At 42.5% G+C, this 288358-nt stretch overlaps 1 protein-coding gene across 1 annotated transcript; it reads left to right on the top strand.

The window, feature by feature from the left end:
* Positions 1-80744: 80744 nt before the first annotated feature.
* LOC126159804 (uncharacterized) lies at positions 80745-185741 on the top strand. Its single transcript, XM_049916598.1, has 7 exons — positions 80745-80755; positions 85661-85913; positions 121655-121997; positions 132152-132374; positions 177807-178018; positions 180780-180967; positions 185388-185741. Exons 1-7 carry the CDS (start codon positions 80745-80747, stop codon positions 185739-185741), a joined length of 1584 nt encoding a protein of 527 aa, XP_049772555.1.
* Positions 185742-288358: the final 102617 nt, after the last annotated feature.

Here is a 288358-nt window from a genome sequence, read left to right as displayed (position 1 = left end):
TGTGGTTGGTTCAAGTGGCTCTGAGCACTATGGGACATAGCTACCTGTGGTCATCAGTCCCCTAGAACTTAGAACTACTTAAACCTAACTAACCTAAGGACATCACACACATCCATGCCCGAGGCAGGATTCGAACCTACGACCGTAGCGGTCACGCGGTTCGAGACTGTAGCGCCTATAACCGCACGCCACTCCGGCCGGCATTTCTTGGTTCTCACTGGGTATAAAAGTACTTGTTGTGGTACACTTTATTCGAACTACTCGTAGAAAGTGGAAACGTAACTTCGCTTGCATTGTCTATGAGAACATATGCCAAATCCACTGTCATGAGGCACTGAGCTTACACCATGGAACTGGATGAAGTATTATAGATGTCCAGGGCAATCTTCTGGAAATAAAATTTACATTCTGTTGATACCGTTATTTCACTTTACGAATCTTTGTTTCACAACATCTTAACTCATTAACACAGTTTATTTTCACGTAACTCTACGAGTGTATTCACCATAGTATACCAAATACTACACCACTCAAGGAACAGCAGAAACGTATTGCAAAAATTTCTCGATATGTTCTGTAAGGAACTCGGAAGCCAGAGATAAACCAATAAGCTCCTGGGTCGGCAACGAAGGCTCTTCAAATTTATGCTTAAACCTGTCTATAGCAAGACATCAAATAACATCACTCATCTTGTGAATTTTTGAAACCGTTCTTTTCTATTCGTTGTTTTTGAGACATTGTTGCAGCTTTATCACCTCTACGTTTTACTTACTTACGTCTGATATGAGTAAATATTGCTGTCATCAGTCTACTTAGAAACATGTATTCTTTCTCTGTCCCATATGGTATATGCTAAATAAATTAATAGGCTGTCGTGGCTGAAAATGCGGTTGCCTTCAGGTCCGTCGTACAGTTGCTGAAATTGCACCACGAAGTTCGATCGCAGAGCACCCACCAGTGGCCACGCTGAGCCTTGGGGATTGGCGGTTTCGCGTCTGTCCCGACGCGGCCACAGAGCGCTGTAATCCCCCGCAGCGACCCACACAAACACAATGGGCCCAGACGGCCTCAGAACGCCTCTGGCGGCTGGCGGTGATCGGCTTTTCGACCGACGAAAACCGGATCCTCTCCAGGAGACTGAATTTAATTTCTGCTAACAATTACTCACATTGTTTCTCTTTTCTTGAGCCGCCTTTGTTAATCGGATACTAACATATCTATATTAAACGCTTACCAGACGTAAGAAACTACCCGTAACTTGACTGTATCGAACAGTACTTGTGTAGCGCATAACTGGTTAATGCCGGAGATATGATAGTCATTTATACCTCCAACAAGTAGATCAATATCTGTGTCCACCTATACATATGCGAACATTAACCACCCAAAACCAGAAAAAACTTCAGGAATTATAACAGTCATGTACATGAACAGGTGGGCTGCCACATTCATCGGTTACAGTCAGCTCTTGTTGAGGCATTCTGCTCCTCAAGGCAGTGCAGTTTATCGGCTTTTCTGGTTTTTGTTAGCCTTATTGTAGTTCGAAATTCTATTTTCATACCCGAGAAGAATTTTGTCAAAGATGTTGGGAATTCTACACTGATCAGCCAGAACAATACGATTGTCTACCTCATAGCCAGTATTTCCACCTTTGGTTCGGATAACAGCGGCGAAGTGGCGTGGAATTGACCAATGAGGGTTTGACAGGCTGCTGGAGATAGCTGGCACCACATTTGCACACATGCACAAGTCACCCAATTTCCATAAATTCCGGGGAGGGAGTCGATGAGTTCTGACAGACATTCAGTTACATCCCAGATGTGTTCGATCTGGTGCGATGGGCTGTCAGCACATGCAATGCAAGAGCTCCACTAAAACCATTAACGCCCACGTGAATTGAGCCGTGCTGGTTCGTGCTGTTTGTAGATTTCCGACCTCTGTTGGAGGCCAGACCGTATCGTTTAGTTGGCATGGTGGCAGTTGTTTGTCTTTTTCTCATCTTGACTGGCGCCACTCGTTTCGCGAGGTTGCCTGTCCGCTAGTGGGAGCAGCGGCGATTATCGATATGTAGTAACTGTTGCCCTATCTTTGCGGCGACGTCATTGTTTTTCCGTGTCGTGTGAGTGTGGCAGTTCGGCTTCGGACTCATGAGGAGCCAGGTTCCAGTAGTGCGAGAACACGCCGGGACCAGGGCGGCACGCATGGACTGCCGGATGTAAGGGCTGTGGGCACGAGGGTGCACGACCTCGTCGTAAACTGGATCCAGCAAGCTTTAAGATGAGTGTACTTCAATCCAAGTACAGCGGAGTCAGTCATCCGTGTGGGCCCCACAGTACGTACGTGATGTTGTGACAGATTATCATCGCGCCGTCATGTGCAGTATGGTGGATCTGCCTACCGCTTAGTACTTGAAGACCCCACCACGTGAAAAGCACTTGGCTCAGTGATTAGAAGGTGTGATTACTCAACTGTGAATTAATAAAGCATGAAGACATTTGTTTCATTCAGCGAACCGTCGTTAGAGTTGTCACATTTAGTTCAGTGTGCGTTTGTGTGGGTAATGACGTGTGTTTGCTGATTCTGGTTGGTTACATTTCGGTTTTGCCTCGCACGCAAATCGAGTGGGGTTTTAGTTGCTGTTAGTTTCTGTGGTGTTCTGTACTGTGAACTTGGTTGTTCAGATTTTCGGGTTTGTGGAATCGGACGGAAATCTGGTAGTGGTTCCTTTCTCGTTCCGGGCGCTGTAATCACAGTATTGGTTCAAATGGCTCTGAGCACTATGGGACTTAACATCTGAGGTCATCAGTCCCCTAGAACTTAGAACTACTTAAACCTAACTAACCTAAGGACATCACACGCATGTATGCCCAAGGCAGGATTCGAACCTGTGACCGTAGCGATCACGCGGTTCTAGACTGAAGCGCCTAGAACCGCTCGGCCACTATGGCCGGCAAACACAGTATTCTGGGGACGTAGTGCAGACCGACGGTTGCGGTTTTGGCGTGTTGTTCCATTGTAGCATTTGGTTTATCGAACGTCAGGTAGCTTCAGCAAGATTATCATTAGTAATTCATTAGACTGCCACTACTCTGAGTTACGATCTTGTGAAGTGAATGCCACTCTTGGCTGCCTATCTCATCGTTCGCGAAAGTTTTTGTTGCCCGACCTTCTAAGAGGTCGATTCCTAGAGGACGGCCTGCGACTGGTCCTTGTGTTTTATTATTGTATCATTTATTACCACACCTTGTAACGCCTACATTAAAGCTTATGTATGTCTAGTTGATTTTCAGGTCGCTTTCTTGAATAAATCTAGCAGTGTAAGGGTTGAGTTACAAGGTTACCATCATCTTATTTCACCCGTTTGGTGGTCAGTTGCTTGTTTCATGTAATGAACCTTTGCTTGTATTTGCTGTTTTACAGTAGGGTTTCGAATTTTTTTTATATATCTGCCGTTCCTCGCGTGTAAGGCCTTCCTCCGTGATTGTGGTCATTTGCTTTGAAAATATAATTCGATATCTGTATTTTAGCAGAAAGCCTTAAAACCGGATTTACTGCCATTCCTGGCATCTGATAACTTCTGCTATGTTTGTAGCCACTTTCTTTTAATATTTCAATACCTGTAAGTTGTAATTGCAACGAGTTCTTAAACATTCTTAATTTATTGTCATTCCTGGCGTGTAAGGCCTTCAGCCGTGATCACAGTGGCTTGTTTTTCTTTGAACATTATCTGTATCTGTATTTTATGGTGATTTGCTAAATTGTAACGCACTGAAAACACTATTATTTACACAGTTCTTTATTCGTTCATTAATAACGTGTGGTTTTTTATTTATTGTTGAGTCTGGAATTACTGTTTTAAAAATCTATGTGTGTAACTGTAAAAGGCAACCTGTAGTAACTGATCACGGCCCCGTCCACAATCGTAACCGAATCCAACCTTACCTTGACCACTTTGGTCTCGTGAATATCCCCCAGAGCATAACGGAGCTGCCGCCAGCTCGTCTCCGTCCCGCAGTTCACCTGTCAAGGAGCAGTTCCACTGGAAGGTAACGGATTCGCGCACTCCCATCAGCAAGATGAAGACGTTATCGGAATTCATCAGAGCATGTAACGCTCGGCTACTGCGCCAACGTCCAGTGCCATTGGTCACGTGCAATGTCCTAGTTGGCGACGTCGTGATGTTAACATTGTCACATGCATAGGTCTTTGGCTGCCGAGCCACATCGTTAGGACTGTTGGGTGCACTGAGCAGTCAGACACACTTGCCAGCCTGCCGAGCATTGAAGTCCTATGATAGTTACGCCACAGTGCGCCACTTGCCCTGTTTTACCAGTCTGCTCACCCTACGACATTCGACACCTGTAATGAGTGTTGTCCGTCCAACCCCACTCCGTCTATATTGATTTCATCTTGGCTTCGCCACGTGTTGAAGACACCCACCACAGCAGTCCTTGAACACCCGACAAGTCGTGATGTTTCCGTACCAAGCCTCCGGGCCATGATAATCTGTCCTCGGTCAAACTCAGATAGATGGCGCGCCTTCCCCTTTCTATTCATAGACAGCCCCACGCTCACTTTTACTACATAGACCGTGTGTGTGTGTGTGTGTGTGTGTGTGTCTGACTAGCTCTCATTCCTCGTCAGATGACGCTGCTATCGCCTGTTCGTGTTTTTATTGTGTAACTGTGTGGAATTTTAATCCCAATCAGGAACAATATTTTTCTTTCCGTTATTTCAGGTTCAAACCACACTTGTTGCAAAAATTATACACTCCTGGAAATTGAAATAAGAACACCGTGAATTCCTTGTCCCAGGAAGGGGAAACTTTATTGACACATTCCTGGGGTCAGATACATCACATGATCACACTGACAGAACCACAGGCACATAGACACAGGCAACAGAGAATGCACAATGTCGGCACTAGTACAGTGTATATCCACCTTTCGCAGCAATGCAGGCTGCTATTCTCCCATGGAGACGATCGTAGAGATGCTGGATGTAGTCCTGTGGAACGGCTTGCCATGCCATTTCCACCTGGCGCCTCAGTTGGACCAGCGTTCGTGCTGGACGTGCAGACCGCGTGAGACGACGCTTCATCCAGTCCCAAACATGCTCAATGGGGGACAGATCCGGAGATCTTGCTGGCCAGGGTAGTTGACTTACACCTTCTAGAGCACGTTGGGTGGCACGGGATACATGCGGACGTGCATTGTCCTGTTGGAACAGCAAGTTCCCTTGCCGGTCTAGGAATGGTAGAACGATGGGTTCGATGACGGTTTGGATGTACCGTGCACTATTCAGTGTCCCCTCGACGATCACCAGTGGTGTACGGCCAGTGTAGGAGATCGCTCCCCACACCATGATGCCGGGTGTTGGCCCTGTGTGCCTCGGTCGTATGCAGTCCTGATTGTGGCGCTCACCTGCACGGCGCCAAACACGCATACGACCATCATTGGCACCAAGGCAGAAGCGACTCTCATCGCTGAAGACGACACGTCTCCATTCGTCCCTCCATTCACGCCTGTCGCGACACCACTGGAGGCGGGCTGCACGTTGTTGGGGCGTGAGCGGAAGACGGCCTAACGGTGTGCGGGACCGTAGCCCAGCTTCATGGAGACGGTTGCGAATGGTTCTCGCCGATACCCCAGGAGCAACAGTGTCCCTAATTTGCTGGGAAGTGGCGGTGCGGTCCCCTACGGCACTGCGTAGGATCTTACGGTCTTGGCGTGCATCCGTGCGTCGCTGCGGTCCGGTCCCAGGTCGACGGGCACGTGCACCTTCCGCCGACCACTGGCGACAACATCGATGTACTGTGGAGACCCACGCCCCACGTTTTGAGCAATTCGGCGGTTCGTCCACCCGGCCTCCCGCATGCCCACTATACGCCCTCGCTCAAAGTCCGTCAACTGCACATACGGTTCACGTCCACGCTGTCGCGGCATGCTACCAGTGTTAAAGACTGCGATGGAGCTCCGTATGCCACGGCAAACTGGCTGACACTGACGGCGGCGGTGCACAAATGCTGCGCAGCTAGCGCCATTCGACGGCCAACACCGCGGTTCCTGGTGTGTCCGCTGTGCCGTGCGTGTGATCATTGCTTGTACAGCCCTCTCGCAGTGTCCGGAGCAAGTATGGTGGGTCTGACACACCGGTGTCAATGTGTTCTTTTTTCCATTTCCAGGAGTGTATTTGATTGTGCTTGCTGAACAACGTGATTAGGTTTCTGAATCACCGTCCTGCGCAAAACTTGACGTGAAATCACGTCACGTTTAACTCAGTGCATAAACAGTTCTTGCGAATAAAAATTTATTTAATATCTCTCCATGCTTTACTAACATGAACAATATATGCCAGTTAGGAATATCCATTGTTCACTTTTCGATTATTACCAACCACTTGCCACGTGCAATTTTCTGTACCAGTGCAACAGAGAACACATGGGAGAAAACCAATGAACTTTTTCACTATCTGTGTATCCCTCAGTTAATTCCTGTTACTGTATTGTCATCAACTGATAGCTGAAGAAGTGAAAATTGCAGCGTGAAATGGATGCCTGTTTCACAAATTTTAAAGAACAGTTTCTAGACATCAGATATACAGGTGTAGATTTCGCCGCAAGTATGTCACACTGTGAGAACTTCAAGACTCGACTGTTTGGAGTAAGAAGATCAGCTGTTACGACGACTCAAAATGAGGCTATAGTTCGGAGATTCAGTAGAGCTGGGACATTTTGGAAAACAGAAGATGGTACTGTTCCTCACAAAAGAATCCTGGTTTTCCACTGTGAAAGTGCGGAGAAAATACGGTGTGGTAATGGAACTGTTCTTATGGACAGGACATTTCACAGTTGTTCGAAAATTTTAAACAAATATGAAGAATTTAAAAGTACGATATCTTGGTGGCCACCGAAAACTGCAGATAGACTCTGAAATGGTTATAATGAAAGCACAAGGAATTTCCACGACGTCATGAAATATCTACAGTTGACAGCAACGGAAGTCGTCCATTGCTTGATACTTTACATAAATATGAAGGGACAAGAAGTGGTGAAATATTTATCCAAGAATGTCATCGCTAAAAACAACATTATCAGGTCAAATGGATGTTTTTAAAGGTGTTGTAGTCATTAATGTGTTCTTTATCTAATAGCTTAATTCAGAAAACCAGGCTGCTACAGCAATATCAGAAAAATGTTTCGTTCATTGCTACAGCTGTACAGGAAAATCCGATTCTTAAATCAGTTCTTCTTGTCATTAAAAGAAATAAATCCTCACGGATAATATTAAATACCTAATATTCTGATTTATGTTTATTTGATCACGAAATTGATTTCCGATTCTTATTCATGTTCAGGTGAAAACTGATTGTCGCAAACCCAGAAATAAATGACATGTAACTTACACATATATTATTCGCACTGAATATACGAAAGAAACAAAAATGTTGATATGTATGGTATTTACGTAGGAGATTTTATATTTTTTGTGACTCAGAAATATTTACAATTAAGTAAAAAAGGAAACAGTGTTTTTTGTATGGGGATTTATTTAACAACTGAAGTGAAGTTGAAATTACAATTCCATTCATGTACTTGCAACTATGACTTAATTTAGCAGAGGTGAAAAAGAAAATTGAGTATGGTCATTTAATATTGAGATGGAATTCTGTGTCTTGTGTTTGCGACATTCAGTTGTCTCCTGAAGATGGGCTAAGAAACTGGAAGCTGTTCTTGATCAAATAAATATAAAATTTTCACAACATTAAGAAATCTTTCCTGTCTAACATTATTATAACTTTCTGCCAAGCACCGTCAGAAAATTCAGTTAACATTAAAACCACAGATGTTGCCGCAAGCAAGACTGCCAAAGCAACGTTGTCTCGCTGCTCGTCATGTTGATTAAATTACTACTGTGTCGGGAGCAGGCGAGGGCCAAGTGTAGAGTTGTGGCGTACAAATCCAGTAATTAATTTTGGTCGCATCCAGCACCATGCAGCTCTCTCGGTGCTCGGAACGTTTCCCACAAAAAGCGTATATATGTTGTGACACGAACAGGCCTTGATGCGGGGCAAAGTAAGAGTCCGCTAATATGATATACTGCGTATGAATAAGCTTTACATGAAGTGGGATCATAATACACTTAGAATAAAAGCGTTTTTCAGAAGAATATATGATGCTACTGTTGTCGACGGAATAGAATAGTTATTCTTTCGCCTAAGAGTGTACGACTACTTTATATAATTTAAAATCCAAAGCCCTGACAATAAGCCTCGTCTAATGGCTCGCAGATTCACTGTCTAGAGGATCAGGTTCTCAAAGTTGTTGATGTTGTTTGTATTAGGTCGGTTCGAGTTTAAAATTTAAGAGAGAACGTGAATTCATGTTTGATGCGGGTTATTGCACTTGAAGTCATTTAAGTTTCGGCCTTACATTTCAACAGCTGCCCATTCTTGATGCAACATGAAATATTTAATCTGATTTTACAGACAGACAGTGAAGACTGCAACACGTTTCTCAAATCTGGCTTAACAATATAGATTTGCCTCTTTATTTAGTCTTTTTGGGCGCATGGATTTTCCACACATTAATTAATATACAGGGTGGTTAGAAAAAATCTGAAAAGCTTCTAAGTATATTGCAGGGTAGTTCGTGCTGAGAAATAATTGTTAAGAAAAAATTCGATACGTTACGTCGTTTCCGAGTTAATTAGGGCTGAAGTTAGCCAAACAATCCGTTGCGTGCGCAAATTCAAGCAGACCATCGTAGATAGTGTCACCAGTGTGCTCTTCGTTTGGTTTCCTAAAACCGAACAAGAGAGCGATACAGAAACTGGACGTGGGAGGGTAGTAAAGCTGAAAACCGAGGCCAAGCCTGAGCAATCTCGTGCACTGCCCTGCCATCGACAATACGAGAGCAACTGGCAGAGTGCGGGGATATGCGAGCTAACGAGATACTTAGATCGTATATTTTGTTAATAATTATTTCTCATCACAACCTACCCTGGAACATCCTTACTTTTCAGACTGCTTCTGACCACCCAGTATAGCGTTTGTACTTGAAGATGACTATGCTTCCGAAACCTCCCCACAGCCAGTGACCGGTTTTGTACGTCATGCTATTCTTGGTACCCGTTGTGCACTATAGTGGTTGTGCAGTGGTGTTATTGTGGTTGTGGGGATGTGAATGTTTGAAATGGCCCCCGGGACATCACTTCTCTCTTTTCCATCAATGTACGAGGGCTATTGGGAAAGTAAAGAACGATAGGTCGCGAAATGGAAACCACAGTGAAAATCAAAACTGTTTTATTTTCAATAGTTAGCTACAACTTCTAGGTACTCATCTCCATAGTCACCGATCCGATTTAGACGTTTATCGTAGTGTTGTACCAACTTTCCACTACCCTCGTTATAGAAGGCAGCCGCCAGTGCTTTCCGCCAATTCTCAACGCTGGCTACAGCTCGCTGTCTGTGCCAAAATGTTGTCTTCATAGCCAGCGGTTCATGTGAGCAGACATGAAACTCAGAGGGAGACAATTACGGGCTCTATTGTGTGTAATCACACATTTACAATTGGAAACTATGCTGGTGCAACTTCATTGCCCTTGCGGAATGCGGCTGAGAATTGTCTTGAAGATGAAACCGCACTACAGTTATGTAATGTTGGCTGCATAGCTTCAGGCGAAATTTCTCATCAGGCCATCGTACTTGGTGGGAGACACTATTGTCCTAGGTTTCTTTATGTGCTCCCTGTGTGCTCAAAACTAAAAAGAACGACGTAAATCGATCGACGGGCATACTAGAGACACTGTCCAACACGTATGTGCAAACCTTCATCGGATTTTCACTGTGGTTTCCATTTCGCCGAAGAAAAGTTGTAATGGTGTTCAGGAAGGATAGACTAAATACAGTTGCCTGTGACGTATTTGGTGCTGTTAGATGTAGTTTATCTTGTAGCAAAATTTAAGTAAATAGTACCTGTCAATTTGTATGGGTAGAAATCATTCTTGGAAAACGGAATAAAAGGTAATAATTTGGTTCCGTTACCCACTTAGCAACTAAGATGATACAAGAGGCGAAAATTTCAGAGAATACTTAAGTGTAATTTGAAACACGTACCCGACTCATACGATAATAGTTGATGGTGATTTCGATTTACCCTCGACACGTTGGCGAAAACACATGTTTAAATCCGGATGTATGCATAAACCTTCATCAGAAATTGTGCTAAACGCATTCTATTACAATTATTTCGAGCAATTAATTCGTGAGACCACTCTAATCGCACACAGTTGTGGAAAAACGCTTGACCTGTTAGTGACAAATAATCCTGAGCTGATAACGAGCATAAAAACGGATACAAGGATTTGGGAACACATCGTCATCGTAGCGAGACTGAATACTGTAACTCCTAAATCGTACGCTAAATCCCCAAGATTCGCTATTTCTTACGAAAGCTCGAAATTTACCGCAGACTTCAATGCGAGATGGTTATAATGATACCCACAACAAAACTATCTCTGGAAACCGAACAGAAAATCCAAAGAGTAAAGTATGCTAGCAGCAAGACACAATCAATGCCTTCACTGCGCGACAGCAATGGAAATACTATCGATGACAGTGCTGCTAAAGCAAAGTTACTAAATACAGCCTTCGCCAAAGAAGACGAAGTAAATAATCCAGAATTCGAATGAAGAACACCTGCCAACATGCATAACTTAGAAACAGACATCCTCGAAATTGTGAAGGAACTTAAATCAATAAAACCATGTCTCCCGGTCCATATTGTATACCAATTAGGCTCCTTTCAGAGTATACTGATGCAATAGCTCCATGTTTAACAATTATATACAACCGCTTGTTCGACGGAAGATCCGTTTCCAAAGACGGGAAAGTTGCACAGGTCATAAGAATACACAAGAAAGGCAGTACGAGAAATCCGCCACTAAATTAAAGGTCCGTGCTACGAACGTCGGTATGCAGCATGATTTTGGAAAATATATTGTGCTCGAACATAATGAATAACTACGAAGGGAACATTTTATTGCCTCGTAGTTAACACGGGCTTAGAAAACATCGTTCTCGTGCAACAGAACTAGCTATTTACTCAGTCATGTTGAGTGCTAAATGCAAGGAATTTCTAATTGATTCCGTATTTCGTAGTAAATGATGGAAAGACATCAGATAAGAGAGAGGTGATTACTCCCGTTCTCCAAGGTAATGTTATAGGCTCTCTGCTGTTTTCTATCACATAAATGATCTGGGAGATGTTCTGAGCAGCTGTCTTAGCTTGTTCGCAGAGATTGCTGTCGCTTACCGTCTAGTAAAGTCATCAGAAGATCAAAACCAATGTCAAAATGATTTAATAAGATACATGTATGATATGAAAATCGGCAATTGACGTTAAGTGATGAAAAGTATGAGGTTGTCCACATGAATGCTAAAAGGAATTCGCTTAACTGCCGTTAGACGATAAATCAATCAAATCTAAGGGCCGTAAATTCAACTTGAACCTTCTGCCAGGTACTTAAGTGTGATTTGCAGAGCAGCCATTTAGATGTGGAACATACCTCGGATTTAAAAGGCTGCAAATATTTGGTAGAATTACCGAACAGCAGGAGTATTGTTGAAGTACGAGGATAAGCATTCCAATCTTGTGAACTGAACTGAAATAAATCGGTTTCTGCCACCGACAACTAACGGTAATGTGATGCAGTATCACAAAGCTAATTCGTCTTTGCATCCGAAAGCTAAGAGATAAACATATATTTAAGAAAATTATTTTGTATACGTTAGATGCTGTATTAAATGTTGTACATGTGGCATGATTCATTGTGCCTTATCTACAGTTCAGAAAACAAATAGAAAACGTGAAGCACTTTCTTTTCAGCTACATTTGCTGCAAACGTAACTATGTAGAGCCAACCATAGTAAAACACTCAAGTTAATAAATCGAATTTTGATAATACGCTATCTGAACAACTTTCTCTATTAACACATTTAGGATGCGGTATCACTTTCGGTTGTCACAATACTGAAAAGATAAGACTAAATAGTATCCAAGGTATACTCAGAGCCATTTACCGCAGTCTGAAAGGAGAACAAGAACAGAAACGCAATCGAAATTTTACACAATTATGTCTGTAGCAAACTTTTTCCTATGGAAAAGAAAAACAGAAACTAAATCACTCCAGTGTCAGTAAAGATAATATTCTATGCCGGATAATATAAATAAATAGTGTAGCATTAGAAAAAATTATAGTTGTAATAATCTATGACAAAATGAAAGGGGGCAGAAGTAAATGAATGGAAAATTTAAGTAGCTTGTCAATGTAGAATGCTAAAAATCGTCTACAACTACAGGCTGGTGGGTTGATGGACAGGTGGAATACATGGTGAAGATGGGAGCTGGAATGGGTTGTGTGTTCTATAGGGTCTGCACTTGAAAGATAAAGAAGAGGAGGAGGACTAGAATAATTAATCAAATAGAGTAGCATTCGTCATGGCGGTGAAGAGAAAGACAACGTTAACACAGTATTAGCTGATTCCAGGAGCGTTCATTGAGATGTTGCAGAACTACTTCTGTTTATATTAGTACAGACAATAATGCCGATATAGTGCTAGACATCGAAAGGCAATTGCAACCATGTGCCAATAGCAATGATATGCTAAAATCTGATTGAAATGTATTTCGTAATGATACACAGCGCAACAAAGTCGAGGAAGCCCTTTTTCGAAACCCCACAATTGTCTATGTGAATGGTGCAGAAGCGTGGCGCCATGCGACAGTACTCTCGCTGACGCTCCAAGCAGCAAGCTGTCGACACATCCGTAAAGAAGGCCACAGCTCAGCACCTGAATTGTCAAGTGGATCAATGACGTAAAATTGGTACCAAATTTCACCACATTTCTGCCCAGCGCCGAAGAGGACGTGCCACACGATGAGGAGGATTTCGTCACATGCTCCTAATATCCACATTTCCTCCCCTCTTGTAACGTCTCTACGATGGATGTTAGAACCGCACCATCCAGCGTTGAAATCAAGCCGTTATTTTATGGATGGCTGAGGAAAACATTTCAGACACATCGCCGTTCAGAATCAACACGAAAAGGCCTCACTGGGTAGCATAAAGGGTGTCAATGACACCACCCCTTCCCTGGGGCGCTGATTCCCACACATTTCTCTGCTGAAAACGATAGTTCGCAGTGCGATGAGCAACAGGTAGTTTTTCTTCATAACGTTTGACACTGCTGGCACCCTCGAACGTTTCAACCCCTGTCTAAGGGCAAGTGGAGCTTGTAAAGAAACTGGTTCTCTATTTCTAAAAAAAAAAAAACGCTTTTAAATAATAAAACATGTCGTACACAAGGAATCTGATTACCCCTGTTAGTCATGGACAAAGAAAACATTAGAATAGTCTTTGTCAGAACGTGCAGAATCTTACGTGAGACCAATAAGACGTCAATTTTAATCTAAATATGGTATGCCAATATTTACGTGAAAAAAATTAGGTAATTCAGTAAAATTATTTTATAGATGCGATAAATCACTTTAACGGGGCCAAATGAACAATCACAGTCAATATAATTCCAGAAAACCTGCAAAAGTAAAAACAAATTATTGTAGAGGCCTACATAGACATTGCGCATCTGCTAGATGCCCACGAAATATGTAACTTTGGTTTGAAGCTCACAGCCAATGAGAAAATAGGTGCAGTTTTCAAGCAGTAATGGCGGACAGCATCAGTTGGTAATATACGTAATTTTATGGTTGCTAAATCTACTACACAAAAAATAAAATATGTACTCCCTCCAAAAGAAGTTACAAACAAACATTAAAATAAAATTATAATGAGCAGCAAAACGTCTGAGAAGAATTTTGAAATAAAATTATTAATTGAACTTTAATTTGGCGGGTTTTCAACACTGTCAACAAGACGAAATAATGGAAAGAATATTTATTGGGACTAAACAAAATTGAGACATTGTGACAGTATTTTTCAAAATAGGTAATTTAACTGCAATCGTCTTTAATTTTGAAATTAGAGAGAGCGGAATAATATTCTTTTACTGTCTTAACTGTTGCTGCAAGCAGTGTTGATGACGTCAGCGGTGGTCCGCGCGGACGATGTATGAAGTAAATCCTGGTTCGTGGCGTGAAGATAATGATCGATCCTCCTGTTTCATTAACACTCCAGTTACGGCGGTGGTCCACGTCTCCGTTGTAGCCGAATCAGCTGGCAGCACTGGCGCGATCATAATAGTTACAGTATGCGCGTTGTCGTTACGCGCGATGTTTTATTATTAAAAGTTTATTAATCGCGCGGTGCGGGTAGATCGGAATTATGCAACGTCTTTAGCATTTAAGATACATATCCGGTTAATGCCAATACTTCGTACAGTTCTTTCACCGTGTTGCCACAGGAAAACAGTCACATGTGTTTTTCACTATAACAGTGCGTTAAACATCAGTTCAACTACGTCGTCGTCTTTAAGACAGTTTGGACGATATAATAAATGTTTCTTGATCAAATTACAGCACTGTTCTTTTACTTAACATTTTGGTTTGGTCCACATTTACGCAATTCTAACAGTTAGTGTCTCCAACACGACAGTTGTGTCTAATTCATGGATAACTGTTACAAGTTCATACGGTTTGTAAAATCGTCACCGCAAACACTCGATATACGTTTCAGGTTTTACTGTTCACTTAATAATGCACAATCTCCTATTAACACAGCGGACGCACTGTAATTAATTGTTCCTCACCGTCTTTCACGCCGAAATTTGCAACGTTTTACACCCACGAACCGACCACGATACCACAAAAACTAGCACGCTCTCTATCGATAGTCGTTCGCTCTCTCTCTGACAGAATACTTCTCGGAGCATAACCAAAGATTTACAAAGCATATAGAACCAGAACATTAATATTCATAAAATATAAAATAGTAGCAAAATGAATAAAGAAACAATGTGACGTATTGACAAATAAAGAATAGTTGAAATAAATGATACATACGTACTATGACAAGGTAATGCACAAAAGAAACAAATTATTATCGACTTTCGGGGAAAGCAATGTCTTTACAAGCTGCATCCCATTTTACGTGACCGCACCTTTTTGGAGTGCAGCGCGACTGTGATTTTCGCTCTCATATTCAGGTTGGATTCACTACGGACCGTTCAAGCCCGTTAGACAGATTTTGAACATGGTCGGAAGCTATATGGTACTCACGCTTTTTCAACCGTCCTCTTTTCTGCGATCATGTGATCTGTTCACACGGGGGTGCAACATCAACATATGCGTGAATAAGACGGTAAAGTGTCTCCCCAAGAACACTAAGTTTGGCAATATGCTGGGTGCCACCCAAGTAACTTTGTTCCGCGTGCTACAAATGTACTTGTTAGAAACTCTGACCGATTCACACTGGTGTCTGTCATAGCACCCGAAGGGAGGCAAAACCCATCCAAGAGGCGTCGAAGGGGTTACCTAACCGTCAGATGCGAGAGCATCCGCCAGGATGATTTGGTATCGAAATTTCTGGACGTGTATTTCTAAGTTCTGTCTCATCATAAAAGGGAAAAATATATTCTCAGTTTTGATATGACGTCATTTCGAATACAACTTGAGTGTTTTCAATGCTTTTCCCTCCTATCATCGTCGGGAAAAATATGTAATACTTAATGCTGCTGCTAGCACCGTTTTCCGCTTCTATGGCCATCGTTGCAGCGTCTGGCACCATTCAGAGAGGGCGGTAGTGACACGTGCCCGGAAGTTCAGTTGGACGGTTCGCAGTAGCTCCAGTCTGCCGCGGGGCTAGTGACATCACGTGACGTGAGGGGGGCGCCTTATTTGAAAACGCCGCTCCCGCCTCCCTACAAGCGTCATGCACCTGTCTTCCCTGATTTTCGTATATCCAAAGTCTCATACCACGTCCTAGTAAGTGTGTGTCCATGGTCTCTGTTAAAGTTCCTGCTCTTTGTTCTAACGATGGCGAACAAACTCCCGGTATATGTCCACTTGTAGTAAATGTAGCATCTGCTGGTGGTAGTCTTAAGGAGTCAGAGTCAGGGAAGCAATTCCTTTGTCGGCTGCAAATAGAAGCAAGTCTCCGTTCTCTTTTAAATTGAACTAGCACGTCGTTTTTGTTCGCTACTGTTACATTTCAGATGTTTAGCTTCACTTCCACTCATATCCAAACGAAGGCGATGGCACAAACTTATGCCATAGTCAGAAAGAAAGGGAAGTCATTAAATAACTCTGGTTTATTAGAAGAAGTGGTGAAGATATTAGTGTCTCATGCCACTAGACGTCCCTGACTTTATTAACTGCCCGTTTTACGCAAAGGAAAATATACCTGGTTGACCTATATTTAGTGTAACCAGTTCGCCCGCCTACAGACTACCAAAACATGTGGCAGGTTATTAGCACCCAAACTGGGACATCGTTTGCACCATTTTGTGAACTCACAGAAATTTGTTGAGACACTCATAAAAATGAAAATAGGCTGAAACAGTGTTACTCTGGAAACTGTGTCACTTTTTAAGAGGGTGCCACTGAAAGATAAATTGGCTCTTTTGGGTCAACTCCTCTCACATAGAATCGTAAAGTTGAACCACGTGGAGTATTGTGGAACAGCGGTGGCGTAAGCTCTGTCTCTGGCAGTCACAAATTTCTTCATGGAGCACTCTGAGGACATAGCTCTGAGCCCGGTCACTTTGCGTCCGTCTTGCATTCCACAACATCTTTCTGACGTGTCTCACGGTGAAAATGCGCTGTAGCAGATCGTCGATCACATGAACGATGTCCTTTACCACTGTCGACGATGGCGCAGACTGCCATCAAAATTTGAGTGTTATATTAGAAATGAACCGGTCTCTAAACCAAGAAGTTATTGGTCAGGCATTTCACCGCGAGGACTCCAAGGATACTGGCCAAGGCAGTTCAAGTCGGGACTATGGTGAGGCCGCCAAACGTTCGGGAACACTGTAGCATACAAACCATGGCCTCATGGACGGTACTTTGTGATCGGGTTTATTGTCATGCTGGAACAATCATCATCTACAAACTGTTCCTCTACTACGCAGTACACACGCCTTAAAATTTAATCATACAATTATTTTTCCAAATTTAGCAATTCCATAAGCTGAAGGGACCACACCCGAAATCCATATCTTAACACCACCTCCTCTGTACATCACTGTTGCCACTAGATGCGATGCCAGGTACGTTCCATAGGAAATGGCCAAACCGAAACTCTTCCGTCGGAGTGCTACAAAGGGTTAAGTAATTTATCAGTCCAAGTCACTCGTTTCCAGTTACCCATTGTTCTTTGGCGTCGCATTTCACACCACCTCAAGGGTCGTTTATCACTGGCTATAGCAACGTACGTCTTGGGTGTTGGTGCTTGACCATTGTACCTCACTGCTTAAAACACCCCATTCACTGTCATTGTGCTAGCTGGATTGCTGTTAGCACTTTGGGATTCATGAATAATTGAGGATTTCATGCGTATTTTTATAACCATCCTCCGCAATGCTTGTCCCATAGAACTTGAGATTCGTTTGGTCTCGATTTAGCTGCTATAGTTCCTTCACGTTTTCACTGCACAATCATATATTCACTATTAAAAAGGGTTGAAGAGTCCCTGATGGATTTCTTAAGTGGCATCCAATGACTCATTCTAGTGTTACTGCTTCTCTACTGACAAAATACTCCCCCCTTTCTTTTGTGCCGGAATCTTCGCCTCTCGTGAATCTGTTGATCAATTCCGCTTTACGTAGAGAAAACTGATCAGATAGTGTATAACAGTAAAACGATGAGTACCATTTGTCCAACCATTATGGCCTCCAAACGGAGGTTAGAGTGTAGGTCGAAATACTGAACTCCTTTTTGCAAAACTACTTCACTCACAAACATTGTGTAGCAGTTTCCTCTTTAAATCGTCGCAAGTACGTCAAACCTTCAGGTGCCGAAATAAGAATAGAAACTCAATTGAAATTCAACTGAAATTACACAACAGAGAAAACACACAAGTCTGCAAAAATATTTCTTGAAAGCTGAGTCAATTTTGATAACTGACATTTATGTACTTTTCAGTGCTGATTTCAAAAATGCAATCAATTTTTTCTATCACGTCAAGTTTTCTCACAAGAAAGACGGTATTTTTGGGTATAATAATAAAATTTAAGCAATTTATCACATTAGTTCCAACTTTATAAAATTTTATTTTATTTACAAATCTTGTTCTGAACTACATTTCCAGTACACTTAAATTTCTCTTTAAGCTCGTAAGTCCTTATAATAACGCATTCGCTTTCTGTCGAATCTTCTTTTATTGATTTTTCGGCTGTGAACTCGTTGAGGATCATCTCTTTCTATCATCCAGCAATAGTACGCTATCATGTTGACATTCCATGTTCCTTGATGTCTTCTTTCCATTTCTTTGATGTCTTGGTGGAATCTTTCGCCCTGTTCGTCACTTACATAATCAAGGTTTGTAGGAAAGTAGCCAAGATGTGAGTGGAGAAAATGAACTTTAATGCTCATGTTACAACCCATCTTCTCAAAGTTGTCGAGCATGTCTGCGACGATTGCCTTGTAGTTTGGATCTCTTTTGTTTCCTAGTAAACCGGTAACAACTAATTTAAAAGATGTCCATGCTGCCTTTTCTTTTTTTTCCATTTCGTCCATAAACTTGGGATCTCTTATTAGTTTTCCAATGTCTGGTCCGACAAAGATCCCTTCCTTTAGCTTTTCCTCGGATAAACAAGGAAACTGTCCACAAAGATATCTGGAACACTCTCCTTCTTTTGGCAATGCCTTAACAATTTGTTTCATCGGCCACAACTTAATGCGAAGTGGTGGAAGTAACACATTTCTGGGATCCACAGGGCTTTTCCTCTCAACATTTTTAACCCCTACCTGTCAGGTTTTTCTCAAGAGCGAAGCATTTTTATGTAGAGTTGCTTTCTGTCTCTACTGTCCCATTCAAATAGAAAGCCAGGGAACTTTGTATAGCCACTTTGCTGACCAAGCAGTATTGAAATCACTTTTAAATCACCACATAGTGTCCAGTTGTCTGAATAGCAGAGTTTGCTTAAAACCAGTTAAAAGTTTTCGTAATATTCTATTAAGTGAACCGAGTGTCTAACTGGTATAGAAGCACACTTATTGCCATTGTGTAGAAGTACTGCTTTAAGGCTTCTTTTTGAAGAATCAATAAAAGGTCTCTACTCATAAAGAGTATATTATATTTAGAAACGTGCCGTAAGTCCAGGAACATCACTAAAACACTAGGTCACCTTCTTGATGGAAGAAAGATACAAACTCCTTTTCCATCGATCGATACCAAAAAAGGGATGTTCACGGAGCCCACATATCTAGATCCCAAAACCTCTGCCGATTCTTTAGAAAGGCCTAGTTCTCAAACTAAATCGTTGAGTTCAGGTTGTGAGAATGGAATGGGATCGGTTGTGCCAGGATCGTAGCAATCTCTGTCTTCTTCACTATTACCTTGCTGAGCTAATGGCTCGTGATAATTTATATCATACAAAGAGCCTGGAAGAGGGGTTATTGGTACTTCAGGTTCATGAGGAACAGGGACAATGGCTGATTGAATATTAGGGTAAGAAATATCCTTTTTGTTTTTCAAATTGCAACCTCATGCGTTGCAGGAACAAAAACAGCAGTCATCACTACGATTTTTGGGCTCCCTCCAAACCATTGGTATTCCAAAACTTAAGGACTGCTTTTAGCGTTGAAACCATTGCCTCAGTACTTCAACACACACTGAAAAACTTTGTATGGGGCCCAAGGCTTATGTTGATTGCCTAACCTTATACCAAAATAGGCGAAATAAGCTTTTTCAACACAATCGGAAATGTTTGTTTGTTGCTTTTTAACGGTATAGTTCCCATAAATGTAGCAGAGGCAATCTGGCGAGTTTATACATCCTCTGGTAGCCATTGTTCATTGTCCATAAAACAGCTTCACAACACAAGAAAACAGTCATTATTTTGAAGCACTAGTAACAATACGTGAACAGCACACAGTGAAGAGGTACAGTGAACTGAAGGACAATAGCAGGAGCTCACTTCTTGGCAGTGCTTCTGCTTGGAAGGGGCAGCGCGACAGGCAGGCACTGACATGAAAATACTGCTGGTTTCTCTTTTTTTTTACCTATATCTAGTATAAAAACGGCTAACTAACAGTTTATGGAGACCATAGAAACCAAAATTCAAACTCACTAGAGTGCTGAAATATCGGATAAAGCTAGAACTAGACAAGCAGTTTGTGAAATAACTGTACGTGATGGAATTTTTCACTATTTTTCCCAAAATCTGCGTTGAAAACCCTATAAAAATCGCTTGATAAATTTGGAACAATTTTTATGTCGCAGACCTGTGACATTATGGGACCTGATGGGATATTTGTATGATTCTGCATAGAATACGGAATAGAACTTGTTCTTCCAGCAGCAGTGTACTAGACGTAGCTGGAGGAGGTGAGACTCATGGTGTTTGCGAAATACCTTCCAACTTGTTGATCAGTACCACTTAGCATTGATATAGGGAATAAAAGAAATCCAGAAACGAGAAACGTTTTTCGTTACTGTTTCAGTTTTTAAATGCGAAAGTCTCACAGAGACGCACAGCCAGCTGCAGTGGCAGCCACTACAAAAGGGACATTGTGTATCAGCATGTGGTTTACTGTTAAAATTATAATAGCGTCCGTTCCTACTAAAATATTCATTTCCTCTTTGTGTATCTCGTGGATATACCGTGAACGTAAAATTAGAAAGATTCGAGTTCACAGGGAGGTTCTCCAACTGTCTATGCATATGTGATGGATCCTTGTCGGGTTGTTCAAGTATGTTTGTCTCTTAAGGTACTTCTTTAAAACAAAAGAATCTGAAACCCTTGGGTTATATTCTCTGTGAACGTGGCCCAGAAAGATCGTTTTGTCGGAGCCAAGCCCAAAAACTATCAGGAGAGAGCTTTATATTCTATTTTAGGCAGTGCACCCTTTTATACCTTTGTGATTGGGCTATGGATCGGAACGCAAAAGACTTTGGATTATCAGAAAGTACAGAAACATGCGGATCCTTTTATACCTTTGTGATTGGGCTATGGATCGGAACGCAAAAGACTTTGGATTATCAGAAAGTACAGAAACATGCGGATTTATATTAAGATAAACCATCTCTGAGCTCAGAAATGACTACAGTACGTTCACTACTGGCCATTAAAATTGCTACACCAAGAAGAAATGCAGATGATTCATTGGAAAAATATATTATACTAAAACTGACATGTGATAACATCTTCACGCAATTTGGGTGCATGTGACATTCGTAAGGTTGCTATTTTATAACCACAGAAGGTATGCCACCACAAATTTGATTGGATTCTATTCATTCCATAAACCAATTTTTATTTCATATTTGTTTTTGTTTTGCATTTTGTCATTCACGCATGGGAAATGATTAGCGATGGCTAATTCATTCTCAGTGTTCCTTTTGTTCAAAGAAATTTCAAAAAATTCGGAAACATTCAAAACGAGACAGTGCAGTTCTAGTTAACAATGGCGCCTAATTAATCCGGTTAGTGCCATCTTGAGATAGTAATACACTCCTGGAAATTGAAATAAGAACACCGTGAATTCATTGTCCCAGGAAGGGGAAACTTTATTGACACATTCCTGGGGTCAGATACATCACATGATCACACTGACAGAACCACAGGCACATAGAAACAGGCAACAGAGCATGCACAATGTCGGCACTAGTACAGTGTATATCCACCTTTCGCAGCAATGCAGGCTGCTATTCTCCCATGGAGACGATCGTAGAGATGCTGGATGTAGTCCTGTGGAACGGCTTGCCATGCCATTTCCACCTGGCGCCTCAGTTGGACCAGCGTTCGTGCTGGACGTGCAGACCGCGTGAGACGACGCTTCATCCAGTCCCAAACATGCTCAATGGGGGACAGATCCGGAGATCTTGCTGGCCAGGGTAGTTGACTTACACCTTCTAGAGCACGTTGGGTGGCACGGGATACATGCGGACGTGCATTGTCCTGTTGGAACAGCAAGTTCCCTTGCCGGTCTAGGAATGGTAGAACGATGGGTTCGATGACGGTTTGGATGTACCGTGCACTATTCAGTGTCCCCTCGACGATCACCAGTGGTGTACGGCCAGTGTAGGAGATCGCTCCCCACACCATGATGCCGGGTGTTGGCCCTGTGTGCCTCGGTCGTATGCAGTCCTGATTGTGGCGCTCACCTGCACGGCGCCAAACACGCATACGACCATCATTGGCACCAAGGCAGAAGCGACTCTCATCGCTGAAGACGACACGTCTCCATTCGTCCCTCCATGCACGCCTGCCGCGACACTACTGGAGGCGGGCTGCACGATGTTGGGGCGTGAGCGGAAGACGGCCTAACGGTGTGCGGGACCGTAGCCCAGCTTCATGGAGACGTTTGCGAATGGTCCTCGCCGATACCCCAGGAGCAACAGTGTCCCTAATTTGCTGGGAAGTGGCGGTGCGGTCCCCTACGGCACTGCGTAGGATCCTACGGTCTTGGCGTGCATCCGTGCGTCGCTGCGGTCCGGTCCCAGGTCGACGGGCACGTGCAGCTTCCGCCGACCACTGGCGACAACATCGATGTACTGTGGAGACCTCACGCCCCACGTGTTGAGCAATTCGGCGGTACGTCCACCCGGCCTCCCGCATGCCCACTATACGCCCTCGCTCAAAGTCCGTCAACTGCACATACGGTTCACGTCCACGCTGTCGCGGCATGCTACCAGTGTTAAAGACTGCGATGGAGCTCCGTATGCCACGGCAAACTGGCTGACACTGACGGCGGCGGTGCACAAATGGTGCGCAGCTAGCGCCATTCGACGGCCAACACCGCGGTTCCTGGTGTGTCCGCTGTGCCGTGCGTGTGATCATTGCTTGTACAGCCCTCTCGCAGTGTCCGGAGCAAGTATGGTGGGTCTGATACTCCGGTGTCAATGTGTTCTTTTTTCCATTTCCAGGAGTGTATATAATTTGTAAAATAATGTTCATTATCAGTTTCAATAAAGCCTAAGCGCTTAGATGTAAGGCGCCGAACGTTGTTTTATGAGTTCAAAGCTTGTATATGATGACGGAGAGGTTGACGGGGTATACAGAAAAGCGAATGTAGGGTTTGTGCTGTTAATGACCAGTAATGTTCAGTTTTTCTAAAATTGTAACCAGTGAAGGGTACATTTTCCCTCGATTTGGGGAATGAAGTCATAGATTTCGTTGTTACCTATAAACCAACCAAGCTCCCGCTCTTCCTGATTATTAATTACTGAGAAATTTACATTTTATCGAAAACGAGAATTACGAGGTTTTGCCCGACAAAAAGGGGCTAAGCCCCGTCGTGCGAGTCTTTGTCTCATATACATGGATGAAAATAGATGACTGTATAGTGAAAACACTTGAAACAACGCTTTGTAACACTTTTGTATTGTAGCCAAGAAACCAAGACAATATTGAACTGAAATGTCTCGTAAATTTGAACATATTACATTAAAATACTTGTACAAAAATAGTACTTTCTTTTCCACGAAAGAAGAATTAGTAGGGTAACCTGAAAGAGTTCAGTTACTGATGCTAAACTATCTACATAGATACTCCACAAGCTACCGTAAGGTGCTTGGCGGAGGGTACCCTTCCCACTACTAAATATTTCCTTTGCTGTACCTCATAAATGGTGTAATTTATTAATTCCTCCGATTCTTCCTTGAAGTCCGAGGCTTTTGTTCTTCTTCTTATACTTCTTTGCCAAATAATAAGTCCATATTTATATGTGAGTCACTGTCGTGCTATGGGAGCCTAAGAAGAACAATCAAAAGACTGACTACTGCGACTTTTGACTATTTGATCATTATATTTTTTTAATTTTCCGCTGATCCAATGAACTCTAGCTGACGTCGTATTTTTGTATAATACGGTCTTATAATACTATCTTTTCTTTCTCTGTGCAAGCGTTTGTTTTCCTGGTCATTCCTCTTCTATTCGTTCGTTAGTGGATGTCTACGTTGGAACTTCAGTGCTTTGCCAGAAAGTTTCCCCTAAACACTATTTTTAGACAGCGGAATGACTTCTTCAGTTTTGCTAATTTCACGCAGTGTTTTGAATGTCATCTTTTGCCGTGATTATCACTGAAGAATTGTCATCACATTGTTGGAGCTGCGGGTATTTACACCAAAACACCTGCCGGCCTAGGACTCGGTTAGATATTTTTATGTGCCATTATTGATTTTGGAGTCCAACTGGAACAATTATTTCCAAGTGAAAGTGGTGCTTAAATGCAGCAGTGTCAAAGACTACTTCGTTGATCCTTCTTCCCGATCCCTACATGATAGCATGTTCAAGTAACAGATACAAAAAGTTACATTTTAGAAGTAAAAAACAGAGCGACCTTTCATGGGACAGCTAGTTACATTAAGACAAACCTGCCATCTAGTGCTCTCCTCCTGAACTCCTGAACCGATTCCAGTCAATTAAACAACTCGATGCGGGTTTTTGTCCCACGCTGGGTTTTACCCCCACTTCCTCTACGGTACAGGAATCAAGAAAGTTATTTTATAGATCCCGAGAACCAAGGTAACAGCGAATAACGATTTATTGGAAAGTGGTAGATGACATTAGAAAACACCAAGGACCAACGCAACTGTGTGGAGCTGTGAGAACTGTAACTTCGGAAAAGCGGATAAAATACCTTCTGCACTATCCAAAATTTTTCAGCGTTTGACATCCGTAGATAACTTGCACTGTACTTCTAATTCTGAATCTGTATATATATATATATATATATATATATATATATATATATATATATATTAATTGAGTATAATTATAATGCAAACATTGTAAATTTCTGGGTAACAACCAAGGGAACTTTATTTTAATCTATCGGCAGCAACGACGAAATGACATTAGCTGTGCCGTCGCTTATCTTTGCGTATGGAGAGTCTCTATCGCGCTGAGAGCTGAGAGGAAGCGGAGCTGCTTGAGTCATCAAAGAGTGCGGAAGTGTTCGTTGGGCGCTGCCGCAGACGCGGTGTGCAGGTAAGATCGCGCCAGTGTAGGCGCACCTAATTCGTCAACTCGCGAGTATAGAGAGAACAGAGAGTGAAGAGGTGGTGGAAGCTGCAGTTCTATTACTTGTCCCATAATTATCCGTGGGTTTGGAAACGACTCGTGATTCTCAACCACCAGCTACCGCGGCGGCTCAGCATTATAGTCGGCTACATTCTTCATCGTTTGCACAGCTGCAACATCGTGAGACTTAACTAATGTTGTGCAGGCATTACCCAGTGACATTTCCTTCACTAAGTAATAATTTTCGTCAGTGATAACCTGCAATAGTTAAAACTTGTACGCCACCTGTGTTGTCATTTTCCTCAGAGATTATTAAGAAGCAAGGTCCCTTTCCTTTAGATGCAATCATCAAAATTCGTAAAAATATGAAAATTGATCAACTATTTTTTTTTCTAGCGACCAGTTTGTCTAAACTTTGCTGCCTCAGTAACTGTTCATTCATGTATTGCATAACAGAGGATTAACTAATTTGCAATTTGAGTATTAACTGCACTCAAAATTTCACTGGAAAACTAATAAATAAAGATGTAGCACGAATTAAGTGTGCTCAATTACATTTATTCTGTGTTTAGCGTACCGAGTGACTTCTGCTGACTTGGTACGTCCCTTATTGTTACGTTAAAAGTGAATCAGTTGCTCATTTGCTTAATATAAATTCAATTCAATATCTCAATAATTAAAAGTACATTGCTTGCCATTTTTCGAAGTTTGCATTCCTTTATGCTGAGGTAACGGCAAATTATTTTTTACGAAACAATGATTCACCTACAGTGAGTCATTTATTTAACCAGGAACATCATTTAACTTTGCTTTCAAAATTTAGTATTTCAGTTTAAATAACTGCTTTCGGATTCACTTATTTTCTCTTGAAATGTTGTGTTGTGGAGAACCATCTCTAGCCACGCCATTGATGATTTGTTTAATTTTCTTTGCCAATACTTTTCTTGAGATCCTAATTATACATTGCCCTAGTGGGCTGACGACCGTTTAACTATCCCGTTTTTCGTAATCAGTATTTTTTGTATAATTAGTATTTTTGTATCAAAAATATTACGTCGTACTCTCCCCCCCGCCCTCCCCCATTACCTTTGTATGGTTCGTGAGCGACTGCATTATATTCCACCCATTTCAATATTACCATCAGTATTTAGTTCAGGTTTTTAATAGATTCTTCCTTTAAGGGTACTAATAGCTGATGTGGTGATGACGATGAATAGACTTAACACAGTGTAAAAGTCTATAAAATGTTACCAAAACTCTAAAAAAAAAAAAAGATATTAACCAACACCCCACGCCGTAGTATAAAATGACAGATCAGTACCGCACTCATCAGCCACTGAAACTGCTTTATGATGTAAGATTTACTGTTTGAATACAGTAGGCTCGGTCTTCGAATGCCATTTTTCACATGTGCAGCGCAGTTATTATGAACGAAATTCACGGTGCTACAAAACGGAAAATCCATTTTTTCTAATTACGTACTGAGATTACAGTTTACGTTACCAGGTCGTACACCCTGATTTTATGACGGCACCATTATTTTCCTGCCTGCGCGCTTCATCTCGTCCCATCCTGTTCCATACATCATTTCCTTTATCCTCTACGGAGCCCATAGCAACAGCTCCAAGGTTACCGCTTATCCTCCAGAGAGGATTTTCATATATTGGACTTTTATTCCCTCGGGCTTTGGCGTCCAACGCAACATATCCAGCCACAGAAATGGAGATCTCTCTTGGCAGAATTTTTACTGAAGTTAACCGTCTCCTCAAAAGTTTTAATGCAGTAACCGTGTACAGAAAATTTATGATCGAACGACTAGAGCTACTTCCTGATAACTGCAATTGTTACGAAAAGTACATATTTCATTGGATGGTGAAGTAACTGTTCCAGTTAATGAATATGCCACAAAGTATTCAGAAACTGATTACGTGTGAGTAATTACGGCATAGAAATGTAACAGTGTTAGATATCGTTTCTTGTCAAAACGTTTTTCATCTTCTTACAGAGTCATAAAATAATTCTTTTTTTCGAAAGGCCTCGCAAATTCCTGATGTAAGTTATGGTGCTTGCGTTAAAAATTAAAGTTGTTAATAGTAACATTATAATTTTGGCCAAATATTGAAGACGAATACGCACTACGGGCCATTAAAATTGCTACACAAAGAAGAAATGCAGATGATAAACGGGTACTGATCGGACAAATATATTATACTAGAACTGACATGTGATTACATTTTCAAGCAGTTTGGGTGCATAGATCCTGAGAAATCAGTACCCAGAACAACCACCTCTGGCCGTAATAACACCCTTGATACACCTGGGCATTGAGTCAAACAAAGCTTGGATGGAGTGTACAGGTACAGCTGCCCTTGCAGCTTCAACACGATACCACAGTTCATAAAGAGCAGTGACTAGCGTATTGTGACGAGCCAGTTGCTCGGCCACCATTGACCAGAGGTTTTCAGTTGGTGAGAGTTCTGGAGAATGTGCTGGCCAGGACAGTAGTCGAACATTTTCTGTATCCAGACAGGCCCGTACAGGACCTGCAACATGCGGTCGTGCTTTATCCTGTTGAAATGTGGGGTTTCGCAGGGATCGAGTGAAGGGTGGAGCCACGGGTCGTAAAACATCTGAAATGTAACGTCCACTGTTCAAAGTGCCGTCAATGGGAACAATAGGTGACCAAAACGTGTAAACAATGGCACCCCACGCCATCACGCCGGCTGGTACGCCAGTAGGGATATGACGAATACACGCTTCCAAAGTGCGTTCACCACGATTTCGCCAAACATGGATGCGACCATCATGATGCTGTACACAGAACCTGGATTCATCCGAAAAAATAACGTTTTGCCATTCGTGCACCCAGGTTCGTCGTTGAGTACACCATCGCAGGCGCTCCTGTCTGTGATGCAGCGTCAAGGGTAACCGCAGTCATAGTCTCCGAGCTGATAGTCCTTGCTGCTGCAAACGTCGTCGAACTGTTCGTGCAGATGGTTGTGGTCTTGCAAACGTCCCCATCAGTTGACTCATGGAACAAGGCGTGGCTGCACGATCCGTTACAGCCATGAGGATAAGATGCCAGCCATCTCGACTGCTAGTGATACGAGGCCGTTGAGATCTAGCACGGCGTTCCGTATTACCCTCCTGGACCCACCGATTCCATACTCTGCTAACAGTCATTGGATCTCGACAAACGCGAGCAGTATTGTTGCGATACTATGAACCGTAATCGGGATAGGCTACAATCCGACCTTTATCAAAGTAGGAAACGTCATGGTACGCATTTCCCTTACTTACATGAGGCATGACAACAACGTTTCACCAGGCAACGCCGGTCAATTGCTGTTTGTGTATGAGAAATCGGTTGTAAACTTCCCTCATGTCAGCACGTTGTAGGTGTCGCCACCGGCGCCAACCACCCCCCACCCAAAGCGGTACGAAATGGCATGAGCCTGTCAGAGCTCTTCAGCCATGTTGCTATGATGAAATGTAGTGTAGTAGATAACAGATACGTTCTCCTATATATCTAGACGGCGCAACATTTTGTCCCGTTAAGAACATAATAAATTTATCAAGCACATGTTGTGTAGCTACCAGTGCGATGCTAACCAGCTTGATTGTATTGTAACTTCGATCGCTATTAAGGCAAGAGAAGTAGTATATCTTTTTCTTTTTAATAGCGTCCTATGGTTTTGTTTTGTAATACACTTTCTCTACTGAAGACTTGTTCACAAACTATTCACGTAAAGACTACATTCACCCCAATAAGAAACAGGAACGGGAATCTTTAATAGGATTCTGTATTTCTGTAACCCACAAAAAGAGGCAGAACATTCGAGAGTAATGAAAGTGGTAAACATGGACACTGGGTGATAGGTTGGTACATGCGTTGAATGAAAGAATTCATCGCTGCTTCCAGTTTCTCTTGCTGAAGTGAATTAAAACCTAGCACTGCAACTACACTGGGGTTTTACTAGCTGATAATGCTACCTAACCTACAGAGGAGTAGTGGACGACCTTAAATTGTAGTCTATATGGCTCGTCTGCAGATTAGGGGGTCGGTTGGGCACTGTTGCTTTAAGCCCTTATGGAAGCATTGATTAATTATATGGCCTACTTAGCCAACAAGTAGTGAAAATTTCATGAACAGATCAGTAATTGAATGAATTAGTAAATGAAGGAAATAAGAAAGTGATAATCCCTCAGGATAATAGTGTAGCTTAACCACAGGATTAGAGTTCATTGTTAGTTTTATTCAGATGGAACACAAGTTGATTGGAAGCTTTTGGCGGGCTAATAAGCCTGTTTAAACACTGTGAAGCAATACGTGTGACGACTGTGAGCAAGCAGCATTGTGCAACGCACCAAAAGCAATCACACTAGGTAACATCGTAATGTCTAATAAGTTCAGTCAGGAGTATACAACCCTACGGTTCAGGATAGCAAAGTCCAGTCGGTTAGTTGAGCACTCATTGTTCCAATATTTTCTGATATTATTACTTCTGTTACGTCGAAAAATTTCTTAATTTCGATTAGGAACACACCGAAATAATCACCTGTACCTCAGTGTCTGCTCAGAGGTTACCGACTAACATAACCAATAAGACATGAACTTCAAAACACCACGAACCTTTATCTGCATGCCTATTTAAGACTTTTGTCACATGAGTTACCACTAATCATCTCGGAACTAGGCAAACATTCTAATAAGTACGTATCTTACAATCTTTACATATTTCAAACAATTCGAAAACATATTCTCCTAAATTTTACAAACATGTATAGGGTGTACCAAGAAAGTATATCACAATGCGTGGTAGTTGCAGAAGGGCACCGTGTGAGTATGTTGTGCTCATAAACTGACGTTGGTAAACACTTCTTGTGGGTGCCAGCGTCTCTAAAATGTGGAGGATATAGACAATTACAGACGTGTGATGTCCAGTGAGTGAGGGACTAGGCTATCAGGCATCCATGTCCAAATCATCTGTGGTCAAAGCTGTCATTCAAATGGCCACGTTCCACTGTGTCTAAGAGTGCTAGAGCACCATCCTGCTGGAATCATTTAGTCGACGGATGTGCAAAGACACTTCATCCAATTTGGGTAAGAACTGTCGCAGTAATGCGACCATAAACATGCGCAGGCATGACGTACAGATCAATGACTTAGTCATCGAGCTGACCTCCCATGCCTTGCCAGCAAAGTGACGTTGATGGCCTCGGATACACAGACTCTTCCATCCAAAAACGGCTTTTTCTGTTGTTGAACCTGTTGTCTCTGGTACAAGTGCACTGATCAGAAAACAGGATACATCTTTGGAAGTGAGGATCCTGGCTACTTTGTTGAGACTATCAACAGATGTGGACACAACGAAAGAAGTCATCCCGAGTCATCGCATGAGCCTTTTGGAGTGCATGAGGACGAAGTTGCTTATCATGCAGGATGTTCCATGCTGGCATGTGGTTCATATTAACACTGTGTGCCACAGTTCGTGTGCTCATATAAGGCTGCTCTGCAGAATGCTGACTTACAGCTTCTTCAACTGTGGTGTACGGCCTCTCCAGGGGCGCAAAACATGTTGAACATTAGGAAGTATTGTACACGTGGTCTAGGAGTTGCGTCCTTGACTGGAATTCGAAACGTCCTGGACCCCGTGTTCGAACATCGCCACTGCTTAAATTTTAAGAACAGCTTATTAGCAATAACGGCCACAGACTTGCGGCATAAGACGTCGCCAACGGCCTTGCCAGAGCGCGCAGGAGAGAACGATGTTCAGGGAACTCTCTTGCCCTTTGGGTGGGGAACGGCCCCTAAAATGTGGAGAATCAGCAATTATCGGAGTCATGAAGGTGTAGAATGTAATGTAGTCCAGTCCATTACATACACATAAGATGTATCCACAGAACATATGCTCTGTAACTTTAGAAGTGTCATGATTTTCTCACTATTGGCAGAAGATTCCAGGTTAGTCCCCCCCTATCGGATCTCTCAGAGGGGACTGTCAAGGTGTTGGTTACATCAGAAAAATATTGAATGGCCGACGAAAGGATAGCGTTCTAGTAATCTACATCTACATCTACATCTACATTTATACTCCACAAGCCACCCAACGGTGTGTGGCGGAGGGCACTGTACGTGCCATTGTCATTACCTCCCTTTCCTGTTCCAGTCGCGTATGGTTCGCGGGAAGAACGACTGTCTGAAAGCCTCCGTGCGCGCTCTAATCTCTCTAATTTTACATTCGTGATCTCCTCGGGAGGTATAAGTAGGGGGAAGCAATATATTCGATACCTCATCCAGAAACGCACCCTCTCGAAACCTGGCGAGCAAGCTACACCGCGATGCAGAGCGCCTCTCTTGCAGAGTCTGCCACTTGAGTTTGTTAAACATCTCCCTAACGCTATCACGGTTACCAAATAACCCTGTGACGAAACGCACCGCTCTTCTTTGGATCTTCTCTATCTCCTCCGTCAACCCGATCTGGTACGGATCCCACACTGATGCGCAATACTCGAACGAGTCGAGTGTTTTGTAAGCCACCTCTTTTGTCGATGGACTACATTTTCTAAGGACTCTCCCAATGAATCTCAACCTGGTATCCGCCTTACCAACAATTAATTTTATATGATCATTCCACTTCAAATCGTTCCGCACGCATACTCCCAGATATTTTACAGAAGTAACTGCTACCAGTGTTTGTTCCGCTATCATATAATCATACAATAAAGGATCCTTCTTTCTATGTATTCGCAATACATTACAAATGTCTATGTTAAGGGTCAGTTGCCACTCCCTGCACCAAGTGCCTATCCGCTGCAGATCTTCCTGCATTTCGCTACAATTTTCTAATGCTGCAACTTCTCTATATATTACAGCATCATCCGCGAAAAGCCGCATGGATCTTCCGACACTATCTACTAGGTCATTTATATATATTCTGAAAAGCAATGGTCCCATAACACTCCCCTGTGGCACGCCAGAAGTTACTTTAACGTCTGTAGACGTCTCTCCATTGATAACAATCGGGGCGGGGCCGGCCGCTGAGGCCGAGCAGTTCTAGGCGCTACAGTCTGCAACCGCGTGACCGCTGCGGTCGCAGGTTCGAATCCTGCCTCGGGCGTGGATGTGTGTGATGTCCTTAGGTTAGTTAGGTTTAAGTAGTTCTAAGTTCTAGGTGACTGATGAACTCAGCAGTTAGGTCCCATAGTGCGCAGAGCCATTTGAACCAATTGAATCGAGGCGGGCAAAATCAGAAATTTTAACTTCGAAAGGAAAATAGAAGATCTGTAAAGGGAAATGCTAAGGCTCAGTGTAGACTTAGCAGGGTGCAGTGAAGTGAAATGGAAAGAAGACAAAGATTTCTGGTCACACGAGTGTAGGGCAATATCAACAGCAGCATAAAACTATATACCGTGAGTAGGATTCACTACGAACAGTTCAGTGATTGGTTTGTTCTCACTAGAATCGACAGCACACCAATAGTTCAGGTATACATACCGACGTCGCAAGCATAAGATGAAGATTCCGTACGGGTCATTCAGTATTTAACACTAGATGAAAGTCTAATAGCTGTGGGGGATAGGAATACGGCTCTGGAAGAAGGAAAAGAAGGAACTGTTACGGGGAAATATGGACTTCGCAATGGCAGTGAAAGAGGAGAAAGACTAATTCAGTTCTCGAATAAATTCCCCCAGTAATGGCAATTACTCTGTTGAGTAATTACAAGGGAAGGAGGTATACGTGGGAAAGGCCGGGAGACACGGGAAGACTCCAGTTAGACTGCATCATGGACAGACAGAGATTCCGAAATCAGAAATTGGAAATTTGTGGTAAGTTCCTATAGAACCAAACTCCTGAGATCATCGATCCCTAGGCTTACACACTACTTAATCTGACTTAAACTTAGTTACGCTAAGGAAAACACATGCACCCATGCCCGACGGAGGACTCTAACCTCCGACGGGGGGAGCTGCACAAACCGTGGCAAGGTGCCCAAGACCGAGCGGCTACCCCGCGCGGCCCCGAAATCAAATATTTCGTTGTAAGGCCTACCCACATCACAATTTAATAATGATAAGGAGTGGACTGATGTTAAGAGATTAGTCAGGAAAGAAAAGTAAGCAAAGAAGTGGGATGTGGAAGTAATACATAACGAGGGGAGACGAGGTTCTCTGAAGTTATAGATGCTGTGATTATGAACAGCTCAGTAGGCAACTCAGGTGAAGAGGGCTGAACATATCTAAAGGGTAGCGGCAGAGGTTGGAAGGAATAACGTTGTTGCAAGGAAGGTAACTGCTAAGAGAGCATGGGTAATAGAAGAATTACTTCAGTTGATCATCGAAAGAAGGAAGTACAAACATGTTCCCGGAAACTCAGGAATACAGGAATTTAACTCACTTAGAACTGAAATAAATGGGAAGTGCGGGGTAGCCAAGTCGAAATGGCTGCTTGAAAAATATGAAGGAGTCGAAATAGAAATGATTGTCGGAAGTACTAACACAGCATACACAGAAATTCAAAATGGTCTTCGGTGAAATTAAAAACAAGTGCGTTGGCACCAGGACCGCAATGGGAATTACACTGACAAGTCCACCCTTGAGAGAGGGGAGGTGGGAAGAGTATACAGAAGGTCTCTGTGACGAGGAGAACTTGTTTGATAAAGTGATAGAAGAAGAAACTGGAGTCAGCAGGGAAGAGGTTGTCGATCCAATATCAGAACCTCAGTCTAAAAGAGCTTGGGTCGACATAAGATCCAATCAGATAGAAGCGATGGATAACATTCTGTCGGAATTTCTAAAATCATTGGGGGAAGTGGTAACAAAAAGGTTATTCACCTTTGTGGATAGAATGTATGAAACTGATATACCATCAGACTTTCAGAAAACTATTCTCCACAAATTTCACATGATAGAAAGAGATGACAAGTGCGATAATTATCGCACAAGCAGCTTAAAAGCTGATGCAGCAAAGTTACTGACGAAGTCATACGCAGAAGCATGGAAAAGAAAACAAGATATGTTAGATGGCGGTCAGTTTGGCTTTAGGAAAGACAAGTCACGAGATTTTCGATCGTGGAAAAAGCGTTCGACAACATAAAATGGTGCAAGGAATTCTGAGGAAACTAGGGGTTCGTTATTCGGAAGCACGAGTAACATACAGTATGCACGTGAATAAAGAGTCAACACTAAGACTGGAAGACCCAGATGTAAACTTTTGCCCCTTCTGTTCAATCTATACATCGAAGAAGCAATGAACGAAATAAATGATAGGTTGACAAGTGGAATTAAAATTCAAGGTGAAAGGAAATCAACCATAAGATTCGCTGATGACATTGCTGTCCTCGGTGAAAGTGAAGAAGAATTACAGGATCTGTTGTATGGAATGAGCAGTCTAATGAGTATATAATATTGCCTGACAGTAAAACGAAGAAAGATGAAAGTAGTGAAATATCAAGTAGCAGAAATGACAAGAGCTAGAAACTAAACATCAGAAATGGTGGTCACGAAGAAGACGAAGTTCAGAAAATCTGCTATATAGACACAAAACCAACCAATGACAGACGGAGCAAAGAGGCCAAAAAAGCAGACTAGCACTGGCAAAAGGGCACTCCTAGTATCAAATATTGGCATTAATTTCCCGAAGAGATTTCAAAGAATGTACGTTTGGTGCACAGCATTGTATGGTATTGAAACATGGACTGTGTGGGTAAAGCGGGACTAAAGAGAACCGAAGCATTTGAAATGTGGTGGTACCGAGAATCTTGAAAATTAGGTGGTATGAGATGGTAAACAATGTAAGCAATAAGGAGATTCTCCACTGATTTGGCGAGGAAGGAAATATATGGCAAACACTAAGTAGAAGAAGGGGAGGCTCATAGAGCATTTCTTAAAACATCATGGAATTAATTCCTTGGTACTTGAGGGAATTGGAGAGGGTAAAAACTATGTGGGAAGACAGATATTAGAATATATCAAGCACATAATTGAGGACCCATATTCTAATCGCTGTTCTGAGATGAAAAGTTTGGCACATTAGAGGAATTCCTGGGGTACCGCATCAGACCTGACAAAAGGCTGATGACTCATAGACAGACAGACATAAGCCGTCTGTTTCAGGTAAATGCCTTTCCAGTCTTTCAAACATGGTGTCGGCTGGATGACGTCTGTTGTGTTAACGACCGTCATAGAACTGACAAGCCTCTCTCGCAGCCGGCCTGTGTGGCCGTGCGGTTCTAGGCGCTTCAGTGGGGAACCGCGTGACCGCTACGGTCGCAGGTTCGAATCCTGCCTCGGGCATGGATGTGTGTGATGTCCTTAGGTTAGTTAGGTTTAAGCAGTTCTCAGTTCTAGGGGACTGATGACCACAGATGTTAAGTCCCATAGTGCTCAGAGCCATTTGAACCATTTTGAACCTCTCTTGCATTACTGTACGCTAAGTATAGTATGAAGCTAAGGAACACGGGATAGTGTTGTACTCTGTCGTAGTCCATTTTATCCCCTGGAGTGCTGTGTGTCACGTGAGATCGCGAGTTAAGCGCTGTCTGGCGGGGTCGGCACTTGGATGGGTGACCATCCAGGCCGCCATGCGCTGTTGCCATTTTTCGGGGTGCACTTAGCCTCGTGATGCCAATTGAGGAGCTACTCGACCGAATAGTAGCGGCTTCGGTCAAGAATAATATCTTACGACCGGGAGAGCGGTGTGCTGACCCCACGCCCCTCCTATCCGCATCCTCCACCGAGGATGACACGGCGGTCGGATGGTCCCGGTAGGCCACTCGTAGCCTGAAGACGAAGTGTACTGTGTGTTTTATGTATCAAATGAAGCAATACCACTGGTAAATACTCTGACCTTACAATACACACAGCGTGCCTTCTGCTGCTTGTGTAGAATTGTTCACTCACAGTCTCGTTTCAGATGCCCTAACGCATCAGTAGCCTCAGACCAACTGTAGTTTGCATTGGCTCCTTTACTCATTACCTAGCTTGTGTGCTCCAGACTGCTTACGCCCTCCTCCATATTCCAGGGACTCTTGCACGTGTTTTCGAACATGCTTTTATTGGCATAATATGCTCAAATGGCACCCATGTACTAACCACCACTACCTGTAACATACTCTCTGATTCACCATACATTATTCTATTATACATTCAGCACAGCAGATTTATCAACTGTGATTTATATTTTACATATATGGCGATACGGTACGGCAAGCTAGTGAAACCTATACATTACTGAAACAGACATTGACGTACTACACTAGACAATCAAGCATTTTACAAACATTCATTTACTAAAATTTTTAGTAAACAAACAAACGAATTGGAATACCGAACAATTCAGTTCTGCTGGAAGCCTACTGAAAGTGAAAACTGATGGCAAGTGCACACATTTATGCACAAGACTTAAGGAAGTATAATCCAAATGTATATTGTTTTTCCGTTTAGGTTTCACTGAACGGATGTTACAGTTGAAAGTTCCTGGCAATTAAAACTGTGCCGTACCAAGTTTCGAACTCGGAACTTAGCCTATCACGGGCAAGTGCTTCTCCATCTGAGCTACCTAAGCATTACCCACGCCCCGTCCTCATAGCCTTACTTCTGCCAGTACCTCGTCTCCTACCTTCCAAACTTCACAGAAGCTCTCCTACGAACCTGCAGGACTAGTACGCCTATAAGAAAACATATTGTGGGGACATGGCTTAGCCACAGCCTGGGGGATGTTTCCAGAACGAGATTTTCACTCTGCAGCGGAGTGTGCGCTGATATATCTGCACATTCGCAGGAGAGCTTCTGTGAAGTCTGGAAGATAGGACACTGGGTACTGTCTGAAGTAAAGCTGTGAGGACGGCTCGTGAGTCGTGCTTGGGTAGCTCAGATAGTAAAGCACTTGCCCGCAAAAGGCAAAGGTTCCGAGTTCGAGTATGGGTCTGGCGCTCATTTTAAATCTGCTAGGAAGCTTCGTATCAGCGCACAGTCCGCTACAGAGTGGAAAATCTCATTCTGTAATGTTGCAGTTTCTTCTAATTGACTCAATGTTTACAACAACAAATCTCATGGTGTAAAATATGTACAGAGATAGTAGAGATAGAATTCCGAGATCTCTCAGCAACGTCCTACACGTAGATCACAAACTGAAACCTGTCGTTATGCCAATGATATTCTTAGTGAGTGCACAGAATGTACTAAAATAAAACACCATACTAAATAATAGAGCAAATGTAAGCAAATTACACAAACTTTCGTCTTTCAGTTTCAGAGACAGTGGAGATCATTCTCATAGTGAAGACAACAGCATTCAGTTTTGCGTAGGATCTAAATGTGATACTTCCTTGAAAGCGTTCCACTTATCCTCAATCCCAGGAATTTAAAATCGTTAGGCTCACGGGCTATTTGACCATCTTGGATACTAAGACGTCGCACTTATAAGAGTTCCATATCAATGTGGTATGCATGGCGTTTAGCTACAATTTAGCTGTAGTCTGTTTTCTTAAAGCCATGAACTGATGATAACTGGCGATCCGCTACGTAATTTACATTACGTTCTATGTCTTTCACAATAACGCTTATGTCACATGCAAAGATTACAATTTTTGAGCAATATGTAGCTGCAAATCGCTGTCACATGGATACAGTGTATCAAAGCAAAAGGCACTGAACAAATCTTGTGGCAAGCCCCACGTAGCCGCAGTCGTATTCAAATTCCTTCCCCGTTTGTAGACGTGAAGGACAACTTTCCGCTTCCTATTTTCCAGATATGAAGCAAACCTTTTAAAAATATTGAATGGTTCATGCTGCACTACTTGTAAATATTTGTTAAAGAATATCTTCTAAACACGACGTGCTGCACATAGAATGTTTAATAGGCAGAGTGTTACTAGGGTGTATCATCAATCGTCACTGGCATCTGAGATTGAGGACACAAACAGTTGTATGTACATTGATATCTACAACACAACAGTAGTAGAAACGTAACTATACTTACGTTACGAATCTTTGCATCAATGTCAACCGTGTCAGTAGAAGATTCATAATGATGTTCAAGATGATGCTCATCTAGAAAACCAACCGGATAACCAGATCCTAATCTCAACCCTGTCTAAATATTAGGAGATCCAACGCGCTCTACATCACAGTACACTACTTAACGTGTATGATGCTGCTGCCACTTCTTAGACCGTGGTGTTTCTAGGTCACATTTGACATAACTTTCACATAATGTGCACGCTGAACATTCGGACAGGCCAGAGAATCTGTTATTTCTGACCTCATATCTATACGAATCTGCGACATCATTCATATTTGTAAAATACCAAGTATGGACAATCAGTACCTAAAGACAGAAAACAGTAAAAGTGTGAAATTGTAAAATAAAATACAAGAATAGAACTGATGTTAACTGTCACGAACTACGTATGTGCAAAATGAACTTAATGCAAATCGTGGTTGCATTTCGGATTTGTATTCAAAGTTCATTCAATATATCATGTCAAATTAGACACATCCTCATGCACGACAAGGAGGGAGTCGGAACCGAATTCGGTTTGAACGTTAGTAAAGTTTTGTATACAAATCGTTCGGTGATCCAGGTGGCATGGCGTGGGAGTCATATTGTTGCACTGATGCAGTGAGTTCGAAATCTTTGACCACTGTTCACTCACCGATCAACGTTATTGGGACACCGTACTCCTTCTCCATGTACGTCATTTCAGTGGTCCATTCTTATCTGACTTTATTTTTATTTTTATATATGGCATTGCGTGACTGCATTGAACAGCGTAGGTAGAGGTTCTCTTAAAATGAGAAGCCATTCGACAAGTGGGTTTGCCTGCCCGGTCCCCAAATCAAATACATCGAAAATGGAGTGCTTCGTGGGGAAGTACTACAGCATATCCTCTTGCACCATATGGCGGCCATTGTTGTCACACATCGTATTAATAACTAGGTCCCCTACTTTCGTAATGTCAAGGGAACCATCACGAAACGCTGCGACTTCAATGTAATTATGGCCTCCGAGTAAAACTGTTACTGCTGTTCGTGTCACTGCGTATTTCTTTCCGTTACCTTCTGTAGCATACTGTAGTAGTTCTTTCTATTTACAGTCCGAGATTCAGCGATCTATGTTTCTTGGCAGGTACCCATCACAAGAAACTTACTTTCGTCATTATGTTTTGGCACCAGTGTACATCCAACAAAGAGTCCAACACGATGGGTGTAAGTGCTTTCTGAGATACAGAGCTTCTCACAGGAGAGAAAACCGTATAGTGTTTCCTATCCTATTTTAGTATCCTCAGCTCTGAAAAACTTTATTATAATTCAGAAGGTCAGTATGAATAGGGTACTGAAATGAAATATTGCTCTTTTCAGACTTAGGTTATTGCAAATCAAACAGGTGCACTTCAATAGGTAGCAAAACAGATAAAAAAATTACGAAATAAAAGACATGGTGACATATGATGTTGATGGCTGGCAAATCATTAAAGGAAAAGGAGGTCAGGCTAAAACGATGACTCCCTCAAGGAAAGAGCAACACTCTCTGACTATGCATGAGGTACTGACCGAGGTCGTGAACCGCTAGCTGAACGTCAGTACGACTTAGGTTGGTTGAAATGCAGGGCTGCAGGCCAGATGGACTTACTGCAGTGCAGACTAAATTCTCGAAGATGGTTAACAGGACCATGCCGTTATGCTCGCCACTGAACCGCCTAGTCTCTGTTGATGCACAATGGACAGGGGACATCGGCTGGTAAAGTAGTTGTCAATGTCAATAAAATTCACCAACAGCCGTGTAGCATAAGATATTATTTTATTTTAGTTTGAAGGCTACCGGTTTCAGCATTTCACTACGCAGTCTTCAAGCCCCATATGCATTTCTCCAAATAAAGAGATACGTTGACAAGAATTGCCGAATTGTTGATGTGAAGACTGGCCATAGGTGCACAAGTGCAAAGACCGTGGTGGACGTTCGCTCACACCGAGATGTGCAGGAAATCACAGACGGCGCATCGCAGAATGGAAGAATTCCGAGAGTAAATAGCAAAGCGCTGTGGGTTGCACACCCGCGGTGGGCAATATGCCTTTGGAATACAGGCCTCTGGCAATTGTTCTATTGAAGGCTGGATGCTGTCCTGGAAGAGCCAATGACTGTTTCTTTCACTTCTGACGTCCTGGTCACGTCTCCCTGCCTTCCTCACCGATACAGAAGAAAATCTACTGCCACAATTACTATTGCTAGTGGAAAGCAAACTCTGTCACTATCTGTCATGCTTGTCACAACTCGTTCTGTTGGCTCGCTACGTAGCCGAGATGGCTGCAATGTCTTGCAGGGGCTAGGCAATTAACAAGGATTGAAAGATTGTGTTCCCAAAGAGTAACCACCTCTCAAATGTGCCGAAAGCATCGCACCAGTATGACGGCTAATAATAAAGAAAAAAAGGTTTTGCAGTGTATTATACGTTTTGCTGTGTGATACATATACACTACTGGCCATTAAAAATGCTACACCACCAAGATGACGTGCTACAGTCGCGAAATGTAACCGAAAGGAAGATGTTGCTGTTATATGCAAATGATTAACTTTTCAGGGCATTTACACAAGGTTGGCGCCGGTGGGCACACCTACAACGTGCTGACATGAGGAAAGTTTCCAACCGATTTCGCATACACGAACAGCAGTTGACCGGCGTTGCCTGGTGAAACGTTGTTGTGGTGCATCGTGTAAGGAGGAACAATGCGTACCATCACGTTTCCGACTTTGATAAAGGTCGGATTTTAGTCTATCGCGATGGCGGGTTTATCGTATCGCGCCATTGCTGCTCGCGTTGGTCGAGATCCAATGAGTGTTAGCAGAATATGGAATCGGTGGGTTCAGGAGGGTAATACGGAACGCCGATCTGGATCCCAACGGCCTCGTATCACTAGCAGTCGAATGACTGGCATCTTATCCTCATGGCTGTAACGGATCGTGCAGCCACGTCTCGATCCCTGACTCAACAGATGGGGACGTTTACAAGACAACAACCATCTGCACGAATAGTTCTACGACGTTTGCAGCAGCATGGACTACCACCTGGGAAATCAAGGCTGCGGTTGCCCTTGACGCTGCATCACAGACAGGAGCGGCTGCGATGGTGTACTCAAACGACGAACCTGGGTGCACGAATGGCTAAACGTTATTTTTTCGGAAGAATCCAGCTTCTGTTTACAGCATCATGATGGTCGCACTCGTGTTTGGCGACTTCGCGGTGAACGCACAATGGAAGCGTGTATTCATTGTCGCCATGCTGACGTATCACCCGGCGTGATTGTATGGGGTGCCATTGGTTACGCTTCTCGGTCTCCTCTTGTTCGCATTGACGGCACTTTGAACAGTGGACGTTACATTTCAGATGTGTTACGACCCGTGGCCCTACCCTTCATTCGATCCCTCCGGATCCCTATCTTTCAGGAGGATAATGCACGACCGCATGTTGCAGGTCGTGTACGGGCCTTTCTGGATACAGAAAATGTTCGACTGCTGCCCTGGCCAGCACATTCTCCAGATCTATCACCAACTGAATACGTCTGGTCAATGGTGGCTGGGCCACAGGTTTGTCACAGTACGCCAGTCACTACTCTTGATGAACTGTGGTATCGTGTTGAAGCTGCATGGGCAGCTGCACCTGTACACGCCATCCAAGCTCTGTTCGACTCAATCCCCAGGCTTATCAAGGCCGTTATTACGGCCAGAGGAGGTTGTTCTGGGTACTGATTTTTCAGGATCTATGCACCAACTGCGTGAAAATGTAGTCACATATCAGTTCTAGTATAATATATTTGTCCAATGAATACCCGTTTATCATCTACATTTCTTCTTGGTGTAGCAATTTTAATGGCCAGTAGTGTATATAGTTTGTAAATCGCGTAATCTATGTGGCAACTTTTGTATATCTGGGTCCCTCTCACTTTCTTGAATGATTCTTAAACAAGATGTTAACTACGATTAAAGTATGAAGCTGATTTCACTTTCACAATTTTAATGCAATCGTGCTCCCAGTAATGTTACTTTCTTTTGTGTATATAGGCTGGAACTTAAATAGTGGCAACACTGGTGTGGAGACACTATGCAATGTGATCTACTATTGTTGGTTATAACACGCATTGTAGACATACCTACCTAACCTCCGAACAAATGGACTCGCCGTGCGCACAATCGAGGGAAACACAACTAAAAGTGGACATCAAATTTGTCCTTTGATAGATGTTTAAGATATTTTTATTCGCAAAAAAATCGGCTATTACAAAAACGATAGCAAAAAGCTTAAAGAAGTAAAAATAGGTATGCCTGTAGAAGGTGAAAAAATTAAATTTATAAGTTATAATAATTTATTATGAGTTCGTTTTTAAATATTCTGACGATGATTATAGGGACTGAAATATACACTCCTGGAAATGGAAAAAAGAACACATTGACACCGGTGTGTCAGACCCACCATACTTGCTCCGGACACTGCGAGAGGGCTGTACAAGCAATGATCACACGCACGGCACAGCGGACACACCAGGAACCGCGGTGTTGGCCGTCGAATGGCGCTAGCTGCGCTGCATTTGTGCACCGCCGCCGTCAGTGTCAGCCAGTTTGCCGTGGCATACGGAGCTCCATCGCAGTCTTTAACACTGGTAGCATGCCGCGACAGCGTGGACGTGAACCGTATGTGCAGTTGACGGACTTTGAGCGAGGGCGTATAGTGGGCATGCGGGAGGCCGGGTGGACGTACCGCCGAGTTGCTCAACACGTGGGGCGTGAGGTCTCCACAGTACATCGATGTTGTCGCCAGTGGTCGGCGGAAGGTTCACGTGCCCGTCGACCTGGGACCGGACCGCAGCGACGCACGGATGCACGCCAAGACCGTAGGATCCTACGCAGTGCCGTAGGGGACCGCACCGCCACTTCCCAGCAAATTAGGGACACTGTTGCTCCTGAGGTATCGGCAAGGACCATTCGCAACCGTCTCCATGAAGCTGGGCTACGGTCCCGCACACCGTTAGGCCGTCTTCCGCTCACGCCCCAACATCGTGTAGCCCGCCTCCAGTGGTGTCGCGACAGGCGTGAATGGAGAGACGAATGGAGACGTGTCGTCTTCAGCGATGAGAGTCGCTTCTGCCTTGGTGCCAATGATGGTCGTATGCGTGTTTGGCGCCGTGCAGGTGAGCGCCACAATCAGGACTGCATACGACCGAGGCAGAGGCACACACGGCCAACGCCCGGCATCATGGTGTGGGGAGCGATCTCCTACACTGGCCGTACACCACTGGTGATCGTCGAGGGGACACTGAATAGTGCACGGTACATCCAAACCGTCATCGACCCCATCGTTCTACCATTCCTAGACCGGCAAGGGAACTTGCTGTTCCAACAGGACAATGCACGTCCGCATGTATCCCGTGCCACCCAACGTGCTCTAGAATGTGTAAGTCAACTACCCTGGCCAGCAAGATCTCCGGATGTGTCCCCCATTGAGCATGTTTGGGACTGGATGAAGCGTCGTCTCACGCGGTCTGCACGTCCAGCACGAACGCTGGTCCAACTGAGGCGCCAGGTGGAAATGGCATGGCAAGCCGTTCCACAGGACTACATCCAGCATCTCTACGATCGTCTCCATGGGAGAATAGTAACCTGCATTGCTGCGAAAGGTGGATATACACTGTACTAGTGCCGACATTGTGCATGCTCTGTTGCCTGTGTCTATGTGCCTGTGGTTCTGTCAGTGTGATCATGTGATGTATCTGACCCCAGGAATGTGTCAATAAATTTTCCCCTTCCTGGGACAATGAATTCACGGTGTTCTTATTTCAGTTTCCAGGAGTGTATTTGTTTATTTCATTGAGACTAGCTACGACACTGAAGGCTACATCTAATTCCTAGAAGATGACAAGATTTCGAATGTTGGCATTACAGATGCCTGTGTCTGAGTCCGTGGTGTAAGAGCTAACAGAAGCACAAAACACTAGCAGCATTGTAAATTACACACATTAAAGCAGTATACCAAGTCAGAAAAACAGATTTGTCAGTGCTTAGTCGAGGCTGTCAACGAGCATCACCGTATTGGCGTCCCAACAATCTGGCTGAGAAGTCCTTTGTGGCAAAGAAACGGGAAAAAATTGAGTTTCTAAACGATTGTGGCAACGCCCTGTTTCTATTTGTAGTCCGCCCGCCAGTCAACCGACAACTTAAGGACATCGGCCTTATCTGATGTGCAGCGTTGCACCTCCAGGTTGCCTCTATCCAACCACATTCATATTCCTCTCCTGGTCCTACTCTGTAAGTATGGTTATCACTGGTTTTCACATTAAGAAACTCCAATTCTGCTAGCAACAGAGTTCTGATGAAAGCTAAACGTCACTCTTACTGCTGTTATGGCTGGTCACTTGACCCGACCCTCAGACGTGGGGGACAGATGTTACAGCAATTTTACGTACTTCCCATCTCACTCTATGTTGGGCAGGCCACTGGACGTTGTTGTTCTCAGGAGCAAGCTGCAATCTTGCTGCGTATAATAAGACGTGCCTGTTTGTCACCTTACAACAGCGTCTAGGCTTCACATGAAGTTACAGTTAACCCTAGCGACAGCAAGGGATTTTCCACAACGCACATTACCATTGAGGGAGTGGGGGGGGGGGGGGGCGGGAGGGCCAGGAGTGTACGACCATATCCCTACCTGAAAGAAATTGATAAAAGAACCTACTTGTTGCAGATTTATACTAACAACATACTTTTGAAGAGATTCTGATCAGTAAGTGAGGAACAAACTCTGAAAATACCTTTGAGCACACTCACTACTGGCAATATCAATGCACTATCGATGACGTGTAATACCGACTCCGTGACCATCACACAAAAAAAAAATCATTCATTTACGTTGACTTACCCTCAACACTATTTTTAAAGAGATATTTACGGATAAGTAACGTTCCGAACAGGGAATTATGGAATACGATCTTCTTTGAGCAACATGAGATCTAATAGTGAGAGTTAAATTCTTGAGCTACGTTTAACTGAAAAATTTAAAATATGTATGGAATCGGGCAGAAGAATTAATTAAAAACTCTCCTTTTTTCCTAATTTTTAAAATATAAAATAACTCACTAGTTTACAGTATTTTCAAAAGGCGGGAATAAAGTTAACCACCACCCCTTTTTTTTGGTATTGCTACTGTTAATTCTCTGAAGTGGAACTGATACCCGGGACAGCTGGCAAGAGCGTCTGCAATTTGCAGGGCTCGACCATTACAGTTTACCTCCAGTAACTTGCCTCCGGTAATATAATGGCTAGCACTTTTGCCTGCTTTCCGCGTTGTCTCTCCTATCTGGTGTACCCTCGACTGCTTGCAGCGCCCTTAAGCTTAACAATATATAAGTGAACCTGTCGTCAATATATGACAAAAGAACGTAATGAAATGAAATTTCGTGTGGCTAGGACCTCCTGTGGGGTAGACCGATCGCCTGGTGCAAGTTGTTTAGTTGAAGTCACTTCGGCGACTTGCATGTCGAAAGCACGTAATAATTAAAACTGAAACAAATGAGCTCCCAGTCACAATATTTTAGTCTTAGTAACTAGGTTTCAACACTTCTAAGAGTGCAACCTGTGGCTAAACAGGTATGAGCAACCCTTAGAGGCTCGTCTTCACCTATTACTTATACATATTTTGTGACTAAAGCCCTTCTGGCTTGTTATTTATTTTATACGTGACATGTAAGTACTGTCCTGTCTTGCATCGTTAGTCAGTGCTTACACTTTTTTACATAATTCTTTTTTCTTCCGACAAATTTGAAATTATAATATAGGCCACTATAAATTTCCAAATTCTGATGAAGGCACTCTTAGAAATGTCGAAACCTGGTTAATAAGACTAAAAAATTGTGACCGATGGCTTATTTGTTTCAACTTTAATTTATAAACGGTCACTGAACAAAGCCGCCATGTTCAAAACGTTGCATGTAATAATAGTTGCTGATCACCGATGCTCGGAATTGTAAAACTAGCTGAAAGAAAATCACAGTAACAGTCTAAGGTCCCAAGCAAACGACATTCAGTGAGAAGATTATAAACAAAATCTCTACAGAAACTGAAATCGTTACTAATTAAATTTCTCTAATGATTTTCCTCATGCTCCGCAGATGACGAAAAGATTGATGAAATGTATGATGAGACAAAAGAAATTATTCAGATAGTAAAGGGAGACGAAACTGTAATAGTCGTGGTTGACTGGAATTCGATAGTGGGAAGAGGAAGAGAAGGAAACGTAGTAGGTGAATATGGAAGGGGGTAAGGAATGAAAGAGGAAGCTGCCTGGTAGAATTTTGCGCAGATCATAACTAAATCAAAGCTAAGCAGAAAGGTGGAAGGAGTATATAGAGGGTCTATACAACGGCGATGTACTTGTGGACAATATTATGGAAATGGAAGAGGATGTAGATGAAGATGAAATGGGAGATATGATACTGCGTGAGATGAAAGAAGGTTGTACACCTGGAAAAGGCCTTTATGTACTGGAAGGTTTCAGATATATTATATAATAGTAAGACAGAGATTTAGAAACCAAGTTTTAAATTGTAAGACATTTCCAGTCGCAGATGTGGACTCTCACCACAACCTATTCGTTATGAACTGTAAATTAAAACTGAAGAAACTGCAAAAAGGTGGGAATTTAAGAAGATGGAAACTGGATAGACTAACAGAACCAACGCCATTAGAGAGTTTCCAGGAGACCATTTGGAACGATAGACAGGAATGTCGGAAAGAAATACAGTATAGGACGAATAGGTAGCTTTGAGAGATGAAATAGTAAAGGCAGCAGAGCATCAAGTAGGGGAAAAGACGAGGGCTAATAGAAGTCCTTGGGTAACAGACAATATATTGAATTTAATTGATGAAAGGAGAAAATATAAAAATGCAGTAAATGAAGCAGGCAAAAAGGAATACAAACGTCTCAAAAATGAGATCGACAGGAAGCGCAAAATGGCTAAGCGGAATGGCTAGAGAACATATGTAAGGTTGTAGAGGCGCATATCACTAGGGGTAAGATAGATACTGCCTAAAGGAGAATTAAAGAGACCTTTGGAGAAAACAGAACCACTTGCATCAATATCAAGAGCTCAGATGGAAACCCAGTTCTAAGCAAAGAAGGGAAAGCAGAAAGGTGGAAGGAGTATATAGAGGGTCTATACAACGGCGATGTACTTGTGGACAATATTATGGAAATGGAAGAGGATGTAGATGAAGATGAAATGGGAGATATGATACTGCGTGAGATGAAAGACCTAAATCGAAACAAGGCTCCGGGAGTAGACAAAATATTCCATTAGAACTACTTATAGCCTTGGGAGAGCCAGCCCTGACAAAACTCTACCATCTGGTGAGCAAGATGTATGACACAGGACAAATACCGTCAGACTTCAAGAAGAATATAATAATTCCAATCCCAAAGAAAGCAGGTGTTGACAGACGTGAAAATTACCGAATTATCAGTTTAATAAGTCACGGCTGCAAAATACTAACGCGAATTCTTAATAGACGAATGGAAAAACGGGTAGAAGCCGACCTTGGGGAAGATCAGTTTGGATTCGGTAGAAATTTTGAAACACGTGAGGCAATACCGACCATTCATCTTATCTTAGAACATAGATTAAGGAAAGGAAAACCTACGTTTCTAGCATTTGTAGACTTAGAGAAAGCTTTTGACAATGTTGACGGGAATACTCTCTTTCAAATTCTGAAGGTGGCAGGGGTAAAATACAGGGAGCGAAAGGCTATTTACAATTTGCACAGAAACCAGATGGCAGTTATAAGAGTCGAGGGACATGAATGGGAAGCAGTAATTGGGAAGGGAATGGGAAAGGAATGTAGCCTATCCCCGATGTTATTCAGTCTGTATATCGAGCAAGCAGTAACGGAAACAAAAGAAAAATTAAAATCCATAGAGATGAAACAAAAACTTCGAGGTTCGCCGATGACATTGTAATTGTGTCAGAGACAGGAAAGGACCGGGAAGAGCAGTTGAAAGGAATGGACAGTGTCGTGAAAGAAGGATAGAAGATGAACATCAACAAAAGCAAAACGAGGATAATGGAATGTAGTCGAATGAAATCGGGTGAAGTTGAGGGAATTAGATTATAAAATGAGACACTTAAAGTAGTAAAGGATTTTTGCTATTTGGGGAGCAAAATAACTGATGATGGTCGAAGTAGAGAGGATATAAAATGCAGACTGGCAATGGCAAGGAAAGCGTTTCTGAAGAAGAGAAATTTGTTAACATCGAGTATAGATTTAAGTGTCAGGAAGTCATTTCTGAAAATATTTGTATGGAGTGTAGCCATGTATGGAAGTGGAACATGGACGATAAATAGCTTGGACAAGAAGAGAACAGAAGATTTCGAAATGTGGTGCTACAGAAGAATGCTGAAGATTAAATGGGTAGATCACACAAGTAATGAGGAGGTATTGAATAGAATTGGGGGAGAAGAGGAGTTTGTGGCACAACTTGACTAGAAGAAGGGGTCGGTTGGTAGGACATGTTCTGAGGCATGAAGGGATCACCAATTTAGTATTGGAGGGCAGCGTGTGGGGTAAAAATCGTAGAGGGAGGCCAAGAGATGAATACACTAAGCAGATTCAGAAGGATGTAGGTTGCAGTAGGTACTGGGAGATGAAGAAGCTTGCTTTGTATAGAGTAGCATGGAGAACTACATCAAACCAGTCTCCGGACTGAAGACTACAACATCAAAACGTCATTATAAAGTAAAAAATAAGTTGTAGGTGTGAAACTGTAGTCCGACGTAAAAGACAGCCAGATGGCTCAATCAGATCTGGTTAATTAAACAAATAAATACATAATCGAAAAGCAACATGCCAGTGAGCTATTTATTTTCCTTACTTCATTGTTAACGGTGAGCTCAGTACATTTTATTTGAAATCTTTACGCTTTTGTAAAGAATATTTTCGTGGTATAATACCCTTCACTGTCCAAACATTACTTCTGTGTCCTATTGTGGTTAAATATCACGACCGGCCACTAGTCTACTCTCGCATTTTGTTTTATAGCGTGATGATGATTTGTTCTTTGAAACTTCGTAGTAATTATCTCAGCCCTTCTTCATGGGATATGTACTTTTCACTAAGTGTTCGAACATTTACGGTTTCTCATACAATGCTTCGTTAAACGTTATGTTTGCTCTTCGCAGCTGATGCGGTGCTGTTCGTCAGCAGTCTCGTTTCAAATTCTGACTTCACTAAATAAACGATTTCTCAGCTTCTGTCTGTCTGTATACAGCTTCGTTTGGCATCACTTGGAACTAATAACTCTACTGGATACGCATATATTCAAATTCCATGCGACAGCCGCTCTCACATAGGTTGTTGTCTCTATCCTCCTCAACTGGAATAGTGTAATGAAAGAGAACGGTAATGTTATACTCATTTCATATATGCTTTCAAATTAAATCACCGATGGATTTAAATGACGCTATTAGCGAGGGTGTGGAACGCTATTGGATTGATTGTACGTTGAAAGCAGGAAGAGAAAAGCAACAGTTTTTCAGATACGCGTCACCTATACCAGAATGTAATGTGCTTTAATTTTTTTCTGGGGATGTTACGCGTAGGTTTCCTGTTTTATTTCATGAATGCACTCTGGAGCTTGTCAGCTGCGCAGCATATATTAATAACAGCCCTATCCAGTTGCTCGATGCTATTAAAATCAAGCAGCCTCCTAGTCTGTGGATAGCTAGGCTACAGATGTTCACACACCCTCGTATCTACCACGTCCATCTGATTCACAATTCTGCCATGCACAATCTTCAGAACAGAAAAGCTTAAAATAAGATGAATTACGAAACCATTTGTGGTGTGAAACATGGCACTCTCCATGGACGAGACGAATTGGAAACTCTAGTCGCAAAAGAACTACATGTGATCTGGGCACGTCAAACAATGCCAAACACAACCCATTCCCACGGGCCCCTAGCTCACATCCTGGGAACGCTCTTACGGCAAGCACAATGAACGGTGAGGGGAGCGCAAAAAGCCTCACTCCTATGTAACGATATTAATTTAATCGCCAATAAACCTTAAGAGAAGCAAACTCAACCCAGGGTGGGGCAGGTTATTTGTAAAGAGAGAATGACAAGCGAGAGATGCTCCCTTTGTTCGTCATAATAAATGTTAATATAACAAGAGACCTTTTTGTTGCTTTTCTTAACTTATCGAACCATCTAACTCATTAATGCAGCGCATTGAGTATCGGTGAAGGAAACTCAGTAGATAAGCTTTCGTCTAGTTTGTTAGTTAGTTACATGTTCCACAGATCATTTGAACGATATTTTGATGGAAAGGATGTGGAACGAGTCAGTTTACAGGATATGTATACATGATTTGTGTCAGAATTAATGAACGCACAATTTTTTGTGCTTTTCATTCTAGTACAAACATTTAACTGGCTACAGTTGTTATGTAGAAGGTTGAGAAGGGGTTGTCCAGGAGAAATTCTTTTACATTAGATTTAAAATTTCAAACGTGCTTCGCTGTCTGTCAGACATTTTATGCTATAGGTGAAATTCAAAAAAAATATTTTTGTTGCTGCATGTTGAACTTTTGTCTCAGCCACTGATAGCTTCAACAATTGAGAATAAAGGCGTTGTAGCTTTGTAGATCACTGTTCTTCTCAACCTGTGATGTACTGTTAATGACAAATTTCATTAGTGAAAATATGTATTGTGACTGGACAGTTAAAATGCCTAGCTCCTTGAAGAGGTACCTACATGACATCCGTGGGTGTACAACACTTATTGTTCTTACCGATTTCTTTGGTGCAATCGGTACTTTCTTTCTAAGTAATGAGTTACTCAAGAAAATAATTCCACACGACGTTACTGAGCGAAAATATTCAGAAGTTCCCCACGCTTCATACACCAACTGCTGTTCCTTTCGTGCCGAGGTAGTACTGTACATTAAATAAAGAAAGAAGGAAGTAACGGGGAACGCTCTTCTCTTCACGGATTGAATTGATTTTTGTGATGCAGCATAGGAACCGACAACAACATGTAACCTGGAGATTCATCTTTTAGTGTTTTCGTTGTAGTTGCAGTAGTCACGGAATATTTGGTACCAGCACCACAAAAAGCACAAGCGACCTGACTCTGAAAATAATTTATTAGAGTACCTCAGCAGTTCCAGTAAAACAAAATTCATTTTTCTCCTACTTTTAAATATTTCAACGCGGTGACATTTGAATCTCACTAGGAGCTCCGTTGCTGGTTGTTTGAGCATGAAAACGTAAGAAGTATTATCGTTGTATTTGTACGTTATCCCTATCCATAGATAATGAGGCAGCAGTCTGAAACGATATGGCACGAAAGAGATATAGTCAACGGTCACGGAGAAATACATTTGTCTTCTCAAGCCACAGTCATAAAAATTAAAGAGGACGAGAGTTACGCTAACAGTACTGTTCAGCGCTACACCGAAGCAGGGTACGACTCTCTGCTGACGAAGAAATTTTGACTGGCACTGATGTTCTGGAGGAACAAGAAATGTACTCGCAGGTTTTCTACTTTCTGGCGCTGTTAAACTTATTAAACTGTACAAGGTGTAGCGCTTTTCCCGCTCTGCCGGAAACCGATGAAGAATTGTTCGAAGCAGAACTGGGACATCTGACGCGTGACGTTCTGTCGCTGTACTTCAACTATACGTGCGTAGCGACAGTAACGCAAGGCGGAGACTCGGTGGCGAGCGACGTGGCTGCCGGCACGTCGTCGGTACGGCTGTCTGGGGCGCTGGAGCAGCGACTGCTGGTGTTCGCGCTGGACGCCGACTGCCTGGGGGCGGTGGTGCGGCGCCGGGACGCAGCGGGGGCCGTGGCGGCGCTGCTGGCGGCGACGCGAGAGGCCTCCAGGCGGTCGGTCCGGCGCCTTCTTGTGCTGCCGGTGGCTCGGTGGGCGCCCGTCGACACCGCCGCACTCTTCGCTCTGGAGGACATCAAACTAGCACCAGACATCGTAGTGGCTAGGCTCGTGGAAGATAGCGATAGGTAACTAAACTACGTGAAACGTTACATCTGTCGCATGCTCGGAGCTTCCGTGGTGTCACGAAAAGTCCAATTCGCGGCGACGGTCGGACTCCATTCGATTCAGACGATATTTATTATAGGAATTACTCCAGACACCATGTGGACCTGACGTTTCCCACAAGGGCCATGCAGGTCTGGAGCTTCAGCAGCAGTTTCTTACATTAATCTATTTGTTCTGACCTCCGCCTTCCTCCGTTGAACTCTTCCGTCAGCTTTCCTGAGGAGGATGGGGGCCGGTATCTTAAGATCCGGCTGAACATCTTTATGGGCCTATAGTAAGCAGATCCCTCTGTATATCGGCCATATGTACGTTTACTTCTCCCAATTCTTGGGGAATATCCTCGTACCATAATCGTCTATGCTGACAACTCAGATACTGATGAGCACATCACTTTCTCCTTCACACTCTCTAGGGGGCTGTGGTCAACATTCACAACCGGCCGGATGTTTTGTTAGAATATCTTTAGTGGCCGTTAAACAAGCCCTCTGTTACGTGTAGGCCTCACGGGATTAGCCGAGCGGTCTACGGCGCTGCAGTCATGGACTGTGCCGCTGGTCCCGGAGTAGGTTCGAGTCCTCCCTCGGGCATAGGTGTGTTTGTTTGTTCTTAGGATAATTTAGTACTGTGTATGTTTAGGGACTGATGACCTTAGCAGTTAAATTAGGGTTGGGTTGTTTGGGGGAAAGAGACCAAACTGTGAGGTCATCGGTCTTATCGGATTAGGGAAGGACGGGGAAGGAAGCCGGCCGTGCCCTTTCTAAGGAACCATCCCAGCATATGCCTGGAGCGATTTACGGAAATCATGCAAAACCTAAATCAGGATGGCCGGACTCAGGATTGAACCGTCGTCCTCCCGAATACGAGTCCAGTGTGCTAACCACTGCGCCACCTCGCTCGGTGCCGCAGTTAAGTCCCGTAAGATCAGACACATATTTTTTTTTGGTTAAGTGTACACTCACAATCTGTAGTAACTCTCCAAGCATCCTCCACGCCATAAACCAGTGCGTCATCGGAACCAGATGGTTTTCCAATACACGATACTCCTCGTCACGACGATACTGGGAGCCCGATTGTTTCCTTCTAAGCCGCAAGTCATGCAGCGATCCTGAAGACTAATTATAAATGGAACCTACTGAGCTAGAAACCACGGAAGCGAGCAGATTGGGATTCGAGTTGCGGTCGACACAGTGTCTTCATCTTTTGAAAGACTGGAACAAAGAACAAGCAATGTATCGCAAAGGGGTCCACGACTGTATGGCATTTTTCCCTTCGCCTCCTTAAAGAGAATTTAGCGTCATTTACCCAAGTACATGTCAGTTATTCTTGGCTGTCTCCTGGTTACAATCTGAGGCGACAGGATCCACCCCATTGTTATTCCAACCCAAACTCTTTAGGTGGTCCATCTCGTCATAGAACGACCCATCTTCATTGTTTTGCAGCGAACAGTCTTGACACCTCTTTAACTCTACTGCTAGGGGACTACTTCCAAGTGGTGGATCTGTTTTACCATATGTTCGTGCAAGTGGTTTGTATAATTCATGATCTTATCTCCTCTTTTACCATTCTGTGATGTTCGCGCTCAGCCAGCATTTACGGTGAAATGGGAGGGGGGGGGGGGGGCTGACGGGCCTTTTTTCCTGGAAGAGGCTAGGCACTGTTGGCCGGTTTCGGACGCTCGAGCCTGATGGTGGAGAGGAGAATGGAGGGGAAGGTTATCTCCGGCTGCTTCACTCCGTGACACCTTTCCTATCTCATTGTTGCAGTTACTCACCGCTCACCTATTCATGATCTCTCTAGTTCCTTCCCCTTTCTACGTGGCTCTCTGCCTCACAAGATGTCGCAAAGCTGAAATTGGCAGTCGACGAATTTTTATCTCCTCTAAACCTTTAGGCTTCAGTTATTAATTGACAACAACGATGTTTAGCCTCTTTGAAACTCCATAAAAATTCATTTAGTGCTTCGTACACATACGCGGAAACATAAGAATAACCCCCGCCCCCCTCCCACCTAGATTACGATCTCAGTTCTGCAAAGAAGAGACTCCACAAGTTCTTCGGGTAGGCCATATCCAGGTGAAGTCAGTGATTGATGTTTAGATTCAGCAGAGATAAGCAGCTATGAGGTTGTTGACTGCTACGATTGACATGGTGCTCCTAATAGTCGCAGGTATTTTCTACGGGGCAGGCGAGAAGCTATTCAAAGCCAGTGTGGTTGCGAAATCAAGAACTTCAGACTTCACAAAACATCCACAGCATGGGAGGCAGAAGATTTGTTGACGGAACTAAAGCTGTGAGAGGTGGTACTGAGTAGTGCCGCTGGACGTTACCTACACCGTAGACGCCGAGCCAGAGTTAACGGCTCATCTTGCATTCGGTGAAATCGACAGCGTGCATCTTTCGAAAAGAGGCCATACCGCTACGCCTCCAGGCAGATACTGTCCTATTTGTCAGTTGTCTGGCCGACTGAAAACGTGTTGATTTATATCCCACAGTCAGCAATGGCTCTTAGCGAGGTAAACTAACTCCATCCGAAACATGCCATGAAGGTCGAACGGCACCGACCGGCCGCCGTGTCATCCTCAGCCCACAGGAGGTGTCAATGGATGAGGATACGGAGGAGCACGTGGTCAGCATACCGCTCTCCCGGCTGTATTTAGCTTTTACGACACCGGAGCAGCTACTTCTGAAAACAAGCAGCTCCTCAGTTTGCCTCACAAGAGCTGATTGCACCCGGCTTTCCAACAGCGCTCGGCAGACTTCGAAGGTTACCCATCCAAGTGCTAGCCCAGTCTGACAGCGCTTAACTTCCGTGATCTGACGGGAATCGGTGTTACCACTGCGGCAAGGCCGTTGGCCCTTAGCGAGGTACCCAGTTCCTAAAGTCCACTGCATACAGTTCCCTTCGCAACGTTCGTCGGAAGGTTGTTCAGATATTCATTCTCTCACACCAGTAATCCTTGTCGTGTTTCAAACCGACAGTCTTTGAAAAGTGTGGCGTTCTACTCCGGAAAACGTCGGCGAGAATCTTTTTGCCATTACGTTTCTTAAGCTGTGTCACGTGGCTCCGAGGGATACACCATTTCACGGTGCCGTCATGAGCATGTCCAGATGCGACAGCTGCTCTCTGCATGCTATTACGACTGCACAGCGGCTCTTCTTACTGACCTGATTGCATAAAACCACTGGCACGTATATAGAATTTTTCTGTCGTGAATTACACCATCGCTGGTGGGTCACACGCTCGTTAGACTGCAAGTCTACATCATTTACAGCGCTCTAGAGCTATTTTAATTTCTTTACCAAAGCGTTTATTTGTCGTTGCGGCCTTGAATCTGAAAACTGGTTTGACGGTGTTCGCTAAACTACTTTATCCTGAGAAAGCGGCCTCATCTCTGAATAACTACTACAGCCTACAAGGAATGGTCGAAAATTCGAAAAAAGAAACAAAAAAAACCCACAATAACTTGCCTAATACGGCGAACAAACAGCGTTGGCATTCAAATCAGCTACCAGTCGAATCTGAATGGAAAAGACAAGACTTGTACGATTTCCAAAGGAATGTTATACCATCATTCCTGCAAAATAGTGGCAAGTTAGATAATGATTATGGAGGCGGATGGTGATCATGACTCTTCTCTACAAAACGGAGTACAAATCCTCAGTACTGTTGAGATATGATGATTGAGTTTGTCAGTGGAGACACGACAATACACTCTGTACCATGGGATGAAACTGCCAACCAAAACGGTCACATAATTCTTGACAGTAATGCAACCTTGCAGAGTTACCGAGGCCCCATACAATACGACGATACGGATGCCGAAATCATAATTCACTCTTGTGACGTAAAGTCAGTCAGAGTTGGTAACAGGGTGTGACAACGCTCATCCGACCAAGTGACTTTCTTCCACTGATTCATAGACCAGGTTTTTTGGCTTCGGCATCACTACTTCTTCATTTTGGAATTACAGTTCGTCCTGCAGTTCCTTGCTTATGGAACTCCCTTCATAATATTTTGGAGCTGAAAGGGTTCGCGACTGTTACTGTGCATTTCTCAGTGATTTTTACTGAAGTCATTCTGCTGTTTTTTTTTTTGGCACAATCAATGACAGTCTGTCACGATCACTCAACACACACTTCGGTTCGCGTTGTGATTTATCGGATTACGTTTTCCCGCTTTCCCTGGATGCGGTATAAATCTTCGATACGGTGTCTTTTGAAACACCAAAAATTTCGGCTATTTGTTGCGGAGGCAGCCACCATACTAGGACCAACGATCTGCCTACGTTCGAATTCACTTACCTCCGAAATAACGCAGTCACAACTACGCAAAGCACTGACCTGGACTGCCCCTTGCCACGTGAGGAGGACTTTGCACAGCTGCTGTTCGTGGTCAAGTACAACAGCACAACCTGGAGATTCGGTCAGCATCTGCATATATGTTCAAGCATGCCTTTCTGGTGGCGCTTCCATATTTTTGCACAACTCATGTGCATCAATTTGATCGTTCTTGCTGTATTCACACCTGTTGGCACCTCTGGAAGTTTTACCCCACACACCGTCTCCATTACCAAATGGACTATTAAGTAATTGTGGCCAATACTCCTTTATCCGGCTACACAATTCACCAATCACTAACCGAAAGTAGATAATTATAACACTCGAGCTATCTCAGTGTTTTAGAAACATTTTGAAATCCGACCACTGGACTAGAACACGTATACTGCTAACAACTGGTACACCGTGTCCTGCTGGCTTCTAACAATATCCGCCGATGATTCACACAAAAGGTAACAGTATAAAGTTAATAGAGCTAAAGATCACATAAAGCACTCCACAAAGTTTCTGCGGAAACAAAAGTTATAGGCTGTAATTAGCATTCGTAAAATTCTCCTCAATAGGCAGTCACCACCATTCAGCTAGTGGGTGGCTACATTTACGGATAATTCTTCTTGCCGACCAGTTGTACGAACACCTAAATTGCTATTGCGAACTGTTTTAAGCTTCAGAATGCGTCTCTGCAACTGCACAATAGAGTGTGAGCTGTTCCTAAATTTGAATATAAATATCATGAGTAGAAAATGATATGTGATCCGTTCTTCCTTTCGACACATCGAAATTAAACACATAACCAGTTGCCATACACTTCTTTATTACAAACACAGACACAGATCTTTCATAATTTAATCAGTCAATTTTCATTAATTGAAACAATATTCATAAAACCCCATTAATAAAATTTAACTGACATAACTGAATGCTTCATGACTAACATAGGAACTGGCTTCCATATCAAATTCTAAAACTGCTTCCATGGACTGATTTTAATCAACTCTAACAAATTAAAGTATTAACAGATTAATGCACTCGACTAAGTTTCTCTTTAGTATTACTCACAGGTACGAGGTTCACATACATAATAATAGCAAATTAAATAGTCTTAACATTGAGCCGTTACAACTCTTTCAAAAGCTCCTCAAGCAATTTTCACTAATTAAAACAATGTTCATCAAACCACCATTAATCGAATTTTTACTGACATAACTGAAGGATTCATGACTGGAACTGGCTTGCAGGTCCTTAAATTTCCCTCTTCCACCGTGATACCGCGATCGGAGTTTGCTCGCGTCGACCACTGCTAATTATCTGAAACATAGACATATTAGCGGCAGACAACATTCTGGCGCATCAGATAGAGAAACATATCTGCTCAACTGGTTATAAATAAACCTTTAATTATACACGCCACCAATGAACCCAAATATGACTAACATAGATGAGCAGTTACCCAGTAACGGCTCTTAGAATTTGATCAGCCAGATCTCTAGAACAAAGAAATAAAACAGTAACACAGGAATAGGAAATAGGAAAATTATTTCGGCCCGTTCTTGAACGTCAGGCATAGACTTACGTACTATTTGGCATGACCTCTAGCTACGCATTAAGCACGGCTTCATGTCTGTTGGTTGTGCGTAACTAGCACTCCCTTAAATACCATCAACATATCAGGCACCATGTACAGTGACAAATAACTGAAACAACCAAGGTAGTTTTCAGTGCACTCGGGTATTCAATTTACGCGAACAGAACCCACCAAGAAACAATTCGACGACTCCAGTTCGTTCACTTCGAGTAACATGTAACAGACGCGAAGGAAATCTGTCCTCCAAATCTCCAGAAAATCGCAGCCACCATCGGCAGCCACTTAAAGAGCGTGCGCTCCCCAGTTAAATAGCCATCCGGCAAAGATAAGAAGAAGACAAGCAGGCATCGAAAATCGACTCACAACGATCGGGATGACAATCGTAGGAGACTGCCGCCAGCAACTAACCAGCTCAATATGCTTTCGTCGTAGTTGCTGTTACGTATTTTAATTACACGTTTGTTTGGATCAGAGATATTTTATTAATCTTCTGGCGCATTTAGGCCACCGACCATCTTCAATTCGGTATGACACATACTACGAGACCAGTCTTTGTATTGTGCTCCTACTCTATGATCTGGTTGGTCTAATTCCATTAGCAGATCACCCGTCAAGGTCCAATGTGCTAATTAGTGAAGTTACAAAACGGAATCTGGATAACGCCTTCCGGTAACAGGAGCGCTAAGCACTTTACTCCGAGTGGGGTCTGGATCTTCTGCAACTCGTTATTGCGGCGTAGGATTTATTAATTATGAAAGCAAAGTTATAGAATGGAGTATGCTGAATTTATTTCATTACAACATCTAACTTTCCAAGAATGGTCCACTTATTCTTCACACTTTCATCTTGAATAACACGAGGGCTGTTAGGAGAGTAAGGAATCATCGGTCCGGCGGAGGTTCGAGTCCTCCCTCGGGCATGGGTGTGTGTGTTTGTTCTTAGGATAATTTAGGTTAAGTAGTGTGTAAGCTTAGGGACTGATGACCTTAGCAGTTAAGTCCCATAAGATTTCACACAGATTTGAACATTTTTTTTGAATCGTCGGTCGCGAAATGGAAACCACAGTGAAAATCCGATGAAGCCTTGCACAGATGTCTTGGGCAGTGACTCTAGTACGCTCCTAGATAGCATCATGTCACTCTTCTCAGTTTTGAGTAAATAATTATAGTACTGAACCCACCTGAGTGCTCGTATAAACATTTCGAAATCCGACAACTGGATTAGAACAAGTATACTGCCAACAATTCGTATACCACCTCCTGCTGACTTCTAACAATATCCACCGATGACTTACACAAAAGCAGATTCAGGTGACAGTATAAAGTTAATAGATCAAAAGAGCGCACGAAACACTACACGTCAAGTTTCTGCGGAAACGAAAGTTTGTGGCTATAATTAGATCTCTTGCACAGTGAGCGCGAAAAGATCCCTACCAAATAGTCTCTCTCGCCCAATACTGGTGCCTACCGGGAGATTTCGCCCGATTTAACGCAACCCCGTACAACATAGTTGTCATGCATTCCCTTATGCATGACAGTTCTCGGTCGCACATTGCAGGGGCAACTAGGACGCTCCTGCAGTGTTTTCGGTGGGAAGTGTTTGATCACCAATTATACAGAACGACTTAGCTCCCTCTGATATGATGTAAGCTCAAATGAACCGCTGGCTGTGAAGACAACAATTTGCGCTGAGAATGATCTGCAGTCCAGCGTAGAAGATTGTCGGAAAGCACAGGACACTACCATCTACGACGAGAACAGCGATACGGCAGAAGTCTTAAGTCGGAGTGACGACTTCATAGAGAATTAGCTGGAAGGCGTAGCTAACTGTTGCAAATAAAACAGTTTAGATTTCACTGTGGTTCCAATTTCACGACCAATCGTTGTTTACTTTCCGAAAAGCCATCATTTAATGAACAATGGTTGGTAACGTCCAGAGATGGGTAAGGATATCAATCAAGTTATGAAGCGATCCTATCATACATATAGATGCGCGAAGTCATGTGGTAGGTATGCAGTGAGTACTTGGGAAGGAGTTGATAGTGAATGAATATAACTCCCTTACTGATGCAGAGCGACCGTTCTGGGGGCCGCCGCTTCTAGCCAAACAAACAAATTATTGCATCTATCTGCCCCTGACATGCCGCTGCAGTGATATAATATTACCGTTACCTCTGCTGGCCGTCATCGAACGGTAGTCACTCGGGGTAGTCCTCCATCACTACCTGTCGTGTGCGCTCCGCTGACGTCCTCTGACTTCGCATGTCGCTTGCCACACAGCGCGAACCCGCTTCTTTGTACTTCTTACTTCGCCAGCTTGATTCCGAATCCTGAATCTCAATGTCTACAATTCCCTAAAAAAAAAAAAAAAAAAAAAAGTGCACTCCAATCACTCTCCAGACTTACCTCAAATTTTCTAACTAATCTCCAGCTTGGACGCCACCATTGCACGAGAGTATAATTTTACAGTGTCCTGTGTTCCCTCCTTTAGTACCTTAAGAGCTCCACCTCTTTCTGTCAACTTCTTTAGCACGTATCACCGCTCAATTAGTGGAACCAGTGATAGGCGCCAGACCACACCTATCAATCGCGAGGCGTGTTCGCCTCGCCAGCGCGATCTCGCCACCGTGGGAAAACAGAAAAAAAACAGTTCCTACTCTTTAGCATCGGTTGGGAGAGACACCCGCTCGACAATAACGTCACCTACGGTCGAGTTTCTTGGTCAGATTTCTTAAGACGCTATTACACCCTGAGCCCACACTCCTACTCGCCGAAATTAGCATTCTGTATACCATCACAACAACGGCGTGTTACTGCCTTCCATCGGCAGACGCTCTACGCTTTCCGGAAGATGGGCTGCCATTTTTATCACCATAGCTGCGTCCCACCGCAATGCCTTGGACCATCAAGGATCAACGATCCACGCAAACTAAACCTGTTCTGCCTGTTTCTCCCAATTGTGAGTTCACGGCCCTTCTATGAAAGAAGTAATTTACTCTGACCCGTCCACGAATAGAGTTGTTTTCATCAGCATCAACAGAAAACCAACACCGACGCAAAAGCTCAGGTATACCTACAACGTCGGAAGCAGAAGAGCAAAAGATAGATTGAGTGGATAATTAAATACGAAAAAGGAGACGAATGAATAATAGTAATGAGGGATTGGAATGCGGTTGAATGGGAAGAAGCAGAAGAAAGGGTTGCGGAAAAATAGGGGCTTGGTAGTGGGAATGACAGAGAAGAAAGATGAAAGTAAATTCTGCAATCAAGTTCAACTGGTAACACTGAATCACAAAAGGAGGAGGTAGACTTGAAAAGTCCCGGAGACACGGGAAGTTTGCAATTAGATTACATCATGATCAGACAGAGATTTCGAAATCAGATCTTGACTGTAAGGCGTACCCAGCAGCAGGTTAGGTTCAGATCACAATTTAGTAATGATGAAGTGTAGCTTAAAATTTGGGTAACTAGTCAGGAAGAATCAGTGCGCAGTGAAGCGGGATATGGAAGTTCTAAGGAATGAAGAGCTACCCTTGAAGTTCTCTTAGACTATAGATTCTGCGATAATAAATAGCTCGTGCGCAGTTCATTTGAAGAGAAATAGACATCTCTAAAAGGAGCAATCACAGAAGCTGGAAAGAAAAACATTGGCAAAAGGAAGGTAACTGCAAGAAACCTTGAGTAACACTTCGGTTGACAGAAGAAAGAAGGAAGTACAAAAATATTCTTCGAAATTCAGGAACACAGAAATGCATGTCACCTAGGAATTAAATAAATAGGAAGTGCAGGGAAACTAAGGCGAAATGGCTTTATGAAAAATGTGAAGAACTAAAAAAAAGAAATGATTCTCGGAAGGAGTGACACAGAATATTCAAAAGTCAGAACAGCCTCCTGTGAAATTAGAAGCAAAGCCGATAATATTAAGAGTACAATGGCAATTCCACAGATAAATGCAGAGGAGAGAACGCATACGTGGAAAGAGTACACTGAAGGTCCCTATGAGGATGAGGACTGCGCTGATGACGTGATACAAGAAGAAATAGGAGTCATCAGTATTACAATCATAATTTAAAAGAACTCTGGAGGACTTAGATCAAATAAGGTAGAAAGTACAGATAACATTCCGTTGGAATATTTAAAATCATTGAGGGCTGTGCCAACAAAGCAATTATTCACGGCTGCGTAGATAATATATGAGCCCTGAGATGTAATGAAGCTTTCGGAAATATATCGCTCACACAACTCTGAAGACAGCAAGAGCCGATAGGTGCGAGAAATATCGCGCAGTCGGTTTAACAGATCATGCATCGAAGATAATACCCAGAATAATATAAAGGAGAACTGAAAAGAACACTGAATAACTGTTACATGATTATTAGTTTGGTTTGAGGAAAGGTAAAGGTACCAGAGAGGCAGTGGAAGCAAGACTGAAGAAAAATCAGAACACGTTCACAGGATCTGTCAACCTAGAAAAAGCGTTTGACACTGTAAAATGGTGAAAGATGTTCGAAATTCTGATAAAAATTCTGATACAACATGTACAAGAACCAAGATGTAGCAATAAGAGTGGAAGACCAAGAGCAAAGAGCTCGAATTAAAAAGGGTGTGAGGCAAGGAGGTAGTCTTCCGTCTCTACAGTTCACTCTATACATCAAAGAAGCAATAAGGGATATAAATGAAAGGTTCAAATGTAGGGTTAAAATTCAAAGTGAAAGGATATGAGGGATAAGATTCTTTGAGGACATTGCTACCCTCAGTGAAAATGAAGAATTACTGAATGTGTCGAATGGAATGAACAGTCTAATGAGTACAGAATACGATTTGAGATTAAATCGATGAAAGACAGAAGATATGAGAAATAACCAAAATAAGGAGCGCTAGAAACTTAACATCAGAATTGGGGATCACGAAGCAGATGAAGTTAGGAACTCTGATATGTAGGCATCAAAATAACCCATGACGGACGAAGCATGAGGACATAAAAAGCATACTAGCACTGTTATAAATGGGCATTCCTGGCCAAAAGAAGTCTTCTAGTATGAAACATGGACTTTCGTTTGAGGAAGAAGTTTCTGAGAATGTACGTTTGATGCACAGAATTGCATTGTAGTGAAAGAAGGACTATAATAAAACCGGAACGGAAGAAAATCGAAGCAGGTCAACTGTTAAGTCATCAGGGAAAGACTCACATGTACTGTAGCTATAGGGAGCTGTAGAGGGTAGAAACCGTAGAGGAAGACAGAGATTGGAATACATCCTGGATAACTGAGGACGCAGGTTGCAATTGCTACCATGTGGTGAGAAGGTTGGTGCAAGATGTGAAAAAGGGAATATTGCCCTCGCCGATCACCATTCGTGGAAGAATTCATTTTTCCAGCAGCCGTTCGCGTGGATGCCGGCTTGTTGGGACACTAACATCGGCCTTGTACAACAAGAAACATGGCGATATGTTTTGATATATTCACGCTACAACCTGGATGATGTCGTACCTATTACATTTGTAAGTGATGTTGTTGGACAGGCCGTGCGGTTCTAGGCGCTGCAGTCAGGAACCGCGAGACCGCTACGGTCGCAGGTTCGAAGCCTGCCTCGGGAATGGATGTGTGTGATGTCCTTAGGTTAGTTAGGTTTAACTAGTTCTAAGTTCTAGGGGACTAATGACCTCAGAAGTTGAGTCCCATAGTGCTCAGAGCCATTTTTGTTGTTGGATAAACATACCATCAAATAGATGTCATGTCATCTGAAGCCCTACTATCAACATTTTTCGCTGAACTACGTGGTTCCAAACATTTTTACTGGCACCAGCTTTGCACTGTGTCGTCATTTCTGCGAAAAGTTTGCATCTGTTCTGCTTTACGGAGTAGGCAAGACTCCGGCATCCACATTCCACGGTGCATGGACGTACAACACCTTTTTGCCTGCGATTTGTTTCACCTTCCTTCATCCACTTTTCATCAACACTCACTAGAGCAGCACACCAACATCTGACTAGCTTCGCTCTTTCCGAGATCCTCCTTCCGAGGTGCAGGGCTGTATTAACACGCCATTTGTGAAAATAGTTTATGTCATTTGGTTTCGCCATTTGAAGCCTTATCGTTACTAGAATGATACATCTTTCGTCTCTGCTGAGGTTAATAACTTTCCTTACCGCGTCACTTGCCCACGAAGCCCAAATTTATAACAGTTACTAGCTTCTTACCCGTGGCTGTGCTTGTTTATCGGTAATTTTGTTAAAATGATTCATGCTGAGTAGCTAAGCTATTGTACTTGCAATAATCTCAGCTTCCCTCGCGTATTTGTAAGTTCCAGGAAAGCATAGCTCTGTTCCCCACTGCTCCTATGTCCCAATGGGCGACACAGATATTTTCTCATCGATATTGCTGAGCGGTGCATGAGGAAGGACGTGGGGAGTAGCCCACATCTTTATAATGTGGACATTATTCAAAAAATTTCATATTTTTTTGCCATATTCTATGTTCACTGATGTAAAGATAGGTGTGCTATCCCTTATTTCATACTCTAAGGCATATTATTATTGTTAAATTTCCAAAGTGTCCAATGTCCTTCCTCAGGGTTCAAGCAGTCTGCATACCAAATTTAATCGAAATCGGTTCAGCAGTTTAGACGTGAAAAAGTAATAGACAGAGCTATTTCTGCGTATAACAATATTAGTATGGAAACATGGATTAAACACGGTGAGGATTGTATAAGCAATGTATTCATCAAACTGAATAATGGTACGTAGGATATATGGTCAATAAAAGAATTTTCACGAATGTGATACAATTCAAATGTAAAAGAGTAAACTGCTTTTACAAAGAGAATAATCTTTCCCTACAACGCTTTATAATACAATATATTTTCCTCCGATTTTGATTAAATAAAGCTATACGTTGTCGTATGCTAAGCTCGTGAAAACATCCCAAAAATTTGTTTGCTGGGTTTGGAGATTAGCGTAGCAAAAAAAAAAAAAAAAAAAAAAAAAAAAAGCGGTAATCGGTTGGTAAACTTTAACTCATGTTTCCTTTTCTTTCCTTGATTAGATTTCGATGAAATAGAGCTTATTTGTTGTTCATTGGTATGTTTATATTACCTGTGAAAACCTGAGGAAAATTCGTCTACTAATAGTGGAGATTAGTGTATTCAAACAGACTGCCAGGCAGACACGAGAGTTTTTTAGTTTTGTTTTTAGCATATATTGTGAGATATTGTAGTGCAGGCCGCATTCAGTTTCACGGTGGGCAGAAATCAGTATATTTTGGCTCTTCAGTGCAGTCAATTTTATATATCTGCCACTGGTAGGAGTACTGATCTGTGCACGTACAAACACTCCATAAAATACTCTGATGAAGTTATTTACTATTTACAATTAGTTAATGTTTTAACCACGAAGCTTATGGAAAACCTCACCGCTACAGGTGTGCCTTCCAACAGTGTGTTTCTAAAACAGCAGTGGGTAGCACAACATGCGAAGTATTGGAGCGAATTCTATCAGAGTGAATCAAATGACGCCAGTACTTCAAGGCTGACGGAGGTGACTGTGCACCACAGACGATCAAATCCACAAGAAAGTGTTATCAAAGGAAATGACACGGTAGTTACTGATGTTTCTTACCACAACGCATAATTTTTCCCCATATTCTGGTTAGGAAAACGATTACACCACCTAAGTTTCTGTGCTCAAAATGCTGAACTGCGTAAAAGTCTGACACTCTATGGGTTCTAGGTGAAGCGCAAAGGTATCTCATTAGAAAAAAAACCATGATGACTTGATTTCTTAAAAAAATCTTTAATTGTAGAGACGGTGTGACTCTTTGCATTGTCACATGGCACAATATCTAAAAAAAATAATAAGTCCATTAACACAATTTTCTGTAACACTGGATACTTGGAAAGACCTGTGAATAACATAGTCCCACATTTTTCCAGGTATTGTTCCCCAAAGGTTTGACGAGTACGTTTGTTATTTCCTTCGTTCTTATTTCTGTCCTTTACTTTTGCTTCACATAATGTGCACTAATATGTAATGATTTAAATAACAGTGTTGGCAGTTGCAATGTACTTTTTTGTTTTGTTTTTGGTGTTATCATCAGTAGCGGCACGTAGGCACCTTACGCATACACCGGGTGTACACGACACCTGTAGACGATAAGTGCTCATAAGGTATCTAAGTTGATGAACAATGTATAGCGGTGGGAAACAACCACAAATACTCTTATAAGATTCAGAGATTTTCAGTAGTATCTCGATCTCTTACGCAACTATCTCAGTCGGCTATCTCATTAACATTATTAATTTCAACTTTTCCGCGAGGATAATGAGAGAAAAAGAACTGTCGTTGTGCCAAAGCTAATTACGTTTACAATTCGAACTGAACTTAACTTTTAAAATCACAATAGGTTCGCAGTAACAAGGAAAGGCAAACAAAAATATTGCATTTTTTATATCATGCTATTCAAATTTACGACATTTGGCTACAAAGTTTACACTCGCGTAAATCTTACACTTTGAATGAGCAAGAAAAAAGTTTTTAATTTTCAAGGACGATTTTACCCAAAATCTCGCATGGCGTCCATACGCTGTAGTGCAGGTGGATTAGCCGGCCGGAGTAGCCGAGCGTCTCTAGGCGCTACAGTATGGAACCGCGCGACCGCTACGGTCGCAGGTTCGAATCCTGCCTCGGGCATGGATGTGTGTGATGTCGTTAGGTTTAAGTAGTTCTAAGTTCTAGGGGACTGATGACCTCCGAAGTTAAGTCCCATAGTGGTCAGAGCCATTTGAACCATTTTTTTTTTTCAGGTGGATTTTGAAGGCCGATTAGAAGCTCTTTCCTGGTTTGACAGATTGTGAATATCATGCCTCGACTTTAAACCACATCATTCTATTACGATATGACAAGTTACAGTTTACACCCTGTACAAAGGCTGCTTCACATCTCCTACTACAGGAATCTAGGTGGTGTGGAGGGGACGTAGTAGATATTTAATAATACGCCCACGTCTGGAAAAGTACTGTGTCGATGTAAAATATGTTTGAATAGTGGATCATTTTAAAATATCGCACTCCACAGCACACTGAGGACACCATGAGCTGTGACCTGTGAGCTCTACGGGAGCCCTGGGCATGGCCAATATTTAGAGTATCGTCAGGCTCTCTTCTACGTGAGAGTCCTGCGCGTCCGTGGAGCATCATGGTCAGTCCTCCTATATGTGAACGCACCAGTGTCTCGAAGTCGTTGTTGTAGCCAAACTGCGCTGAATAGCCAAAGAAGCTCATACCCCTGCCTAATATCTGTAGGGGCCTCGCGAGCACGTAGAAGCGCCGCAACACGACGTGGCATGGAATCGACTAATGTCCGAAGTAGTATTGGAGGAAAATGACACCATGAATCCTGCAGGGATGCCCATTATCCGTAAGAGTACGACAGGGTGGCGATCTCTTCTGAACAGCTCGTTGCGAGAGTGGCGGCCAGCGGAAGTGTTTAAACTCAGAAGAGTGTTGCTGGAGCCACTCTGTGGCCATTCTGGACGTGTGGGTGTCACACGGTCCTGCTGGTATTGACCAAGTCCGTCGGAATGGACATTCAACATGAATGGATGAGGTGATCAAACAGGCTGCTTACGTACGTGTTACCTATCAGAGTCGTATCTAGACTTATCAAATGGCTCAAATGGCTCTGAGCACTATGCGACTTAAATTCAGAGCTCATCAGCCGCCTAGAACTTAGAACTAATTAAACCTAACTAACCTAAGGACATCACACACATCCATGCCCGAGGCAGGATTCGAACCTACGACCGTAGCGGTCGCTCGGCTCGAGACGGTAGCGCCTAGAACCGCACGGCCACTCCGGCCGGCTAGACGTCTCAGGGATCCCATTACAACTCCAAATGTCGCACATCACTGTTGAGCCTCCATCAGCCTGCTGACATGTAGGGTCCATCGATTCATGTGGTTGTCTCGATACGCTTATGCGTCCGTCCCCTCGATACAATCTGAAGCCACACTCGTCCGACTAAGCAATGTGTTTGCAGTCATCAACAGTCAAATGTCGGTAGTGACGAGCCCAGTCGAGGCATAAGGTTTTGTGTCTGTTTAGTCATCCAGGGTACATGAGTGAGTCTTCAGCCCCGAAAGCCCATATCGGTGATGTTCCGTTGAATGGTTCGCACGCTGTCACTTTTTGATGGCCCAGCATTGGTATCTGCAGGAATTTGCAGAAAAGTTTCATTTTTGTCACACTGAACGATTCTCTTCAGTCGTCATTGGTCCTGTTGTTGCAGGATATTTTCTCGGCTGCAGTTATGTCGGAGATCTGAAATTTTACCGGATTCCTGATATTCACGGTACACTCGTGAAGTGGTCGTACGGGAAAATCCCCACTTCATCGCTACCTCGGAGATGGTGTGTCCCATCGCTCGTGCGCCCACTATAACACCACTTTTAAACTCACTTCAATCCACGTCAGTACAATTCTCCTGGGTTCGTGAGCGCATGCTCAATACGTGTAACTACCGACGTTTCGATCACTGTTGCAAGTGACCTTCTTCAGGGTGTTTTTGTTGACAATCCCAGAAAAATGTCATTGACTGTGACGATGGCCGCGGAAGCCTAAGTTTATATTCACTTATATCTTGATAACCTGCCATTGTAGCAGCAGTAACCCATCGAACAACTGCGCCAGACACTTGTCTTATATAGGCGGAGCCGACCGCAGAGCCGTATTTTGCCACTTTACATATCTCTGTTTTTGAATATGCTTGCGTATACCAGTTTCTTTACTGCTTCAGTGTAAAATGGTTATGTCATGTCATAATTACAACAAGGACTGACGACATAGCCCTCTGCTCTGCGTGAGTACCTTGAAGGGGCGATTTTCTGTTAATTTATGGACATGGGTTCCTTCTCAAAACTTTATTTACTAAGTCCTTGGCCGTCTGGTTTGGCCGAACGTTTCTAGGCGCTTCAGTCTGGAACCGTGCGACCGCTACGGACACAGGTTCGAATCCTGCCTCGGGCATGGATGTGTGTGATGTCCTCAGGTTAGTTAGGGTGAAGTAGTGCAAGTCCTAGGGGCTTGATGACCTCAGATGTTAAGTCCCATAGTGCTCAGAGCCATTTGAACCATTTTTGAAGTCCTTTCTACAACCATAGAAGTCTGCAAGACAATTTGAGCTTTCTGTGTACACTGTCTGACAAAAACTGAAGCTCCCAGAACGGAAGAGGTTTCAAATGGTTCATATGGCTTTAAGCACTATGGGACTTAACATCTGAGGTCATCAGCCCCTAGACTTAGAACTACTTAAACCTAACTAACCTAAGGACACCATACACATCCATGCCTGACGTAGGATTCGAACCCGCCACCGCAGTAGCAGCGCGGATCCGGACTGAAACGCCTAGAACCGCTCGGTCATAACGGCCGGTAGAAGAGATTTGTGAATCTTGATGGTCACGAGAGTATCTCGATATTACACAGACAGTTCATAGCAAAACGTGCCATGGGTTGACGAGCATTGTCGTATTGGAAAAAGGCACCACGATTGAAGTGGCCGCTACTGCACCGACACAATAAAGGAAGCACAGAAGTTGCGATGACCGGTGTGAAGAGTCCAAAAGGATCTGTACATAACACATTCAAATTAATAGAACACTGTATTTCTAACAGGAAAGAAACATAACGTAACTTCTCGTTATGAAGTGAAGTGATGTGCTTCCCGTGCCTCCAACAAGCAATTATTTTACACTCTATTACTACTCGCAGAACGCAGGCTAAGTGCCATTTTCCCGTTAATCAGTACTAATGCTCTCTAAGCCTGCGACCAAATTGGGTCCGACCAGCGACCGTTGGCTGGTTAAGGCAGCGTTGACAGTGGGCGCTCAACTCTTGTCTTCCTAGAGGTGTGGGTCTTCCCGGTCTTTCCATTGCCGGGCGGATCAGCCATTTTCATAGGTATGTATCACAGAATGAAAGCTTAAATATAAAATATATTACTCTATTGTTGACCTCTTTTCTGCAATTTTCTGTATTTTAGATCTGAAGATGGTTCGCCAATGAGGTGAAACTAGTAATCACTAAAGAAATTTTAGGGATCTTGACCTAGGAGTTTTATTCACACATTTCGGATATGAACAAATGTAAATGCTTCTGTGGCTGAAAGTTTACTACATTCCCGGACACCGTATTTGTCTATGGAACATCTTTGCCAAGCAACCGTTACACTCATAGGAAAATTACTTCATATAAACTAACATATCTAACGAGGTAAGCACATTAGTACAATATGTTCTACATCTATAAGCACTGTGAGTTATGCACAGAGACAGAAGAACTGTCAAAAATATTCAAAATATGTAGCGAAGGCGGAAGCCACAAAAGCTGAAAATCGAAGAGAAAGAGCTCGTGGTGCAGAAGGTATTAGGAAGCGTGGCACCTAATTATCAGTGCTATTCAATTTGTGTGTGAGGTGCAATAAAGAAAATGAAACTGAATTCCAGCGCAGGACGAAATGAGGAAGGGAGAGATTTTCAGGCTACATAAATATAACCTGTCCCACAGTAGGGCATTGTCAACACCCAGACCTCACAGTGAAATCAGTCATAGTAGAGGATCACATCGTGTGGTAAATGACGTGTTCATTGTTACTGAATGTGTAGTGTGAAAAATATCGAATTCCTATAATTCCTATGTAAGTAAAGCTCTAGTTGAACTGGGAGTACAACGTAAATATATCAAGAGGATGTGTAATTGTACGCTCCTGTTCGAAGGAAAGCTATCCAAGTGAACAAGTTATTAAATACGAAACTACTTCGGGAATATGCTATCAACAGCTAAATGTGTATTTTTTTTATCTGTTTGAACTGCTTGGGTCGTCGGTCCTTAAGCTTACACGCTTCTTAATCTAACTTAAACTTACACACCCATGCCCGAGGGAGGACTCGAATCTCCGACGGGGGGAGTCGCGCGGACCATAACAAGACGCCCCTGAGCGCGCGGCTATCCCGCGCGGCGCTTAATGTGTACCGGGCTAAATTACTGTAAGGGGGTTGTAACATGCAGGGACATTATGGATATAGATGCCAAAGAAATTCGACAGGAACAGGAAAGCAATGTGTCACCAAAGTTCAAAATTTTATCAAAAGCGTTAATGGTGAATAACAGAAGACACCATGTTTTATCGTGACATTCAATTTACTGACATTTCTTGAGTATAATGCAGCAGGCTGTCTCTCTCTTAAAGTTAGGGCACATTTAAATAAACTAAAGATCTGCTTTATGCATCAACTCATCGGCCACGCCACAATGATTTACAATGGTCATATTACATGCGGAGATGCGGTTCCGTTGCACACCAGACAGTTATTCAGTGCACTTTCCCACCCATGTGTGTCAGTTGCTCCAGAAATCATCCAGTTTCCTTTTCGCAGAAGGGATGAAAATCCCGGAGATTAAAGTCACACGACGCATCCTATACTTCGACGTGAAGAGGGCTTTTAGCTTACCTAGTCACCTACTTTCATGTAGTCAGTGCATCATAACTGAAGCAGTGCTTGTGTTGTACATAGGAACCGATGTCCGTAAGTGTCATCCAACGATGCTACAGGGCGTCAAAGTTACAGAACCCGGCACCCTTGTAAACGTATGAATATAATACAGGGTCATTCTGATGTTACAATCTTTCTAGGGTGACGGAAAAGGAATAATATATCAATTTGAGATAAGGGTCCCGCACCAGAAACGAACGAGTCGAAAGCTATAAGGGAAAACCATTCTGATACATCTGACGGTTGAATACAAGTACTGGTGTTTTTTTCAGAGATTTTAGGGTAGACAACGTTCATAAGTGGTAATATGGACCAGAACAATGAAAAAATGTCAAATATACATGGGCTATAAAATGCATACCTGAGGAGCTATGAGCAATTTTTCACCTTCGCTACTGTGAGACATATCTATCTTTGACGCTCTGGAGCGGCGTTGAATGACGTTTCCGGACATGGGTTCCTATGTAGATCTAGATCTAATAAGTCCTCTCTGCAACATCTAAAATTGTGTAGCATGAATTGTGGTACACCCTGTAGGAACGCACGTCTGCATCACAAGTCAAATAATGAGGCTTCCTTGTAATTGAAGTAGATGGTGGAGTCGAATTCTAATGTCGGAAAGAACAACAGACCCTCACGGCAGACAGGAGAAAATTTCTGTTACAACACAGTCTTGCCACCATCCCCAAAATCCCAATTGGGGACGAAAAGCAACAGGCTAACTATCACACCATGCGACATTGGTTCTGTTTTATGGCTCAGATGGTGACCATATAGTATGGACGGCGATGTTTGCCTTAGGGAACCAGCTGATCCCTAACGTAACTCTCATCTACTTCAGCCAACCTACGCTGGAGGAACTACAGGGCTAAAGACAGAGGAAATGTCGAAGTTAAGACGTATATAATACGACAGTGGAATTTGAATTCGTTGAAGATACTTGTGGAGGGACTATGTCTATCAGCTCATGGTAAGCGAATCTATATACATGCCTCCAAGAGACGCCCCTGAAGTATGTGACTGTATTATCCACAAAAAGGAGGCCTTAGCGGAGAGAAAACTATTGGAGGTGTGGCTGTTTTGGTGAACGATGCATACCATACCTTTCTTTTCTCAACCAGCCTACAAGCTATCGCTCTACCAGCACACGAGCGTCATAATTTAACGAAAAATTCCCACTATATGTCCCCACATGAGGTGGTAGACGAAATGGGACTCAGTGTGTGAAGATACTACATAGATTTCGTTACCTTTTCCTTGAAAAAAAAAATGTTTCAAATGGCTCTGAGTGCTATGGGACTTAACTTCGGAGGTCATCAGTCCCCTAGAACTTAGAACTACTTAAACCTAACCAACCTAAGGACATCACACACATCCATGCCCGGGGCAGTCACGCGATTCCAGACTGTAGCGCCTAGAACCCTTTTTCCTGAGCTCTCCTTTTTTTTTCTACTTTCTTGGTCAGTTGGAAGATTTAATACGGTATGGATTTTGTAACTTCGTTTCTTCGTAAAACTTTCTTTCTGAGTGCGTCATGCAAATGGTATTTTTATCTCTTTGATGTTATGTGCTTGCTCTTTTATTAACATATTATTTAAATTATTTTCCGTAATCATGGTAATATGAAATTTTGGTCTTAATATGAAACTTTAAAAAACCGTATTTGGTGAAATGTGAAGCGAGATGTGTTGAGCTGCAGAAATATATCGAGAAGTCTATAGATGAATGCCAGCAAAGGAGTCTCTAGAGAGGGAAGGAAGTGACAGTCGTTTCGTGTGAATGGGGTAGTGGCGTGTCATTGGCCGAAGTGAAAAGCTGTGTTTACCGATGATACGTGTTTTGATTTCGATACGTACCACGTGCAAGGAAACTAATAAACAAACGTGTAGCATTGCTTCCCATTCTGAACTGCTATTCAGGACATTTATCTTGAAATTACGACACGCAGATCGTAAAGCCGCGTGAATACTGTGCGTGCATTGTGTCTAGTGTAAATGGCATAAACTGTATAGTGAGTACCACAGACGATCAAATTAAATTAGAAATACTTTAATGCCCTTTCTACTTTTGAGCTGATGTTCAGAACATCAATCTTGAATGTACGATCGCGGCATGGTTGCTATGAGAGTACGGTATCCACTGTGAAAAGTATGAACTGTTTGGCTTGTAATGCGGGTTGTTAACCAAATTATCGACATATTAATGTATGTTCTATGTATGGACTGTGGTACTTTGAAACGTTCCGAGTCATGACCGAAAGGGAAACAGCAAAATAAAAACTATGACCATTGGCGGCTAGCAAACGTTATGACGTCGGCATGCGCCACGTGTTAATTGAATGAAGTGTGCCTTACCTATGTTGCTAGCTGCATACACGTTAATCAAGAGGATTCTGCAACTACGAACAGACTGTTGCAGTCAAGAGGTTTAGCATGACAGGATAATCAGTGGAACGTGCGCTTATAGATTATAAGCAAACAACGCGGACGATGACGATACGCCGACGACGCCAGTTAAATGAAGATTGCCATTATACATCACAGAAAAGCTAAATCATCGCGAATTATTGCTGAAAGAATTTTGTGATATAATTTTCGTTTGTGTTAAAGTGATGTTACTTCCTCATATTCTCTGGCTGTCACATAACTGAAATTCCACTCAATTTCGAATCACATTTTTAGTAACTTTCGCAAGTAAAATCAAAATCAAATTCGTTCCTTAAATACATTTCTACCACAGACAGATGTTAAAATTCCACAAGCCCATTATCTTTCGACGCTGTAGTCATTCCTGAGAATGAGTACTATTTTTAGCAGCGATACTGAAGTCTTTAGTCTTTATTTTTGATTCGCGTTTTGTTTTGTATACATGTATTCCTCTGTTGTTTGCCGCATTTATTTTCAGTGTTTTCATGTTGCTTGTTTTTGTGTTCATTTTCGTGCTGGTCATTGTCATATGTCCTACACCAAGCTAGCAGGCAGCAGCCAAGCACAACTAGTCAGTGTGTTCTCATTGGTGAACTACTTTAGTAGTGGGAAAATAGGATTTTGGTAGAAGTGTAATGACCTACGTTAATTCAAATGCCAATATTCGTCATGCTATGGACAGCGTGAGGTCTTAGTTATGTCTGTGATAAAATTAGTAATTATTTCAATTTTTGGGGGAGACAAATTCAATTAATCTTGAGAAGTCAGCTGACTCCATCCCTCTGTTTATTACATATTGGGTACTGAGCATGGGAGACGTGTCAGGATTCCTTCACTTGTTACCTGAATACCATTTCTAGTAACATTATTATTAGATGGGGTTCCTGCTTCGTCACAATTGTGCTCCTTACACAGCTATCCTCTTCTGTGGAAATTTCAATATACGCAAAGTGCTTTGTAGTTCTGCAACCACTTGCCCCAGGATTATATGACTTGGGGGGTTTCTAAAGTCATCATTTGCGTGTCTAATCAACATATGGCATGGCACGCACTACAGCGCTGCGGTAGAGTCGTTCAGTGGCATCGATTTTCCAAAATGCTCTCTGGCCCTCTCAAATATTGCTCTGTGGAAAATGTTCCAAGTCTTGCATTCAGATGACGACCTTATTGTTGTAGTCAGTCCATCTGTGGGCCTGTGTCATCTTCACAGATAACGGGCGAGAGCTTAGGGCAGGTTTCCGCTGCCTTGGTCGGCCACGGGTCTGGCGCCGCTCTCTTAGCGACCGACCGACCGATCTAAGTGCCAGTGTGAGAAAGGGCCGAGCCATCTCATGTTGGTCTGTTGACGTTAGAGGCTGGAGCTGTAGGGCAATAATAACATTATTCCATCTATCTCACTTTCTTAAACACACCTGGCTTAATTCTGATGGCCCGTAACATTTAAGTTCGGAACTTACTTCGCGCTGATCTGTTGATACTTAATTAATCAGTAGTTGAGCGTCCTGGCGCGTTATGGTCTTAAATACCTTGTAAACTGAATTGCTATCAGTCCTCAATTGCTATCAGTTAAAGACTTAGGAAGCGTGGTGGCGCATGCTTCTTAATTACAACTCTAAATTGAAAGGTTATTAACTATTCAAATGGCTCAAATGGCTCTGAGCACTATGGGACTTAACATCTGAGGTCATCAGTGCCCTAGAACTTAAAACTACTTAAACCTAACTAACCTAAGGACATCACAAACATCCATGCCCGAGGCAGGATCCGAACCTGCGACCGTAGCGGTCACGCGGTTCCAGACTGAAGCGCCTAGAACCGCTCGGCCATACTGGCCTGCTTATTAACAGTGTTTGCTAAGCGACAGAAGCGCATTTTTCTAAAATTGCAAATATTATCCAAGTTGTTGTGAAAAGATAAATTGTTATTGTCGGATGGTTTGATAAACGCCAGGTGCGCAGTTTTCGAAAATTGCAAATTTCGTTTAAACTGTATTGCAGAGACAAATTATGATTGACAGATAGTGCAGTAAGCGACAGGCGCATATTTTCTTAATTCTAAACTTTCTTGACATTCTTGTGAACGTCTGCTTTCATATCTGAGAATTGTTTACTGTGTTACCAGAATTTCATTCAAGTATTTCGTAAAGGAAGAAATATGCTTAATTGTGTCCATGCACTCACTGGTTAAACTAGCGGAAATAAATTGCCATCATGCAAACTGTGAATATGTTGTTGCTGCACTAACCCTCCCACTCCGCAGCCTGGTGTGCTGACCCTTGTGACCTGTCACTATGAACGTCGTTTCAGTGGCAATCAGCCCGTCGTTACGGACCACTGTGGTGGGGTTCTTGATTACAACATGACCTGGAGACAACATGTGGATGACTTCACACAGGGAAGAATCATCGGGGAACTAGAAAAAGGACGAAGTGTGACGAGTGTAGCTCAGGAGTTTGGTATTACTCACAGCATTATTTTACGTGCGTGGGGGAGTTACGAACCACAGGCACTGCTGATCGAAGGAGAGGATTTGGATGACCACGACCAACTATAATAGAATGTGTCCGCTACATTGTGGAAAAGGCTAGAGGGGCCTCGAGTAAAACGACGAGTGCAGTTGCAACTACGTTTAACAGGACGGCAAGGCACGCAGTCGTATACTCCACAGTTGTACAGTGACTATATGCGGGTGGTCTCTTTGTTCGACTACCAGCAAGTTGTTTATCGCTGACACTCGCACATCGGCGCCACCGTTTCCGATTGGATCTAGAGAGTATGAACTCGACTGGGGTCATGTGCTCTCCTTGGGGAGAGCAGACTATGTCCGAATACTGATTCCGGGTGTACACTCATGTAGCAGGAGGTGGTAGCAGGAATGCACCCAGAAACGTTGTAGAACATGATCGTTTCGGTGGTCCAGTTGTCAAGGTGTGGGGACGCATAATATTGCATGGACGTAATATCTCCAAATCTTCGAACACAATGGACGCACTGGTCAACGTTATTGTGACACTGAACTCCCTCCGAATTTGAGCCTCTTCTTGGGTTCATTCGGTTCTGACTTCACTTTTGTGAATGGGAATGCGCGACCACATCGAACAGGACAGGTGCAGAATCTTATTGAATGGGAGGAGATTTGGCCTGCTCGTTTCCCCAACTTAAATTTCAACAAGCACTCGTAGGATGCACAGTGACCTTGAAGCAATTGATAAATGCGCTAATGGAGGAATGGAGCACCATAACACAATATATCATTACCAACCTTTTGGCCATCATGTGAGCACCTTGCTGAAGATGCACTACTGTCTGTGGTTATCACACACGCTATTAAGAACCATTCTTTCGTTTTTGTAATATCTAGGGGAGCATAAAAGATCGCGCCGACTTCGGTGTAATAGTTGTCTTTGAATAATAGTTTCTGTTCATCTCATTTCATAGTCCTTCAGTTCCCTTCTGCATATAGTTCTTTCTCTGTGTGGTCCAAGTTTCGAGCTACGTTATTTCGCAGTGACGCATCATCTGGAGGTAACTTTCGTCCTTACGTTTTGCACAAAAGTGGACATAAATGTAGGATAATTTATTGTTGCCGAACACGACCTGAGGAATAAAAATGAAATCTTATTTCTGCAGAGACACATATTACCTCTCACTTGAAACTAATGATACTCAGTCATCAAAGAGGGCCGGCCAGGTTGGCCGAGCGGTTCTAGGCGCTGCAGTCTGGAACCGCATGACCGCTATGGCCGCAGGTTCCAATTCTGCCTCGGGCGTGGATGTGTGTGTTGTCCTTAGGTTAGTTAGGTTTGAGTAGTTCTCAGTTCTAGGGGACTGATGACCTTAAATGTTAAGTCTCATAGTGCTCAGAGCCATTTGAACCATCAAAGAGGGTGCCGAAATTAGAATGTGTGTGTGAACGACTTCAACGTAATACAGTATTCAGTTTTCACAAGTGCGAGGGGAGGTGGGGGAGGGGGGAAGGGAGAGGTGTACTTGATACCTGTGTTTGGTTTTTTTCCCCACACCCATGATAGTTGGGCGGTCAGTTGTAGAAGTTGTTCATTTCAGAAAATATCCCAGTGGTTGTCAGTGGTTGTCAGTATCTCGAAGAGGGTTTCCCGTTCTGGCATTAATCTACTACCCAAGATAAACCTAATGATAACCTTGATCGGAACCATTTTGCATCGAGGCACTGCATATTTTATACATATTTCTTTTCCTTACTCCTAAAGGCAGAGTTGGTACTTCGAGTAATGATCCACTGGAGGGTTTAGAGACTTTTCGGCCAAATACCAGGCGAACTGGTGGAGGGACAACGGTAGTCACGATTGGAAATATATGAGAGTTGATTACCAGTTCGAGCACTTGACTTACAGGCAAGGGAATCCACCTTTGTCAGAATGGATGGATGGGATCTATTTTGAATTCATTTCTGCGTAAAAATGTCCCACTCTAAATATATGAAAGCCAGTGTACAAATAGATGCAATTGTTTACGTGTAAAAGTGTAAAGTCACGATTTTGTCGGAATGCGATGTGTACCTAAAATGTACAGTGTATAGAAATATGCGGTACTGTTGATTGAGATGTAAACCAAGACGCTACAAGTGACTATACGTTGTCGCCGGTGTTAACCTTAGTCGCCGTTGCGCTGTGCGTAGCACTATAATGATCACGCTTCCCGGGCTAGCACCATTGCTTGTACCTTGATATTGGCGAGCGTATAGTTGTGGAAATCAGTATAAAAGCAGGGTTCCTACGAAAGTAACATAGAATGTCTGAAGCATACAGGCACTGAATTTATTATGAAAGTGCCAGACAGATGTTGTGTGCTGTCCTTAGGTTAGTTAGGTTTAAGTAGTTCTAAGTTCTAGGGGACTGATGACCATAGATGTTAAGTCCCATAGTGCTCAGAGCAGACAGATGTAACACATAAACAATCATGACAGAATCACATCTTTTCTTTCATAAAACAAATAACTAAACAGGGCGTTTGCATTTCCTGGTTGGAAACCGCTATATAAGCACCCACTCACCAGTTGTGGTATTGCCTTGTTAATACTTTGTTTTACCTCTGTTCTTATTACCTCGAAAATTCACTTTGGCATGGATTTTGTTAGGATTTTTAGTTGTTGCAGTGAATTTGTCACCCACCATTCTCGTATCGTTCTTTTCAGCTCATAAACGACCTCAACCTGCCTTCCATTGCGATAAACACGCCTTGTAAGTATTCATCAGAGGTTTTCAGCATGGTTCAAATCCAGGTGACGTCCAGGTTGGGGCAAGGCATCGATATCTTTATCATCAAGCCACGTCTTTGTTGTGCAAAAATCTGCACAGATGCATTATCTTGTTGAAACATTAGTGTTTCCTCCCTAGTCCTCATACGTGCTAATCCAATCTGTCTCTAGCATCTCAGTGTGAATATTAGAGTTCATTATAGTGTTCATTCAAACAGTGCGTGATTTACGTTTAGTGCAGAATACTGCCCATATCATAATACTTCCGCCACCAAAATTTCTACTCATTCATACCTGCTGCTCTGTTTACAAATTGTCACAGTCATACTGGGTGCCATTCGGTCAATCCGAATTAAAGTTCTTCTCATCACTGAAGATAACTTTATCCCATTCTCAAGTCAATGACCAATTTTTTTCAGAAAACTTCAATCTAGCCTGCTTGCATTTGGCTGCTGGGGCGGGTTTCTGTAGTCGGTTCTTGATTGCGAGATGTATCCATTTGCCAATATGTCGTACACTCTGGCACTTACTGGAAACCGAAATCTTCAATAAGTTCAGAAGAATAACTGTTTGTGACCCTCGATCAGCGATGAAGGAACCGCTTCGTTACCTCAGTTCATTTTGTGCTTTGCCCATATTTTCCGTTCCGTCCATAACGTTCGCCAAATCTAACGAAATAACTGTACTTGAATTGTTCAACTTTTTGGTGATTTTACGATTAGATAGTCCGATTTCCTTCTATGCGCCGATTTTTGCCTTTTCATCACATGATAACTGTATTCCTCGAGGCTATGTTACAATCGTGGTTTTTGAACATAATACGCATTGTCAGTAATGGTGTCTGTTTCGTGTCAGCAGTAAACGCACGTGCACACACAGATTAACACGGGACAGAGCCGACCACCTTCATACCAATTTACACACTATACCACACGTATCGTTGATGTCTTGTCATATACCGTACTACTGACGTCAAATGCAATAAACATATTACTGCATTCCTCGGTGTACGTATCTCATACTATTGCATGCACACCGTGTGCTACTATACCAACCGACAATGCCTTTATACTGAGTTTCATTTCTGCTGTTTGTCTTTTTGGATAGCGAGCGTTTATCTGCGAGCGCGCTGTGCGCTTAAAGGGCAGTGAAGGTCACCGTAGCCATGGACAAGGATTTTGTGCTCGGCGGTCTGCCCGCAAATTAAGGGAGGATTTGTTGGTACTTGGCCGTTCGCATGCACGAGGCTACCGTGGTCCAGTTAGAGTCAGTGAGTGGAGCCTGGAGTAAGGTTCGGTGGCTGGCCCGCGAATGGAGAGCGGATGATTAGCATGGCAGCTTGTATGTGCGGAATTACTGTGAATTTGCAGAGATGGAGGTATGGTAATCCGTGTTTGATGAACGAGCCGCTGGTGTTGTTAACTTCTGACCACGTCCGATACACGGAATTATTTTGTGGTCATGATGTCTGTGTATTTCATTGCGGTAGGGAATCTTCAACTGGAACAGGTACTATAATCTTATAGAAACGATATTGCGATAGTTCAGAACTATCTCCTGCGTCGACATAGTGTGGAATAACTGATTCTATTCACTAGGGCTTCCCACAGTGCTTTAAGTGTTTGAAAGGCACATTTGCATGCTGAGCTTTTATTAGCGGAAAAGGTAATTGTAAGTAATAAAATAAAAAAAGTACTTTAAACCATAGATATAGTCCACGGCTGTATATATATTGTCTGCAGCCACTGGAAACATTTGAAGATTTTTGATCGTCATGTTATTGGCGAAAGAGAAAGAGTCACCTCTTGCTTCCTAGGTCTTGTCCAGATCGGATGAATATGGCGCACAGCCATTAATACTAGAATATTTCATTATTTTATTCACTAGTTGCAACCAAACGGCACTTGTAATTTCATAATTCAAGTAGCAATGTAAGTGTAACAATTTTAAATTGTGTTTTTATTTCAGGATATAGTTATTTCTAGCCTATGTATGTTTTATTTTGTATCTTTAGTCATTGTAAGATTGCTGGGAGACTTGGCATGGCAAAAGGTACCTTACATTACGCAAAAAGTCGTCCATTTCGATCCACCGTCGTCTTCGGGTGCTGTTTGATAACTAAGTCCGATTTTAGAGTAAACACAGAGAGAAGAAACACCGTTAAAAATACATGAACGGATTTTTAACGACAATGCCATCCTCAAGCGCCGAGAGCTTGTATAATTTTTTTAAATTCATTACTATAATTCATTGTATGGTCTCGATCCAGTTACGAATGAGCCAAAAAAAATTAATTCAAGTGTGTTACAAAATGAGCCAACAGAAGTCGCGGAATAGCGATATCTGCATATACAAATGATGACGGTGTCGTGTACATAAAGTATAAGAGGGCAGACCATTGGCGGAACTGCCTTTTGTACTTACCTGATTCATGTGAAAAAGTTTCCGAAGAAATTATAGCTTCAAGGCGAGATTTAACAGACACTGAATGAGGAGTGGTAGCTGGAGCTAGACATATGGGACGTTCCATTTCGGAAATCGTTAGGGAATTAATATCCCAAGATCCAAAGCTTCAAGAGTGTGCCGAAAATACCAAATTTCAGTCATTAGCTCTCATCTTGGACAATGCAGTGGCCGACAGCCTTCAGTTAACGACCAACAGCAGCGTTCGCGTAGAGTTGTCTGTGGGCACAGGCAAGCAGTACTGCGTGAAATAACAGAAGAAATCACTGTAGGACGTACTACGAACATACCCTTTATGGCAGTGTGGCGAAATCTGGCGTTAGTGGGTTATGGCAGCAGACGACCGACGCAGGTTCCTTTGCTAACAGCACGACATCGCCCGCAGCGTCTGTCCTGCGCTCGTGACCATGTCGATTGGACACTAAGCGAATGGAGAACTGTAGCCCGTCCTCGCGGAGTGGCCGCACGGTGAGAGTCGCCATGCCACGGATTGCGCGGCTGCTCCCGCTGGAGGTTCGAGTCCTCCTCGACCATGTGTGTGTGTGTATGTTGTTCTTAGCATACGTTAGTTTAAGTAGCGCGTAAGTCAAGGGACCGATGATCTGAATAGTTTGGTCCCTTAAGGGGGAGGGGGGGGGGACCCGTGGCCTGGTAAGATGAGGCCAGGTTAAGTCCACACCCTGCATATCTAACCCATGTTAATTTAGGCAAGTATTTGACCCATTTCTGAAAAAAAAAACAATTTGATGCAGGACCTTAATATTTTTACTGTATGTTACATGATGTTAATAAAGTCAATTGTACTAAAATCTAGTTTATTCATTTTATAGTTTTTAAGCAATACTTTTTTTTAATTTATTAAAAAAATATTACTTTTTTCTGCAGAAAATATTTTTTGTGAACTTCTTAATGGGGGAATATTAATGAACGTAGTACCAGAGGTGGATTTTAATGTTATGCAGAGTCTCTGAAAATTTCATTCATTTATCTATGACAGTTTCTGATATAATAGGGCATATGTACTGAAAATTTTAGTTTGCAAAAAATTGACTTTAAAGAAAAAAAAATTTGAGATTTGTTACTTACAGTTATTTAAAACTGTCTTGCTGCATATGATGGCCCTTCTTTGGCCTCTAGCAGGTCTTGCAGCTTCTTTTTCACCATCTTGGATGTTTGTCTTGCTTTCTTGGTCATATTAGATGCAGATCTGTCTGCATCGGCTATCCTCATTTTATCGCAAAGTTGCAGCCCAGTGATCATTTTTTTACCAGGATTAATTCCCAGCTTTTTCAGTACCCAAAACTTCCCAATGTTACCACAATGGAATGTAATTACCACATCAGGAACTCCTAGTTTCATTGCATGTTGCCCACAAATACAGTTTTAGGAACGCGGTTCCAACTTATGCTGTTGAAACATTCTTTTGGGTTCTGTGTCTGCCCATGCAGACATTTCCTTAGAAGGTCAGGATTAGCCAAGTCTCTGAAAACCGGTTTCAGTGCTGTAATAACAGCAGCAGGAAGAGAATGCTGGTGAGAATAAGATTCCCCAGTTGCCTGAGCCCTATTGTATTTGCACCACGAATTTTCTCCTGATGGACAGAATCCATGACATGGCTTATCAGTAGAGGACTTATGGAAGAATCTGGCCCAAACATCTCTCTCCATTGCCTCCAGATTTTCTTTTTTTCTCCTATCCATAGTATACCTGCAAGTTTTCTGCAACAACTACTCGCAATCACACTTGAACAAAACTAACCGCGTGTTTGAAAGCGTTTTATTTACAAACAGCAGAAACAAAAGAATACCGACCGTTGCATTCCAGGGATAGCCAACACACTCGGGAGTAAAAAAAATCCCTAACGTGCAATGTAGGGGATGTAAATATCTAAAATATATGCAGAAAAGTGGGTGACAGAGAAGTGGTAGTGGCAGATAAACACACGTGGTAGGAAAATGCTCTTTAAATGCTCGAAAAATTTTTTTTCAGAGAATCGTTTTCAGAGTACTTAATAAAACCTTAATCTATCGAAATATGATGAAAACCGAAAACCGACTTTTTTTTACCTGAACGACGGTGTGGTCCCCTTGTGTTGGTAAGAGCTGACCCAATGGCCCTAGTGTGGCGCAGACCCCACGAAGACATGGACCCAAGTTGTCAACAACGCTCTGCACAAGCTTATGGTGGCTCCATAATGGTGTGGGCTGTGTTTACATGGAAACAATTATAGACGGCCATAGAGGCAGGATGGCTCAGTATTTCTGCAAGGGGCCTCCATACCACTTCGAGTCGTTGCACAACGCCGGGGAAAGGAGGTGCAACACGATATTAGGAGGAATTCCATGACTTCTGTAAAGTCTGTGTATACTGTTATGCCCTTTGTATCGATGTATGTTCTAAACGAAAAGTTGTCTTGCTAGATATTGTTTGCCACAAGTGTTGAGATGATAGATAAACTCCAGTGGAAGACTCTGCAGGAGAGACGCTCAGTAGCTCGGTACGGGCTTTTGTTGAAGTTTCGAGAACATACCTTCCCTCCTACGTATATCTCACGAACAGACCTTGAGGATAAAATCAGAGAGATTAGAGCCCACACAGAGGCATACAGACAATTTTTCTTTCCATGAACAATACGAAACTGGAATAGAAGGGAGAACCGATGGAAGTACTCAAAGTACCCTCCGCCACACACCGTCAGGTGGCTTGCGAAGTATGGATGTTGATGTAGATGTAGATGTTTTGTTCACGGGGATTCACGATACATAGTGTTTATTTATGATCTTAAGAAGCTTGTATAGCGAAAATGTCTTCAACTACAGTTGGCTCGTTTTCCATGTTACGAGTAATGCATCTGTGTACTGGGTGGCTGCACTTGCGACAACTTCAGCTGCGTACAGAAGTCGCAGTAAAATCCATTGTTAATACTACACTGCCTGAGGTTAGTTGTTGTCGGATTTCTGTGCCTTCTATTTATTGGTGGAATGAGGCTCCAGTTCATAGGTTAATGTGTCGGCGATGTTCTCATCGAAGGCATCCGAGCTCCTGGAGAGGAAAGCTTCGTTTCTAATTATTAACTTAACTGTAATTATTTCCTCACAGCTTTTTTATTGGTTGATTGTACACAAAGTGAAGACTCCATGCTGCCCACGCTTGCTGCACCGGTTACAGTTCTATGATATCAAAGCGAACACATTGCGAAAGTTTAATTAAAAATTTTCTTATGTGTTCCCACTATTTTTGTTTCGTTGAACGTCGCATGGTTGGTTACATTCTGCTCTGATTCTGGACACACTGTGAATATTCGGTGTCATATTCTCTTTTGCTTGTTACTATGATGTTTGGAGCCAATGTACTCGCATAAGTAAGGAGTGCAACTTAGCGTTGTGATCAAATTATTATTGCAGTGTTTCTATAAATGTATAATTATTGTGTTATTAAATCAATCAATCGATTCCATCCATTTTTTCCCCTATACGCCTTCCCTCCATGACATCAATTAAACAAGTGTGATTCCTTTACTGTTAGGTTAGCTAATTTCTTTCCTGAGACGACAGTGATGTAAGGTCGAAAACTAGCTTATTTATCTAAAATTGGTAAGGTCACCGAGAACATGCAGCAGAAGTTTCATAACTTCTGCTAATGTGATAGTTGACGTAAGACGATAATACATGCACCAGCTAATAATAATCTCTGTGTCTCATAAGTATCTGCATCCTGAGAAAATTTCATTAGAGAACCATATTCTCTGCATGAATCTCTGCCATCCAGTGTTTTTTATCATCAGCGTTCATCAGCCTGATTTGACGTGTGTCTTGTCCCCAGCAGGTTCGACCTGATTTCCGTGCGCTTCACGGGTCGTTTGACGTGGAGGGACGAGGTGGTGCTCGGAAGCTGGGAGCGGGGTCGCGGCCTGCTGCCGCCGTCTGCAGACCTCTTCCCAGACAAATTGTCCGACCTGCAGGGCCGCGAGTTCGTCTTCGGCACCTTCCACTACCCGCCCTATGTCGTGCTGGACGATAAGGACCCAACTTTCCAGGACGGCCTCGAGTCCCGGATGATACTGGAGTTCCTCAAGAAGGTTAATTTCTGTTTCACACTGTATCTTACGCTCATTTATAGAAAGACTGAATTCTTCCAACTTTGACTGTTTGTAGAGTCCAACGACCTGTTAGTTCTCCTTTAATTTCGTTTATACCCCATCGCAAAGATACAGTTTTTATTTTAGTGGTATTTTGCCCTTAGATAGTATCACAGATAATTCAAATCTGCATGATTCTCAACAAATTTGTACGGAATTCTAATTTTTTAACGTATTAACTTGAACGACTGTTTACAAACGTTTCAATAAAAGGGTGTGCTAATTTACGAGTCCTGAGTACAAAAGTACTTGTATGATGACCTTTCGTTATTTGCCTGACATAATACTGATCAGAAGTAAATTTTATGCTGAAATCGAAGAATACGTTCTTCATACGTTTAGATCCTCTGAACATTAGTATCACGATTAAAATTGTATCATAGCTCAGAGTTACAAGTAAGTTGGACATCACTTTTCACGTCTATATTGCTAACCTAATCTCTCCGTAATATCAAACATAACTCAGCAGCATAGCAATAGTCCACCGGCCTATATACTGCAAACACATTGAGTTGGCAGTAAAGGACGTACAGTCATGCTCAAAAGTATGCGAACGACCTGAACTGCATTTCGCCTGATTCGCATGCAACCGACATAACGCAGCTGTCTAACAGGCCCTCTACTCGCTCCTTGGTACAGTCGTTTGACTATTGAAAATGGTTCCAACAAGTCACCACTAGAAAACACTGCTCGGTATCGCAATAACTCAAGATGTAAGGATATACAACGATACTAGAAATATCAGGGAACAACTTATCACAGATAAAACTGTCCTTACAGCTTGTAAGCTCACATTTATTGCAATAATTGACATAACTAAAATGTTACCACTCTCATTATACATAAGATAGGTAAGTTCGTCGTATTCATGATTTCCTCTTCAAAGTAACACACCGTACATGTTATTTAACACAAAATGACATTGAAACTTTAAGTTATTTATGAGCAGTTAGTTGAGAATATGTATGAACTAAAAATGACACGACGAACCGTCTCGTTCTGCATATGGATTCAAACCCAGGTCATGAAGACTAAGATTCCGTGACTGACGAAAAAAATAAACAGTCATTCCTGACTAGACATACAGAGAGTATCAGTTAGCAAATATCAACTTTAAATTACATAAGGTAAACATTTTAATGGACGCGAATTCCTACCCAGCATGTATTGTCCCTGTTAACGAACTACGAGAGATGTTAAATATTGCTTATTCACAAGTAACTTACTTGAAATGCCGTGAGGTAAAGCTTTGTGTTGGTCAGGGATTCGAACCCAGAACGTAAACAGATTGTTATCTAAGCACAATCAACTTTGACATATCCGATTTTCTCGGCAGTAGCTAGATGTTTTAACTGAAGTAACGAGACGAAACATTAATTTTTTCGTTCCCAGAACTCCAACCCGGCACCTATCGCTTGTATAGTCTAGAAAAATGAACCTTAAATATGGAGTTTGTTACACCAGCAGCGATATGTGAGCATGTTTGAACTAGAAATAATATGACGAAGAGTTCAGTGCTGACTGGGATTCGAATCCCACACATACCGTTGTTGACTACACACAAAGAAACGTCAGCTATCGAATTTTTCTCCGCCACCAGCTCGGAAACACATCCTTCAACTTACAGTGATCTCTCAAATAGTTCTGTGTCTCACTGGGAGTCAAAATCGTAATATTTCGTGTGTCGACAGCGAACGAAAATGCATTAAAAATCAAAATTATTATCCACCAGCATGTAGGTGTTTTCATGCTAGAGCTTGATAATACATAATGAAAACTTTGGTGCCGGTCCGGGATTCGAACCCATTCACGCCCAATATGTGGAGATGTTGAGGAATCTGCAGTTTTGAACAAACAACAAATAGTAGTCGAGCTGTATTGTCACGAAGGGATCAAATTCCGCGTTAACGGCGGTCTGAGTTGCATTTCAAGTTCAGAACAAATTTCATCGACATACAGAAGCTCAAATAAAAGATGGAATAAGTGTCCTGTGACCCTACATAGCGTTTTTTTCGTCACTAGATATAAATAACTAGTATAAGAAAGGTTACTGGTGATAGAGTTCCCACATATAGCCACTGCTGACTGTATTGTGGTTCAGCCTAACATCTACTTGATAGAGAAGAAATATCATGTTTAATGTGAATTTCAGACCGCAATGTCAAAATAACTTCATCACTTGGCGTAGCCAGAAGAGAACAGAATCTGTTTCTCACTATTAAAAATCATCGGCAGATGTCAGAATAGAATACAGATCATCAGCATATCAAATACGGAGCAATCCAACAGTCCGCCAAACCCTCTACAGTGCAACACCTTCCCTCTATCATAACACTGTTGCGGCACACCCGATGAGAATTCTGACACATAGGTTCCCTGTAGTGGTTTGTACCATGTTCAGTATATTCATTTATTTGGTTGACCGAATCGCCATGAACTACCTGCCTCGGCTACCCGGTGCATACATTCGACTCTATTTTGTAATCACCGAAATAAAATCACGTAACTGCCACCTACATAGAACTGCCAACACTGTAGGATGCAAGAGTTTAAATATGAAGAGTTCCTTTCCATTTGAGCTTCTCTATTGCACTATCTTTTTGTTGAAACCGTCGTGCAGTGCAAAAGAAAAGCTGGAACTGTCTGTCTGTCAGAAGTCTAGATCCAGCCATACGCATTATCTCACAGCACTATGGAATTCGGAAGTTTCGGAGGAACTGTCATTGACTTCCGGAGGTGCTGCCGATGCGTGTTCGGTAGTAGCGTAATGGTAAGCGTCGCGCACCGTAGATAAATCGTCACGGGTTCAATTACATTCGGTGCTACATTTTTAGAATCGCAATTCTGCCGTCTGCTTAAGTTATCAATCTAATGGAACTTTAAACATAATTCCCTTCACTTCTCAAACCAAAATAGACGCATGTGGAAAAAGGGATAACTTCTGCCACATTTTGTGATTTTCAGGTTTTATAGTTGGCCAGGCAGCAGAGGCATCTAGAAGCTTTTGTATTATGTATGGGGAGAGCGCATCGTGCCAAAATAGAAAAGTATTTTCTACATTAGCTGTCGTCTGGTAGTGGCATTTATTCTTCTTCAAACCTTGTTTGACAGCTTTTACTCTGAACAAGTAATGGATGTAATCAATAAACAGCATGTGCAATGTCAGACTGTTATAGATATCATCAGAGAATTCGCATATATCGTTGATGATTAATTTGTCTCTCATGTTTAGTATTGTTTTAACAATATTAAAAGAAACCTCACGAAAATTGTGCACTATATTATAAGTGATGAAATAAAACTACCCACGATAACCTTACGACGAAAGTCTGTTTTAATATAACTGAGTATCTGTACACAAGCTTGCCTCTATCGGCACGAATTAGTAAAATACTACTCACTTAGAATTCGATTGGGTCTGCATTTAATTGGTATGCTGTGTCATACTCAACAGGTACGCAAATGTGGAATTTCATAAATAAAGTTATGTATTCCTAGAAACCCAAAATTTGCTTGTCAGCAGCGGTAAGAGACGTCCTCTGTCGTGCAGCATTGTAAGTTTTTTACCATTCCACTATGAGCTGAAAGTATTGTCTTGCGATTTCCTTATCGATGTTTGATCTGACTGCTTGCAGCTCTTTCACAGAAGGGATAAAAACGTTACTGTCTGCGAGACTGGAACCGCGAAAAATAACAGATGCTTTCTCCCAGCTCCACACGTCACCACACAGCTAGCGAAGAGGCCTGTGTTGTGCTTTCCTCTTGCGACGCCAATGGGGGCTAGAATTCGTAAATCGCTAAAAGGACGAGAATAGTTGCGATTTCCACGTGCACCGGCTTTCCTGGGCTGAAAATCGTAAATTTACAATCTTTTGTTACGCTTCAAGCGATAATAAGTCGGCTTAATCAATAGAAAAGACAGGAAATATCAAGCGAACTTTGAGGCTTAATTCCGTGCACAGTAGGAAGTAACTCGTCGATCACAGAGTTGCCAAACATACCTTGCCCTGTTGCCAAATCTCAGTTACAGTACCAGCAGGAAGAAGACAAACCTATGTGATCCTACAGCAGTCTGGGAAGTGGCCATAGCTGACGTCTCAAAGACGCAGCTGCTACGGTCTGGAATACGTAATGCGTCTGATTCGCGTTTCTGTAACTAGGTTTAGCGACTGGAGCGTAGTTACTAATAATACTCAGAACTGACTGCAAACTAAGCATCATGAATCAGTAACTCTCATAGTTGTTTTTATATTTCTTTCGTAACTGTACTCAATACTAAGAAACTCATTCACTGACGTTTTCGTGCCTCGCCGATAGTCGAGCACACCAAACAAATAAAAATAAACAAGAATGTGTGTGTGTGTGTGTGTGTGTGTGTGTGTGTGAGAGAGAGAGAGAGAGAGAGAGAGAGAGAGAGAAAGAGAGAGAGAGAGTGAGAGAAAAGTATAAAAGAATGAGAGAGAGGGTAAAAAAATGTTGTAAAGAAACTGAATACCGCTATGTAAAGAAATCTTTCATTAAAATGACACGTTCCACATCATTACGAAATGTCGTATTCATGATTTATGGAACAAGTATTAATCTAACCTAATCTAATCTTATCATATTGCTGTCTAGTCGTCTACTGTCATGAACTGCCGAAATTTTCGCCAGTATCTGTAAGCAAATCTAAACTTGAAAATAAAAGACGACAGTTTTTGTATTAAACTGGGAGTCCTATCAAGACCCTTTCATCCATGTTAACTAACCGCGAAAGATGTCTGATATGCCCCCAATCAGAAGTAACAATGTGTGTGTATGCATTTAAAGATGAATCATGTGATGTGAAGTTCTGTGACGGAGATAGAAACCCAATACGTAATCGGATTGTTAACTAAGTAAAATCAAGTGTTACGTATCGGTTTAGTCTTACCAGCTGCTAGGTGTTTGAATCTAAAATAAGGATTCAAATTTTTGTGCTGAGCGACAATCGAACCACACTCCCATCGTCCTTCTTTATCGTCCACGAATATAGCTTAAGTATCAATTGCTTGGCAATACATGAACAGACATTAAAAATGCACCTTAATTTTCACTAGCAGGGCGGTGTGCACGTGATAGGACTTGAAATTATGAATATTTTTGTACTGGATCAGGAATCGGACCCACATACTTACCTTTGGACGGGACCTAGAGTAGATTGCAGTCCTGGGAAAAGGAACTATACTGTTCCGAGAGATTCAAATCCTCGAAAGAGGAGATACTAAATCGAATCATAGTCCAGCACCAAATTTTTCAACGTCTCTAGTTCAATCAAGTACAAGTAAAATAAGATCCCTGCTCCTTTAAATGACTATAGGTTCATAAAGTAAAATAAAATTTTTTAATATAAGTAAGTTTACTGGCGACAGTATTTCTGTTTACCATGGTCTCCACCAATGTCATTTGCCAAAGTGAAGCGGCTCTGTCCAGTTGGAAACGAAGGACCGTGATGTTTAATGCGGATTCTGGATTATAACCTCTTTCTCTTGAGGTTATCAGAGGTACAAAATTAGTCACGGTGGAAAAATGCGAGTCTATGAAATGGTTAAGTAGAAGCAAACTTCTGACGCTAAGATTATGCTATTCTCACGTCATCAGGATGTATAGACTCTTCTAGGCAATATAGCCTCGATGTGAAGCCATTTTGAAATTTTCACTAAATAAGGCAATGTCTTAGTTCGAGAAAATCCACTGTGAAGTGTGAAGTTACCGGATAATTTGATTAATACTTTCATTATTTATTTCATTTTCTTCATTCCGCTGCTGGGACACATGTGCTGGAAGATCATTTAAGGCCTTTTGGTCATTATAGAAGTAGTTGCCCAAAAACAGGTTCTTTCTCTGTCTACGGAATCCTTTTCATGTTAACATCAAAGATCAGTAATTACTCATAGATTACAATAAAACTAAAGTAATTGATGAAGACGTTACTTGATAACAAAAACGCGCTGCATTTCTTCATGAAATGCCTAGAAATGGCTGTCGAATACTGCCAAACCAAATGCCAAGGGATCTTACTGCCTTCCGATATATGTCGCTGTCAGTTCTTCCATATGATTTGGTCGACGTGACCTGTTTCAAGTTGTGTATGACAGAGAATGTTTAAGAAAATCAATTGTTTTCCTTTGCAATAAACAGAAAAGTTTTCATTCTACGCTATCCAAGTTCAAAATTTTCGCAATTTTAATTAAAATTTAATGTTCGCTTCTATAATGTAGGAAAGTATTTCACAGTTGCAAAACCCGCAGCCGACTCATTGTCCTTACACTTAGTCGCTGACCATACACTCTAGCTCAGAGTGACACCAGTTTAAGTAACCTAAGGTAGCGAAGACTGTTTGCCAGCGCTCTTCCTCACCGGAAAGTACGCAATTCACTCATTGGGCTCCATAAGTACACTGTAATAGTAATTTCTGTGTGTATGGATACGGATTGTAGAATTTTGTGGTTCTCTCTCATCCACGTCTGTATACAATAAGCCTGACCTAAACGGGCCCTTTATCATTACAGGGCTTGGGCGGTGCAATATCATACTGACAACAGTAATGTGCTTATACTGACAACCTCACTGTTCGTTTTACCTGATTTTGTAATCATTTAAATAAAACAACAATACCTTCCAGTGGGAGTCATTTCGTCCCCCTTTTCCTTCTGAGAAATTTGCAAGCTTTTTGCCTTCCAGCCAGCGAAATGGGGCAGAGTACAGCAGGTAAACGATTCACAAACCACGATATAGTGCCGTTAATACGATTTATTTAAAAACTGGCGTATCTGAAGGAATTTAGTTTCTTCTTAAATCGTCTTATGCGGCAACGTTCACAGATATATCAAATAGGAAAAGCTCTTTATCCAGGTACGAAGGTTGTAAAACAAACTTCCCACAGTTTTTGTCTGGTTGATCTTTTCGTCTGATAGCACTGCATAAGTATTTTGTCTAAGAGGTATCACAAGTAGTGTTCCTGTAGCTGTGGGAATAATTGGTTGAAAACGAGTTTAACACCAGTGGGTACAGCACTGCTAAATATTCTAAATGATTATCAACCTAAGTCTGAGTTCACCCACAAACTGAGGTGTATTTATAATACTGAAGCTAGACTGTGTATCCTTGTCTTCCTTGAGTGGGCATTGGAAGCCGTTGACACACACGTATACAATACAATGAATACTTCGAACGCTATTGTTAACGTTGCTCTCATAAATTAAATTTTTTTAATGATTATGGTTCCTAGGCGTGCAATATGTGTTGTAGATATAATCTTAGACAAAAAAACTGACCGCCGAGTCTTTCACGTAAGCTAGACAATACAGTCGTGCTCCCCTCAGAAATCTGTGTCCAGCAATATGCTCGATCTGGCAACATTCTAGACTGCTACACTGTTGACTACAGTCTGAGTACATCACTCTCGTCTACGACCCTAGTCTTGAGGTAAAACGCGAGCGTACGTAACATGATATCTAATAACCAAAAGCACACGTCGACAAAATTTTTATCGCTCCTTTCCTCTCGGTGCTGTAGTTATAATTCAGTTGAATCTACAACGTATTTCGCTTTCTGTCACATTAGTAATAACAGTTTGGTTCTCTTTGTCTCTCTCTCCCTTTTTATTTTTAGTTTTATTTTTTGAGGAAAGCATCGAGAAGCGCGAATAATAAGCAAGTAGGCATATAACCTGTTTACAGTTATTTTCATTGGCATACTTAATGCAAAAATACCACTTTCAAGTGTATTATTGCGTAATTCCAGTTATTGACAGTCTATTCGTGAGCTTCCTCGCATTCAGTGGAGTGCAACCTATCACAGAAGCAAGCAAAACACATATATTTTTTGCACCATGAGCAACACACAAACGAAATGTCGCTGCACTGACGTGTTGTTCGTTATATTGCATGGAAAACATATCTGATTCATGTTGCTAAATAGAGCTCTATCAGATATCAATTTGGATGCGTACTAAGTGTATAAAAGTATATCTTGAAATACGCAGAAAGTCACATAAAGGTACTCAACTGAAACATAGCCATAACGAAGATTGTAACTGGGGTCAACAGCATCGTCGTCTACCACCTTGACAATTCGAACGGTGATAGTGCTAGGCCGGTTACTTACGTTAACTGGTATCAAAGCTACAGCATGAAAGCACAAATATGTTAATAACCCGAATATCATTAACTTTGGAACCCATAGAAAGTAAAGCAGTCATCAGTCGGAAGAGTGGTTTGAACATCACAGTGCTTTAATAGGCACGGTCTTGTTGGAGGTGGTATGCCGTTGCTTTCCTCCGACCATTGAGTTGACTTACCTAGCCAGTTAATAGGGGAACATACAGTTTAATGTCGCTTTCGGACCACAGTGCAACTCGGCATTTTTCACATCAACAAACACTGCCCGAGGGGAAATAATTGTAAAATGGCACATAAAAGTCGTGGGCCTGAAGGGGGATTGAGCCTGTGACCTTCGTATTTGCAGTCTTGCTCTTTATCACTTTGCCACCGTGCAACTGCTACCATGGCTTCCGCTGGGCATTAAAATCAACGGTCTCTCGTTTGTGCCTGCGTTGGCACTTGCGTGTCCCTTAGGAGACTTTACTTTTGGGATTACCTTCGTATACGTGTTTGTAAACGCATTCCGATGCCCACTCAAGGAAGACAAAGATTCACAGTCTAGCTTCAACATTATAAATACACCTCAGTTTGTGGATGAACTCAGGTTGATAATCATTTTGAATATTTAGCAGTGCTATACCACTGGTGTTAACGTCTTCATCAATTACTTTAGTTTTAATGCCGGCCGGATTGGCCGAGCGGTTCGATTGGGCTAAGCGACACAGCCCATTGTCCAGATTGTCACCGAGTGGATAGTGTTCTCCACAGATACACTTGCAGTCACCGCATGCGCAATTGGCAATGGGTTCGTCAAAAAGTCGCTCTTATAACTAGGACATCTGAAAGTACCATAGATACGAACTTACTGCACAGACCGGACGTCAAATATTTTCCGCCAACTAAAAATAATGCCGTCATGTGGCTGTTGGGCCACTATACAAGTCATGCCTTAAATCGGCTGACGGGCGACGATTACAGCGAATTTCTGTTACAGATGGAAACGAAATGTATTAAAATTAGACACTAAGCGGATCACCGTCGCAAGTACGGTAATATGCTCCATATTGCATTCAATAGAACAGGTATTGGATAGCTGTTCGAGCTCTAAAACCTTCACCCGTTTATGTATCAATCGAATGGTCTGGCTTCAATCCCCAACTGATGCTTTTCCCAAGGGGGAAAAAAAATCGATGTTCCTTTAGAGTCAATGTGAGTGGTGACAAGTATGGGGGCGGCACCATGGCCAGACCTCGGACTAAGTGACTCCTGCCCTCCTTGCCGCCACCTGCCTGCCACGCTCGCAAGTTAAAAAAAAATAAAACGCAGTGGCAAAAACAAAAATCATAATTAGTTAACAAAAAAAAGGTGGCTCAGATAGTAGAGCATTTGCCCGCGAAAGGCACAAATATCCCAGACGAGCCCTACCGTTTTGACCGTGCTGAAGAGTAGGTGGACCTCACCCACGTTTGCAGCTCTGCAAAAATAAAAAAAAAATATATAAAAAGCGGTTCTAGGCCCTTCAGTTGGAACCGCTCGACCGCTACGGTGGCAGGTTTGAATCCTGCCTCGGGCATGGATGTGTGTGATGTCCTTAGGTTAGCTAGGTTTAGGTAGTTTGAAGTTCTAGGGGATTGATGACCTTAGAAGTTAAGTCCCATAGTGCTCAGAGCCATTTGATCATTTTTAGTTTTGATGTCATCTACGAGTAATTGCTGATGTTTGATATTAACACGAAAAGGATTTCGTAGGCAGGGAAAGAACCTGTTCTTGGGCAACTACTCCTATAATGACCAAAATGCCTTAATGATCTTGAGCACATGTGTTCCAGCAGCGGAATGGAGAAAATGATAGTAATAATGATAGTATTAATCGAATTATCCAGTAACTTCACACTTCACAGTGGATTTTCTCGAACGAAGAAATTCCCTTATTTAGTGAAAATTTCAAAATGGCTTCACATCGAGGCTATATTGCCTAGAAGAGTCTATACATCCTGATGACGTGGGAATAGCATAATCTCAGCGTCAGAAGTTTGCTACTACTTAACCATTTCATAGACTCGCATTTTTTCCACCGTGACAAATTTTGTAAGCTAAGCACATCATCCGTTACAGCACACTGTTGGGGTTGGGAAATGTGGCCACAATGGTCTGGTGGAACGAACTATCACAAGTGCATTGTGTGGGATCAGGCATTTACTTTTAAGAGGTAAAAACAGATTTACTTTACCTCTGATAACCTCAAGAGAAAGACGTTATAATCCAGAATCCGCATTAAACATCATGTTCCTTCATTCCCAACTGGACAGAGTCGCTTTACTTTGGAAAACGACATAGGTGGAGGTCATGGTAAATAGAATTACTTACGTTAGAAAATTTTATTTTATTTGATGAACCGATAGCCATTTAAAGGAACAGGGCTCTTATTTCACTTGTACTTGGTTGAACTAGAGACGTTGATAAATTTGGTGCTGGACTATGATTCGAATTCGTATCTCCTCTTTCGAGACTCTGAATCTCTCGGAACAGTATAGTTTAATCATTCCGTTCCTTTTTCCAAGACTGCAATCTACTCTAGGTCTACTCCAAAGGTAAGTATGTGGGTCCGATTCCTGATCCAGTAAAAAATATTCATAATTTCAAGTCCTATCACGTGCACACCGGCCTGCTAGTGAAAATTAACGTGCATTTTCAATGTCAGTTCATGTATTGCCAACAATTTCTTACTGTTGGTGAGTAAGAAATTGATACTTAAGCTATATTCGTGGACGATAAAGAAGAACGATAGGAGTGTGGTTCGATTGTGGCTCAGCACAAAAAATTGTATCCTTATTTTAGATTCAAACACCTAGCAGCTGGTAAGAAAAACCGATACGTAACATTTGATTTTACTTAGTTAACAATCCGATTACGCGTTGGGTTTGTATCTCCGTCACAGAACTTCACATCACATGATTCACCTATAAATGCATACACACATTATTACTTCTGAATGGAGGCATGTCAGACATCTTTCGTGGTTAGTTAACAGGGATGAAAGGGTCTTGATAGGAGTTCCAGTTTATTACAAAAACTGTAATCTTTTAGTTTCAAGTTTAGATTTGGTTACAGACACTGGCGAAAATTTCGGCAATTCATGACTGTTGACGACTAGACAGCAATATGATATGATTAGATTAGGTTAGATTAATACTTGTTCCATAAATCATGAATACGACATTTCGTAATGAGGTGGAACGCGTCATTTTAATGAAAGATTTCTTTACATAGCGGTATTCAATTCCTTTACAACATTTTTTTTCCCTCTCTCTCATTCTTTTTTACTTTTCCCTCTCAATCTCTCTCTCTCTCTCTCTCCCTCCCTCTCTTCTCTCTCTCTCTCTCTCTCTCTCTCTCTCTCTCTCTCTCTCTCACACACACACACACACACACACACACACACACATACACACACATTCTTGTTTATTTTTATTTGTTTGGTGTGCTCGACTATCGGCGAGGCACGAAAACATCTGTGAATGAGATTCTTAGTTTTCAATACAGTTACGAAAGAAATATAAAAACAACTATGAGAGTTACTGATATATGATGCTTAGTTTGCATTCAGTTCTGAGTATTATGAGTAACTACGCTCCAGTCGCTAAACCTAGTTACAGAAATGCGAATCAGACGCATTACGTATTCCAGGCCGTAGCAGCTGCGTCTTTGAGACGTCAGCTATGATCACTTCCCAGACCGCTGTAGGATCACATCGGTTCGTCTTCTTCCTGCTGGTACTGTATCCGAGATTTGGCAACAGGGCAAGGTATGTTTGGCAACTCTGTGATCAACGAGTTACTTCCTGGTGTGCACGGAATTAAGCCTCAAAGTTCACTTGATATTTCCTGTCTTTTCCATTGAATAAACTGACTTATTATCGCTTGTGGTGTAACAAAAGATTGTAAATTTACGGTTTTCAGCCCAGGAAAGCCGGTGCACGTGGAAATCGCAACTAATCTCGTCCTTTAACTAGCGATTTACGAGTTCTAGTTCCTATTGGCGTCGCAAGAGGAAGGCACAACACAGGCTTCTTCACCAGCTGTGTGGTGTCGTGTTGAGCTGTGAAAAAGCATGTGTTATTTTTCGCGGTTCCAGTCTCGCAGACAGTAACGTTTTTATCCCTTCTGTGAAAGAGCTACAAGCAGTCAGATCAAACATCGATAAGGAAATCGAAAGAAAATACTTTCTGCTCATAGTGGAATGGTGAAAAACTTAGAATGCTGCACAAGAGGGGACGCCTCTTACCGCTGCTGACAAGCAAATTTTGGTTTTCTAGGAATACATAACTTTATTTATGAAATGCCACATTTGCTTACCTGTTGAGTATGACACAGCATACCAATTAAATGCAGACCCAATCGAAATCTAAGTGAGTTGTATTTTACTAATTCGTGCGATAGAGACACGCTTGTGTACAGATACTCAGTTATATTAAAACAGACTTTCGTCGTAAGGTTATCGTGGGTGGTTTTATTTCATTACTTATAATACAGTGCACCATTTTCGTAAGGTTTCTTTTAATGTTGTTAAAACAATACTATACATGAGATCAAATTAATCATCAACGATATATGCGAATTCTCAGATGTTATCTATAACAGTCTCACAATGCACATGCAGTTTATTGATTACATTGAAAGGTCAGTGTAGGATTCCTTTCATGTTAATTTCTTAAAAATGTTGTCATTTACGGCATAAATTCCTCTTCTAAATTTACTGTGCTGTTTCCCACTATCTGGGAGGAGACCGAGCAGTGAATTGTGTTAATTTTACACATAAACAAGATCGATCTGTCACACTACTACACTTTAAAACACAGTTTATATGTAATTCATGTCACACAGTCTCATACGGAACCTACATCCGCTTTCTTTTATATACTGTATGTGACAGGATACTGTCATCCCCCTTCCCTTCTGTGTGAAAGAATGAATGAGCAAATGTATTTCTAGTCCTATGCTTGATGGTAGCAGACAAGCCTGTCTGCTAGGGAACAGTAGGACCAACGTCGGAACAGGTAGCTACGCTTTCTAGAAGCAAAGAGGTTTCTATTCTTAGTATGGTCCTGTCCGTCCCTTGTCATGTTGGTATAGGAAGCTGCCTCTCTGGTCACTTCCGGTTGTATTTGTGAGCCACCCTCAGGAAGGGACCAGGTCAGTCTGTCCGTGGCGAGCGTCTGAAGTGGTAAGATCTCTGGCTAAGCGCGTGTCTGCTATGTCCGTAGGACAATGGATTTCTTAAGTTCAGCCTAACTGAAAATTAAATCACTTTTATTTCAGGTTTAGATCTAAAATATATAATGTTATCTTAAATTGCAATGCAGTGTATTTCGAGTGTGAAGTTCATATTATCTTCCAGTAGTTGCTTTGTCACTAATTTGTGAGTAAAGTGGGACCTCGTGTTGATCCGTAACTCTAACTAAGATCATCAATCTTAAATGCGAATGTGCGTGAGATTATAACGTCTCGTCTTGACAATATTTTTCAATATAGCAACTTTTCTTTATGTTCAACCCACGTGGGGTGTACTTTGTGAGACCAGTACCACGTTCTTAAACAGTTGTTTGACCCATCAGGTTAATAGTAAGACGATAGTAATCAGTTTGAGGTTTTTCTTCTGTAAATTGCTTTTCGATCAAATTTATTTTAATTCCCAACATTATTGTGGAGTTACACTCTTTGTGTAAACCAAGTTGACCACGTGAAGCATGTGGTTTAGTCATCAAAGTAACCCTCAGCTATTCTTTTCGGGAAGATTTCACAGAGAGTTAGTATGAATTTAGTACACCAGTGTGTGGTAATTACATGACAGACAGGATTGCGCTACGAACGTAACTTCTTTGGGGGAAAATTGAATCGGTTGGTTGTGGTTAATTTCCTCTTGCATATGTTTGAACGTTCTTCGTTTGTTATTTTATGAATGCAGTGTTGTATTGGAAGACTACATCATCTTACTATTAACCTGATGGGTCAAACAATTGTATAAGCACGTGGTACTGGTCTCACAAAGTACACCCCACGTGGGTTGAACATAAAGAAAAGTTGCTATATTGAAAAATATTGTCAAGACGAGACGTTATAATCTCACGCACATTCGCATTTAAGATTGATGATCTTAATTAGAGTTACTGATCAACACGTGGTTCCACTTTACTCACAAATTAGTGGCAAAGCAACTACTGGAAGATATTCTGAACTTCACACTCGAAATACACTGCGTTGCAATTTAAGATAACAATATATATTTTAGATCTAAACCTGAAATAAAGGTGATTAAATTTTCAGTTAGGCTGAACTTAAGAAATCCATTGTCCTACGGACATAGCAGACACGCGCTAAGCCAGAGATCTTACCACTTCAGACGCTCGCCACGGACAGACTGACCTGGTCCCTTCCTGAGGGTGGCTCACAAATACAACCGGAAGTGACCAGAGAGGCAGCTTCCTATACCAACATGACAAGGGACGGACAGGACCATACTAAGAATAGAAACCTCTTTGCTTCTAGAAAGCGTAGCTACCTGTTCCGACGTTGGTCCTACCGTTCTCTAGCAGGCAGGCTTGTCTGCTACCATCAAGCATGCAACTAGAAATACATTTGCTCATTCATTCTTTCACACAGAAGGGAAGGAGGATGACAGTATCCTACCATATACAGTTTATAAAAGAGAGCGGATGTAGGTTCCGTATGAGACTGTGAGACATGAATTACATATAAACTGTGTTTTAAAGTGTAGTAGTGTGACAGATCGTTCTTGTTTATGTGTAAAAGTAACACGTTTTACTGCTCAGTCCCCTCCCAAATAGTCAGAAACAGCACAGTAAATTTAGAAGAGGAATTTACGCCGTAAATGACAACATATTTAAGAAATTAACATGAAAGGAATCCAACAGAGACGTTTCAACATCCATGTAGAAAACGTGTTCAGAGTTAAAGCTGTCAAACAAGGTTTGAAGAAGAATACATCCCACTACCAGACGACAGCTAATGTAGAAAATACTTTTCTATTTTGGCACGATGCGCTCTCCCCATACATAATACAAAAGCTTCGAGATGCATCTGCTGCCTGCCATCTATAAAACTTGAAAATCACAAAATGAGGCAGAAGTTATCGCTTTTTCCACATGCGTCTATTTTGGGTTGAGAGGTGAAGGGAATTATGTTTGAAGTTCCATTAGATTGATAACTTAAGCAGACGGCAGAATTGCGAGTCTAAAAATGTAGCACCGAATGTAATTGAACCCGTGACGATTTATCTACGGTGCGCGACGCTTACCATTACGCTACTACCGAACACGCATCGGCAGCACCTCCGGAAGTCAATGACAGTTCCTCCGAAACTTCCGAATTCCACAATGCTGTGAGGTAATGCGTATGGCTGGATCTAGACTTCTGACAGACAGACAGTTTCAGCTTTTCTTTTGCACTGCACGACGTTTTCAACAAAATGATAGTGCAATAGAGTAGCTCAAATGGAAAGGAACTCTTTATATTTAAACTCTTTCATCCTACAGTGTTGGCAGTTCTATGTAGGTGGCAGTTACGTGATTTTATTTCGGTGATTACAAAATAGAGTCGAATGTATGCACTGAGTAGCCGAGGCAGCTAGTTCATGACGATTCGGTCAACCAAGTAAATAAACATACTGAACATGCTGCAAACCACTACAGGGAGCCTGTGTGTCAGAATTCTCATCTGGTGTGTCGCAACAGTGTTATGAAGGTGTTGTACTCTGGCGGGTTTGGTAGACTGTTGGATTGCTGCTCGGTTGCTATGCTGATGATCTGTGTTCGATTCTGACATCTGCCGCTGATTTTTAATAGTGAGAAACAGATTCGGTTCTCTTCTGGCTACACCAAGTGAAGAAGTGATAATGACATTGCGGTCTGAAATTCACATCAAACATGATATTTCTTCTCTACCAAGTACATGTTAGATTGAACCACAATACAGTCAGGAGTGTCTATACGTGGGAACTCTATCACCAGTAACCTTTCTTATACTAGTTATTTATTTCCAGTGACGAAACAAACGCTATGTAGGGTCACAGGACACTTATTCCATCTTTTATTTGAGCTTCTGTATGTCGATGAAATTTGTTCTGAACTTGAAATGCAACTCAGACCGCCGTTAACGCGGAATTTGATCCCTTCGTGACAATACAGCTCGACTACTATTTGTTGTTTGTTCAAAACTGCAGATTCCTCAACATCTCCACATATTGGGCGTGAATGGGTTCGAATCCTGGCCCGGCATCAAAGTTTTCATTATGTATTATCAAGCTCTAGCATGAGAACACCTACCTGCTGGGGGATAATAATTTTGATTTTTAATGCATTTTCATTCGCTGTCAACACTAACGAAATATGACGATTTTGACTCTCAGTGAGACAACAGAACTATTTGAGAGATCACTGTAAGTTGAAGGAAGTTATTCCGAGCTGCTGGCGGAGAAAAATTCGATAGTTGTCGTTTCTTTGAATGTAGTCAACAACGATATGTGTGGGATTCGAATCCCAGTCAGCACTGAACTCTTCGTCATATTATTTCTAGTTCAAACATGCTCACATATCGCTGCTGGTGTAACATGCTCCATATTTAACGTTCATTTTTCTAGAATATACAAGCGATAGGCGCCGGGTTGGAGTTCTGGGAAGGAAAAAATTAATGTTTCGTCTCGTTATTTCAGTTAAATCATCTAGCTACTGCCGAGAAAATCGGATATGTCAAAGTTGATTGTGCCTAGATAACAATTCGATTAGGTTCTGGGTTCGAATCCCTGTCCAATACAAAGCCTTACCTCCCGGAATTTCAAGTAAGTTACTTGTGAATAAGCAAAATTTGACATCTCTCATAGTTCGTTTACAGGGACAATACATGCTGGGTAGGAATTTGTGTCCATTAAAAATGTTTACTTTATGTAATCTAAAGTTGATATTTGCTAACTGATATTTTCTAAAATCGATGTATATCACTCTCTGGATTCCTAGTCAGGAATCTTCGTCTTCATGGGCTGGGTTTGAATCCATATGCAGAACCAGACGGTTCGTCGTGTCATTTGAAGTTCATACATTTTCTCAACTACTTGTTCGTGAGTAACTTAAAGCTTTAATGTATTTTTATGTTAAATAACATGTACGGTATGTTACTTTGATGAGTAAATCACGAATACGACGAACTTACTACGTGCATTACCTATCTTATGTAATAATGAGAGTGGTAACGTTTCAGGTACGTCATTTGTTGCAATAAATGTGAGCTTACACGCCATAAGGACAGTCTTATCTGTGATAAGGTGTTCCCTGATATTTCTAGTATCGTGGATTAACTTTACAACTTGAGTTATTGCGATACCGAGCAGTGTTTTCTAGTGGTGACTTGTTGGAACCATTTTCAATAGTCAAACGACTGTACCAAGGAGCGACTAGATGACTTGCTAGACAGCTGCGTTATGCGGGTTGAACGCAAATCAGGCGAAATGCAATTCAGGTCGTTCTGATACTTTTGAGCACGACTGTACATCTCCACTGTCGTGCTGCAGTCAAAAAACTTATAAGCATGAATGCGTTCGTCCACAAGATACCTGTCACTTTCCGCTCTCCTGTTTACCAAGAACAGTGTTGTTACATTGCGAAACAATGCCACGCATGGAGCTGATGAGGGGTTGGAGTGGGCTCGCAGTGTGTATTACCTCAACAGCGGACCAACGAATGACCCGTTTTGAAACTTCCTGGCAGATTAAAACTTTGTGCTGGTCCGGGACTCAAACTGGGGACCTTTGCCCTTCGCTGGGTAGATCAGTTGGTAGAGCACTAGCCCCAGAAAGGTAAAAGTCCATATTTCGAGTCTCTGTCCGACACACAGTTTTAACCCGCCAGTAAGTTTCATATTGGTGCAGATTCTGCTGCAGAGTGAAATTTTCATCGCCTTCGTGATTTTCTCTGTGCTGAGTCGTGGAAACGTCTTACACAAATACTGAAATGCGCCTCCATTCCTGAATGCTGTCACGAGACCCAAAAAATGTGCAATAGAATAATAACTACGTTCTTTAGCACAATCTTTGACCGAGGCACCAGATTTGTTCGGTGCGGCAGCGACGAGATTCCAATGCTGCAGTCGCAAGGTGAGGAGTTCGGCTTTATGCTTTTGAAAATCTAAATGCCTAATCATATCACTGATTTCACGGTATGTGATTTTGTAAGGTTCTCCACACGGCAGTGTTAGTGTAAATGCAGGTTCTGTGTCACTGGCGGATTATTACACATTTTCGGCTGTATGTATCGCTTCAGCACCACTGCTTGACGGCGGTACGTGTAAGAGAACGGGTATAGAAAATTCCTCTTCCTCTTGGTACTGACTTCTTTGCTCAAGGGAGGTACCATACAAAAATAACAGTCCGGTGCATGATTTGTAGGTTAACACCGAACTTCATGGAGAAATTTTACCACGCATTCAAGCGTTCATTGTAGACGAAATGCGCAACATACGTGTACAACTCATAATTTTTCTTGGTCTCCAACTTGCTACCCAAAATACAAGGCTTATGCTTCTCTCAGAGCTTCGGTCAATGGTCACCTTCTTGAACCACAAATAACATCTGCAAAAATACGACAAAAGTTACAAGGTTTGTTACTGCAAGTGCGGGGAATTTTTGTAACAGCATACAAGTGCACAATAATACAGTTCATCGTCTTTGCCGGCCGGTGTGGCCGTGCGGTCTAGGCGCTTCAGTCTGGAACCGCGTGACCGCTCCGGTCGCAGGTTCGAATCCTGCCTCGGGCATGGATGTGTGTGATGTCCTTAGGTTAGTTAGGTTTAAGTAGTTCGAAGTTCTAGGGGACTGGAAATGGAAATGAGCGTTTGGCGTCATTGGCCGGGAGGCCCCTCGCGGGGCAGGTCCGGCCGCCTTGGCGCAGGTCTTATTACATTCGGCGCCACATTGGGCGACCTGCACGCCGGATGGGGATGAAATGATGATGAACACAACACAACACCCAGTCCCTGAGCGGAGAAAATCTCCGACCCAGCCGGGAATCGAACCCGGGCCCGGAGGACGGCAATCCGTCACGCTGACCACTCAGCTACTGGGGCGGACTCTAGGGGACTGATGACCACAGATGTTAAGTCCCATGGTGCTCAGAGCCATTTGAACCATTTTTTTCATCGTCTTCAGCGCGTCACCTCAACCATTCACTGCCAAACGCCGTGATACTCCCTTCAGCAACGAGAGAACCAACACAGCACAAGAAGACGCAGCCGTGACAAATTACAAAATCGCGTCTGCTTTCTACATTCTAAAATGCTCACGTGCCTGGATGGTGCATATGAGTTGTGGCGTAAAGCAACATTGCCAAATTGTACTCGAATAATCCACGTAATTCACTCATAGCAGAGGAGCCCTTGTTATAATGATTTTGCATGTAGCTGTTATAATGTCACTTAAGTGTGAATGTGAAATGTAAAACCTTATTTACTTGTAACTGTGAGCTAGGAGTCTATTTTAATCTTCCTGTTGGCGTTCAGCGCATCTGAATCTATAAAATACGGGTACTTTCTTTTGTGTAAAAAATAAAAGAGCAATTTTGTCGATCAGTGTAATTTTTCAACATTTAAGATAATTTCCCAGTCAGTAACCAGTAATATAGGAGGGCATACTTAAAAGCAATACCTGCAATTTTTTTATTCTGTTCTCAATATCGGTTCAGGTACTAAATGTGCATATTACGTAGCTGACTTTCTCGTTTGTCTGGCGCAAGTTGCAAACCTCTGCCACTAGAGGGTTCCAAAAATGTTCAAATGTGTGTGAAATTTTATGGGACTTAACTGCTAAGGTCATCAGTCCCTAAGCTTACACACTACTTAACCTAAATTATTCTAAGGACAAACACACACACCCATGCCCGAGGGAGGACTCGAACCTCCCCCGGGACCAGCTGTACAGTCAATGACTGCAGCGTCTTATACCGCTCGGCTAATCCCGCGCGGCGAGGGTTCCAAATTGTAGGGTGTAACATGGCGAAGTGTAATTTAACCACGTCGGTGCGTGAGCAACACGGTGCAGTAATCGAGTTTCGAATTCGAAGAGTTCATCAACATTATGATGTATAGGTTACAGGCCGAGTAGAATGATTTTTTATCCCTGATTACATTGTCAGTCACTCGGTAGTTAATGACTTTAATTTAGTAACAGTTTGCTATGTCCAACAGCTAGTTACAGTAATGTGTAAGTAGGCTGTTTTGGTTTTCTTATTGGTAACGCTACGTAGCGCTCTGTATGAAAATCACTGGCTGAGCTGTGTGCAGTCTGTGGCTGGTTAGCATTGTTGTAATATTCGCCATTGTAGTGTTGCGCAGCTGGATGTCAACAGCGCGTAGCGTTGCGCAGTTGGAGGTGAGCTGCCAGCAGTGGTGGATGTGGGGAAGTGAGATGGCGGATTTTTGAGAATGGATAATCTGGAGGTGTGTCCATCAGAAACAGTACATTTGTAAGAATGGATGTCATGAACTGTTATATATATTATGACTATTAAGGTAAATACATCGTTTGTTCTCTATTAAAATCTTTCATTTGCTAACTATGCCTATCAGTAGATAGGGCCTTCCGTAGTTTGAATCTTTTATTTAGCTGGCAGTAGTGGCGCTCGCAGTATTGCAGTAGTTCGAGTAACGAAGATTTTTGTGAGGTAAGTGATTTGTGAAAGGTATAGGTTAATGTTAGTCAGGGCCATTCTTTTGTAGGGATTATTGAAATTCAGATTGCGTTGCGCTAAAAAAATAGTGTGTGTCAGTTTAAGCACAGTCATATATAATTTTCCTAAGGGGACGTTTCAAATGTAGTGCTGATTTCTCCGCAAACTAAGCATGTGGTAAACTTAGGATATAATCCACTAGCTTCTCGCTGCTTATTGCGTTAATACAGTGATAGGTCAGAACGTTATGACCACCGACCTCCTATTGATATAGACCGTTCCAAATTATGGCAGCGTCAGGGCACATGAACTAGAAAGAAAGGGGAAGGAGGGCGAGTTATCTGACTTTGACCGAGGACAGATTATGATGACCCGGAAGCTCGGCACCAGCATTTCGGGAACTGCAAGACTTGTCGGGCGTTTGAGGAGTGCTATGATGATTGTCTTCAACATGTGGTGAAGCCAAGGCTATACCACAACCTGACATCGTAGAGTTGGGCAGCCACCCCTCATTGTACGCCGGCCGAAGTGGCCGTGCGGTTAAAGGCGCTGCAGTCTGGAACCGCAAGACCGCTACGGTCGCGGGTTCGAATCCTGCCTCGAGCATGGATGTTTGTGATGTCCTTAGGTTAGTTAGGTTTAACTAGTTCTAAGTTCTAGGGGACTAATGACCTCAGCAGTTGAGTCCCATAGTGCTCCGAGCCATTTCTCTCATTGCAGATGTCTTGCTTCGTAGGCTGGGCAGATTGGTAAAACAGGACTGGGGAAAACTGTAGAGGAACTAATGTCAGATTTTAATGTTGGACAGTGTACAACTGTGTCAGAATACACAGTCCGCCGAACACTCTGAACGATAGGCCTCTACAGCCGACGACCCATGCATATATCACAGTCAACACCCCAACATCGGCAACTACGACTGAAATGGGCACGTGACCAACGGTACAGAACGTTGGCGCAGTGGCTGAGCGTGTCATCGTATGATGAATCCGTCGTCTTCCAGGGGAACGGCTCTTTTACACCTATGCTACGGAACGGAGACAAGATGGCGGCGGCTCCATTATGCTCTAGTGAACATTCACATGGGCGTCCATGGATCGAGTGGGGCTCGTGCAAAGCACCATGACAGCCAAGGAGAATCGTACACTGGTGGCAGAACACGTACACCCCTTCCTGACGCTCATGTTCCCCAATGGCAGTGGCATTTTTCAGCAAGATAATGTGCCATGTCACATGACCAGGATTGAAATAAATTGGTTCAAGGAACACAGTGGCGAGTTTCTATTGAAGTGCTGGCCTCCCAATTCGCCACATCTGAACCACAGCGTCAGAGCACATCGCGCCCCTCCCCGGAATTACGGGAATTAGGTGACTCTTGTGCGCAGAGGTGAAGCCAAGTCCATACAGTGAGCTACCAAAGCCTCACTGCTTTCATGTCACGACGCTGGACATACAGGCTTTAGGTAAGTGGTCATAATGTTCTACTGACCATTGTGTATGTTTGGTGGATATTAAATTTCCAGTAAAAAAACATCGTCCTCACGCTTTGTTGGATCTGTCGGCACCTACTGACGGCCGTGTCATCCTCTTAGAATGGCGTCGTTAGATGTTGTATGGAGGGGCATGGATTCTGCACATTGCTCTCCTGCGTTGTCAGTTTTTGCAACCTGGAGCCGGTACTCGGTCAACCAGCTCACCCACTGTTATCATGAAGCTGGGTGCGTTCTGTTCCAATCCTCCCACCAAGGAAAAATTCCTGGTAGTAATTGGAATCGAACACGGGTCCTCCGCATGCTGATCAGTCGTGCTGACTACTTAACTGTCGAGGCCAGTTAAATACTTAATTGTACATTTTTAAACTAGAATGGCTCCGATCATTTTCAACAGATCAGGTTAACGTCTGAGGTCAGCCGTGTACTTGGTACAACTAAGTAAGTTCGTGTAATGTAGGTGCCATTGTGAAGTGAAGAGGCTTGCACAGGAGAGGAATTCATGGCTGACTGCCATCAAACCAGTCAGAAGAGAGAAGTCTTAAACCAAGTTTACCGCAATTCAACTATTACTCCTAGCTGTTACCGATTACACGCCATTTCGACGGATGACACTGGGAGGCCATTAGGAGTGGTCTCGTCTACCTTTGGGTTTGGAAAATCCTATGCTCAGTCACTCGTCCACAACATAATCTACTCTGCCTTGCACAGAAGACATGGTCAGATGTCAATGCAACTTCGTGTATGTACTCATTATCGGTGGGTTTTCCATTCTGTATGGCTTGTAGAACGGCCACCACAGCTAATTAGTATTGCCAATGTTAAGTGTTCTTACCAGACCTTGTGGTATACGAATCGTGAATAGTGTCAGAAGTTGAATGATCAGTGTGAAGGACACGGAGATGCGGCATGCTCATGTTTGTATACACTGTTATCAGCGTCTTGCAGACTCTGAAAACGACCTGATAGTGGGACTCACACTGGGGCTGGCTAATCGAATGTTTCATTTTACTTATTTGTTGTGCATTCGGATGTGACAGTGGCTCAGTGTTGGAATGCATAAGAACGTGAGGCCAGTCATACACGTCAAGCTTCCGGTCGACCACCACGAGGAAGGCTCACCGTATTTTGTATCAAACAAAGTGGTGATGTTTCTCAAGGTGTGGATGGTATGGGGAGCGTTCGGGTATGATATTTGGTCACGCTTAATAGTGACTGAAAGAATTTTGGTAGCACTATGGTACGTCATGGATATCCTGCGTCCTCCTGTGTTATCTCTCACGATACAGGACCGGTGTTACCATTTTCCAACAGGGTAATGCTTACCCTTACAGAGTTTGTGTCTCTATGAACTGTCTGTGCGATACTGAATTACTCCAAAGGCCGCAAGATCTCCAGATCTGTTCCGGACAGAAAATTTGGGTAACCAGTGCCAGTATACGAGCTACCATGAACTTGCCACAACAGCTGTGGCTCAGCTTGTCTCAGAAGTGGCTAAACGCCTTTACGAGTCCTTCTGCAACCAAATCAGTGCGTTCATCTAGGGCAAATAGGGTGCAACGTCATATTCATTATAATGCCAAGTTGCTTGCGAATTTTTTGCTGATTTTGAAAGCAGAGGAATAACATTACATACTCTAAGAACCCACGAAATTTCATTTTGATTCGGGCAGCGTATTTGGCCTGGCCTGTTGCCTGTCTGACTGACAACATCCTTGACCTTGTGATAGCTGTGACGTAGGTAGAAGGTGTGGCAAGTAGCAAAAGGTTAAACCCACGTTCTCTCTGCTCTGTCCCTCTCTCTCTCTCTCTCTCTCTCTCTCTCTCTCTCTCACACACACACACACACACACACACACACACACACACCACACAAGCTCACAAAAACCGTATTTTGCATTCTGTTTTATGTAAAAACGGGTTTGACTATAAACAAAACGTTTATCTTGGATGTAAAAACAACACTCTTGTTTATGAAAATTGTCATTTCAGGAATCATATTTACAAGCATCCAGGAATGAGATAAAACGTATGTCTTACTGTTATCGACGTCGATGCCGGCCGCGGTGGTCTAGCGGTTCTGGCGCTGCAGTCCGGAACCGCGAGACTGCTACGGTCGCAGGTTCGAATCCTGCCTCGGGCATGGGTGTGTGTGATGTCCTTAGGTTAGTTAGGTTTAAGTAGTTCTAAGTTCTAGGGGACTTATGACCTAAGATGTTGAGTCCCATAGTGCTCAGAGCCATTTGAACCACTCCATTACTGTTATCGACATTATTGGAGACAGTAACCGTACAAGAATATGTTTTCTATAGCGCAGTCAACTGATCGCAACAAGATTGTATTGTAACGTGGTTTCAACACCAACTGCTTGTGTCTTCTTCTGAAAATCTAAGCAATTTCGTGTAGTAATGCATGAACAGATTTATGAACAAAATACTCTCGTCATATAAAATACTTCGTAACGAGACAATATTTAAACCATATAAATGTTATGGACATTGGGAGTGAGGTAAAATTTGTAATTGTCAGTAAAATTGTCACCGCGTGGCGTAGCACACAATACGCCTGAAAGGGCCGTAGGAGGAAACAGGACATTCTTGATGGCGTCAGACTTAGAAGTAAAATCTTGTTCCAACCTGTTTACTGTATTACGCAAACCATAAAACATAAGTAAAATAAGGAAAAATAGATCATCTATTGATTAAGGAAACACCAAGATTAAGGTAGCTGGCAGAGCACGGTGAGTGATCTAAGCATGCGTAAGTAGCAGAAGTCTATTACGAGCTTTCACACAAAGCGGGCGTGAAACGCATAGGTTCAGATAATTGAGGGTTCGCAGATTTGCATTATACACCACTACTGGATAGGCAGCGGTCGCAGTTGTGATGAAATGAATACAGTATCAACATTAAACGTTTTATGTATGAGCATGCTATGTGCTGTAGCAAGTGGACGGTATTACTAGCACCACCTCACGATGCTTGCAGCTCTCGTCATCACCGTGTAAATGGGAAAAAATACGTTTCCAGTACTGTATGGGTACATAGACGAGTGAGTGTATTTATGTTTTGAATACACTGTCTAAAAGTGAACATTGAAATTCTGTTCTTACCTAAAATCTCTGCACCTTTATTAGCATACTACATCTTGTCGTAAAGAGCACATTGTTGCAGCATAAAAATGAGGTAATAAATTTCATTGATAGTCATTGATAGTTACAGCAACCATTTATATCTTTTTCTTTTCCATCAGTCCGCTGATTGGCTGATGCGCCACGAATTCTTCTCACAACTCGTTGTATATCTCCCCGTCTCCGCTTCAACAACTCTTACCCTCTACAGGAACCTCTGTTATCATGCAAGTTATCCCCTGATACCTTAACAATATTCTATCACCTTGTCACTCGCTCGGATGTCCGTGTGCATTAGATTGCCCGCTTTCGTGACAGGGAGGTGCGCCGACGCTGATTCGAATCCGCACGGTGGACTGACGACGAGAGTTGTTCTGTCAGCTAACCTGGATGTGGCTTTTAGGTGGTCTCTCACACCCCACTAGGCGAATATCGGGCTTGCACGAACGTCCCACTTCAGATACACGCTACGCAAACACTTGGAAAAATTTCTCAAACTTGCATATAGAATTCACTCTGGACGCAGATAGATGGGGTATACTAATTCCGTCTCGAGGCTGAATAGGAGACGAAAGACCTAAAAAGTTAGTTTGCGTATTCCCAGAACCAAGAGTAGCAGCAACAGCCTATTATTTTCTTTTGTCATTATGTTCCACTTACTGCTTTCCTCGCCGAAAAGGTGAGGAAATCTTATATGTCTTATCAGTCCACTTATTTTTCTGTATACTTATGCAGTAGTGAAACGTTCGTTCCGTCCTTCGTTAAAGCTTCTGTTGCCTCGCGCAAAATGACGATCACTGTCGCGTCGGGAAACCATTCTCTTTTGTGCGACATGGCGCGTTCAACACCAGTGAGGAGACCTGACCCACTATACCTGGGTACGTTTATTGACATATCCGGAGTAATGGTGTACACTGATTCATTAGCAAATCAATATAAATAAGGGCCTCCTACATCGCTTTAACCAAGGGGACAGTATTCAGCTTGATAACTCGAAAGCCAATAATAAAAATTCCTGTACGTCTCTAACTTTCAGGAAAGAGCCTGAGATCTGATCATTGATCTGCAGGAATTAACAGCTAACAGCCTGCAAAACACAGATTTTTAGCAAATGTAGTTGTTCATTATCCTACTAACAAACAGGAACACAGTTCGAAGGCAACAGGGAAAAGGAGACTCGAAACCATCGGTTTCAGATTTACATGGAAACAAATACCAATGTAGAAGGATTGGGGAAATATCTAGCCCCTCTTCTCCAGGCATAACATAAAATTACTTCCTCCGGCTGCAGAAAACAGGATGAGGTGACTACAACAATGGAACAGGCCAGAATAACTGGACGGCTAGGAAAATGTGTTACGGCATTACACCTCAAACTCTTCTGTTTTTTTCTTTTCGGGTTTCCTCATAGTCCGTGATTCACTTCTTTACAATGCTGTGTTCCAGACGCACATTACCAAAAATCTGTTCGTAATGTAAAGCCCGATGTTTCGTACCAATAATCTTTTTTGGTCAGGAACGTTCTGATTGTTTATGCAAGTCTACTTTTTATGTGCTTCTTGCTTCGTCCGTCATACCGTGCTTCTAGGGTCCCACAATTCCTTTAAGTTAAGTTTATCGCTAATCCCATTGCTGCTACTCTTCATTATTTTCGTCTTTCTTCGGTTTATTCTCAGTCCATATTCTGTGTTCAGTTCTTTGTTCAGTCCATTCAGCATGTCCTATAATTCCTTCTCACTTTCTTTGCGAGCAATGTCATCATTGAATTTTATCGTTAATGTTCTGTCGTCCTGAATTTTAATCCCACACCTGAAAATATATTTTGTTTCTGTCATTGCTTCTTCGATATAGAGATTGAACAGTTGGGAAGAAATACTTCAACCCTGACGTTACTCCTCTTTAATCTGGACACTTCGTTCTTGATATGTTAGTCTTACTGTTCCTTCTCGGTCCTTAAATACACTCCTGGAAATGGCAAAAAGAACACATTGACACCGGTGTGTCAGACCCACCATACTTGCTCCGGACACTGCGAGAGTGCTGTACAAGCAATGATCACACGCACGGCACAGCGGACACACCAGGAACCGCGGTGTTGGCCGTCGAATGGCGCTAGCTGCGCAGCATTTGTGCACCGCCGCCGTCAGTGTCAGCCAGTTTGCCGTGGCATACGGAGCTCCATCGCAGTCTTTAACACTGGTAGCATGCCGCGACAGCGTGGACGTGAACCGTATGTGCAGTTGACGGACTTTGAGCGAGGGCGTATAGTGGGCATGCGGGAGGCCGGGTGGACGTACCGCCGAATTGCTCAACACGTGGGGCGTGAGGTCTCCACAGTACATCGATGTTGTCGCCAGTGGTCGGCGGAAGGTGCACGTGCCCGTCGACCTGGGACCGGACCGCAGCGATGCACGGATGCACGCCAAGACCGTAGGATCCTACGCAGTGCCGTAGGGGACCGCACCGCCACTTCCCAGCAAATTAGGGACACTGTTGCTCCTCGGGTATCGGCGAGGACCATTCGCAACCGTCTCCATGAAGCTGGGCTACGGTCCCGCACACCGTTAGGCCGTCTTCTGCTCACGCCCCAACATCGTGCAGCCCGCCTCCAGTGGTGTCGCGACAGGCGTGAATGGAGGGACGAATGGAGACGTGTCGTCTTCAGCGATGAGAGTCGCTTCTGCCTTGGTGCCAATGATGGTCGTATGCGTGTTTGGCGCCGTGCAGGTGAGCGCCACAATCAGGACTGCATACGACCGAGGCAAACAGGGCCAACACCCGGCATCATGGTGTGGGGAGCGATCTCCTACACTGGCCGTACACCACTGGTGATCGTCGAGGGGACACTGAATAGTGCACGGTACATCCAAACCGTCATCGAACCCATCGTTCTACCATTCCTAGACCGGCAAGGGAACTTGCTGTTCCAACAGGACAATGCACGTCCGCATGTATCCCGTGCCACCCAACGTGCTCTAGAAGGTGTAAGTCAACTACCCTGGCCAGCAAGATCTCCGGATCTGTCCCCCATTGAGCATGTTTGGGACTGGATGAAGTCGTCTCACGCGGTCTGCACGTCCAGCACGAACGCTGGTCCAACTGAGGCGCCAGGTGGAAATGGCATGGCAAGCCGTTCCACAGGACTACATCCAGCATCCCTACGATCGTCTCCATGGGAGAATAGCAGCCTGCATTGCTGCGAAAGGTGGATATACACTGTACTAGTGCCGACATTGTGCATGCTCTGTTGCCTGTGTCTATGTGCCTGTGGTTCTGTCAGCGTGATCATGTGATGTATCTGACCCCAGGAATGTGTCAATAAAGTTTCCCCTTCCTGGGACAATGAATTCACGGTGTTCTTATTTCAATTTCCAGGAGTGTATACAGAATATCACTTGTCTTTAACTGTAGCTTACACCTGTCCTTTTACGGATTTTGAATGCATTTCTTCAGTCGACAAATCCGATAAAGGTGACTCGATAAATCTTAAGTTTTGCTTACATTGTCAGGCAGAACATCAGAACTGTTGTTCTTGAGTTTTTACCTTTCTCAAACCTAGACCAATAGTTACCTAAGAGATCGACTATTTTCTTTTCCATTCATCTGCACAATATTCTTGGCAAGAATTCGGGTGCATAAGCTAATGAGCCAGTTTTTCGATAACAGTCGCACTAATCTACCGTCGCTATTTTTGAGACTGCACAGTTGATAATTTTTCCGAGTGTCTGATGGTACGTCAGCAGCCATATTGATTCTACACAGTAACTTGAACAGTAGCTTAGTTGATATTCCCGTCAATTATTTTGGATATTCCGAAGGACTGTTAACTACGCGTTCCACCTTATTTGATAGCAAGTCTTCCACAGATCTATGATACTCAGACTCTAATGCTGCATCCGCTATATCTCCCAAACTGACTCCCAGTTTTTCTCTTATTTCAGCAGACACTTCCTCCCTCTCATAGACGTCTTCAGTATATTCTTTCCACCTGTCTCCTTTCCTCTAACAGCCGAAGCCTCCCTTTACTGTTATGCTGACGCCCTTGCTCTTAATTTCACTCTAAGCTGCTTTGACTTTTCTATTTGTAGAGTCACTGCTTCTGATAACAGTAGTACTTGGAAAATTTTGCTTATTTTCATAACCATTTAATGATTTCATTAGTTCCCCATTGCCAAACAGATACTTACTTAATGGGATATTCCAATGTGGTTACCACCGTGTGCATAATTTTTGTTCTTTCCTTTGTTGTGGCACTGTAATGACATTGTTTCTGATGAAGGGATTGCTAATTATGAGCTATAATTTCTTTTTCTTCTTTCTTTTCTGGTGTTTCCTTTTACTCCTTAATTGTGTCTTTGATGGTCTGAAGTATTTTTGTGGTTTTGTTCTGAAATATGGAACGTTACTATGTTTTGCTTTATTTGTATTGCTACATCTATCTCCTTTTAATTGAGTATGCAAAAGATTCGGATAAATTCTAGTGTGCGATCCCACCCATTGACTTCGAACAATGACGTCATACATAAAACAAAGAAGATACAGGGAGGCGATGTTTGAAGGTAGAGTGGATTATTCAAAAACAAACGAATGTATGGCAGAAGACAATAAAACAGTGTAATAAATAATACCCAGTCACAGTTGACGAGATTAATTATATTGAACTAATTATATCGGAAAGACATTGAGTTACCTTAAAAGAAAGTAACAACACAAAACCAGGAAATACCCATACGTGAAATAAATTATCAGAGGTCGTGCGAGTACGTGAAAGAACCCCAGACGACCTTTACAGTCCCCTAAAATATCACGTTACGTAAACTTGTAATATTGTGAAACATAATAAATATTTAATGTAAGGGAATTACCGCGTGGAAATGAGGGTTTTAGTGGAGACAAACCAAAAATCAGCGTAACAATCGCAAAATGAAGTAAACAGTAACATATAGGAAACGTAAAAGGACAATAACGGGAAATAAGAAGAACGCAACGCAGAAATCCTGAAAGAAATGGCACTACAGTAGTAACGAAAATTCGTGGAAGAATATGAAGTCTTGGAATTGGTAAGTGGAATTAAGCTACAGATCAGTTATAGTTACCAATTCGAAGGTTCATTATTGTCAGCGTTCTTTCGGTAAGTGCGTCCAATTCTTTGATCTAGAATTCCTACATTGTGTAGCTGAATGTGCTACTACGAAAAATAATTAATCCTGGAATCGGTAACTAGAATTCACCTACGTACGTCAATGCTAGTTGTTGTTTGCTAGGTCCGTTATTTATTGCATGTTTGTAGAAGTTCATAGAGCGACATCACACAGCTAAAACCTTAACGAACTATCAGTCCACACGTAATGAAAATGACATAATAAAAGAACCTGAGATCGACAGTTGAGCGGTATCATACATGAAAATTTCAAAAGAATTTATAGTGCACACTACTCAAAAAACGCGTAAAATAAGAAACCGTGTTTCGTTATCTCGATGGTTTTGCCGTAGGTGTGTACAGTGGTTTGTTGAAGGATTTATGATCATTATTTTCAGCGTTTTTGAACTGCGTGTGTCCAGTTCTTTCTTCGAGAATTCTTGTATTTGGTATTGAATTCTGCACTACTTCGAAAAATAACAAATTTTGGAACCGGTAAATAAATTTGAGCTATACAAGTCATTTCTATTTGTGTACTACGGCGAAAAACAAGAAATCTTGGAATTCTGGTAGCGCTCTTAGATTCCTGCTTAACCATACCCTCGGAAATCACGACATATGTAGAAGAAAGAGCATAATGTACATCAGTTACTAAGACAACCACAGGCAACATTTAATAATGGGCGACCTTACATTCTTCGCATCGTAAACTCATGACGTCACACAGGTGTCATTGGTCAGAGCTGACGGGTGGAATCGGACACTAGATTTTACATGCAAATTTCCTTTCCTTTGTAGCGCTGATGTATAATGCGCTGCGTAAAACTAAGTGTGGGGCAACTGAAGAACGGGGAACACCTTCGCGGCTTTGACCAATGACGTCATACTTTAGTCATAGATATTAATTTGTTTATCTTCGAGCCATAGATAATGAATCGATTGTCTACTGTGGTGAAGCGTCATAATCGTAAATAGAAACAAAGGAATGTATTATTAAGAGAAATGTATTGTGTACTATTTTTGTCCCTGGTTCCTACTTTTCGGTTGACTTATGTAGGTAATCTTAAGTACAGGATACAAATTTGACGTTTGTTGCTTGCTTTGACTACGCTAAGACTAGTATCCTAATACGGGATACAAATACGACGTTTGTCGCTTTTGTCGCTTTCACTAGTACTAGTATCCTAGCCTTCATTTGACCTTTTGCCCTATACAGGTTAGGTGAAACACAGGATACAAATTTTACATTTGTCGCTTTTTTCGCGCCTTCGATAGTATTAGTGTCCTATTCTTCAGTTGATACTAGTACTAGCGAAAGCGAAAAAACCGACAGACGTGAAATTTGTATAAAAGTCAACCAGTGTGAAAATTCAGGGGCTTTTTCTTATCATTCAGTGATGGCTTAAGCTGAACTTCAACATGAACGTTATGAAGCAAAATGTTACACTGTGTGGATACTGTGAGCTTCGTCGAATACTATAAAAAGCAGTGACAATGTATATGGGTAATGACTATGATTGTCGTTGAGAGAACTGAACTGTTTGCGCTTAACTGAGATGCACAAGCTAATGTACTTTAATACACTGATTTAGTTTGCTGCTTAATAAATAGCTGAGCGTGTAATCATTAACTGCCGCCATGGATACTTCCAAACTGATATTAACCTGTGGCACTGTTTTCTACAGAACTGTAAATTAGCGACAGTGACTGCTAAACATGTACAGATAATACGGGATACAAATACGACGTTTGTGGCTTTTGTCGCTTTCACTAGTGCTAGTATCCTAGCCTTCATTTGACCTTTTGCCCTATACAGGTTAGGTGAAACACAGGATACAAATTTTACATTTGTCGCTTTTTTCGCCTTCGATAGTACTAGTGTCCTATTCTTCAGTTGATACTAGTACTAGCGAAAGCGAAAAAACCGACAGACGTGAAATTTGTATAAAAGTCAACCAGTGTGAAAATTCAGGGGCCCAGTGTGAAAATTCAGGGGCTTTTTCTTATCATTCAGTGATGGCTTAAGCTGAACTTCAACATGAACGTTATGAAGCAAAATGTTACACTGTGTGGATACTGTGAGCTTCGTCGAATACTATAAAAAGCAGTGACAATGTATATGGGTAATGACTATGATTGTCGTTGAGAGAACTGAACTGTTTGCGCTTAACTGAGATGCACAAGCTAATGTACTTTAATACACTGATTTAGTTTGCTGCTTAATAAATAGCTGAGCGTGTAATCATTAACTGCCGCCATGGATACTTCCAAACTGATATTAACCTGTGGCACTGTTTTCTACAGAACTGTAAATTAGCGACAGTGACTGCTAAACATGTACAGATCGTAGTATCGTCATCAGTGGGTAGAACTGAATATTGAAGTGTTGTAAAACTGTGCACGGGACGGTAGAAAGTGTGTAAGCATTATTGTAATCGTACCCATACGAACGTGTATTTATACGCCAACGACTGAGTTCTGCCGGACATAAGGAATGAAACGAAGAATGGAATAACCGCCTGCAGCAACACATTTCAAGAAAGAGGACGTATCTGCTGCCATTTCATAACTGATCTGCCTCCTTTAATTACGCCACCAGGACCGATGAGCCACCGTTGACATCACAACCTATGGTCATCAAAAAGATAAGTTACTACGTCAAGGGCCCTCCTCTATAAAGACTAAAAACTCTTCAAACACATCCAAATGTAGTTTCGTTTTGCTTTCTACTGAACTTTTCTGAGTATTTGCTTTCCTTAAATAATTGTAGCTCTTGTAACGCGTATTTGCAATCTGTATTGGCCTTATTAATTCGTTTCAGATATTTTATTTCAGTTGTTATTGAGAGTGATTTACGTATTCTTTTGGAAGGATGTGTGCTTTATGAATGTGAACAGTGTTTTCATCAGGTGAATTTAGGTGTTTTGTCGTGATATATGTCACCCCTCGTAAATTGTGGTGTCCACCATTAAAATCCAGAGTGCCCACCAATCACAGTTAGGCAGCTCGTCTCCTATTAGTGCAAGGCACGCTATAGGTTGAAATTTTGAATCTAACAGTTGTCAACTGCGTAAAGTGTGTTTACTTTCATAAGAAGTCATATTACTACATTCTCGCGAGCAGTGCGAGTTTATTCGGCTCTTACTGTTATAACTAAACTAAATTACGGCCACTCCCTTAATTATTTACGAGTTTATTGATTGGCGACTCCATAGAGCGCTGTGTGCACAACGATCATATAAGTAAAATTAGAGGGAAGGTCAGTGTTGGCCGTAAATTTGATGATTTATTGACAGCTAGATCTATTTTCGATCACATAATGATCATCTTCAGTGCTTTAGCGTACAAATTAAAGCTCGTATGCACTGGTGTCAAGTTATTATCAGTAACAAAGGCTATGAAACGATCACAATATTGTGATCTTTCATAGCTTTTGTTAGTGATAATAACTTGGCACCAGTGCCTACGAGTTTTAATTTGTACGGTAAAGCACTTGAAGATAATTATTATGTGCTCGAAAATCGATTCTGCTGTCAATAAATCATCAAAATTACGGCCAACACTGACCTTCCTTCTAATTTACGAGTTTTTTTACGGGAGTTTTCATGTATTATGTTCTTTTGATGTTTGTTGACAAACTATATCGTGGTTGTGTCATTAAGTAAAACTTTTTTCTTTTCAGTGTAAATAATTGAAATTCACTGCGAAAGTTACGCAGAGTGGATATGTCAGAACCGCTTTCTTCAAATATGGTTCAGTTCGTGACACGACTAGGTAACACAGCATGTTACGGCTTAATTTCGTTACACTACAGAGCCATTTTCTTCACAAGCTCTGTTCCATCTCAGTTGAGAATTGTTAGTAGTGAAGTCTTGGTAAAAGCAGTAAATGATAAAGACTTTCTCACTTTCATATAATCGTAAGTAGTTACAGAAGGGAAATGTAAACTGACAAATGGTAACTACAATCAAGTCAGCCTATCTAAATCGTTGAAAATAGGTAAACCATGAGTTTAAAAAATTGTAATTTTTGCGAGACTACTAACAGAATTTTGCAGAGTCAAACGCAATTGAGTTCTTCTGTATTGCAAATACCCTACTAGCAGCGAAAATTATTGTAGTTCCTTTTGAAAAATCGTACTTTGTTTAAACTATTTGCTCGGTAACTATTGAAAGTAGTTATGCGTCATTCAGTGAGATGTACTGACTGGGAGATGCCGTGGGTCAGGTTCAACTGCCTAATTGGGAAGGCCCTTTCCTATCCTTCTCGCACACTGACACCTTTCATTTGCGATGTGAGAGATTTGGCTGTTAAATGTATCTGATACACTTAGATGACTTTAATGAGTGTGTGTGTGTGTGTGTGTGTGTGTGTGTTTTTGTGTGTGTGTCATCTTCGCATTCTAAGGGGGCCTCTGAAATTAACGGCCCTAACCGACGGACGGATCGCTATCCTTAGTGTCACATGGTGTAAGTCCATGAGACACTGGAGAGAAGTCCGTCCCCGCTACCTGAGTGGTCAGCGCGACAGACTGAGAATCCTAAGGGTCCGGGTTCGATTCCCGGCTGGGTCGGAGATATTTCTCCGCTCAGGGACTGGGTATTGTGTTGTCCTAATCATCATCATTTCATCCCCATCGACGCGCAAGGCACCGAAGTGGCGTCAAACTTGCACCCGGCGAACGGTCTAGCCGACGGGAGGCCCTCGTCACGCTTTTTTTTTTTTTTTTTTTTTAACAGCAGAGAAGATTCGTATTTAATTCAGGACTGGCGAACAGGCACTTCACACCACGGCTCACTTTCTTCCTTTCCCGAAAAGCTAAGAGAATCGCCAACAGTGGGTGAGCTACCCAGATAGCCACTGAAGTACCGGCAACGCCTGGCGATACACAGCGTCGGTGGTCTGACGAGAAACTATATTCAACGAGGCAAGCCCGTGGGCTCCCATTTGGGTCAAACAGAATTACGACATCTTAACCAGCTCGGGGACTATCTGAACGGAAGATATTAGCTTCATCTCCCTGTATAACACTAACAGTAAAAATAAAATTTCTACCTGAACGTATCGTACAGGTGAACGCGACCTGCCGCCTCACGCTGGAAACGGAAGACAAGTGGGGCCAGATCTGGGACAACGGGTCCGGGAACGGCTTGATGGGCGCCGTGGTGCGCGATCTGGTGGACGCGAGCTACTCGTCGCTGGGCTACTGGTACTACGAGCACATCTGGCTGGACTACTCGCGCTCCTACTACCGCACCGGCATCACGTGCCTGGCTCCCAGGCCGCGCCCCTTACCCGGCTGGCAGGTGCCGCTGCTGCCCTTCTCTGCGTACCTGTGGGCCGCCGTCGGGGTCTCCGTGCTCGTGGCCACCGCCGCCCTCTTCATCGCCAAGACCAGCTCCACCAAGCTGCTCGGTACGTACTGAAGACCCATATTATCGCCCTCTGTTTTGCTGTGTACTCTTAAAACATTGTTACCACCTCCCTGTTACTGTGCTGGTCCACCTGAGACACCCTGCTAAGCCCGCAGGACAGAACAGGCAGTTTAAGTTGTGGAAAGGGGCCAAATTAAGCGGCTGTCAGTTACACTCGAACATACAACCTTTTATTTTATCAAAAATTACATGTGAGAAGAGAAAGAAAGAAAACATAGATATAGTTTTGGAACTTAAGTAGCAGCTGCATGCGCCGTACAATCCCATGCCTTAAGGGCAAGACCACTTTAATTTAAAAACGACTAAAATCCTATACCCCCCCATGAACCATGGACCTTGCCGTTGGTGGGGAGGCTTGCGTGCCTCAGCGATACAGATGGCCGTACCGTAGGTGCAACCACAACGGAGGAGTATCTGTTGAGAGGCCAGACAAACATGTGGTTCCTGAAGAGGGGCAGCAGCCTTTTCAGTAGTTTCAGGGGCAACAGTCTGGATGATTGTCTGATCTGGCCTTGTAACATTAACCAAAACGGCCGTGCTGTGCTGGTACTGCGAACGGCTGAAAGCAAGGGGAAATTACAGCCGTAATTTTTCCCGAGGACATGCAGCTCTACTGTATGATTAAATGATGATGGCGTCCTCTTGGGTAAAATATTCCGGAGGTAAAATAGTCCCCCATTCGGATCTCCGGGCGGGGACTACTCAGGAGGACGTCGTTATCAGGAGAAAGAAAACTGGCGTTCTACGGATCGGAGCGTGGAATGTCAGATCCCTTAATCGGGCAGGTAGGTTAGAAAATTTAAAAAGGGAAATGGATAGGTTAAAGTTAGATATAGTGGGAATTAGTGAAGTTCGGTGGCAGGACGAACAAGACTTTTGGTCAGGTGATTACAGGGTTATAAATACAAAATCAAATAGGGGTAATGCAGGAGTAGGTTTAATAATGAATAAAAAAATAGGAGTGCGGGTTAGCTACTACAAACAGCATAGTGAACGCATTATTGTGGCCAAGATAGATACGAAGCCCACACCTACTACAGTAGTACAAGTTTATATGCCAACTACCTCTGCAGATGATGAAGAAATAGATGAAATGTATGACGAGATAAAAGAAATTATTCAGGTAGTGAAGTGAGACGAAAATTTAATAGTCATGGGTGACTGGAATTCGTCAGTAGGAAAAGGGAGAGAAGGAAACATAGTAGGTGAATATGGATTGGGGGGAAGGAATGAAAGAGGAAGCCGCGTTGTAGAATTTTGCACAGAGCATAACTTAATCATAGCCAACACTTGGTTCAAGAATCATAAAAGAAGGTTGTATACCTGGAAGAATCCTGGAGATACTAAAAGGTATCAGATAGACTATATAATGGTAAGACAGAGATTTAGGAACCAGGTTCTAAATTGTAAGACATTTCCTGGGGCAGATGTGGATTCTGACCACAATCTATTGGTTATGAACTGCAGATTGAAACTGAAGAAACTGCAAAAAGGTGGGAATTCAAGGAGATGGGACCTGGATAAACTGAAAGAACCAGAGGTTGTAGAGAGTTTCAGGAAGAGCATAAGGGAACAATTGAGAGGAATGGGGGAAAGAAATACAGTAGAAGAAGAATGGGTAGCTCTGAGGGATGAAGTGGTGAAGGCAGCAGAGGATCAAGTAGGTAAAAAGACGAGGGCTAATAGAAATCCTTGGGTAACAGAAGAAATATTGAATTTAATTGATGAAAGGAGAAAATATAAAAATGCAGTAAATGAAGCAGGCAAAAAGAAGTACAAACGTCTCAAAAATGATATCGACAGGAAGTGCAAAATGGCTAAGCAGGGATGGCTAGAGGACAAATGTAAGGATGTGGAGGCTTGTCTCACTAGGGGTAAGATAGATACTGCCTACAGGAAAATTAAAGAGACCTTTGGAGAGAAGGGAACCACTTGTATGAATATCAAGAGCTCAGATGGCAACCCAGTTCTAAGCAAAGAAGGGAAGGCAGAAAGGTGGAAGGAGTATACAGAGGGTTTATACAAGGGCGATGTACTTGAGGACAATATTATGGAAATGGAAGAGGATGTAGATGAAAACGAAATGGGAGATAAGATACTGCGTGAAGAGTTTGACAGATCACTGAAAGACCTGAGTCGAAACAAGGCCCCGGAAGTAGACAACATTCCATTTGAACTACTGATGGCCTCGGGAGAGTCAGTCATGACAAAACTCTACCATCTGCTGAGCACGATGTATGAGACAGGAGAAATACCCTCAGACTTCAAGAAGAATATAATAATTCCAATCCCAAAGAAAGCAGGTGTTGACAGATGTGAAAATTACCGAACTATCAGTTTAATAAGTCACAACTGCAAAATACTAACGCGAATTCTTTACAGACGAATGGAAAATCTGGTAGAAGCTGACCTCGGGGAAGATCAGTTTGGATTCCGTAGAAATGTTGGAACACGTGAGGCAATACTGACCTTACGACTTATCTTAGAAGAAAGATTAAGAAAAGGCAAACCTACGTTTCTAGCATTTGTAGACTTAGAGAAAGCTTTTGACAATGTTAACTGGAATACTCTCTTTCAAATTCTGAAGGTGGCAGGGGTAAAATACAGGGAACGAAAGGCTATTTACAGTTTGTACAGAAACCAGATGGCAGTTATAAGAGACGAGGGGCATGAAAGGGAAGCAGTGGTTGGGAAAGGAGTAAGACAGGGTTTTAGCCTCTCCCCGATGTTATTCAATCTGTATATTGAGCAAGCAGTAAAGGAAACAAAAGAAAAATTCGGAGTAGGTATTAAAATTCATGGAGAAGAAGTAAAAACTTTGAGGTTCGCCGATGACATTGTAATTCTGTCAGAGACAGCAAAGGACTTGGAAGAGCAGTTGAACGGAATGGACAGTGTCTTGGAAGGAGGATATAAGATGAACATCAACAAAAGCAAAACGAGGATAATGGAATGTAGTCAAATTAAGTCGTGTGATGCTGAGGGAATTAGATTAGGAAATGAGACACTTAAAGTAGTAAAGGAGTTTTGCTATTTAGGGAGTAAAATAACCGATGATGGTCGAAGTAGAGAGGATATAAAATGTAGACTGGCAATGGCAAGGAAAGCGTTTCTCAAGAAGAGGAATTTGTTAACATCGAGTATAGATTTAAGTGTCAGGAAGTCATTTCTGAAAGTATTTGTATGGAGTGTAGCCATGTATGGAAGTGAAACATGGACGATAACTAGTTTGGACAAGAAGAGAATAGAAGCTTTCGAAATGTGGTGCTACAGAAGAATGCTGGAGATAAAGTGGGTAGATCATGTAACTAATGAGGAGGTATTGAATAGGATTGGGGAGAAGAGAAGTTTGTGGCACAACTTGACTAGAAGAAGGGATCGGTTGGTAGGACATGTTTTGAGGCATCAAGGGATCACAAATTTAGCATTGGAGGGCAGTGTGGAGGGTAAAAATCGTAGAGGGAGACCAAGAGATGAATACACTAAGCAGATTCAGAAGGATGTAGGTTGCAGTAGATACTGGGAGATGAAGAAGCTTGCACAGGATAGAGTAGCATGGAGAGCTGCATCAAACCAGTCTCAGGACTGAAGACCACAACAACAACAAAATCCAATAAAGCTCAACCAAAATCAGAAATGTAAAAGACAAAGCCTTATCATAAAATACTTTCTTAATTAAGCTGAAGGCCCAAAAAATCTAACACTTTAAGAGCAAAACAACTTAAATTCAAAATCGGCTGAAGGCCCAACACTTAAGACTCAATAACATTCATTTTAAAAATCCCAAACGCTTTACGTAAACAGTTCTTAAAGTAGGCTGAAGGCCCAAACCATCTGACGCCTTAAGGGCAAACAACCTTAAGCTAAAAATCGGCTAGAAGCCATGCAAGTACAAACAACAAGAACAAACAAGAAAAGGCAGTACACTCAAGGGCGCTTAGAAGTTCCGAGGGTCGGCCTGCAATTCGAACACTAACACTCGCTTTGGTGAGACAGGCAGTCGGCCCAACCTTTGTCGATCTGACGACAACCCAACCGCCAGATAGTCAACGGACCCATCGACAAGATAACCTCCGCTTGACCTGAGAGCTTCTGTAAAGTTTGGGAGGTACGAGACGAGGTACTGGCAGAAGTAAAGCTGTGAGGACGGGACGTGAGTTGTGCTTGGGTAGCTCAGTTGGTTTTAGCGTGAGCGGCTGCGGAACTAGAGACGCTTGGTTCAAGTCCTCCCTCCAGTGAAAAGTTTATCGCCGGCATGGTAGCTCAGCGTGTTCGGTCAGAGAGCCGGTTGGCCTCTGTAATAAACAAACTGAGTGAAATGATCAACAAAAAACGAACTTGAATGGATGTCATGTGACGTCCACAACGACCAAACACAACGATCAACAACGAACAAAATGCAAAAAAAAAAAAAAAAAAAAAGTTGCTAGACCACTTGCCCGCGAAAGGCAAAGGTCCCGAGTTCGAGTCTCGGTACGGCACACATTTTTAATCTGCCAGAAAGTTTCATATCAGCTCACACTCCACCGCAGAGTGAAAATCTCATTCTGATAACGTAGAACGTATTGGCGCCCACAACCAATTATACATTGAGCTGTCAAACACCGTGCTGGACAGCGACAACACGATGAGGAAAATACACAGCCTGAATTTACGTCAACGACCATGGCAGGTAACCGGAACGTTAACGGCCACAAGGCTGAAGATTGCTCTGGTGCACTTCAACTCAAACAACCAAATTCAGTTAAACTCCTCCGGAGGGTGGCTGAAATTTGCCAACTTGAAAACACACGTAGTTGCACGCGGGAATATCCCAACAGCCGACAACGAACTCCGAACAACACAATGTGAAGAGTCCTGACTTGCTGGTGGATTAAGTCAAAACTCAACTCTCATGTCCAGGATCGGTGAGCCAAGAAACTTGTAGCAATGGAAACAGCACCACACTCTGACACCGCATAGAGGTTGCCAGCGGCCCGGCCGAACCACAAGCCGTGGAGATTTCCTCGCTGCTCCACGCCAACCGACCAACTGCCCGCACGCAGCCCAGACGGAAACTATAAGCGCCAGGCCAAAGATAATCCTAGGTGCGAATATCGGTACACATCGCTGCTGCCACCGGTGGAAAGAGAGGATAGCATAATCGCTATAACCGCGGGAGACTAAACACAGAATAGCAACCAAGGTTTAAACCAACGCATAGCATGAGCCAGCCACGGCTCACCGCCTTACAACGCAATTAAGCAGCAATCCTTCATGACATGGACTCGATTAACTCACTGGTAGAGTTTTGGAGTTAACAGGTGACGTATGTGTACTCGCCTAGTTGCGAATTACGAGCGTGCAGTTGGTGGGACCACAGCTGATGTCCGATAGCAATCTAGATGTTTTCCGTCAGGTAGAGATCAAGTGATTTTGGTGACTAAGGCATCAACGTGAGTGACATAGACAGTTGCTCTGATGGAAAATTCCATCGCCACTGGCGATAACATCAATCGTCAGTGGATGCAGGTGATCCGCCGTAATGTTCAGAATCGAAAGCTCTTACGGTGCCTTAGATAACCACCACAGTGCCCAAGAAAGCAGGTGAACGTCGTGCGCAGCATAATTCTCCCCTACCAGCAGCCGTCCTTCAGATGGGTCACGTTTAGCGAGGCCGATCCTCTGTATGACTTCTCATCCGGACCCCTTTACAGGCCTGGCGTAGCAGTAAAAGTGATTCATCCGACTTGGCGACGCGTTTCCAACGATGCACGGTCCAATTTTGATGCTCTCGTGCCCACTGCAGTCGTTATTAACGATGTCATTGTGTCAAAACAAGAATACGTAAGGTGTCGTCTTTTGAGGAGCCCCAAGGTCAGTAATACGCACTACATGTCATGTTCCGAAACACTAGTGACCACAATAGTATTGTACTGTTTATGAGATGTAGTACCATGTAGTACCAAGACTTACGGGGTACCACTGCCCTTTGAATTTCAACGTAAGTACAATTATGGTTCATTTGAATGAAAAAGTGAGGACTGAGGTCGGTAGATCTGGCATCTAAGTAAGATCAGCTCCACTGGATTTACAGCTGTCTCAGCCTCTAATAAAGTCGTTATTTGACAGCAGATGAGTTAGCTGAGAAAAGAAATATAAAAACAAAGCCGCCAGTAGAGAATATAGACCAATGAAAAAGAGATTTACATTAAGTTAAATTAGGATAATCGAATCTGGTTAGAGGAGAAATGTAAAGCTGTAAATGCACACCTCATAACGGGAAAGGCAGAATCCGCATATTGAAGACAATGTCAATGAGAGGGAAGAGGAAGTCGAAGGAGATGGCTAATGTAATACTGTGACACGATTCTTACAGAGCACTGAAGGGGAATGTCGGAAAGCTTTAGCCTATTCCATTGTTACTAGCTATTAACATGGAAAAAGAAGTAAAAGAAACAAAGGATAAATTGGGAAAATGATTCAAATTCAAGAAATAGAATTAAGCGCTTCAAGGTAGGATGATGAGGCTATAATTCTGCCTGAGACACCAAAGGTGCTGGAAGGCTGGTATGAGGAATGACGTTCTAGGATGAACTTTTACGGAAATGAAATTAGGCCAATTAAGTCTGAAAATACCACTTTAAAAGTAATAGACTTGTTTTTCATTTTGGCAGTACAATGTAAGGATCGGTCAAAAAGTTCCAGTCTGACGGTGTTGCTGCACTATATGTACAACGTAGCACGACTCCGATGCGGGTGTATAAGCATCGACATGTAGGCAAGGCATTAGTGTGGCATTCGAGTCTTTCCAACGTGAGTGAGGTAAGTGCAGTACTTTGAACAATGGCGACATTATTAACAAAGGCGTTCAAACACGTTCCAACGTACTGGTATCCTTTCCGTCGTTGCCTAAGGACAAACACCGTAGACATCAGTCAGAGAACGAAGAATATTTATTGGGCAGCATGTCTGTTAAAAACCACAGTTGTGGAATGGTGCTCCATCACGTGCTGCTGCTTCCTGACAACTCACGTCCCCATACAGCAAATTTCTTAATTCAGAAGTTACGCCAATTCAGTTGAGGGACACTCGAGCACACACCCTGTAGTCCTGATCTCTCCCTATGCAGGTATAACGTCTTTGGTCCGTCTTTGGTCCCTATGAAAAGGCTATGACGAGGTACGTTGTTTTAACAAGGTTTTCAGCATAGTGCGTCGGCGCGATGATTGCCTCCATGCTCATGGCGATATCGCCTGAATGGCGACTGATTCTGGACCATGCGGCCTTCGAACGGAAACGTCTTGGCCGTCACTCGTAACTAACAAGGTTGGAATTACAAGGGGTATAAAATGCAAGCTGGCAATATCAGTAATGGAGTTCCTGAACAAGAAACATTTGTTCACCACGTTTCCGATGCCCGATTTGCACCTTCTCGTGCCGCGGCTTGTACGATGCTGTTTCGCCGCTACCACCATGTAGCAACACTATCCAGCAGATACTACAGCTCTGACTGTTATGCGTGTATTGCTCTCTGTGTTGATCACATCACAGAAAAGTAATTTGTCTCCGTTATGTCAAATGTTCATATCAGATTTCCACTTAAAATTACTTTTTTTAGTAACGAGAAAACAACTGACATTCTGTTCACACATGTGTCACGTGAAACACCTGACAAATGGTAACTGTTTGGGCTGAATTCGTCTACGCACAGTTACGAATTTGTCAGTACCGTCAGAAACACCTGGTGAGACACCCATTGTAGTCACGTTCATGGATCGTGACAGACTGCCAAAGTAATCAGCAGCAGAGGTCGCAATATGGGAATTCGACTGTTTTCTGAAAACCCTTTTAAATAGTTAATTATGTCATTTTATGCTCACAAATCTATTTTTCTCCTGAATTTCAGGATTCCTTCATGAAAATGGAAATGAAATGAAAATACTTTGAAAGCCTGCTAAAACGCATCATTCGAGTCATGTGATGCCTGTGACATCACTGTCTAGCCCGCAGCACCCACTGTCATAAAGCCAGTTCACAGTGATATCTTCTTTTGGAATTTCCGCAAAATGGGTCACAAACGGTGTATAATACCACACTGTACAAATACATCTATTAAAGTTGCTAAAAAATTGTTTCCGAGTGTTCAAAAGAATGAGAAGATGCGTAAGACATGGTTGAAGTGCACCGGCCAAATGCCACCACGTCGATACACAATGCCCCTTACTCAACTAAAAATCCTTGCACTCTGAATTGAACGTTAATTTACCTGTGAGATATGATTTCCCACTGTTACAAGGATGGATAGCGTCATCCAGCGATATTAAACTCTTAATGAAAATTGTCGTTATACCCAGTGTTATGTATCTCATTCGGTAGCTCAGGTGGATGCCGCCACGGTAGCTCAGCGTGTTCGGTCAGACGGCTGGTTGATAACTGAAAAAAAAAGGCAGACTGAATAAAAGAATGAAGATGGACTTAAACAGCTGTCAAGAGACGTCCGTCTGGACCAAAAGCAACGAGCAAAATGGAAGCAAAGAAAAACTGGTAGACTATCAGCCTTTATAACATGATCGTCTAATTTTATAAGATGATATCGACTGATGCAATTCAGCCAAACCAATATTTTAAATTATTTGTAAAACGACTCGACACTCCTGTCATGAGAAAACCAAATCAAAATTACAAAACTTCACCATCACAAAGAGAATATTTTATGTTTTCCTTGCCGTTTACATGCGCTTACATTTGCGATCGCTGTCCACAGGCGTTACCTACTGAAAGATTTTTCTAGTTAATATGATCATACACGTTTTACTTTATTAGGAACAACAGCTTTTTATCTTCGTACAGTCCAGCTAGGATCGTTATTGTTCAAATTTTTGAAATTTTATCATCTGATATGAAGATAAAGTAAGTTTGCTTCAGACACTGACTTTAGTTTGCACTCACAAACATCAAAGTCCTTACTTTTGTGTTACCTCTATGTTGTACATGCTTTATATCTCTTCCGATACAAAACTACATACTCCTACATCTAGTTGTATTGTGGGTGTATGGCGATATGTGTACTAGTAGCAATGCTGTTCAAAAATTGAATTGTTTGTACGCAAAGTAAATGAATTTATTCTCAGTTGTCCATTTCTCAGACTAAGATTAAACTCAAGCTATATATAATACATCCCACCAACAAAACAGCGGATCCAATAAGTTCTTGCTAACGCTTTTTTCGTATTTTATGTAGAACTTTTTCAAGTATATGACCCTTATAGGATGTGAACCTGTATCCTCCCCATCCCCAGGCACAAACGCTGACCGTTGCGCCACAGAGCGCATTCCCAGTGCACTATCTCTGCTGAGTGTCTTGTGTAGAGGAAATCAGCACTAATATTTGCCAAGAATGACTTTACTGTGCATTGGGTCGTCTTTCATAACCGACAGTCGATAGTCTAGATACAAGATACGAGCCCATTCGCAAAAGATTTGCTGTTCCTTAATTTTGAGCGAGTTTAATGATGTTGCAGGAAGCTGGGAAACAACGTCGGTCCTTGCACATATCGCCGCTATAAATGAGTGGACCATAAACGCATCGACATTCAGGAGGTTGCCACTATCAGCGGTTAGAAAATTCCTTTCTATTGTTGCTTAAAAATTGTAAACTCTTTTTCTATCACCAAGTAGCTGAAGTGTTTGCAGAAGAAGTAGGTAAAAACTTAGTATCTTCTATAGCTTCGTCTTAATACTAGAATGTGACGTTACCAGAGCTTCAGCCAATAAAAATGCTTTTTCGATCCCGTGACCATTTCTTGATAATTAGTGATTTTTAGGCTGCAATTGCACAAAAATAAGAGATATTTTGTGAGAATATTCACCGGTAAATTCTATCTGAATGTGAGAATAACAACAATCCGCACCATATTTTTAACATAGAAAAATAGCCTATTCCAAGGTTGGCGGCGTATGGATAACTTTTGACCCCGTATTTTCGATCCGGTGTAACTTCACTGTCGGATATGAGTCCCTGTTCTTAAATTCATCCTCCTGTAAGACTTAACAGCACTTCGAAATTAGTCGGTACCATTCTGAAACATCTTTGAGAACAGCAATAATCTGTGGAATATAATTACTGGGCTCCTAAATACCTACTGCCTGCAGGTGAGGAAAATGACACAGTGTTGGCCGGCGGGCGGTACTCCACAGTGGAGGACTGCTTCTTCCGCTCTTTGGGCCTGCTGGTGCTGCAGACGCCGGACGTGGAGCGGCGCCACACTCGTGTCGTGGGCCCCACGCGCCACGTGCTCTCGTGGCTGTTAATCGCCTACCTGCTCGTCACCGCCAGCTACGGCAGCGGACTCTCCTCCGTGCTCACCATTCCCAGGTACAAAATAGACTGCACCCATCAACTGAATTATTTCTGTGAAGCATCAGTAGCTTTTCATTGCTGTTTTGCAGCTATTGTAAGAGACAGTCAAACGAATACTAGACAGACAGGAAAAAGGTACATAAACTGTTTATTATTTCAAAATTAATCTCCATAGCTCTTAATACACTTATCCCACTGTGAAACAAGACTATCAATGCCTTCTTGGTGTGGTTTGACATTTAAAATACAGTACTCTATATTTATAGTTTGTCACATAAATGTAAAATTTGCAACGTATCTTAAGTACTTTAGACAGGTGTAATGTAGTGAGATCTGTGCCCGTTTGCAGCAGGTTCCCTTTTTCATTCAGCTGTGAGTTCATAGTATATCTAATTAGATTGTCCTACACAAGAACGGAATAATATATGTATGTATTAATTAAAAGTTAATCAATTAATTATGTATTATAATGATGTGCCGTAACTAGCAGTTTTTATTTTTACTAATGCAGTTCTCATGCTGTAAATTGGAATGAATCTACGTGTACCATTGAGTGATCTGCAGTAACTTACCAGGTACTGCATACTGCACCTAATACATATACACAGCGATGTCCATTGATCGTGACCGGGCCAAATATCTCACGAAATAAGCATCAAACAAAAAAACTACAAAGAACGAAACTTGTCTAGCTTGAAGGGGGAAACTAGATGGCGCTACGGTTCGCCCGCTAGATGGCGCTGCCATAGGTCAAAAGGATATCAACAGCGATTTTTTAAATAGGAACCCCCATTTTTTATTACATATTAGTGCAGTACGTAAAGATATATGAATGTTTTAGTTGGACCACTTTCTTCGCTTTGCGATAGATGGCGCTGTAATAGTCACGAATGAATGGCTCACAATTTTAGACGAACAGTTGGTAACAAGTAGATTTTTTAAAATAAAATACAGAACGTAGGTAAGTTTGAACATTTTATTTCGGTTGTTACACTGTGATACATGTACCTTTATGAACTTATCATTTCTGAGAACGCATGCTGTTACGGCGTGATTACCTGTAAATACCACATTAATGCAATAAATGCTCAACATTATGTGCGTCAACCTCAATGCATTTGGCAATACGTGTAACGACATTCCTCTCAAAAGCGAGTAGTTCGCCTTCCGTAATGTTTGCACATGCATTGACAATGCGCTGACGCATGTTGTCAGGCGTAGTCGGTCGATCACGATAGCAAATATCCTTCAACTTTCCCCACAGAAACAAAACCGGGGACGTCAGTCCGGTGAATGTGCGGGACATGGTATGGTGCTTCGACAACCAATCCACCTGTCATGAAATTTGTTATTCAATACCGCCTCAACCGCACGCGAGCTATGTGCTGGACATCCATCATGTTGGAACTACATCGCCATACTGTCATGCAGTGAAACATCTTGTAGTAACATCGGTAGAACATTACGTAGGAAATCAACATATATTGCACGATTTAGATTGCCAAAAATAAAATGGGGGCCAATTATCCTTCGTCCCATAATGTCGACCCATACATAAATCCGCCAAGGTCGCTGATATTCCACTTGTCGTGGCCATCGTGGATTTTCCGTTGCCCAATAGTGCATATTATGCTGGATTACGTTACCACCACCCGTAATTTCTCTTGTGCCCAGTGGCAGAAGTGTACATGACGTTCAAAGTCGTCGCCATGCAATTCCTGGTGCATAGAAATATGGTACGGGTGCAATCGATGTTGATGTAGTATTCTCAGCATCGTTGTTTTTGAGATCCCCGATTCTCGCGCAGTTTGTCTGCTACTGATGCGGGGATTAGCCGCGACAGCAGCTAAAACGCCTTCTTCGGCATCATCTTTTGTTGCAGGTCGTGGTTGACGTTTCACATGTGGCTGAACACTTCCTGTTTGCTTAAATAACGTAATTATCCGGCGAACGATCCGGACACTTGGATGATGTCCTGCAGGATACCGAGTAGCATACATAGCACACGCCCGTTGGGAATTTTGATCACAATAGCCATACATCAACACGATATCGACCTTTTGCGCAATTGGTAAACGGTCCATTTTAACACGGGTAATGTATCACGAAGCAAAAACCGTCCGCATTGTCGGATGTTACGTGATACCACACACTTGTAAGTTTGTGACTACTACAGTGCCATCTATAACAAAGCGAAAAAAGTGGTCCAAACTAAAACATTCATATTTATTTACGTACTACACGAATGTGTAATAAAAGTGGTGGTTCCTGTTTAAGAAAACGCAATCTATATCCGTTTGACCTACGTTAGCGCCATCTAGCGGGCCAACCATAGCGCCATCTGGTTTCCCCCTTCAAGCTAGACGAGTTTCGTTCTTTGTAGCTTTTTCGTTTGATGCTTATTTCGTTAGATATTTGACCCACTTACTATCAATGGACCACCCTGTATATTACTTATCAGGCATTGATACTGCAGACAATTCATGTACACTCCTGGAAATGGAAAAAAGAACACATTGACACCGGTGTGTCAGACCCACCATACTTGCTCCGGACACTGCGAGAGGGCTGTACAAGCAATGATCACACGCACGGCACAGCGGACACACCAGGAACCGCGGTGTTGGCCGTCGAATGGCGCTAGCTGCGCAGCATTTGTGCACCGCCGCCGTCAGTGTCAGCCAGTTTGCCGTGGCATACGGAGCTCCATCGCAGTCTTTAACACTGGTAGCATGCCGCGACAGCGTGGACGTGAACCGTATGTGCAGTTGACGGACTTTGAGCGAGGGCGTATAGTGGGCATGCGGGAGGCCGGGTGGACGTACCGCCGAATTGCTCAACACGTGGGGCGTGAGGTCTCCACAGTACATCGATGTTGTCGCCGGACCCAACGACGCACAGATGCACGCCAAGACCGTAGGATCCTACGCAGTGCCGTAGGGGACCGCACCGCCACTTCCCAGCAAATTAGGGACACTGTTGCTCCTGGGGTATCGGCGAGGACCATTCGCAACCGTCTCCATGAAGATGGGCTACGGCCCCGCACACCGTTAGGCCGTCTTCCGCTCACGCCCCAACATCGTGCAGCCCGCCTCCAGTGGTGTCGCGACAGGCGTCAATGGAGGGACGAATGGAGATGTGTCGTCTTCAGCGATGAGAGTCGCTTCTGCCTTGGTGCCAATGATGGTCGTATGCGTGTTTGGCGCCGTGCAGGTGAGCGCCACAACCAGGACTGCATACGACCGAGGCACACAGGGCCAACACCCGGCATCATGGTGTGGGGAGCGATCTCCTACACTGGCCGTACACCACTGGTGATCGTCGAGGGGACACTAAATAGTGCACGGTACATCCAAACCGTCATCGAACCCATCGTTCTACCATTCCTAGACCGGCAAGGGAACGTGCTGTTCCAACAGGACAATGCACGTCCGCATGTATCCCGTGCCACCCAACGTGCTCTAGAAGGTGTAAGTCAACTACCCTGGCCAGCAAGATCTCCGGATCTGTCCCCCATTGAGCATGTTTGGGACTGGATGAAGCGTCGTCTCACGCGGTCTGCACGTCCAGCACGAACGCTGGTCCAACTGAGGCGCCAGGTGGAAATGGCATGGCAAGCCGTTCCACAGGACTACATCCAGCATCTCTACGATCGTCTCCATGGGAGAATAGCAGCCTGCATTGCTGCGAAAGGTGGATATACACTGTACTAGTGCCGACATTGTGCATGCTCTGTTGCCTGTGTCTATGTGCCTGTGGTTCTGTCAGTGTGATCATGTGATGTATCTGACCCCAGGAATGTGTCAATAAAGTTTCCCCTTCGTGTGACAATGAATTCACGGTGTTCTTATTTCAATTTCCAGGAGTGTATATATACCTAGTATGTTACTTACCAGATACCCCATAAATGAGTAGCATTTCCACCTTCTCTTCGTTGGTGTACATTCGACTCACACAGCTCTTGAACTGACAATGGTTGACGGAATGACGGGTGTGCACTCTACTTATGTTTACATTTGTCCTCTGTCAACGTTAGCACGTGGATGTGTTCCATTACCCCGAGTACCTGCACTAAGCGCTGGGTGCGTCAACGTCAGTGTTGTGTTATGCAATTAATAACGTTGTGGTTCAGTGAATGGCACACTCTGACACATTTTTGAATAGGTCGTTAGGAGAGGAAATGAATTACCGAATAGAAAATTCAGGGTGCCAGTTAAAAAAGTCATACCACTGTTTATATCTTTGTAAAATATAAAGCTACAACTAATGCAATCATGCTGATTGATATCCCTCTGACGGCTAAACAACACATCAAAAATGTGTCACAGTGTACCATTCACTGAAACACAACGTTATTAATTACATAACAGAACACTGTCGTTGACGCTCCCAGCGCTTAGTGCAGGTACTCGCAGAAATGGAACACATCCACGTGCTGACGCTAACAGAGGACAAATGTAAACATAAGTAGAATGCACACCCGTCATTCCGACAACCATCGTCAGTTGAAGAGTTGTATGAGTAGAATCAACACCAACAAAGAGAAGGTAGAAATGCTACGCATTTACGGGGAATGTGAGTTAGTATAACTGTAATTGTAATACTGTTTTCTTATGTGCGGTTACATTTAGTACAGTAATTTATTGTTTGACAGGCTGTCTTCCCTACAAACTGCATCGACATAACGTGTCTTTCGTTGTTCTTGTTGAAGGTAGGCGAAATGCTACGCAGACAGCGGAACTGTACAGAGAGATAATATCCTGACAAGAATCCACCTTCGCGACGGATGTTTTCTCATCTTGTTGCGAAGTTTCGGGAAACTGGAAGTTTCAACCCACGCCAACGCAATCGTCGTAGCACTATCACAGACGAAACTGCCGAAGTTACTGTTCTCACTTCCGTTGCTACGAATCCACAAGTGAGCACACGACAGCTTGAACACGAGATTCGCATTCCTAAAACCAGTGTACATCCTATTCTTACACGTCACCGGTTCCATCCTTACCATGTATACCTACATCAAGAATTGCATGGGAATGATTTCCAGAATCATGTTCAGTTCAGTCAGTATTTGCTGACGAATTATCCTTCTCAAACAAAGGACAGGTAGATACAAGGAACATGCATTGTTGGTTCAGCGACAACCCACGATGGATTACACAGGTGGAACAACAGCGTCAGTGGAGAGTTAACGTTTGGTGTGGGATGCTTGGTACTACAATTATTCGCCCTTATTTCACCAACCGTAGTCTAAACGGCACAGCGTAAGCCAACTTTCTCAGACGAATTCTTACTCCTCTTCTGGATGAAGTGCCACTAAGAACCGGAATGCTTATGTGGTATCAACACGGTGGATGTCCAGCACATAAAGCCTCGCGTTCACGTCATGTTCTGAACCGAAGGTATCCTGCCAGATGGATTGGTCGAGTAAGAACAGTTACTTGTCCCGCTAGGTCTCCTGATTTACGTCCTCTGGACTTTTTTCTTTGGGATGCATTTAAGACGTTGTCTATCGTGATATTCCAACACCTCCAGAAGACATGCAGGAACGTATCGTGCTTGCTTGTAATTCTCTTCAGCAGGCAACACTGGAAGCTGTAAATAATTCTTTCATTGAACGAGTGCACCTGTGTGTCGGTGTCCAGGGTCACCACTTTGAGCACCTTTAAATGTTCGACTCCCGGGAAATGGTACAGGAGATTCAAGGTCAGTTTTGTGTTATGTTTTTACTTGGCTTTCATTTGTTTTCTGACGACTCATCTACATCTACATACATACTCTGCAATCCACCATACGGTTCGTGGCGGAGGGTACCTCGTACCACAACTAGCATCTTCTCTCCCTGTTCCACTCCCAAACAGAACGAGGGAAAAATGACTGCCTATATGCCTCTGCACGAGCCCTAATCTCTCTTGTCTTTGGGGTCTTTCCGCGAAATATAAGTTGGCGGCAGTAAATTTGTACTGCAGTCAGCCGAAAATGCTGTTTCTCTAAATATCCTCAGTAGCGATTCACGAAAAGAACGCCTCCTTTCCTCTAGAGACTCCCACCCGAGTTCCTGAAGCGTTTCCGTAACACTCGCGGGATGATCAAACCTACCAGTATCAAATCTAGCAGCCCACCTCTGAATTGCTTCTATGTCCTACCTCAATCCAATCTGATAGGGATCCCAAACGCTCGAGCAGTACTCAAAAATAGGTCGTATTAGTGTTTTATAAGCTGTCTCCTTTACAGATGAACCACATCTTCCTAAAATTCTACCAATGAACCGAAGACGACTATCCACCTTCCCCACAACTGCCATTACATGCTTGTCCCACTTCATATCGCTCTGCAATGTTACGCCCAAATATTTAAACGAAGTGACTGTGTCAAGCGCTACACTACTAATGGAGTATTCAAACATAACAGGATTCTTTTTCCTATTCATCTGCATTAATTTACATTATCTATATTTAGAGTTAGCTGTCATTCTTTACACCGATCACAAATCCTGTCTAAGTAGTCTTGTATCCTGCTACAGTCACTCAGCCGGCCGGAGTGCCCGAGCGGTTCTAGGCCCGTCAGTCTGGAACCGCGCGACCGCTACGGTCGCAGGTTCGAATCCTGCCTCGGGCATGGATGTGTGTGATGTCCTTAGGTTAGTTAGGTTTAAGTAGTTCTAAGTTCTAGGGGACTGATGACCTCAGATGTTAAGTCCCATAGTGCTCAGAGCCATTTGAACCATTTGAACCACAGTCACTCATCGACGACACTTTCCCGTACACCACAGCATCATCAGCAAACAGCCGCACATTGCTATCCACCGTATCCAAAAGATCATTTATGTTGATAGAAAACAACAGCCGACCAAAATGGTTCAAATGGCTCTGAGCACTATGGGACTCAACTTCTGAGGTCATTAGTCCCCTAGAACTTAGAACTAGTTAAACCTAACTAACCTAAGGACATCACAAATATCCATGCCCGAGGCAGGATTCGAACCTGCGACCGTAGCGGTCTTGCGGTTCCAGACTGCAGCGACTTTAACCGCACGGCCACTTCGGCCGGCAACAGCCGACCCACCACACTTCCCTGGGGCACTCAAGATGATACCCTCACCTCCGATGAACACTCACCATCGAGGACAACGTACTGGGTCTTTCAGCCACTCACATATTTGGAAACCAATCCCATATGCTCCTACCTTAGTTAGGAGTCTGCAGTGGGGCACCGAGTCAAACGCTTTCCGGAAATCAAGGAATATGGCATCCGTCTGATACTCTTCATCCATGGTTCGCAAGATATCATGTGAAAAAAGGGCGAGTTGCGTTTCGCAGGAGCGATGCTTTCTAAAGCTGTGCTGATGCATGGACAGTAACTTCTCTGTCTCAAGGAAATTCATCATATTCGAACTGAGAATATGTTCGAGAATCCTGCAACAAACCGATGTCAAGGATATTGGTCAGTAATTCTGAGGATCCGTTCTTCTACCCCTTCTTATACACAGGCGTCACATGCGCTTTTTTCGCGTCGCTCAGGACTTTACGTTGGGCAAGAGATTCGCGATAAATGCAAGCTAAGTAAGGAGCCAATGCAGTAGAGTACTCTCTGTAAAACCGAATTGGAATCCCATCAGGACCTGGCGATTTATTTATTTTCAACCCATTCAGCTGCTTCACAACCCAAGGGATGTATATCACTATGTCCTCCATACGGGAATCTGTACGAGAGTCAAACGGCGGTATGTTTGTACGATCCTCCTGCGTGAAAGGTCTCTCAAATGCTAAATTTAAAATTTCAGCTTTCGTTTTGCTGTCTTCCGTTGCCAGGCCAGAGTGATCAGTAAGTGACAGGATGGAAGCCTTCGACCCGCTTACCGATTTTACGTAAGACCAGAATTTTCTTGGGTTTTCAGCAAGATCTTTTGCTAAGGTATGACGGTGGTAGTGGTTGTATGCTTCGCGCGTCGCTCTTTTTACAGCAGCACGAATCCCTACTAACTTTTGCCTTTCCTCATTCTCCCGATCTCTCTTGTACCACGAGTGCAACTGTCTTTGCTTCCTGAGCATTCTCCGAGTTGCGCTGTTGAACCAAGGTGGGTCTTTGCCGTCCGTAGCTCACTTTTTCGGCACATACTTCCCCAATACGTGATTTACTATGTGTTTAAAATTTGCCCGTAATTCTTCCACGTTCATCGTACCGGAAGTGAATGAAGTCGATTTGTTTACTAATTGTGATGCTAACAACTGCTTATCTGCTCTTTCTAGTAAGAATACTCTCCTAGCCTTCGTAACCATAGTCGTAATGACAACATCATGATCACTAATCCCTGTCTCAACACTGACACCGTCGATGAGGTCTGGTCTGTTCGTGGCTACCAGATCTAAAATATTTCCATTACGCGTTGGCTGTCGATTTAACTGCTCAAGACAGTTTTCGGATAATGGGTTCAAAAGTAATTCACACGACGGCTTGTCTGTACCACCTGTAATGAATCCATAGACATCCCAATATATACTAGGTAGGTTGAAGTCGCCTCCGACTAATATAGCATGAGCCGGGTACTTCCGCGATACATAGTGTAGACTCCCTTTGAATGATTCTAGAACTGTCACGGTGCAACCTGGTGGCCGGTAATAACACCCACCAATTAACTTTATTTCTCCTAGCCCTGTTAAACGCAACCAGATAACTTCTCAATCACACTCTACTTCGACCTCAGTAGACACAATATTTTTGTCAACTGCAATGAAGACACCACCTCATACGGTGTCTAATCTGTCTTTCCGATACACATTCCAATCCTCACTAAATATTTTATAACTTCCTATCTCAGGGTTCATCTAGGTCTGTCCCGAGAATAATTTGCGAGCCACACGCTTCCTGGAGGGCAGTAGATTCAGGAGCTTTATTCCGAACACTCTGAAAATTTACTGAAAATATCTTGATAGCTGAAGTGTCTTTACACTGCGCGAGTCCTGATTTTCCTGCCTGCACGTCGACTGGTGAGTGTTCATCAGGACATCTCGCACTACTGCCTAGCCTAAAAAATCCCCATGTGCACGCGACAAGTACTCTGCTACCCGAGTAGCCGCTTCCTTTGTGTAGTGCACCCATGACCAATCTAGGGGCGTCCTACAATTCCACACCCAATAGCGCAAGTCTAGAAATCTGCAGCCGATACCGTCACAGAGTCGACGAAGCCTCTGGCTGAGACCCTCCACTCGGCTCCAAACCAAAGCACCCCGGTCAACTCTTGGAAGGATGCTGCAAATGGAGAGTTTTGCTTGCACCGCGTGTGCGAGGCGAGCGGTATTCACCAAAACCGCCAGACGCCTGTACGAACTGAGGATCGTCTCAGAACCCAAGCGACAGGTATCATTGGTGCCGACGTGAGCAACTACTTGCAGACGACTGCACCCCTCACGCTTGATAGCCGCAGCAAGGCCGCCTCCACGTCTTGGATGAGGCCCCCCGGCAGACAAACAGAGTGCACGTTGGAATTCTTTCCAGCCCTGTACGCTATTTCCCTAAGGGGCTCCATCACCCGCCTAACGTTTGAACTCCCAATAACCAGCAAGCCTTTGCCCCCGTGTGCCTGCTCGGGCCCTGCTGAAGGAGCGGCCACCTGCCCACTGACAGGATGAACAGGCGAGGCCAGCCGGCCAGCCTCCACATTGACCTTCGCCTCGAGCGACGCGAACGCGCTGCAGTCCGCCACTCACCCTGAGGTGAGGGCGGCCCCAACGCGCCGGGTACACTAGAAGGTACCTCGGCGGCTGAGTCAGCGGACGCAGCAAGCGACACCTGGGGTGTCTCAGGCGACGCGCCAGATCCTCCGCCGTCGCTGCACCTCGAGGCAGCAGCCTGAAGGCGGCTGACCGTGGCCAACAACACGCTCAGCTGCTCGCGAACTGCGGCCAGCTCTTCCTGCGCCGGCACACAGCACGCACACACCCTGTCCATGCTACTGCTAACATCTGGACGTATAGAGTTGCGACAAATAATACAGCAATATGCGACTGCATCGTTACGTGACCAGCGCCAGATTGAGCTGCGATATATGAACAATTACTTACGAACTAAGCAATCAAGTGACCATGACTACGCCACTATACAAATATTACAATGCGATCCTACCCCTGTCTTAGTACAAATGACAAACGCCTACGCGATGTTACACTCTACCGTTATTAAAATTTTATACTACCCCTTTCTAATTCGAAAATCGCAAAGTTCCGAAAAATTTCATCACGCAAGCACACAAACACACAAAGTAATTTGAATTATACCTGCGGAACTAATACGAAAAACTGAATATACGACTAGTTTCTGCTACTGCTGCTCGCACACGTCACTCTGCAAGCACAGATGAAACTGCACTGGCCTCTGTCTGCTGCTAACTGACTCTACGAAATAAACATAAAGCACTGGCTGTCTAAAACAAACAACTGGCTAACGACTCCGCGAATTTATACTTTACAGCTATCAATAAGCAATATAACTCCTCTCAAATACGAGAATACGCAAGGATTTTATGTAATTAAATATGAAAGCGCACAAACACTCGGAAAGAAATTAAGAATCAAACTACAAAACAAATATGAAAGCTAAGTATGCGACTCGCTGATGCACTGTTGCTGCACTACCGCTGCACTGACTCAAGCAAGAGGACGAGTTTGTGATCCCAGGCTCAAAGTCAGTGTTGTGTTATGTAATTAATAACGTTGTGTTTCAGTGAATGGTACACTGTGATACATTTTTGAATAGGCCTTTAGGAGAGGAAATGAATTACCGAAAAAAAATTCAGGGTGCCATTTGAAAACGTCATAGCGCTGTTCATATTTTTGTAAAAAACAAAGCTACTACGAAGGCAATCATGCTGAATGCCGTCTCCCTGAGAGCTAAAGAACATTTGCTTGAAATATTTTGTAATTTGCATCTGGACAAACAGTTATTTCGAGTGGTCAAGATAAATGGGACACCCTGTATATAGGTAAGTCACAATACATCGTTCAGTGGCATACTTCAATTCATCTCCACTATATGTATCGCATGAGAACTGCATGAAAAAACTAAAAATTTCTGGTAGTTACTGCACATCATTATATATACGAGGGTTGGAACTTTAATAGTGGCAGGTATTTATTTACAGCTCGTGCAAAATGGATATTTGTTTCAAAGTTTTGCTGATCTTAAATGTAGTCAGCAGCATTGTGTATAACCCGTTGCCAGCGATTTAGAAGTCGTAGGATACTCTTAGCAGTGCCAGTTGTGCTGACAGTTTGAGTGGCGCGGTCTATTGCCCGACGAATTTGTCGCAGTTCTAAAGCGAATGCCGTGAAGTGTTTCCTTCAGTTTAGAAATCGAGTTGAACTCACGAGCGCTTAAGTCAGGGGAGTGCAGTGGGTGGTATAGCACTTAGCAGCCCCATCAGTCAAACAAATCAGTAACAGCTTGCACTGTACGTGCTTGAACATTGCCCTGCAAAACGATGGTCAGGTCCTGCAGAAAGTGTCATCACTTCTGTCTCTATGCTGTTTATGTTTGGAACACAACCTACGACCAGCTTCGAGACAGAAGTGATGACATTTTCTGCAGGACCTGAGCATCATTTTGCAGGACAATGATCAAACACGTACACTGCAAGCTGTTTGTTTGACTGATGGGGCTGCTAAATGCTATACCACCTACTGCACTCCCCTGACTTTAGTCCTCGTAAGTTCAACTCGATTTCTAAACTGAAGGAAACACTTCACGGCATTCGCTTGAGAACTGCTTCAAATTCGTCGGGCAATAGACCGCGCCGCTCAAACTGTTAGCACAACTGGCACTGCTAAGAGTATCCTAAGACTTCCACATCACTGGCAACGGGTTATACACAATGCTGCTGACTACTTTGAAGGTCAGTGAAGGTCAGTAAAACTTTAAAACAATTATATATATATATAGATTGCACATCATTCAGTAGCACATGTAAATATGTAAATTTCTTTCCAGTATTATTTATGACTGGAATGGCCCTGTTCCAACATTCACCCTAGTAGGATAGGAAGCCGGCAGCAACTGTAGAAGAAACGGCCCAACACATGAAAAGACAGATAAAAAATGTTCTTCCCTTAACGACGCATGCTGCATCGGTCGGTCGGTAGGTGAGTACAGCAAGGCAGAATTGTAATGCCTGTAGCAAAACTCTTGATTACCTTCACAAAAGGAATTAGTTGCAGAGGTGTGCGAAATCGATCTACCCGTAGATTACCCGTGTTTACTATCACGTGTAGTCTATTGCTTATAGCGAGTTAATGTGTATTAAATTATATTTTATTGCGCCGAGAACGTATTTAATCGTTCCTCTCCTGTTATCACATGTGACTGTCAGACGTTTGTAACGCCGAACTCAACGAGTTTATTTCTTGTCCACTTCAAAGGTGTGGCACTGGTATCTCGTTACAATAAACTTGGCAAAGGCTGAAACGTCGGGCTTGTGGTTCAGTGACCGGCCATTGTGAACAAAACGCTGGCGTTGCTGTAGCGCTGTAATTTAAACAGTCGACAGTGTACCTCAGTACTTAACCGTCATCTTAATCCTATGAGTACACGTCGCGTGTTCAAAGTGTTAGTTGTGTGAATTGCGCAACTAACAGCTTCTGGGAGTGATCACTCCTTTGCAACCATATTGTTCGTGACATCACTATATACATATTCCATGTTGTTGCATTTCGCGGTATATGAGTAAGAACTACAGTTGCTTTTTCTGTGAGGCATAGTTTGGCGCCTTGTGCAACTGTTTCATTTGAGATGCGGTGCTACAGAATAATGTTGAAAATCAGGAGGACTGATAAGGTAAGGAATGAGGAGGGCCTGCGCAGAATCGGACAGAAAATGAAAATGTGGAAAACACTGCCGCGGAGAAGGGACGTAACGATAGGACATCTGTTGACACATCAGGGAATGACTTCCATGCCATAATGAGAACTGTAGAGGACGAAAACTGTAGAGGAATACATCCAGCAAATAACTGAGAACGTAGGTAGTAAGTGCCACTCTGAGATTAAGGGTTTAGCACATGTGAGGACTTCGTGGCGGGCCGCATCAAAGCAGTCAGAAGATTGATGACTCCCCCCACCCAGTAAAAAGCCTTTTAAATGTCATCCGCAGCAGCCTAACAACACAGCAATATCTCGACGATTCTACTCCCCGTTTTGTTGCCGGTCATGGCAAGCTATCCTGGGATTACATCTAAGGTAGATAATGTCCACCCGCACAGGGCGAGGGTTTCTACTGCTTGTCTTCGTGCTTGCCAAACTCAACCTTGGCCAGCAACGCCGCATCTCCCATTCGGATCTCTTATCAAGTGAGAATGTTTGGACCATTATAGGCATAGCGCTCCTACCAGCTCGGAATTTTGACGAGCTAATGCGCCAATTGTGGCACGATGTCCCTCAGGATAGCATCCAAAACCTCCATCAATCAATGCCAAGCTGAAGAACTGCTTGCTCAATTTGTGAAGTACATTCTCTTGAATAACTTCATCCAAATCTTCTGAATCATTTGCTTGTCTGTAAATGTTCATCACGTCTGCTGATTTCCGTCTCATTCGAATAATCTCTTGTTGCGTCTTTCTTATTCCTGAATGTACACTTATCAGATAGAACTTTGTGGCGATCGGCCGTTTATCAGTATAAACCCGTTCTGGCGATAGCAGCGTCACCGGGCGGGGAATGACTGCTGGACAGACAAGCACACGCGGTGTATGTAGTATAAGTGAGTGTGCCGTCCCTGTGTTGAATGGGGAAGGCACACGATCTGTCTGAGTTTGACCAAGGGCAGATTGTGGTGGTACGGAGCCTCCTCACGAACATCTCGAAAACTTCACGATTTGTCGGGCGTTTGAACAGTGCTGTGGCGAGCGTCTTCAATAAGTGGCCAAACAGAGATAAAACCACGTCCAGACGTCTTGGGGTTGAGCGGCCACCCTTCATTACAGATGTCGGACGTTGTAGGCTGCGAGATTGGTAAAACAGGCATCGTTCAATATGCCCTAGACATGTATGTTCCGAGTAAGTTTTTAAGGGATGGAAGCATCCAACATGGGTCAATAGCCGTGTTAGAAAAGCACTGCGTAAACAAAGATCATTTCATATCACTGTAGCGCAACTAACATCAGACTTTAGTGCTGGGCAGAGTACAAGTCTGAACGGACAGTGCATTGAACACTCCTAACGCTGTGCCTCCGCAACCGATGACTCATGCATGTACCAATGCTAACAACACGACGTCAGCACTAAGATTGAAATTTGCACGTGACCATTGGCACTGGACGTTCGCGTAGTGGTTCAGCGTTGCATGGTCTGATGAATCCCGACACCTTCTTTATCTTGCTGATGGCAGTGCGCGAATCCGTCTTCTTCCAGTGGAACAGCTCCTTGACCCTTATGTTGCGGGACAGAGACAAGCAGGTGGCGGTTCCATTATGCCCTTGGGAACATGTTGAAATGGCAGCCATGGGTCCAATAGAACTCTTACAAGGCACCGTGACGGCTAAGGAGTATCATAGACTGGTTGCAGACCACGTACACCCCCTCATGGGCATCATGTTTTCTGACGGCAGTGGTATTTTCCAGCAAATTAATGGGCCAAGTCAGAGAACCAGGAGTGTGATGGAATGGTTCGAGGAACGCAGAGACGAGTTCCAATTGATATTATGTCCAAGCCACTCAGCATCTTAGATTCAAGAAAAGCATAAACGTAGCTGACAAACAAAAGCAGAACGAAGCGAAAACGAGCTTAAGGAGAGCGATGACAGAAGCGTTCAATGATTTTGAAAGTAAGACGTAGTCAACCGACTTGAGTAAAAACCATAAGAGATTTTGGTCGTACGTAAAATCAGTAAGTGGGTCAAAATCATAAAATCATTCAGTCAGTGACCATACTGGCACCGAAACGGAAGATAACAGAGAAAAAGTAGAAATACAGAACTTGGTCTCCCGAAATTGTTTTACCGCGAAAGATCGAAACACCGTTCCTCCCTTCAATCGTCGTACGAACGTCGAAATGGCAGATATTCAGATAACCAATCGCGTGATTGAAATGCTGCTACAATTGCTTATTAGTGGAAAGGCGTCAGGACCAGATGAGATACCTACAAGATTCTGTAAAGATTGTGAGAAAGAATTTACTCCCCCTATAGCAGTAATTTATCGTAGATCGCTTGAGCAACGAAAGGTACCTAACGACTGAAAGAAAGCCCAGGTCATTCCTTCTTTTAAGAAAGGCCAAGTGACAGATCCACACAATTATAGACCTATAACGTTGACGTCAATCTGTCGTAGCATTATGGAACATATTTTATACTGAAGAATTATGACTTATTTAGAAAATGAACATTTCCTCTGTAAAAATCAACATGGATTCCGCAGACAGAGATCCAGCTTGCTCTTTTCCTCCATTAGATCCACAGCGCAGTGGACAACGGCGCTCAGGTTGATGCCGTATGCCTTGATTCCAGTAAGGCATTTGACACTGTACCACATCGCCACTTAATGAAAAAAATACGAGCAGACTTGCGATTGGATTCAAGACTTTCTTGCAGATAGAACTCTACATGTCGCTCTTAACGGAACAAAATCGACAAATGTAAAGGTAATATTCGCAGTACCACAGGGAAATGTTTTATGACCGTTGCTGTTTACAATATGCTGTACATAAATGATCTAGTAGAAAGCTTCGAATGCTCTTTAAGGCTATTCGCAGATACCAAAGTAGCAACCTCAGAAGATAGTAAGAATTTGCAGAACCTGCTGAGAACTGATGAATGGTGCAGGCTCTGGCTGTTGACCTTGAACGTGAATAAATGTAACATACTGTTCATACATAGGAAAAGAAATCTACTACTGTACAGCTACACTATTAATGACAAATAGCTGGAGACAGCGTCTGTCGTAAAATATCTATGAGTAACTATCGAGAGTGATCTTAAGTGGAATTACCAAATAAAACAGATAGGGGGAAAAGCAGACATCAGACTCATATTCGTCAGAAGAATCTTAAAGAAAATTAGTTCAACCACGAAGAAAGCGGCATACGAGGCACTTGTTTTCCCGATTATTGAGTACTGTTCAGTATCTGGGGTTCCTATGAGGTAGAACTGATAGTGGAGATAGAGAATATCCTACGAAGAGGGGCGCGTTTTGTTAAGAGATCGTTTAGCCGGCGAGAGAGCGTTTCGGAGACGCTAAACGAACTCCACTGGCCTCCGCAACAATATCCTTTCTTTCAGGAGTGCTAGTTCTGCAAGGTTCGCAGGAGAGCTACTATAACGTTTGGAAGGTGGGAGACGAGGTACTGCCAGAAGTAATGCTGTGAGGACGGGGCGTGAGTCGTGCTTGGGTAGCTGAGGTAATAGAACACTTGCCCGCGAACGGCAAAGGACCCGATTTCGAGTATCGGTCCAGCACACAGTTTTAATCTGCCAGGAAGTTTCATATCAGCGCACACTCCGCTGCAGAGTGAAAATCTCATTCTGGAAACATCCTCCAGGATGGGGGTAAGCCATGTCTCCGTAATATCCATTCTTTCAGGAGTGCTAGTTCTGCAAGGTTCGTAGGAGAACTTCTGTAAAGTTTGGAAGGTAGGAGACGAGGTACTGGCAGAACTAAAGCTGTGAGGACGGGGCGTGTAAGTCGTGCTTGGGTAGCTCAGTTGGCAGAGCAGTTGTTCACAGAAGGCAAAGGTCCCGAGTTCGAGACTCGGTCCGGCACACAGTTTTAATCTAACTGGATGTTCTTTTGTGGCTCTTACACATGATTTAAATTGGCCTCCTGAAGATAACGGAGACACATGACATCGTGTTTCTCCGTGTTCCGTCACTTTATAAACTACGTCTTTGCCTGGCATGGCAATTTACGTGCATATTTCTCTTTCACAAGTAGGGTAATTGTGAACTTCTGTGTCTCGCAAACGCATAAAGGTTGCTGTGTATTATCGTCTTGCAATCCGCGACAGATGGAAAACGATTTTTGGAGCGGTTCCTCAGAAATTGCCTACGAATTTACTCAATTGCATCATTTAGTCAGTCTTCCACAGGTATAAGTGTCAGTTTAATTAAATCATGAGTTTCTTGCGGGTATATCCCTCATCAGACAATTTATTTAATTTTATTATTTTAAACATAGCTGCGTAACAGCTGCCGTCTTCTGAAGAAGATAGGTTTAAACCTATTGAAACCTAGGTAAAGATAACTTTATCCTTTGCAACTGGTCGGCTGTTTTTCATCTGATTATTTAATTTTATTTATAGTTTCTTCCGTTACTTTTGGGTACAAGAGTTCCATATTTGAGGTTGAATAAAAAGTACACTACTTTCTTCTACTGATTTTTGTTTATTTCAGACTAGTTTTCGACTGACTGGATCATCTTCAGGAAACATAATACTCATGGAGATCGAAACGGATGGGATGCTCCCTTTCCTATATGTTTTGATTAGAAGAGGAGCTGATGGCACTTTGGACCACGGCGTGTATAGTAAGAAGACCGATTTGTACCTACATGCGAATAGCTGCCACCACCTGGCACAAAAGAATGGCGTGCTCAGAACTCTTGTACAAAGAGCTCACACCATCTCCGACGGGGACAGTCTCCAACAAGAATGGACCATCTGAAGACCCTGTTTCGGAGGAACGGTTACAAGGAAGGGCAAATTCGGAAGGCTGTACATCCCACACCTACAGCACCGGCGGAAACTGAGGATGAACCTCAGGAGGAGGCGCCCTAGGCTATTATTCCGTTTTGTGGGTTCTTATCCGGAAAAATTGGACGTATTTTACGTAAACACCAAGTGAAAACCATCTTCCGTCCTCCAAAAAAAACCAAGAGCCTTCTTGGTAGTGTCAAGGACAACCTTGGTCTACGTAAATCAGGGGTTTATCAGATAGCTTGCCAATGCGGTAGTGTATATATAAGTCAGACCATTCGTACCATTGAGGACCGACGCCGAGAACATCAACGGCACACTAGACTGCAACAGCCCAGTAAGTCGGCAATCGCTGAGCATTGCCTGACGGAACTCCACTGCATGGATTATGACCAAACCAAAGTCCTGACACAGACTTCCAAATACAGGGACTGTGTCATCAAAGAAGCCATAGGGATCAGAGTAAGGGAGCCACCACTAAATCGTGACAGCGGTTACATTCTTAGCAAGGCGTGGGAACAGATTAAGAAGAAGAAGGATGAAACTTCCTGGCAGATTAAAACTGTGTGCCGGACCGCGACTCGAACTCGGAAGGTAGGAGACGAGGTACTGGCTGAAGAAAAGCTGTGAGGACGGGGCGTGAATCGGGCTTGGGTAGCTCAGCTGGTAGAGCACTTGCCCGCGAAAGCCAAAAGTCCCGAGTTCGAGTCTAGGTCCGCACACAGTTTTAATCTGCCAGGAAGTTTCATGTAAGCGCAGACTCCGCTGCAGAGTGAAAATATCATTCTGGAAACATCCCCCAGGCTGTGGCTAAGCCATGTCTCCGCAATATCCTTTCTTCCAGGAGTGCTAGTTCTGCAAGTTTTGCAGGAGAGCTTCTGTAAAGTTTGGAAGGTAGGAGACGAGGTACTGGCAGAAGTAAATTTGTGAGGACGGGGCGTGAGTCGCGCTTGGGTAGCTCAGCTGGTAGAGCACTTGCCCGCGAAAGGCATAGGTTCCGAGTTCGAGTCTCGGTCCGGCACACAGTTTTGATCTGCCAGGAAGTTTCATATCAGGGCACACTCCGCTCCAGAGTGAAAATCTCATTCTGGAAGAAAAAGGATATTTCCCAGAGTGTACCGACTTCGGGGGAGGAGGTAAGAATAACGAGGGCGGTGCCGGCAGACCCTCCTGAAGGAGAAGACCTAGGACGCAGCGCCCAGACGGCGGGAGAACGGACGCTCTCTGGTGCCTTTACCTTTCCTGTAGCAAAACTGATCGTCTTCTAACAGGTCCTCAATTTCCTTTTCCGTTTTTCTGTATATTATTCTTGTCAGTAGCTTGGATGTATGAGCTGCTAAGCAGATTCTGCCATAATTGTCGCGTTTGTCGGTACTTGCCTTCTTCAGAATTGTGTAGATGACGTTCTCCCGGATATCTGTAGTTATATCGCTATTCTCATTCATTCGACACGCCAATTTTAACAGTCGTTTCGCTTCCACGTACCCCTGCGGTTTTAGAAATTCTCTATCCCTTTTGCCTTATTTGATCTTAAGTCTTCCACATCTCTTTCAAATTGTAATTCGAATTCTAGATCCCCTGTCTCTTCTCTATCGACTCCATCTTCTTCTTTTATCACGCCATCAAACAAGTCCTCCCCCTCATTGACACCTTCAATGAACTCTTTCCACCTATCCGCTTTCTCCTCTGTATTGCACTCTTAATGTTACCGTCCTTGCTTTTAATTTCATTGAAGGTTATTCTATATTTTCTATACGTCCCACAAAGTTATCGTTTAATCTTTTTCCAATATGTCGATTTAAGTCTCCCATTATTATCAATTCACTTCCATTGGGACATTCGTCAATAACATTTTGTAAGTTGTCCAAGAGATTCCTCTCCATCAAGCACATCTTCGTTAGAGCTATGCACGCCAATTAAGATCAATTTTATTTTATGAATTTTTATTGTTACATTGATTGTCCTTTCTTTCACATTTTTCGACGAGGCACTGGTGGAAGCCAAAGATAGATTCAGGGATGGCATTAATTCAGGGTGTGAGAATGTCAATAACCAAATTCAGTGATGACACTCATTCCATCAGGAAGTATTACAACACATACTGAATGTAATCAACAGTCCAATTAGACATACACCTTAAGTGTTGACCGAAAAATACGAAAACAATTAGAAGTAACAGAAAGAAGATTAGTGGTACATGACTCTCTAATAGGGTAGCATAATGAAGATGAAGGGAAGGAATGGTGCTACCTCAGAATCAGAATGATGTATGACGGATGCAGCAAGAAGTTCATAAAAAGCAGACTAGCAAATGTAAAAAGGTCTATTAATGTCAAACATTTGCTTTAATTTGAAGAAGTAGTTTTTGAGAATGTACATTTGAGCCCATAACTGTAGAGAAGTTAATAACTGACTGTGAGAAAACTGGAAAGGAAGGGAATCAAAGTGTCTGAGACGTGATGCTGCTGTAACAGGTTAAAAATTAGGTGGGAAGGTAAAATATGAAATGAGGAGCTTCTCTGCAGAATCGATGAGGAAAAAGTGCATGGTAAACACTAATATCGTAACACATGTTCTATTATCCTGTCCCTTTTTCTTAACTTCAATGATAGTAAAGGTAGTTGCGTATGACCAGATTTGTAGCTGATGACGTAAGTCGTTACTATAGCCAATAAATAATTTAACACGTTGCATGTAGGTGCTACTCTGGGATGAAGAGTTTCTCACAGGAGACCAAGTCGAGGCAGACCATGACCATATCACACAAGAAAGATGACAGACGAAAAAAGTCTGTTTTTCAGTGTAAAGTACGTTTTGCTGTGTAATATATACTTTCTAAATCACTGTGTTACATATCCATCTGCCATCCCCGGTGTCCTGGTATCTCTGGGTCTTCCCCTTTCTTTGATAATGCTTAAAACAATTTGTTACATGTTATTAAATTGTGATCTGCGAAAAATTCTACCAAGCTGATACCTCTTTCATTACTTTTCCCCACTCGAGGTTCCTCTACATTTTTCTTTCTCTTCCGTTTCCTACATTACAATTCTATTCCCACACGAATTTTCGTTATCCTTAACAGAATGAATAATCTGTTTATCTCATTATACATTTCATCAGTTTCATCAATTGTGTATCTCGTAGGCACATATATATATATATATATATATATATATATATATATATATATATATATATATATATATATATCTTGTATATTTCTTTGATACTGTTTATACAATGCAGGATAGGAAGGAACTTATCAAGGATTACACACAGGACTTGTATGAATTGGATTATGATGAGGAATAATCCAATTTATTGCATCATGAGTATTATTCTTTGTATCATTCTTCTGAGCCTCCTTTAGAAGAAGACTAGTACCAACAATTGAACTAGGAATATTATGACCTCCAATAGTAATTCAACCTTTCAATCCTAAACAAATTCCATTACATAATACAGCTGCTCTTTTAGCCTCAGGAGTAACTGTAACATGAGCACATCACAGTTTCATGGAATCTAACAACACCCAAGCATTACAAGGCCTGTTCTTCAAAGTACTATTAGGACTACATTTCACAATAATTCAAGCATATGATTATTGAGAAGCACCTTTTACTATCGCAGACGCAGTTGCAACAGGTTCCCATGGACTCCACATAATTATTGGGTTAATCTTCTTAACAACAAGTCTACTTTGACACTCAATAAACCAATTCTCATCAAGGCACCACTTTGTATTTGAAGCAGCAGCATGATATTGACACTTTGTAAAGATAGTGTGATAATTTTTATATATTTCTATTTACTGATGAGGTAGATGATTGTTTTTCTAGTATAAATAGTACATTTGATTTCCAATCAGAAAGACTGATATAAGTCAAGAAAAACAATCTTACTTCTATTTACAAGAGTTTTTATTAGACACATTATTCCAATAATTGTTATAAACCTTGCAACAATGCTATCAAAAAAATTAACCAATGACCGAAAAAAGATCACTATTCGAGTGTGGGTTTGATCCAAATAGATCTGCACGAATACAATTCTCCCTTCAATTCTTCTTAATCACAGTGATTTTTGTAATCTTTGATGTAGAAATCGCACTAATTCTACCAATTGTAATTATTTTTAAAACATGAGACATTATAATCGGAACAGTACCGACAATGTTTTTCATTCTAGTCCTATTAGGCAGGCTACATCATGAATGAAATCAAGGAGCCTTACAATGAGCAGAATAAAGGGCTGTAGTTAACCATAACATTTGGGTTGCAATCAAAAATATTGATATAATCAATCAACCTTAAATAGATTAAGAAGCGAAATATTTCAGTCACTTTAGACCTGAAAGATTGGTAAATAATATACCCTTATTTTTATTCACTGAAGCCAAAAGGAGGCATATTACTGTTAATAATATAAATGAACTATAAAGTTCCAATTAAGGAAATGTAAAGCCAATACGAAAGCTGCAGACTTTTTATATTAGTGGTTAAACTCTGTCAATATTTCTACAATTTATATAGTTTAAATAAAACATTACATTTTCACTGTAAAAATAATACATTTATATTTATAAATACCTAAAAGTAAAAATACTTCCTTAATATCTTCTGTGTCAAGCATTAATTATAAGCTATTTAATCATAAGAAAAATAACATCACTAAAATAAATATTCCAAAAATAAAATTTAAAAGTTAAATCATAAAGTTAGAATCATATCTACCTTGAACATAACTAATTAAGTAAAAAAATAATGTATATAAACCCTGGCCACCAAATAACTCACCTCAACCATAATCAAATGATTTTGATGAATAATAACCTAATTTCAAAGGTACATATCTAACAAACTTACTTGAAAAGAGGTATAAATCATACAGAACCACCAAATCTAAGAAAAAAAAGGATATTTAAAGAAAATAAATTATAAGAAAAATCAAACTTAGAAATAAGATAACCCAAATAAACACCTAAAACAACAAGTGTAGTCATCAAAAACTTTAAAGGAAAAGCAAAGCAATCACATTACAGGTAGGGAAAATTAACCAGGATAAAAGACTGCCAGCAAAAAAATAACAAATAATAAACCAATTATACCAAATGAAATATAATAACGCTTATGATCAAAAGAAACTCTAGAATAAAAATTATTATCACCAGATATTGAACAATAAAATAAATGAAAAGAATAAGAAGCAGTTAAACCAATTATTTCATCTTAAACGAACCATTTTAAGAATCAAGTCCTTAGAATAAAATCCAGGCAAGAAAGGTATACCACATAAAGACAAACTAGAAACATTAAAACAAACAGAAGTTAAAGGCATAAAATTAATACTTAAACCCATAAAATGAAAATCCTGAGAACCCTTTAAATTATGAATTATTATACACACACACATAAATAACAGTGCCTTAAATAAAGCATGAGTCAATAAATGAAAAATTGCAAGCTTTGGATAACCCATAGCCAAAATTCTTATTATCAAAACCAAGTTGTCTTGAAGTAGAAAGAGCAATAATTTTCTTTAAATCATATTCAAAATTAGCACCCAATCCAGCTATAAATATTGTTATACAACCAATTAAAAGTAAAAATCAACCAAATTATAAGTACCTAATATTGGTCTAAAACGAATCAATAAATAAATTCCAGGTGTAACAAGAGTAGAAGAATGGACTAAAGCAGAAACAGATCTAGGAGCAGCTATAGCAGCAGGAAGTGAAGAAGAAAAAATGTAATTTGAGCTCTTTTAGTTATAGCTGACAAAGTAATTATTATAGTAATAACCTTTATTTCTAAAGAATTAGAAATAAAATCATAATAATAAATATAAATTCAATGACCATAATTTAATATTCAAGCAATGGAAATTAAAATAGCAACATAACCAATCCGATTAGATAGAGCAGTCAAAATACCAGCACTATAAGATTTTACATTTTGGTAATAAATAAATAAACATTAAGAAACCAAACCTAAACCATCTCACTCTAATCAAACTCTACTCAAATTAGGACTAATAATAAAAACCCTATTGAAAGAATAAATATTAAAACAATAATAATAAAACGATTTATATTTTTCTCTCCTGAGATATAATCCTCTCTATAATAAATTACCAAACAAGAAATATATATAACATGACATAAAAATAAGGGATATTGAATCCAAAATAATGTTATAACAACCATAGAGCCACTCAAATGAAAAAGTTCTCATTCAACAAAAATTCTTTGATCAGTTATTAAATAATAAATTCCAAAAATAAAAATTGTAGTTCTCAAAAAGAACTAAGACAAAAATTCAAAGAACAAATAGAAAATAGATTCACAGCCTAAGATGAAAAACTTCATAGAACAATATTTTAAATTAAAATACTTAAGCAATTTATACAAAGAAATACTCGCCCTTTAAACGAAGAATATTTAAAGGTAATCAATGCAGAAGTAAAAGATGATATTCCCGAAAATAACCAAGAGAACAGGTATAAACCCCAGAATAATAATTTCCAAGCTGAGAATAAGAAAACACACACACACACACACACACACACACACAGATATATATATATATATATATATATATATATATATATATATATATGTGTGTGATGTTTAAACAGCTCTAAGAAAAGACAAAAAAGTTAAAGCAAAAAATCTAATAGAAGATCAAGTCATAATTCTAATTAATAATCTAAGTTCACCTACGAAATTCAGCGATGGAGGAGCAGCCATGTTTGATTGTCTTAAAACTAATCACCACAAAGCCATTGTAGGCATCATATTAATTACTCCACTGTAATTAATAGTTAACATCTACCTAAACGTTCATGAATAATATTAGATAAACAAAATAATCCAGAAGAAAATAAACCATGACCAACTATCAAAGAAAGTGAACCTGTACAACGCCATCAATTTATAGTTGTTAACCCACCAATAACCATTCTTATATGAGCAACAGAAGAATATGCAATTAAGGACTATAAATCAACCTGACAAAGACAAATAAATCTAACAATAACCCCTCCAGATAAACCTAAAGACAGCCAGAAATAATTAAACCTTAAACCCAAATAAGAAATAACCTTTATCACACGAAAAATACCACAACCAAAAATTTCAATAAAACAGCTACAAGAATTATTCTACCACAAATAGGAGCCTCTACATGAGCCTTAGGAAGTCATAAATGAACTGAAAATATTGGCATCTTAAAAAGGCTAAATTTATAAAGACATAGAATATAACATAATAAGAACCAAAGTCAACCAATAAAGGGAAATATAAAGTGTTTGAAAAATCATAAACCAACAACAAAAGCAATCTAGCAACCAAAGAGTAAAAAATTAAATATACACCATATGCAAACGCTCAGGTTAATATCCCCAACCAAAAATCAAAAGCAAAGTAGGAGCCTTCTTGGTAGTGTCAAGGACAACCTTGGTCTACGTAAATCAGGGGTTTATCAGATAGCTTGCCAATGCGGTAGTGTATATATAAGTCAGACCATTCGTACCATTGAGGACCGACGCCGAGAACATCAACGGCACACTAGACTGCAACAGCCCAGTAAGTCGGCAATCGCTGAGCATTGCCTGACGGAACTCCACTGCATGGATTATGACCAAACCAAAGTCCTGACACAGACTTCCAAATACTGGGACTGTGTCAGCCTCTACATGAGCCTTAGGAAGTCATAAATGAACTGAAAATATTGGCATCTTAAAAAGGCTAAATTTATAAAGACATAGAATATAACATAATAAGAACCAAAGTCAACCAATAAAGGGAAATATAAAGTGTTTGAAAAATCATAAACCAACAACAAAAGCAATCTAGCAACCAAAGAGTAAAAAATTAAATATACACCATATGCAAACGCTCAGGTTAATATCCCCAACCAAAAATCAAAAGCAAAGTAGGAACCAATCTAGCCTAAAAAATATAAAAAGAAAGAAGACTTAATCTACCAAATGAACAAATAAGACTAATCATTAAAATTAAAACCATATAAACCAAAAATTTATAATCATAAGAACTTAAATAAACTGAACTTCTAGCAGTAATTATTAAAGAACAAATTCAAAAATTCAACCAAATTAAACTAAAATAAAAATAATCTCTAAAAATAATATCTAATTATATTCAAATAAGCATATGGATATACACCAATTATAAAAACAAAACTCTACAAGAACATTAAAGAATGAACCAACCACCAACAGTTATTTAATAAACAAAGATGGATCAAAATATAGTTATAAATATACACTTTAACATAAACCAAAAGATAACCCAAATGAATTAAAAAATCATTACCATGTGACAGTATTATAAAAACCAAAACAGGAAGACCTAAAGCAACTTCACAAACAGAAAAACTAAAAAAAAAAAACATGAAAAAAAATCATAATCAAATTCAATAAGAAAAACAATAATTAATATGAATAAAGAAAGAACAATATACTCCAATCTCAGAAGAACCAACAATAAATGCTTGTTTCTAGAAGAAAAAACATAGACACCAGAAATATATACCAACAAAAAATTAAAAATAGAGGATATAAACATTAGTTACAATAGTTAAAAAAACACCAATCTTGTAAACTGGAAATAAGTCTAGCCCCCACTTTTAAAACTTCAGAGGGGGAAAGCAACCATCATCGAGCACCAAAACCGATATTTTAAATAAACTAACTTCTGAAATGTTTAAAATAATAATTATATCAGTCTCAAATGTAACAAATATTATTTTATGAATTTAAGTCACACAATATAAATAATAAATCTTATTATCCTATAAAGTTTCATGGTTGGGTTAATAACAGGAATAATAATGGAAAGTTATTGACTATCATACATTTTTTTCTAAGCATTTCTTGGTGGTATATTAGTTCTATTTATTTATATTACAAGAATTGCATCAAACTAAATATTTCAACATGAATAAATTACTATAATTATCACCTTAACAATATCAGTCCTTATTATATCAACACAAATTATCTTAGACATAACAATATTTATAAACTTCTTCAAAAGTACCAAAACCATAAATATTGATAATTCAATCAATTTCTAAGATATAACAATAATGTCAGAAAAATGGAGTTGTTGTTGTGGTCTTCAGTCCTAAGACTGGTTTGATGAAGCTCTCCATGCTAGTCTATCCTGTGCAAGCTTCTTCATGTCCCAGTACCTACTGGATTCTACATCCTTCTGAATCTGCTTAGTGCATTCATCTCTTGGTCTTCCTCTACCTCTACAATTTCTACCCTCCACACTGCCCTCCAGTACTAATTGATGATCCCTTGGTGCCTCAGAACATGTCCTATCAACCGATCGCTTATTCTAGTCAAGTAGTGCCACAAACTCCTCTTCTCCCCAATTCTATTAAATACATCCTCATTAGTTATGTAATCTACCCATCTAATCACCAGCATTCTTCTGTGGCACCACATTTCGAAAGCTCCTATTCTCTTCTTGTCCAAACTATTTACCATCCATGTTTCACATCCATACATGGCTGCACTCCACACAAAACTTTCAGAAACGACTTCCTGAATCTTCAATCTATACCCGATGTTAACAAATTTCTCTTCTTCAGAAACGCTTTCCTTGCCATTGCCAGTTTACATTTTATATCCTCTCTACTTCGACCATCGTCAGTTATTTTGCCCCCTAAATAGTAAAACACATTTACTTCTTTAAGTGTCTCATTTCCTAATCCCCTCAGCATCACCCGACTTAATTCGACTACATTCCATTATCCTCGTTTTGCTTTTGTTGATGTTCATCTTATACCCTCCTTTCAACACACTGTCCGTTCCGTTCAACTGCTCTTCCAAGTCCTTTGCTGTCTCTGACAGAATTGCAATGTCATCGGTGAACCTCAAAGTTTATATTTCTTCTCCATGGATTTTAATACCTATTCCGAACTTTTCTTTTGTTTCTTTTACTGCATGCTGAATATAAATATTGAATAGCATCAAGGACAGGTTACAAACCTGCCTCACTCCCTTCCCAACCACTGCTTCACTTTCATGTCCCTTGACTGTTGTAACTGCCATTTGCTGTCTGTACAATTTGTAAATAGCCTTTCGCTCCATGTATTTTACTCCTGCCACCTTCAGAATATGAAAGAGAGTATTCCACTGAACATTGTCAAAACCTTTCTCTACGTCTACAAATGCTAGAAACGTAGGTTTCCCTTTCCTTAATCTTTGTTCTAAGATAATTCATAGGGTCAGTATTGTCTCACGTGTTCCAACATTTATACGGAATCCAAACTGTTCTTCCCCGAGGTCGGCATCTACCAGTTTTTCCATTCGTCTGTAAAGAATTCGCGTTAGTATTTTGCAGCTGTGCCTTATTAAACTGATAGTTTGGTAATTTTCTCATCTGTCAACACCTGCTTCCTTTGGGATTGGAATCTTTATATTCTTCTTGAAGTATGAGGCAATTTCGCCTGTCTCATACATCTTGCTCACCAGATAGTAGAGTTTCATCAGGACTGGTTCTCCTAAGGCTGTCAGTAGTTCTAATGGAATGTTGTCTACTCCTGGAACCTTGTTTCCACTTAAGTCTTTCAGTGCTCTGTCAAACTCTTCACACAGTATCATATCTCCCCTTTCATCTTCATCTACATCCTCTTCCATTTCCATAATATTGTCGCCAAGAACATCGACCCTGTATAGACCCTCTGCATACTCGTTCCACGTTTCTGCTTTCCATTGTTTGCTAGAATTGGGTTTCCATCTGAGCTCTTGATATTCTTGCAAGTGGTTCTCTTTTCTCCAAAGGTCTCTTTAATTTTCCTGTACCTCTCGTGAGATAAGCCTCTACATCTATACATTTGTCCTCTAGCCATCCCTGCTTAGCCATTTTGCACTACCTGTCGATCTCATTTTTGAGACTTCTGTATTCCTTTTAGCCTGCTTCACTTACTGCATTTTTATATTTTCTCCTTTCATCAATTAACTTCAGTATCTCTTCTGTTATCCAAGGATTTCTACTAGCCCTCGTCTTTTTACCTACTTGATCCTCTGCTTCCTTCAGTATTTCGTTCCTCATAGCTACTGTATTTCTTTTCGCCATTCATGTCATTTGTTCCTTTATGCTCTCCATGAATCTCTGTACAACCTCTGGTTTAGTCAGTTTATAGAGGCCCCATCTCCTTAAATTGCCACTTTTTTGCAATTTCTTCAGTTTTAATCTACAGTTCATAACCAATAGATTGTAGTCAGAGTAAGCATCTGCCCCTGGAAATGTCTTACAATTTAAAAGCTGGTTCCTAAATCTCTGTCTTACCATTATATAATCTTTCTGAAACCTTCTAGTATCACCTGGGTTCTTCCATGTATACAACCTTCTCTTATAATTCTTGAAGAAGTGTTAGCTATGATTAAGTTATGCTGTGTGCAAAATTCAACCAGGCGGCTTCCTGTTTCATTTCTTAGCCTAAATCCATATTCACCTACTATGTTTCTTCTCTTCCTTTTCCTACTGTCGAATTCCAGTCACCCATGACTATTTAATTTTCGCCTCCCTTCACTACCTGAATAATTTCTTTTATCTCATCATACATTTCTTCAACTTCTTCGCCATCTGCAAAGCTAGATGGCATATAAACTTGTACTACTGTAGTAGGCGTGGGCTTCGTGTCTATCTTGGCCACAGTAATGCGTTCACTATGCAGTTTGTAGTACCTTACCTGCATTCCTATTTTTTTTATTCATTATTAAACTTACTCCTGCATTACCCCTACTTCATTTAGTATTTATAACCCTGTATTCACCTGACCAAAAGTCTTGTTCCTCCTGCCACAGAACTTCACTAATTCCCAACTACATCCAACTTTAACCGATCCATTTCCCTTTTTAAATTTTCTAACCTACCTGCCTGATTAAGGGACCTGACATTCCACGTTCCAATCCGTAGAATGCCAGTTTTCTTTCTCCTGAGTAGTCCCGGCCTGGAGATCCGAATGGGGGACTATTTTACCTCCAGAATATTTTACCCAAGAGGACGCCATCATCATTTAATCGTACAGTAAAGCTGCATGCCCTCGGGAAAAATTACGGCTGTAGTTTCCCCTTGCTTTCAGCAGTTCGCAGTACCACAATAGCAAGGCCGTTTTGTTTAGTGTTACAGGGCCAGATCAGTCAATCATCCAGACTGTTCCTCATGCAACTACTGAAAAGGCTGCTGCCCCTCTTCGGGAACGGCACGTTTGTCTGGCCTCTCAACAGATACCCCTCCAATGTGGTTGCACCTATGGTATGGCTATCTGTATTGTTGAGGCACGCAAGCCTCCACACCAATGGCAAGTTCCATGGTACAGAGGGAGGAAAATGAAGTAACGTCTATTATTACAGTAGTAATAAGAATTAATTATTTTTAGCACTATTAGCAGTAGTTAAAATCATTAATATTAACCAGAGACCTACTCATAAAATAAGATAATTTACAAATGAATAAACCCTTACAATTAAGACATCCTTTAATTAAAATTATTAACAACTCTTTAGTTGACTTACCTGCACAAACAAGTATTTCATTTTGATGAAATTTTGGGTCCCTACAGGAGCTGTGCTGGTGATTCAAATCGTAAAAAATGGTTCAAATGGCTCTGAGCACAATGGGACTCAACATCTGTGATCATAAGTTCCCTAGAACTTAGAACTACTTAAACCTAACTAACCTAAGGACATCACACACATCCATGCCTGAGGCAGGATTCGAACCTGTGACCGATTCAAATCGTAACTGGACTATTTTTAGCTAAACACTATTAATCAAATACTGAAATAGCATTTAGTAGTGTAGCACAATTCTGTCAGTATGTAAATAATGGTTGAATTATTTGAACTTTACATGAAATTGGAGCATCTTTACATTTTGTTTTCATTTATTTGCATGTAGGACGAGAAATTTACTGTGGATCTTATATATATATATATATATATATGCACAGTTGAGTAATTGGTAATATCATTCTGTGGTGCAACAGTAATTTCTAATTTATTACCAGCAATTCCATATACAGGGTGAGTCCCCTAACATTACCGCTGGATATATTTCGTAAACCACATCAAATACTGATGAATCGATTCCACAGACCGAACATGAGGAGAGGGGCTAGTGTAATTTGTTAACACAAACCATACAAAAATGCACGGAAGTATGTTTTTAACACAAACCTACGCTTTTTTTAAATGGAACCACGTTAGTTTTGTTAGCACATCTGAACATATAAACAAATACGTAATCAGTGCCGTTTTTTGCATTGTAAATTGTTAATTACATCCGGAGATATTGTAACCTAAAGTTGACACTTGAGTACCATTCCTCCGCTGTTCGATCGTGTGTATCGGAGAGCACCGAATTACGTAGAGATCCAAAGGGAACGGTGATGGACCTTAGGTACAGAAGAGACTGGAACAGCACATTACGTCCACATGCTAACACCTTTTTATTGGTCTTTTTCACTGACGCACATGTAAATCAATATGAGGGGTGAGGTACACGTACACATGTGGTTTCCGTTTTCAATTACGGAGTGGAGTAGAGTGTGTCCCGACATGTCAGACCAATAGATGTTCAATGTGGTGGCCATCATTTGCTGCACACAATTGCAATCTCTGGCGTAATGAATGTCGTACACGCCGCAGTACATCTGGTGTAATGTCGCCGCAGGCTGCCACAATACGTTGTTTCATATCCTCTGGGGTTGTAGGCACATCACGGTAGACATTCTCCTTTAACGTACCCCACAGAAAGAAGTCCAGAGATGTAAGATCAGGAGAACGGGCTGGCCAATTTATGCGTCCTCCACGTCCTATGAAACGCCCGTCGAACATCCTGTCAACGGTCAGCCTAGTGTTAATTGCGGAATGTGCAGGTGCACCATTATGCTGATACCACATACGTCGACGCGTTTCCAGTGGGACATTTTCGAGCAACGTTGGCAGATCATTCTGTAGAAACGCGATGTATGTTGCAGCTGTTTTGGCCCCTGCAATGAAGTGAGGACCAATGAGGTGGTCGCCAATGATTCCACACTATACATTTACAGTCCACGGTCGCTGTTGCTCTACCTGTCTGAGCCAGCGAGGATTATCCACGGACCAGTTATGCATCCTCCGTAATTTCACTGCCCCGTGGTTTGTGAAACACGCTTCATCGGTAAACAGGTAGAACTGCAACGCATTCTCTGTTAATGCCCATTGACAGAATTGCACTCGATGAATAAAGTCATCACCATGTAATTGCTGATGTAGCGGCATATAAAACGGGAGAAAGCGGTGACGATGCAGTATGCGCATGACACTACTTTGACTCAGTCCACCGGCTCTCGCAATGTCCCGTGTGGGTTCATGGCAACAGCGGCTAACACACCTCCCGCACCCGCTTCAGCTGTGACGGGCCTGTTACGGACCCGTTTGCGTACTACGACCATACCTGTTGCATACAGTTGGCGGTAGATGTTTTGCAATGTGCAGCACGTTGGATGCTCTCTGTCCAGGTACCGTTCTGCATACACCCTGCAGGCTTCAGCTGCATTTCGTCGACACTCGCCACAGATGAGTATCATCTCCGCCTTTTCTGAGTTCGAATACACCATGGTCACAGTTCCTACAACACTACACTATCACAGACGTCTGGTAGCACGGTGTACTACAGTTGGTCTGCGTGCGGAGACGAATGCAGAATAACAATAGCAGCAAGCGCTACATGCGGACACTGCGACAGCTAGACCAAACCACAACAGTGCACTACAGCCACACTCGTAAACACGTTCGTCATCGTAAACATGTCCCAGCAGATGCTGCTCGCCGACCGTGGCCCGTGTTTGTTACAACACGCAACTGAACGTCGGAGGTTTCAAGCGTCAACTTTAGGTTACAATATCTCCGTATGTCATTAACATTTTACAATGCAACAAACGTCACTGATTACATATTTGTTTATATGTTCAGATGTGCTAACAAAACTAACGTGGTTCCATTTAAAAAAACGTAGGTTTGTGTTAAAAAACATACTTCCGTGCATTTTTGTATGGTTTGCATTAAACAATTACACTAGCCCCTCTCCTCACGTTCGGTCTGTGGAATCGGTTCGTCAGTATTTGATGTGGTTTAGAAAATATATCCAGCGGTAGCGTTAGGTGTCTCACCCTGTATCAGTGTCATGTTTATAATAATTTATCCGCATTCTTCTCTTCCTATCCTTTATTGGACTTACTATTGCGTTACCCCTATTAGATTTTGTGTTGTTAATTTTGCATCCACCTGACCAGAATCGTTGCCGTAACACTTCAAATAAGACTGGTTAATTCCAATGTATATATTCCTTCTTTCTGTTTTCTAACCTACCTAAAAGATTAAGGAATGTAATAATCTACACTTCGACCTGTAGAATTCTGGATTTTTTTCATTTGATGACAACGGCAACGTTAGTAGTCAGCGTTTGTAGATCCAAGCTGGGAACTAGGACTATTTGGCATTCGGTATATTTTATCCAGTAGCGTTGCATGTCCCCAGTGAAAACAATGGCTATAATATACCCTTGATTTCAGCGACGCCGCAGCATCAATATGATATGGGCAGCCTCTCCATCACGGCAAGATCCATAGTTCATGGTTCATGGTGGAATCGTTTCAGACATGGGTATGTCTACTTAGTACAACAACTGATGCCTTCTATTATGTAAATACTTTCCATTCTATTATGACCCAACTGGATTTTCATGTTTATTGCCGCAGGGTTACCTATTTTTCACTTGGTTTTCAGAAAATTCATTTTGTCACTGAGCATAATCAGTGAGCTTCTGTTTCTTCACCGCAGGCTATACACAGTACAATGTCATAAAGGTATATGAACTGTAATTAGCCTCACAAATCTGCTCGGGAGTTACCTAAGACTGTACCATTTATTTACTGTTATGAGCCACTGCGTTAAATCATAAGGAAAAACATTTTCCGAGTGTGATATTCAGCACTGCTGTTCCGAACGCAGAAGTCCCAATTGTCTTGAGACTCGAAAGGTGTACACGGAGCTGTTTCTTTCCTCAATACATCCTGATCATTAAGTGTCAGTCGGTGAACAAATCGCCGTTTTCGGTCCTACTACTGTGCGATTTCATTGTTTTGCATATTGGATCTGTCAATCCATTCTCAATAATTTAGATCTGTACGGTCACTTTTCAAATTTTGCTGCCTTTTTCTAAAGCTGCCTTCACTCATTTCTGCCGGTCCATAAACTAATGGAATTTTTACACCATGCCAGACTTAAGTAATATCTATCCCATGAATTGTCAAAACCAGCTGCAATATGACGTTTCCCGAAATTAGCTGTCTGAAAGGGAGAGTTCCGAAAGGCAATAAATCAAAAAAAGGCAAACATCTACTGCATTTTAGGAGCTGTAGGACCATTTTCACAGAAGGTTAGCGCTTCAAGTAACTGTATCTGTGAATATAAATACACTATCATGATCGTTACCCAGAAATTACTTTTTTGTTTTGTATTATTGAAATATGTCTGATATAATCACAAACCGATATATTGAAGCCCTTGGAATTGAATAATTTGGTAGCAGACTTTACTGTTGGAGATCATCTAGGGCTTATCATGTCCAGCACTAGATTATATGTCATGGTAAAGTTTCCAACAGGGATATAGGGACTCAATGCAACATCCATGGGCAGTTTCAATTCAGACTCAATTACTTTCAGTTACTTTGGTTTACAAGTCTCTCTAAGCGCGACAGTAAAATTACAACAACCAGATATGCTGACCAATTAGTTTCAGGTCATAGAAGAAAAGTACCATACCGCAGAATCAATACAACGTCTCGAACATGGTGTTCCCTCAGGTCTGTAAGTATAATAATGACACACATAAACGGTTTAAAAAATAAAGGACTCCTAAAATACATTAAAAACAATTTATAACTTCGCTGTATTTTATTTTATGGGCATTAGGTAGTGATACGGTTTATGTTTCGTCTCCTAATGCTGGACATATCATGAGAGACTATAATGATGCAGAAAGAAAATTCAGACCAGAAGAAGTTCAGCGAACTAAATACTTTGTGATTATTTCCGCCAAGATCGGGTTGCTATGTAGTCAGACCACTGCCTAGGATGGCAGATTCGCCTCTACGTGCGTTGTGTAGTTTGTAGTGTGGAAGAGCTGGCAGCAGATTGAGGACATCACGAGTCCACTATTGACAGGATACATATAAATAGTTTTGCATGCTGATCTTGTTTGCTTTAATCTGCTATCTGAATCTTCGTGGCCTTTGATGACGTCTCCAGGATTAGGAGACGAAACATGAAGCACATAAGTATGGTATGGTGATGGTCTGGCGCCCGTGTAACAAAATGCACCTACCCATAGCCAAACGAAAGTGAAAGAAATTAATGATTTCTGTTGCTTCACAGACTGTCAAAACATGACAATGCATTCTTGTAACTGACAGCACTTTAATGTAAGAAACCGGTTTTACATTTCGAATATGCCTGGTAGTTTTCTGATGGTGCTCGCATTTGTAACGGCACCCAATCACCGTGAAAAAGAAGTGTATTTGTTCGTAGCATAATTGGAGCTATGTTTTGAGAAGCAAAACCGCACTGCTTTGGAAGAGGTATGTTGCGGGTGTAAGCGGCTTGCAGTTATGGGGGGAGAATGTCGCGTTCCCGGCGGGGCAACAGCCGCCGGCCCGGACTAAGTACTTGATAACGCAGGAAACAAGGTGTGAAGGAGCAGCAAAGCGCCGCCTGAACCTGCTAAAACAACACTGCTACCAAAACGCCTACCACCGCGCAGCTCTCTGTGAATGCCGACGTTACAGACGAAGAGGCGCCTACAAAGCCAGAATTCTCTAGTACCTGAGCGCTGAAAAGAAACAAGCGTAATTTTTTTTTTTTAATGTGGAGTGAGTTTCTTTCGCACGAAATGGTCCGAACAAGCGAAGCTACTGAAATAAAGTCCCCCCCCCCCCACCACACACACACACACACACACACACACACACACACACACACACACACACATACCTACACACACACACACATACATACGCACACATACACTCTCTCTCTCTCTCTCGCTCTCTCTCTCTCACACACACACACCTCACTCACACCCACTCACACACACACACACACACACACACACACACACACACAAACACACACACACACACACACATACACACACACAGAGAGAGAGAAAAAGAGAGAGAGAGAGAGAGACAGAGAGGGGGGGTGGGGGGGGGGAGAGAGAGAGAGAGAGATACGCTTGCTGTACTTAGAATCCGATAATGAGGCAACTGCTGATAAAAAAAAGTTTTGTAAAGCCGCCTACTGAAAACCTTCTACAAACAGGAGAGTTGATCTTTTTTATTTTTTTTTTTATAATAGGGATTATCGGCATAAGAGGCAGAGGCAGAATTAGGAATGTGAATGTACACAATTCCAAGCAACGCTTGTTGCTGTACGTCGCATTTTGATGAAGTTACAAAAAGGCACAGGCACTTATTCGGGGAGGGGGGGGGACGTAGTTTAAATTCTTCTGATGTGACGTGGAGTGTTGAACAGTTGACTCTGCAAGCATTTTCGTCAGTGAGTCTCACTGGTATTTCCTCAAAATGGCAACTAGTCTCATTCTCAGAAATGCACGAGACACCAAGGATTCAACCTGACAAAACACATTATGAGAATATAAAGTACAGTGTTTCATTTTCTCTCCGATCTCACATCAAGCATAACGTTGCCTCTTAACTCGGAGGCACTTATTTCCTGTGGAAGTAATGGAATCTTCCGCGCGGGGAGTTTAACGGCCACAATATCAACGCAAATGTCCCTATATTCAATGCATGTTTAATTCGCTATTTCTTGGTATATCTACAAAAGAGTTAAAGGGGATGGACAAAAATATGGAAACAGAACTAGAAATGCATGCCTGAGCATAAAAAGCGTGCAGGTTTCGCTTTTGTAACTGACGACGAATGGCACCTATGCATTGTCCTCAATACTCTGTAAGCATCAATTGTGGTCTAAGCAGTGTTCTGAGTATACAGGGTGGTCCACTGATCATGACCGAGCAAATATCTCACGAAATAAGCGTCAAACGAAAAAGCTACAAAGAACGAAACTCGCCTAGTTCGAAGGGGGAACCAGATGGCGCTATCGTTGGCCCGCTAGATGGCGCTGCGATAGTTCAAGCGGATATCACCTGGGTTTTCTAAATTCAAACCACAATTTTCATTACATATTCGTGTAGTACGTAAGGAAATATGAATGTTTTAGTTGGAACACTTTTTCGCTTTGTGATAGATGGTGCTGTAATAGTCACAAACATATGGCTCACAATTTTAGACGAACAGCTGGTAATATGTAGGTTTTTTGAATTGAAATACAGAACGTAGGTACGTTTGAACATTTTATTTCGGCTGTTCCAATGTGATACATGTACCTTTGTGAACTTATCATTTCTGAGAACTCATGCTGTTACCGCGTGATTACCTGTAAATACCACATTAATGCAATAAATGCTCAAAATTATATGTGTCAACCTCAATGCATTTGGTGTAACGACATTCCTCTCAACAGAGAGTAGTTCGCCTCCCGTAATGTTGACACATGCATTGAAAATGCACTGGCGCATGTTGTCAGGCGTTGTTAGTGGATCACGATAGCAAATATCCTTCAACTTTCCCCACAGAAACAAAACCGGGGACGTCAGATCCGGTGAACGTGTGGGCTACGGTATTGTGCCTCGACGACCAATCCACCTGTCATGAAATACGCTACTCAATACCGCTTCAACCGCACGCGAGCTATGTGCCGGACATCCATCATGTTGGAAGTACATCGTCATTCTGTCATGCAGTGAAACATCTTATAGTAACATCGGTAGAACATTACGCAGGAAATCAGATTACATAGCACCATTTAGATTGCCATCGATAAAATGGGGGCCAATTATCCTCCCTCCCATAATGCCGCACCATACATTAACCCGCCAAGGTCGCTGATGTTCCACTTGTCGATGTCATCGTGATTTTTCCGTTGCCCAATAGTGCATATTATGCCGGCTTACGTTACCCCTGTTCGTGAATGACGCTTTGTCGTTAAATAGAACGCGTGCAAAAGATCTGTCACCGGCCCGTAATGTCTCTTGTGCCCAGTGGCAGAACTGTACATGACGTTCAAAGTCGTCGCCATGCAATTCCTGGTGCATAGAAATATGGTACGGGTGCAATCGATGTTGATGTAGCATTCTCAGCACCGTTGTTTTTGAGATCCCCGATGCTCGCGCAGTTTGTCTGCTACTGATGCGGGGATTAGCCGCGACAGCAGCTAAAACTCCTACTTCGGCACCATCTTTTGTTGCAGGTCGTGGTTGATGTTTCACATGTGGCTGAACACTTCCTGTTTCCTTAAATAACGTAACTATCTGGCGAACGGTCCGGACACTTGAATGATGTCGTCCAGGATACCGAGCAGCATACGTAGCACACGCCCGTTGACCATTTTGACCACAATAGCCATATACCAACACGATATCGACCTTTTCCGCAATTGGTAAACGGTCCATTTCAACACAGGTAATGTATCACGAAGCAAATACCGTCCTCACTAGCGGAATGTTAAGTGATGCCACGTACTTATACGTTTGTGACTATTACAGCGCCATCTATCACAAAGTGAAAAAGGTAGCCAACTACAACATTCATATTTCTTTACGTACTACACGAATATGTAATAAAAAATGGGGGTTCCTATTTTAAAAAACGCAGTTGATATGCGTTTGACCTATGGCAGCGCCATCTACCGGGCCAAACATAGCGCCAACTGGTTTCCCCCTTCAAGCTAGACGAGTTTCGTTCTTTCTAGTTTTTTCGTCTTATGCTTGTTTCGTGAGATATTTGGCCAGATCTCGATCAGTGGGCCACCCTGTAAATGCGTGTATTAAGTCAGATGTGAATATATTCAGACATGGGAAAATTGTTGGTAATTGTATGGTGGATGCTGCTGTAACAAAGGACGCCAAAGTGTTTGATATTTCAAGAATCACTGTACTGAACATTTATACCGCACTCAGGGGTAAGCAGAAAGTCAGGCGATCACTGTAGGCAAAACCACCCCTTCCTTCCGCCTCCTTGATTTCTATCTCACCATCTATGGCCGTCCTATCGCCCTCGCCCCCACCCTTAAGTACCTAGGCGTCACCCTCGATCGTTGCCTCTTCTGGACTCCCCATCTCCGGACAATCCAAGCCAAGGCACGCTCCCGACTCAGTCTCCTCAAGCTCCTCTCCGGCCGTACGTGGGGTCTGGACCCCTCCACCATCCTCCACACCTATAAGTCCCTCATCCGCCCTATCCTTTGTTATGCCCATCCAGCTTGGATCTCCGCCCCCCCACCCTACCTTTTACAAATCCCTCCAAATCCTTGAACGTCATGCCCTCCGCCTCGCCTATCGCATCCGTCTCTCCTCCCCCACGCGGATCCTGTACAATCAATCCCCTTCCCCCACCTCCTCCTTTTCCTTGAAAGGATACGGATCCTGTACACCTCCTGTAAACTCGATCCTCCTCACCTGCTCGTCTCACCGATCCTCTCCCACCCCCGCCTGCTGCAGCGCCTGTATTCCCACGTCCCACCCGGTCTCCATCTCTCCACCCTCCTTACCCTCTCCCAAGGTGGCTTCCGCAAGCTCCCCCTCCCTGATGATGTCCTCCTCCCCTCCATTTACCCCTCCTACCAACTTTGATCCTCCCCCCACTTCCTGTGTCCTTTCCCTTCGGCACCCTCCCTCCTTTCTCTTCCCTTCCCTTCTCTTTACTTTTCCCCCATCCCCTCCCTCCACCCCTCTTCCCCCGGGCTCCCCCTCCCCCTTCGTCCCTCCCCCTATCTCCCTTGCCCGTGGCATCTCTGCTCTCCCCTCTCGCTCTCCCACTCCCCTTCCTCCTCCTCCTCTCTTGGCAGGTCCCCGGACTCGTACACGCACAGTGAACATTTGCGCGCCGGAGGTAATCGCCATCAGTGTATCGTGTGTGTGCCTTCGTTTGTGTTTAGTGTTTGTTCGCCGTTACGCCGCCACTGTTCACGTGTACCGTCGCCATCATCCACGTTCTGTGCGCCGTGTCCATTAGTGTCAGTTATGTTTTCTCGTCCAGCGTGAACGGCTCCATGTCTTTTTTTTTGTTTTTTAGTGTCTACATTGTTTTGCCAGCCGTTTTGTTAGTATTCTCTGTGCCCTCTCTATGTCTTACTATTGTAAAACTCAAGGCTGAAGAGCGGCGTACTCTGCTGCTGACAGCCCGCCTTGTGTAAGGCGCTAAAAATAACAATAAAGAAAGAAAAAAGCAGAAAGTCATCCACTGAGTCACAATGCTTACGAAAGCGTGTCATCAGTGATTGTGACCGACGGTCATTAAAGAGGGCTGTGACTAAAATTATATTGACAATTGCTGCAAAAGTCACTGCAGAAATGAATGTCGCACTCGCGGATCCTGTCAGTACCAAAACAACTCGAAGGACGCTCCATAAGCAGGAAACTCCGGATTGCGATTTCAAAACCATCATCAGTGATCCAATTCTCGTAAAGGAAGACGTGGTGCAGAAGCCATAAAACAAGAATTATGGAGCAATGGAAGAAAGTTATTTCGTCGAATCAGTCTTGCTTCACACTGTTTCGAACTTCTGTCCGAGTTTACATCACAAGTGTGAAACACGGCCGTAATGATTTAGGCAGCCATAGCGTGGTAATTCCATGGATCCCTTGGTTACCCTCCAAGGTCGCACTACTGCCAAGGACAATGTGTCGTATTGGGTGCAAAGGAATGATGTTTGTTCCCCAGCGATGACGCTGTTTCCCAAGGGGTCAGGCCACTGTTTGCACAGCTCGCCCGTCCTGGAGTCGTTTCGTGAGCACAAGGATGAACTGGCGCATCTATCATGGCCTCCAAAACACGGTATTATTTTTCAGGAAGAAAACCAAACAGCACCTGTGTTGTCCATTCTGAGACGAGTGGAAGCCGTTTTGTACTACAGCGGATTTCCTACACCTTATTAGACATGGTAATGGGTTTTTAATGTTACCATATATTTCACAGACCGTGTTCGTTACTAAATTTCTCTCATGTACGTAGATCTGCTATTGTGGCAGCAAATAAACAGAGGGAGTCCATTAAATAGAAATTAATTATGTGCCTGTACCGCAGTTGTGAACTGTAGATTAAAACTGAATGTGCAGCAAAAAGGAGAGAATTTAAGGATATGGGGCCTGAATAAACTGACTAAACCAGAGGTTTTACAGAGTTTCAGGGAGAGCATAAGGGGAAAATTGACAGGAATGGGGGAAAGAAATACAGTAGAAGAAGAATGAGTAGCTTTGAGGAATGAAGCAGTGAAGACAGCAGAGGAACAAGTATGTAAAAAGACAAGGGCTAGTAGAAATCCTTGGGTAACAAAGGAAATATTGAACTTAATTAATAAAAGGAGAAAATATAAAAATGCAGTAAATGAAGCAGGCAAAAAGAAATACAAACGTCTCAAGAATGAGATAGACAGAAAGTGCAAAATGGCTAAGCAGGGATGGCTAGAGGACAAATGTAAGGATGTAGAGGCATATATCACTAGGGGTAAGATAGATACTGCCTACAGGAAAATTAAAGCGACCTTTGGAGAAAGGAGAACCACTTGTATGAATATCAAGAGCTCAGAGAGGAACTCAGTTCTCAACAAAGAGGGGAAAGCAGAAAGGTGGAAGGAGTGTATATATACGGTCTATACAAGTGCGATGTACTTGAGGACAATATTATGGAAATGCAAGAGCATCTATATGAAGATGAAATGGGAGATATGGTACTGCGTGAAGAGTTTAACAGAGCACTGAAAGATCTAAGTCGAAACAAGGCCCCAGGAGTAGACAACATTCCATTAGAACTACTGATAACCTTGGGAGATTCAGCCCTGACAAAACTCCACCATCTGGTGAGCAAGATATATGAGAATGGCGAAATACCCTAAGAATATAATAATTCCAATCCCAAAGAAAGCAGATGCTGACAGGTGCGAAAATTACCGAACTATCAGTTTAATAAGTCACGGCTGCAAAATACTAACACGAATTCTTTCCAGACTGATGGAAAAACTGATAGAAGCCTACCTCGGGGAAGATCAGTTTGGATTCTGTAGAAATGTTGGAACACGTGAGGCAATACTGAACCGACGACTTACCTTAGAAAATAGATTAAGGACAGGCAAACCTATGGTTCTAGCATTGGTAGACTTACAGAAGGCTTTTGATAACGTTGACTGGAATACTCTCTTTCAAATTCTGAAGGTGGCAGGGGTAAAATACAGGGAGCGAAAGGCTATTTACAATTTGTACAGGAACCAGATGGCAGTTATAACAGTCGAGGGGCATGAAAGTGAAGCAGTGGTTGGGAAGGGAATGAGACAGGGTTACAGCCTATTCCCGATGTTATTCAATCTGTATATAGTGTAAGCAGTAAAGGAAACAAAAGAAAAATTCGGAGTAGGATTTAGAATCCATAGAGAAGAAATAAAAAATCTGTAATTCTGTCAGAGACAGCAAAGGACCTCGAAGAGTAGCTGAACGGAATGGACAGTGTCTTGAAAGGAGGCTATAAGATGAACATCAACAAAAGAAAATGGCTCTGAGCACTATGGGACTCAACATCTTAGGTCATAAGTCCCCTAGAACTTAGAACTACTTAAACCTAACTAACCTAAGGACATCACACACACCCATGCCCGAGGCAGGATTCGAACCTGCGACCGTAGCAGTCCCGCGGTTCCGGACTGCAGCGCCAGAACCGCTAGACCACCGCGGCCGGCAACAAAAGTAAAACGAGGATATTGGAATGTAGTCGAATTAAATCGGGTGATGCTGAGGGAATTAGATTAGGAAATGAGACACTTAAAGTAGTAAATGAGCTTTGCTATTTGGGGAGCAAAATAACTGATGATGTTCGAAGTAGGGAGGACATAAAATGTAGAGTGGCAATGGCAAGGAAATCGTTTCTGAAGAAGAGAAATTTGTTAACATCGGGTTTCTGAAAGAATTTGTGTGGAGTGTAGCATATATGAAAGTGACACATGGACGATAAATAATTTAGACAAGAACAGAATAGGAGCTTTAGAAATGTGGTGCTGCAGAAGAATGCTTAAGATTATTTGGTTAGACCACATAACTAATGAGGAGGTATTGAACAGGATTGGGGAAAAGATAAATTTGTGGCACAGCTTGACTAGAAGAAGGAGTCAGTTGGTAGAACATGTTCTGTGGCATCAAGGGATCACCAATTTAGTATTGGAGCGCAGCGTGGAGGGTAAAAATCTTAGAGGGAGACCAAGAGATGATTACACTAAGCTTATTCAGGGGGATGTAGATTGCAATAGGTACTGGGAGATGAAGAAGCTTGCACAGGATAGAGTAGCATGGAGAGCTGCATCAAACCAGTCTCTGGAATGAAGACCACAACAACAGCATCGTGGTTAGTAGTAACATAGCGATTACGCATTGGTGTTTGATTCATGCGCCGCAGGTCAGTATTCATTTATGTGAAAACATGTTACAAATGCCTTTAACTGGTCAAAAAATTATTTTCAGCTGACAAGATTATGACCGACAATGTTCGTGGGGAAGATTTCAAAATATATTTTTCTGAAACCAACATGTTTTTACGTTTCTACAGTTGTTCGGATGACATTTTCTGTGTATCGTTGAAAGCCTAGGTTTACTTCATAAGGAATTCGATCAGTTGCTACAACACACACAAAATATTGGTTCATTTTACTATAACTCTTTAATATAAAAGTATAATACTTAACTTAAATGCAGTCCGTTTCCACTTAACGGACAACCGATTTTTATCACTGTTGTCCAGTACAAGAATACTGACTGTACTTGAATAGTACGAAGGGTCGACTCAGAGCGAAGTATATTTAACTTTAAAATTTGGTACCCAATTCTGACTAATAATGCAAGCGTTGCTGGATCTGAGCTATTTTCATGCAACAGTCATCGAAGATTGCGCTCTAACGTAAGTTATCTTCCGTTAGCGGTGGCGTATGGAACCTCTTGAGGGAGTGTTTTCGACAACGACTCTCATTCGTAACTGCGTCTGGTAGCGACTGTCTTTAACTTGTGTTGCTGTCGTGAGGTATCAACCAGAACCTGAGGCCTCGCTCTTTGGACGACTCCACAACACATTTGTCACGTGACAGCGTGGGAGGGGGGGGGGTACACTTTCTTCGGGTACACATTTCACCATTGAGGAGAAAGTGACGGAACCCTTCCATACCACGATTTCTAGTGAGACACAATGGTGATGGTACGCTGGGAGACGTCTGTGTACAGAACATCTAGATATACTCTTCCATCGCTTTCTTCTTTTGTGGCATGCTTTGTTTGAAGTACACAGCACTTTGCTCTACGTCTGCTGACAGGTTACTCTCAGGGATAGAGTCTAGAATGTAAGGGATAGAGTGTAATGACAGATTTTACCAGGTTAGGTTGCAAAGTGACAACTTCAGTTGCAGTTACTTTCTACTTATTTACGTCCAGAGACCTGCGGTATTTTGGAAATTACACATGTTACCTGAACTTCTATAAATTATTTATTTATGGTACAATACTGGCGATCGCTATCATTCTGTCACCACAATCAAGATTCGTATTGGAGACGAAATCACAAGTAACATTTCGAGAGAATAGGTACCAAAGCGTTCTGTATTACAGTAACAGAAATTCCCATATGCGAGAGAACCATAAAGTAAAAGCATAACGCGAATAATTGCTATGAGAGTATCACTAGTGTCTTATATTTTATGCGAACTGATTCGTATCAATCCGTCACCGTAGTGAAGTCCGCCCCTGGTAGCTGAGTGGTCAGTGAGACAGACTGTCATACCTAACGGCCAGGGCTCGATTCCCGGCTGGGTCGGAGATTTTCTCCGCTCAGGGACTGGGTGTTGTGTTGTCCCTATCATCATCATTTCATCCCCATCGACACGCAAGTCGCCGAAGTGGCGTCAACTCCAAAGACTTGCACCAGGCGACCGTTCTACCCGACGGGAGGCAATATCCACACGGCATTTCCACACCGTAGTGAAGACTACGTATTCTGGACGAATTAATTGATAACTATATCAATATAAAACTGCCAAAGTGTTTGCGTGCAACATCAACAAAAGAAATATCACGATCCCACAAAAGCAGAAAATCAAAACTCGAAGTTAAATAGTTAGTACGTGCATATGTGTATTTCTATCTGAAAAGTAACTGCTTTTCACAGAAAATTTAGTGTAATCACGCTCTAGCATGTGTATGTTAAGATTCCCGTTACTTTAAACAATAAAATCGGTACGGAAACATATTGTTAAGCCGTTCTTAATAGCAACCAGATGCTCCGATGTTTTAACTTCCCATCATCATTTGCGATAGGTGTCATCAAAAAAAGCCCTTCGTAAATTTTTACCTAAACATCACAATTCTGGCCCAGAAAGCCACTGGAGAGCAGCTACCAAGAGCAAGTAGAGTGACTAAGCAACAATGAGAAGCGCCCTCATGAGGTTAAATTTAAACAGGGAATCCGTCTGGCAAAAAGGAAAGTTCCTTCCTGGTTAGCAATTCATGAGGGTACTGATACATCCCTGTCATTAATTTATGTATGAGTTTTCGACAGCTAAATGGAACCGCCACTCCTCGCAGGTACGAACCCCCAATCAACACGGTGCGGGACCTGCGCGACAGCGGACTGAACTGGGCTGCGACGCACATAGCGTGGCTGAATCCTCTGAGAGGCACCGACGAGCAGGTGATCATAGACCTGTGCGAGCGGTTCAGAGCGCTCAAGGAGGAAGACATGAAGGCCCGCTCTTCCACCCGCGACCTGGCGCTCGGCATAGAACGGCTGCCGGCAGGTGGGTTCTTCAAGCGCGCGCAGTCTGGGTCAGGGCTCAATCTCTGACGAAAGTAAGTAGACAAAGAAACATGTGAAATACAAACAATCCTGCTAGAGCAACATCCGTATCTGAGCCAACAATAATAATTTTTTCACGCAGTAGTACATTCGATAAAACAAAAAGGAAGTTCCGTGTAACATCATAGAAGACAACGGTAGGGCTAGGTGGTGTAAAACCTAAGTCAATGTCAAAGCGACAGAAGAGGATACTACGGGATACTGCCTGATAAAGAAATATGAAGTGAACAGCAGGACACACACACCGTGTGCTGTGATCTCGAGTGCCGTGTACAGGACGCGGTGTAGCACCAGCGAGTACAGAGCATGGAGAAGTGTACACGAAGAGGAAACAAACTGGTGAGCCAGAGTGATAGAGTACTGCCATATGTTGACGGGAAGAACAACGAGGGACCAACTAACCCAGCCGTCCACAATTTTCAGTCAGTGATTTATATTCAAGAAGAAAAAAAAATTACAAGAAAGTTGCATGAAAAGCGTTAAGAGCAGATTGTGAGTGTTAAAGTAACATGCGGAACAGGAGCACTACAGAACTGTAGTAAAGCTAGTGCGAAGCCGGCAACTTAAAATTTATGTATGAACCGTAAAACACAATGACATTTTTTTCTCTTTCCATGAGTGGCACGCAAGTTTCTAATTTAGTGGGGATACTTATGGCGACTTGGAATAACGTGCCACAGTCATGAGATAAAATAACACACATAGGTACCACTCCTATTAAAAACATCTCGCTACCCAACGAAATTGATGGTAACAAAACCTTAAAGTCCACACTTTCGAAAATTCCTATACCAATTAATTTCTAGCAGCAATAGCACTAAAGATACACATTAAAAGTAGGAGCAATACAAAAACTGCGTAACTAAACGACTGCGATTCAACAAGACTTACGGGAGATAAGACGTGAGAAAAAATTTCACATAATGAATGCCAAATAAATTTTCATTTAGTGACGACACAGACAATGTCTGACTATAATGCGCCATAGTCATAGGATAAAAAGTTAAATATATGCAAATTTCTAGTAAAAGAAGACTTTTACAGCTATTTAAAATATAAACTGTGCTGAACCCTGCAGTCCTCACTTTAGGAAACAGGCACAAGCGTTATACTGGCTAAGCCTTGTTAAGGGCCACGAAAGCAATGGCGAAAACATCTACCAAGTTCAGAAATATAGATGTACAATAATGTAAGGAAATGAGCCTGGTTACTGCTTCAAAAAAGGAAAGTTATTCAGAAGGGCTGCGCGCTTAAGCGATGTTCACATATTTCTTTACCCAGGCAGCCGCTTTTCCATTGACAGGTTATACCGCACCTACCCTGATCGCTGTTTTCTAAATTGTTATGTGGAACTTCTTTTTGTTTTCTCATATGTACTAATGCGTGTTAAAATAATTATTAGCTTCGGTCTCTTGTTTATTTTCAGTATCACACCTGATTATGAGCATGAAAGAGCCCGAAAGCGGCCGTGCTTGAAGTATTGAAAAATAAAATGAACCTTACAACTGAAGCAGTATGTTATAACTCTATATGTGAATTGGTGATTCACTGTATTACCTCAAGCATTCGTCGCAGTAAGTTGCTTGTGATGCAAAGGCGCTCTTAGAAATAAGTGTAACTGAATTATCAATTCTAAAAATATCTTGTCTGCTTAACTTAAAACAAGGAAAGATTACAAAATTATTTCACTAAACTGTGATTAAGTAAAGTCATCTTGATAACGTGTTGGACAATATAAAATATTCCTGATGAGCTGCGGCACAATTTACCTTTAAAACTAACCATCAAAAGGTTCATAGTTCCTTTATGTCGGCACAACTAAGCAACAACATCACAGAACAATTTTACGTAAGGGAATCAACATAAATGCAAGTTTAATACTCCGCCACTGTTTGTTGAAAGGACGCCGCAGGATACTATGTTTCCTTTTATGACCTCCCTGTAACGCTTGTTTTAGTCATCAATCTTACGTTGTCAGTCTGAATTTCTGAAGAAAACGACACATTCATCACAAGGGACTCGATGTGACGCGTATCACATATTCTTTTATGTTCTCCACTTAGTGCATAATTATGCAAGATCACTTTAAGAATTTACCAAAGGTTTTAATGTAGTATCTTGGGATAGGAATACGCAGGGTTACAATCAGCTAGACTGTTAATTTTGTCTTCCGATGTAGAATATGCAATTGCCATACTGTTTGTTCTAATTTTTCGTATGCAGTGGTACTGTTAGAAAAAAGTGAATTAAATCTATTAATGGCTGCCGATGAGAGTCGTGCATCCAGATAACGGGGAGATGTCATTTGCTCCATCACATTGTTCTTCACATCTAAGAGACAATTCATAAGTATCTTTCTGTCTCGTTGTTTTTGTACCTGGCATTTCGAATGTCTTGTTATCAGGCCATATTTTTGTAATTATGTATTTCTCGAGTGGAGATACAGCTGCACACTGAAGTAACAAACCTGCAGTTACCATTACTTCTTACATACGTTTTTGACGACAGTCCACACATACACACACACACACACACACGCACACACACACACAGACAGACACATTTTGTTAAACCTGGTTCTTAGAGCATCTGGACAGCAATTTGTTCTAGCAAGATACAGTATGACGGTTTAAATTAGATAAGAACTAATATTTCTTTTGAAATGTTGCTCATTCTGTTGTGAAACGTACGCTTTGTTTCAGGATACTTTGCTGTTGGCGACTACATAGAAGAGGAAGCCGCCAGCAAGTGGCTGCGGCCGATGCGAGAGGACATCTACTGGGAGATGAATAACATCATGGTGCGCAAGGGCTGGCCGCACCTTCAGCATCTGGACGACCTCATCGACCGGCTAATCGACTCTGGCCTCATACTGGCCTGGGAGGGTCAGGTTAGTACTTTCAATAAACCCAATATTATTTGTGTATATTATTGCGGTACGTTTGCAGGTCAATGTTTACATCAGAAAACCGTACAGCAGTGCTCGATGTCACTTTATGCAAGTATTTTAGCCCATCTTTAGAAGCATGAACTGTGTAGTTCTCCCAACCACAGTAACATGCAGCTCATTCCCACATTAATGTACCATTCGGATACGATTTAGTTTCGTCCACTCGCGACGAGATTTATCAAACTATGAACCTTCATAGTTGGTTTCTAATCTGGAGCGGGTTGCGGGATGGAAGTTCATTGCAGCATACTTTAGCTGACATCTGAAACATCTGTGTCCCGAAGATCGACCCAAGGTGAGTTGTGTGACTTCAGCCGTGTTACTGTTAGATTGTAGAAAGCACCATATGTAACATATAGGACTCTGTCTTTTTAAGAATTTACACGATGGCAGCTTTCTTCTGAGAACTGAAAGAATGGGTACTGCATTCAACATGGAACAGGAGGATCCCTCCCTGGCAGTGTCAGTAATGGTCTTCGTGGCCTCATTCAGGCGTGTATATATTTTAGTTACATGGGCGGTGTTTTCTCGTGCAAGTGCCACAATATGCAGCAGAGGAATACACAAATGGAGCTGCAGCTCTGCGTAGCGTATCTTCATTTGCCACCCCCCCCCCCCCCCATCCCCCTGTCCCTTCCGTTTCCGGCTACTTCGTGGAGGCGATTTACCCTTGAGCTATGCAGCTCTCACAAATGTGTGGATTCCCACTTAAATGATAATGTCCAATCGAGAGTGACACCCGCATAGTAGGGTAGTCGTCATGTGAAATTCTGACTCAATGATATAACACATTTAACTAGCTGAGAACTTCTTTATTATGTGAACGGTATGCTGTGATCTCTACTTGGGTTCTGCTCCTTCCTTCATCTGAAAAAGTACTGATTCCTTATAGTAAGATGCTCTACAAAGATATCCTCACAATGCATTGTATATTCTTCCACTATTAGAGGCGATCTCTTGCAACCAAAAGAGTATTTCGTTTTCCGTGGTGATTATACTTCAGCTTGTGGAAATAGATGACACTTTCTGGAATGCAGAGTGTTTTAACGTTCTCTGACGTACACTATGCAGTATTTCCCTGCAGGTTGTATTCTTTGTATCCCTCTACGTTAGAAACTTGCAGGTCTACGCTAAAGTCGTGATGATGGTCTTTCGTTCTTCGGCCTGCTCTGCCACCGTGGATAATCCAAGCTAAATGAATTCCTGAAAGCATCCACTTCACTAAGATATCAGTTTAGAACTATAGTAGGGTACATATTTGAATGAAACGTACTAAAAATTGATTAAAAAGTAATAACTACTAAGCTGCATCGTAATTACGTCTGTATGCAGTCGAAAACCTGTGATGTGTTTACTGACAAAATGAAGATCTTCCGAAGAAGGGGAGTTCTTGGGTAAAAATTCCTCTAATTGCTTCTATATGTCACTTCTTGTCTACTCTCAGCTAATAGCATTAAAGAGGGGTTATTGTTTTCATCATTCTTCCAAGCAGTTTGATGTGGCCTGTCATGATCTCATCTCTTGCGCCGTTCTGTGCATCTCAGAGTAGCACCTAACTTATCGTTCTTCAGTCTGAACCGATTCAGTGGTTAACACAATGGAATTGTAGTCTCGTGGATGCCGGTTCTAATGACTGAATCCAGTCAGATCGAAAATAACAATAAATTAGAAAATTTTAAAACAGGTATCCACTTCAATCATCTACGATATGATATTAGTTTTAACTATGTCCAAGACAGTGAGAACAAGGTTAATAAATATCAATTGGTACAACTGGAAGACCTGTGTGAAGAAAAATAAAAAAAAAGACAATTACAATTATATAAAGTTATGGGTTTATCTCCTCTTGTAAATGGCTCCATCTCATAGACGGTAACTAAAATAAAAAATTACCTGTACAAGCAGCAATAATTAAGTTTTTCATATATGTAAGAGGCTCTCATAAAATGAATAAAATAAGGAATGAAACAATAAATGAGAAGAAGGTTAACAAATATCAATAGGACCAACTGGAAGACGTATGTGAAGAAAAATTAGAAAAAAACACAAATAAAATTCTACAAAGTTATGAGTTTATCTCCTCTTGTAAATGGTTCCATCTCATAGACGGTAACGAAAATAGAAAAATAACCTGTACAAGCAGCAGTAATGAAGTTCTTCATATATGTAAGAGGCCCAAATTAAAATGAATAAAATAAGGAATGAAACAATAAAATCAGATCTAAATATTTTCTCAGTTAGTGACAAGGTGGAAGAGAGTAGAATGAAATTGAAAGATCATGTTGACACAGTGATGGAAAACAAATTTAAAAAAATAAAGAATTATCTGCCGATTGAAAAGAGAGAAGTAGTTAGTCGTCGTAAGACACTGATGGGTGTATAATAGAGATTGGAATATCTAATCCTACGAAGTAGTTGATAATGTTACTGTCACGCATTTTTACAAATGATTGTTTTTGACTCCACTCATCAGCATGCCAAGGATAACACAATGGCGTTAGTAAACACTATACTGTTTGACTTTTAGGTTGTCACGGCAAATTAAACCACTTTCTTGTCGTGGCGATAGTTTTGACGATCTTTTTTGTAATCTTTGGTATCTTAATCTTTACAGAGGATTGCAGAGTTCATTCCATCTTTTCTCTGTCGATTTCTTGTGCGGCCCTTAATGAGCTATAGAAAGTGGCGATTTCAGCTCATAGCACCGATATGACTGCACTATACCTACCCGGCCCCTATCCCCCACTTCCACATCTTAATGTTAGTAGTAAATTTGCACTTCACCCATCAAGGCTAGCTAAGACTGCATTGAGTTTTACACTTATAAAGCGACCATGGTAGACTATGAAGAACACAATGACTGTAAATCGTACGTGTACACAAGTACACTTCATCTACTAGTCCAAATACGTAAAGAAATACATGTTTTTGCACTCGACAAAAGAAAAAAAAAATGGTCAAATATCAAGGTAGGTGCGGTTTTTGGTCCTTCTTAAACTACACGGCTCTCAAACTAAATGGGGTGCAATCATGTGCGACATCCAAGCACAGAGGTATAAGACCTGTAGTCCAGTTGCCATTTCTACGCAATACGTGCCAAATGAGGCACACTACAGTCATTTTGGTTGAGATCTAAGCTGTTAAATGTTGGTTCTATCGACCTGTCTAATAGTTGTTTACGATGTTTTGATACACCCATATTAATAATAACGATATAAACGGACGTTCTTTGGATATACTAATGAAATAGCTTACTTTCAAGGTATAGCAATATTCTACCTGGAAAATGACTTTGATAGAATAACTATAAAACGTTTAAGATACAATTACCTATGTGTAGCTCCTGTCAAATTTATTTCTTGGGGAATGCTCATCTAATCAACTTTATCATTTAAAAAAATTGATGGAAATAGTCAGATTCTTTGGAAAATGGTTTGTCTAAAAGTAAGAAGTAAAATAAATTTAACATTATATGCATGCCATTTGTTGTACATGATTTGGATCATAATTTGAAGGCGCGTGAGCTGTATCTCTAATATACTATATTTGTTATTTTTGTACAATTCACTTCAAATAAACATTCAACTGACTTTTTGCTTCTTTTCTAATTTTCAAGTTTTGTTCAGAAAACTTGATCTTATCGACATCTCATTTGCTTCCCTACTGTCTTCAGTTTCCACAATGTGTTTAAGTTTGCACTTGAATCACAGTGACGTAATCTTTCACGCGCTAAATGGCTTGGTCTTAAAACTTTTTGACATCTCATTTGTCTTCCTAGTATCTGCTGTTCTTGAAATGTTCAAAATTTTGTATTTGATTCGAAAGAAGTGATTTTAAAAACTTTTTGGGCGCAAAATAGACATACCTTCAAGTTATGAACTTTTTGACACCTAATTTGCGTTTCTAACGTTCTCTGTTCTCTAAATGTCCTACATTTAGTACTTGGTTCGAAGGAGGCTCTTTTGATTCTTAAATATCATAGCAATACAACTTTTCAGGCGCATAATAGGCCTTGAAGACATCAACCTTTTGACATTTTATTTACAATAACTGATCGTGAAATATTTCAGTTTCCGTCAAACGACTATTTAAGTTTTTTAATTACCTTGATTACCTTCAAGTTACACTAGACCTCACGCCGGTCAGTTTCATACACAGTTTGCCCTTTTTGCAGCTCTTCAGTTGAAAACCATGACGAAAATCGGTTGTGTAATTTATAGGCTGTCTAGCTTTCACACTGCTGAAACGTTTGACGGGAATTGAACTTTTAGGATCTTCCTCCCCCTTGGATGAATTTGTGCTGGCGCCTATGGAAGCAGAGTAAAGTATTCCCTTCGACCTCACCTCGTCGTGTTGGCAGGTGACGCGACGATGGCTGGCACCCCGAGTGCAGCTGGCGGTCCAAACGGCGTTCCGGCTGCCCTCGGCGGGGGCGGAACCGGTCAAGCTGCGGCTGTCGCACGTGCAGGGCGAGTTCGCGCTGCTCGCCCTGGGCCTCTGCCTGTCGCTGCTCGCCCTCCTGGCCGAACTCGGCATCCACAGGTTCCTCAGCGGCGGGGGCGCCGCTCTGCCCTTCAACGTCAACTTTCTAGCGGAGCCACCTCGGAAGGAAATGGCGATCACGAGGGTCTATGGGCCGCAACTGAGACAGGCCAAACGGCCTGGCCCTGTGGCTGGAGGTCTGAGAATGGCGGGCCGGAAGCGTCGTTCATAATAGTAGCGTGCTGCAGTAGCAAACAGTAGTACAACAATAAATAAACACAGTAGTTAATGTCTGTCAAATATTAGTACAACTTATATCACTGTAACTTTACATCTAGAAATACGAGGGTTGCCCAGACACTAATGCGCCGCATTTTTTCTTCAAGAATTATTTATTGACCATAATGAGAATTACACACACGACTGAATGGTGTTTTATCTACACATCTTATTTTTTTACGTAATCTCTTTCCCGTTCTATAGCTTGCTTCCAGAACGAAACAAGGGCGAGCATGCCCAGTCGGTAACAATCCTTGTCCTGGTGGCGGAGCCAGTGCTTCACCTCTTCATCGTCCCCAACATGTCATCAACGAGTGGCGTGTGAGGGGGCTAGTCCAGGATTGTAGGGTGGATGAAGTAAAACTGTCCAACTCTGTTTTGCGATGTGTTCAGCAGTCCTCAGACTTATGTGGGGCTGAGCGTTTCGTGTTGCAGCAAAACATCTCCTGGGTTGCTGTGGCGCAGATGTCACCCGAAACGCATCTTCAGTTTTGTTAAAGTGTTGACATATGCTTCTGAATTAATGGTACCGCCGCTTGGGATCACATCAATGACAATCACGCCTTCACAGTCCCAGAACACGGCGATCGGCGGAAGCAGTCACTCTGATTTTTTTTTCTGTGCGGAGTGGGAATGGCGCCATTCCTTCGACTGTCGTTTTGTTTCAAGGTCAAATGGGGTACCCATGTTTCATCACCTGTTACAATCCGGGACAAGAAGTGTGGTATCGATGGCTACGATGCCACGGCGTAGGTAAAAGTTCTTAGGTTGGCCCTACGACACCGACACCGACGACAGCGCCCTCTAGCCGGCGCTGTGCAGCTCGACGAGCGCCGCTCCAGATTCAGCCCATTTCTTCGCGAGCTGACGACCAACCGACATTGTTTCATCTTCATAGTGGGCGAGCCACTACCGATTTTGTCTGTGTTAGTTTTGATACATCCGGCTTCGCACCTACGTGCCCATCTTTACGAAAAATTACTTATATGTCATTGACTAATAATCTCTATTTATTTTACTTTTACGTTAAAAGCAGTAGCGACATTTTTACCTCACCTGCTCCTACTCGCTTCCTACATTCGACCTACCCTTCAGTTTACAGGAGCAGCCCCACGCGCCGCCTTCCAGGCGCGATACAAAAAGAAGGCTTCCCGTCAGCTTCAAAATGTTGCAATAAACCAAGACAAATGTTTTTTTCTGTGCGATTTTTGATCAACCGTTTGACACCGCTGGTTCCATCTTGCACGCACATTTGAATATCCAACAGTCCGGATAATTGCATCCTCATTTCCTTTGCTAATTTGCAGATGTAGTGTCAACTGCCGAGTCGTAATGTGTCTGTCTTCGCGAATGACATCAGCAGCTCGCAGCACCCTGTCAGGTGTGACAGCCGTGGATAGTCTCCCTGACCGCTGCAAATCGTGGAGCTCCGTCGAACCGCCTTCTCATGACCTCAGCTTCCGTTCCCAGCGACTAACTGTACTTCTGTCGGCAGCACATGTGTCATAGACTTTGCACGAGCGTTTGTGAAAGTTCCCCACAGTTTCTTTCTCTGAAATGAGAAATTCAATGACGGCACGTTGCTTGTAACGTACGTCATCTAAAGACGCCTTGCAGCTATGCTGTCAGAAGTGACGGAAACTTGGCATGTTCACTCAGGAGGCTATAAGTTATATATAAGTAGCGTTTCGCATTCGTAGCATTGTTTTCCGCTGAGAAAAAGAAAGTGCTGCATTACTTTCTGGGCAGCATTCGTACACTGAAGGAAGAAAATGTAACACCCTCAAGAACAAGGCCAATTTATTGAAAAGTGAAGTGTTGGTAGTTCACCGTTATAGGATTACATGATAACAAACTCAGACAAACTGAAGTACAGTAACGGTTGGCCAAACAGTCGCATCAACACACGGTGTACCCCACTCTGGCGACAGGGCAGGTGTGTATACTCGCAGGCAAACGATCTTTAAGGTGCGTAATGGCACGCTGTCATTGACTGTCACAAGAAATTCTCCAATAGCTCTTGCTGGCTCTAGATAACGAGTAAGTTCCCGCTTCACCATGCCCCATACGTTTTCAATTGATGTGAGATCTGCTGATTTTGCTGGCCAGAGCATTACATGTATGAAGAGCACGTTGCGTCGCTGCAGCCGTATGTGGACGAGCCTTGTCCTGCTGGAAAAGCTCATCACCTACCGGGCATAGAAATGACAGGAGCAGAGGATAAAAACCTCTGCTATGTAGCAGGGCCTAGTTACTTTACCATTCAGAATTACCAAGTGTTACCGCGAGCTGTAAATGCTTGAGCCCCTCACCCTGAATCCTGGGGTGGGACCTGTGTGTCGTAAGAGAATATACCCCAAATCAGGCCGCTGATCACGTCTGCGCCGTATTTATGTAATCTATCAGTCACGTACGGGCACAACCAGCCCTCATCACTTTCACTCCAGTCGACGTTTTTTGATCAGTGTAGCTTCGCGTGGCGATATCGTGGTGTCAGTGGTACTCTGGCGAGAGGCAAACGTGATCTTAGTCTTGCTGGAGGCCGACGGTTCCCCGCGGTCCACGTTGACCCTTCTGGTGCATCATGTGCCCATATTTCTTCGCTGGAAGATATTCGATCGTCCACTACTTCTTTAACAAAGCTCCGCTCTTGATGTGCGTCTCTAGACGTACAGACGTACGGACGTACAGAAGCTGGACTACGGTGACACGAGTGTTCCACAGACCACTGCCGAAAACTGCGACAGACCACCGATACACTGTGCCCAACTTATACAGTAAGCAGTCTACACGTGCGTCCACTTTTCCGTAAACCTATAATGCCATCCAGATCAAATGGATAAAGTTGTTCAACTGGAGTATGTACCCTAGAATGAATGTTACAAACACCGTTCAGCTCTAAACTCGGCACAGTTGCTATCTCCCGAGTAGAAACAGAGGGCGCACAACAGGCCTCTACAGCGCCATCTCGTCGCCTATGACAGTGACGAATGAATCTCTAATACTACAGTCATTCAGTACGCACATATTATACCCCGGTGGCACTGAACACTGTCCTTGAAGACGCTACAGTTTTATCCCAAACTTATAGTCCATAACAATATAAACATACCTGATATGACATTTCAAGTTCAAAAGTTCAGCCTCTATAGTAGGATTGGAATAGTGACTTCTGATAAAAACCTGGGAAAGTTTCGCTAGTTTTCCACACTAAGTAAGCCACAGTTGCACAGATATCCTGAGGAAATGTTTCGAAGTCTAGGGAGGACAATTTTAACAGAACCGAATGGAGCCGAGCCACGTCGTATGGTACCTCTGCGTTGCTGGCGATGATATTGTTGACGTGACCACCAGAAGTGAACTGATTTTCACCTCTGCTGCCATTTACACCGCCATTTTTGCAGTTCTCCAGAGGGCCGATCTGAATGGCCAGCGGGTAGCGTAAACACCGCTGCTTGTTGCGGAGCCATTTAAACCAACACTGACTACAGTGTCTGTCATTGATGCGTCTTCACCTGTCGATAGCAAGGTAGCCAGATGCCACATGTACCCTAGAATGTCACTTGTACCCTAGAATGAATGTCATAAACACCGTTCACCTCTAAACTCGGCACAATTGCTGTCTCCCGAGTCAAAACAGAGGGCGCACAACAGGCCTCCACAGCGCCATCTCGTCGCCTATGACAGTGATAAATGAATCACTAATACTACAGTCCTGCAGTATGCTCATATTATATCCCAGGCCGGCCGGTGTGGCCGAGCGGTTCTAGGCACTTCAGTCTGGAACCGCGCGACCGCTACGGTCGCAGGTTCGAATCCTGCCTCGGGCATGGATGTGTGTGATGTCATTAGGTTAGTTAGGTTTAAGTAGTTCTAAGTTCTAGGGGACTGATGACCTCAGATGTTAAGTCCCATAGTGCTCAGGGCCATTTGAACCATTATATCCCAGTGTCACTGAACACTCTCCTTGAAGCCGTTGCAGTTTTGTCCGGCACTTCCATAAGAAAATAAACATAGTTGATATGACATGTGAAGTTCAAAAGTTCTGCTTTTATCGTAGCACGGGAACAGTGACGTCTGAAAAAACCTGAGAAACTGTCACCAATGCTCCACACTAAGTAAGCCACAGTATCACAGATGTCCTGAGGCAGTGTTTCGAAGTCTACTACCTGTGGTCGAACACTGCTGACAAAGACCCATGGCAGCAAAACAGACCTAGAGAACGATTTTAGCAGCACCAAATGGAGCCTAGCCATGTCGTATGTTAGCTCTGCGTTGTTGGCGATTATATGGTTGACGTGACCGCCAGAAGCGAACTGACTTTCACCTCTGCGGCCATTTATACCGCCATCTTTGTAGTTCTCCAGAGGGTCGAACTGAATGGCCAGCGGATAGCGTAAACACCGCTGCTTGTTGTGGAGCCATTTATACCAACAGTGACTATAGTGTCCGTCATTGTTACATCTTCACCAGTCGATAGCAAGATAGCCAGATGCCACATGTTGTATGTATGGTAAGACAGTGGACCTCTGAGGGGGGTACTTCAAATTGTAACACAACATTGCTGCATTATGGTGTACCTCATTTTTCAAGTTATTTCTTTTCTTAGTGCAACTTCCTAGTTTCGTTCTATTGTACAAAAAAAATACTCGAGTGTAACACAGGAAGAATAAGGATAGTGAAACTAATGACTTTAAACATTACACAAAGGTAGCTACTTAACCACTAACTTTACTATATTCAACTCAATTATTAAGGTTGCTGGATTATCTTTACTAAAAAGATGTACAGATTGGTCAAAAACAGTCTGACAAATTTGTGAGCATGTTGCAGGGGAGGGGGAATATTAATGTTAAGAAAAAAAATCGATACGTTGCGCCGTTTCCGAGTACTTTAGCATCGATATTAGCCAATTTGGCCGTTGTGATCGAAATCCAAGCGGCCCACCAGAGATGGTATCGCCAACCGTGTGTTTCGTTTGCATTCCTAAAACCGAACAAGAGGCCAGTACAAAAATTGTACATGGGACGGTAGTAAGGATCGTCCGTGAGCCAAAAGCTGAGCAGTCTCGTGTAACTATTATCTACGCTATGAGAATAACTGACACTTATTGTTTCTGCGGAGGGGACGCTTGGATTAGAGATTGTAACGGCCTGAATGGCTTAAATCATTGCTAATTAAATAGGAAACGGCGCAACGTATCGAATTTCTTTTCTTAACAGTTGTTTTTCGGCACAATATACCCTGCAATATCCTTACAGGCTCTTCAGACTGTTTCTGACAACCTAAGTAACACAACTATGTAGGCTAAAGTCTTGCACCTAGTGGATAATGCTTTTTGGTACACATAATGTCCTTCGCGGGTACTTCAGTCTAGTGACCGGTTTTGAAATCACATGAAGGAATGAGCACTAGAATCTGCCATAAGCAGTTTCCTCCATTTTGTACGTTTTTATTGTAGACGGAGGTTGTGTTTCGTGCAACATTTGTAAAAATTTCGAGTTATAATCATATAAGTACTGTACTAAATAGTACAGCAATTTGGAATACGTTGTTAACTCATTATTTACAGATATTTACAGTTAGTAAAATTTTCTACAGTTTTAAGGTTAGATATATAGCGTTTGGACGGTTAAATCACATTGCGTCTGTCGTGCACCATCTTGTACCTTGAAACAGAGGAATGTCTTTTGCTGTGGAACGTGCGATATTTGCAAATTAACTGAGTAACAATGTAATTGTTAGACGGCTAAATACAGTATTGACAAAACCTTTCTTGATTTAAATTTCAATTCAATATTTTTTCCTAACTACATGTCCATGTTGTACCCTGGAACATGTTTTCACATTTGGAAAAACCTAAATTTTTTTGAAAGTGGAGAAAAAACTGCAATACATGAAAACTTAATGCAGTCATTTAAAGGTGAAAAAGAAAGATATACTTATATTTCTGGATTGGCTGGAGGCGAAAGTGTGAAAAGTGATCCAGGGTGCAACGAACTCTTAGCTGTGTCAAGCACGTTAGAGAAATTCAACGTCACATGTTTGCGAAAATCCGCTACGGTATGATTGTAAAATGTGTAAGTTGTTAACTGTGTATATGTAAACATGTCTAGATCTACCACCCTTGTATCTTCTCCACTGTGAAAACGCAAGACAGAGCAAAAATCAGCAGATGGACAGCGCAGACTCCAGAGATGACACGTCGTTTCGGAGCAGCTAGCCGCTACACGAGGTCACCGACGGCTGATTCTTACAACCAATGGATTGTCAGAGGTCGAAGATACGCTACGTGTTTATCAGTTTTACTGGTTTCCTGTTGAATTTGGAACGGAGGCTAGAAAATTGTTTGCTAGAGCTGCGAGAGAGGGGTTCAGCGTAATTTCGTAGGAGGAATGCCGGTATCGCTAATCATTGGCGGGAGATCAGCAGAGATTTGGAGTTGATGCCTGGTGAGGCCAGACAAGTAACAGGGCAGATTTACTGTGTAGCGAGTCGAGATGCAGATGACTACCGCCGATTATAGTGACCTTGAGTCATATCCCGTGAAGACCTGTGATTATTTTTTGTTTGGCTCCGTTCAAAAAGTAGAGTTCCGCTCCTACGGTATATCTTAGTAGTGGCAAGGTCGATATGTGAGATTTTGAGTTTGTGAGAGGGTACGTAAATTTTTGGAGAGATGAAGGGTCACATGTATAAGATGACAAGTCCAAGTGTTAGTGTTTGCTATTAGAATGGTATTTTATGGTATTGCAATCGTTCGATTTTCTGTGATGAATTATTAGTTCACGGTTTCGCACTCCCAAAGGCAATTGGGTGGTAGCAAGTTCATGTTACTGGATAGTGTGGTGTATTGATCCATTGAACTGTTACCTATAGCGGTTGAGGTTCGGAAGTGGCAGTAGCAGAAATATTCACAGATTTAAAAGAATTTTATCCATAGTGGATGCTGTTGAACTCCGTGACTGTTCCCTTATACGGCGTAGAAAATTTCCGCTACAAGTCACAGTAAAAGGTTATTTATTTGTCATACGACCGGTTTCAGGCTTGCATCCATCCTCAGGTGTTTATACATTATGTACATGTTTTCAATGCTGGAGATCACTGTATAAATACAAAATAAATATTTGCTGGTGACTGAACAGATACAAGTGGGACAATTGTAAGTGGTAAGGCAGCATTTGTCGAAAATACATCTGTACTTATATAAAGATGAAGCATCGTTATTATAGTTACGCTGTGGTGACAGTTTTTCAACTTTATTTATTTGTCACACGACCGGGTTCGGGCTTGCGCCCATCCTCAGGTGTTTACACATTTATGTACATGTGTATATTGCTAGAAATCACTGTATAAATACCAAAAAGTATTTTCTGGTGACTAAAAAGATACGTGGAAAAACTGTCACCACAGCGTAACTATAATAATGATACTTCATCTTTGTGAAGTACAGATATATTTTCAACAAATACTGCCTTGCCACTTACAATTGTCCCACTTGTATCTGTTTAGTCACCAGCAACCATTTTTTTGTATTTATACAGTGATCTCCAGCAATATAAACTAGTACATGAATGTATAAACACCTCAGGATTGGTGCAAGTCCGAAACCTATAGTGTGACAAATAAATAACCTTTTATTGTGACTGATGGTGGAAACTTTTCCACACCCTATTCACAAATTTAGATTGGTTTGCGGTCAAGTTGTAACCAGACAGTAACTGAATTAGACGGATTTGGATGTTTGAAAGCTGATAGAACTAGAAAATTGGCGATCTTCTAGTGAAGCTCGGAATTTACCGCGGACTTCAATGCGATACCCTTATAATAGTTTCCACAACGAATCTTTGTCCCGAAACCTGGCAGAAAATCCATAGAGATTCTGGTCGTATGTGAAGTATGCTCGCGGAAAGACACTATCAATGCCTTTTCTGCGCGATAGCAAAGGAAATACTATCGAAGACTGCTGCCAAATCACAGTTACTAAACACAGCCTTCCGAAATGCCTTCACAAAAGAAGACGAAGTAAATATTCCAGAAATCGTTTAAAGAACAGCTGACAACATGAGTAACGTAGAAATGGATATATTCGGATTAGTGAGGCAATTTAAATCACTTAATAAAAGCAAGTATTCTAGTCCAGACTGTATGCCAATTAGGTTCCTGTCGGAGTATGCTGATGCATTAGCTCCATACTTAACAATCATAAACAACCGTTCGCTCAACGAGAGTTCTGTACCCAAAGACTGGAAAGTTCAAGTATCGTAGTAGGAATAATCCGCGAAATTACAGGCCCATATCATTAACGTCGATATGCAACAGGATTTTGGAACATACAGTGTGTTCGAACATTGAGCTCACTGTCGGTTAGACCACCAGTGACAGAGCACCTCAAGTTCCTGCAGCTAATAAGGCACTAAACCGTTCATTTGTTACATATTTTTACGAGATTTAAGCAGGAGCTACTTATTTTCAGTTAACTGCGTAGTTACTAGTTGATTTTTATAGTCTTGTTTGTTTGAGTGATTACTAGGCTGGAACTTTTATTTTAATAACAGTGTAGCGTAGAGTACCGCCGTTGTTATTGACCCATGTATCGACCCTCGCATCGTACAGGCTTTTGATTGTTTTTGTTAGAAAAGCTCAGTGTCAGTTAGACTGTCAGTGACAGAGCACCTCCAGTTCCTGCTGCAAATAATCCCAGTACACCGTCCGTTTGTTACATATTTTTACGAGCTTCAAGCAAGAACGACTTCGGTTAATGGATAGGAACTGTGACTGCTGTGTGCAGATGCGAGCTGAGTTGGTGACCCTTCCCTCGCAGCTCCAGGCGGTGTTGGCATCACCGGCCAGTGTGGCCGAGCGATTCTAGGCGCTCAGTCTGATCAGTCTGGAACCGCGCGACCGCTACGGTCGCAGGTTCGAATCCTGCCTTGGGCATGGATGTGTGTGATGTCCTTAGGTTAGCTAGGTTTAAATAGTTCTGAGTTCTAGGGGACTGATGACCTCAGATGTTAAGTCCCATAGTGCTCAGAGCCATTTGAACCATTTTGGTGTTGGCATCCATCACACAGCTTGAGGCAGCTGCCAAAGAGCATCACTACGGGGGAAGGGGGGGGGGGGGATGGCTCGCGGGGATCCGAGGGACGTCCCAATGGGTCTACTGCTGTGGCTGCCCCAGGTACTGCCTGCACTCCCCGGTTCGTTTGACGTACCGGTTTCGAGCGTTATCTGTGGCTGACGAAGTCTCTGAGCCAAATGCAGTCGTCCACCCTATTCCAGAGGAAGCTTATCGGAACGCAAGATCTGGGCATTTACAGAGGATGGGTTTGCTCGTAGTTGGGAGCTCCAACCTTAGGCGTGTAATGGGGCCCCTTAGGAACATGGCTGCCAAGAGGGGAAGGAAGCCAGTGTGCAATCCGTATGCATTCTGGAGGGAGTCATTCCGGATGTGGAAAGGGTGCTTCCGGATTCCATGAAGAGTACAGGGTGCAGCCAACAACAGGTGGTGGCTCATGTCACTAATAGTGATGTATGTCGCTTTGGATCAGAGCATATTCTCTCTGGTTTCTTAGGGCTAGCGGAAATGGTAATAACTGCCAGTCTTGCTTGTGAGATTAAGGCGGAGCTCACCATCTGCAACAACGTCGATAGAACCGACTATGGTCTTTTGGTGCATAGTCGAGTGGAGGGTCTGAATCCGAGGCTCAGGCGACTCTGTGACCGTGTAGGCTGCAAATTCCTTGAATTGCGCCATCGGGTGGTAGTTTTACGGGTTTCGCTTAATAGGTCAGGAGCCCACTACACACAAGAAGCGGCTACACGGGTAGAGAGGGCTGTGTGGAAGGGACTGGAAGGTATTTTAGGTTAGAGTGCCTCAAGAAACAACAGAATGGGTGTCTGTCTAAGAGGGGGCAGCTAAAACAAAGTAACGTGGTTGCAGAAACGATCGATATTGTAGTTGTAAATTGTCGTAGCTGTGTTGGGAAATAACTATAGCTCGAAGCCCTAATAGAAAGCACTGAAGCTCAAATAGTTATAGTTACGGAAAGCTGGATACAATCGGAAATGAGTCCTGCTACATTTATTTTTCAAACGTCCCAACAGTGCTCAGAAAGAATAGATTAAATACAGTAGGTGGAGGAATATTTATTGCTGTCAGGAGTAGTTTACCTCGTAGCGAAATTGAAGTAGATAGTTCCTGCAAAATACACATATCAAAAAACGTTTTCCATCACCCCAGTTCTCAGAACTCCTGAAGACTGTGGATATTGTATCATAGACACAGTCCCTTTCACTGTTCAGAGATGTCACTAAACCCCCCTAAAATGTAAACAGCCATGCATGAACAGCACCTATTAGATGGAGGGGGTTCGAGAGCCGATCAGTTCCAGACATTCCACCAGGGAGGAGGTACATGGCTCGTTTTGTCTGTAATTCAACCATGTTTAAACGGTTAATACCACGTTTCCATCGCTACCGCATTGTAACTTTGTGGCAGGAAGGGATCTCAGCAAGCGAAATGTACAGGCGTCTCGGAGTGAACCAAGGCGATGTGGTTCGTATAAGGAGGAAATATAGAGAGACATTAACAGTCAATGATATTCCTCGCGCATGCCACCCTAGGGCTACTACTGCAGTGGATGACCGCTACCTACGGATTATGCATCGGAGGAACCCTGACAGCAACGCCACCATGTTGAATAACGCTTTTCGCGCAGCCACAGAACGTCGTGTTACGACTCAAACAGTGCTCATTAGGCTGTATGATGCGCAACTTCACTCCCGATGTCCACGGCGAGATCCATCTTTGCAACCACGACACGATGCAGCGCGGTGCAGATGGGTCTCTCAGGATTGGCATCACGTCCGATTCACCGATGTGTGTCGCATATGCCTTCAACGAGACAATCGTTGGAGACTTGTTTGGAGACAACCTGGTAAGGCTGAACGCTTTAGACACACTGTCCAGCGAGTGCAGGAACGTGGAGGTTTCCTACTGTTTTGGTGTGGCATTATTTGGGGCCGACGTACGCCACTGTCGCTCATGGAAGGCGCCGTAACGGCTGTGTCGCTCATGGAAGGCGCCGTAACGGCTGTACGATACGTGAATGCCACCCTACAACCAATAGTGCAATCATAACGGCACCATATTGGCGAGGAATTCGTGTTAATGGACGACAATTCACTCCCCCATCGTGCACATCTTGTGAATGACTCCTCAGAATAACGGCGTCACTCGACATAGTGACCAGCATATTCTCCAGATATAAACAATATGGAACATGCCTGGAGTAGATCGAAAAGGGCTCATTATCGACAACGTGACCTACCAAACACTCTGAGGGATCCACGCCGAATCGCCGTTGACGATTGGGACAGTCTGGACCAACAATGCGTTGATGAACTTGTGGATAGTATGCCACGACGAATATAGGCATGCATCAATGCAATAGGACGTGCTACTGTGTATCAGAGGTACCGGTGTGTGCAGCAATCTCTACCACCAACGCTGAAGGTCTCGCTGTATGGTGATATAACATACAATGGGTGGTTTCCAAGCGCAATAAACGGGGCGGAAATGATGTTTATGTTGATTTCCATTCCAATTTTATGTACAGGCCCCGGAACTCATGGAACCAAGGCAATTTTTTATGTATGTTGTATGGGTATAGGTTATACTTGACAAATGGACTAAACTCTTAATTGGATCGTTTTACCGACCCCATGACTCAGAATATATAGTGGCTGAATAGTTCAAAGAAACTTAAGTCCCATTTCAAATAAATACCTCAATCACAAAGTTATAGTCAACGGTGACTTCAATCTACACTCGATATGCTGGAAGAATTGTATGTTTAAAGCCGGCGGCAGGCATAGAACGTCATCCGAAATTGCACTGAATGCTTTTTCAGAAAATTATTTTGCACAATTAGTACACGAAGCCACTCGAAGCGTAAATGGTTGCGAAAGCATACTTGACCTCTTAACAACATATAATCCTGGATAAATTGGGAGTATCAGGACGGTTACAGGGATTAGCGACAACAAGGCAGTTGCTGCTAGGCTGAATAGTGTAACCCCCTGAACCATCAAAAAGAAACGCAATATACATCTATTTAGAAAAAGCTGACAAAAATGCTCTTAACGCCTTTTTAAGAGAAAGTTTCCACTTCTTCCGTTTTGATCATGTAAGCGTAGGAAATATGTGGAACGATTTCAAAGAGATAGTATCGACGGCAATTGAGAGGTATATAGCACATACAATAATAAGTGATGGTACTGATCCCCCATGGTACACAAAACAGGTCACATCGCTGTTGCAGAAGCTACGAACAAAGCATGTCAAATTTAAAAGAACGCTAAATCTCCAAGACTGGCAAAGTTTTGCAGAAGTTCGAAATATAGCTCGTACTTAAATGCGAGATGCTTATAATAATTTCCACAAGGAAACTCTGTATCAGAATCAGGCACGAAACCCAAAGAGATTCTGGTCCTCCATAAAGCACACTGTTGGCAAGACGCAATCAATATCTTCACAACGCAAAGTCACTCATGACAGTGCCACAAAAACAGAGTTATTAAACATTGTTTTTCGAAAATCCTTCACCAAAAAAGACGAAGTAAATATTCCTGAATTCCTATCAATAAAAACTTAGAAGTAGATATTTTCGGTGTAGCAAAGCAGCCTAAATCACTTAATAAAGGCAAGGCTTCCGGTCCAGATAGAATACTAGTCAGGTTCCTTTCAGATTATGCAGATACATTAGCTTCATATTTAGCAATTATATACAATCGGATGTTCACAGAAAGATCCACCATTAAAGACTGGAAAATTGCTCAAGTCACACCAATACCCAAAAAGCGAAGTAGAAGTAATCTGCTGAATTACAGGCCCATATCACTAACTCGATTTGCAGTAGGGTTTTGGAACATATATTGTCGTCGACTATCATGAATTACGTCGAAGAACACGATATATTGACACGTAGTCAGCTACGATTCAGGAAATATCGTTCTTGTGAAATACATGGAGCTCTTTATTCTCACGAAATAATGAGTGCTATCGAAAGGGAATGTCAAATTGAGTCCATATTTTTAGATTTCCAGAAGGCTTTCGACACCGTTCATGAGCGTCTTCTAACTAAACTGCGTGAATGTAAACGTAGGCGTCCGCGGTCGTTGTCACAGTCAATAAAATTTTTCTGGGCTTGAGGCCTCATTGTCGTTTGTAAAATACCGAAGTTTCGGCGACTGTTGCAAGGCGCCTTCCTCAGGGTGTGTTGCTAACTGAAGGCTTTTGGCGCTGTACCACACAAGCGGCTTTTAGTGACATTGCGTGCTTATGGAATATCGTCTCAGTTATGTGACTAAATTCGTGGTTTCCTGACACAGAGGTCACAGTTCATAGTAACTGACTGAAAGTCACCCAGTAAAGCAGGAGTGTTTTCATGGCATTCCACAAGGTAGTGTTATAGGCCCTCTGCTGTTCTTTATTATATTAACGGTTTTTGAGGCAATCTGAGCAGCCTTCCTATGTTGTTTGCAGGTGACGCTGTCATTTATCGATTAGTAAAGCCATTAGAAGATCAGAAGAAATGGCAAAACGAGTTAGAAAAGTTATATGCATCGTTGCGAAAATTGGCAATTGACCCTAAATAATGAAAAATGTGAGGTCATCCACATGGGTGCTAAAAGAATCCATTAAACTTCAGTTAAACGATAAATCAGTTAAATCTAATGACCGTAAGTTCATATAAATACTTAGGAATTACAATTATGAACAAGTGAAATTGGAAGGAACACATACAAAATGTTGTGGGGGAAAGCTAACCAAGGACTGCCTTTTATTGACAGGACTCTTAAGAAATGTAACAAATCTACTAAGGAGACTGCCTACACTATATCTGTCCGTTCTCTTTTAGAATACTGCTGAGCGGTGTGGAATCGTTACCAGATGAGATTGACGGAGTACACCGGAAAAGTTCAATGAAGGGCAGCACGTTTTCTATTATCGCTAAAGAGGAGGAGAGGGTATCACTGAAATGACCTTATTTGAGATGGACATAATTAAAACAAAGGCATTTTCCGATGAGGAGGATCCTTATCAGTAAATTCCAATCACTAACTTCCTCCTGCAAATGCGAAACAAAGTCGTTGACGCCGACCTACATAGGGAGAAACGATCACCATGAAAAAATTAGAGATTTAGGAAAAAGGTTTTAAACTGTAAGACATTTCCAGGGGCAGATGTGGACTCTGACCACAATCTATTGGTTATGAACTGTAGATTAAAACTGAAGAAACTGCAAAAAGTTGGGAATTTAAGGGGAAGAGACCTGGATAAACCAGAGGTTGTACAGAGTTTCAGGGAGAGCATAAGGGAAAAATTGACAGGAATGGGGGAAAGAAATACAGTAGAAGAAGAATGGGTAGCTCTGAGGGATGAAGTAGTGAAGGCAGCAGAGGATCAAGTAGGTAACAAAACGAGGGCTAGTAGAAATCCTTGCGTAGCAGAAGAAATATTGAATATGTTTGATGAAAGGAGAAAACATAAAAATGCAGTAAATGAATTAGGCAAAAAGGAATACAAACGTCTCATAAATGAGAGCGACAGGAAATGCAAAATGGCTAAGCAGGGATGGATAGAGGACAAATGTAAGGATGTAGAGGCTTATCTTACTAGGGGTAAGATAGATACTGCCTACAGGAGAATTAAAGAGACATTTTGAGAAAAGAGAGCCACTTGTATGAATATCAAGAGCTCAGATGGAAACCCAGTTCTAAGCAAAGAAGGGAGAGCAGAAAGGTAAGAGGAGTATGTAGAGGGTCTATACATGGGCGTTGTACTTGAGGATAATTTTATGGAAATGGAAGAGGATGTCGATGAAGATGAAATGGAAGCTACAATACTGCGTGAAGAGTTTGACAGAGCACTGAAAGACGGAGTCGAAACAAGGCCCCGGGAGTAGTCAACATTGCATTAGAACTACTGATGGCCTTGGGAGAGCCAGTCCTGACAAAACACTACCATCTGGTGAGCAAGATGTATGAGACAGGCGGAATACCCTCAGACATCAAGAAGAATATAATAATTCCACTCCCAAAGAAAGCAGGTGTTGACATACGTGAAAATTATCGAACTATCAGTTTAATAAGTCACAGCAGCGAAATACTAACGCGAATTATTTACAGACGAATGGAAAAACTGGTAGAAGCCGACCTCGGGGAAGATCAGTTTTGATTCCATACAAATGATGGAAGACGTGAGGCAATACTGGTCTTGCGACTTATCTTAGAAGAAAGATTAAGGAAAGGGAAACCTACGTTTCTAGCATTTGTAGACTTAGAGAAAGCTTTTGACAATGTTCACTGGAATACTCTCTTTCAAATTCTAAAGGTGGCAGGGGTAAAATGCAGTAACCGAAAGCCTATTTACAATTTGTACAGAAACCAGATGGCAGTTATAAGAGTTGAGGGACATTAAAGGGAAGCAGTGGTTGGGAAGGGAGTAGGACAGGGTTGTAGCTTTTCTCCAATGTTATTCAATCTGTATTTTGCGCAAGCAGTAAAGGAAACAAAAGAAAAATTCGGAGTTGTTGTTAAAATCCATGGAGAAGAAATAAAAACTTCGAGGTTCGCCGTTGACATTGTAATTCTATCAGAGACAGCAAAGGACTTGGAAGAGCAGTTGAACGGAATGGACAGTGGCTTGAAAGGAGGATATAAGATGACCGTCAACAAAAGCAAAACGAGGATCATGGAATGGAGTCGAATTAACTCGGGTGATGCTGAGGGACTTAGATTAGGAAATGAGACTCCCAAAGTAGTAAAGGAGTTTCGCTATTTGTGGAGCAAAATAACTGATGATGGTCGACGTAGACAGGATATAAAATGTAGACTGGCAATGGCATGGAAAGCGTGTCTGAAGAAGAGAAATTTGTTAACATCGAGTATAGATTTAAGTGTCAGCAAGTCGTTTCTGAAAGTATTTGTATGGAGAGTAGCCATGTATGGAAGTGAAACATGGACGATAAATAGTTCGGACAAGAAGAGAATAGAAGCTTTCCAAATGTAGTGCTACAGAGGAATACTGAAGATTAGATGGGTAGATCACATAACTAATGAGGAAGAATTGAATAGAATTGGGGAGAAGTGGAGTTTGTGGCACAACTTGACAATAAGAAGGGACCAGTTGGTAGGACATGTTCTGAGGCATCAAGGGATCACAAATTTAGCATTGGAGGGCAGCGTGGAGGGTAAAATTCGTAGAGGGAGACCAAGAAATGAATACACTAAACAGGTTCAGAAGGATGTAGGTTGCAGTAAGTACTGGGAGATGAAGAAGCTTGCACAGGATAGAGTAGCATGGAGAGCTGCATCAAACCAGTCTCAGGACTGAAGACAAGAACAGCAACAAGCAATACTGAGACTTGGAAGTTAATAAAAGTCGAGTTGCTGGTAAATGTTTCCCTAAGGGTTGTAAACGTACGTGTATCGCCAACAACTAAAGAGGTTTAGTATTATAATTTTTGAATGAATGATATTGTAAGCTTATGGTCCAAAGTGGCTATGGCATTTAATATTTTTTTTCTTTTTTGTTCATGTTGTTTTGCTCTTATCGTATAGTGGGAAATGGTGTTTAACATTAATCACAGGACTCACGCTTTAAAAACTAAGATAAGCTATAGTAGTGGGAGGTTACTGAATAAAAGGGTTGCTAGGGTGGCTGAAAGATAATTAGATCTGCCTTATATTTGTACAATATTATGTGATAGTGATTGGTATTATTCAATTTGGTGTGAAACAATATAATAGTTTGTTTTGATAGACAAGTACGAAAATTTGGAAAGAGAATTATTACGTCTATCGACAATGATATATTAATATTGTGCAGTTAAGAATTTAAAATCATAGTCAACGTTCCAAATATGGCGATTGACTGTTTTAAGCAGACTTAATAACTGATACATTGACGGAATTATTTGCGATTGGCATAGAGGAAACAAAAATGTTCGTATGTGTGTGAATTCCTAAGGCACCAAACTGTTGAGGTTATTGGTCTCTAGACTCACACACTAATTAAACTAACTTATGCTAAGGACAAAACACACACACATGCCCGAAGGAGTACTCGAACCTCCGGCGGAAGGGACCGCGCAGTCAGTAGCATGGCGGCTCAAAGCGCGAGGCCATAGAGAAAACACCTTATTTCGAAAGCTTGTTTATTACGATTTATTTCGACTTTGTCAGAAGTTTTATTGTACCAGAAGAAACTCTAATATAATTGTATCCAGGTAATTATGTTTCACTTAAGAGAACGTTACGATTCAACACATACTACATCTACATCTACAGGGATACTCTGCAAATCACATTTAAGTGCCTGGCAGAGGGTTCATCGAACCACCTTCACAATTCTCTATTATTCGAATCTTGTATAGTACGCGGAAAGAATGAACACCTATATCTTTCCGTACGAGTTGTGACTTCCCTTATTTTATCGTGGTGATCGTTCCTCCCTATGTACGTCGGTGTCAACAAAATATTTTCGTATTCAGAGGAGAAGGTTGGTGATTGGAATTTCGTGAGAAGATTCCGTCGCCACGATAAACGCCTTTCCAGCCCAAATCCTGTATCATTTCTGTGTCCCTCCCTCCCACATTTTGCGATAATACAAAATGTGCAGCCTTTCTTTAAACTTTTTCGTTGTACACCGTCAGTCCTATCTGGTAAGGATCCCACACCGTGCAACAGTATTCTAAAAGAGGACGGACAAGCGTAGTGTATGTAGGCAGTCTCCTTTGTTGGTCTGTTACATTTTCTAAGTGTCCTGCCAATAAAACGCAGTCTTTGGTTAGCCTTCCCCACAACATTTTCTATGTGTTCTTACCAATTTAAGATGTTCGTCATTGTAATACCTAGGTATTTATTTGAAGTATCGGCTTTTAGGTTAGACTGAATTATCGTGTAATACAGCATAAGTTATAACGGCAATGCCGGCAGCCGCCGAGCCGAGCGGCAGCGATAGGAGCGGTAGTAGCAGCAGAAGTTGTCTGATACACAGTAATTTAGTTTAGTTTCTGCTTTTTTTGTTCACGTGCTTCTGCGAAGAAACGAACTATACATGTGTATTTTACCGTGTAGACTACGATTAGCAAACTACTCTAAGTTATTGTTTTTACGTAAATCTTGGTGCTTATCCTTGTGTAAGGCGGCTTCCTTTTGTACTTTTCCCTCCGCCAGTAGCTCCATATCACGCCACTACGTTCAAACCTTGTGTTGGTGCGCAGCATATAGTTTAGATCAGTGAATTCTAGTTTGCATCCTTATCGAGTGTAGTAGCTTTCCGGCAAACAGAATTTCTAGTTAGAGGTAAATGCAGATACATCCACTTCAGCAGAGAATTTTATTCCTGTTTAAGTGCTTGCTATCTCAGGGTATAGTCAGAAATCTGCATAGCAGTTATTAGTGTTTCTTTATTCTCCTCGTTGTATTTTGCGTGAATTCCAAACTCATTAGAGCCGTTTGAGATATATTTTTTATACACACTACGATATGGCTAGGTACTGTGCTTGTTGTGAGCGCACACATCTTGAACTGGCTGCTGTCCGTAAAAAGATGGAAGCTGCGTTTGCTGTTGTCGAGATGCTTCTGGTTAATGCTCGAAGTTGCGGCGACATCGGGGTGCTGGTGACGAGACCTGCGACAAGTTTGGTGCCGTTGGGATTCCCTTGTTACCTGGTGTCACTGCATCTTCTGATACCCGAAATATGATTAGCCAGAGAGTGGGTAACAGACAATGGTGGATTCACGTATCACTGGGCGGAAGGTGAAAGAGGGAGCAGGTCGCACGGTTGGTTCAAAATGGTTCTAATGGCTCGAAGCACTATGGGATTTAACATCTGAGGTCATCAGTCCCACATACTTAGAACTACTTGAACCTAACGACATCACACACATCCATGCCCGAGGCAGGATTCGAACCCGCAACCGTAGCAGCAACGCGGTTCCGGACTGAAACGCCTAGAACCGCTCGGCCACAGCCGCCGGCGTGGCTGGTTCCCTACGCCTTAGCAACAGGTACGAGGTGCCACCCATTGCTGATGATAGCTCTGAGCCAACACGGGATGCATCTCCTGTTGGGCCAGCGGCCGATTTTCCTGCTCTGTTCGGACTAGCAACGAGGGTAGGTATGCTTGCCATTCGGAGCTTCAATATCAGGCAGATGTTGGATCCCCTTACGGAAATAGCAAACAAGACAGGAAAGAGTGCCAGTGTGTACTCGGAATGTTTGCTGGGAGGTCTCGTCCGAGATGTGGAAGAGGGACTGCCGGCGGCTATCGAGCGCACTGGGTGCTACCGGCTATATGTTGGTTACATGTCGGCACGATTGAGCCTGCCGCTCTCTTTCTAAGGGCATCGTCGGCTGCTTTCGGCGGATGGCTGATCTGGTGAAGGCAATTAGCATCGCACGTAGGTTGCAAGGTAAGCCGTCTATGTGTAGCATCGTACCCAAGGCTGATAGCGGTCCTCGGATTTGGAGCAGAGTGAAAGATTGAAACGAGAGACTGACACGACTCCTCGACGGTATCGAATGCAAATATCTTGACCTCCGCTATCTGGTGCAGAATTGTAGGGTTCTCTTTAATAGTTCAAGCGTGCTTTACACGCAGGAAGCGGCTACCAGGGTACTGGAGTATAGGTGGCGTTCACAGGGGCTTTTCTTAGTTTAAAGAAACCCTTCCTTGGGATCAAAGACGATCTGACTGATAAATTAGCCACAATGTCCTCAGACGATGTTCGTCCTCGCAGATCAGAGATAGAAAGGGTTAATATGATTTTAGTAAACTGCTGGAACATTCAAGGAAAGGCCTCAGAATTAGTATTGCGTACTAAAGTTTTTAATGCACGTCTGGTGTTAGGGATAGAATGTTGATTGGAACCGATCGTTAATGGAAACTAAACCCTACGTTATAATTGGCATATATATCGTAAGAATAGGTTAGTCGCCAATGGTGGCGGCGCGTATATTTCAATAAAGAATCTAGCGAGGTTATCTAGATTACGAATATGAATTAATCTGGGTGAAGTTAAGTGTCAGAAATCCGTTAATATTGGTAATAGGATGCTTTTATAGACCGCCTGGATCAGGAGCTCTAGTGGTAGAGCCCTTCAAGCGGAACTTGCATAATATCACTAATAATGTTTTGAACATGGCTGTGAGCAGCAACCGTAATTGATTACAATGTCACAAATTTCCAGCCAACCAGTTGCAAACAGAATTTAAAACTCTTTGACTAGTTTTCAACGCCAACTAGGGGTGCCTTCTTCAGAAGAAACTGTTACCTTACCTAACAATATCACAGGAAGGTACATTAATAACAGGCAGGCATTAGAACAAACACTTAATTTTTACAAATTAAATTGCATAGAAATACTCACGTCTGGTTAAAAGAAAATTTGAGCGACATCGTCCTAGTCAGAACATTAAAACACAATTAAAACATTTTCCACTTGAATACATAATACGTATAGTTAAAATTTAAAACAATATATCAATATGCCACTAACGGCACTACGGTGGTCGCTGTTACTCATTCGTGACCTATAGTGCTGTAGTGCACTTAGTGGCATATTTATATATTGTTTTTAATTTTGACTATACCTGTCATGTATCCAGGTGGAAAATGTTTTAATTGTGGTTTTAATGTTTTGACTAGAGCGATGTCGCTCAAATTTCCTTTTAACCACATGTAAGGTAGCAGTTTCTTCTGAAGAAGGCGCTCCTCGTTTGTGTTGAAAACTAGTTAAAGAATTTTTGAATTCTATTTGCAACCGGTTGACTGGAAATCTGTGACATTGTAATCAATTACGGTTGCTGATCACAGCCATGTTCAAAAGAATTAAGATTTTTTCCTGCCCAAGGGCCCAAGGCTGTATCCAAACATAAATATGTAAGGAAAAAGATAATCAACAAAGGTATGGCAATTGAATTTAATAAACGTTGTGAATTGCAAGGGTTTGTACCAAACTATGTTAAAGCTTTTATAAATGTCAAATTGTTCAAAAAAGAACAAAAATGTTTAAATTTCCTGTACAAAACATCATTTCAGACAAAATCAGAATGTTATATAATAAGAAAGATAGTTTGAACGAAGAAGTATATTATTTGTATCTTGAAATCACTAAGTTGTTTCGCGTACAGAACTACTTTCAAGTTGATGTTTTTTTGGAATCACGTATCTGACAGCTTAGAAAATTATAAGCAGATTATTTCGAACAGATACGAAAGGAAACTTAGCCAACTATGTCGTCTTTTGCCTGTAAACAAAACAATTCTCATGGTATTCACAGTTTTCAAAAAAGTGATCGTAAGTTTTACAACAGAATTGTAAACAAAACTGACAAATCTTACAAATAAAGAATTGTCCTTATTAAAAAAGGCCTCAAGTACAACATCTCTCCTAATTTATCTGACCATAATGTTGAAGAAAATATGTTAATAGACCGTAAAAGTACCCTCGGTTGCTTAAAAATTGATAACGCATGTCAAACTAGAATAACCCATAATGTATGTAACATCGTCAGTCGTAGTTTGTCTGACGCTGAGAATACCATTAGCAGTGACAAAAAATTTGTGATGCTATTAATAAGAAACTTAAAGAAAGTGATGCTCTTATAACGAAGTCAGATGAAGGAAATTCCGTGATTATTGCTAGCAAACATGAATATGTGAGTAAGGCTTGGCAGTTCTTTGAGAACAGTATTTCTGAGCTGCAAGACGATCCCACCTCAACGTTACAAAAAGAAATTAGGTATGCTATCTATGATGCTAAATTTTTAATGAAACCATTAAAAAAAGAAACAGTTAATCAATATGAACCCGCAGCCTCCAAGATTGAGTTCTCAGTTTAAGGTGCATAAGACTGGTCATCCAATTCGTCCCATTTCTAGTAGATGGATACTGCCTACCACACGTTAGCAGAGTTACTGCACGATATATATTTTAAAAATCTTTGTTTTTCAAATTAATTTCAGTTTTGAATAGCCAGAACTTAGTCTATAAAATAAAAAATTTGGAATGTGATGAATTTACCGAGATTGCTTCGTTTGATATTAAGAATTTCTATACGAATGTACCTGTTCTCTAGACCTTAGATATTGTGGAAAAAATTTACGGATTTGTAAAAAAGACATTACTGATGAGCAAATTACCGATGTCATGAATTTACTACATATCCCGTTAAAATATAATTATTTCGAATTTAATGGACAATTATACGAACAACATGACGGACTCGCTATGGGGAATTCGTTAGCAACTATCTTAGCCGATATCTTCATAAGTTCCTTAGAAGAAAATTTCCTTAAAGATTTTTCAGCTTCAGTGTTAGGTATCTTATCTTATTGCCGAAACGTTGATGACATTTTGATTATTTACAAAGGCCCTGAATCTGGTATTGACAATATGTTTAAAATCTTCAGTGAAGTGCAAGAAAAAACTACGTTGACATGTGAGCGCGAAAATGAACATCGTCAGTTAAATTACTTGGATTTAACATTAACGATAACTGACGACAGGATATCATTTAACATTTTTCGCAAGGAAACATACACGGATCAGATTGTACCAGCCTCTTCAACGCATCCTGAATCCCATGAAAAAGGCTTTTTTCACTCGGCCATCCATAGAGCTGTTTCCACTCCACTGTCCTCCAAAAATCTTGCAACTGAGATAAAAGCCATTGCAGTTAATAACGAATATAAGCAGATTATAGTAGATAAAATCTTCAGAAATAAAATCAAAGCCAGAATTACTACTCTGAGCATTGCTTTTAATAACGAAGCTGACGGAAAGAAAAAATATTTTTCCATTCCATAAGTAGGGCCAGTATGTTGTAGGATTCAGCGATTACTGAGGAACAAACATATTTGCAACGTAGCCTTTTCTACTAACAACGTATTGCATAGCAACCTTATACATAATTTAAATTCAGAACGGTCTCCCCCACAGAACTCAGGAATCTATAAAATCAGTTGTAACACATGTAAAGGCTATTGCATAGGCCAAACAGGTTTGCTTTCTCTGCTAGATACAAGGAGCATCTTTTAGGGATAAATCGTTCTAACATTCATAACTTAACCTTTGCCGACAACCTGTTGATCACAGGTTTTAGATTAACATTTCGGAAGACTTACAGATCTTCAAACATTTTTCTCTGAATGATGGCCTCATATTAAATGAACAACTGCAGTCTCGCAATAAAAATTTTTCAGTGGCTTAAGACCGTTACTTAAAGATGTCTGATAGCTAATATTGGTTATCTGCTTCCCAGTTAGGCACTTAAAAACTGTTTTCATTTCCCTTGCTTTTATGATTTACATCCTGTTAATTTGTCAGTAACTTTTATATTAATTTCGTAAAGATGTTGTTAAACCTTTGTAAATTCTGCTACTAGATGACACGAGCTGTATCATGTTCACGTCGTCATTTGCTACGGCCCGCTCGCGCAGTCGCTGTTACTTACTCGTGTCCTATACCACCGTAGTACCCTTAGTGGCGTGTTTGTATATTGTTTTAAATTCTGACTATACCTGTTATATATTCAGGTGGAAAATGTTTTCATTGTGGTTTTAATGTTTTGATTAGAGTGATGTCACTTAAATTTCCTTTCAACCACATGTGAGTATTTTTATGCAATTTAATTTGTAAAAATTAAGTGTTTGTTCTAATGCCTACCTGTTATTAATGTACCTTCCTGTGATATTGTTAGGTAAGGTAACAGTTTCTTCTAAAGAAGGCGCCCCTAGTTGGCGGTGAAAACTAGTTAAAGAATTTTAAATTCTATTTGCAACAGGTTGGCTGGAAATTTGTGACATTGATATCATTACCAGTTTTCCTGATAATGCCGGTGTAATGGGAGTGACTTCAACTTGCCAGATGTAGATAGGAAGTGTCATGCTATAAAATTGGTGACAGACACAAGAATTCTTGTGACATTGTTCAGGATATCTCACCCGAAAATTACTTTGAGCAGACAGTTTAAGAACCAACTCATGAGTGTAACGTCTTACAGATGTCGGCAACAAGAGATTTGAACTTAGCGAATCAGTTAATGTAGAGGAGGGTATCAGTGACCATAAGGCTGCGATTGCATTTATGACCACGAGTCTTACAAAGAATGTTAAGAAAGGCTCAAATATATTTTTGCATAGCAAGAATGACAGGATACAACGTCCAGACTATCTGTGCAGGCAGCATCAAATATTCGGTGAGAGGACGAAGATGCGGAGAGCAGATGGAAAAAATTCAAAGGCATCGTGCAATATGCCCTAGACAAGAGTGTTCCGAGTAAGGTCTTAAGGCATGGGAAAGACCCACAGTGGTTCATTAGTTATGTTAGAAAACTGCTACGAAAACAAAGAAAACTTTATCTTAGATTCAAGAGAAGTAAAACTTAGGAGACAAACAAAAGCTGAATGAAGTGAAAATGACCGACAGGAGAGCAATGAAAAAAGCTTTCAACGACTTTGAAAGTAAAACTTTGTTAGCCGATCTGAGGAAAACATTGAGAGCTTTTGGTCGTATGTAAAATCAGTAAGTGGATCAAAATCATCAAATCATTCAGTCAGTGAGCATACTGGCGCCGAAGCGGAAGATAACAGGGAGAAGGTAGAAATACTGAATTTGGTCTACCGAAATTGTTTCACCACGGAATAACCTCTCAATCGTCGTACAAACGTCGCAGTGGCAGATACTGAGATAATCGATCGCGGAGTAGAAGGACAACTACAATCGCTTAATAGAGGAAAGGCGTCAGGACCAGGTGAGATACCTATAAGATTCTACAAAGTTTAAGCGAAAGAATTTGCTCCCCTTCTAGCAGTAATTTATCGTAGATAGCTTGAGCAACGAAGGACACCTAGCGAGGTGGCCATGGGACAGATGTACACAATTATACCTATATCGTTGACGTAGAGTTGTAACTCAGCTCGCCCTGTTGCTCCACGAGATCCACCGCACCGTAGACAACGCCGCTCAGGTTTATGCCGTAGTTCTTGACTTCAAGATGACGTTTGAAACAGTCCCGAACTGGCGTTCAGTGAAAAAATACGAGATTATCCAGCATCGGAACAGATAGATTTGCCACTTTATTCAAATCTATCTTGCAGATGGAACTCAACACTCTGCTCTTAACGTAACAAATTCAACAGATGTGGTTCCAATTGCTCTGAGCACTATGGGACTTAACATCTATGGTCATCAGTCCCCTAGAACTTAGAACTACGTAAACCGAACTAACCCAAGGACATCACACAACACCCAGTCATCACGAGGCAGAGAAAATCCCTGACCCCGCCGGGAATCGAACCCGGGAACCCGGGCGTGGGAAGCGAGAACGCTACCGCACGACCACGAGGTGCGGACTCAACAGATGTAAAAGTAATTTCGAGAGTAACCCAAGGAACTGTGATAGGACAGTTAATGTTTAAAATATATAGAAACGATCTAGTTAAAAGCGTCGAATGCTCTTTAAGGTTGTTCGGTTGTCGATAACAAAGTAGCAACGAGGAAAGATGATAACGAACTGATGAATGGTCCAGGCTCTGGCAGTTGGCCCTGAATGTAAATAAATGTAATATACTGAGCATATATAGGAAGAGAAATCCATACTGTACAGTTACACTATTAACGCCAAATGGCCGGAAACAGTACCTGCCGCAAAATATCTAAGAGTAACTATTCAGAGTGACATTAAGTGGAATGACCACGTAAAACCAATATTGGGAAAAGCAGATACCAGACTCAGATTCGCAGGAAGAATCTTAACGAAATTTAACTCTTCTACGAAGGAAGCAGCTTACAAGGCGCTTGATCGGCCGATCCTTGAACATTGTTCATCTATTTGAGATTCATACCAGGTAGAACTGATAGAAGAGATAGAGAAATTCCAACGAAGAGCGGCGCGTTTTGTCACGGGATCGTTTAGCCCGCAGGAGAGCATTACAGAAATGCTCAACAAACTACATTGGCAGACGTTATAAGGGAAGCGTTATGCATCATGAATACGTTTTCTATTGAAATTTCGCGAGAGCACTTTTCTGTAAGAGTCGGACAACTTATTACTTCCCCCACATACGTCTCGCGTAATGACCACGAGGAGAAAATTGGAGATATTAGACCAAAAACAGAGGCTTACAGACATTCGTTCTTCCCACGCACTATTCACGAGTGGAACAGTATTGGAGGGCTCAGTTAGTGCTACAAAAGTAACGTTCGCTACACACCATTATGTGACTTGCGAAGTATGATGTAGATGCAACTGAAAATTTTTGTATCAGTATAGAACAATATCTGATATAAAAGACTATAGCCATGAGAAGAACCTTGGATATGTCAGCTGGAAGAACATGGCGAATGTGATAAGCGTGCGAAACTGGCAGCTGTCTGTTACGAGCGGTCTTGGAAACTGCCATTTTCCTGGTCATACGCCGGCCACTTCTGCTTCCGGCACAACGCGTTTGAACGGCGGGTAGTCTACTCCAGTGCTGCAGGCGCTCCTTCAACGGAGACAGTTGCTCGCCGAGCGTCGCTAGTACATCGCGTGTTATGGAACCATTACTGCGGACAAACTATTAAATGCCTCTTGACCTCTATCAGTCGCCACCAGGGCTCCGGCCTCGCTCTCAAAAATCGTGCGCATCGGCGACAGCGGCGCTGCCATCAAAGGGACTACGTTGCATCCGCCGTCATATACTCACTGAGCACTGCGACCTATAATCTCGCTCACTGCCTATGAGGACGCCTCTCGTCCACAAGTACGCATTATGTCAAACATCCGTTCTGTTAACTGCTGGCTCCAATTTTAAAAATGTTTTAAACTTTTTACTCTCATATACTTTTTACTCTCATATAGCAGAAGAGGGCGACTGTAACAGTTGCCAGCCCACCCTCGCCCACAGTGGGCGAGGGGAATGAACTGAGAATTAAAAAGAAGAAAAGCAAGCACGCAGCACACACCAGCTCACGTTTGTGCTCACGTTCCTGATTTAAAGCCAGGGCTCACGGTCCATCACTCAGAAACCAGACTCGGGAATCGCATCTACGCAGCACTCCAACGTCTCTCTAGCAGTCGCCAGTAGGGACGATCACGACCTACATCACGACAGACTATTGTTATGGTCTACGTCACGACATAGTCACGACAGGGGTGACGTCAGGCTCTTAACTGCGCAACATTCACACGAGACAAGAAAGTTTCTTTCAGTTGTATCATTCAGAAACTGCATTATGTAGTACTTTATTCTTTCTATGGTGTCTCAGAAAGCGTTAATTACATAGGGAACTCTTATTTATTGTGTGCAGACATCACCCGGGAAACGTCAGAAGCCGTAGCCTCGGATGCCTCAGCATTATTTTGACTTGTAGTAACATTCACGGAAGGATTGGCAGTGCTCAAAATTAGGAGAAAGTTCGCTGAATGTATTCAATAGCAATATATGCGCACCGGCGAAATACCATCATCTGCGAGAATCGCATGGGCATGTGGGCTACATTCTTAGCGCCAATTCAAGACTGCCTGCAGTTCGTCTCCATCGCTAACGTTTTATTACAACACGTACCAGTGACAATTTATGTTAAAATGAGCTTTCTATGTCTTTCCATTTACCTAGTAAAACGGTGATAATTACGAAATTCTATCAGTTTATCAGATACATAGAAATGTTTCGTAATGAAAGCAGTCTTGGTTGAGAAATAGCAAGGTGTTATCTCGACACTATAGTCACTGAACATGTTTCAATGTATCCTCTACTGTTCCTGAAACTGACGTTCCTTAGAGTATCCAACTGCCTCTACACTACATTTACCTTTAGAAATGGCCTGAACGACAATGGAACATCCTTGCAATTCTGCTTATGTCCGTCTAGTCAGTAACAGCACACATTGATTAAGAAATTTCTCTGTTACTGCCATGTCGCACTCTCTCTGCATGCAAAACACATGGTGTGAACACACAGTCACACATTCAAGCCAAAAAACGAATCACGAACACAGATTAATAATAATAATACTGATAACACACTCTCATATGCAGTGTGAGCATTTGTGATTTAATAATAAATGTATGAATTCAATGCATTAATGTCATGTAAAAAATTCTGTTGTGTATGTATTTGTTATTATTTCACTCTGTAGGCAGTTTAGCTTAATGCGATGTCGAAGTGAAATTGCGAAAGAGCAGCGTTTCTTCTTATGCTCTGATATAAGCCGTTGGCGGGAAATATCAACGCATTTTTACAATTTATTCACAACTAATGTCAGTAGGCTGGTTTAGGTTTTTATGTTGGTAACGCCACGTAGCGCTGTGTATGAAAATCACTGACTGTGCTGTGAGCAGTCTGTAGCTGCTTTGCATTGTTGGAAATTTTGTTATTGTAGTGTTGGGCTGTTGGATGTGAACAGTGCGTAGCGTTGCGCAGTTGGAGGTGAGCCGCCAGCAGTGGTGGATGTGGGGAGAGAGATGGCAGAATGCTGAGAGCGGACGATCTGGACTTGTGTCGATCAGAAAGAGTAAATTTGTAATACTGGATATCATGAACTGATATATATATATATATATATATATATATATATATATATATATAAATTGACTTTTGAACATTATTAAGGTAAATACATTGTATGTTCTCTATCAAAATCTTTTATTGGCTAACTATGCCTATCAGTAGTTAGTGCCTTCAGTAGTTAGAATCTTTTATTTAGCTGGCAGTATTGGCACTCGCTGTATTGCAGTAATTCAAGTAACGAAGATTTTTGTGAGGTAAGTGATTCATGAAAGGTATAGGTTTGTTAGTCAGAGCCATTCTTTTCTAGGGATTATTGAAAGTCAGACTGCGTTGGGCTAAAAATATTGTGCGTCAGTTTAATGTTGATCAGAATAAGTAAAGAGAGAAATGTCTGAGTACGTTCAGTTTTGCACAGCTGTTTGAAAATCAAATAACGTAAGAGGTTTACCAGCACAGTCATTCATTAATTTTTCTAAGGGGATGTTTCATATGTCGACCCTTAGCCGAGGATACCTCACTGGAATCTTCTGATTTTTTCTTGTAGTTTGTGTAATTAGTGTACGTATTGTTTATTGCTAGCGCGTAATTGTAGAGAGAATCTTCTTTGTAGTTGTAATTTTTCATTGTTCTACAGTAAAACAGAAGTGGAATGCACGTGGATTTGCACCAAGTATTTCGCAGCTGTGCTTGCAATTAATTAGATATTATTTTTAGTACTATTTTTATGTGATTTCTTATTTTACTCTTCAAATTGTTCTTTACTGTGTTACCGTGTGACAATTATGGCATGTGAAAAACGTAATACTAAGCTCCAAAGTAAACTGAGAAATGACAGTGAAGACGAGAGTAGTGTGTTAGCGCCACTGTGTAGTGAATTAATTAACGTTCAACATTGTAATTTGGTAATTGTACATAGGGGAATGGACCAGGCGGGAAATAATGGTGTAGACAGTGAAACAATTAGTGAACAGGGAAGCATAATCGATCGATCGGTCGGCAACAGCTCGCCTCAGTAATCCGAAATGACAGGACACAATCTCGCAAATACTGTAAATTCAGGTTTTGCGTCCTCACCGTTTTCTCAAATAAGTCAAGCCACATTTTCTGATTTTCAAAATGAGAATATTGACGGTTCAAATGCACTGCTGAATAGCACTGAGGAATATGTTTCAGACACCAGTGCATTGTCATTACAAATAATACAGCAAATGGGACAAAAGCTTCAAAAGTTAGACACAATGGAACGACACCAGAGACAAACACAGCAACAGTCAGACGCAATGAAACAAAATCAAAAACAGTCATAGCAACAAATGGAACAAAATCAGAGACAAATTAAACAAGCACTTCAACAAACACGTGAAGATTTAACTACTGAGTTACATGACACCGAATCGAAATGTCAAAAAGTCTGTAATGACGTAAAAACACAAATTTTTGAGCATTTTCAACCTATTTTTTCGCGGCATGAAAATGAATTACAGAGTCACGAAGCAGCCGTAAAGGAACTGCTAACTAATATTCATGAAAATCATGAGACTTTGCGGATTAAAACTGACACAGTTTCACCTATTGATTCGGTTACGCAACTTGCAAAAACTCAGGAAAACTTAAAGGACAGACACAGTAGATACTCTGAAACTTGGTTCAGAAGGACACATGGAGGAAATTAGTTCATTATCAGAGAAAGTAGTCACACTTTCGGATCAGCTAAATAATTTTTCTATGAAGGTCAATGATAATCTGAATGGCACAAGACCGGTAGTCTTTAGTGACACAGAAGAGTACGAAGAAATTGGAAATTCGAACAAAATCAGAACCCAATTAATACGCAACACAAAAGAGAAATCCGGGCAGTACAAGATCAGTTGGCACAAGTAATACCAGAAATACATATTTCAGATGAGGGTCGCGCTCCAACACGGGAAGAGGGACTTAGAAATACGGAAAAGCCACAAAGTAATAACGCAAGGCATTTCGGAAATCATGAAATAAATTGGCAAGGTGCACCGAATTTTGAGATGGAACCGCCGAAACGACGTAACAAAGACCGATATGTGACTCGGCGACATGATGATTTTGACTATGAGCTGTTTATTACTACATGTAAATTCCAAACATTTAAGAATTCCGGCAACCACATTCATCCACAAGCATAGCTTCATCAATTCTCTCATAGATTTCCTCCCAACTGGTCATTGGAACACAGATTAGAGATTATGTGTGGCTACTTAGAGAATGAACCAGCTGTAAGAATGCGATCTGTCATTCACGATTGTCACAGTGAAGGAGAATTTTATCATGCAATCCTTTCAACATATTGGTCTCAAGCTACTCAAGATCGCGTAAAACATAGCATTATAATGATGAAACATTTCGAACAATCTGAATTTTGTCAGTCGCGTCAAATATTTTGAAGACATGTTGCACAAAAATTAGTATCTGTGAAACCCATACAGCCCCTAAGAAATTATTTGCATTTGCTTAATCAAATTGCCTGAACATTTACGACATATTATTTTGGCAGGACGTTGCAAAGACGACATCGAAGCTTTTCAGGCACTGTTACAAGAATTGGAAATTGACACTGACAATCGCGGGACGCGAAAACAGAAACACAACACTTAGAGGTTCAAATGGTTAAAATGGCTATGAGCACTATGGGACTTGACTTCTGAGGTCATCAGTCCCCTAGAACATAGAACTACTTAAACCTAAATAACCTAAAGACAACACACACATCCAAATCTGAGGCACGATTCGAAGCTGCGACCGTTGCGGTCGTGCGATTCCTGACAGTAGCGCCTAGAACCGCACGGCCACCAGTTACAGGTCTCATCCGTCACAATTCCGCGATGACAGAAATAATAACTAGACACGACAAGGCTATTCTTACAACGCAAATAGTGACCAAAACAGACGTTACCCATATGACAACCGTTGGCAGAGTAATAATAATTACAGGGAAAGATCACCACTCCGCAGTAATGACTATAACAGAGACAATCAGAGAAATAGACAATATGAGAAACAAAATAATTATTATCAAGGGAGACAGAACAATTTCAGACGCAACGGTCCACCGTGCAGTTACGATTCCGGGAGAAATTCTCCACCACATGACGGAATAAAAAGAAAGTGTGGAAACTACCACATAATGACAGACATGAATTTCATCAGAACTGGCGGGGTTCAAACAAGGCAGGGCCCTCTCGGTAAGGTAAATTTATAGAAGTTATGTCCCCTAATCCCAATAACGCCGCGTGCCAACAAAAAGACAACAGACAACGACTCACACCGCTGGCAGCCGCAAAACGTACTTACGAAGCTGACGACGTAGCTGCCGTGGCTAGTAATTACGTAAAAATGGGAGACATTAGGGACATTTTACTCCAGGAACACGACGCAAAACAGAACAACATTGCGTATCCTGTAATTCACATTACAGTAAATGTAAAATTTACGGCAGTACTTGACTCTGGCAGTCCCATTTAAAATGGCTCTGAGCACTATGGGACTTAACAGCTGAGGTCATCAGTCCCTTAGTACTTAGAACTACTTAAACCTAACTAACCTAAGGACATCACACACAACCAAGCCAGAGGCACGATTCGAACCGGCGACCGTAGCGGGCGCGCGGTTCCAGACTGAGGCGCCTAGAACCGCACTCCGGCCGGCTAGTTCCATTTCAGTAATAAGTGAAACAGCCTACTTATATAGCCCCAATGCTCCTGTCAGTTTAGTGATGATCAGAAAAAGAAAAGAGAGAAATGTCTGAGTACGTTCAGTTTTGCTCAGCTGTTTGAAAATCAAATAACGTAAGGGGTTTACCAGCACAGTAATCCATAAATATTTTAAGGGGAGGTTTCATATGACGACCCTGCCAGGATTCGAACCTGGAATCTTCTTATACATCCTCTTAGAAAAATTAATGAATGACGGTGCTGGTAAACCTCTCACGTTATTTGATTTTCAAACAGCTGAGCAAAACTGAACGTACTCGGACATTTCTCTCGTTACTTATTCTGATCAACACTAAACTGAAACACAATATTTTTAGCGCAACGCACTTTCAGTAATCCCTACAAAAGAAAGGCCCTGACTAACAATAAACTACACCTTTCAAGAATCACTTACCTCACAAAAATCTTCGTTACTCGAACTACTGCAATACAGTGAGCGCCAGTACTGCCAGCTAAATATATGATTCTACCCACTGAAAGCACTAACTACTGGTAGGCATAGTTAGCAAATGACAGAACATCCAATGGATTGTCGTACGTTGTAGTCACTGCTGAACTTACTTCAAAATCTGTTTGTTTCACACCGTTACGTAAAGTCATTAGACGGTCTGTATCCAATGCCTTTGTTAAAACTTTCTTACGTGAATTTGGACACGTAGGTAAGTCATTTCAGATGATGGACCGCAATTCAGATCTGCTGTTTGATCACGCATGCTTCGGAATCATGTTTCACTAACATGAATTTACTGAATATACATGGCGTAACTAAAGTCCATTTATAGACTTTGACGGCAAGTTCCTTACACCGAAACAAGAAAAAATACGTACATTAAGAGGCATGAGCACTGCGTCGGATTCGATACTGTGAAAAAATGATGTGGTACTGTAAAATCTTTGCTTTCCATATTTTAGGAGGGAGTAGTATGGAGCAAAACAGGAAACCTGTGTCCAGTATGCATGGGCTCTAAAATGCATAACCTAAGAGCTATGTGCACTTATACATCTTCGATGCCGTGAAACACATCTCCTCTACTGGAAACTCTTTGCTTTCGACACTTTCGGAGGAGTAAGCGTGAGCCAAAACAAGAAAAAATGTTGCCTAAACATGAAATTTAAAATAAATACCGTAAAGGTTATGGACACTTGCTCATCATCACTGCTGAGAAACCCTTTTGAAAAAATGCTAATAGTTCTTAAGGTATACTTTGAGCGCCCATGTTTACTTGACACTTTCTATTCTTTTGCTGTAAGGAAGTTCTGAACTGTAGCTTAAATTTGTTTTTATTTTTTCATTTCCAGCTCATAAGGATATTTAGAGATTCAATTAATTTACTTGCTTAAACTAATTTAGTGATGTTTGCAGTGTTCGAAGTAGTAGTAAATATGCGTTTTTATTGTATTCCAGCTGCTACCAGATACATATTTCTGACATTGTCCTACCTCTGACAGAAGAATATTGGCTGTAGTTGTTAACAGTTAGACAAGTCTGCCGGCGCTGAACGCATATGGTTACGAAAATGGCTCCGTCTGCAGTTTAAATTTATTAAGTTCTATGAAAATTAATATGGCAACTTAAGAAACCACGGAATAATGTGGATAGAGAGGTAAAAATTGACACACATGCTTGGAATGACATGGGGTTTTGTTAGAACCAAAAACAAAACAAAGTTCACAAAATGTCCGACAGATGGCGCTGGACAGAAAAAGTCAGTGACAATCGTGTATAAAACGAGCTGTAATGAGAGAGAAAATCAGATGCGCCAGGAGTCGCAGCATGTCGACGTTACCTGAAAAGGCACTTTTAGTGAAGCATGGGGAATGTGGTAGTTCAGCGTTACGATCCTATCGCCATAGGAAGGGGATTCGAACGGGTAAAGGTCCGTTGACAAATGCAGCTGTGGTGAGAATGATTTCTAAGTTCGAAGCCACGGGTTGTTTAGACGATAGACCCCGTAGTGGCCGACCGAGCACAAGGCGTAATACTGCTGAGACAGTTCAGGAAGAAATGGAGACTGTAGCGGGTTCGTCTATGTAGCCTGAGTTCCTCGTACCTGCTGCTGCCCTGTGCTGAAAGTTTCAAGTACCTCACTGAGATATGACGCTATTGATTTTTTCTATCTTTTTACTGAACATATATATCCTTCTGTTTGTTTTAGTGCCCTTTGTAGTTTGGTAATCATTGTGGACATAACTGCGTCATGGTAACTGATTCCATATTCGATGGGGACTTCCTCAAAGAGGCAAGGTCTGTTTGTTGCCATTAGATCCAATATATTTCCAGCATGAGTGGTGTATCTAACTTTCTGCTCTGGGTAGTTTTCAGAGAAGGCCTTTAGTCTCATCACTCCCAACACTAACAAAATTGCAATTTCACCAATTAATTTTTGGATGATTAATGTCCCCACTGGTGATTAGTGTACGTTTTGAGAACTTATGTACAAGTGAACTGACGTTTTCTTGAAAGGTTTTAGTTACATCAAAAGATGAGTCTGGTGGATGATAAAACGATGCAATTATCATTTTATCCCCACACCTGATACTGAGGCTTGGCTAAACAGTGTCACACGCAATTTAAATGTCTATCTCAGTGGATTTGAGTTTCTTCTCTACTGCGACAAATACACGACTTCCATTTTCCATTTGCCTATCCTTTCGCCATACACTTCAATTATTCAAAAAGATTTGCTGCTGTCAGCTGCAGGTTTCAACCAACTAGTATAATGTGAACACTGTTTTTCATGAGCACCTCAGACTGTGGCACTTTGTTGGGAATGCTTCGGCAGTTTACCATTAGGATTTTAATACTTTCACCTATGGGAGATATTTCTTTCGTTCTTACACTGATATTTCCGGGTTTCCTACAGCTATCCTTATCTGGGTTCCATAGAGAGTCACCTGATCGAAAAAAACCTTATGTTCAGCCCACACACAGTCACCTGGTTAGCAGCCTCTGATGTGCAGTGCACCCCTGACCTATTTTGAGAGACTTTCCTATTTTCAAGCCTATGGCGGAAGTAGAGGAAGTCATGGTCCAGCTTGTCACAGAACCATCGAACTCTCTGGTTCAGTCCTTCCACTCGACTCAGAAACAAAGGGCCACGATCAGTTCTAGGAGATAAGACTACAGACTTTGAGCTTCGTTGGAACTCCATCCACAAGCCTGGTCTTCTCAATCTTCCCTGACAGTTGTTATCATGACCCCAGCACGCCTTCAGAGCCCAATCGGCAGACATCCTGAATTTATTGGTTTATAATGATGAACGGTATATGGTTGTGAGTGAGGACGAATTAAACACAACTTCGCTGGCGAAAGACGAAAGCAACTATGAGGCCACTGACTCAGTGGGCCCTAAAAAACAAATTTCGAAAATGGACCCAAAATATGGGAGAAAGAAAAACTTGAGTCTGGGGGGGGGGGGGGGGTTGCGTATAGGGAATGCTGAGTTTCAAAATGCATTAGAGTAATATATGCAGGAGATAATGAGACAGAACCATACAGTGGGGGTTAGGTGTATACCATGGTGAAAGATAGTAAACATGAAGTAGAGGAGGACCTTTTAGCTGATACTAAATTGAAGAACGAATACACTGAAAAGATGTAGTTATTAATGAATATTAAAATCTGAAAAGTGTGTGAGACTGTTCTGGTAGACAGTGGCAATTCGATTAGTGGAATAGCAGAAAACTTATATAATTATATCACGACTGATAAGGCACTAGAATCTCCAGTCACGGGGGTGAGAATTAAAAATTATACTGGAAACAATAGCAAACCAGTGACGGTGCTGTGTTAGACATAAATATTAGGGGATAATTGTTTAATCATGAATTTCTGGTGATTGAAAACTCAAACTTAAAAATAGTGCATAATGTTGAGGAAATGAGTGTAGAGTTGGCCCAGAAGAGAGGTGTAGGCTATTCACTACAGGCCATTAAAATTGCTACACCACGAACATGACGTGCTACAGGCGCGAAATTTAACCGACAGGAAGAAGATGGTGTGATATGCAAATGATTAGCTTTTCAGAGCATTCACACACGGTTGACGCCAGTGGCGACAACTGCAACGCGCTGACATGAGGAAAGTTTCCAACCGATTTCTCATACACAAACAGCTGTTGACTGGCGTAGCCTGGTGAAACGTGGTTGTGATGCCTCATGTAAGGAGTAGATATGCGTACCATCACGTTTCAAACTTTGATAAAGATCGGACTGTAGCCTATCGAGATTATGGTTTATCGTAACGCGACATGGCTGCAGGCGTTGGTCGAGATCCAACGACTGTTAGCACAATAGGGACTCGGTGAGTTCAGGAGAGTAATACGGAACGCCGTGCTGGATCCCAACGGCCTAGTATCACTAGCAGTCGAGATGACAGGCATCTTATCCGCATGGCTGTAACGGATCGTGCAGCCACGTCTCGATCCCTAAGTCATCAAATGGGGACGTTTGCAAGACAACAACTGTGGTGTCACCGCCAGGCAGCACACTTGCTAGGTGGTAGCCTTTAAATCGGCCGCGGTCCGTTAGTATACGTCGGACCCGCGTGTCGCCACTATCAGTGATTGCAGACCGAGCGCCGCCACACGGCAGGTCTAGAGAGACACTTCCTAGCACTCGCCCCAGTTGTACAGCCGACTTTGCTACAGATGGTTCACTGACAAATTACGCTCTCATTTGCTGAGACGATAGTTAGCATAGCCTTCAGCTACGTCATTTGCTACGACCTAGCAAGGCGCCATTATCATTTGCTATTTATCTTGTGATGCATGTACCGTCAGACCGATGTTCACCAATTATGGATTAAAGTTAAGTATTCCAACAGCTACGACCTCTTTTGCTAAAGTCTAACTTCCTTAAATGTTTCAGACCTCACGCCAGCCTGCGTGAGCTTAACGCGTGCCTTTCGGCTACCAATCATAGTGGCTTGGCTGTCTTGCCAAGTCTCAAAAACAACCATCTGCACGAACAGTTCGACGACGTTTGCAGCAGCATGGACTAGCAGCTCGGACACCATGGCTGCGGTTACCCTTGACGCTGCATCACAGACAGGAGCGCCTGCGTTGGTGTACTCAACGACGAACCTGGGTGCACGAATGGCAAAACGTCATTTTTTCGGATGAATCCAGGTTCAGTTTACTGCATCATGAATGTCGCATCCGTGTTTGGTGACGCACATTGGAAGCGTGTATTAGTCATCGCCATACTGGCGTATGACTCGGCGTGATGGTATGGGGTGCCATTGGTTACACATTACGGTCACCTCTTGTTCGCATTGACGGCACATTGAACAGTGGATGTTATATTTCAGATGTGTTACGACCCGTGGCTCTACCCTTCATTCGATCCCTGCGAAACCCAACATTTCAGCAGGGTAATGCACGACCGCATGTTTCAGGTCCTGTACGGGCCTTCCTGGATACAGAAAATGTTCGACTGTTGCCCTGGCCAGCACACTCTCTAGATCTCTCACCAATTGAAAACATCTGGTCAATGGTGGCCGAGCAACTGGCTCGTCACAATACGTCAGTCACTACTCTTGATGAACTGTGGTATCGTGTTGAAGCTGCATAGGCAGCTGTACCTGTACACGCCATCCAAGCTCTGTTTCGACTCATTGCCCAGGCGTATCAAGGACGTTATTACGGCCGGAGGTGGTTGTTCTGGGTACTGATATCTCAAGATCTGTGCACCCAAATTGCGTGAAAATGTAATCAGATGTCAGTTCTAGTATAATATATTTGTCCAATGAATATCCGTTTATCATCTGAATTTCCTCTTGGTGTAGCAATTTTAATTGGATGTAAGATTTTGGGGAGATAATTTTGATGTGGTGATATATTTGCGTTTAATTATTGGGTTTATACCATTTTGCTGTAGGATATAAGAATTTTAGAGTGGCACACACAGTGTCAATATGTGCAGTTGTGTTCATATTCTGTGAGTTAAAGGAAGCAGCAGGTGGCAGACAGGAGGAAAATCATGGTACTACATGGGGCAATAGGTATCGTACAGCTTAGCTCTTCCCATCACAATCGGCGTCCATCAAGTTTCTGCATTGTGACCACTTCTGTTCATTCTCGTAATGGACACCGTGACAGATGACCTGCACCAGCCATTAGCACGGAACCTGCTTTATGCTGACGACGTGTCGTTCGCAGCAGAAAACAAGCTTGATCTGCAGAGCCTAACTCAAGAATGGATTGACCGGTATTTTGCAACACGGTTGGCGTCTTAATTTGAAGAACCATCACGATTAGTGATGAAGATCTGACTCGTGTAAGTTTAAGTGCCTCGGTTCCACGATCACCGTTGACGGTCGACACACCGAGGAGGTCAGATCTCAGGCAGCCCGGATGAAGTGGCAAATAACAACCGGAGTCACTTGCGACCGCAGGATGAAAGACAACTGAAAATAAAAAATCTATCACACTGTCATCCAACCAGTCACCTTGTATGGTTGTGAGTGCTGGCCGACCACAATTGAGACAGAACACCGCGTAAGTGTAACGGAAACGAAGATGCTAAGGTGGACAGCGGGCCTCACTAAGTTGGATCACGTTTCTAACGTCAGCAATAGCAAACATTTTGGTGTTGCACCGATCCAAGAAAACATGCGTGAGAGTCGTCTTAGATGGTTTGGGCAAGTTTTACGGGCCAGTGATGACTATTGCTAAGGCAGGTTACACACTTGAAGTCGTCGGCAGTAGACCCAAAGGACGACCTAAGCAAAGTTGGTCTGATACAATTCATAAAGACCTTAAATGCGTGAACATCCACACAGATGCAGCTCGTGATAGAGCAAAATGGAGATAACGGACCAATGTAGCGGACCACGTAAGCACGCGGGATAAACGCTGAAGGAAAAGAAAAAGAAGAAGACGATCTCTAAAATTATTTCCTCTACGATCTCTTCATGTTAAGATATATCTTGAAACATTCCACAGGATAGCTGTCACAGAGATCAAAAATATTATGAGATAGTGATGATTTGTAGAATTCGGTCATTTCCGGATGGTAATTGCTGAAAAGCCATATTGCGAATAAAGAGTGTCGCCTTCTTCAAAAGTTGGAAACTATGTTTTAGCAATCTAAAGGTACATATAAAGGATTTCGTACCATTGCTTGCCGTCCTATTTCATGCTTTATGCGATTTTTATTCTGTTTTGATCATGCGTATGTGGTAATAGCTTTACTCTATAGGCATTATATTCACTCGCTGTCCATTTCAGCAAAGAATAAACGAAATGTACATTAAATAACTCAACGAGCACAACAATAATAAGCATCTCAACATAGGAGAGAAAATAAAGTATACACCATCTGACAAAAAACACAGGAAGTAAGCACTCAGAAGACATGGTTAGATGTCAGTGCAACTTCATACACGTACACAAAATCATCGGTTATATATATGGTCTGGGTTGAGTGAACACCAAAGTGCATTACAGTTTTTCGTGCTCGGAGTTGTTGCGAGTCTTAGTGCGGCATGTAATGGATGTGAACAGTGTCATGTGTTGAATGATCACTTTGAGGGAAAAGGAGACATTGTGTTCTTGTATGAGACAATGTCATCAGCACCTGACAGAGTTCTAAATGTACCTAATTGCGGAGCATCCATTTAGTCGGCTGGTCGAGTCATGGAATGTCCAGTTTGTGGGGCACTCGGATGTGATAGTTGCCCGATGCAGGATTGCATGTGGACGTGAGGGCAACCATACTCGTAGTCAAAGTTCCGGTCGAGCATGTCGACAACCGCAATGGAGGATCGCCATACCGTACACCAAGAGCATCAAACCCCTTCTTATATGCACCTGCCACCCGACACTAACGCATGGTCTTCCTGCGTCTTTCTGTCATCCTGCATCGTTAGTCGGAGATACGAAACAACAAGACGACGGAAATACCCTCCCGTGCATAGGGTGCCTTAGAACACCACATCATAAACGGCTGCGTTTGGAGTAGGGCCGACATGTTCAGCTGTGACTGCTGTTCTCCAGATGACGATCGTCAGCGAGTATGGCTCCAATTTGTGGAGAGTTGGCACTCCGTCAATGATTTGCAGCGGCATAGCGGTGTTACTTCGAGAGTCATGGTGTTGGGAGCCATAGGGTATGACTTCAAGTAATCGTTGGTTGTAACTGAAGGAACTCTGACAGTCCGTGGTGTCGTTATTCAGATGGACACCTTTCTCAGTGGAATAAGTGCATGCACCTGAGCCAGAAGCGTTGTAATTTCATCGTAAAAGGTGGGCTTATACTGACCAGTTCTTCGTGAATTGTTTCTAGTTTGTAGACACTGATATAATATAAAATACCCTCTCAACCGGTGAAGTTTCATTTCATTCCATCCACCTTTCCTGGGTGCTTAAAATTTTTTTGTCAGATTGTTACTATGAAAATACTAAAACGTAGGATATCAAGACATCATGTTTAGCATCCTACCACTTTTTATCATATCTGACAGTGTCAAAAAGCACTCATTCTTCTAGAAACTGCTGAGTTACTATATATATAGTTTTGTGCCAAGCTCCTTTACGTAACAATTTTCCAAATATCAGTTGCTGACTATGAGCTATATACATACGAAGTTGAGTAACTTGCATTCACGAAAACAGTTAGTTATGAATCGTTCAGTACATTACCAAAAATTTCATGCTTTTCAGTGTGATGACACTGGCAAACTTTCTTTATTTAGAATTTCAGTAGTAAACGTCTCAATGTTAAATCCATTTTGTTTCTAAATCTAAACTCACTGCTAACAGGACCATAAAATCATCCAGTTTCATTCTACATAATAGAAATATCACTAGATAAAACACCGAAACAAAAAAAGCACATTAACGTGACAATGTATGAGTAAATGTGATGTTATTGTAGAACTGGTCACTTATCGGAATCTATGGATGAGGTAACTCCCACTAGTGTCGTTAAGATACTTTTAGCATTTTTTATGCCTTGCTATGTTCCCTGTTCGTTATTTATGATTTTCTTTATGTTTCTTGTGAAATGAAAATTTATGAATAAGACAAGTAACAATTTAGTGTAGAATAGATGATAAGTAAATTTTCGGCAAAAGTTAGTACCATTCTAATTTTTTACAGAGTTATGTGATCGATTACTGTTATTTGTTTATGAAGCTTCAGAGAGATTTCGGAATACATTACTTGTAAACAACCCTGTGAACAGATATTTCGCTGAGGATAGTCAAATACTTGTCTCTCATTACAGTACACTATTAGCTGAATAGTTCCGTAACATACTGTTCTTACGAATTCACGACAATCAGCTGAACTGCGGCAGATATATATTTACATTTTTTCGCGGAGTATGGGCAGTTTACATTCTGGAAGATCAAGCCGGGTGGCTGTACTTTTCTCGTCATTTTCGCAACACTGCATTCCTTGCAGCGCTACCACAAAAGTCAACCTTTTAATATCCAGCCTATGTCTTTTCATCACGAATAAATGGAAATAGATCGAAACAGCGGGATGGTAAGAAGACTGTGTGGTGAGATGCGGTTAGAAAGACCGATGGAGGAATCAGATTATTTTATTTCAGGATGCATCTCAGCATTCACTTAACTATATAAAATAATATTGTGTAGTTACAAGCATGTTAATAATACCTCGACGAGACACTTTTCACTAAAGAACTGAGACTTAACAGCCTAAATTCCTCTGGAATCAACAGTAAAATCTACGAATTGTACACGATAAAGTCTAGAACACCGAAGCCATCGTAAACCGTAGCAAAGAATGTCACACTATTACTGCTTTAATCTGTCTTGGTTACAAGATGTCCTGCGTAATAGAGACGACATATAGACGCTAGTGCGATCTGTTATTTAGTACTGCTCGAATGTCTGGGTTCCCTAGCAGATCGGGTTAGGAAGACATCGCAGCGAGGCGAGCTGCTAGATATGCAACCGGTATGTTTGAATAACATTCAGATGTTACGAAGATGCTTCGGGAATTCAGACAGGAATCCCTAGAGGGATGGCGACGTTCTTTTCGAGGAACACTATTGAGAAAATTTAGTGGACTAGCATTTGAAGTTGACTGCGGAACGATTCTGTTGCCTCCAACATTGTTGTTGTTGTGGTCTTCAGTCCTGAGACTGGTTTGATGCAGCTCTCCATGCTACTCTATCCTGTGCAAGCTTCTTCATCTCCCAGTATCTACTGCAACCTACATCCTTCTGAATCTGCTTAGTGTATTCATCTCTTGGTCTCCCTCTACGATTTTTACCCTCCACACTGCCCTCCAATGCTAAATTTGTGATATCTTGATGCCTCAAAACATGTCCTACCAACCGATCCCTTCTTCTAGTCAAGTTGTGCCACAAACTTCTCTTCTCCCCAATCCTATTCAATACCTCCTCATTAGTTACGTGATCTACCCAAGCAATCTTCAGCATTCTTCTATAGCACCACATTTCGAAAGCTTCTATTCTCTTCTTGTCCAAACTAGTTATCGTCCATGTTTCACTTCCATACATGGCTACACTCCATACAAATACTTTCAGAAACGACTTCCTGACACTTAAATCTATACTCGATGTTAACAAATTCCTCTTCTTGAGAAACTCTTTCCTTGCCATTGCCAGTCTACATTTTATATCATCTCTACTTCGACCATCATCGGTTATTTTACTCCCTAAATAGCAAAACTCCTTTACTACTTTAAGTGTCTCAGTTCCTAATCTAATTCCCTCAGCATCACCCGACTTAATCTGACTACATTCCATTATCCTCGTTTTGCTTTTGTTGATGTTCATCTTATATCCTCCTTTCAAGACACTGTCCATTCCGTTCAACTGCTCTTCCAAGTCCTTTGCTGTCTCTGACAGAATTACAATGTCATCGGCGAACCTCAAAGTTTTTACTTCTTCTCCATGAATTTTAATACCTACTCCGAATTTTTCCTTTGTTTCCTTTACTGCTTGCTCAATATACAGATTGAATAACATCGGGGAGAGGCTACAACCCTGTATTACTCCTTTCCCAACCACTGCTTCCCTTTCATGCCCCTCGACTCTTATAACTGCCATCTGGTTTCTGTACAAACTGTAAATAGGCTTTCGCTCCCTGTATTTTACCCCTGCCACCTTCAGAATTTGAAAGAGAGTATTCCAGTTAACATTGCCAAAAGCTTTCTATAAGTCAACAAATGCTAGAAACGTAGGTTTGCCTTTTCTTAATCTTTCTTCTAAGATAAGTCGTAAGGTCAGTATTGCCTCACGTGTTCCAACATTTCTACGGAATCCAAACTGATCTTCCCCGAGGTCGGCTTCTACCAGTTTTTCCATTCGTCTGTAAAGAATTCGCGTTAGTATTTTGCAGCTGTGACTTGTTAAACTGATAGTTCGGTAATTTTCACATCTGTCAACACCTGCTTTCTTTGGGATTGGAATTATTATATTCTTCTTGAAGTCTGAGGGTATTTCGCCTGTCTCATACATCGTGCTCACCAGATGGTAGAGTTTTGTCATGACTGGCTCTCCCGAGGCCATCAGTAGTTCAAATGGAATGTTGTCTACTGCCGGGGCCTTGTTTCGACTCAGGTCTTTCAGTGCTCTGTCAAACTCTTCACGCAGTAACTTATCTCCCATTTCGTCTTCATCTACATCCTCTTCCATTTCCTTTCTGCCTTCCCTTCTTTGCTTAGAACTGGGTTGCCATCTGAGCTCTTGATATTCATACAAGTGGTTCTCTTCTCTCCAAAGGTCTCTTTAATTTTCCTGTAGGCAGTATCTATCTTACCCCTAGTGAGACAAGCCTCTACATCCTTACATTTGTCCTCTAGCCATCCCTGCTTAGCCATTTTGCACTTCCTGTCGATTTCATTTTTGAGACGTTTGTATTCCTTTTTGCCTGCTTCATTTACTGCATTTTTATATTTTCTCCTTTCATCAATTAAATTCAATATTTCTTCTGTTACCCAAGGATTGCCTCCAACATTTACAGGGCAATTACAAATGATTGAAGCGATTTCATAAATTCACTGTAGCTCCATTCATTGACATATGGTCACGACATACTACAGATACGTAGAAAAACTCATAAAGTTTTGTTCGGCTGAAGCCGCACTTCAGGTTTCTGCCGTCAGAGCGCTCGAGAGCGCAGTGGGACAAAATGGTGACAGGAGCAGAGAAAGAGTATGTCGTGCTTGAAATGCACTCACATCAGTCAGTCATAACAGTGCAACGACACTTGAGGACGAAGTTCAACAAAGATCCACCAACTGCTAACTCCATTCGGCGATGTTATGCGCAGTTTGAAGCTTCTGGATGCCTCTGTAAGGGGAAATCAACGGGTCGGCCTGTAGTGAGCGAAGAAACGGTTGAACGCGTGCGGGCAAGTTTCACGCGTAGCCCGTGGAAATTTGGCTCATGCCACAAATGGAGACCGACTGCGCTGATTTCATCTTTCAACAGGATGGTGCTCCACCGCACTTCCATCATGATGTTCGGCATTTCTTAAACAGGAGATTGGAAAACCGATGGATCGGTCATGGTGGAGATCATGATCAGCAATTCATGTCATGGCCTCCACGCTCTCCCGACTTAACCCCATGCGATTTCTTTCTGTGGGGTTATGTGAAAGATTCAGTGTTTAAACTTCCTCTACCAAGAAACTTGCCAGAACTGCGAGCTCGCATCAACGATGCTTTCGAACTCATTGATGGGGACATGCTGCGCCGAGTGTGGGAGGAACTTGATTATCGGCTTGATGTCTGCCGAATCACTAAAGGGGCACATATCGAACATTTGTGAATGCCTAAAAAAACTTTTTGAGTTTTTGTATGTGTGTGCAAAGCATTGTGAAAATATTTCAAATAGTAAAGTTATTGTAGAGCTGTGAAATCGCTTCAATCATTCGTAATAACCCTGTACGTATACATTGCGCGTAAGGACCACGTTGTTACGATATGAGAAATTAGATCCCATTCGGAGGCCTGTTGACAGTCGTTTATCCCTCTATTTTCCGGAGAAATAGGAAAAGAAATGAATAGGTGTGGTATAGGATGCCATCCACCATGCGCCGGAAGGCACAATGCGGAGTATCGATGTAGGTATATATGAAGCCTCTTTGCGTGAATAACTCGCTGTAATAGATATTTTCCTTGTACATCGGCCACCGTCATGTTATGAAACATTTATACACACAGTTGCATCCATTAGTAATGAAACGAGCGCAGATTAAATCCGAGGTAAGTACTGTATTACTCTAGCTTATAACGTCGTAAATAGTTTATGATGTTACGCCGAGTATGAAACAAGAAAATTTAGAACAAAAACAGCTTCAGATGCGAGAACTTCGGATCGTTTATCTTCGTTGCTGAATGTACTTAGGCGCGAACATTGCTTGTTTATTATTACACGGGAATACATAGCTAATGTTTATTACGGGCTATAACCGTACACAGTTGATTTAGCACCAGTGCACGGAAGGCCGTTACATTAAGCACCCCTGTATACAGCACGCTAACAAGCACACTACCTCTATGTGGTAACTAAATAAACAAGGCTGGAGAATGTGTGGATAACACTAATGTATTTTAGCTTTGCCAATCAATGTAAAAATACACGCACTTGATTCAATGAAGTAACATTTTTATTTCCGGTGTCATGACTTTCAGTGAACTGAAATTAATAATGAATAAAACATAATCCTTCGAGAAACTACAAATACAGAAGGGAAATGTAGTACTGAACGTAAATATCAGTAAAATTGGTGTTACTTGCACGAAACAAAATTACTTACGGTATATGTTACGAATTTTTATCTCGGAACACGTTTTATAAATTCACAGGAGCTTGCTTCATCTTACTTTTATATCAAAAAACTCCTTTTTTAACAGACCTGAACAGAGAATGTTAACATACTGCCACCACCTCCGTCTTTCTTTTTAGACAAAATAAAACATAATTTCCAGGGAATTACAGATATAATGAATATTTCAACCTCTCTTCCATCTCTAACTTCAATAATTTTAAAGTTAAAGTTCTATGGCTGCAATATTTGTTCATGTTGCATAGCGGGCAGATAATGAACGTCGTACACCACTTATGCTCCAGCAGTATTCTCTCTGCTGTGTGTCCGTTTTCCTCCACACATCCTCCTCCTCCTCTCCCCATTAATGGCTGTCTTGAGTGGACAATACATTTTTTGGAACTACACAATTGTGAAAATGAATTTTTACCTGGCAGATAATATTAATAGCTTTTCCCAATTTTGGAATGGAGTCCCAATTATCTGTTATTAAGTACTACCTGAAAAATGTTCGCCACAAATATTCAGGTCCTGACAGGATTTTAATAGGTTTCCGTCAGATGTAAAACAGGCTGTTTCCTTGAGACTAACTGTAGGCGTTTCTACATCTACATCAACATCTACATGATTACTCTGTAATTCACATTTAAGTGCTTGGCAAAGGGTTCATCGAACCACAATCATACTATCTCCCTACCATTCCACTCCCGAACAGTGCGCGGGAAAAACGAACACCTAAACTTTTCTGTTCGAGCTCTGATTTCTCTTATTTTATTTTGATGATCATTCCTACCAATGTAGGTTGGGCTGAACAAAATATTTTCGCATTCGGAAGAGAAAGTTGGTGACTGAAATTTCGTAAATAGATCTCGCCGCGACGAAAAACGTCTTTGCTTTAATGACTTTCATCCCTACTCCCGTATCATATCTGCCACACTCTCTCCCCTAATACGTGATAATACACAACGAGCTGCCCTATTTTGCACCCTTTCGATGTCCTCAGTCAATCCCACCTGGTAAGGATCCCAGACCGCGCAGCAATATTCTAACAGAGGACGAACGAGTGTAGCTGTCCCTTTAGTGGACATGTTGCATCTTCTAAGTGTCCTGCCAATGAAACGCAACCTTTGGCTCTTCCCCACAATATTATCTATGTGGTCTTTTCAACTGAAGTTGTTCGTAATTTTTACACCCAGGTACTTAGTTGAATTGACAGCCTTGAGAATTGTACTATTTATCGAGCAATCGAATTCCAACGGATTTCTTTTGGAACTCATGTGAATCACCTCACACTTTTCGTTATTTAACGTCAACTGCCACCTGCCACACCATACAGCAATCTTTTTCTAAATCGCTTTGCAACTGATACCGGTCTTCGGATGACCTTACTGGACGGTAAATTACAGCATCATCTGCGAACAACCTAAGAGAACTGCTCAGATTGTCACCCATGTCATTTATATAGATCACGAACAGCAGAGGTACCAGGACGCTTCCCTGGGGAACACCTGAGATCACTTCAGTTTTACTCGATGATTTGCTGTCTATTACTACGAACTGCGACCTTCCTGGCAGGAAATCACGAATCCAGTCGCACAACATAGGCCCGCAGCTTGATTAGAAGTCGCTTGTGAGGAACGGTGTCAAAAGCTTTCCGGAAATCTAGAAATACGGAATCAACTTGAGATCCACTGTCGATAGCGGCACATTACTTCGTGCGAATAAAGAGCTAGCTGCGTTGCACAAGAACGATGTTTTCTGAAACCTACTTTGAAAAGCCTGTTGTTAGAGTCACTCAGTTTGTATATGTTTATTCAACATGGTTTCATTATATATTATACAGTAGTCAAAATACGCACAACTCTGTCCCGTAAATCATTGATTCGGCACTGCAAAGACACTTCCCTTATACGTTAGCGTCATGTAACTGAAATTCTGCTCAATGGACAATATGTTGTGGAATTGGTCAGTGATTGCAGTGAGATGTCAGGCATATGCAGCGATCATATTAACGCCTGAGATATTTTTTTAACAATAAAAGATGTGAAGAATATGCTAGCTGATATATCGATCAGTTTCTTATGATAAGAAACACGTGCCGATATGCAGCGAAAACCTTAGAAATAATGTAACTCCATAAACTCCTGCTTTTTAATTTTCTTATTTGTTTTTTTTTCTGCTCTAGAATTCGTTGGGACCCAAAAAACTGCAGTCAGATATGTTTAGTATTTCTTGATTTAAGAAAAAAAATATTTGATGGAGTGCTACACCAACTCTTATTACTGAAATAATGGTCATATCTGATATCAAACGACATCTCTGAGAGGAATGATGATTTTCTAGTAAAGAGCACGAAACATGTTATCACCGATGTAGTATTTAAGGCAGGCCCAGGGAAGTGCGTTGGTATCCTTGTCCATCTTGTATATTAATGACCTGGTACGCACTGTCAATAGTAACTTCAAAATTTTTGCAGATCATTTATTTATCTATAGTGTAGTACTATCTGGAAAAGCTTTACAGATCATGAGTCAGATCCTGATTCCATGTCCAATTGATACTTGTTTTAAATGTTCAGAAACGTTAAATTTGCTGCTCACAGAACATAAATACCTGGTATCATGTGGCTACTTTATTAGTCCGTCTCATCCGCAATCAGTTAGCTCATAAAAACGACAATTTGTCGAAATGATCTCGCAGGCCCAATTAAGTGGACGCTGAACTTCGGAAAGGTTTCTGGGAGCAATACAGTAAGTACACAATAGAGATTTATGTAATCTTCTTGTAGAATCAATGAACAGCGAATCAATTACAAAAAGGAAGGTGTATATAAATCCCTTTACCATGGTTTCAATGTTACCACAAACGTCTTCCTCAGAAGTAAATAGCGACAACTGGAGTACCTGTTGTGGCGGAGTACGTTAAAATATAGCCGAAAGCAATCAATAAAATATGAAATTTCACCTCCATAAAAACTAAGACATGCACAACATGGTAATTTTCGCTTAGTATTAGCTCATCAACGGACAGTTGGTGCACGTTGCACATTGGCAAGGTAATACTGAATCGCAACCACTATGTTGTGACTCTTTTCATTATTATGGACATAAATATGTACTCAACGGTAGTCTTCATAGCTAAAAACATTTAATTTTAAATGCTATACCTTCCAATCGATGTCATAAAACTGACACGTAAGCGCTTTTAACTGCAGAAAAAATACGTGTTAGCTAAGTAGATAGGCACACAAGAATACTCACGGTCTGAAAGTAACTTATTGGGCCTACTGTTGATGTCTGTAATGATGCTAAATTATATTGTTCTGAAGCACCATTTTGGGAGGGACACTGTGTTACTCACTAGAAGAAATGTAATAGTTGATACTGATTGCCAATTATTACTATTATTACAAACGACAAAGGCCTACATGTAACTAAATTTGCAACCAGAACTATAGTGCCAAGGCTCTATAAAAGCTTTATGGATTGTATAATTTTCCATAACTATAATGTCGCAATATTTTAGAACGTGTGCAAAATACATATGTAACGCGAGAAGCGCGATGCTTACTTCAGTTATCTAGGACTGATTTGAGGTTAATCCCGAGAAAGAAATGCTGCTGTAAGGTCCTAATCTATTATGTTCCCACAACTATGATGTCACAGCATTCTAAAAAAGCGTCGGAAAACCTAATGTGTATGATTTAGCAGTAACTAAATACGTAAAGTGTGCATTCAGTCTGTGCAGCTGCATTCTGGGGAACTACAGCTCACAAAAATAATTAAATCAGTAATCAACAATACCACATTTACACACATGTACACAACACAATCGTCGCATTAGGGAAGAGAGGAATGTGGTGCTTTATCAAGATAGTCACTTAAATTGCAAACCGAAAGAAATTGTCCATAAACGTACAATCGTGAGGCGCATTATCAAAGACGGTAACAGTGAAACGTGGGACATTTCGAAAGACAATGTCAGAGTCAGTATTTCTGAAACAAAATAAGAAATTATTTACATTTTATTGTGAGAAGCATCACAGTTTACAAGCACAATTAAACTCCGAAAATTAAGTAAAAGTCCTAAAATGCATGCTTAGCGTAATATAAGCAAGACCCCTACGAAAATTCGAGCAAAAATAAAGTTATATGTACTGTAGTCACACATCTTTTATACACACTAAGGCATCAAATACTTCTTACTTGTAACTTAATACAGTATCTGTAAGCATACCGTTGTATGATCACTCTCCATTGCTATAAATTCTAAGCCAATGCCGCAACATATACTGAAGTAACATCAGAGTTTTGTAAGTGTGTATCCACAGCTGCTCTGCAACATGGTCATGGTAAACATCTTCGCCACAGCAGTATAATACTTTATTGCCCGTAGTATTTCACGACAGAAGTCGCTATACACTAACACTGTTACAAGGTCCGAGGCCCTTTATCAGTTGTATCTGAAATCTATATCCTGAGAATAGGCTAACATCTGCTGTAGGTATACCGTCAAGTTTGACAAGTTATTTGAGGGTCCATCTACGGGAGACGGTCGGCTATCAGTAGTTAGGGCATAGACGTGACGTCCTATTACTTCCTCATTTCAAATACACCTGTCGGTCAGGTTAAGACCCCATAACCGTGGTAGCGTATAGGGACTTCTGTCGTGCAAGATTTCCATCAATAACACATTTTGTAGCTTTGGCGGATATGTTTAGCATGAACTTATTAAAATTTTGTTACTCTCAATGACGTACATATATGCAGAGTGAGTCACTAACTATTGCCACCAAGAATAAGTCCGAAAGCATGATAGAAGTTGAAAAGTTTGTGGAACAATAGTTGCTTGGGCCAACGGCAGTCGTAATATGACGTTGGTTGTTTGTTGCTTGATGGGATCGCGTCAGAGTTATGAAGGTCAACTTCCTTCCCTTAAATGGGATTCTATAGTTTGGTACTTATTTTCTGATAGCGGCTATCGAGACAGATCCATTGATGTGTAACAGTAAGGTGTTTGAAGGTCAACGCAGGTCAAAAAGGTGGCATGAACGTCCATTTTCTGAAGGTATCGTAAGTGATGACCGTTGGTATCAAAACAGTGCTGCAGTCTTCTTATCATGGATTGAGTGGTATTCCTTAACACTGTCGCACTTATTGAAGCACATGCTCTGACAGTATCTCTCTCGTATATCGTGCAAACAGTAAACATTCGCCGAATACGGCGTATCAATCTAACGTGCGATTGACACGTAAACACCTAAAGATATGTGAGGAAGAACTATCAGAGCATGTGCTTCGATAAGTGCCGATGTGATAAGGAATACCACTCAATACATGATAAGAAGATTGCAGCACTGCATTGGTATCAATGGTCATCACTTCGAACACCTTCTGTAAATGGACGTTCATACCACCTTTGTGACCTCCGTTGACCTTCAAAGACGTTACTGTTACACATCTTTGGATTCGTCTCGATAGCCGCTATCAGGAAATAAGTACCAAACTACAGCACCCCATTTTAAAAAAATAAAGTTGGCCTTCTCACGGAACCCCACCTAGCAACGAAAAACCGTCATATTATGGCCCCCGTTGTCCCATGCAACATTGCCCCACAAACTTTTCAGCTACTATCATCCTTTCGGAGTTATTCTAGGTGGCAATAGTTAGTGACTCAACCTGCAGGTAGGTATAGATGCAAAAGAAGTTGAGTTCTAAAATTTAGGAGACTACAACAGGAAATGACATCAGAGATTCTACAAACCCTTCATGCTGTTACAGCCAAAAGATACATTTAATATCATGTCTTCAGCCACAACGTTCATGTTCGGTTCTTCAACAAGCACAACATAAACAAAATGGCTGTAAATATTACGAGGTACTTAAAATTTACAGTGTGACAGCATGACAGATGATACCGAAGTCGTAATATACAGGAAACAAAACAGAGATTAAATAATGCGATTACGGCAGAAATAGTGATAGGGAATTACCGGTAATTGTCTAAGTAGCGTAATTATATCTCATAACAGATAAGCTGAAGAGAAAGGTACAAGTCATCGTGTGCATGCCTGGACAAATTTCCATAGGGATAAAACACAGTCCATTATGTAAGGTCAGGTAATACCATGTTGTTTAGACAAGAAAGACGTAGAAGTTTTCCGTACTTGCATGTCTGGATAATTTATAAAATCTACAAGACGGTCACCAACAACGTTGTTCAGTACGGGACTCATGATTCTTGATATAAATATAGAAGTTTTACTCTACCACTGACGTTCGTCCAACAACCGTGGGTGTCGTTTCATATCCGAGCAGGAAACTTTATGGAGCTACCGAAACAGGGTGGTTCCTATGACTGAAGCATGGTGGTTAAAAACCACAGAATGTGTCTCACATCAGTCACTCTGGATTTACAGAGTGAGGCGGAGTCGTCTGTGAATCCCACATGCAGTGTGTATACATGAAATATGTCATAGCATTTTCCGCAAATCGGTGACAAGTAATAATGTAACGTAATAATTTACTGTTTAACTGTGCTGCAGAGCACCATATCCCAATGCCCACTGGAGGTGTTCTGGAGAACACTGCAGTCCCCTCCCTCAGTTCAAATATAGCATTACTGTGTGTTATTTGTCGAAGTCAGAGTCACTTATTAAAGCATTATGCATATAGAATTTAGGTAATCACTAACCTGTATGCCAGCAGAGTAATAGCCAAGCAGCACAAACTTTGTTAAACACTACATGGCGGCTGTTCTCTATGTTGTTCCTTAATTGCCATCTCATGGAAGTAATTGGCAATGAGTAAATAGCATTGAAGGTGTTTAATACACTTAAGGAGTACTGCACAAGGTCAAGACACAAATTCCATCCTGTTCCCTAGTACAAAATTCCCAAAAGACTACTTGCTGTATTGTTGAGGCGTTCAGCGATAGCCTTTACGTGCATTTCATGCCTCATTGTGTATTAAATGTAAAATTTCTCGTCCTTCGCAGGCACAATGAGGCATTAAATACATGTAACGGGTAAAGCCGAACGCCTTATGGTAAACAAATAATGAATAATGCATAATGACTGACGTGTAATGCCTAATACCTAATGCAAGATATTCCCCTCCATGGAGGCACACTACTGTATGATAATTTTCCATTGCTGTAAATGTTAACCAAAAGTCACAACAGTATTAAAGTAATCTATAACACAAAGCTGTCATGCTTTTTCATGGAAACACACCAAACTTTCATCACTATATGCAGATACATTGCAGTTTGTAAGGATCCAGGTAAGGAAGCTGGCGTCTATCTGTAACATACGTTTACACCACAGTAGTTTTCTCGCTAAGTGTGGAGGTGAGTGTGCTTTGACACATATATACACTATTATCCTGATGTACAGCTGATATCTGCATTCTTATATTTACTGTCGTGAAGACCATAGCCTTCATATTGCAAAGAAAAGGGGAATACTATGCTTTTGGCTACCTGGTTCAATTAATTTTCCAGGTAACCCAACTAACCACTGCTTTATAAGATAATCTGTCAGAAACTGCATGGGAAATTCTGTCGACATAAGCCAAGGCCATTGAGGAAGCCCAGGAGAACCCACCCTCCCCATGCCACAAGCCAATTGCATGCAAGTTCAGCTTTCCACCCTTCCTGTAAGGTTTTTTCATGATAATATAGTTGTGTATGCATCATCATTTGCTGTCGAGCATGAAGCACCAACAGCAGCAGCAGCAGCATTAGGCTGGGAAGAAGAAGCCCATCAGTATATATTGTGTCAGTCCATCTTAAATTATTATTGTTATTATCATCTATGTATGTATCTATACTTGAGGCTTTGTTGTTGTTGTTATTATTATTGCAGATAGAGACACAGAGGTATTACATGTAATGGGAACCACTGTCTACAAGTTGTTTTTCTGACCTGGTCGTGTGCGATTTCGCTATAGTATGGCTACAGCAGTCAATTCCATCAAAATTACTGTTATTCGCCAACACATACAATATGACTGCCAGTGGCTCTAAATCCATGAAATTAGGCCCAGCACCTGAGAAAGTCTTTGAAGTAGTTACAGAGGCAGACAATGCACAATGTGTCGGTGCTAAAGTACAGTATTGATGGGATAAGTGAAGCTACCTATGCAGTTTCATGGAATGTATAGAGAAAACATGACGACCAAATATGGTCCCTATTGATGTTCCTATCATTCGACTTAAAGTTTCAATAGCTGATATGCATGGTGAAGCAATGCTTTAATTAGCTTCAGAGGATGCACACATTTATATAAGACATTCCATTGTTCTGAATATATATGACCTATACTGTCCAGTAGCATGTGTGGTAGATAGACTAACAAGCTGGCATCGATATGTAAGAGGGGTGTACTATGTTTTCGTTGAGTACCTGCACAACAGTGAAACTATAGAACAGTGGAGCAATGCTTCAATACCTCTATTCCCCCTGTACTAAAGAGTGTATTCGTTGAGCCTATCAAGTACATAGAGGCTGAGTTCCAATGCATGTGTTCAGACCTATTGAAGTGGATGTGTTAGAGGCAGATTTAGGGGTTATATAAGACACCTATTTGCTAAATACTACACTACATTGCAATGATTGTAAAGAAATCATTGTCGCTCAATGTTGGCTTCTAAAATCAGGGAAGGGGGGGGTGGTTCATTTCACCACCCAAGATTTGCTAGGCGCTGGAAAAAAGATACAAGTTCAGCTTGTATGCATTTAATGCTTATGCAGGTGATACAGGCAGCGTCATTTAATTCTTTTACAACAGTCTGACTGTTCGTGTCCAGATGCCAACAGCAAAAGTAATTTTACAATATTTTACTGTAGTTTGTACTGATTACCTGCATGATTATTACACAGACTCCAACAGAGATGAACGGTAGCAGAGGTGTATTTTAATAGTATGTGTCCTTTGCCTTACTACAGATAATTAAGAAGTTTATTTGCTAACTGCTGACACACAGTTTCTTTGATAACAAGCAAAGCTAGATAGGAGGAAATAACAACAATGATTTGCAAACAATCATTGCAATGTAGTACAGTATTTCGTAAAAAGCCTCTTCTATAAGCCTTAAAATCGATCTGTAATACATGAGGTCCAGTAGGCACGAACACATTGACTGGAATACCGTTCATATACTTAGTTTCTACAGACTTGATGGGCTCGACAATAACACTTTTTGGTACAGGGGGAATAGGGGTACCGTGGCACTGCTCCATTGGTTTATAGTTTCACTGTTGTTAAGTACGCAACTACGTCATAGTCCATCCGGCTTATATACGGATGGCAGCTTGTTAGTCTACCTACCGCAAACGCTAATGCATTGTATAGATCATTTACGAGTATATTCAGCCCAGTCGAATGTTGCCGAAAGATGGACGTATCCCATGAAGTTAATTCGACATTGTATCACCATGCAGATCAAATGTTGAAATCTTAATTCAAATACTGGAACTTCAATAGGAGTAAGTGATGGACCATATTCGGTAGTCAGTTTTTCCTCTGTATAGTCCATCATTTTACATAGGTACATTCACTCATACCATTAATAATACTCTTTAGCACCGACACATCCTACTTTGTCTACCTCTATAAATCGTTATGGAATATAGTTACGTTAATTCGACAACTGTTGGTGATTCCCTTCCACTACCCCTGCTGTAATCACAATATTTAGTCTCAGTTTTCTGTGTGTTATGACGTCGATATCATCATCTCTGCGAAACTATCAATGCCATGCTGTTATATTGCAATGCCGAAGTACCATACTCGTTATATTTACAGAAATTTTGTTTAGAATTTGCTCATTGGAGGTCCAAACATGAATGATGTGATTGAAGACGTGGTATTAAGCGTATCTTTCAGCTCTAGCACCATTAAGGGTTGGTAGAATCTGACGCCATTTCCGGATACAAGCTCCTAAATTTTAGAACGCAACTTTTTCTGAATCTGCGTATATGTATGTTGTAGAGAATAACAGCACTTTAATACATGTTGCAACATTGCTTTAGCATTTATAGGATGCTATGGCTGTCACACAATGGTCCGCTTACAGAGAATGATATGACCTACATTAGGCGTTACGTTCATTTGTTCCTCATTGTGCTCTCAAGGTGTGTGAAATCTTATATGTAATGCAACTTCAGTTTTATTCGAATTTTCGTAGAGGTCTTACTTATATGTATTTTAATGCATTATACAGACAATTCAGATGTGGCATTATTCTATTTTTGGTGCTTCATTGTACTTGTAAAGTGTGAGACATCTCACAATTAATGGTAAGTCATTTTATTTCCTTCTGAGGAAATAAATTTGGGAAATATCACATTTCTCACTGTAACTGTCTTTAATTAAGTGCCTCGTGAGTGTATGTATAAACCATAGTTCCTCAAAATGAATCTGCAGAGATAGAATACACATTTTACACTCCTGGAAATTGAAAAAAGAACACATTGACACCGGTGTGTCAGACCCACCATACTTGCTCCGGACACTGCGAGAGGGCTGTACAAGCAATGATCACACGCACGGCACAGCGGACACACCAGGAACCGCGGTGTTGGCCGTCGAATGGCGCTAGCTGCGCAGCATTTGTGCACCGCCGCCGTCAGTGTCAGCCAGTTTGCCGTGGCATACGGAGCTCCATCGCAGTCTTTAACACTGGTAGCATGCCGCGACAGCGTGGACGTGACCCGTATGTGCAGTTGACGGACTTTGAGTGAGGGCATATAGTGGGCATGCGGGAGGCCGGGTGGACGTACCGCCGAATTGCTCAACACGTGGGGCGTGAGGTCTCCACAGTACATCGATGTTGTCGCCAGTGGTCGGCGGAAGGTGCACGTGCCCGTCGACCTGGGACCGGACCGCAGCGACGCACGGATGGACGCCAAGACCGTAGGATCCTACGCAGTGCCGTAGGGGACCGCACCGCCACTTCCCAGCAAATTATGGACACTGTTGCTCCTGGGGTATCGGCGAGGACCATTCGCAACCGTCTTCATGAAGCTGGGCTACGGTCCCGCACACCGTTAGGCCGTCTTCCGCTCACGCCCCAACATCGTGCAGCCCGCCTCCAGTGGTGTCGCGACAGGCGTGAATGGAGGGACGAATGGAGACGTGTCGTCTTCAGCGATGAGAGTCGCTTCTGCCTTGGTGCCAATGATGGTCGTATGCGTGTTTGGCGCCGTGCAGGTGAGCGCCACAATCAGGACTGCATACGACCGAGGCACACAGGGCCAACACCCGGCATCATGGTGTGGGGAGCGATCTCCTACACTGGCCGTACACCACTGTTGATCGTCGAGGGGACACTGAATAGTGCTCGGTACATCCAAACCGTCATCGAACCCATCGTTCTACCATTCCTAGACCGGCAAGGGAACTTGCTGTTCCAACAGTACAATGCACGTCCGCATGTATCCCGTGCCACCCAACGTGCTCTAGAAGGTGTAAGTCAACTACCCTGGCCAGCAAGATCTCCGGATCTGTCCCCCATTGAGCATGTTTGGGACTGGATGAAGCGTCGTCTCACGCGGTCTGCACGTCCAGCACGAACGCTGGTCCAACTGAGGCGCCAGGTGGAAATGGCATGGCAAGCCGTTCCACAGGACTACATCCAGCATCTCTACGATCCTCTTCATGGGAGAATAGCAGCCTGCATTGCTACGAAAGGTGGATATACACTGTACTAGTGCCGACATTGTGCATGCTCTGTTGCCTGTGTCTATGTGCCTGTGGTTCTGTCAGTGTGATCATGTGATGTATCTGACCCCAGGAATGTGTCAATAAAGTTTCCCCTTCCTGGGACAATGAATTCACGGTGTTCTTATTTCAATTTCCAGGAGTGTATTTATTTAGATACTGCTGCAACGTAGGAATAAAATTGATTCATCTCCATAGGATATAAATCCACCGAAACCTACAATTATGATAAAGGAATGTAAGGCGAAAGTTTAGGGCCCATTCACCATCATGTGTCATTTCCTACTACTAAGTTATTGAGGTAAATACCTACAAAACAGGTAGGATTTTGGAATACATAGTTTCAATTAATTACAGCACAGATTGATTAAAATATCAAATCTCAAAAATAGGGCAATAAAAACAGGAAAGCCTCGATGAATGAGTTTCAGCTAACCCAAATTATGAAATAGCTTTCCATTTAATTCAAAGGAAACAGGCAGGGCTTCATTCAAGACAGCTTCAGTTAAGTAACATTACCAAATAGGAAACCGGCAGGCCTTCACTTCCTTAATAACGTCTTCACTTAGGTAATATTACCAAATAAAAAACAGACAGGTCTTCTTTAATAACAGCTTCAGTTAAGTAAAACTACCAAGTAGAAAAGAGGCAGACCTACCATGATACCAGCTTCAGTTGAGCAAAATTACCAAATGCTAAATAGGCTGGCCTTCAATAATAAAAGCTGGAGTTAAGTAAAATTACCGAATAGGAAACAGGCAGGTCTCCGACGAAAATGGCTCCAGCTAAGTAAATCACGAAATGCAAGACAGGCATGTTTTCATCAACAACAGCATGAGTTAAGTAAAATTACCAAATAGAAAAGTAGGATTACTGAACACAATAGTAAAAACCAAATATAACAGGCAGGCCTTACAGTAATAACAGCTAAGACCTCAAAACGTATCTGGAGTTCCCGAATCGAAGCTGAAGCATGGCGCTTCCAAAAGGGTCCCACAATTCCGCCCATCGAAACTGCCTTCCACTCTTTCATTGATGTGTCACGACCCCAAAGCTGGCTGACCCGGCTGCACACGGCGACAGCGTTCGATGTTAGTCACGGATTCAAATTATCCCATAAACACTCCCAGCCAGACTCTGTCCCCAAGACACTTACACAAGTTCTGGCCTTCTTCGCCAGGAGGACCTCTCACACCGTTCTCCTCGATCGTTACCACTCCCAAACTCGCCACGTCACAACACGCTCCGTCCCCCCATCAACAACCTCGAGCAAAGATCTTTGTGTCTTCAAAACAGAGAGACATCATACGACAGAGCGACCTAGTGGTGCCAGGAATTTAAAAGGAGACGCCAGCAACTCTGCCACGGCTCAACATCCCCCCTCCCCTTAAATCAATGGCTATGGGCCTCAGTCCAGCCTACAGAAGAAGGAGGATTAGGTTAATTAATGGGCTTAAGTTGATAACAGTGCACCTTGAGGTTCTTGACAGTGGTCAGGTGCCTGACAAGCAATTAAACCAGACCCAGAATTTGGATGATACAGCATGGGCCTATGAAAGGAAGTGATCTTCCCTAGATTGGCACCACCCGTCACCCAAATGGCACAGTTCTTCACAAAAACCTCATCTCTTACTGTGTCCTTAAAGGGGCGTCTATTCCTACTATATCGCCATTCCTGGTGGCGGTGGACTAACCTAATGTTATTTTGGCCCATTCCAAGTTTTCCCTAAGATCATTAGGTGTAACGGACGAAGGCAGGTGGTCATTGATATTCCACAAGTTGGATAAAGGGAACTGATGGGATACGGAAACAAGAGAGCTGCAGGAAATGTCTTGGATTCTCCTTGCTGCGCAGTGTTAAATGCAAAATTGAGCCAAGGCACAGCGGTATCCCACTTACCCGGAAACTTATGACGGTAAATAATCAAAGCTGACTTAAGGTTGCGATTCACTCTCTCAGCGAACGATGCCTAGGATAATATGGCGTGGTGGTCAGGTGCTTAATAGCGTTATGAAGCAAATCTGCTTCAACGTTTTGGAAACAAACGCCAGAACGTTACCGCCAACAGGAGCATTAGGGGGTCCTAAACTGATGAAGCTGTTGGTCAGATGTGGAATGATCATGGCCGATATCACCCACAGACTAGGGATTAACCATGCAAATCTGAATGACTGATTGATTAACTGAGAGGGGTTATGAGACGAAACGACGAGGTCATGAGTCCCGCGATTTCGAAGTTAGTCACAGAAGAAAGGGGGTCCGCTAAAAGTAGATGGATCCAATTAGGAAAGTCAAATTACAAAGTAATGATAATTAAACAAACACAGTAAAGGCATAAAAGGTGAGACAATATCCAAAAACTGGAAAAAACGGGTAGTTATGGGGTCACAGAGTAAGAAGACTGTGAAAGAAGTCCCATCCACAACCAACCTGCCTCTGTTCTAAGACGAAATTAGAGCTTTATGCCTGAAAATAAAAACCACATTCACTGAGGAAACTGAGGACCAGTTCTACCATTCTTTGACTGTCTGCTAATTTTAAATTTAAGGAATCGGGAAGACTATACTTAACACGAAGGGCCAAAAGAAGGGGACATTCCACCAATATGTGAGATAACATCTGTCGGTTCCACAACCACGTTGTGGTGGTTCGTCGTTATGTAGGAGGAAGCAATGGGTGAGCTAGGTGTGACCAATGCGTGAATGATATAAAACAGTGGACACCTCCCGAGAGGAGCAGGAGATCGCTAAACTGCATTAGACTACTTGATTGTACGGAGTTTACTACTATGAGCAGTAGTGCTCCAGATGGCATTCCACCTTTGTGCAGAGAGAGATTTGACGTAGATCCACACATCCGCAGCCGGAATCATGGCAGGAAATGGGGGGAGGGGGTAAGTATCTGCTTCTGTAGCCAAATGGTCAGCCAGTTCATTCCCTGGGATGACCACATGATTTGGGACCCAGAGAATGATGACTGAAATGGCGGCAGGCTCAAGGGCAGAGAAAAGGTTTTGGATAACAGAAACCAAAGGGTGAAGAGAGTAGCATATTTCGATATCCTTCAGGCTGGTCATGGAATCTGAACAAATTAAAACACTGTGGAGGAAAGCCTGAGAAACAAGAAGGAGGGCACTGTGAATGGCTAGAAGCTCTGCTATGAACACATTACATGATCCTGGCAATATATAGTGTTCGAAGTCAGTAGGAGACGTGAAAGCATATTCCACCTTATCAATTGTCTTAGAACCATCAGTGTAAAAGGTGGTGGCACACTGGAACTATGCAAGGATATCACATACAAGATGCCAGAAAACCATAGGAGTGACAGAAATCCTGGGAATCTGGAATAAATCGGTCCTAATCCGTGGTCTAGGCACCATCAAATGGGGTAGAATGGGAGGAAAGTTACGGGGTGCAGTCCAGCAAGTGCAGATGGAGATCCCGACAGAGGGAAGTGAGACACATGCCAACAGGCAATCCCACCTGTGGGTGGATGTTAAGTGCGAGACATCTCTCACTGGCAAAGAGGACAGTGTACACAGGATGGTCAGGGTATTGGCGAATGGTGATTGCGTAAATAACAAGGAGTTTGCTCTGTCGTATGTGTAGAGGGAGAATCCCTACTTCGGTGAGGAAGCTATCAACAGGACTAGTGTGAACGGCACCGATAGCCAGACACACCCTACAATGATGGGCAGGGTCAAGCAGTTTCAAAGAGGAAGGAGTGGCTTAGCCTTATACCTGACTACCATAATCTACTCTGGACAAGACTAGAGTATGATAAAATGGAGAAGAGTAGAACGGCCTGCACCCCAAGATGTGTGGGCTAGGAGAAAGGGAGCATTAAGCTTAAGCTTACCTGAGGTCTTTAGGTGGTGAATGTGGGGCAGACATGTCAGCTTGTTGTCAAAAATAATGCCCAAGAAACGGGACTGTGCTACAACATTGAGGAGCTGATTGCCTAAATAAAGTTCTGGATCAGCGGGTAGTTTGGGCCCATCAGATGGCGCCTTGGAGCTGGCGCTCAGCAGATGCTACATGTGGGAGCAGCATCAGACGCAAAAACCGTCGATGTACAACGCTGGGGTAGCCATAGTCCCAACAGACATTATGACCCCATTGATGGCAATGAGGAAGAGTGTGACACTTATCACAGAATCCTGTGGGGTAACGTTCTCCTGAATCCGAGGGCCACAAATTGAATTGTCAAGTCGAACCCGAAAGCACCAGTGAGATAAAACCTCGCGGATGGAAATCGCAAGGGCACCATGGAAGGCCCAGTCATGGAGGGTAACTAAAATGTGATGGCAACAAGCCATGTAGTATGTCTTATGTAGGTCAAAGAAGACAGCAACAAGGTGCCAGCGGTGAGTAAAGACCTGTAGCAGGGCAGATTCCAATATGAGTAAAAGCCACACTGATACAGTGACCAAAGGCTCTGAGATTCGAGTACCCAACATAATCTGGAGCTAACCAACCTCTTACAAAGGGAATTCGTAAGGCTAATTGGGTGGTAGCTGACGAGAACACTGCGTTCTTTCCAGACTTAAGGATGGGGATAACTATACTGTCTCGCCATGTAACGGAAAAGCACCCACGAGCCAAATTCATTTCATTTGGAAACCCTGAGGTTGCCTCTGGGGAACGTCCAACTGTTGGATCCTCTGGCTCTGGGGCCATGTCTGGGGAAGAGGTAAGAGCCTGCATCAACTCCCATTCAGTGAAGGGTGCATTATAGGGCTCAGCGTGGTGTGGGATGAAGGAAAGGAGGGGTCCGTTCAACTCTGCATTTCTGCCAGAGAATGGTAGTAGGATAGGAAGAGGACGCCGATGCTGCCACAAGGTGTGTTGTGTAGTGTTCCATCAGGAACAATGGATCATGGCACAGAGCACCTTGGAGGTTAAGATCCTGGACAGTTGACCGTCGCTGGCGGCCCCGAAGGCTACAGAGCTAGGATCAAACCTGCGATGAAGAGGCGTACATCCCAGGAAGGAAACACAGCGCTCCCAGCATTCCTTTTTACCCCCATTAATATGGTAACGAGTCTTAGTATGAAGACGCCTAAAAGCAAGGAGTTTAGTCTTGAAAGTTGGCACTTAAATCGCTGCAGCACTCATCGGCGGTCCTGGACAGTGATGGCGACACCCCTTGTCCATGATGTTACCAGTCGATGACGAGGGGGACCTATGGAGAGGGGGCAGCAGTGTCAGCAGCATGAAGAATAGCGACAGAGACGCCTTGCACGACTACATCAATGGACCTCGAGAGGGAGGGGTCGAAGTGAACTGTTCTCTACATCTACATCTACATCCATACTCCGCAAGCCACCTGACGGTGTGTGGTGGAGGGTACCTTGAGTACCTCTATCGGTTCTCCCTTCTATTCCAGTCTCGTATTGTTCGTAGAAAGAAGGATTGTCGGTATGCCTCTGTGTGGGCTCTGATCTCTCTGATTTTATCCTCATGGTCTCTTCGCGAGATATACGTAGGAGGGAGCAATATACTGCTTCACTCTTCGGTGAAGGTATGTTCTCGAAAGTTCAACAAAAGTCCGTACCAAGCTACTGAGTATCTCTCCTGCAGAGTCTTCCACTGGAGTTTATCTATCAACTCCGTAGCGCTTTCGCGATTACTAAATGATCCTGTAACGAAGCGCGCTGCTCTCCGTTGGATCTGCTCCATCTCTTATATCAACCCTAACTGGTACGGATCCCACACTGCTGAGCAGTATTCAAGCAGTGGGAGAACAAGCTTACTGTAACCTACTTCCTTTGTTTTCGGATTGCATTTCCTTAGGATTCTTCCAATGAATCTCAGTCTGGCAACTGCTTTACCGACGATCAACTTTATATCATCACTCCATTTTAAATCGCTCCTGATGCGTACTCCCAGATAATTTATGGCATTAACTGCTTCCAGTTGCTGACCTGCTATATTGTAGCTAAATGATAAGGGATCTTTCTTTCTGTGTATTCGCAACACGTTACACTTGTCTACATTGAGATTCAATTGCCATTCCCTGCACCATGCGTCGATTCGCTGCAGATCCTCCTGCATTTCAGTACAATTTTCCATTGTTACAACCTCTCGATATACCACAACATCATCTGCAAAAAGCCTCAGTGAACTTCCGATGTCATCCACAACGTCATTTATGTATATTGTAAATAGCAACGGTCCTACGACACTCCCCTGTGGCACACCTGAAATCACTCTTACTTCGGAAGACTTCTCTCCATTGAGAATGACATGCAGAGTTCTGTTATCTAGGAACTCTTCAATCCAATCACACAATTGGTCCGTTAGCCCATATGCTCTTACTTTGTTCATTAAACGACTGCGGGGAACTGTATCGAACGCCTTGCGGAAGTCAACAAACACGGCATCTACCTGTGAACCCGTGTCTATGGCCCTCTGCGTCTCGTGGACGAATAGCGCGAGCGTCTGTTTCGAAACCCATGCTGATTCCTACAGAGTAGATTTCTAATCTCCAGAAAAGTTATTATACTCGAAAATAATACGTGTTCCAAAATTCTACAACTGAGCGACGTCAGAGATATAGGTCTATAGTTCTGCACAACTGTTCGATGTCCCTTCTTGAAAAGGGGGATGACCTGTACCCTATTCCAAACCTTTGGAACGCTACGCTCTTCTAGAGACCTACGGTATACCGCTGCAAGAAGGGGGCAAGTTCCTTCGTGTACTCTGTGTAAAATCGAACTGGTATCCCATCAGGTCCAGCGGCCTTCCCTCTTTTGAGCGATTTTAATTGTTTCTCTATCCCTCTGTCGTCTATTTCGATATCTACCATTTTGTCATCTGTGCGACAATCTAGAGATGGAACCACAGCGCAGTCTTCCTCTGTGAAACAGCTTTGGAAAAAGACATTTAGTATTTCGGCCTTTAGTCTGTCATTCTCTGTTTCAGTACCATTTTGGTCACAGAGTGTCTGGACATTTTGTTTCGATCCACCTACCACTTTGACATAAGACCCAAATGTCTTACGATTTTCTGCCAAGTCCGTACATAGAACTTTATTTTCGAATTCATTGAACGCCTCTCGCATAGCCCTCCTCACACTACAGTTCGCTTCGCCTAATTTTTGTTTGTCTGCAAGGCTTTGGCTGTGGTTATGATTGCTGTGAAGTTCCCTTTGCTTCCGCAGCAGTTTTCTAACTCGGTTTTTGTAAAACGGTAGCTCTTTTCCATCTCTTACGATCTTGCTTGGCACATACTCATCTAACGCATATTGGACGATGGTTTTGAACTTTGTCCACTGATCCTCAACACTATCTGTACTTGAGACACAACTTTTGTGTTGAGCCGTCAGGTACTCTGAAATCTGCTTTTTGTCACTTTTGCTAAAAAGAAAAATCTTCCTACCTTTTTTAATATTTCTATTTGCGGCTGAAATCATCGATGCAGTAACCGCTTTATGATCGCTGATTCCCTGTTCTGCGTTAACTGTTTCAAATATTTCGGGTCTGTTTGTCACCAGAAGGTCTAATATGTTATTGCCACGAGTCGGTTCACTGTTTAACTGCTCAAGGTAGTTTTCAGATAAAGCACTTAAAAAAATTTCAATGGGTTCTTTGTCCCTGCCACCCGTTATGAACGTTTGAGTCTCCCAGAAATATAACATGGTGGGAAAACCTATTCGAAATATTTTCCAGATTATCCTTCATGTGCTCAGCCACAACAGCTGCTGAGCCAGGGGGCCAATAGAGATATCCAATTACCATGTCTGAGCCTGCTTTAACCGTGACCTTCACCCAAATTATTTCACATTTCGGATCTCCGTCAATTTTCTTCAATACTATTGCACTTCTTATCGCTATAAACACGCCTCCCCCTTCACTGTCCAGTCTGTCCCGTGCGGTATACATTCCAATCTGAGCTTAGGATTTCATTACTGTTTACGTCTGGTTTCAGCCAACTTTCTGTCCCTAGTACTATGTGGGCATTGTGACCATTTATTAATGAGAGCAGTTCTGGGACCTTTCTACAGACGCTCCTGCAGTTTACTACTAGCACATTAATATTGTTATTCCCTGTTGCATTTTGCCTACTCCTACCTTGCCGCGTCTCAGGAGGCGTCTTGTCGGGCCTAGGGAGGGAATTCTCTAACTTAAAAAACCCACATGTGCACTCCACACGTACTCCGCTACCCTTGTAGCCGCTTCCTGCGTGTAGTGCACGCCTGACCTATTCAGGGGGACCCTACATTTCTCCACCCGATAGTGGAGGTCGAGAAATTTGCACCCCAGATCTCCGTAGAATCTTCTGAGCCTCTGCTTTAATCCTTCTACTCAGCTCCAAACCAGAGGACCACGATCGGTTCTGGGGACGATACTACAAATCGTTAGCTCAGATTCCACCCCACGAGCGAGGCTTTCCGCCTTCACCAACTCTGCGAACCGCCTGGACGAACTGAGTGAGGATTGCCTCTGAACCCAGACGGCGGGAGTCATTGGTGCCGACATGAGCAAATGTTTGCAGTCGGGTGCACCCAGTGCTCTCTATCGCCGCCGGCAGGGCCTCCTCCATATCTCGGATGCGACCCCCAGGTATGCAGTGAGAGTGAACACTGTCCTTCTTTCCCGACCTTTCCGCTATTTCCCTAAGGGGCTTCATCACCCGCCTAACGATGGAGCTCCCAATAACTAATAAACCCCTCCCCCCCGTGTGCCTGCTCGGACCTTGCTGAAGGAGCGGCCACATGTCCACTCACAGGCAGAGCGGGCGATGCCACACGGCCAGCTTCCATATTGACCCTCCGCCTCGTGCGCCGCGAACGCCGCTGAACCCGCCACTCCCCTTGGGGAGAGGGTGGCCCAACCGCGCCCGGTACCCACGAAGATCTCTCGACAGCAGGGACAGTGGGTGAAGCATGTAACACCTGGGGTGTACCATGCGACGCACCAGACTCTCCACTGCCACTGCACTCCGAGGCAGCAGCCTCAAGACGGCTGACCGCGGCCATCAACACGCTCAGCTGTTCGCGAACAGTGGCCAGCTCCTCCTGCATCCGTACACAGTAGTCACACATCCTATCCATCCTAAGGAAACAATTTACTGTAGAGAGTTAATCAACTATTAACTAGACTGCTAATTCACTAAAGGCGGCTGATAGTTGACTAAACTGTGGTTGCTAGACACTTCTAAGAGAAAACATTGAAAATAGCACTACCTGTCTCTGGTCTGTATTGAAAACAAACACTAGCACTACTGGCACTATGGTTGACTAAAGGGACTCTCTCTGACTCTATTCAAAACAAACAGTTGACGTACATAAAGGCCAATTGGCCCTGCAGAATGCCCAACATGGGGGCTGTCTACCTGGCGGTAGCAAGGGAACGATAGAATCACCAAAGAGTGGTCATTGTCACATAGGTCATCAAGGGTTGACCAATATAGGAAAGACTCAGCACATCCAGGAGTACCTCTGAAGATGTCCAACGAAGCCTTGGACGAAACATTAGGGATAGAAGAGTTCCATGGACTACAACCATACGACCCAGGAGAATTCTCAGCAGCCAATGCAGGGAAGCCCCCAGGGCGAGGGAAGAGATCGCGAGATCGATAGCAGAGAAGGTGCCATGAGTGACACTGAAATGGGTAAGGGAACCATCACTGAGGAGACACAAATTGAGGCCTGTGACTAGTTGGTCCATTAGGAGACCGTACGCATTGAAGTGACACTGCCCCACAGTGCGTGGTGGGTGACTTGGGGGCAGGAGTTGTTAGATTAAGGTAGCATAAGGAAGTGGCCTACCTGGAGGGGGGTTGACATTGCAAATGGTGATTGCTGGCGCCACTTGCACTGAAACTACTATTGCTTCCAAGTAGGTACGTAGGGGGATCCAGTCACTAATGACATCAGAGAAAACCAAAGTGCAGACACCACCAGATAATACCCCAGGGCTGTCACACATGCGACAGAACGCCAGATAACCACGAAATATTGGAGTGGTCATCATAGAAATGCGTCTCTTGAAGAACAAGTCAGAATGCAGAATAGGAGGAGACAAGACATTGCATTTTTGGTAGGTGACGAGATTATCTGTTGCAATTCCACTGGATGATCTTGTGGAGAGATCCCAGGTTAGAAATAAAGAAGCTGAGAAGGAGGTCAGGTCACTCAGTCAGTAGTCATCACTGCCAAGGAAGGGGTGACATTCATAAATAAAATGCCAGACTCACATTGCGAGGGGGGAGATGGCACTTCCAGGGGCACTGGGAGTGCTTTATCTTGGGATTTATGTTTCTTCTCCTTCTCTTTCAGAGGAACCGGGGGCCAGAGTATAGGCATCTGAAACATTTGGAACCGAAAGAGAGTGGGCGACCTTGGGGCGCACAGACAGTGCTCTCATGGCCGAATGGTGGTAGAAGTCTTCTGGCCTGAGAGATGCCTAGGAGAGGGGACCCGGGAGGGAGCCCGATCACCAGCAGGTGCCGAAGAAGGGGGGAACTCCTTTGGCAAGGGAGGGGGAGCAGTCCCTGGGCGGGAGGTCGTGGGAGCTGAAGGGAGGGGGAGGGGAGAGGGGAACAGGGCTGGGGTAAGGAAGTGGTAGGAGGAGCAAAAGAAGCGTTATGAAAGCAAATCTGCTTCAACGTTTTGGAAACAAACGCCAGAACGTTACCGCCAACTGGAGCATTAGGGGATCCTAACCAGCTGAAGCTGTTGGTCAGATGTGGAATGATCATGGACGATATCACCCCAAGACTAGGGATTAACCATGCAAATCTGAATGACTGATTGATTAACTGAGAGGGGTTATGAGACGAAACGACGAGGTCATGAGTCCCGCGATTTCGAAGTTAGTCACAGAAGATAGGGGGTCCGCTAAAAGTAGATGGGTCCAATTAGGTAAGTCAAATTATAAAGTAATGATAATTAAACAAACACAGTAAAGGCGTAAAAGGTGAGACTAAATCCAAAAACTGGAAAAAACGGGTAGTTATGGGGTCACAGACTAAGAAGAGTATGAAAGAATTCCCATCCACAACCAACCTGCCTCTGTAACAGAGGCAAAAGTCGAAGATAGTGACACTGGATGGAGTCTCTCACACTTTTGGCAAGCTTCAGCATAAGACAGGCGATCTAGAGACGTGTTTTCTTCGATCTTCTTTTCTGGCTTGTAAGCTGGGCAAACCGGCGAGCGAGGGGAGTGGCGGTCAGCACAATTTACACACACAGGTGGCGGAACACAGGGGCTTCCCTCATGGCGTGATCACAGATAAAAGAGAGGGCGGAAGCAGAGGGAGTTTGAATAAGCGAGCACAATGGCACATGTCTCAAACGGACACGATCTACCCCCCCCCCCCCGCCCCCTCACCCTCTTCACCAGGCGTCGTTTTCCCGGCCTAGGAGCTCGTGCTACAGGGCACTTCACCAAAAACGCCCTATCTCAGGAGATGTGTTGAATGCTTCAGGAGGCCTATTAATTCTCGAAGTGGGCGGAGGAGTTTCCAAGTGCTCCTGATGCCTCCGCTCCTCATCAGAAAATGATACGGATTCAATGGAATTAACGTATGTTTGCAAATTCCCGAAAATTAGTGGGGTGTGAAGAAAAGACAGAGCGCGACCTATCATCAGGACACATGCCCTATAAAATATTTGATACAATATCGAGTTCCTAAACCGACATACCAAGAGCTAAGGTGGCTCGACATACTCATTCAGCGTTCAAATGATGCCTGCATCCACCAGTAGTATTTGCGTTCAGGCTCGTTCCACATCCGCGACGAGAGCTTCCAATCGACAATCAGTCCCGTTAGTTGTCCTGCCGAGCCCTGATGTGAAATCAGAGTACCTTTCGACAAGGGGTAAAGTAACGCTAATATCACATGGTGAGGCGTCTTCAAGGTATCTGATTGAAATTCGTATGACACCAACAGCCACAAAAACTGCTGGACTTGGCTCAAGGAATCGAGCGAAAGTTCTGAAATACTGTTGAGTATGCGCTCAATAGGGCTGGGTATGTAATGAAAGGATTAGCCGCAGGGCTACCTAGACCTTGGGGCTCAGATGCTTGATGAAAGAACTGATTCGTGGGGGTAGCTGCTAGACTCGTTCCCACTTCCTGACTTTCCAACTTTAAGGACGCTGCTTGGACCTGCAAACCTTGCGCTCCACCCTGGTAACTTCAGGCTGACTAAGTTGTAAGGAGAAGGTGTACTTTAAACGATTCCCAAACACGCCAGGTGGGCCTAACAGTAGGTTGACTCTCCTACAAAACGACAGGTTCTGCTGCACCTCATCCAACGCCACGGAAATATTATCGAGAGAAACACCTACCCCGCCAATGATGCTGGCCGAAATGCAAAGAAGATGACAATCCCGAGCGAAACTTTGCTGCCAGCTCTGGAAAACTACCCTCGGTGCTCCTTCATTAGATGCCCGTTCGATCTATAGAAAGCAAGCTCCCTGCGAACAAGGGAATAAATTAATACAATGCTCGACAGACTGTAAGGGATCCTCAGGCACTAAATGACAAACGACCATAGAAAGGTTAGACAACCCTAAAATCCCCCTGCTAACATAACGCAACTACACTCTGTGAATACCAATTGAAACCTACAAGTATGGATAAAGGGATGTAAGACGAAAGGTTTACGTACCATCTTGTGTCCAGTTGCTAACTTATTGTCATAGATACCTATGAAACATACATACCGTTGGCAATCACAATTTAAGTAAATTACAACGCAGAATGAGTAAGATGTCAGATCTCAATAACAAGGCAATAAGAATAGGAATGTCTTATTCAATAAGAGTTTCAGCTAGCCTAAATTATGAAATAGCTCTTAATTTAATTAAAGGGGCAGACAGAGTTTCAATAATAACAGCTTCAATGAAGTAAAATTACCAAATAGAAAACAGGAAGGTCTTCTATAAATACCGCTGCAGTTAAATAAAATCATCAAACCGAAAACCGGCATGTCTACGTCATAACAACTTCAGTTAAGTAAAATTACCTAGCAGAAAACAGACAGGACTTGAATGATAACACCTTCAGTTAAGTAAAATTACCAAATTGCGAAACAGGCAGGTCTTCCTTAACAACAGCTTCAGTTAAGCAAAATTTACCAAATGCTAATCACGCAGGCCTTGAATAATAACAGATTGAGTTAAGTAGAAAAAAACAGCCAGGCCTTCTGTAGTAATGGCTTCAATTAAGTAAATTTTACCAAATGCAAGCAGGCAGGCCTTCAATGGTAAGAACTTCAATTGAGCAAATAAGCAACTGCAAACAGGCAGGCCTGTAATAATAACAGCTAAATTAAGTAAAATTGCAGAAAACTTTTGAAAACAGACAGGCCTTCTCTAATATTAGCTACAGTTAAATAAAAAACACATGTAAAACAGACAGGGATGCAATAATAACACCTAGGACATCAAAATACAAAACTTAACTGGAGTTCACAAACAGAAGTTCAAGCCTCCGGTTCCAAGAGGGGAGCAGAATTCAGCTCAGCTAAACTGGCTTCAACTCTGTCTCTCGGTGTGCCACGTCCCAGAGCTGGCTGGCTAAGCTACACACGAAGACGGCACTCGAGGTCCGTCACGGGTTCAATTGGTCCACAAATACGCCCAGAAATCACTCGCCGGAATCCGTGCGCAAGTCACCTGCCCGAGTGCTTGCATTCCTCACCGGGATGACCTCTCACAACTTTCTCCTCTCTCTGTTACCACTCCCAACTCACCACACCACAACATCCATCCCTGATCAACAACCTCGAGCAAAGATGTTAGTGCTCTCAAACCAGAGTGACGTCACACGACAGATCGAGCTAGTGACGCCAGGAATTCGAAAGGGGACGCCAGCAACCACACCACGGCTCATCCACACCCTTCAGCGCGGATGCACATTTACATTCCCCCTACAGTGGGAATCGAAAATTATTGAGGACATGAACAATGGCTTTGGATAGGTGGCGCCAGGTGGAAATTTGAGTCAGCTGGGGAGTGTGCCGGTATAGTCCACGCATTTATGATGAACACCGTACAGGAGTTAACACAACAGCCCAGTAAGCAGGAGATGCCTATCCGAGTCTCAGTCCCACACAGATTTTCACTCATAGCCACTGGTTCTGCATAGTGTCCCATTGCCATTGATATCATTAGTTCCTTCCCTTTCCTTTTCTTCCTCCCCTCCCCTCCACCTTCATTTTACATAATATGTATCACGGCTGCAGGTACTGCGTCATATCTGTCCTTTAAAAAATCTCCGAAAGAACAAACACCACTCTTTCATACAACTGATTCATCTCTACGGGCAACTAATTCACAGCTGTCGTTGCAGTTGATTATTAGTTCGACGTCTAGCGGGCGTCTCAAATTCGTGAGCATGAAGGACATGGACGGGAACTGGAGATAGGTGGCACTAGATAAGAGTATGAATTGACTGGATAGCGTGCCGAGATAGTCCGCAAATTTGCGACAAACATTTTGTCGGGATGATGCAGTCGTTAACGCAACTACCTAGCAAGCAGAGATCCTAGGTTAGATACCCAGTGCGGCACACATCTTCACTCGTCACCGCTTATACCACACAGAGTCCCAATGCAGCTGGTATTACTAATATCTCCGCTTTACGTTGTAAGCAAAAGTTGGATTTCAATGATTTATAGATATATGTGCTGTCTATTTGTTCCAGTTACCAATGAATTTTACCAATGTGTCTTGTAACCGAGTCTTTAAACGAACTTTTGAAAGTCATTATGCAAGCTGTTGTGTTGGCAGAAGAGCCAACACCGTGTTACTAATAGAGGCCGAAATGCACGCTGGCGTGAGGAGGGAAGGACTATACTGACGTGAGGTCTGGAACAAGACAAGGAATTAGAATTGAGAAAGCGGACGTAATTAGTTTGATACTTAACTGTAATCCATTAATGATGAATGTCGCTCTTAACGGTACATGAGTCACAATATTATGTGTTCAGGAGACATAGGAACTGAATATGGCGCCTTGCTAGGTCGTAGCAAATGACGTAGCTGAAGGCTATGCTAAACTGTCGTCTCTGCAAATGAGAGCGTATGCAGGCAGTGAACCATCGCTAGAAAGGTTGGCTGTACAACTGGTCGAGTGCTAGGGAGTCCATCTAGACTAGACCTGCCGTGTGGCGGCGCTCGGTCTGCAATCACTGATAGTGGCGACACGCGGGTCCGACGTATACTATTTAAAGGCTACCACCTACCAAGTGTGGTGTCTGGCGGTGACACCACACAAGCATAGCTGATAACATTTTAGGTACATTAGGCAGTTGAGATACTTTATCGTATCTGTCATTATATATCAAATAAATGACAAGATGTCACTAGATCACAGCTTCCCGATTGTAGACTGAGAGAGTAGCCAGAGAGGTGGCGTCCACTCCGCTCTCACTCCACACTTCTGTGTGTGATGATACTTATGTCATGATTTACAATCGGTGTGAGAGCCAAGGGAGTGCTTATGCTGTTGTCAGCAGAATATGACGTTCGCAAATGTTTCACCATGGCAGGATTGCCGGAATGACATTGGTTGTAAGATAGTGCTGATGCTGATACCAGTGTTTAGTCCTTCCGGTACTGACAGTGCCACGCTATTTACGCTCACCTTCTCAGCAGCCCGTGTGTATCATACACTGCATCTGCCATGACCCCCGCTACACGCTAGAACACAACGAGCCAGTGCAAAGAAGCGGCTGAGACTAGGGCGCGCTTGAATGATTGTACAGTTCCAGTGAATTAATAAGAAGCTATTCAACTTCACCACCCGCTCCTCTACAGGTGTCCACAACGTGACTCCTGTCTTCCGAGCTATAAAAATACAACGCGACACGCATCAGGGTGGGGGTCGAGCCCATCCTGACACACAGTAAGTTGGCTCGCACGTCCAGATAAATAAATGTAAATGTAAATGCCGTGTGACTAGGACCTTCCGTCGGGTATACCGTTCGCTGGGTGCAAGTCTTTCGATTTGACGCCACTTCGGCGACTTGCGCGTCGATGGGGATGAAATGATGATGATTAGGACAGTACAACAGCCAGTCCCTGAGCGTAGAGGATCTCCGACACATCCGGGAATCGAACCCGGGCCATTAGGATTGACATTCTGTCGCGCTGACCACTCATCTACCAGGGGCAGACCACGTCCAAGTGGCCGCCTTGTAACCCTTGATCCGCTACAGTATGTGTCAGGAATAAGTTTCCTTGGAATCGGATGATAAGTATTTCATATCTGCCGCCGCGTCCGCGCCATCGGTTCGGCGAATGTTCGCGTGGCCCAGGATGCCGTACCTGACGTCTCGCTCAGCGCGTTCTGTGATTGGCGGCGCGCACCTGGAGCGCGGCACGCAGCAGCGGAAGCGGTTCGACAAGGTCAAACCGCGACGCAGAGCCCGCCGCATCGTGCCGCTGACGCCGTTTCCATGGCAACCACGCCGCTTACGCGCGGTTTTGACGCGCGTCAGCCCTAGTGGGAACCGGCCTTAACTGTGCCTGCCTACTTCGCAATGCCTCGGTCGCCGGCGTGCCTCTGTTTTGCCATTCCCCACTGCGTGAAGCAACGTTTACTACATGTGCTCGCAACACACAAGTCGAAATACACAGAGACTCTGGAAGTGGTCAGCGACCAAATACACGCCGTCCGATGAGACGATCGACCGAACGATCAACCAAGGTCGTCACCACTGAAGTGATGTGTGCCGTCAACGGTCGGGCGAATCATGGCTGACCAGACTACATTGCTGCTCCGTCCTCACGGAACTCCCGACACACGACGACCAGGAAATACTAGCAGTCGCTTCAAAGATAGTACGACAGTGATCTTATCGATGAGCGCTACTGCTACCACTCACGGGCAGGCAAGCGAACAACTTAGTGACGCCAGTAAATCGAATAAGAAAGAGACGGGAGTACCATCAAGACAAGATGTCAAGCAATAACAGCTCATTATGAAGATGTATTTAGGGTGCAAAAAGCACGATTTTTCTTACAGGCGAAATTACTGCTACGACTGCCTACGAAAACATGTGATTTACTTTGAATTTTAATTCCATTTTCCACATTTCCGTTTAGTTCAGCGTACTACCTCCTCAGTGTACAGATTGACTAACATCGGGGACAGGTTACAGCTATGTCTCGCATTCTTTTCAATGAATGTCCTCTATTTCACTTCCTTTAACGCTGATGACTGTCAGATTTCTATGTAAATTGTCCATAATTTCCCTTTCCTCTGTTTATAACTACAGATATCCAAAAGTATGTTCGAGTGAGCAGTATTAAACGTTTTCGCTAGTTTACAATGCCAATAAGTTTAGCTTTCTTCAATCCATCTCGCTGAGGAAATGTGGCCGCATTACACTTTGTGTAACATGCCCATGGGTGTGAACTTTCTACAGTATATCATTGCTTAAAAACAAGCCAAATTATGCCATACACTAATACTAGTACATTATTTTGACGATGTTGTAATTATCCTCCATTATGTATTAGATAACGCGGAAGGTCTCACCTCCGATCCCGCTTATCGAGTATTTTATTTCGTCTTCGCCGTCTCTTCTTCATACTTGTGTGGTAATGGAACATTGTTATGCATACTGATTCATAGCGTTTATTCCTTATGTTGATGCGCCATTTTTTTAGGCTACACGTACTCAATAGACACCACATGTTCAATTATTTCTATCCTTCCCTACTTCCGACACCTGCAATTTAAAGAGTGATAAACACAATAGCTGATAATGTTTCTCTTCTTTTCTTATCCTTTTCTCAGCGTTAAGTGCGTATCCCGTTATGCCTAAGATATGTTGCAGTTTCTTATTTTTGCCTTTTCCAGAGCTTCTTGAGTTGCTCTAAGAGTTGCAGCGTAATAACTCAATCCAGGGTAGATTATACTGAGGAATGTAGAATCTCGAAATAGTTCATTTATTCAATGATACTAGTTCCTAGGAATTGGTAGAATCATACTGGTAATGGCTCTACAACTAGCATTAGATTTTGTTGCAGAGATATGCAATTTATACGACGCTACATCTCGATTTTCGTATATAAAACATGAATGCTATAAATCTGAGTTCTGAATTTTTTTTAAAATTATATCTCACAACTATACACACATTACTCATGCCTATAGGGCTCGATCGTCATACCTTTCCTAAGGTATTAGGAGGTTTTGTAGCTGGATCCGCTAATCAAGTTCAGACTGTATTCTGGCAAGGACTATCACTGTGGACCAGGAAGACGATTTCGTACTAAACTGACTTTAATTCCGTATTTCATTAGAAGCGCAGTAAATTCATTAATGGAATTCTCTCACATTTTAGTGTTCCGTCGGTATGAACACGGAGCGTAATCCTCAGTGTGGCGTGTAACTGCACCGTAGCGTGGAACCCCGGCACAATTTCTCGCCGAACAGTAACTGGGCGGCCATTTCACCAAGTTCGTCCCGAACTCACCACGCGCTACCTCATCTTAATAGGAGCAAATTAGGTTGTAATCCAATAGAATGGGAATTATGCGGCTTAATTCAATGTTCCCCGGCATTAAGCCGAATGTTGGCGGAAGATGTGGGCGGTAAAACGAACAGCTCTGGAACTTGTGCGGCAGTGGTACATTACTACGCCGAACGAGCAAATCCCACACGTACCGCGGCGCAATCGGAAAAATTTAAAACTTCTTGACGTGTATGCGTGTTAGAGGCACACTGAATACCACCATTAATAGGAGAGCAAAAATTAGTTTAAAACTGTTTGTGCTTTCGAGGTTGTACCTCAGTTAAACAACAACTGATGTAGTTTTGTTGTGAGCAAAGAAAGAATACCACAGAGGAGTATGAATTCCGACGTTTAATTTACATAAATGAAGATGTACATTACATGCAATATGTACACAGATGTGTTGCAAAACCTCGTTTACAACAATCGTGTAATACAGTGTATCAAATAAAGCTACCTCGGATAGGAAAATACGTTTTGTATTACATACGATTTTCTCGAACGACGCAAATGTCAAAGTAGTTAAGGAAAGCGAGTAACAAGGCTAGTCCTACTTTCGCTACTATCAGTTAATTATAACAGTAATCAATAAACTTTTCACCTTCATCCTCGTCAAAAAAAAAAGGATTAGTTAATAATGAACAATTTCAGATCGCTGAAATGAGTGGTACGATATTTGCTTCTGGGGGAGAAAACGGAGGAACATGTACTCAGGAAGTCGGATTATGTTATGTAATGGAGAGCTCCCTGCCCCATCCCCTACAACCTGTTGCCACCTTGTACCATTCATGAATGTTAAATGGGAAAAACGACAGACGGTATGTCTCCACGCAAAAATATCGCCGATATTATTCTAGTAGACACTTTTCAGAACTTGACATCTTAAAAACAGTACTGAAAACTAAACTCTGTCCTAACAGCCCATGAAGTCCCAGCGAAACCGACCGGCCTCCGTGTCATCCTCACCCCAAGCGTTACTGAATGCGGATACGGAGGGACATGTGGTCAGCTCACCGCTCTCCCGGACGTATGTCAGTTTCTGAGACCGGAGCTGCTACTTACCAATGAAGTAGTTCTTCAGTTTGCCTCACAAGGGCAGACGCACTGCCAATAGCGCTTGGCATACCGAATGGTCACCCATCCAAGATCTAGCCCAGCCCGACAGCCCTTAACTACGGTGATCTGACGGGAACCGGTGTTACCAATGGGGGAATGCCTTTCGCAAAAAGCAAACAGTGAGGCAGTACCCAAGTTGTTCTTCGGTCGTATCTACTACGTCCTTAAATGCGAACATATTAGGTTAGGCTTTACCCTGACTGTTAATGATATTGATTGAAACAGAAAGTCGACTGTTACCAGTCGCTGTTTATATATCTCCACGACGCGCTTCGAAGGTTTAGACCTCAATCATCAGATGGATTTACGTTCCTTAGTGTGGCACGTGTGTGTTGTGTTACGATTCTGGAGGAACTTGCCCAGTGGAGAAACAAAATACTATTTCACAACATGATCTTGGAGGGTTTTTAATGAAAACTAAATGCATATCTAACAGTAAAAAAAAAGAAGTAAAATAGAATACCTCCAGTGGTCACAGATTCCTTTCACTGCCGTAACACATGTAAACTGTCTTATTTCGTATACAAAGATGGTGCTGGGAAATTATTAGATTCAAAGAACAAATAGCAAAAGAGAAACATTGTCACACAGTACAAGGAATACACATCATAGCAACATTATTATTTGGGAATAGGATTTGAAGGATTGTGGAGTACTTTGTTTGAGGTACTGAATACAACGTGCATTGGATTAAATATTTCAGGTGGTATACAAATCCGATTCTGTCAATTTTATATAGCTTAAATTTCATACATATTTTTATAATCAAGTGGTGTTTTTATTAAAAAAAAGAAAAGAAACCCAAAACCAAGTTCTCAAACAGCGTTACGTTTCTTACGATTCTCCACTAGACAGTGCCACAAGTTCCCCAAAACTCGTCACACAGCACACACGTATATCATACTAACAAATGTAAGTCCACCTGATGACGGGGGTTTAAATCTTCTATTAAATCTAGTTATCAATGCTGTTGAGGCTACTATATTAAGGAGAAATACATAAGGACTACTTGAGCTACCGTCTTGTAATGTATTTATTCCATGGTTGAATTATTCTTCCTTATAATTCTATCAACTTGTTACTTGTTTTTCTGTCATTCATCTTAAGAAGTCAATCCTTTTTAAACTTTCCAAGGTCCATTTACCAAGACATCTGAGACTCTCACTGATTCCAGTAATTATTCATTTGTCCTTTTACCTAAGCTCAATAAGTAACATTTCTATGAAATTAAACTGTCAGCCCTTTCACATAAAGTCCTAAGCTACTGTTCTTGCACTTCATATTCATTTTCTGTATACAATCTTATCGACCGCAAGCAGTCTCTTTGAGTTCGTGACGTCACCCACATCCATATAACACCCATATAAAACGTGAGTAGCACTGCACATACTACTCATCCCCGTCGCACACGGCGAATTCCATATCTAACGCTTTACCCTATCGAGAAATACTCGTACATACTGAGCTTTGCTTAGTTGTAATGCTGCTATCTAGTGACATTGACTAGAAGCTAACGCGTACACCGACACGCCAATGCTGCCCACCGTGACCTTGGTTGCGGCCTGGAGGCATTGGGGTCACGTCACGCCATAGCAAAATTATAAAAGCGAAGCAGACACCGACAGGTGCTCACCATAGCGAAGATAAAGGCCGCAAATGGGAAAATCCATTGCGAAAAGCGACTCTGAGAAAGGGTGGTTTATTATTATGCAGAGCCCCTGAACGAATATCTCTACAACGGCGAAGCTGGTCGGATGTTCATGTGCTACTGTCGTGAGCATCTACGGAAAGGGGCACAAGGACAATAGAACTATCTCTAGGCGGTAAATGGTTGGACATCCACGAATCTTCACAGAAGATGTGGTTCCGGGGCTTGTCTGCTCTGTAAAGCAGGATAGATGGTGATCTGAGGCATTTCTGCCAAAAAACCATAATGCTGGCGTATGCACAAGTGTTTCGGAGCACATTGTTAATCGTACATTGTTGAACATGGAGCTCTGCAGCAGAACATCCCTACGTCTTCACATGTTGACCCAATGACTCCTTCATTTACGACTGCAGTGCGTATGGGATCATTAGGATTCGACAGTCGATTAATGAAACCGTGTCTGCTCTTCGAGTGACTCACAGTTTGGCTACTGCTGTGGCCGCCCACTTCATACATCGTAGCGCCTACTGCATCGGCATCCCACTTTACGTCCAACAAACAAGGGATACCTGCATCACAGGGTGTATATTCACCAGGACTCTGGGATCGTGTGTTGTTCTTTTGGTGACTCTATTATTACTTCGATTTTGTAAGTCCAATAAATGGTTTCCGGACTTGCGTTTCCGCATTTGTATTCTGCTAGCGTCATTTTCAAGGCACAAACTGCAACGGACAGTCGTTGTACAAGAAAATTTAAAACCTCAGATCTTAGAATAATTCAGGAAAGATAACACACACACACACACACACACACACACACACACACACACACACACATACACATACACGCGCACGCAGGCACACACAGGCACACACACACACACACACACACACACACAATGAACACCAGTGCTACCATAGATGACTGAAGTCAGAGGTATCCATAGTGAAAGACTATGAAATAGCAGGTGAGGCAACACTGACTGTCTCTCTGTTTATTTGAGAAGGGAACTAGCAGGATTTCAAGCAGATTTTAAACAAAAACCTCCACCCCTGTTTACAAGGGTGCTCGCTAATTTAATCTCAACAGCTTCCTTAATAATACTGTCCCCATAGCTGGAGGTGCATGCCAATATCTCGGTATTGTTATATAACATAGGGTGACCAGTATCGAAACAATTTTCCGCAATAGCAGACCTACGTGGCTGCTGTAATCGTGTGTATCGTTTATGCTCTGTACATCAGTCCTGCACGGTCCTGATAGTCTGACCAATGTATGCCGCCCGCAGCTCGTGGTCGTGCGGTACCGTTCTCGCTTCCCATGCCCAGGTTCCCGGGTTCGATTCTCGACGGGGTCAGGGATTTTCTCTGCCTCGTGATGACTGGGTGTTGTGTGATGTCCTTAGGTTAGTTAGGTTTAAGTAGTTCTCAGTTCTAGGGGGCTGATGACCATAGCTGTTAAGTCCCATAGTGCTCAGAGCCATTTGAACCATTTTGAACCAATGTATGCCATGCCATAGCTACAAGGAATGAGATACCCACCAACCTTAAGGAAACGAAGACCATTCTTAACAGAACCCAAAATCAATCTGATTTTATCTGGACATTTCATATCGTGTTTCCGTAAAATACACCGATCTTGTAGGACGTGCTTCCCACGTAAGGCAAAAAGGCAGTAGACTTCCGTGTCTACTCCGTATTGTCATCAGTCACCCGACACACGGCTCGTTGATAGCGCAACGCAAGTTTAATCTGTCTTTCGCTGTAACCATTCTGACGATATTTTGCTTCAAGGTGGGCCAGCTCATCTGTGTCAGAAATGACGTGTGCCCTGTGCACCAAGGTGCGAAGTACCCTTTCACGCTGAGCCGGATGGTGACAACTATCAGCCTGAATACCTTTCTCGAACATCTGACCACGATCCATCAGAACATTCCTTCTTCAATGGAGGTAGAGCAGGATGGTTGCCTTCACTTTCTTGAAGTTTTTGTTGGGAGGAAAGTTAATGGATCGTTGCGACTTGCAGTTTACCCCAAACATACTCACACTGACTTGTATTTACAAGTGCCATCTAGTACGCCAGGCAACTCTCAGAATATGGTGATGCGGAACATTATCGGTGAGAAATAACTTTTAGGCAATACTCATATTGTGGTAAATACAAATGGTACAGCTATGTTACTGGAAGATTCACTCCAGGTCGTATCCGTAAGTGCTGCGATTTTGTTGTGATGAGTGTAAGTCGTTGTTAAATAGAATTGGATTCTTCTGTCAATGACGTAATTTAAAAGCTCTTGAAATGCAAATCGGTCGGATAAAGTCACATATAGACACATATTAATATTATTGAAGGTAAGACTATATTGTTAAGTAACGTTATGTTCTGTTTAAACCTTTTTCTTCCCCAATCGACGTTTCTACCAATCTTCAGGAGTAACTGGGCTCGAACCGGGGACGTCAGAGTATCCAGAAGAGGATCCCAGCATAGAGGTCGAAATGTCGACTGGGAACAAGCTAGTTTTAAAGGAACATAATGCGGCTAAACAGCCTAGAAGATTTTACATTACCATCCTGTTATGTTCTTCTGGTATCTCTACGTAGAATTCAGCTAAGTGAGAACTCAATAAGCTCCCAAGAAAGATCATAGTAAGTGCTCCAAACGTGGACTGGGAAGGAGAAACTTGAAGATGAACATGACGTGGGCTAAGAACTTCGAGGTTTTTAGATGAAGACAAGCAGAAAACCTGCTACCTTACATAGATTAATGTTACTCTGTGGAGAAGGCGTAAGGATGAGATACACTACAGTTAGGGTAACTAAAATTAGTTACCTTAGAAGCAAGACATTAGCGGGTAAGTGTCATTTAAGTGTCTGAACTACCCAAACACGACTCACGACCGGTCCTCACAGCTCTAATTCCTACAGTAACTCGTCTCTTACTTTCCAAACTTCACAGAAGCTCTCCTGCAGACCTGGCAGATGATACAGATGTTAATACATATGATAAGGAAAAGCAAACACCTAATGTTCGAGAACAGCGTTGGTAGTGTATTGCTTGAGATATTTACGTCGATTAAATATATACGAGGTGCGACTATAAATTAATGAGACTGATTTTCTTTGCAAGATGTGGCAACCCTGAAGCCTTGCATAGGCACAATAATATCTTTGACCTTGGTCTATAAGCTGCTTCTAGTCCAAGAGGCACATCGATGCAACAGCTCAGTCGTGAGTTGTGCTGTAATACGTTAACACATGTTTATGTCTGTCGTGACGGAAATGGAACAGCATAGTACAGTGCAATAGTATGCCACTTCCTTTTGCGTTAAATTGGGTGACAACGTGACGACAACCTACAGTAAGCTTCAGAAGGCTTTTGAAGAGGAGGTTATGTCAAGTGCTCAAGATTTTCGTTGGCATAAAATTTTTAGTGAACGCATGTTGAAGATGAAGACCGCAGTGGATGACCATGCGTGCTTGTCTGCTTCTTTGATTCCAAGGGAACGTTTCATAAAGAGTGGGTGCCTTCAGGACGAACAGTTAACCAATATTACTACAAAGAAATTTTATAAAGACTTCGTAAAAGAGTTCTTCGTGTCCGTGCTTACATTGCTGATAACTGGATTCTGCATCACGATAATGCTCCATCCCATACTGCTCTGTCAGTAAAGTAATTTGTAACCTTAAAACAAATTTCAGTGCCACCACAGCCACGTTATCCACCAGATATCGCTCCGTGCGACTTCTTTCTATTTCCAAGAGTGAAAGCGGCGATCAAGGTGTAACATCGCAAAGCAATATGAAATGGAATGAGAGCGTACGGTCTGTAGCAGGGAAGGTGAATGGTCAACTTCGAGTCACTTGGAGAATTTTAGGAAAGTGTCGTTCACCTGTAAAGGAAACCGCATATAACACACACTAGAGTGACCCGTTGTTGAGTACTGTTTGAGTGTTCGGGATAAGCACCAGGTCGGACTGGAGGAAGACATGGATGCAATTCAAAGGCGCGATGCTAGATTTGTTACCGGTAGGTTCGAACACAAGTAAGTATTACGGAGATGCTTCGGAAATTCAATAGGAAATCACTGGAGGAAAGAGGATGTTCTTTTCAAGGAGCACTACTGAGAAAATTTTGAGACTGACTTGACAACGATTCTACTGACGCCAACGTACAGTTCATGTGAGGGCGATATTGTCAGTCGTTTTTAACTCGCTCTATTTTCGGGTGGTACAGGAAGGTAAACGCCTGCTAACGGCATCGGGTACTCGCCGCCACGCACAATCCGGTGGCTTGCGGATCATGTATGTAGATGCAGATGCAGATGCAGAACGGAGGAGTAGGCAATTTATCAATAACTGGAATGTAATATCCGCAGAATTTGTGTTTCGATAGAACATTTACGCAAAATAACAAGCCTAACCCCAAAAATCAGAAATGTCAAAAATTGCTACAAGGAAATAGCCGCTGATGCTTTTGTTGACAATAAAACGCCTATATATTTGAAGAGGGAAAACAACACTTCCACATACAATGTGCATTAAAATTACAAAGACTACGTGATAAGCAAGCAAAATTTTAGCGATTAATTTAACCGTCACTTGAAGTGGAATAACGACACAAGGTCATCAGCAGCAAGTTACGCTCTTGGAGACCAGTCATCAGTAACAGAAAATGCCTATGGTTGCACAACTGTTTTGAGGACAGTTTGTCGTCACCTGTATCTTTATTTGGGGATCAAATGGACAAAACAAGGCCAAAATATTAGAACAACACAATATCAATCTAAAAGTAAAAAACAAAAGGAAATAAACCGACTTCCTGTAAAAAAAAAAAAAAAGGAAAATGTGGTCAGGATTCTAACTGTACCATGTGGCTACCTCTAGATGACCATTAAGCAAATTAAGGAAATAATATGTCATTATTAAACTAATATATCCAGTCACGAACGTGGAACAGCAGCCAGTCTTCGCCTACACGTATTGACAAAACTTGAACAACAAACCTCGAAACAATATTTTCATACCGGAAATAAATTTGTACTCTAAAATTTCGGACGAAATAAAAAGGATAACTAAAATCAAAAAGTTTAAGAAATCAGCTAAGCACACCTCTAAAATAAGGCCACTGTACAGCAATGGACACAGAAAGAACACTAATCAGTTGTTTGTAAGAAATGTTTCGGTTGATGTAACTAGTGATTAAGACATATCTGTCACTCAACAACTGCCGGCCGGAGTGGCCGAGAGGTTCTAGGCTCTACAGTCTGGAACCGCGCGACCGCTACGGTCGCAGGTTCGAATCCTGCCTCGGGCATGGATGTGTGTGATGTCTTTAGGTTAGTTAGGTTTAAGTAGTTCTAAGTCCTAGGGGACTGATGACCTCAGAAGTTAAGTCCCATAGTGCTCAGAGCCATTTGAACCTTTTGATCACTCAACAATATACTCACAGAGTGTAGAGCGTGTTACTTGAAAACTGCACGCCCTAGAAATGCGATGAAAAATGCTAGCCTACTTTCATCTTCTTAAGAGCAACATCTCTACATTATAGAAGGATGCTGATCACGTTTTCCAGACAGACAAACAGTAACGCACAAATATTGTCAATTTTCCTCTGGTCACCACCATTCGCTATGCACTTTCGCCAACATGGAACAAGAGCCTTGGACGCCGTGCTCATAAAAATCTGACACAGCTGAGAAAAGCCATTGTCTTAAAACTTATAGCGTTTGAGTACGGGACATAAGGCCCACGTACTCTCTCTTTACCGAACGAGGTGGCGCAGTGGTTAGACACTGGACTCGCATTCGGGAGGACGACGGTTCAATCCCGCGTCCGGCCATCCTGATTTAGGTTTTCCGTGATTTCCCTAAATCACTTCAGGCAAATGCCGGGATGGTTCCTCTGAAAGGGCACGGCCGACTTCCTTCCCCATCCTTCCCTAATTCGATGAGACCGATGACCACGCTGTCTGGTCTCCTTCCCCAAACAACCAACCAACCAACCAACTCTCTCTTTCATTTATAAGACCAAAGAGATTGAAGTCAAAGATGTTCAATCAGGATTACAAGATGATTCTTGTTAAAGTTTATCACAGAAGTGATGTAGATGACGCTGAGATAAGTAATTTATTATGAGACACATAGGACCACAAATGTCGAGAAACACTCTAGGAGCAGATGACAAATGTTGAACACGTGACGTCACCAGATGACGCACCTCGTCACACGTACAGTGACTGAGACTATCGGTCTGTAGCATCTGATCTTCCCAATCCAAGCGAAGTATTCGGGATGGGGAAGGGGTGGGGGGGTTCGCACCTTTGGAACGTTGGGCCCGGGATTCGAGCCTTGCTTGTGACAGGCTCTATTATTTAGCATTGCTTTAGATAATTATGTGTTAACGTCGAGGTAACATTCATGTTTCAAATGGCTCTGAGCACTATGGGACTTAACTGCTGTGGTCATCAGTTCCCTAGAACTAAGAACTACTTAAATCTCACTAACCTAAGGACATAACACACATCCACGCCCGAGGCAGGATTCGAACCTGCGATCGTAGCAGTCGCGCGGTTCCAAACTGAGCGCCAAGAACTGCTCGGCCCCTGCGGCCGGCCATTCATGTTTCATTTACTGGTGTCGCGGTCACCGCTGGTTTATTACGAAGTACGGGGCAGCAAAAACCTAGAATATTGAGTCACAGGTAAATGAGTAGAAGATTCCGAAATGCGTTGCCGCCACTAAATAACCTACGTTTTAATAATAAATGAAAAGCACCAGTTTGCTTTTGTTCTACAATATTATTTTTATTGCTAACCGGTTTTCGGCTTACAAGGCCATCTTCAGGCATTTACTGAGTATTATCACCAAAGAAGTTAAATGTTAGCAGACAACATTGGAAGAGAAGTAACACATCTAGAGTGAAGTAGAAACGTACAGTGAGTAACATCTTTGCAATGAAATAGTAAAAACTGAACAGTACATAAATAACAATGGAGTTGACAGGGAAACCTTTAGCACAAAATAGGAATAGCATGCCTACATAACAGTTTCTATTAACTTCTTTGGTTTTAATACTCAGTAAATGCCTGAAGATGGTCTTGTAAGCCGAAAACCGGTTAGCAATAAAAATAATATTGTAGAACAAAAGCAAACTGGTGCGTTTCATTTATTATTATAATGTTGTTCTACCAAGAACCGACGGAAGATTCTGTTAATATGACCTACGTTTTCTTTACTGAATAATGTCTGAAAACAAATGAAGAGGCATGAAAGGAAAGAAACTGAAAATAAGGAAAAAAAGAACCTGCTTAGTTACAAGAAGGACAAAAATTTAGTAGCTTGTACGTTCACATAAGAGGTTTTAGAAAAACGAGTAACCTGTCGGAGCAATATGCATCTTTGCCCCCTACCGGCGAGGGTAGGATTGACAAGCCCATTAGCTGCACGTGTGGCGTGATACGTCACTTGGTACGTCATATGTTCTTCATTTGTCATCGACTTTTTTGGTGTTTCCCAACATTTGTGGCTCCATGCGTCTCATGCGATGAGCTACATAGGTGCATAACTGTTGCTGGACCTGACATTATGGTGCTACAAGCGGAAATTTGTCTTCCTTTGTGTCCTCATTGGATATTTGAGCTTTCTCCATCCTCATTGTCATCTTGTAGCGTTCCGTAATGGTAGTTTCTTAATGCTACAAGATATCAAAAATAACAATGCAAAAGACTGTGCACCTCACTTTGCCTACAGGTAACTGTGATGTGAAATTTCCATTTGCAGGGGTATTTGTATGTCGCCACTCAATCTACTGTCGTTTGCGTTTCGGCACTTGTCACCTCCGGTGCCGATGATGTTTAGAAATCTGTCACCAACAGCCTCGTATAGGTTCAGCAGATCCTTTTACTGTCCATTCGATAACTGCTTCGGTCTTGCGTAAGTGGCATCCACCTCGTGTACATCTCACGACAGCTAAAATTGCGTATCGTCTTTTCGAGGGCCATTCAGCCGACACTCAGCTGTGGACACAGTTCCTTGGTCGTAATTACCCGACCATCGCGAATGAGACGCTTGGGACAACGTTGATTGCAAATGAGGCACCTGAGCAGGGCTACTGGGGTGTGACTTGTGCACTTTCTTTACACCATTACTTAACCTCGGTACCTGCTTTATTCACGTTTTCGTCTCCTTACACCTTTAGCAAGCGCCAAATGGATTTCTGTCGCAGAACAACGAGACAAACAGGACACTAGCGGGACGATTTACGAATTAGTACCACACCAAGACAATCTCGACCGGACATTCAAATTCAACACGAAAACTTTGGGAGCATTGGTTTCGGGATGACACTCCAACTAGGCGTACCGACGACTGCACGCCGGCAGCTGTACTAACGCGTTACGCAACGATGTTCACCTAGACTCGTGGCAAAGCGTGCTGCAGCGGCGTGCTGCGTTCGCGTGCCGTCGCAGTGGGGCGCATGCGCCCTGGGACATCCGGGCCTCATTATGTCCCCACAAGGACGGCTGTGGGGCTCCGCCGCGGGATGAAAAGAATAAGTAATGGCGCCAACTTTGGATCCTCCAGGGCCGTCGCCATTACGAAATAACCAATCCCCTCCCCCACGGTAAACGGCTCGTCAATGATTCAGGCGCCCCGCTGCGGCGACGCGCTCGCGGCCTCGGGGAAGTCCCGCCGACACTGCAGCCAACAGCGCGCGGCCACCTCGCTCCCTTTATGGCGGCGAAAATTACTTCTCCGCCGTTTTTATTCTCGCCGTACCACTGAATAATGTTCCCCGTGACAGTTTAATATCCTCTTAAACTGGCCGAATCCCAGCTAGTTAATGACATAAGTATGCAAAACACAGTAATAAAAAGGATCTCCACTCCAGTACCTTCACAGCAGTTACATTTCTCATGAGCGACTAATTACTATTTTGCACAAATATACAACCATCGACAATGATTCATCCGAAAGTATTTCAGATCAGCCTCGAATTCTGTAAATTCGACATCGTTCTACAGATATTTGCTCATCACTCAGAGACGTGACCCAAAGAAATAAGGAAGAAGAGGCACACAGCAATCAGTCACCGTCCCATTAGATTTTATTATTCTTGAAAATCTGGATTGAGAGTATAAATAACCATCTCGAGTTCGTTTGAGTTACTATTCAACAATCTCGCTGTAGTACATGTCACCATATGTTCTTACAGGTGTATATGCAGTCCCCTTTTGCCTACACACCTCTAAGAACATATGATGACATGTACTGCCACGAATCTGTTGAATTGTAACTCAAATGCATTGAAGATGGCTATTTATAGCCGAAATCTAGATTTGCAAGACTAATAAAAACTAATGGGCTGGCGACTGATGCTGTTTTCCTCTCATTCCTTACAGTCTACGAAGGTTCACTATGGAATCAAAGTTAATCCAAAGAAATAAGTTTTTGAATATTGTATTTATCAACATGATTAAACGTCTTAATAAATATACCCTTGAAATTCTGAAGTAAGCAGGTACAAAATACAAGATGTAAAAGATTTTATACAACTTGAATGAAACAAGAATGCAGTTACTTGAGTGGAAGGATATGAAAAGAGTATAGAAGGGAATGAGACAGCATTATATCCTCTTACCGATATTATTATTGTGTACTTTGTGGAAGTGTTAGAGATCAGCAAGGAGCAATACGCAAAGGGGATTGGAGTTCATGGAAACAAAAAAAATAAAAGAAGTTTTCTGATCATATTGCAGTTCTCTGAGAGACCACAAAGGGCTATGAAGATCTTGTGAACCAAGTGGATAGTGTTTTGGGTAGTGGTTGTAAGACGAATGTAAACAGAAATACAACAAAGATCCAATTAAGACAGATGATACTGAAAAAGTATCAGATGATGCTGAGAAAATTAGATTAGAAGATGAGGCACTAAAAATAACAGATAAATTTTGCCATTTCTGCGGCAAACTAGCTATCGATGGACGAAGCAGAAAAGATGCTAAATGCAGGCTAGCAATAGTTACAAAATGATACGTGAAAAAGAGAAATATTCTATCATCAGATAAAAATTTAATTGATAGAAAATCTTTTCTGAAGGTAACTGCCCTGTTTTAGCCTTGCGCAGAGGTGTATCATTTACGATAACTACTGCAGTAATATCTAGAACAGAAGCCTTAGAAATGCTCTTTAGACGAACGCTGACAACTAGATGAGTGGGCTATACAACTAATCAAGAGTATCGAAATGTAGTTGGAGAGAGAGACGTTTACGGCACAAATTGACTAAAAGAAGAAATCACTTGGTAGAACCTATCCTGGGCATCATGGAAGACCTAAGTGATAACTGGGGGAAGCATGGGGGGTAAAATTTACAGAATGTGACTTAGGTATGACTATAGATGATTGGCAGAAATGGAAAGGTTGCAGAAGTACCGCAGACTGGAAGAGACATGCGCAGGATAGACCGGCTAGGAGAGCTGCTCTAAACCAGTTTCCGGACAGAAGAGCGCAACATAAACATTTAACAATCAATTCAGAATGGAATAATGGAAATATTTTGAAAGGATGAATTTCTACTTAGCATGTAGTGGAAATGTTGAGTCGCAGACAAGGTACAGAAGCCTTCTTCTGAATTAGGTAAAACACACACTCACGAGTACTCAAATGCAACTCTCCACACGTGACCACTGTCTGTGGCTGCCGAGGCTACAACAAATCACTATTTTTAAGCATTTTGATATATTTCATCCCTGCCATTCCACCGTTCTGCCACTCATCGAGCGTGGAGCGCAGTGATAAGACGCAGAACTCTGATTCGGCATGGCGGTCGAACTACAGTCCGTCCAATTAAATTTATGATTTCCGCAATTTCACTGCATCGCTTAAAGCAGATTCCGGGATCCTGTCTGTGGAAAGACGCTGTCGATTTCCTTTTGTGTTTCTACTTGTGTTATAACAGAACTGTACAGGTTCTGTCATATCTTCTGAGCTAAAAGTATACAGACTGTAGGTGATTCTGATATGAGTGCATTAAGGTAAGGATCTGAAAGTCGGAAACGGATATTCGGTTTTAAACTGCTGTAAGGTACGTACACGTTACGGAAACAGCTGAAGCTCACAGTAGCGCTTCAACGGGATAGTCTTAATGACCGCACGTGCAGATTTGGGCTGCACTTTAAGCTATCCCTGCTGACTGTTGTTCAGTGCGACAGTCCTCGAAAAGCCTTGTTCCTCTTCAGTTTCCGCATGGGATTCACGCACCAACAACTCCATGCAACACCGTAGGGAAACAGTCGGCGTTACTGGGGAACCGTTGCAGCACTTTTGATTGTGAGAATGGAGTCCGTTCAAAGGACGAGACGTATTCGTTGACGCCGACTAAGGGTGCCGGTTACCACACGGTTAAGAACCGTAAACCTAACATAATCATCATCATCAAAGCCGATATCGCGTGAAAGCACTGACCACGGGCAGTGCGTCTCCTTCTGATACAACGACAAGGACTCAGCAGTTTGGTTGCTCATGGATACTTACGTCGACGTCAAATGGTTCTGGGTCCTGAACCACACTCTCTCGTGGACCAGGAGGAACTGTCTCCCAACATTTGTGGCAGCACATTTCCAGTGAGTATCAGGTAAGTTGATGACAACGAACAAGAGCCTATTGCTGATCTTGTGTAATGATTATTGACCGACACTTTTTGCTATTACTTGGCAGAATTACCCGTCCATAAGACCAACTGCTGCTTAGATGTTCACACATCAATGGATATTCCTTTGGATACGAGGAAAGAATATATTTGAAAGAAGTTGAATTCGTGCACCTTCTGTTTAGGCCCTCTATTTCAATTCACGTCGAGAGGATGATTTAAAGTCCAAGTAGGCAGATGTGTTACCTCTGCAGCTACGAGTACATTTGTGTCCGAAATTAAAGCAGTTAACACAAATTCTGCAAGGATGTGTTTATTTTACCACAAAACATTATAAAAAGGTGACAGTAAATTAGAAACCACATAAAGGATACAGAAGGTAAAACAACTGCAACATGCTTAACGGTAGACGAAGATGTTCTTCGTTTTCTCCAGCTTAAAGGATTTATACATTTCGACAATAGGTAATGCGCTCAGTATGGGGTATTACCACCTTTGGCAGCAACAAGGGCCCGATAAAAGACGGTGCATGCCGTGAATGATGTTATTAATCTCATGTTGAGGCAATAAAGCCCATTCTTCCTGCACCGCTACTCGCAAGTCTTGGAGAGTGATTGGTGGATGCTAAAGTGTTGCAACCCATGTCCCCGTGCATTCCAGACGGGCTCTATGGCACTGAAATCGGGAGAGCGAGCAGGCCACGCCAGGTGTGCAATGTCTTCCGTTTCCCAGAACACATCACCCTTGCGTGCTCTATGAGGTCGAGCAAATGGTTCAAATGGCTCTGAGCACTATGCAACTTAACCTCTGAGGTCATCAGTCGCCTAGAACTTAGAACTACTTAAACCTAACTAACTCAGGGCATCACCCGCATCCATGCCCGAGGTAGGATTCGAACCTGCGACCGTACCGGTCACTCGGTTTCAGACTATATCGCCCAGAACCGAACGGCCACTCCGGCCGGCGAGGTCGAGCATTACCGTCCAGCAATACGAAGTCTGGGTCCACAGCACCTCGCAATAACCGCACGTGAGGTCCCAAGAGTTCGTCACGATACCTGACAGCAGTTAATTTCATGAAGAGGTGTTCGAATGGTCAACAGAATCCCTACCCACACCTTTAGGCCCCTTTCCACCACATTTAGGTCCAGAAATCATGTTTCACATTACCTCCAGATGCGAATCCATCGATATCCACTGTCCAGACAAAATCGGGACTCATCTGTGAAAAGAACGTTGGCCCACTGTTCGACCGTGCAGGTGGTATATTGATGGCTCCGCTCTAGACGCTCCCTTCTGTGAAGAAGCATTAGAGGTGCACAACAGGTCCCGACAATAAAGACCACTCAGACAAAGCCTTCTGTACACCTTTTGCCTCGATACAACACGTCCAGTGGATACTGCGAGATCAGATGTCAGTTGCAGTGCAGTACTAAGGCTGTACCGTCGTGCGCTTACAAATGTTCAAATGTGTGTGAAATCTTATGGGACTTAACTGCTAAGGCCACTAGTCCCTAAGCTTACACACTACTTAACCTAAATTATCCCAAGGACAAACACACACACACACGCCAGAGGGAGGACTCGAACCTCCGCCGGGACCAGCCGCACAGTCCATGACTGCAGCGCCTTAGACCGGGCGCTTACAGCCAAACAACCGTCATCTCTTTCTGATGTTACACGTGGTCGATCCCGTCGTGGTCTTCGGGATGCAGTTTCTACCTCTATGAACTCTCGTCATATCCGAAAAGCAACAGAACGATCCACATTAATCCATCGAACCACAAAATTTTGCGGATGTCCTGCCTCCATTTTTCCTAGGGCCCTCCACCGCAGAGAGCGTGTACTTAACTGCGCCATCTGTGACAGTGTAAACAGCGACTGTGGATGTGGGACTGCCCGGCAAGCACTATCCCGTTTGATTTGTTCCCTGAAGGCATCGTTGGCTTGGTTCTCCGTTGGGCGGAATGCCATCTTCTGTGCAGGCGTGCGGACATCTGTGGACATTTTGTGTGATGACATCGTGAATTAGACACAGGGCTACGAAACAGTGGTTTGTTGCTTTAATTTTGGACACCAGGGTATTATACGCTCGAATAGCTTCACGTAACGTGTTGTGATACGTGGGGACTAAATCGTCTGTCGCATGTCTCTATGTATATTAATCATAATACATGCTGTATTTTGGTTCAAATGGCTCTGAGCACTATGGGACTTAACATCTATGGTCATCAGTCCCCTAGGACTTAGAACTACGTAAACCTAACTAACCTAAGGACAGCACACAACACCCAGCCATCACGAGGCAGAGAAAATCACTGACCCCGCCGGGAATCGAACCCGGGAACCCGGGCGTGGGAAGCGAGAACGCTACCGCACGACCACGAGATGCGGGCATGCTGTATTTTGAATCATTCATTTATGTAACTGGGGAAAACTGAGTTACTGGTAACACCTTCATTCACAACCAGTGAGAAAGTTTCAATATATTTCGTGCAGGCAATGCCTCAAAGCTAGTGTGTATTTAAGAAGGTGGAATTTCAGGCACATCAAGAGATTGTTATAAAATAGTTCTGTATTATTTCGATCATCTGATCATGTGCATCTATGTCAATATTATTTACAACTACGAGCAAGGTAACGTTCTTACTGTAGCGTCAGCTGGTGATTGAAATTTCAACATCAGAAAGGAGTACAGGTAACAACAATGATTTATAGTATAGTAGGAAGAACACATGATTAAATTTGAGGTGAAATGGGTGTGTACAAGGTGAGTACACGAAGCCGCCACCTAATCCGACAGCCTTGACTCGTACTATGTCGTACTATGCTGCTTCTGCTCCGTGCTACGGTTCATCAGTCGTAATGGCCTGCGTGCCATTTTCTCAGTAAGCCATTAGCAGATGTTTTCGGACGCTAAGCGATAAGGAGAAATTGCTGTCCAATGCAACAACCGAATACCCTCTGAAATGACGTAGGTTAGGACAGCAAGGACAACTAGCGTCGTTGCATCATTTTGTTGAAAGCAGTCGTCACGGAAAACTAGGTGACAGGACTTAACACGTCAGAAATGTAGCCTCTGCTGTCTAAATGAGCGGCTAAGCTAATCGGTAGTGATCGTGTTGTGTACCAGCCACCTAGCCGCATACTAGACATACATGGCGAAGACTAGTGCACCTTTGGGAACGTTAATTTTCTCATAGACCCTACACACAGATAAGTTCATCATCATGCTGTACCCAAACTGGGACTAATCTGAAAAGACGACGTCGTACCACTCCTGTGCCCCACCCTGTCATATGATGCGAAACTGTCGACGCACCTCTCTTCGTACTGTGTCAAAGTAAGCCGCATGGTCGTCATCTGACAGTCCATGGGGCCCCTGATGTAGTGTACATGTAAATTGGCTATTTGTCTCGCTGTCAACAACTCCCATTTCCTCACTGAGAGCACGTGACGTGGCTATATGGAACTGCATTGCCAGGTGTTGTGTGTTCTTAGAGACGTCAGTTCCGTGGGGGTGATGAGTTACGACAGGATGTTGGAAAGGCCCTCCTGAACCTAATGGTTTCATGTTCGTATGGCAGATGTAGGATCCCGAACAACAATGGCAGGAACTCTCATGCAACGATAAACCACAGTCTCAATAGGCCACTACCATCCTGCAGCCGTCAAATTTATTTATTAATTCTAATGAACTTATATACATTGCAATAAATAAGTTAAAAACTACGATAAATACACTCCTGGAAATGGAAAAAAGAACACATTGACACCGGTGTGTCAGACCCACCATACTTGCTCCGGACACTGCGAGAGGGCTGTACAAGCAATGATCACACGCACGGCACAGCGGACACACCAGGAACCGCGGTGTTGGCCGTCGAATGGCGCTAGCTGCGCAGCATTTGTGCACCGCCGCCGTCAGTGTCAGCCAGTTTGCAATGGCATATGGAGCTCCATCGCAGTCTTTAACACTGGTAGCATGCCGCGACAGCGTGGACGTGAACAGTATGTGCAGTTGACGGACTTTGAGCGAGGGCGTATAGTGGGCATGCGGGTGGCCGGGTGGACGTACCGCCGAATTGCTCAACACGTGGGGCGTGAGGTCTCCACAGTACATCGATGTTGTCGCCAGTGGTCGGCGGAAGGTGCACGTGCCCGTCGACCTGGGACCGGACCGCAGCGACGCACGGATGCACGCCAAGACCGTAGGATGCTACGCAGTGCCGTAGGGGACCGCACCGACACTTCCCAGCAAATTAGGGACACTGTTGCTCCTGGGGTATCGGCGAGGACCATTCGCAACCGTCTCCATGAAGCTGGGCTACGGTCCCGCACACCGTTAGGCCGTCTTCCGCTCACGCCCCAACATCGTGCAGCCCGCTTCCAGTGGTGTCGCGACAGGCGTGAATGGAGGGACGAATGGAGACGTGTCGTCTTCAGCGATGAGAGTCGCTTCTGCCTTGGTGCCAGTGATGGTCGTATGCGTGTTTGGCGCCGTGCAGGTGAGCGCCACGATCAGGACTGCATACGACCGAGGCACACAGGGCCAACACCCGGCATCATGGTGTGGGGAGCGATCTCCTACACTGGCCGTACACCACTGGTGATCGTCGAGGGGACACTGAATAGTGCACGGTACATCCAAACCGTCATCGAACCCATCGTTCTACCATTCCTAGACCGGCAAGGGAACTTGCTGTTCCAACAGGACAATGCACGTCCGCATGTATCCCGTGCCACCCAACGTGCTCTAGAAGGAGTAAGTCAACTACCCTGGCCAGCAAGATCTCCGGATCTGTCCCCCATTGAGCATGTTTGGGACTGGATGAAGCGTCGTCTCACGCGGTCTGCACGTCCAGCACGAACGCTGGTCCAACTGAGGCGCCAGGTGGAAATGGCATGGCAAGCCGTTCCACAGGACTACATCCAGCATCTCTACGATCGTCTCCATGGGAGAATAGCAGCCTGCATTGCTGCGAAAGGTGGATATACACTGTACTAGTGCCGACATTGTGCATGCTCTGTTGCCTGTGTCTATGTGCTTGTGGTTCTGTCAGTGTGATCATGTGATGTATCTGACCCCGGTAATGTGTCAATAAAGTTCCCCCCCCCCCCCCTGGGACAATGAATTCACGGTGTTCTTATTTCAATTTCCAGGAGTGTATTAGAAACTTAAACTAAAGGGACACGTATCTGTTTTGTCTTCTGCGATTTTTTTATCACGAAAGCAGGTCACTGTAGGCCAGCCACCCAATCCATCGGTGCTGAGGTCATGAATGTCTTTACGCACGCTTGAATGATGTACTGGAGCAAACCAGGGCCAGGTGCGCGTCTGTTTGTTCTTCAGCCCCACATCGGTCGCATCGGAGACATTGTAAAGCTCCATATTCAGTTATTCTCTTATTGCAGATAGTGCTCCGTGCGAATCCTGTTGATGTTGCACCACTGTCTTCTGGGAAGAGAGAATCCTGATGCCCACAGAGAACGATCTGTCACTAGCTGGGAATTCATGACACTCTCATCTCGCCAGAGTTATGTCTAGCGATCACTGACGTTGACGTCGTTGAGTTGAAGGATAATGTCTTGACTTCAGTCTCAGTTGTTGCTATTTAAGGAAATCTGAACCGATATGAGTGGGAAGGGATGCGTTGGCATTACATTTTTCGAATTGTGATTTGAGACCTGCCAATCGTCTATTTCGGTGAGGTACGATATTGCTAAGTAATAATAACCACTGGATCTTAGTTGCTCCCATAGATCCAGTTACTGTTCGAGTTACCTGGTTTTAAGTGTATATCGGTAATTTTGGTATGGCAGCTATCGATTCGGGCAGGACCACAGTATTCTGCATTTGAAAAGTACAAGAGTTGTTGCGCTAGTTATTTAAGTTTCGGTGGTAGATCTCCAAGACGTACTGGCAAGTTTCTGAATCAAGTTAGTTCTGCTTTTGAATTTTGCTGATAATATTTAGAGGTGTTTTTTGAAAGCGAGTGTTGTGTCGAGAGTGACACCGAGTTATAGAGGGTGCGGATTGTGTTTCAGTGTCACTCCATCATAGTGAACGACATAGTTCTTTGAGCTTCACTGTTCTTAAGAAGAAACGATGCAACTTCACTCTACGACGTGCATTCAAGTTCTAAGGTCTCCGATTTTTTTTTCTAATTAACTACTCACCCGAAATCGATGAAACTGGCGTTACTTCTCGACGTAATCGCCCTGCAGACGTACACATTTTTCACAACGCTGACGCCATGATTCCAAGGCAGCGGAGAAGGCTTCTTTAGGAGTCTGTTTTGACCACTGGAAAATCGCTGAGGCAATAGCAGCCCGGCTGGTGAATGTGCGGCCACGGAGAGTGTTTTTCATAGTTGGAAAAAGCCAAAAGTCACTAGGAGCCAGGTCAGGTGAGTAGGTAGCATGAGGAATCACTTCAAAGTTGTTACCACGAAGAAACTGTAGCGTAACGTTAGCTCGATGTGCGGTTGCATTGACTTGGTGAAACAGCACACGCGCAGCCCTTCCCGGACGCTTTTGTTGCGGTGCAGGAAGGAATTTGTTCTTCAAAACATTTTCGTAGGATGCACCTGTTACCGTAGTGCCCTTTGGAACGCAATGGGTAAGGATTACGCCCTCGCTGTCACAGAACATGGACACCATCATCTTTTCAGCACTGGCGGTCACCCGAAATTTTTTGGTGGTGGTGAATCTGTGTGCTTCCATTCAGCTGACTGGCGCTTTGTTTCTGGATTGAAAAATGGCATCCACGTCTCATCCATTGTCACAAACGACGAAAAGAAAGTCCCATTCATGCTGTCGTTGCGCGTCAACATTGCTTGGCAACATGCCACACGGGCAGCCATGTGGTCGTCCGTTAGCATTCGTGGCACCCACCTGGATGACATTTTTCGCATTTTCAGGTCGTCATGCAGGATTGTGTGCACAGAACCCACAGAAATGCCAACTCTGGATGCGGTCTGTTCAACAGTCATTCGGCGATCCCCCAAAACAATTCTCTCCACTTTCTCGATCATGTCGTCAGACCGGCTTGTGCGAGCCCGAGGTTGTTTCGGTTTGTTGTCACACGATGCACTTTCGACACATCCATAACTCCATCACCACACGTCTCCTTCAACTGTCGATGAATTTCAATTGGTTTCACACCACGCAAATTGAGAAAACGAATGATTGCACGGTGTTCAAGTAAGGAAAACGTCGCCATTTTAAGTATTTAAAACAGTTCTCATTCTCGCCGCTGGCGGTAAAATTCCATCTGTCATACGGTACTGCCATCTGTGGGATTTATTGACAATGAACGTAGCCTCATTTTAAAAAAATGCGCATGTTTCTATCTCTTTCAGGTCCAGAGGAGAAAAATCGGAGGCCTTAGAACTTGAATGCACCTCGTAGTATGGATTCCGCTGGAACCTTCGTTTTTGGAAATATGGACTAATTATGCCCTGGTCTTCTGCCAGTACGGCCTCTGGGTACCAATGGCAATATTATCAGCATACTTGAACTGCAGAGACGTCGAATGCCTCTAATGAAGAATGGTAATAGAAATCATTATAAGTGTCATTTTTCACAAAACATCCTTTCAGTGCTTTTGCGTTCTCGGTATTCTGATGCATGTTCTTAGACTTCATCCAGGTGCCAAACCGTTGGGGACATCTTTCAAACATGCATTAGCAGATGGTGAATGGTCTTTTTAATCTGAAACTTTCAGAAAAGAAAACAACAACCAGGCACTTTCAACAATGCTATTTATTACAAGGACTGCTCTGTTACCGGTTTCCAGTCACCAGGTTCGTCTTCAGACGGCTTTCACGTTTATTTTACATTTTTTGTTGTTTACATTTGTTGTTGGAATTCTGTATTACTGTCAACGGCAGTGACACAGGTTGGCTTTTATTTTACTTGACGCCTCAGTAAGAACGTTGCCCTACAGGCTGTTGTAAATAGCCCGCATCTCGTGGTCGTGCGGTAGCGTTCTCGCTTCCCACGCCCGGGTTCCCGGGTTCGATTCCCGGCGGGGTCAGGGATTTTCTCTGCCTCGTGATGGCTGGGTGTTGTGTGCTGTCCTTAGGTTAGTTAGGTTTAAGTAGTTCTAAGTTCTAGGGGACTTATGACCACAGCAGTTGAGTCCCATAGTGCTCAGAGCCATTTGTTGTAAGTAATGTTACGATATATCAAGACGATCGAAACCTGTAGTTAGTAAGGAATTATTTTATCTGTCCCCCTTGAGAGCTCTGAAATATTTTTTATGAAAAATTTATTCTGCTTGTCTAGAGAGCTGCGTGGAAATTAAGAGAGGAAGTTGATATTCGGGAAGACCATATGAGCAGGACGCGGCTCCAGCAATTCCGGTTATTCGACGCGTAATAAAGATGGCGGCCGCATTCCGCTGCAGAAATTTCTCGAATTCCCAGCGTAGCTCCAGTCGCGCGAGTGTGACCGACATGATGCCTCATTTCCTGCGGTGCGCCAGCCATTGTTTACTGTTTCATTACTGTCGCCCGCTGCCGAGTTCAATCGCTGCTCGCCAATATTAGAAATAGCCCTCGCATACCTGCGCCGTATTACATGATGCGGTGCCCAAAACGAATGGTAGTTTGTGTTTGCTCCCAGCAACAGTTACTGTTTACATCACACAAAGAGCCGGGTGTCGACGTTTGCAAGAGATCCAACACGTCAGTACAGGTAAATCAGATAATTGTCATTAGCTGTTGCTTGTTCATTAACGGCAATATGCGGAAGTTTCAAATATGTCACCCTTAAAGAAAGTTTTATGACACTCTCATACGGATAAAAAGTGTTTAGGTATATTTTGTTGAGCTGCAAGCATCAGACTGTGGCCATTATTAATACAAAGCAGTTTTCGCTGGTATCAGCTCGCTGGCAACCAAAATAAAAGTTTCTGTGCTCTTATTCATTTCTCAGCGTTCACCCAAGAAGAATGGAGAAAAGATGACCACGTGAACGTAATATTCAACCTTAGACAAGTGACACTTTCATGTCCAGACTTGTACTCGTTACTACTAAAATGTTGATTTATTACACTCTGCAATTACGTCAGTGAAAGATGCATTTACTTAAATGATTTAACAAAAAAGAGGAAGTTGTTAAATTAGATAATATTCAGATGTCCACATTGCAACTTAAGAAAGAAGATCGATTACTTTCAGTCGACAATGTTGGCACTACCAGAGAAAATCTCGAAGCAGACGTTGCGTGATGAACTGTGGTGTCCTTTACACTGCCCATATATTCGGCGCTCCCTAGAGGTCTGGTTGGAGTTGGCCATTCTATCTCTGAATATGTCTTCCGCAATACGATAGAAAACGCTAGTACCAGCCGTTAGTACTATCCATGAAAGCTTACATTGTATGATCAATTTCAATTAATGCACTGTTCTTTTACTTAAAGTTTCAAGTCAAAAAAGTGAACATTTATTACATTTTATTTATTTACATGTCTAGTTTCTTAGGACCAAATTGAGGAGCAAATCTCCAAGGTAATGGAACGTGTCAGTACATGAAATTACACCATATAAGTATTAACAGATAAAAATAAAATGTTTATGAACCAAGAAAAGTCAAGTCATAAGTTTATATAAACGCAATCAAAAAATATAAAGTGAGAATCAGCTTAATTGTTCAAGGAACTCCTCAAAAGCATAGGAGTGACCCATGAGGAAACTATTGAATTTCGATTGGAAAGCGCGTGGATTAGTGCTAATATTTTTTAACTCTTGTCGTAGCTTATTGAAAATCTGCACAAGAGTTAAGAAGGAGCTATCCACATGTGGATTCGATTTCTGCCGAGTATTACCTGAGTGAAAGCTGCTAAGTCTTGGGAATAACCTGACATTGTTAACAAGAAGAATACATATGTTGAGAAGCCAATGTCAAAATATCCAGAGTAGTGAACAGGGGTCGACAAGAGGTTCGCGATCTTACACCTCTTATTGCCCGAGCCGGAAATATCATTTTAGAATGGGAGGAGTTACCTCAAGACGTATTACCATACGACATAAGCGAATGAAAATAAGCAAAGCAGACTAGCTTTCGTGTCGAACGATTACTTACTACAGGTACCATTCGAATAGTAAAAATCGCACCATTAATTTTTTGAACAAGATCCTGAATGTCGGGTTCCCACGACAGTTTACTATCTATTTGAACACCTAGAAATGTGAGCTGTTCAGTTTCACTAATCATATGCCCATTCTTTGAAATTTATAATTCGGTTTTTGTTGAATTGTGTGTTATAAACCGTAAAAATTGAGTCTTACTGTGATTTACCGTTAGTTTATTTTCTTCAAGCCATGAAGTTATGTCATGACCTATACTATTTGAAACAGAGTGGATGTTGCACCAACATCCTTTACTACGAAGCTAGTCTCATCAGCAATCAGAAATATTTTAGAATTACCTGTAATACTAGAGGGCATATCATTTATATAAATACGAAACAGGAATGGCCCCAACACTGATCCCTGGAGCACACCTCCCCCACCCATTTAGCCGGCCGAAGTGGCCGAGCGGTTCTATGTGCTTCAGTCCGGAACCGCGCGACTGCTACGGTCGCAAGTTCAAATCCTCCCTCGGGCATAGATGCGTGTGATGTCCTTAGGTTAGTTAAGTTTAAGTAGTTCTAAGTTCTAGGGGACTGATGATCACAGCAGTTGAGTCCCATAGTGCTCAGAGCCATTTGAACCATTTTGAACCACCCATTTAACTGTACCCCACTTAGACCCCACATCACAGCCATTCTCAACACCGTGACTAACGACCTTTTGCTGTCTGTTGTTTAAATAAGATGTGAAGCATTTGAGAGCTACTCCCTGCATTCCGTAGTTGTCCAACTTTTGGAGCAATATTTTGTGACCAACACAATCAAACGCCTTAGTTAAATCAAAAATATGCCTTGCGTTCCAAACCTTTTGTTTAATCTGTGCAGTACCTCACAGAGATGAGAGAATATAACATTTTCAGGCGTTAAGCCACTTCTAAAGCCAAACTGTACATTCGATAGCAAATTATGTGATATAAATTGATCAATTATCCTTACATACATAGCCTTTGGCAATAACTGTAGCAAACACTGAAGGCATAGAACTAGGTCTAAAATTGTCTACATTATCCGTTCAGGAAGCTTCTTATTTTTAAAGGAAAAGTTACAGATATGGCTAAGTACAGGGCTAACATGTGCAGCACAGTACTTCAATGTTCTGCTAGGCGCTCCATCATATCCATGAGAGTCCTTAGTCTTCAGTGATTTAATTATTGACTCAACTCCCCTTCTCAGTATCACAGGGGAGCTTCAGGCATCGGTCTCGGAGAGGACTGTTGTAGGTTGATTGTGACCGCTTCTAACATTTTGATGTAATTCCCGCTTTGTTCTACATGATATCCTTATCCAGATAGTCAGCCACGCAGGCTGTATTTCACTGCTTGTACCCCGTTTAGAACGTTTTAATGGAAAGCAACTCGCAAAGAGCATGACAAATGTGTTAAGGAACGCATTAAATTTGTCATCTATGTTATCGGCACTATAAACATCCTGCCACTCTTGTTCCTTGACGAGATGTGAAATACTCTCTATTGCCATTGGATTAGCTGTCCTACATAGTTTGTAAATATATGGGACTTTTCTTTGAGTACAAAAGCCTTCTAGTGTTAAAATTTGTGCATCGAGGTCTGAAAGGCCATTCACCCTTTCACTAACAGAATGCCCATTTAGTAATGAAGAATGAATAAAAATATTGTCTTCGGCTGCGCCACTGTTCCCCTGCACCATATTTGGAAAAATAACAGGCTGCAAGAGATAATATGAGTTTAGATTTGC

Source organism: Schistocerca cancellata, chromosome 2 (assembly GCF_023864275.1).
Source record: "Schistocerca cancellata isolate TAMUIC-IGC-003103 chromosome 2, iqSchCanc2.1, whole genome shotgun sequence".
Taxonomy (NCBI): domain Eukaryota; kingdom Metazoa; phylum Arthropoda; class Insecta; order Orthoptera; family Acrididae; genus Schistocerca; species Schistocerca cancellata.
The sequence above is the reverse complement of the archived record's forward strand: the minus strand, read 5'-3'. Positions and strand labels throughout refer to the sequence as shown.

Coding starts and splice junctions, on each gene's coding strand:
- LOC126159804 (XM_049916598.1), top strand. Junction 85,914..121,654: donor TACTGGAGTTCCTCAAGAAG/GTTAATTTCTGT, acceptor CGTATCGTACAG/GTGAACGCGACCTGCCGCCT. Junction 178,019..180,779: donor CATAGAACGGCTGCCGGCAG/GTGGGTTCTTCA, acceptor GCTTTGTTTCAG/GATACTTTGCTGTTGGCGAC.